The sequence below is a fragment of the Acomys minous genome (assembly GCF_964271855.1).
Source record: "Acomys minous genome assembly, chromosome: 6".
NCBI classification, from domain to species: Eukaryota; Metazoa; Chordata; class Mammalia; order Rodentia; family Muridae; genus Acomys; species Acomys minous.
This window is the reverse complement of record NC_140487.1, coordinates 60,556,748-60,786,913: the sequence shown is the minus strand read 5'-3', so window position 1 is coordinate 60,786,913 and position 230,166 is coordinate 60,556,748. Positions and strand designations below refer to the sequence as shown.

General features: G+C 45.8%; 6 protein-coding genes and 5 long non-coding RNA genes across 15 annotated transcripts; 5 read left to right on the top strand and 6 right to left on the bottom strand.

Annotated features, from left to right (window-relative positions):
• Positions 1–8,616: 8,616 nt before the first annotated feature.
• Positions 8,617–10,030, bottom strand: LOC311600759. Its single transcript, XR_014780354.1, has 2 exons — positions 9,896–10,030; positions 8,617–8,921 (listed from the first exon to the last, which is right to left on the bottom strand). It is a non-coding gene; the product is annotated as an uncharacterized lncRNA (long non-coding RNA).
• Positions 10,031–10,088: 58 nt separating this feature from the next.
• LOC311600758 (zinc finger protein 212-like) lies at positions 10,089–22,667 on the top strand. Of its 2 annotated transcripts, none has more exons than XM_084787801.1 (5): positions 10,089–10,222; positions 16,733–17,122; positions 17,248–17,374; positions 19,054–19,134; positions 20,771–22,667. In XM_084787801.1, the coding sequence occupies exons 1-5, from the start codon at positions 10,199–10,201 to the stop codon at positions 21,628–21,630; spliced, it is 1,482 nt and encodes a 493-aa protein (XP_084643927.1). In that variant the 5' UTR covers positions 10,089–10,198; the 3' UTR covers positions 21,631–22,667. The 2 variants fall into 2 exon arrangements, with proteins under 2 accessions (XP_084643927.1, XP_084643926.1); XM_084787800.1 differs by lacking the exon at positions 10,089–10,222 and adding an exon at positions 10,324–13,074.
• Positions 22,668–26,822: 4,155 nt separating this feature from the next.
• Positions 26,823–30,371, bottom strand: LOC311599993. Its single transcript, XR_014780106.1, has 3 exons — positions 29,113–30,371; positions 28,194–29,072; positions 26,823–27,275 (listed from the first exon to the last, which is right to left on the bottom strand). It is a non-coding gene; the product is annotated as an uncharacterized lncRNA (long non-coding RNA).
• On the top strand, positions 27,634–37,265 carry LOC311599979 (zinc finger protein 783-like). The gene is made up of 7 exons (XM_084786157.1): positions 27,634–27,850; positions 30,403–30,741; positions 30,826–30,952; positions 31,071–31,199; positions 33,687–33,815; positions 34,730–34,837; positions 35,562–37,265. The coding sequence occupies exons 1-7, from the start codon at positions 27,827–27,829 to the stop codon at positions 36,317–36,319; spliced, it is 1,614 nt and encodes a 537-aa protein (XP_084642283.1). The 5' UTR covers positions 27,634–27,826; the 3' UTR covers positions 36,320–37,265.
• An 863-nt stretch (positions 37,266–38,128) lies between these two features.
• On the top strand, positions 38,129–51,014 carry LOC311599977 (uncharacterized protein). Its single transcript, XM_084786155.1, has 5 exons — positions 38,129–39,042; positions 41,594–41,947; positions 43,497–43,623; positions 47,488–47,592; positions 48,719–51,014. Exons 1-5 carry the CDS (start codon positions 39,019–39,021, stop codon positions 49,822–49,824), a joined length of 1,716 nt encoding a protein of 571 aa, XP_084642281.1. The 5' UTR covers positions 38,129–39,018; the 3' UTR covers positions 49,825–51,014.
• LOC311599988 lies at positions 43,020–85,276 on the bottom strand. 2 transcript variants are annotated; one of them, XR_014780097.1, is made up of 5 exons: positions 85,065–85,276; positions 49,688–49,798; positions 47,989–48,100; positions 45,212–47,524; positions 43,020–43,348 (listed from the first exon to the last, which is right to left on the bottom strand). It is a non-coding gene; the product is annotated as an uncharacterized lncRNA (long non-coding RNA). The 2 variants fall into 2 exon arrangements; XR_014780098.1 differs by lacking the exons at positions 43,020–43,348; positions 47,989–48,100 and having other exon boundaries at positions 46,459–47,524; positions 85,065–85,275.
• Positions 85,277–94,174: 8,898 nt separating this feature from the next.
• Positions 94,175–97,007, top strand: LOC311599118. Its single transcript, XR_014779769.1, has 2 exons — positions 94,175–94,606; positions 96,252–97,007. It is a non-coding gene; the product is annotated as an uncharacterized lncRNA (long non-coding RNA).
• Positions 97,008–112,604: 15,597 nt separating this feature from the next.
• Positions 112,605–144,598, bottom strand: ZNF777 (zinc finger protein 777; the record flags this gene model as incomplete). Its single annotated transcript, XM_084784726.1, has 7 exons — positions 112,605–114,078; positions 117,932–118,183; positions 126,133–126,246; positions 130,707–130,833; positions 131,969–132,820; positions 136,043–136,944; positions 144,397–144,598. 7 exons carry the CDS (start codon positions 144,596–144,598, stop codon positions 112,895–112,897), a joined length of 3,633 nt encoding a protein of 1,210 aa, XP_084640852.1. The 3' UTR covers positions 112,605–112,894.
• Positions 144,599–156,278: 11,680 nt separating this feature from the next.
• ZNF746 (zinc finger protein 746) lies at positions 156,279–181,643 on the bottom strand. 2 transcript variants are annotated; one of them, XM_084786138.1, is made up of 7 exons: positions 180,798–181,643; positions 177,860–178,159; positions 177,649–177,730; positions 176,537–176,650; positions 160,613–160,804; positions 159,849–159,974; positions 156,279–158,846 (listed from the first exon to the last, which is right to left on the bottom strand). In XM_084786138.1, exons 1-7 carry the CDS (start codon positions 181,263–181,265, stop codon positions 157,726–157,728), a joined length of 2,403 nt encoding a protein of 800 aa, XP_084642264.1. In that variant the 5' UTR covers positions 181,266–181,643; the 3' UTR covers positions 156,279–157,725. The 2 variants fall into 2 exon arrangements, with proteins under 2 accessions (XP_084642264.1, XP_084642265.1); XM_084786139.1 differs by having other exon boundaries at positions 156,279–158,843.
• On the top strand, positions 181,308–201,229 carry LOC311599991. 2 transcript variants are annotated; one of them, XR_014780103.1, is made up of 5 exons: positions 181,308–181,439; positions 185,000–185,153; positions 187,022–187,196; positions 199,605–199,709; positions 200,458–201,229. It is a non-coding gene; the product is annotated as an uncharacterized lncRNA (long non-coding RNA). The 2 variants fall into 2 exon arrangements; XR_014780104.1 differs by lacking the exon at positions 185,000–185,153 and having other exon boundaries at positions 181,327–181,439; positions 200,458–201,226.
• Positions 201,230–213,835: 12,606 nt separating this feature from the next.
• LOC311599984 (small ribosomal subunit protein eS12-like) lies at positions 213,836–214,311 on the bottom strand (the record flags this gene model as incomplete). The annotated part of the gene is made up of 1 exon (XM_084786169.1): positions 213,836–214,311. The coding sequence occupies exon 1, from the start codon at positions 214,232–214,234 to the stop codon at positions 213,836–213,838; it is 399 nt and encodes a 132-aa protein (XP_084642295.1). The 5' UTR covers positions 214,235–214,311.
• Positions 214,312–230,166: the final 15,855 nt, after the last annotated feature.

Genomic DNA, 230,166 nt, shown 5'->3' with positions numbered 1-230,166 from the left:
GTGCTACACATAGAGAAACCCTGACTCAAAAAATGGAGGGAATAAAAGAAAGAGAAGAAGAAGAAAGACCTAGGAAGGTGAAAACACCCAATGCTCAGAGCCATTTCTAGGCCCTTCCCTACCTATGCTCATTGTCCCAGACAGCTGATTTGACTTCCTGGATTGCAGCATTTCTTTGCACTGCCACCACATACTCCTAGGTATGGAGCCTTGCTTTAGGCCACTGCTCTAAAGTACAGAGAGACAAGAGGTCCTAGGGAACCATAAAAAGAGTCTATTGTCTCCAACACACTAAATGCAATTCCACCCAGTGCAGCTTGGTGAGTGAGCTTACTAAGGTTGATTGATAACAGAGGCATGGGCAACTTAGGCAGTCACACCACCAATGAGTTCCACCCCCCGATCTTCTGCCTCTTACACACATTAGCATGCCTACAATTATATAGAGCTGGGGCAGGGCGGAGGGCTCATTGAACCCTCCTGTGAGGTCAGCTGTGACCCTTCCCCTTCCTTCCACAGGGGGACATTACCAGCCTCACTGCCATTACCACAGAACCAGCTATTGGCTGTATCGTTATCTTACTGTGCCTGAGTACCAAGGTCTTCCTTCTGTAAGGCTACCACAGCCAGCTCTGCTTCCTTGTGGTGATGGTCACATCAATCTTCCTGAGAGCTGCTATGTGACACTAATCAGCTCAGAGAATTTCAGACTCAGCACCTGAAGCCCGCCCCCCTCCTCGCCTTTTTTTTTTTTTTAAGCCAGTGTTCATTATGCAGCCCTAGCTGGGCTAGAACTTGCTATATAGACCAGCTGTCTTCAAACTCATAGAGATGTGCCTGCCTCTGTCTTTTGAACTCTGGAATTAAAGGCATGTGCTACCATGCCTGATCTGGTCCCTTAACTTTTGTGACTTCTGTCATTATATAAGTGTTTAGAGGATAAGACTGAAGGTAGATGAGCCTGGGGTCACTATTCAACAATTAGTGACCATGTGTAAGACCCGATCCTTGTCAAGCTTGAAATGTAATAGGAGAAAGAAGAAACACGTGAGACTGAAACCACGTGGCTTAAACCATGAGAACAGTTAGGAGAAACACACACTTCATCTCCCTTAGGGCTTGCCATGGTGGCTTGATACAGGAGAACACTGGTCTAGAGAAGCCAGACATGGCCAGTGAACACCAATACCCACAGTGCCTGCCTGTGGATTCCTGAATCATAGTCCAGTGGGTTTCACTACACTACACTGGTCTCTTCAGCTACACCGTGAGTGGCCCCAGTCCCTGAGATAGGGCCTGGGAGAATAAGCTCTGCTCCGAAAACTGACCAAAGGCAGGGACTCTCAGTATGTTGGCCTTTGTCTATCATTCATTCAATGACCCATTTTCATGTTCAGCCCATGTCAGTCAGGATAGGCGGTATGTTGGGGGACGGTTTCCAGGTGACTGGAGTTAGGAGACTAACCCACATGAAGAAGAAATGGACAGTCCAGGATAGTAGTGCTTGTTGACAACTGGTCTATGCAAGAAATGCCGAGCTCATGCTGCATAAAGCAGCAGGTGCAGCTTCGAGCTTGAAGCATGCACAAAAGGAAAGGAAGGCAGGGAGACAGGGATTTTAGGCAAGAAGGAGATTGGTGGGGCTAGAGCAGCGAGGTATGAGCCTGTGGTTACATAGATGCTGAGGGATAGTACAAGTCATGGAAGACCTTGAATATTCAAACTTTCCTATAGATAGACCATCAACAGGTCTGGGATCTACTGTGGTATAGCCCTATAGAGCAGGTGTAGCTCTCAAAGGAGGTCAGGAAGGATTCCATGGAAGTCCTGAGAAGGCAGTATAAACTAGAGACCATTGAAAATGACAAAATACAGGTACATCTTCTTCTTCTTTTTTATTCCTTCTTTTTTTTTTTTTTTTTAAGATTTATCTATTAAGTATACAGTGTTTTGCCTGTATGTGCGCCTCCACACCAGAAGAGGGCACCAGATCTTAGTGTAGATGGTTGTGAGTCACCACATGGTTGCTGGGAATTGAACTCAGGACCTCTGGAAGACAGTCTTCTTAACCTCTGAGCCATCTCTCCAGCCCTCTCCTTCTTTCTTAATCTAAATGGACTTTTCCATTTCTGAGCAAATACATCTTGTGCGCGGGTACACTCATGTACATGAGCAGAGGTTGGTGGGTCCTGTTCTTTGTTCTTTTCCAGAGAGGGTCTCTCACTGGACCTGGAGCTAAGCGGGGCCAGCAAGCCCCAGGGGTCATGTCTTCCCTTCCCGCCCCCCACTGCACCCACAGCACATTGGAGTTTCAGATACATTTGACTTTTTATGTGGGTGCTGAGGATTTGAAATAGGGCCCTCATGCCTGCATTAGCCAGTGCTCTTACCCACTGAGCTATCCCCAGCCCTTCCCTCTCTCCCTTTTGGGGAGGTGGGGGGGGGGTGTGAGTGGGAGGCTGAAGTTTGGACTCAAGGCTTCCTAGATGTTAAGTAAGCACTCTGTACTTCCACTGTCCTGCCTCCCAGCCTTCCCTTCCCTTCTTTTTTTCTGATCCTCCTGCCTCCACCTTCTGAGTACTGAGATTATAGGCATGTACCACCACACATGCTCCTTACATCGCTGTGTCTGAATCTCTGGGTTTCTGTGTGCAGGCAAATACTATCCACTGAGCTGTATCATATCATCCTATGCTCAAGGATTCTGATGTCATAACTGTCTTTTTGACACCTGGTCCCTGGGTATTGGACATTGGTGGGGAGTAAGGGGAAAACAGGAAGAAATTCATACCAGTCCTGACTAATCAACCGGGGCCTGTAATTTTACAGTAATGGTTCATTCCGCCGTTAGGGCACCCTACAGGGCAAACTGTGGGCCCAGGGCTGGTCTCCCCTCTGGCTCTGCGTGGATTTCCCCATAAGACACTTAAGTGTGGTAGACTTTTGAACTTTGGAAGTCAGAAACAGTACCTCCTTTCAACCCGGCACAGCAAATGATCTGAAATTATACCTAACTATCAGCTATCTCTGTTCTTTTGTTGTTTTTCATGATAGGGTTCTTATGTAGCCCTAGCTGTCCTGGAACTCACTATGTAGACCAGGCTGACCTTGAACTCACAGAGGTCCACCTGCTTCTACCTCCCAAGTGCTGCAGTTAAAGGCTGTGCCATGAAGTCCAGCTTTTGTCTCTATTCTTGTTTTTTGGTTTTTGGTTTTGGTTTTTTGGTTTTTCGAGACAGGATTTCTCTGTGTAGGCCTGACTGTCCTGCACTCACTTTGTAGACCAGGCTGGTCGAACTCCAAGAGATCCGCCTGCCTCTGCCTCTGGAGTGCTGGGATTAAAGGCGTGTGCCACCACGCCTGGCCTCTGTCACTATTCTTAAAAGATTTTGAACCACTCTCATCACCAGCAAAATCTCAGAACCCACCACCGGGCTCTTTCTCCATCCAGCATTTCCCGTGTCTAAGGGGCAGCCTTCTGTTCTGAAGCCTCCTCAGCCCTTCTTTCCAGGATATACTGGAAAACCCCAAATCACCTTCTCCTCCTCCTATTATTATTATTATTATTATTATTATTATTATTATTATTATTATTATTATTATTGTTTTTTGAGATAGGATTTTCTGTGTAGCCTTGGCTGTCCTAGATTCCCTTTGTAGGCAGGCCTCAAACTCACAGAGATCTGCCTGCCTCTGCCTCCTTGAGTGTTGGGATTACAGGCATGCTAAATCTTAATTACACCTGGCTAAATCTTAATTTTTAATGCAGCACAATTTGTTCCATCTTTGCTGACCTTCTGTTTCTAAGACATTTCCTATAGCCTCTTTTTTCCACAATTCAAATGGTAAATAAAAAGCTGGTGAAGCAAAATATTAGTTGTTCTTTAAGAGAAAGTGTGCATCATTTTTCCAAACCATCAATGAATAGAATTTTGAAGATTTTGTGTTAATATATTCAAAATTAAAAAATGTAAAAAGGGAAGACAAGGGAGAAAATAAAAAAGATCCTTTCACACGTTTATCTGTTCCCCCTGTAAAGAAGCATCCAAGGGCTGGAGAGATGGCTCAGAGGTTAAGAGCACCACCTGTTCTTCCGAAGGTCCCGAGTTCGATTCCCAGCAACCACATGGTGGCTCACAACCACCTGTAATGAGATCTGGTGTCTTCTTGTGGTGGGCAGGCACACGTGTGGGCAGACTACTTTATAAGTAATAAATAAATCTTTAAAAAAAAAAAAAAAGAAGCATCCAAGTTATGAGTTTTAGGAACTACTCCCTATAATGTTACTTTCGTAGGAATGCTACTTTGACCTTTGTGTTACTTTCTTCCTTTCATCAGATGTGTGAGAAATTACTGTGATGGTTGCATAGGAAATGACTTTCCTTTTGTGGTTCCTTTTTTCTTTTTTAAATCAGGACCTAACCATGTAGCCCCAGCTGGCCTGGAACTCACTACCTAGAAAAGGCTGGCCTTGAACTCCAAAGTCCGCCTGCCTCCTAGTGTTAAAGGCAGGCTGCTACCATGTCCCACTGAGCAGTTGTGTTTTTTCATGCAGTGAGTGGGCCTCATTTATTTGCTTATTTTTACCAGATCCCTATTGATTACCTTGTGGTTTTTATTGGAGGTGTTTTGGTTTGTTTGCTTGCTTGTTTTGGACACAAAGTCTTACCCAGCCTAGGCTGGCTACAAATTCACTATGTAACTAAGGACAGTCGGCTTCTATCTAGCAAGAACTGGGATCACATAGGTATATGTCACCAGGCCTTTTTCTTTTTTTAAAAATCATTATGGGGGGGGGGCGGGGAAGAGGGCATGCTCCACTGTACACTGTGGAGGGGTCAGGGGACAACTTTGAAGAGTCAGTTCTCTCTTTCTCACGTTACCTTGGTTCCAAGGAAGGAACTCACATCACCAGGCATGTCTGGTAAGTGCCTTTACCCACTCAGCCATCTCACCAGCCCCACCAGGCCTGTTTTTAAAGTAGCACTTCTTTCTCTGCACTGCGCCTATGAAAACAACATAAACATTTCACCCTTCTGGCGACGCTCTCACGGGCCCATCCTTCACCTGTGCTGGGCCACGCCTGTATCTTCAGCGCGACCAGACCATACTCCATCTACTTCCATGCACGCTATCGTAAGTCCCGGGGTCAGGGGAGCTATGCTTCAGTCTTGTTCCCTCAAACTCCATCTCTGCCTCTACCTCCTCAATGATGAGTGTCCTGTCACTCTAGGTTACAGCCTCTCCTGATTTTGAGCAGGGCTTTTAGAGATATTTCACAGGCACCTAGAAACCGTGTCTGTGAAAAGCACAAGGACAGGGCAGAAGGGTCTTCTGAGCTCTTGCATTTGGTTCGACCACAGAAAGCTATAATGATTTTTTTAAAGGTGGCATCAATCTCAACACCTTGCTTTAAGCCAAGTGTGGTGGTATATGCATTTAATCCTAATAATGAGGGGGGCTGAGGGAGAAGGATGACTGAGTTTGAGCCTGTCAGAAACTATATATAGCAGGATGCTCTCTCAAAACAGCATCTTGTCTCAACATCCGCCCTCAGAACCCTGCTGGGACTACAGCATTACACATCACCATGCCCAGCTTCATGTAAAACTTCTTAAAAAAAAAAAAGTGCCAGACCCCCCAGTGTGGTAGAGCACTTTCTTCCCAGTGTAACAGCCATCATCTTTATCAGAACAGCTGCCGCTGCTTGCAAGGAACCAGATCTGGAGGCTGACTACCAGCGTTCCCTCATAGAACGGAATAGGAATGATCCCTCCTGCACCTCCCAGCCATTTGAATGCAAGTCCCCTCTAAGTGCATGTGGTCTCAGTTCTCAGGGGCTAGAGCACATAGAAGGGTGACTGAACGGGAGACCCCCCATCTATGCAGCTATAATGAAGTGGTTGTCCACGCTGGAGTGTAACTTTGCAGTGGTGCAGCTGTGTTGGGGTCACCCGCACCCCTGTAAATAACCCTCACCCATGCTCTGTAAATAAGTTCAATAAATGCATTGGTTCCCCATGCTGGAACCCTACTTTGCTCTGTTGTTTGTGCTGTATAAAGAGAGGGTAGGTGTTTGTCTACTTCAGCTCAGGGAACGTTCCCAGCTTCCTATAATCTTTAAATTAAAAAAAAGAATTATGTGTCTAGGTGTTTCACCTGCATATATGTCTGTGCATCACATAAGTGCCTGGAGCCCACAGAAGCCAGAATAGAGTAGATCCCCTGGAACCAGAAAGACTTTTGTGGGCAGCCATGTGAGTGTCCCAGTCCTCTGGAAGAAGAGCCAGTGCTCTTAATTGCTGAACCATCTCTATAGTTCCCCAAATACTTTCATTAGTCCAAGTGCTTCTTTCTTTCTTTTTTTTTCTTTTTTTCTTTTTTTGGTTTTTTGAGACAGGGTTTCTCTGTGTAGCCTTGGCTGTCCTGGACTTGCTCTGTAGACCAGGCTGGCCTCGAACTCACAGCGATCCACCTGCCTCTGCCTCCCGAGTGCTGGGATTATAGGCGTGCGCCACCACGCCCGGCTCAAGTGCTTCTTTCTAATTGTGATCAACAGAAGATAGATGACCAGCTGGGCATGAGGGGCTTTCTGGAAAGAACCTGGAACCACTTAGACTCAGAGGTGCATATGAACCCAGGACACACAGAAAACCACCCCTGATCTCTCTCTGCTCCTGTCTCTGGCTTTGGGTCTCTCTTCAGAACCAGCTTACTGAGAGAGAGAGAGAGAGAGAGAGAGAGAGAGAGAGAGAGAGAGAGAGAGAAAAGAGGAGAAAGAGAGACAGTGTGTGTTGGTTTAGCTCTTGTCACAGGCCCACCCTGCCTCAATGACTATGACCCCGAGGTAGGATGCTATGATGGGGCCTTCATGAGTATATGTCCATTACATGTTTTTAGAAGCCCTCAGGGGCCAGAAGAGGGCATCATATACCCTGGAACTGGAGTTTCAGGGGGTTGTAAGCCACCATGTAGGTTCTGGGAACTGAGCCAGGTATCTCTCCAGCCTTTGTGCCTTAAATTTTTTAAAAAATGTACCTTATTTTAGGTGCATTGGTGTTTTACATGCATGCAGGTTTATATGAGAATATCGGATCTTAGAGTTAGAGAAAATTTTGAGCTGCCATGTGTGTGCTGGGATTTGAACCCCAGTCTCCTGGAAGAGCAGTCAGTACCCTTAACCACTGAGCCATATCTTCCACCTATAAATAATTTATATAAGCCAGGTGTGATGGCGCACGCCTATAATCCCAGCACTCGGGAGGCAGAGGCAGGTGGATCGCTGTGAGTTCGAGGCCAGCCTGGTCTACAAAGCGGGTCCAGGACAGCCAAGGCTACACAGAGAGACCCTGTCTCGAAAAACCAAAAAAAAAAAAAAATAAATAAATAAATAAAAATAAAAATAAAAAATTTTATATTTGTTTGTTTGAGACTGGTTTTCACTATATAGCTATGGCTGGTCTGGAACTCAGTGATCCACCTACCTCTGCCTCCAGAGTGTTAAAATTAAAGGATGAAGCTGGGCACAGTGACACACGCCTGGAATCCCAGTACTTGGGAGAAAGAGGCAGGTGGATCTCTGTGAGTTCAAGGCCAGCCTGGTCTACAAAGCGAGTCCAGGAAAGCCAAGACCCTGTCTCGAAACAAAACAAAAACAAACAAAAAAGGACACAACACATATACAAATATGTAAAATTTAAAGACATAAGATGGAAAACAAAGAGAAGAGAGTTAGTGTGGACACTTTGGACAGAAAAGATTAAGGGGTCCAGTGACCTCAGCTTTGTCTTTAGGATAGTAATAGGATTTTTTTGCGGGGGGGGGGGACTTATTTAGAATTGAAACAAAGGGCAAGAAAAATGCATAACTAAGCAGTCCTGGTCAATAGATGGTCTAGAAGATGGTTGTTCCAGTTTGGGTTCTGTAAAGTGGTTAGAAGCCCTTACTGCTGCCACGATCTGCTGGTGAGGACACATCTATTTCACTCGTACAGATAGATAACTGCCTTAATCTGAGAGATAATCTATCCATCCTTCAACATTCTGCTCTTCCTGGGCTCCAGAGTGAAGGTTCAGGACAGAGACTTATATCTGTGCCTTCAGCTTAAAAGGGATAAGATGGGTCAAACAGACACACTTCTTAAATGATAAATACTCTTGCGCAGAGTCAAGCAGGGATTTGATCCAAACAAAAGCAATAAACATAAAATGAAGGCAAAGACACCAGGACCTGCCTTGTTGCCTAAATGTGTCAATGCTTTTTTGTTGTTGTTGTTGTTTTGAGACAGGGTTTCTCTGTGTAGCCTTGGCTGTCCTGGACTCACTTTGTAGACCAGGATGGCCTGGGACTCACAGCGATCCACCTGCCTCTGCCTCCCGAGTGCTGAGATTAAAGGCGTGCGCCACCACGGCCAGCGCCACCACGCCCAGCTGCTTTTTAAAATAAATAAATAAATAAATAAATAAATAAATAAGTAGGTTTTAATGTGCCTGTTAAAGCAGATGCTGAGAAATTTCTTCCAGCAGGTCATCATGTTATACCGAGATTGCTCAGTGTAATACCGAGATCACCTAGATCTCGAGACCCCCCAAAAAGGCCACCAGGACTCGATACGGATGCAATATACACAGGGTCCTGTATTATGGGCTCAGAGCTTCGGATCACAATCCTTCCTGATGCAGCAGGATAGGAGAATGATACCGGAGCTTCAAGGGTAATGGGTTTATAAAGGAAAACTGTCATTAGGGGTTAGGGTCACAGGAATGTAGGTCCTTAGGCAGGTTGGGTGGAGGCTGGATCTTCAGAGAAGCCCTGGGTCACAGGAATTTAGTCCTTAGGCAGGTTGGGTGGAGGCTGGATCTTCAGGGAAGCCATGGGTCACAGGAATGTAGGTCCTTAGGCAGTTTGGGCGGAGGCTGGATCTGGAGGGGAAGATTTTTATCTCAGAGGAACATTGGGAGTTAATTGCATCTAATCGCTCCGGTGGAGTTTCTGGAGGCTGCTGGTAGGTCTAGTTTATGGCAGTGCATGGTCTTTCCCGGAACGCAGGAAGCAGTGAAGTCACCTGGAGGACAACTTCTCACAGACCACGGCATTAATTGTAGAATATACATTACATATAAAATATGGCATTAATTTTGCCCTTACAATCAGATTAGGCACTGGAATGCAGGAAGTTGTTAGCGGGAGTCAGTGTAGACAGGGATCACTTGTAGAATTTTATCTCTTGTGGAAGAAGGAACCAGTCTAGAGAGAGTAATTGAATTCTCAGAGGAAGCTGTTTCATGCCTATTGTTCAAAGTGGAAACTCATGTCACGTTCTCACTCATCATCTCCAGGACAATGTGGTGGGGATGAGGCTAATATAATGATCACTGTGGCTAAAATGGGTTTTGGGGACTTGGGGAGTTTCTGGCTAGCTGGAAACTCACTGTATAGTTGAGGCTGGCCTCAAATGCCAGTGGTAATATGGCCAGTTATTTCCATGCCGGAATGCAGAATACATTGCCTCGAACGCTCAACATGGAATGAGGACTAGGTTAATTATTTGCGATTAAGGCTTCCTTAACTTCCACAATGCAAGTGATTGCCATAATAGTCTACAGTGGGGTGGCCTAAGCCCCAAATCCCGATCCGCGGACATTTGAACCCGCGTTTCTAGTTTCTAAAAAAACCACGTAACCAGTGAACATTTGGAATAAAATCACTCGCCTTTGAGAACTCACCTTTTTTTCAGCTTAGGCTGTGTTCTTCCCTCAGGAGGGGAAAAAAGTGTGAGTTTACATATCTTAAAAAGCTATCTTTACTTGTGAACAATTATATGCGTGTCTTTTTGTAAAAATTTATACATAATTGAATCTCTTAAAGCATTTCGCGGAGTGCAGGCAGGGCTTACCTTAAATTCAGAAGGTGCTCTTTATTTTGAGAGCCCTTAGAGCTTTACGCCCCACACTGAAGTTCCAAGCTGCTGTTCCCCTTCCAGGAGCAGCGGGGCGCAATAGAAATCCCGCTCGGTAGTAGGAGCGGCCGCAGCTCTTCTTGGCTGGGGGGCGGGGTGGGGCGGTGGGGAGCGCTCCCAGAATGCACCTTGTATCAACTCGGCGGCGGTGGCGGCTCCCCGGAAGGTCCAGGCGTTTGGCGGAGTGGCACACGGTCCGAGCACTATCCCGCCAGTCGGTGTTGTGGGACGACTGCGACCATGGCGGAGTCGGCGCCTGCTCGGGTAAGGCTGCTCTCTGCAGGTCGGGAGGGCCTAGCGGGAGGGGGGGGCGGGGGGGGGGGAAGAGACAGCGCCCTGCCCGGGGCGGGGCTTGAGGAGCTCGGTCGCGGGCTTGGTTTTCCTCCGCGGCGGTTGGCGCCGGCGGATGCCGACCTTCCTCCCGGCTCCCCCTCGCCCTCGGCCCGACCGCTCTCGGGTCCTTCCGCGTCGGGCTCGGAGCCTCGGCGCTCTGCGTCTTCTTTCCGTGGAAACTTCTGCTGCGAGGCGTGTTAAATTGTTTGTGACTGTGCCCACATATTTTCCTGCTTCGTGCTAAGCAGGGACGCGTTTTCTGAGTTGGAGTGATGGCGCGGGTTAAAACCCTGGGTTCCGGTTGTTGCCTTTGAGCTCAGCTGCGGAAGACCCCAGGGCTTACAGCTTCTCTCCGTACAGTGGGCTCTGGTCCGGGTGCCATGTTCTGCCGTAGATTTCAGTTCTGAGTTTGCAGCCACAGGTTGAAGCCAGGCCTCCTCTCCTTAGGGACAGGTGTATTTGCTGGGTTTTGTTTACGGAGCTGTAGGTGCACACTGTTACCTGCTTTCCTCCTCTTTCAGCTGTCTATTCAGGGAATGTGAAGACACTGAAAATTGGTTAGAGGAGTATCTTCCATAACTCAGCGCTCACCTATTTAGTGCGTGGTTTTCAGCAGCCTGTGCACACCTCTCTAGGCCTTTGTCTCCTTAACTTGGATTGGGAATGTTGGGTTCGTTGTTAGCATTTCTAAAGTCTTTTCTGGCTCCAGGCTTTTCATACTATGTCACAGTAGCAGTTAACTTAGGAAAAGGATAGGATAGGTGGAACTTAACTGCCTTTTTTGTAGTTGAGACAGGATCTCAGTCTGTAGCACAGGCTGGCCACAAGCTAGTGACAATCTTCCTGATGCAGCCTCCTCAGTGCTAGGATTACAGGCGTGAACCATTCGTTGTGTTGGCTTTTGTTTAGTGGTGGTTGTGTTTTGAGGCATGTGCCCCAGCCTAGCCTACACCGAGGATGACCTTAAACTCCTACCTCTACTTGTAGAGATTACAAACATAAGCCTTTTTTCTTGTCTTAAGCTATTTATTTATTATTATTATCTTTCAAAATAAAGTCTTGATATGTAGTCCTGGCTGCCTGGAACTAATTATGTAGACCAGGCTATCTATCTCTGGACTTGGAGCAATCCCAGCTCCGCATCTCAAGTGCTTAGTGAGACTATGCTTTAGACAGACTCCCTGCGGGGTAAGCAGATAGGGAGAGGAGTAGGCAAATTTCCAAGATAGGCATCATCTTCCTCACCCTCCTGAGCTGAGACAAGACTGGCTGGCGGCTTAAAGCAAAGGCTTTCTAGGGTGTTGTCTCCCATGGTCAGGTCCCCTGCTGGTGGACTGGCTCTACAAGCTCAAGGTCTGTTGCACAAGAGCTCTGGGCCAATCAACCATCTTCAAATTGAATTACCCTAAACTAGAGGAGGAAGACTGTTCAAAGGCTTTAAAGCCCCCAAATCCAGTAGCTTTCTGAGTTTCCCTAAGCTTTGCAGAGGGTCTTTTTGTCTGTGTCTGCTGCATGTGTGGTTTCCCACTCCCAATAAACTTTTTTTTTCAGTTGTGGATTCTGTCAGTAGTGTTTAAGACTTCTTTTATGATACCTGCAGGGCCTGAGTTTTTCCTGCCTTTTAATTCTTTAGCTAGCAGAGAAAACGAACCCGACCCAGACCCATAGAGTGTCTCATTTTCAGATTCCTAGACTGTCTCTGTAGGCACTGTTGTGCACTGTGAGCTTTTGAATTGAGTTTTACTGCATCTTTTTGGGTCCAGGAATAGTTTGGGAATCCCAAGGTGTTTTGTTTTGCGTTGGTTTTGTTTTTGGTTGTGTGTGTGTGAAACAGTGGTCTAAGAAAATTTGTGTTGAAAACTTTACCTTGATTGGAATCCACTGTAGTTTTCTTAGAAAGTGGATAAGAACTAATTAGGGGCGAACTGAAAGATTTATCAGTGTTTATTTTCAGGGAGTTAACTGGGGAAACACAACACTAGTGTTTGTAGGATTTTCTGCATCCAACTCCCTTGAGACACAGATGCAGCCTTTAAGTGTTTTCTCTTGGGAGATTAGTACTAAAGAGAGGTGGGAGGACCAACACACTTCTTTTCTGGTGGTTCCACTCTTAGTTATTTGTCATTAACAGATGTCGTTGAGAAGAAGCTGGGCATGATGGTTCACGCCTTTAGTCCCAGCACTCAAGAGGCAGTTTGAAGCCAGCCTGGTCTACAAAGGAGTCTAGGACAGCCAGGGCTGTTACACAGAGAAACCCTGTCTTGAGAAGCCAAAAATGTGTCGCTCACACGCGCGTGCACAGGCACATACACACACACACACACACACACACACACAAACTATGCAAATATTATCTAAATTTAATAGTAAATTATAAACCCATTATTTTATATGGTAATTAAAAAATAATATAATAAATAATATTTATAGCTCCAAAATCAAAATCGTGAACTCTTAAGAGATGAACAGAGAAGCCCGGCACAATGGCTCATGCCTGTAATCCCAGCACTCTGGGAGGAAGAGGCAGGCAGATCTCTTTGAGTTCAAGGCTATCTTGGTCTACAAAGTGAGTCCATGACATCTAGGGCTACACAGAGAAACCCTATCTCGAAAATAACTAAAAGAAAGAAAGAAAGGAACAGAGTTGTGAGAACATTTTCTGAACAGTTATGTTTGATGTTTATGAAATCAAGGAACCTAAAAAAAAAAAAAGAGAAAAGTCAAGAGTTAAGAGTCATCAGGACCCCATAAAGGTTGACTTGAGAGCAACACTGGGTCAAAAGGTAAACTTTTAAAATTTTGTTTTTGAGTCAAGGTTTCTGTATTAATATGTAGACCAGGCTGGCCTTGAACTCATAAAGATCCTCCTGCCTCTGCCTCCCAAGTGCTAGAATTAAATGCCTGGCTGAATAAGACAGTAATTTGTTGAGGAGTTAATGACAAATAATTAAACTATATGACAGCATTGATTTGGAAATTAAGAAGAGATCAGAATTCAGAAGTTTAGTGGCCTTTCTTTGTAAATATATTTCTCATAATTTCTAGGATAATTGCTAAAAGACAAGTAATTGAGTTAAAGGCAGAGATTATCTGGATGGGAAAATTCCAACCTTCTGGTTTATAACAAATACAGCTAAAAGGTGAAGCTGTACCACGGTTAAATATAAAAGAATATGAGAACAATTTGTCAGAACAATACTAACTAAAAGAAACTTGGCTTAGAAGTGTATCATTGCCAGAGATCAAATGTTCTTTTCCACTTACAATGGGAAAAGATTCAGTTTTCCATCTTGAGATTTATTTATTTATTTTTTATATGGTATTCTGCCTGCACCTCAGAAGGCACCAGATCTTATTATAGATGGTTGTGAGCCACCATGTAGGTACTGGGAATTGAACTCAGGACCTTTGGAAGAACAGCCAGTGCTCTTAACCTCTGAGCCATTTCTCCGGCCCAGTTTTCCATCTTGAAATGACATCTTTTTAAACTAGTTTGAGCCTAATTACATTTACTGGTTTGAGGGTAGATTTAAAAATTAATGGACAAAAGTCACCATTATAGAATAGTCAAATATAGTCTAGTTTTTTTTCTAGCAAAAGAAAGCAGCAAAGGGCCTGCTTGCCAGCAGAACTCTGGGTGAGCAGTACCGTTGCAGAGGATGGAGGTATTCAGCTGCTTTTGCTGCAGTTGTCCTTAGCCACATAGGACTGTCAAGTCTTGAAATGCAGCTAGTATGACCAACAAAATGAGTTCTAAATTTTAGTTTAGTTCAGCTGATCACGGTGGCTATTGTGATCAGCACTTGGGAGAAGCAGATGAGTCTCCATGAGCTCTAGGCCTGCCTGGTTGTGTGTTCAGAGGTATATTGCAAGACTTTGCCACAGAAAAAAAAAAAAAGGAAAAGCTGTCCCCAAAATGGAAATGGGGTAGTGAGCTGCGGAAAGGCATATGCTCATTTTCTACCAGCATATAATATCTATGTATAATGATGGGGGGGGGGGGAGAAGCAGAGACAGAGAGGCTGGAAACCTTTTTGCTCTAGCAGAAAACCCAGGTTCTATTCCCAGCCCCGACATGGTGGCTCAGAAACCATCTGTAACTCCAGCTCCAGGGGATCTGATGCCCTCTTCTGGCCTTCACTGGTCTCAGGCACACTAAATTTTGGGATGGGTTAATACCTAGTAAGAGCTGCTTGGTATAGGAAGCTAAGAAATATGTTAAATTTTGAAAATGCTTTTAAAAATTCATTCAAATGCAATAGCATAATCTATGTGTGGATCAAAATGTTTTATCCTAAAAATATTATTTCTCAATTTTTTTTCTGTGAGCTGGACATGGTGTCCCACTCCTTTAATTCCAGCACTTGGGAGACAAAGGTAGATGGATCTCTTGAGTTCAAGGCCAGCCTGGTCTACAGAGTTCCAGGACAGCCAAGGCTACACAAATAAACCCTGTCTAAAAACAAACAAACAAACAACAACAAAGACCAGAAAAAAAAATTATCTGTGAAAGTTAATGCATTTCCAGACATGGCCTCTGAAGATATTTTTGTGAAACTCCTAATGTTTGTAGAATATCAGTGGGCCAAAAAAAGTCAAGGTACTACTATAAAATAAAGAGATGGGATTTGTCTTAGTAAGGATCAATAATTACTATGCAGCTAGAGTTAATACGATTATAATATTGGTAAATGACAGAAATATTAACCCATAGAATAGAAAAAAATATGAAATCAGGCTGACAGCAAAACTTGTTAATGGTAGAGAATAGCATTGCCTATTAATGTGTAAATGTTGATGAGTATTTTTATTGTTGGGTTTTTTGTTGTTGTTGTTGCTGTTGTTTTTTGGTTTTTCAAGACAGGGTTTCTCTGTGTAGCCTTGGCTGTCCTGGACTCACTCTGTAGACTAGGTTGGCCTCGAACTCATAGCGATCCGCCTGCCTCTGCCTCCGGAGTGCTGGGATTAAAGGCGTGCACCACCATGCCTGGCTGCTTGGCCCTATTTTATTTATTTTGTGTGTAGCATTTGTTTTGTAGGTGTGAGTGTAGGTGTGAGCATGCTATTATACTCATGTGGTCAGATGCCAGTGTGTGGGAGTCAGTTCTCTGTTTCCACCATGTGGGTTCCAGGGATCAAACTTAGGTCCTTGGGCTTGGCCTTTATCTGATCAGCAATCTCAATAGCCCAATAATGGCTTAAAATTTGTTTTTTACATTTATGTATTTACTTTGTGGATATATGTGCACACATGCATTTGGAGGTCAGAGGACCACTTGAAGGAAAAGTTTAGCTATGTATGATGGTATTTTGTCTATTTTTCTAATGTTTTGGGTTTTTTGTTTTGTTTTGTTTTGGTTTGGTTTTGGTTTTTTGAGACAAGGTCTCTCTGTGTAGCCTTGGCTGTCCTGGACTCACTTTGTAGACCAGGCTGGCCTCGAACTCACAGCAATCCACCTGCCTCTGCCTCCCGAGTGCTGGGATTAAAGGCATGCACCACCACGCCCGGCTCAAATTTTTTATATAATATACATTTAACTTTTTCTTCCTTCCCTTCCCTGCCCAATCCACACCCCCGTTTTGAGACAGAATTCCAAGTGGTCCATGCGGGCACTGAACTTTTGATCCTGATGCCTCCGTTTTAAGTTTTGGAATTGCAGGTATGCACCACAGTTCATGCGGTGCTTCAGATACAAGTCAGAGCTCTGTGCGTGCTACGTGAGCACGATACCAACAGAGCTGAATACCCAGCTCCCGTTGACATCTTCAGTGTCTGTCTTTTAGAGTTCCTATTGCTTCCATGAAACACCATGACCAAAAAGCAAGTCGGGAGGGATTTATTTTGCTCACACTTCCATATCACTGTTCATCATTGAAGGAAGTCAGGCCAGGATCAAACAGGGCAGAAATTGGAGACAGGAGCTGACGCAGAGGCCATGGAGGGTGCTGCTTACTGACTTGTTGCCCTTGGCTTGCTCAGCCTGCTTTTTCATAGATCCCAGGACCCACAGCCCGGGGAGGGCACCATCCCCAATGGGCTGGAGAGAGTGCCCCCCCCAACCCCGCAGGGCTCCCCTACATCCCAATCTATGGAGGCAGTTTCTCAGTTGAGGCTCTCTCATCTGCAGTGATTTTAGTTTGTGTCGAGTTGACATAAAATTAGCCAGTATAATATCAGAATAAATACATTTGGATATTCTTGGACTTGGACTTGTTTTCTTTTCTTTTCTTTTTTTTTTCCTGGAAACAGGGTTTCTCTGTGTAGCCTTGGCTGTCCTGAACTCACTTTGTACACCAGTCTTACCTTGAACTCACAGAGATCTGCCTCCCAGAGTGCTGGGATTACAGGCATGCGCCACCACGCCCGGCTTGGACTTGTTTTCTTTATTTGATGTTTGGAAATGACCTTGTCTCATTAGCCTTGTACCATTTTTCCTACAGCACAGGAGGAAACGGCGCTCCACACCATTAGCTCCGGCCACACCCCCTTCACAAACAACAGAGAAAAGTTCTTATTTCCAGACCACAGAAATGTCACTTTGGACAGTGGTGGCTGCTATTCAGGCTGTGGAGAAGAAGATGGAATCACAGGCTGCCCGGCTGCAGAGCCTGGAGGGACGCGCAGGGACAGTTGAGAAGAAGCTGGCTGACTTTGAGAAGACGGCCGTGGAGTTCAGCAACCAGCTGGAAGGCAAGTGGGCCGTGCTGGGGACCCTGCTGCAGGAGTACGGGCTGCTGCAGCAACGACTGGAGAACGTGGAGAACCTGCTGCGCAACAGGAACTTCTGGGTCCTTCGGCTGCCCCCTGGCAGCAAGGGGGAGGCCCCCAAGGTAGAGCTTCTTAGTGTAAAAAGTTAGACAAGAAGGGGAGTCCAGCCTTGATTAGTCAAGATGTTAAGTCACTGGCTGGTACTCTGTGAGTCAAAGTGCTTATTGCTTGTGGCTTACAATTGCAGGTGTCCGGGTCCCTTGAGAATGATGGGGTCTGTTTCTCGGAACAGGAGTGGGAGAACCTGGAGGACTGGCAGAAGGAGCTTTACAGAAATGTCATGGAGAGCAACTATGAGACTCTGGTCTCTCTGAGTGAGTGGCAGCCTTCTCCCTAGAATTCTTTTTTTTTTTTTTAGTTTTAGTTTTTTGAGACAGGGTTTCTCTGTGTAGCCTTGGCTGTCCTGGACTCACTTTGTAGTCCAGACTGGCCTCGAACTCACAGCGATCCGCCTGCCTCTGCCTCATGACTGCTGGGATTAAAGGTGTGTGAGAATTCTTAGAGCCCTCCTGACTGCATCTGGACTTTGCCTGGCTCTTATCCTCTGTGCTCTGTGCTGAGCTGAGGAGTGAGACTCCAAGTCCAATGTCTCAGGGATGAGCCTTTTGTATTTCTTCTCTGGTAACAGTGGCTTCTGGAGACTATTTAGATGTTATTGCTGAAGTATAATATGTATTAGTTACTTTTCTGTTGCTTATAAGACACTATAACAAAGGCAGCTTAGAGAAGAAAAAAAGTGGGGGTTTATGGTTTTAGAGGGTTAGAGTCCTTGATGAGCAAGTGGCAAGTGTCGAGAAGAGCCCTGAGAGCTCATATCTTGAACCCCAAGCAGGATCCTGAGAGAACTAATTCAAATTAGCTTGAGACTTTTGCAAGCTTAAAGTCTGCCCGCACTGACACACTTCTTCTAACAAGGCCACACTTCCTAACTGTTCCCAAACAATTCTACCAACAGGGAGCCAAGTTTTCAAACATATGAGCCTATGGGGGCCATTCTTAATCAAACCACCACAAGTATAATATAATTTTGTTTTGATTTTTGAGACAGAATCGCTATGTGGCCCTGGCTGTCCTGGAACTTGCTATGTAGATAAAGTTGGTCTTGAACTCAAGAGATCCTCTCTCTCTCTCTCTCTCTCTCTCTCTCTCTCTCTCTCTCTCTCTCTCTCTCTCATGCTGGTACTAAAGTCATGTACTACTATGTCCAGCTAATGTGCTATTTCTAATATTTAAGATTGTTTGATGAGAAATCTTGTAACTTAGGAACAGATGAGTTGGCTTAGTGGATAAAAGTGCTGGCTATACGAGCCTGTTAGCTTGCATTCAATTCCTGGAGCCCATGATGGGAGGAAACAAAAATCTTGTCATTTGAGATGAGATATGCAGCACTGGCCGACAAGGCAAGAGTCACCGCCAGCCAATGTGGTCTCCATGTTGTTTGGTAGACAGGAAACACTGTTTGTGGAGGTGTTTTGTGTAAAACACTACTAATACATGCTATATAACAATGGCATGCTTTTCTTTAAGACAGATTCTCCTCCTTGGAGAAGTACCAAGGAGGCCACTGGCTTGAGCAGAGTGAGGGTGAGAGAAGTCAGAGGTCACCATGTTAGCCCAGATGGGGTCTGTGCTCTCTTTGAGGCTGTTTCCCTGGGTCACAGAGTCTGTCTTACCTAGCAGTGCTTCAGCAAGGATGAAATTAGCCACTGTGGAAGGAATCTTTGGCAGAACTCCAGCTGTCCAGGCAGAGGTGGCAATGCTAGGTGGACACTAGCACCTGAGCCCAGTGTCCCTAATGAAGGCACAGCAGAGCAGCAGCTTGACCAGCCATTGGCCAGAGATGTCTAGGGAAAAGTGACAGTAACATTAGCTCTTGTGTCTTTTTAGCTGTTCATATTGATTTCCTGGCATTGGTCATTTGTTCATTGGCGTCTGACCAGCATGCAGTAAGTTTTTAATCTCTTAGATTCACACTGTATCTTTTCCAACCCAGAGGTCCTTGGCCAGCCAGAGGAAGAAGCAGAGTTGGGTGCAGAGATGGTGGGTGACTTGGTGGAAGAAGGTACCCACCTGGGTGAGTAGTTCTAGAATGTTCTTCTGTATTGTTTCTCCATCCCCACTCTGTAGGTTTCCATATCTTATAAGAAGCTTTCCCACAGCTGAACTGCCAGATAGTATCAGTAACTTTATCTGGCTTGTGCAGGTTGTGGACGCCTGTTTGCTTGGTTTGTAAAGGTTTATTTTACTTTTATATGCATGTATGTGTGACTGTATGTCTTGGGTATGTGGGTATCCACAAAGGGCAGAAGAGAGGGTTAGATCCCCTAGAGCTGGAGTTACAGGTGATGGTGGACCACTTGGCATGGTGTTGGAAACAAGTGCTCTTGTTCAGTGGGCCACCTCTTCAGCCTCTGCTTGTTTTTGAGACAAGTCTTACTTGTCTTACTTACTTACTATGTAGTCCACGATAGCATAGACTCACTATGGAGCCCAGGCTGGTTTTGAACTCATGATTCTCCTGATCCTACCTCTTGAGTGGGATTACAGTTGTGAGCCACCACATCTGTGCTAGGTGACTTTATAACAGCAGTTGTCAACCTGTAGGTCACAACCTCTTTGGGGGTTGAATGACCCTTTCACAGTGGTTGCCTAAGACCATTGGAAAACACATGTATTTATATTATGATTCATAACAGTAGCAAAATTACAGTTATGATATAGCAATGAAAATAATCTTATGGTTGGTGGTTACCAAAACATGAGGAACTATATTAAATGGTTGTAAGATTAGGTTGAGAACCACTGCTTTCTACCTTTCACTAGAACTGTTATAGGTGTTTCCTAACTCCTGCCACTCTTTGGAGTGGTGCAGATAGTGTAGCCCTATAATAGGCTGTGGTGAGAGATGGAGGGTGGGCAAAAAGTCACAGGGCCAAGGGAAAGAAAACAGGAATGGCATTTGAGCAGAATATCCAGAAAGAAAACAACTGGACATGTGATCCTTTATTTTATTAGTGTGTGTGTGTGTGTGTGTGTGTGTGTGTGTGTGTGTGTGTGTGTTTGCCTGTATGAGTACCTGGGGACTCCTTGAAACTGGAGTTACTGATGGTTGTGAGCCACCATGTAGGTGCTAGGAATTGAACCTGAGTCTTCTGCAAGAACAGCTGGGATTCTGAGCCACTGAGTCATCTCTCCTGCCCCTGCACATGTGATTTTTCAGACTGTTAGTTTAGTGTGTTAAATGCAGGGCCTTGCACATGTTAGGCACGCATCTGCAGCTGGGCTTTATCTTTTTAAAAATTTAAGATAGGATCTGAGTTACCCACGGTAGTCTTGAACTCACTCTGTAGCCTAGGCAATCTATTACTTTGTGATCCTCTTCCCTCCTTTTTCTGAGTAGCTGAGATTACAGGCCTGCATCACCAGACCCAGCTTCAATTTTGTAATTTTAACAGTTTTGAACTAATCAGTTGTTAGAGTGTATCATGTCCTTTTTTCCCCCATAGATATTAAATGCCAATGTGTAGACAAGGTTGGAGAACTGTAATAACATTGTTCTCTAAGAGTGAGATGTTCAGATCCTCCTCCACATGACCTGATTCAGCTGTTCCTAAGGAGCTTTGATTTGAGCCCTCTGAAGTCCTCAGTGTTTGGCTCTGGAGATACCAGATGTGCTGGGATGTGATTTTTGTTGGTCTTTTTCCTTGCAGCAGATAGAGCCATGGTTAAACAGGAGATGCTCTACAAGCAGGAGGACCCTGCAGGTCTCCCCAGCGTGTTTTCCAGTGCTGCTGAGCAGCAGGCTTTCTTTGGTGCGGAGCAGGCTGTATTCTGGAATAGCCCAGGAGACTCTGCCCTCTTGGAATCAGGCCCCGAGGACTCTACTAACGCTGAGTCTGTTGAAGGTAGTGGAGACCCAGCCCCTGTTAGGACCCTGGACTGCCCCCGAAAACAGAAGTCTCACAAGCAGGCACAATTGGGTCAGGAGTGTGGGCAGGGTCTGAAGGCTAAAAGAGACACCAGCCCATACAAATGTTCTGAATGCCAGATCAGCTTTCCCTACAAGCAGCAGCTGACAGCACATCTGCAGAGCCACGCTGGCAGGGAGTCTAATTCCACCACAGAACCAGAGGAGAGCCTTAGGCCCAGGCCACGGCTGAAACCACAGGCCAAAAAGTCGAAGCTGCATCAATGTGACGTGTGCCACAGGAGCTTCAGCTGCAAGGTCAACCTGGTGACCCACCAACGCTGCCACCAGCAGGAGGGCCCCAGCACCAGCCCACACATCCAGGAGAGATTCTCGCCTAACAGCTTAGTTGCTCTGCCCGGCCACATCCCTTGGAGGAAAAGTCGGAGTTCTCTCATCTGTGGGTACTGTGGCAAGAGTTTCAGCCACCCATCTGACCTGGTGCGGCACCAGCGCATCCACACGGGTGAGCGGCCCTTCAGCTGCCCTGAGTGTGGGAAGAGCTTCGTCCAGAAGCAACACCTCCTACAGCACCAGAAAATTCACCAGCGCGAGCGGGGTGGGCTGGCTCCAGAGCCTGGAAGGCCCAATGGCTTGCTTTAAGATTGCCAGCCCCTCACTGTCCGGGGGCTAAGGGGGGGTCGGCATCAGTTCCCCCGAAGAGACACTACAAAGTCAGGCTGACTTCTTCCTGAGGAGAATTGCTTCTGCTTTGCCCTCCTTGGCTAAGCACAGAGGCTAATCTGAGGCACAGGAGAGAAGGATCTATGGCCCCAGCCTCTGCCATCTTGGCCCTGTTGCTAGGCTTGCTGTTGCCCTTCAGGTCCCTGGTTTTCTCCTTTCTGGTGCACTGTCACTCTACAGGGACCGGTGGCCAGTTCCAGGGCGCAGCCTAGCATTTCACACATGTCTTCCCACAGTTGAATGGGGGCCACAGAGGTATGTGGAAAGCTCCAGGAAGTGTTATCCTCCATTCCCTTTTTTTTTTTTTGTAGTCTCCTTGTTAATAACTAGTATAATTTAAGTGAACTGTTTAGCCTGTTCTAAAGACCCCCTTTTGGAGTTAGATTCTTGATGATTTTTTTAAAATATAGTTCAAAACTTGTTTTATAAATTTCAAGAGTTGTAGAAGTTGTTCCTAACATGGGAACTAAGCCTACCCTCCAGGAGGGAATAGTTTATGGGGCTCTTTTAGCCCACCCACACTTAACATAGGCCAGAGAGCCAAGACACACTCAGATGGGGCTGATTTTCTCAGGTGGGCCAAGAGGAAGCCCCTAAGCCCCTGCTGAGGGTAAAGACTTTGAAGAAGCTGAGAGTTCAGTTCTGGGAGTTTGGTGTCTCAACATAATTTCCCCCTTCTCGCCCTTCTCTTTGCTGTGTTTCTGCAGACCCGGGGGTGGAGTGGGGGGTGAAAGACTGAGCTTGATTCTAGCACACCAGGCATCACTTGAGGTTGTTCAGATTAGACTTTCCAGTACCAGAGATGAAAGAGAAAAAGCACAGATGCTTGTCTCAGGAGTGTTGAGTAACTGCCCCACTGTCGTTAGGGGAGGGAGTTGAGAGTGAGTTCCTTGGTCATACGTGAATGTACTCTTGTCTGGAATAAATCTTGTTACTTGTATTTAAAAAAACCAAAATGTTCAAATGGAATGTTTTCTCTTTGTCAATCATTCTCATCTAGGGTCAAGGAGGGGCGGTGCCTCACCAAGAGGTGCTTAAACCTGTAACCATCTTGCCTCAGAGCTCACACACTGCAGCAGGGGTACTATTGCTTCTACAGTTTGTACCTTAATGTCAAGGTTAGATTCTGAGTTCCCTTCTCCTAGAAGTATGGTCTCAGCACCTGGAGGAGCTTGAAGGTGTTACAGGTCAGACTCCATCTTAGACCTGTGGTTGGAGCATTTGTTTCTGGTTTCCAAGGGGTTCTCTGTAATCCTGGCTGTTCTGGAGCTCGCTCTGTAGGCCAGGCTGACCTATCCACCAGCCTCTGCCTTCTCAGTGCTAGGGTTAAAGGTGTGCACCACTACCACCTGGCTTGAAGGGGTCTGGGCTTTTTTGTTGTTGTTTTTTTAAAACATTTTTTTATTAATATATTTCTTTTTTCTAAACATAAACACCTATATTATTATACATAAATAAGATAAACTACATACATCAGGAAAAACCACAAGACAATCAGGAATTATATAAATGTTACATTCATAGTGATTTGGCTATTTGTATTTAGCAAACTTGAAATATCTTTCCTATCTTGTTGAGCCAAAAATTCTGAATGAAAATCAATATCTATCATATCCCATCTCTATCAACTTAAAACATCTATCTAGATCTAAAAACAAGGGGTCTGTTTTGAAGGGCACATAGCTTCTGGAGGTGGGAGGGGCTGTCAGAGGCAAAGCCCCCTCCCTACTGGAGCCTGGGTTAGGCCTGTGAATGTGACAGAATGACCTCCCTACACTGGAGAAAATCATCGGCCTCAAATCTGCCGTGGTGTTTTGCAGGGCAGCTGCAAGATTGTCCTAATATATGATAAGGATTTCATTCAAAAAACAAAATTCCTGCATCCCCACACCAAAAACATTTCTTGCTTGAGAGTTAACTTGTCACTTGTGCTGTTAATACTTGACAATATCTTTCATTGGAAACCTACAACCAAAAGACTGAAACGGAATCTTCACTCAAAACAAAGTGAGTAACTTGGGATTTATGACATACAGTTTTACGTCAACACACAGGAAGAGGCATGGAGGTGTCTGACTCAAAACTGAGTGGTGAAACACAGGTAGGTGTCTATACAACGAGTGAGTGAGACACTGGGGAAAGCTCCCCATGGTCCATGTGCACATACAACAATTTTTAAAAATGTATACAGTATTCTGTCTGCATGTAGACCTGTGTAGGTCTGTAGGCCAGAAGAGGGCATTCGATCACATTACAGATGGTTATGAACCACCATGTGGTTGATGGGAATTGAACTCAGGACTTTTGGAAGAGCAGGCAGTGCTCTTAACCACTGAGCCTTCTCTCCAGCCGCCACCCACCCCCAACATCTTAACATCATTATCATTATGCAACTGCCAGTAGGCACTGTCTCTATTTATTTATTTATTTATTTATTTATACATACATATTTGTATGTTTGAGTGCATGCATGTCATGGTGTATATCTGGAGGTCAGAGGGCACTTTGTTTGGTTCTCTCCTGTCATGTGAGTTCCCAGGGATCAAATTCAGATTCAGGTTGTCAGTCTTGGTGTTAGCCTTTTTTTTTTTTTAAACGGCTTACTCTAAGCCAGCTGTTCTGGAACTTGCTATCTAGCCTAGGCAATCCTCCAACCTTCAGTCAGCCTCCTAAATCAGGAGTGAACCACCACACCAGGCTCCATAGGCACTGTTTTAAATGACACAAATTATGTGACCTGTTCCAACTATCTCACATAGAAAAGCTATTTGGGGAAAGTGTGGAGTAGCAAGCAGAAAGTGGACTGGTTAACTTAGACATAGCACACAGGGCAGCAATGTTACATAACCAACTAGCTATCGTTTGGGTGGGTTTTTGTTTGTTTTCTTCCCATTTAATTTTTTTTTGTTGTTAGTTTGTTTTTGTTTTTTGAGACAGAGTCTCTCTGTGTAGCCTTGGCTGTCCTGGACCCGCTTTGTAGACCAGGCTGGCCTCGAACTCACGGCGATCCACCTGCCTCTGCCTCCCGAGTGCTGGGATTATAGGTGTGCGCCACCACGTCCGGCTCCCATTTCATTTTTTGAGACATGGTTTTTGTGTGTAGCCTTGGCTGTCCTGGACTCGCTCTGTAGACCAGGCTGCCCTGGAACTCAGAGGTTGTACTTGCAGAGGCCTACAGAGTGCTGGTCTTACAGGCCTGCTCTACCGCTGACCGATCACAGGGTTTATTGTTTGGTTGGTTGGTTTGGTTTTTCAAGACAGTTTCTCTGTGTAACATTGGCTGTCCTGGACTCACTTTGTAGAGCAGGCTGTCCTCGAACTCACAGCAATTCACCAGCCTCTGCCTCCCAAATGCTGAGATTAAAGCTGTGGGCCACCATGCCTGGCCCAGTTAGGATTTAATGGTCACTCATCTGACCCTCTAGCCAGCTAGCTAGTCTCATCACCATATAGTATTCTGGAACATTGGCCTTTCTTCAAAGTCTTGCTGTGGCATTCCTAGCCTACTGGCTCACAATTACCTGTAAGTCTAGCTTCAGGACATACAGCGCCCTCTCTTGGCCTCCTCAAGCAACCAGAACACCAGGCCATACACATACACACAAATAAAATACTAAAAAAAAAGTTACACTTAGTCCGGGTGTGGTGGTGCACGCCTTTAATCCCAGGACTTGGGAGACAGAGGCAGGTGGATTGCTGTGAGTTGGAGGCCAGCCTGGTCTATAAAGCAAGTCCAGGATAGTCAAGGCTACACAGAGAAACCCTGTCTCAAAAAAACAAAAAACAACAACAACCAAAAAAAAAAAAAATCAAAAGAAAAACTGTCACACTTATCCTGTTGCGGTGGCTCATGGCTTGTAACTCAGTACTAAAGAGGCTGAAGCAAGACTTTAAGGCTAGTCCAGGCTATACAAGTTTACCCAGCCTATGGAGATCCTATCTTGAAAAGAAAAAGCAAAATAATGCTTTCCTGAGTAAAGCTCATTACTAATGTTTTTCACTTTCCAATATATTTTCAGATTCCTCTGATTGTATTGCACATTAGCAATTATTTGTTTGTTTGAGGTAGGCACTTAGTCTCACAATGACTACACTCATTACAGGGTGGTCTGAAATCCAGAAGGGTGGCCTGGAACTCACAAACACCCATTTTGCCCCAGCCTCCGAAGCTGCTAGGATTACAGGTGTGTGCCACCATGTGTTTTATAACCGTAAATATCTTAGACTGACCTTTGATGGGATCCTACAGAGGATCCTATTATATTGAGCACATATTGCAGTCTGTCTTTAGGTGGGATCACTTAAGCAAGAATTTTCAAGATGAGGAGCTGGTTATGGTGGTACAAACCTGCAACCTCAGCACAGGGGAGACTGAGTCAGAACGATCATGAGGCCGGTCTGTGTGACATAACAAGACCACGTTTAAAAATAAATCCAGCCAGACATGGTGGCACATGCCTGTAATCAATCCCACCACTCCGGGAGGCAGAGGCAGAGGCAGGCAGATCTTTGTTTGAGGATAGCCTGATCTACAAAAGTGAATCCAGGATAGCAAGGGCTGCACAGAGGAAACTCTGTCTTGAAAAACCAATAAATAGGGAGCTGGAGAGATGGCTGAGAGGCTAAGAGCACTGACAATTCTTCCAGAGGCCTTGAGTTCAATCCCCAGCAACCATATGGTGCTTCACAACCATCTATAATGAGATCTGATGCTCTCTTCTGACATGAAAGTGCAGGCAGAGCACTGCATACATAATAAATCCAAATCGATGATGTTGTTTTGGATCTTGTTACAAAGAGTTAACTTTTGATATAACTCAAGGTAGCACTTCCTACCCTTGCCCTAAATTCCAGTGATGCAGGATACACCTTAGAGAAAGGATATCTTGTGCCCATACTATGTCAGCTCACCATACTCCTGTTTGGAGATAATTCCCACCACTCCCCCGTCAAACCCAAAGATTAACAAAACAAAACAAAACAAAACAACCCAGTTGGAAGCTGGAGGTTTATTGGCTTATTGGATAAAGACCATAACATGAGGGGAAAATACAGCAAACAAAGAAAAAAGTTTTATTCCAAAGTTAATTCTGGCTTTCCTGAGTAAGGCTTTCTAGTTTCAGAAGGAAATTGGTCCTAGCTGGAATAGTTGCTTCAGAATAGCTCAGGACATGAACCGGTTAGAGAGCCTTACATATGAACCTAGTAGCTGTGGTCCTGTCCACTCTCTCATTGGAAGCCTCCTGGCAGGGAGGGCAGGATGGCCAACCCCAGGTTCCATCCTGGAGCCAACGCTAACAGGATGCCCTGCGGGTGTCACAAGCTACGCTAGACTGGGTGTGGCAAAATAGGCTGGAAGAAGGAGCTCTTGCCCCGCGTGTGCTTATGAGACTCACAAATCCCAGAGACTGAGACCCTCGAAGGTGGGTGCTAGAGAATACTCCGGAAGTACCTCCCTCGGGTTCTGGCGCAAGCCAGGCAAGCACTCTACCACGGAGGTGCACCCCAGCCACAGGCTCGCATTGTTTTAAATTCGCTGTTTCCCTTAGCGCTTCCCATTCGTTCTGGAAAAAACCAAAAGGAGAGTTTAGGAACCTAAGTGTTTGTCCCCTAGCTTTAAAAGTTAGAGGTCCTACAAAAAGGGGCTCTGAACCCCCTAGGGATGACGGTGTTCCGCTCGGACACGGAGTCTGGAAATTTCCTGAGCGTTACCCTCACGGGCGTCTTCCGTGAATTCACCCGCCCGTGGGCTTGCCTGAGGCCAGCCGCCTGGAGACCCGACGGCGCCCCAATGGCAGGCACAGCCCAGGTCGCAAGCCGGCGGCCGCCGGGTGAAGCTCCTGAGGGGGCGGTCCTTCCGGCTGCAGGGGGCGCTGTGCGCGCCGGGACGTGCGGCCTTCCCCCCCCCGCCCCCCCCCCCGCCTCCCCTCAGTTAAAAAGCCAGCGCGGGACGTGGCACGGGACAGCCGCTAGGCAGCAGCTCCGAAGCTGCACGGTTCCTGCTCGTCCCCGTCGCGCAGCCAGCGCTTGGCCAGCTCGGTCGACTGAGGATCACAGCCCGCGCCTGCCCTGATCTGTCGGCGGAGGAGCGCAGACCAGCGACGACGCGGTCGCCATGGCGGAAGCGGCGCCTGCCCGGGTAAGCGCCCTGGCCCGTGGCCGTCGCGTGCGAAGGTCTCGGCTTCCCCGGCCCGGAGCGCCCCCTCTCTACCCTGCAGCCCCGGCTCAGCCCAATGGGGTTACGGAGCTACTACGTAGGTCACCGAAGCCACCCGCCTGCACCCGGCAGCCTAAACACCAGGCCCGGTGGGCGGGCCTAAGGACCGGTGACAGGGACCTGGCCGCCCGAAGCCCCCGCTAGTCCGGGCGCTCAGGTTTCTCCCGAAAGCTTCGAAGGACCCTGCCGAGTACACTGCTGAGAGTCCCTGTCGGTTTTTCTTCTGAGGCCTGAGGCTGAGCAGAGAGGAGCCAGTGTGGCTTACCTGCCACATCCGCAAGGCTGGGGCTGGGAAGGGACAGGTAGATGTTGAGTTTAGGCCCCAGACGAGCACGTTAGGAGGAGCCCACTGTTAAAATACCTAGTGGCTCTACTTTTATGTAGGAAACAATAGTGAACCCAATTGGCAACAGGTTTCCGAATTTTGTGACCTTTTTGGTTCTGTTTACTTTAGTGGTTCTCAACCTGTGGGTAGTGAGCCCCTTGGAGCCCCACATTTACATTACGATTTATAACAGTAGAAAAATCACAGCAAAATAATTTTATGGTTGGAGGCTGTACATCTGGGCTTGTATGTTAATTTGACACGAGCTAGAGTTATCTGAGACAAAGAAGACACAGTTGAGGAAATGCCTCCGAGGTTCAGCTGTAGGGCATTTTCTCAATTAGTGATCAGTGCAGGAGGGCCCAGCCCATGATGGGTGGTGCCGTTCCTGGGCTGGTGGGCCTGGGTTTTATAAAAAATCAGACTGAGCAAGCCATGAGAAGCAAGTAAGTAGCAACCCCTCTATGGGCTCTGTATCAGCTCCTGCCTCCAGGATCCTGCCCTGTTTGAGTTTCTGTTCTGACTTCATTCAGGGATGGTATGAAAATATAAGACAAAAACCAAAAAACTCTTTTCTCCCCAATTTGCTCTTTGGTCATGGTGTTTTGTTGCAGCAGTAGAAACCCTAATTAGGAGAGGGGTCACCACAACATGAAGGTCACATCTGTTGAAGGTTGATAACCACTGAAAGTTTAGTAGTTTTTAGAAGTGTAGCTTGGAGCCTGGTGGTGGTGGTGCTCTTTACACCCACCGCTGAAGAGGCAGATCTCTTGAGTTGAGGCCTGCCTGGTCTACAGAGTGAGTTCCGTACACCCAAGGCTACACACACACACACACACACACACACACACACACACACACACACACACACACACACAGAGAGAAAACCTATCTTGAAAAACAAATAAACAAACAAATAAAAAACCAACCAAACAACAACAAAAGTAAAATAAAGTGAAGAAGAATAGTAGTAGCTTGGTCATGTTCACTATGGCAATTCTGAGGACATTCTAGAAGAACTTTTACTGGTTAAAAAAAAAATCTCTCAGTAAGTGGTATTTATTATTACCAATACATCTCACACACGATTCTGAAACCTTAGTCCCCTAGAAGCTTTCGGAAGGGAACCTCTCCTTTCCTCTAGTTGGCTGTGTGTCCTTCCGGGTTCTCTGACTGCAGGGAAGAGCACGTAGGCTGGAGATTGACGGGTTATGGAGTGGGTCTGGAGGCCCTTCCCGTGCCTGTCCAGACGATGTCCTCCTGCTCTTTCCACCTGCTCCTACCCCTCAGCTGTGCGGCAGTACCTACCCACACTACCTACCCCGTTACTGTAATAACTCCAGCAGATAACAAGGGATGCTCAAGTCCCTTACGTAGTTTAGTGCACTGTTTGCGTGTGCCCTACACATACGCTCCAAAATACATTAAATGGCCTCTAGAGTTCCAGGACAATGGAAAGGGAACTGATGACAAGAAAAGTATGTACATGTTGAGAACAGAATCAGGGGGTTTTTTCCAAATATTTTTATTTTATGCCAGATTGGGTGAATCTTTGAATGTAGGCCTGCATGTACATGTGATGAAATGCCTTTTTAAGAAAATATTTATTTATATGTATGAGTGCTCTATCTGCATTACACCTGCAGGCTAGAAGAGGGCATCAGATCACATTATAGACAGTTATAAGCCAACATGTAGTTGCTGGGAATTGAACACAGGACTTCTGGAAGAGCAGACAGAGCTCTTAACCACTGAGTCATCTCTCCAGCCCCCTTCTCCGCCCCCTACCCCCCCCCCCTTAAAAAAAAAGACACTATTATACTATTCAGTCCTGGCTGGTCTGGAACGTGCCCTGTAGATCAGACCAGGCTGGCCTTGTGCTAACAGAAATCAGCCCGCTTTTAGCTGCCAAGACAGTGCCAGTCTACCTGGCTGGTCTCAGCTCCAGAGTCTAGGCTAGCCTGGGACTCACTGCCTAGTTGAGGCTGCCCTTGAGCTTGAGGTTTTGAAATGTTGGTATTATAGATAAGGCACCACTATGCCTGGTTTACAGTGTGGATATTTTGATTCTCCTGTCTTCTGAGTAGCTTTCTGAGGGGGACAAGCAGATGTGTAACAGGGGCCTCCCACCTCTTTCTCTTCACCCCAGCCAGATGCAGAGAAGAGCTCATACCTCTGCTCCACAGAGATCACACTGTGGACGGTGGTGGCTGCCATTCAGGCCTTGGAGAAAAAAGTGGATTCTTGCCTGGCCCGATTGCTGACTCTGGAAGGACGCGCAGGGTCAGCCGAGAAGAAGCTGGCTGACTGTGAGAAGACAGCTGTGGAGTTCAGCAACCAGCTGGAGGGCAAGTGGGCCGTGCTGGGGACCCTGCTGCAGGAGTACGGGCTGCTGCAGCAGCGGCTGGAAAACATGGAGAACCTCATGCGTAACCGGAACTTCTGGATTCTGCGGTTACCCCCTGGCAGCAAGGGCGAGGTCCCCAAGGTAGCCTTTGGATGCCCTGAGATAGGGAGCCTGAGGGTCCATGCCTGCAAGCATGTGGGTGAACAAGTGTGACACTGGTTTCAGGTACCCCTGACCTTTGATGATGTGGCTGTGTATTTCTCTGAATTGGAGTGGGGCAAGCTGGAGGACTGGCAGAAGGAGCTCTACAAGCACGTGATGAGGGGCAACTATGAGATGCTGGTCTCCCTGGGTAAGGCTGCAGAGGAATACCAGGGCTTCCATCCAGCAATGGCTTCCTGCAGTCTTTGCCTTTGCTTTGAGCAGCCAGACTCAGATCTTACCCCACGCCCTCCCCATTCTGTATGCAGATTATGCCATCTCCAAACCAGACATCCTCACGCAGATAGAGAGGGGAGAGGAGCCCTGTCCTTCAGGCTCCTGGGACCAAGAGAAGGGGAGTGAGGAGGAGACAGTATGCCTAAGGAAACCAAACACTGGTAAGTACTAGCACTTATTGGGAGCTGCTGGGGCAAGGTGGACATCAAACCACCTTCCTGGGTATATTGGACCATTTGGAGCTGTGAAGGAGCATGGGCCCTTTACCCAGAGTGTGCTGTGCTTTGAGGCTGCTCTGAGAGAGAATAAACAGAAAGCTACTCCTTAGAGCTGTAAGGATTCTTCTGCCTCTATATAGGAGGCACCAGCACAGAGGGTAGGTTGTGAGGTTAGAGGTAGCAAATACAGGTCAAGGATAGAACAGGCATCCCCTGAGTGGGCCAATGGTCAGCTATGGTAAAGCATAGTGGTGTCTGCTTTGGGCAGTCCACGTCCTGCCATCACTGTTGGTCAGCTCTGCCAGCAGCAGGAGACTACTGCTGCTATAGCGCAAGCTCTGGGATGGGTCTTTGGGGGAGAAGGCTGGGCTGCTCCATAGCCTGTGTTTAGCAATGGCTCCAGAGAGAATATTATTGACTCCTCTGGGGGCTAGAGAGGCTCAGTGTTTAAGAGCACTCACTGCTCTCATAGAGGACTCGTGTTCAGTTCCCAGCATGCACATGGCAGCCTATAGTTGTCTGTAACTCCAGTTTTAGGGAATCTGGTGCTCCCTTCTGGCCTCTGTAGGAAGGAGGCACACATGCATTGTACATAAATACATATATATGCAGGCAAAACACTCATATACACACAAGCATACATATTTATTTACTTATTTTATTTTCGGTTTTTAAAGTCAGGGTCTCACTATTACATAGATCTGGCTGTCCTGGAATTCACCGTTGTAGGCCAGGCTGGCCTTGAACTCAATGGAGATCCACCTATTTCTGCCTCCTAAGTGTTAGAATTAAAGATCTGTGTCGTGAATTCAAGGCCAGAGTGGTCTTCAGGGTGATTTCAGGACAGCCAGGGCTACAAAGAGAAACCCTGGCTCAGGAAACAAAAAACAAAACGAAACAAAACTGGGGGTGGGGGGAGGCGAGAAAAACCCAACATAAGCCGAAGTAGAACAGGACAGTAACAGATCGCCACTGATCTTCAGCAGTGAGTTTTAGGCAAGCCTACAGGGTGGGATCCTATGTGAAAGGAATGTGACTGGGCCCCAGGTGAAATAAGTCTTTTGGGGGCTTTGTTCCATTGAGACACCTCTGATACCCCACTGAGAGAAGCCTCTGAGATAGAAGTAAAGGAGCCATTTGGGCCCAGGGATTAAGGACTGGACCTGGGACACCAGCCGGCTATTGTATTGCAAATCGACCATAGATGGGAGGAGGGAACCAGAGGAGAGACTTGGGGTTCCAGGCTGGGAGAGGCGAGACAAGGCTGCAGGGTCAGGCTGCTTCGATGGGGAGAGGCTCTGCGTACTACAGGCCCCGAAACTCTAAGGGATTCGCCCCTCGGAACTGATACCTGGAAGGTTTGTTTTTTGGTCTCTTTACCCTCCTTTTCCTCCTGCTTAGGATAGTTGGGTTGTAAGGAAGATCCCTTTGTTTAATAAGTTCATAATAAAGTCTAATTGTTAAGGAACAAGAGCCACCAATCCTGTGTCAAAAAGAAAAGAAAGAAAAGTCAGTGATTGAGATTTTTGCCAACCATCTCCCTTTTCCTAGACATTTTCTACCGCAGTATCATCACCTACCCACAGAAAATCATCTTAATACCTGGTCTTTATTTTGTTTTCAGTAGGAACTTGGATCCTAGTTTGTTTGTTTTTTTAAAGATTTATCTATTTATTGTATATGAGTGCTTTATTTGCAGAAGAGGGCATCAGATCACACTATAGACGGTTTCAAGCCACCATGTGGTTGTTGGGAATTGAACTCAGGACCTCTGGAAGAGCAGGCAGCACTCTTAACCTGAGCTATCTCTCCAGCCCCTTGGATCCTAGTTTTAATGACGCAAAGTCCATATACTGTATTGGGTTTATGTCTTTTTAAATCTATAAAAAGCCCATCAAAGTCCTCCTACATTTTCAACAGTTTTACTAAAGTGTAATTTATGTACCATACAATTCACCTATTAAAGTATAATCCTAACTTCTCAGGGTCTGAGGTGGGAGGATTGTAATCTTTTGAAAAAAAAAAAAAAACAAATAGCTAGGGAAGAATCTGGAGTCCGCGTTTAACCAGGGCCTATAGAACGGGTTGGTAAAGTGAACTATGCTATGGGCCAGGAGATTCATAGATGAAAGCCTGCTTAGCCTACAGAAGGAGTTCAAGGCCAGCCTGGGCCACTTAGTGAGGTCTTATCTCAAAAGTAAAAAATGGAAATAGGGCTGGTGAGATGGCTTAGCAGGGAAACACACAAAAAGAGGTTTTAGACAGGAATGGAGCTGCAGGCAGTGGGCGTGGCCACTGTATCTTTACATTCTGTCTTTGGTCTGATAGCCCTACATCACAGAGATTACTTTTAGTGTGGCCCCAGAGTCACTGGCCACCTGCCTGGGAGACCTTGGTATAGGGCTCAATGACATTGGTTTGTGTTTCTAGGCATCTCTCTGAGTCCAGAGCAGGCCCCAAGTCCAACCAGACTTCCCCAGAAGGAACCAAAAAAAAGGCTGACACCTAAGCAGCAGCAGCAAGTGGAAGCAAGCGTGGCTCCACCTGAGCCAGGCGCTGGTGAGTGAGGCCAGCGGGACAGCAACACTGGTGTTCTCAGGTGTAAGAAACAGGCCAAAGGGTGAACTGTGCTGGCTAGGCTCTTGGGAGGTGGGCCTTGGAGAGGTAGGTGTAGTCTCTTCAGTGCTTAGATGTCTGACTGGCAGTGTGGGGGCCTGGCCATACCTGTCTAGCTGGAGGAAGGGGACGAGTGTGGATGGGGCCTGCTGGAGCTTTTCACAGTGGTCATGTGAGCGTGGTGATCTGGGTCCTAGTGTGGCTTAGCGTGGCATGCTGCAGTTTCTCAGTATTCTTTCTGAAAACTTGTTGAGAACTCTGACTTCTCATTCATCCACGGTTCTGTATCTGCTTCTGCTTATAGGCAGCTCCTGCTGGTCCTTCTCTGAGACTGACTCAGAGGACATGAGCCTCCTGCACTGAGCTGGGCTTTCCTCTCTTTCCTTATTCTTCCTTCTTGCTGCTGGCCTCACTCCCAATCCTTGCTGCCTTCCTGCCTCTGGTTTCTCTGCATTTCCCCTCACAGGACATGGCTTGTCCCTTCTCTGTGTTCCTCCCAGCCAGTGTAAGCTCAAGCTGTATGCATGGAGTTTATGAGGTGGGACCTCGGGTTGGACAGTGTCCCTCCCCATTGCAGACCTGGGACTCTGTCCTGGGCCCTTTCCAGCCCCGCTGTTATTTTGAGGCTGATGAAGGTGACAGATGTGGAGGGACATGTTATGAACCTGGGCCTACATGGGACTGGGGATGTGGCCGTCATAGCTCTGTTCTCATCTCAGAAGCCCTCCAGGTGGAAGCCTGAAGATCTCTTCTTCCTGGCAGGCCCTTAAGCATGTCTAGAGCCTGCTGAGGAAACGGCCATGTTTCCTGTGATACTTGTGTCAAGACTAGCCCTCATTTCACTCTCCCTCTCACAGGGATTGGAGCAAGCACCAGCTCTTTATCAATTAAACAGGAAGGAGACTCCGCAGAGAGCCAGTTGACACCCTCTCTTCCCACAGATAGCCTGCCTTCTGTGGGGCCAGGTAAGTGAAAGGAGGGGCCACCTGTGGCTGTGGCAGAGCCTCATAGACGCTCAGAGGGCCGTTTGGTAGTAACAGTCAGCCTGAGATTAACTGGCTTTACTGGAAAGTTACTGCTTGAAGACATGCTGCATATCTTAGGCTGTTCATACGGTGTGCTCCAGTCCCACAGTAACCCTGTGAGGTGGCCTACCTAGATTTACAGCCTGTGGTATCTTGCACTTTGCATGTTGACCTAAAGTTGAAATGTAGGTAGAGTTCATGATTTTTGATGGAGTTCAATGCCTTTATTCTCTGAACTTGGGGACCTGTATCCTCACTCCACTCAGTCTATGTTTTCTGGAAGCAGATGGGGCCCATGGGTGCCCTGTCCTTCTCAGATTGTAACTGTTATTATCACAACATTTTGGGTCTTGCTAACACCATGGCCATGGCTGTCTCCCTCTAAAGTCCCAGCCATTTGTCTCCTAGAATCAAATGCTGGACTCCACAGGGTCCCTGGCGCCTGGCTTCCGTAGCTCTCTTCCTGCTCTGCTGTTCTTAGCTCAGCATCCAGGAATGAGTCATAAGATAGCAAACTGAGCTGAGTTAGGCATGAGGCAACACCTGCCCCGGGGTTTGCGACTAGGACCCCTGACCTGCGCTAATGTCACTCACAGAAACTGGGGAAGAAGGAGAGGCTTGAGACTGAACAAGACCTGGATCAAATGGTTCCTCTTGGAAGCAGTAATGATTGCTTTGCCAGGTGGTGATGCTGTGACCATCAAGACAGAAGCCCCATCGGAGGATGACCCTGAGCAGCACCTTCTGGAGGCCCCTAGGCAGTTCACGCATCGAGTCCACAAAAGGCCCAGGAATAAGACTAGAGGCTCCAGACAGCATCATGCCCAGGGAGTACCTCGGGTGCGGATTGGGGAACCCCAAGCAGCAGAGGCTGTGGGCAAGCCACCTAGTATCCTCCCCCGACCACGGGAGCGGGCATTCCTGTGCCCTGACTGTGGCCAGAGCTTCCGCTTGAAGATTAATCTGACAATCCATCAGCGGACCCATGTAGAGGAGGAACACAGCGAGGCTTTCAGTGGCTTGCCTGTTGGGTTGGCAGAAAGCCACTCCACACTGGAACCGGGGGAGGTGGTGGTGCCTGGCCCTGTAATTCGCTGTCTACCTGAGGAGTTCACAAGCCATGGTTCCCTGGCAAGCTATGCCATCATGGGACGAAGGCCAGCAGCTAAGGTTTACCACTGTAGTAAATGCCTGCACTCCTTTCAGCAGCGGAAGAGCCTGATACTGCACCAGCGTCAGCACACAGGCAAAAGGCAGGGCTGGCCGGCCTGTCCCTACTGTGGCAAGGCCTTTCGCCGGCCCTCGGACCTCTTTCGTCACCAGCGCATCCACACTGGCGAGCGTCCCTATCAGTGCCCTCAGTGTGGCCGGGCCTTCAACAGGAACCACCACCTGACTGTCCACATGCAGACCCATTCCTGAGGCCAGGCAATCCTGCATTTCCTCATGCCTTCTGTCCTCCAGGGGAGCCCAGCCTGGAAGAGGAAGGCTGACAGGAGCCTGCCATGAGACCTTTGGCTGTCCTGGCAGGACCTGTATTACCTGTATTACCTCAGAGCCTTTCCCTTGTGCCTGACCTGACATTGGTCCCTCGATGTGGGATGGCTTTGGAAAGTTTGTTTGTTTTCCATTCAAATGGGAAGAAGCTGTTCTTTTGGTGACTGTAAGTGTGACAGGGTGCTTCTGTCTCCTAATTCCTCCTTTTGGACATTCCTGACTTGTGAAAGATTCCTTAAGGTAGGGCCTGGTATTGTAGTTAGTAGGAACAGAGACTGTGTCTCTTCCGGGATGGGACCAGAGACGCCTCAGGGGGAAATGGTTCTAATGGACAGAAGTCTGTAGTCCACCTGAGAGTAGTTGGCGGATGTCTAAGGAAAGGCACAGGAAGTTTGCTTTCTTTCTTTCTTTCTTTCTTTCTTTGTTTTTTCTTTGTTACTTTGAGATTTTTCTTGGCAACCAGAAGCTGCTTAAGGGCAAGAACATTCTGCTACCTCCTCCATGTGGTGCTGACAGGGTGGGAGGGCCAGCTTAGTGTTGACTTGTTTAGTGGGGATGCCCCGAAAGCAGAGTACCCAGGTGTTTTGAGTGCCTAGAGTGGCTCAGTCTTCCCAGCTTCTCCCTCACATGGCAGCCACATCCATTATGACCCACTGTGAGTTGTGAGGGAAATGGAAGCTTGGGATGGATTATTCCTCTCAGGTCTCAGGGTTGACAGTGTGGTTGACCCATTGCAACAGGCCTGCAAAAATACCTCAGAGGAATGTAGAGCAAGCCCAGGAAGCACCTGCCTGGAGAACTCTGGGACCACACTAGGAAGTCCTTCAGCTCTGTATACATAATCAATAAATCTGTGACAAGGAGAACAGCCCCAAGTTGTCACCTTAGAGTTGTCTGTGTCAAAAGAGGCACTAGACAAATATGCCTTGTTTTGTCCTTTTAAGTCTGGGTCTCTTTCCTTTGTTGATCTTGTGCTCTTTGTCCCCAGAAAGAGTCCTTCAGGAAAGACCTTTCTCTTTTGCCACGTGGCAGTTCCTTCACTTTCCGGGTGAGCTGGTAATTTAGGGGCCCTTCAGAAGCACAAGTTCAACACCAGGAATTTGAGGTGATAGCATCAGGCCTCATAGTCTTGGGGGCGGGTGGTTTGTTGTGCCCCTTTGCCACACCACTTTGGGTGCTGCCTAGACAGCCTGGTGGGTGCTTCTGATGCTGGGGTGATGGATCCCAGTTCTCCTGATAGTTTACTTTCTTGTTTTGCACTCAGACACCAGAGCACATTCAGGGGGCCTCCCAGGTGCCTCCATCCCTTGCTGTGCTATTTCCTGATGTCCTTCAGACCCTTGCCATTCAAAATTCCTGAACAGACAAGGCAGAGCATAGCACTGCCATCGTTCCTGGGGCAGGGGTACGGAAGCAAGTAAGTCTGGCAATTTGACCATGGTTCTGGATCTAGTTGCCTACTCACCCAGCTGTTGCTTGGGCCCTACAAGCAGAACAGCAACTGTTAATGAGTGCTCAGACAGGATGGGCACGGTGTAGCTTTCCCAAGCTTAATCCTCAATAGCAACAGCCCACTGCTGCTGTTCTGGAAGTTCCTGGGCCTCTTTTCTAATGCTTTAAATGCTCTCTGGAAATAAGTATTCTATATTTGAAGCACAAATTCAAGTACTAGAGGTGGGGAAAGGGGTGCTGTGTAGTCCTGGCTGGCCTTGGCCTTGCCATGGTTTTCCTACCTCTATCTCCAGAGTGCTAGGATTTACTTGCCTGTGCTGTCATGCCCAACTGGGCTTATTGCATTTGTTCTGGAATTCAGTAGGACACGTTAGATAGTGTTTTGAGTTAAAAATGGACAAAGGGCCTTGCGGTGCCTTATGCCTTTACTTCCAGCACTTGGGAGGCAGAGACAGGTGGATCCCTATGAGTTCGAGGCCAGCCTGGTCCACAAAATGAGTTCCAGGACAGCCAGAGCTCTACAGTGAATTCCTGTCTCGAAAAATAATTAAAACGAACAAAGGATGCTTGGTTGCAGGAGCCCAGAGATGGAGTCCTAGTTGGATCCCAGGCTCTTCTAGCTCATTTTGTAAAACAAAGAAATGGTTGGGTCACAAGGCCCTGAGAACGATGGAGGTGTCAATTTCGGCCTAATCCGTGCTCTATAAACACATTTGAATAAGCAACTGCGTGATGGTGGCCTAGTTTCTTCGGGGAAGTCTGAGCTGGTGATTTCAGTGGTTTGCTTGGCTCAACACAGGTTGAGTTCATGAGTGAAAGGAGCCAGACACCTGGCCCTCACACCTGCGGGGCGGGGCTTCGCGCTAGCCCACGCTGTGGGGCTGATGCGCCCAGCTAGCCAATTGAATTTGGGCTCTGTGTCGCTAGGGGGCGGGACCTCTAGGGCTAGCCAATTGGGAGCCTTTTCGGGAGGGTGGGGCCTGTGGTGCAGTCCCGGGAGCCGTGGAGGAGCAGCTAGCTGGGACGCCGCCGACTCACCGTTCTGCAGACTGCGGTCCCAAAGCTGTGCGCCTCGCACGGCCACTCGAGTTCGTGTCTGTGTGTGGTCCAGCAAGGGCTGCCTGTAGGTAACGTCGCGGCGACTCTGGGAAAAGGCAGGATCGATCGCAGCCATGACCGAGGCGGCCGCTGCTCCGGTAAGAGCGGTCTTCACCGACCTGTGGGGGGTGCGAAGCGGTTCCTGAATTTGCCCGGAGGACATCTTACCTCCTAAAATTGGGTAGAGCTCAGCCAAGGTCTCAGGGAGGACTAAGACGCCTATGACCATATAAAGTCCATGTCTTTTCCTGCCATGGTTTTGATCATAATATAAGTCCGTTGCGCTTAACTAGGAAATGCCTGGCCCGGGTGCACCAGCTGTGGACGTTTTTACTCCACGTGATTCCTTTTCCGGGATCTCTCTGCTTACCCTCCTACCCCCCAAATTATTGGCCATCTAATATCCATTCCTGAGCTAAGGCTTCTCCAGTTAGCCCACTTGTTCCTGGGAGCTAAAATCTTGTTCCTGCCAAGGAGGGTTCTAAGGCCTTTCAGGCCTGAATTCGATTCTAATCAAGGTGGATACATACACCCTCACCTGCTGTTTTGCGATAACCCTCAGGAAGACTTTCCTCCTAGGCTAGTAGGAAATCAGCATTATACTAGAAGACACTGGGTGGGCTTGTGTTAGGCGCAGGCTTGACATGTATTGCCTTCCAACCCGTGTGAGTGAACTGTTGAGATACGCTGTTCGTGAAAGTAGAGCGTATCTCCTGCTAGCAATAGCTTTACAGTGACTTCAGAGACATTGCTTGGTGCCGGACTCGTGGTAAGGGATCACAGAGAAACCAGTGCTTTTCATACCTGTCGTTTATTTCATCCTTCACCACCTTGTAATTGAGAACTCAGAGTCATAGAGGAATAGTCTGTCTTTGCCTCAGCTGCACAGAATTCAGTTCTGGAAGAGGCCTGTTCCTGGACTCCGGTGTTGTGTTGTCCCTACAGAGGAACTCCTTGCTCTTTGTCTTATTTACAGCTGTGCATGATGCCTTTAGACAGAGTACGATAGGTACTATTCTTTAAATCTTTTTTATTTTTATTTTTAACCTCTTTTCCCCTTCTCCACTTCCAATCCCTTCTCACCTACAGGTAGAAGAGAAAGAACGTTAGTGGGGAGGGGTGTGTGTGTGGTTTTCCTTAGCTACTTCCTGCTGTTTAGGCTCGTCAGGTTCTTTGGAGCAAGTCCAATCTTCAGTATATCTCCAACTTCTCATCAAACTGTATCAGCAGCAATCAGGAGCAACAGGGAAAGCACCTGCAGCCTCCTTCTTTCTCAGAGTCCCCAGTGTCTCTCTGGCTCTGGCATTTTTTCCCCATTGGCAAAGACCAGGACCCGTCTCATGACGCTGTTCTCAGCTGTGGACAAACTGGAGCAGCCCCCATATCCCACACCTGGGATTAAAACAAAAACAGGTTTACATATCATACACCAAAATTTCCACAAGAGGGTACTCTTTGGGAATCTCCTTTTAACCAAGACGCTGGCTTCCAGCTTTCCCTGGCCCCGCTGCTGCCAGCGAAGATCTAGCTTCCAGTGTAGTGACTGTTGAGGGGCTGTGTGATGAGGTGCCATGGCCATAGAGCCCAGGGTAGGATCCAGCTGTACACAAGCTGGAATCACCTGAGAGGAGGGACCCTCAACTGAGAAAATGCCTCCATAAGATCCAGCTGTAGGGCCTTCTAATTAGCATTGGGGGCGGGGTGGGCCACACCTGGGCTGGTGGTCCTGGTTCCAAAAGAAAGCAGGCTGACTCTATCTCGAAAAAACAAAACAAAAAAAACCAAAAACAAACAGAAAGAAAGAAAGGAAGAAAAAGTAGACTGAGAAAGCCATGAGGAGTAAGCCAGGAAGCAGCACTCCTCAGTGGCCTCTGCCTTAGCTCCCGTCTCCAGGTTTCTGCCCTGTTTGAGTTTTCCCTGACTTCCTTCAGTGATAACACAGTGCTGTGGAAGTGTAAAGTAAAATATACCCTTTTCTCCCCAAGCTGTTTTTGGCCATAGTGTCTCATCGAAGCAATAGAAACCCTGACTAAGACAGGCAGGTTAGGAATTCACACAGTGTTAGCTGAGTCACCGAGTTCTCAGAGATCCCCCAAGGGCAAAACGGCAGGGCCTCATTTTGGGGAAAGCTGCTCTAAGAGGAGGTGAGGGCTCTGGGCTGTGGCAGCTCAGGCCTTTAATCCCAGCACTCAGAAGACAGACCTGTGGATCTCTGAGTTCGAGGCCAGCCTGGTCTGCAGAGCAAGTTCCAGGGCAGCCAAGGCCACAGAAACCCTGTCTCTGGGAGGAGGTGGGGTGGGTGGAAGAGCTGAGAGTGCCAATGGGCATGCAGGTTTGTGGCCTTGCTGTTGGGTTCTGTCCCCAGAGGAAGAAAAGGTGGTTAAATAACGGATGGAACTAATGTACGTCAGAGGAGCGGGATTAAATCCAGTACACATTTGGATTCTATTTTATTTCCTACTGCAATGGGTCTAGGCTCAGTGTTCCTGCCATGAAGGTTCTGTGGGGGCTCATGTCTGTGGTCTTAGACTGGGATCTGACCAGTGAGGAGGCTGAACCCATTCCAGAAGACACGGATCTGTCTGTATTTGCGAACAGTTCTGGGGCCTTCTTCTGGAAGCCAACACGTCTCCTTGTTTCTGGTCTCAGGACTGGCATGTGGGGACTGACCTCCAACAGCAGGCCCAGATCCAGTCTGCCGAGATCTCCCTATTAGCCATCCTGGCTGCTGTTCAGGCAGTGGAGAAGAAAACAGAGTCCCAGGCTGTCCACCTTCAAAGCCTGGAAGTTCGAACAGGGTCAGCTGAGAAGAAGCTGGCTGACTGTGAGAAGACGGCCATGGAACTCAGCAGCCAGCTGGAGGGCAAGTGGGCCGTGCTGGGGACCCTGCTGCAGGAGTACGGGCTGCTGCAGCGGCGCCTGGAGAACCTGGAGAACCAGATGCAGAACAGGAACTCCTGGGTCCTGAGGCTGCCCCCCAGCAGCAAGGACGAAGCCCCCAAGGTATTCATAGAGTGGATGGAGGCCTCCAATCTAAACTCTGGCGCCTAGTACTAGTCACCAAGGACTTTAAGGAGCTTTAAAAAAAAAATGTCAGGACCGTGTGACATCAGAAAGGTGTCTGCTTAGGCATAGTGGGTTGTTGGGAAGTATATTTTTAATTAAAAAGAATTATTCAATTATTTTTGCTAGGTGCTGGTATGCACCTTTAGTCCCAGCACTTGGGAAGCAGAGGTAGGTGGATCGCTGTGATTTTAAGGCAAGCCTGGTTTACAGAGTGAATTCCAAGACAGCCAGGGCTATACGGAGAAACCTTGTCTTTAAAAAAATCATTTTCCCTAGGTGTGGTGGTGCATGACTTCAAAGGCAGTTGGATCCCTGAGTTTGAGGCCAGCCTAGGCTACATAGGGAGTTCCAGGGCAGCCAGGACGAGAGAGGGGGGGGGGGGGAGACCCTGTCTCCAAAAATAAATAAGTAAAAATTTAAAAAGGAGATTATTTTCATACATATATTTTGATCATGTTTTCCTTTCCTTCAATTCCTCCTCCCTATCTCCCTACCCACTGCCTGGAACTTTGCTCTTTTTCCCCTCTCTCTTTAAAGAACAACAAAAAGCCCCTACAAAAATGCAAAAACAGGTACCGAAATATACAAACAAAACACCAATAGGACAAAAACATGCCCACACAAAGAAAAATTAGACAAAGTCTACAAAAATACCATTGAGTTCGCTTTATATTGGCCAACTACTCCTGGGCACGGGGGCTGCTCTGGAGTGTGGTAACATACTCAGTGAGTCTCCATTGGAGAAAACTGATTTTTCCTTTGCCGTCGGGTATCAGTTGTAGATAGCTTTTTGATTGGAGATGGGCGCCCATGTCTATTTCCATCCCTCAGTGCAGAGACTCCCATCTGCCTTGACCCTGTGCAGGTCATGTGCATGCTGCCAGGCTCTGTGGGTGCATACGTGCGTCAGTCCTGCTGTGTCTGGAGGACTGTTTCCTCGGAGTTGTCCATCTCCTATGGCTCTTACAATCTTTCTTCCTCCTTTTCCATACAGGTCCCTGAGCTGTGAGGAGAGAGGTGGCATTTCATTTAGGACTGAGTGCTCCAGAATTACTCACTCTCTCTGCACATTGTCCATTGTGGGTCTCTGTGTTAGTTCCCATCGACTACAGAAAGAGGCTTCTTTGATAATGCCTGAGCTGGGCACTGATTTGAGTCTCAGTCTGGTGTGGCCACTGGGGGTCCCTGATAGAAAGTATTTCTAAGGATGGGCAGCTGACATAAAAGGAATGGTGCTGGGCTAGAATGGAAGGCCCCAGAAAGACTATTTTGAGAGTGAGAAATGGTTCAAAGAGGGGGAATGAACAGAAAGCATCTCCATTCAGGTGTGCACAAGAGCTGGGAGGACCCTGGGCGTTAATCCTCCTTTCTATAAAGTAATGTGTTGGGCAAAAGCTAGCATTTGGTCAATGGTGCCCACAGTTTTGGAGCTGGTTCTGGCTGGTTTCTGAAAGGGTGCGGCGGCGGGGGACTTGTATACCTCCAGGTTTCTGTGACTTCTGAAGAGCTGGCTGGGTATTTCCCCGAGCAACAGGAAGGTAGCCCGGAAGACTGGCGGAAGGAGCTCTGCAAGCACACAGCAAAGGAAGGCCGTGAGGTGCTGGGCTCTCTGGGTAAGAGACATCCCCAGGGGCTTCCACATGTCTTTTCACTCTTTTCCTCAGTGTATTGAGACCGGATCTGAGCGCCAGAGGAAACTGGTTCCTCTGCTTTCCAGCTGGTAGAAGGTATCCTTAATTCCTGTCTTTAGAATTAAGTGTAGACATGCTTCTGTTTTGTGTGTATGAGTGGTTTTGTCTGTGTGTATGTCTCTGCATCATATGCTTGCCTGGTGCCTGTAGAGGCCAGAAGAAGGTGTTGGATCCCCTGGAACCAGAGTTACAGGTGGTTAGTTGTGAGCTGCTGTGGATAAACTTAGAATCGAACCTGGGTCCTCTGGAACAGCAGCCAGTGCTCTTAACCATTGAGCCATCTCTCCAGCCCCATGGGCATGCTTTGTAAACGTGTCTCAGGTCTGAGAAGTGAGGGCCAGCAGTAAACTCTAGGTCCTCGGGCCAAGTGTGTGAGGGCGTGTTCTTGTGTGAGTCTTGATTAGCTCCAGAATTTCGAAGCTACATCCCCAGCCCTTTCATCATCCTGGAGCTTGCAGAGATGTTAAATGGCTCATCAGTGGAGACACAGAGGTTGGAATCTGCCCCTCACTGTCCAGTTCTTCCCAGGCCATTTCTGTAGAGTGGAGGCTTCCCCTATTTATGTTTGTCCCCCTAGGACTTAGGTTTGTAGCTATGCCTACTCCTATCCTACCACTGAATTCTGATGTCAACCCAGGAGCCGTGGAGAAAGTCAAGGGTGATGCAGATGGTTTACCACCTCCATCAGACTTCCGATACCTATTTATGCCCTTGGCCCAGCTCTTTACCCTGCTTCTACCGTGGTGTGCTCTCTTCGGGGAAGAAACTGAGTCGTGGTCTGATGTTTCTCTTCTACACTGCCTGGCACACCCTCGGATGATAAGCGATGAAGGGTACTGGGTCGGAATGAAAGTTCAGTTTTTGTTCTCTGTCAGGTAATAGCACCAGATTGGAATGCAGATTGTGAAACCATTTGCTTTGTTTTCCAGTGGATAGAGATTAAACCTGGCAAATGCTGAGGGAAGCACCCCCCCCTGCCCCCCCCCCCCCGAGTTATAGCTCCAGTCTTCTGTTTCCCTCTCTGGCAGGATCTCAGAACACAAAGATTAGCCAAGGCATCATTGTGTGTGCGGGTGTGCGTGTGTGCGGGTGCGTGTGTGTGTGTGTGTGTGTACACCTGCTTGTTTGTATGTGCCTCTTGAGGCACTGCACACATGTGATGCTTGATCCCCTAGAAATGGAGTTGGAGTCTATGGTGAGCATCATCCTCGTGTGGGTGCCAGGAACTAAACCTAGGTCCTCTGCAAGAGCCATCCCTTGAGTCCCTTTCCTCGTTTTTAGATTTTTAAAAATTATGTTTGAGGAGAAAAGCCCTTATGTGAAGGGGTCTCTCTGGGTAGGTAAATTAAGGAAGAACACACCAATTGGTTGGCAAGTTGCACTAAGATTTAACGTGTTTGGGATCCCTGCAGGGGTTGGCACGCCACAGAGAAGGCAGAGTACCAGGGTACAGAAGTCGGCCAGCAGTGCTTGGAAGGTCTATGAGGGTCCTGTGGTACAGTGAAGGGGCCTGGGGCCCTATGGTAGGCATGGCCAAGAAGCAGATGCAGAGCAGGCTGGACTTGGCTGGTATGTCCCTAGTGGTCCCCAGAGTTTTCCTGTGGAGCTTAGGCGTGTTTTGCAATGTGGTGTCCTCAGGGACATGGGGCTGCCCAGCCTTGGATAACCCTGGCTGTCACTCCTCCCTCCATTAGTTTTTTCACTGTCATTTCATGTAAGCTTGCTTTATTTTCTAGAAGTTTCCAAAGGCAGCTCTTCTTGCCAAACTGCCGAGGAAAGCATAATTAATAGGCGTCAGTTAGCACGGGCATTACAGTTTCAGCATGTTCAAGTGATTTGGATACCTCAGAGTTTGAGATGGTGGTTATCGGGATCCCCTGGACAAGGACTGATGAGCCTCTAGCCTTTTGATTATGCAAATTCTTACATGAGTATGTTTTTACTCAGCAGTGTGGAGGTCAACCAGTTCTCTCTTGCTATGTAGCCCTGGCTGGCCTAAAACTTGCTGTATAGACCAGACAGGTGTCAAACTTGTAGCTGTCATTCTGCCTCTGCCTTCTGAGTGCTGGAATTACAGTTGTGCACCACCAGGCCCAATTTAAAAGGCTTCTTGTGGCCTGGAGAGATGGCTCTGAAGCTAAGAGCACATGCTGCTATCCAAAGGTCCTGAATCCAATTCCCAGCACCTGCACTGGACACCCATATCACGCAGCTGTGAGCTGCGGTAGCTCCAGGGGATCTGACACCTCTGAGCACACAGGTAGATGTCTACATCATAATATTTTTTTGTAAGCTTCTCTTTACTGACCGCCACCTCGATCCCAAGCCCCTTCCAGCATAGGTGCTATTCTTATCATTGGTGTCTGTACTCAGGGACCTCGCCAAGTGTGTATGGCAGTCAGAGGGCAACTTGTGCGAATCACTTTTCTCCTTCTGTCATGCGGGTCCCAGGAATCCAACTCTGGTCATCAGACTCGGTGGCAAGTGCTTTTCCCAGGTAGTTCCTCACTCTTCTTTCTCTGAAGCCTGAAGTGCCACCTGCTAAAACTTGGTTTTCTAATTGTTTGGATAAAATTATGGAAGCAGCTGTGTAGGGAGGTAAGTACACATGGCTGGACAGCATCTTCTCAGTATGACTGGATCACAGGTGCCCCTGGGACAACAGAAAGCTCACCCTGTATTTCTGGGTCAAAACCTAGCCCAGTGTTGAAGCATATGCCATTGGTAGTTGTGGCTTGAAACTGAAATGATCTCCGCTTTTTTTTTTTTTAAGGTTTATTTAATTATTTTTTTATACAATGTTCTGCCTGCATGTACACCTGCACACCAGAAGAGGGTATTAGGTTGCATTATAGATGGTTGTGAGCCACCATGTGGTTGCTGGGACTTGAACTCGGGACCTTTGGAAGAGCAGACAGTGCTCTTAACCTTTGAGCCATCTCTCCAGCCCTTTTTTTCTTTCTCTTAACTATTTAACATTTCTTATGGAGGTGCTGTCGTATGGATGTAGATCTTAAGAGCTTGGCACAGATTAGTGAGGTCATTTGGCCCTTTAAGGGCCAACAAAAAACCAAAATGGGCTAGAGAGATGGCTTAGAGGTTTTGAGTCCAATTCCCAGCAACCACATGGTGGCTCACAACCATCTGCAGTGGGATCTGGTTCTGCAGGTATACACACAGGAAGAACACTGAATATATAATAAATAAATCTTTTTTTTTTTTTTTAAGAAAAAGAAAACAAAACAAAGTACTAGGAGGGAAAGATTTGCCCTTTTTTCTTAGATGGTATATTTATTTCCAGTTTAACAAGCAAAATTAGTACCTATGTATTATAAACATTAATCCATTGAAGTTTTTTGTTGGTTTTTGTCTTTTTCTATATATTGGTGAAGAAACTAAGCCAAGAGAGGCTAGGTAAACTAGCTGGAAAAGTCTGAGCCCTTAGATCCTATTGGCTGTCTGCTGGAAGGTGTGTTCTAGAAACATGGTCTTGGGGCTGGAGGGATCTGTGGGCCCAGTGAAACGCCAGCTGTTTTTTCCTATAGAAAAGGGATGGTAGTGACAAAAGGCTGCTGTCTCTTGGTCAGAGGCAGCAATGTACGGCAGCTCTCCTGACCGCTGACTATACCGCCATGTTAGCCTTATCAGAAATCTCAGTATCTCTTCTGCCAATGCTGTCTCTGGTTCTGTTGGGAGTGTTTTCTGATCACTGGTCCTGGACAGAGACTGTGACAGGAAACAGGCCATGACATCGGATACCCTCAGGGCTTCTTCTCTTTTCCTTAGAAACAGGCCCGCTGGAATCTGCCCCAAGTGTTCTTCCCTGGATCAAGCAAGAGGAAGAGGCATATGAAAAGAGTCTTCAGGAAACCAGTGCATACCTCTGCTCAGGTGAGGCCCAGGACAGACTGCTTTTCTGGCTCTCTGAGCTGTATGAGAGACCTTCTGTGTGTGTGTGTGTGTCTAGAAGTGGCAGCAAGCAAATATCTTGCGTTATCTTGCTGTTCCTCTGCAGTGGACATCCTCCCACAGAGTTGCATGAGATTGTCATTTTGTTCCCACAGTCTCCTTGCTTTGCTTTGGGCATTGCAAGAACCGACTGATGGCATAGGACACAACTCCCTATCCCCACAAGGGCTTTTCAGTTAAAAGAAAGATTGCCACAAATTAATAGTACAACATAAGAAGAGGAAACCATGCCTGAGCCAGAGACCCCTTTGAGAATGATTTAAAAAAAAAAATGTGGACAGTATCCTCAGCAGGTATGCACACTCGCAGTGTATTTACAGGCAGAGGCCTTGTGTAGTCAGGGTGTGGTGGGCAGGCTATCTTGTTCATGGTCTTGGTGACACAGATCAGGGCTTGTCGGGGAGCATCCTCTGGAGCTGCTCTTGGGAGGCTGTTGAAGTTACAGATGAGAAGAAGAGACCTTAAGCGGAGGCATGTGTTGGCTCTGTTTTTTAACAATTAACTGTTTTTTAACCATTAAACTTTATTATACAACCCAACTAGCTTACACGAAAGGGGAAAAAGGTTAAAGGGAAACAAGAGTGAATCTTCCGGTATCTGTTCCACGGACGGGTCCCTAGGTGTCTCTGGCCTGGGCGCTGGTCCCGCCTGTTCGCTGATCCACGTGGGCTCAAGCCAGGTCTGAACCTGCTGCTCTCTCTGTCCTCTCTGCCTGCCTATCTCCCAGTGAGGGTCTATTAGAAACACAATAGTCCAGGTAGAGTACCCAGGTCCACTTCCTGAATTCCAGGCCCAGGATGGCTCCACCCAGTCTATCTCAAGGATAATCTCGGGGAGTATTCGTGGTGTGTCCAAGGGCAAAGCCCGCCAAGACTGCTTTCACCTGTGACAAAGCTTACACTCCTTCCCACAGGCGCGGCTCAGCTGCAAGGGTATCTGGCTGACATGTAGTTGACTCAGGCCTTTGACACCAAAGCACAGAGGGTCGGGTGTTTTGGCTCCAGAGCCTGTGGCAGAGATGACTCATTGCTGTGTCTCCTCCCACCAGAAACCTGGATGTCTAATAAGAAAAGGACCCTGGAGGGCGAGTCCATGGCTCCTGCGCTATCCTGGGCAACTGAAGGGAGACCTGGCAAGGAGGGCTTTGAGCAGGGAACCTGTGGGGATCTGCTTCCTGTTTCCAGAGAGAGCGAGGTGGCCTCCCACCCCCGAGGCTCTCAGGGTCAACCTGTGCCAGCAACTGAGGACACTGAAAATGTGCAGAACTTGAGTGTCAGAGAGCTCAGCACTCAGCACGAGCACCCACAGCATGGATCTCAGCCCTTTGCCAGTCTCCAGTGCCCTCAAAGTGTTCCGAAGCACGCCACTCTCCCTAGGAACCGTCGGGCACCCACAGCCCAGCGTGCCTACACCTGCGTCCAGTGTGGCAAGAGCTTTGTCCACCAGTCAACACTTACCACGCACTATCGCACACACACCGGGGAAAAGCCTTACAAGTGTGCTGAGTGTGAGAAGAGGTTTGGCCGTCTGTCCACACTGCTGGAGCACCAGCGCACCCACACCGGAGAACGACCCTTCCCGTGTGCACAGTGTGGCCGCCGTTTTGGGCGCCTGTCCACTCTAGTGGAACATCGGCGCACCCACACGGGGGAGAAACCATTTCCATGTACCCAGTGTGACAAACGTTTCACACGCCTGGCCAACTTGACAGTGCACCAGAGTGTGCACTCCGGTGAGCATGCTTTCCAGTGCACCCAGTGTGGCTCATGCTTCACGCACAAGCCCAGTTTCCTGCGGCATCTGCGCAGCCACTCTCAGGAGAAGCGCTTTACCTGTGGCCAGTGTGGCAAGAGCTTCACCTGCCGCTCCTGGCTGGTGCGCCACCAGGGCAGTCATGCGTGCCCAGCCCCCTCTGCTTTTGTGGCTTGTGAGAAGAGCTTGCCAAGTTATGTGTCACCTGCAGGTCTCCTTAAAGGTGCAGCTAGAGGAAACTTCTCCAGTGACACTTCTGTCTCACCCAGATCCAAGGACACGAGGGCCAGTCAGGACTACAGAGCATACGGCAGAGGCCATCAGCTCAGTGACCATGGGCAGGAAGGTCTGGTGGGGACTCTGCATAGTCGTCTGTCTGTAAAGATGGAGAATGCAGGGTAGCACTCAGCTCCTAATGAGGCCACTAGGACACGGGGGTGCTGGGTCCCGTTGAATCCAAGCTGCCTCACTAAGGGCCACTTCTTGGGTCAGATGTGTGGCCCCTGTCATTGGCTAGGCTCCCATAGGGAGGCTCTCCCATGGACTGCAGGTACTAAGTGCCCCTGGGATTCTTGCTGCAGGGAAGCGTCATGCACACAGAAACAAAGCTGAAGGGAAGAATGGAACCCGGGCGTTACCTGCCAGCAGCCAAAGAGCCCCTTGAGATCGTGGTGGCTCCCATCACCATCTCAGCAGTTTAGGCAGCAACCTGGGCTTCTCACCTGTCAAAGGTGACTGGCCAGTTAGGCGTGTTGCAGTTTCCCTAGCCCGGGGCTGGGCACGTGACTCAATAGAGTGTTCATCTAGCCTGCAGGAGTGGAGCCATGTTAGATTCCCAGCATCACATTAAACTGGCCATGATGGCACATGCCTGTAATCCTCCCATTCCTGGGGAAGCATTGGAGGATCAGAAGTTCAAGGTCATGTTTAGCTACATGCCTGTTTCAAGAAACAAAAAAAAAAATATCCTTAGGAGTTCAAAGTCCTAGTTGTCAGATGCTCCATCTCTCTGACCAGTGGCGAGTGCTTGTAGAACAGCATGTGTGTTCCCAAGGACTCCCACTGGAGGGACTGGGACCTTTTAGAGCCCTTGTCCTCACTTTGGAGGACTGTGGGTAAACAGACCTGTGCTGTTTGTTGTACATTCTGTTCTTTGTCTGCATAGGGGGCTGGGTTTTACTAAAGGTCTGTGTAGCCAGTCTTTGCTATTTGTGGCTTCTTTTTCCCCACCCTTTATCCCTCCAATTTCACTCCCTCACTCCCTAACACTAGATAGGAGAGACACAAGGAGAGAGGGGAGGGACAGATTAGGAAAAATCCCTGAATCTAACTTACTTTTTTCTTTGACTGTGGCTACTTAAGAAACCGCAACCAACTTCCCCAAATGATCAACAACCACCCCAGTGCTGCCTCCTTGGGCCCTTGCATTTGTATACTCTCTGAAACGTTTCCAGAATTCAAAATGTCACAAAACTTATCTGCAGCTGGCAAAACCATGCCTCTGTTAGTACACAGGCAGATTATAGTCAGTGGCTGTGGGAGCAGACCCATATCCTCACACCTGGGATTTAAACAAAAACATTCTTAAGATATTTCTGTTTTCCTTTTTTTTGTATGCAGGGTTTATCTGTGTAGTCGTGGCTGTCCTGGAACTCTTTGTGGACGAGGATGGCCTTGAACTCACAGATCTGCCTGCCTCTGCCTCCCAAGTGTTGGGATTATAGGTGTACGCCAACAACACACCGGTTTGTGTTTTTTAGAGAAACTGAAATTCTGGAATAGCCTTTAATTATGCTGGGCATAGCAAGAGGTTAGAAACAGAGACATTTTCAATGATATAAGTGCTTTTCAAGTTAGTGGCCAAGGTTTTTAGGCAATCTCTCCTCCTCATTTCTAATCTTTCATCTGTTGTTGTTTTGGTTTTTTGAGACAGGGTTTCTTTGGATAGCTCTTGCAGTCCCGGAACTCACTCTGTAGACCAGGCTGGTCTCAAACTCAGAGATCCACCTGCCTCTGCCTACCAAGTGCTGTTTTAATGGTACGTATAGCTTTTCATTTCCTGTGGAAATACAAGCAAATCTGTGTCCCTGACACAAACATTCACTGGCTTTCGTTCTGATAACATCTTTATAGAATTTAGGCTGATTTAAATCTAAAGGTTTTTAAACAACCCAGTGTCTCTTGACTGCTGCTGTTCCTTTCTCATTAACATTCAGAAAATTTAAACTTAAGAGCACTCTTTAGTCTATCCCTGGAAGGGGGGTGGGTGGGTCTTTATTCTTTCTTTTTGTTTTATAAGCCTTTCCTTTAAGGTGTGATTAGATCTTTCTACAACTGTTTGTCCTGCAGAATTGTGTGTTATACCTATATTGTGCTTTGTACTATAATCACAATTAGTTCATGTTGCTGAAGACATGCAAGGGCATTGTCAGTCTTTATTTGTACAGGTATCCCCCACTGTAGCCATTATTTACAGTAAAGGTGCAATTACAGAGTCAGCCTTCTCAGAACAAAAAGCAGTTGCCAGTTGAAACCCTAAATATGTATCAGTGGTGTGGTGTATAAACTTTAGTTTTCCAAATTCTGTGAAATGAAACACATCCATCTGCCATATTTCATTTCTTATGGTATCCCTAGGATTACTTCTAGTGGGCAATGAAGTTTGGTTATACAGAGAGCAGGTAGGACATTTTCTCATAATGTCCTTGACTTGTTGCCAGGTGATAGAAAATTTTTACTTTAAACCATCACCGTTAACATGGTGTTTTCCATGAAATTTTGAGGTTTCTCAAGTTTTTCATCTCCTTGTGCCAGTGGACCTGGTAAGCCTGTATGAAACTGAATATACATATAGATATATAAATATATCTACAGATTATCTATATATATATATGATAGGTTTTGATTTCTGATTGCCTGTTGCAGCTGTATAAGTAACAAGGTTAATTCTGAATTATCCAGAACAAATTAAGCAGTTTCTATATGCAAAACAACTCTTTGTACATATTGAGTCAGTTTTTTTTTTTTTTGGTTTTTTTTTTTTTTTTTTTTTTTTTTTTTTTTTTTTTTTGGTTTTTCGAGACAGGGTCTCTCTGTGTTAGCTTTGGTCCTGGACTCACTTTGTAGACCAGGCTGGCCTCGAACTCACAGCGATCCGCCTGCCTCTGCCTCCCGAGGGCTGGGATTAAAGGCGTGCGCCACCACGCCCTGTTTGAGTCAGTATTTATATTAAGAGATTCAGGAAGACCTAATAATACCATAAGGATTACATGCAACTCTGATTTTTTAACTGAAATATTTGGACTTTGGATCACTTTGCTTATTTTGTCTGTCTTACAGCTAGCCTTTCCAATTTTTCTTGTATCAGTATAGAATGTAGGTGCTTCAGAAATTAGTGTTCCTTTCACAATACTTGGGAGAATCCAATTAATTCTTTTTATAAACTGAAGACACTTGCTTTTATCAAACAGTTGCTATAAGATTTTTGCCAATCATTATTGATTATCCATAATGACATAATCTCAGCATTAGTTTAAGGTACTACAGTTTTTACCAGGTCTGTCCCTGACAATTGACGTAGTCTTTTTTTTTTTTTTTTTTTTTTCCCTTCAAGACAGGGTTTCTCTGTGTAGCCTTGGCTGTCCTGGACTCACTTTGTAGACCAGGCTGGCCTCGAACTCACAGCGATCCACCTGCCTCTGCCTCCTCGCCTGGCTCAGTTGACGTAATCTTATTCTACCTTTTGTGATTAAGTCATAAACTTTATCTATGTAAGTCTTTTTCACTTTGTGTGCTAAGAAAATCCATTCCATAATACTATCTTCCCTTTGCATAATGAGCCCAGTAGGAGAATGAGTTAAAGGCAAAAATAACCAAGTTACAATCAAGTTTGGTATCTGTACAATCTACATATGTTATCGTACAGTCTCTGTTCTACCAGGGTTAACTCTCTCTGCTTCAACACTTAACTATCTTGGACTGTTTAAGTCCAAATCTTGTAACATTTGAAACAAATTAACCCATGAGTAGTTAATTCAGTGATAGGCTGCAGCCAACTAATATCTCCCATTAATTTTTGAAAGTCACTAAGAGTTTGCAACTCATCTCTTCTGAGCTGTACCTTTTGTGGCTGAATTTTTTGTTGAGTTATTTTATAACCCAAATATTGAATAGAACTTCCTCTTTAGTTTTTCAGAAGCAATCTGTAATCTCCAGCATGACAGAATTCTTTGTTTCCTTAAACATTTTCTCTAAAGTATCTATGTCAGAGCCAGACAGCAAAATATCATCCATGTGCTGGGGCATGGTAGAGCACGCCATTAATCTCAGCACTCGGGAGGCAGAGGCTGGTGGGTCGCTGTGAGTTCGAGGCCAGCCTGGTCTACAAAGTGAGTCCAGGATAGCTAAGGCTACACAGAGAGACCCTGTCTTGAAAAACAAAAACAAACAAAATCTAATGATAAATAATGGATGGATTGAGATATTCTCTATGAATTATATCTAGTAGTTTCATAAAATACTGACATATAGTTGGACTATTTTAACATTTCCTATGGAAGAACTTTCTACTGATACCTTATTTCAGTTTGGGCATTTTTATAAATGGGTACTGTTGGAGCAACCCTTTCCTATCCTGTAAAAGTAACTTTAATTTTCTTGATGTAATTATCGTCTCAAAGCCTTACTACCTCCATCTGCTAATTTACGCCTAGTCTTGGAAGCTTCTAGTCTCCATACAGCCTAATCCAGGCCTGGCATGTTTTCAGCCTCTGAGAGTTACTGTTGAATAAGCTCACCTTTTTAGCTCTTTCTGAACTCTGGCTGCTGGTTCAAGTCAGCTGTCTAGCTCAAAACTACTCTCCAAACTGACTGGTTCAAATTGGCTTCTCTCAGCTTCTGACTGATTGCTCTGGTTGGCCCTTCCTAACTTTCGCAATATGTTCTAATCTCCTGGCTCCTCCTTATTCTCTGGCTGGTTTTGTCTTCACCTTGTCTAGCTTGTTCTCTCTTCAACCTATCTCTGTAAAAACTCTCCCGGTAAAACTGCCTCTGAATTCTATGAACTGAACAGCCAGGAACTCAACTATATTTCACTGCTTCTCTCAACTCACTCACTCAACCGAACTGCCTGAAAAGAACTGAAAGATCTGCATGCCTCTGTCTCCTAAGTGCTGGGATTAAAAACGTGTGCCACCGTGTCTGGACCGAAGCTTTTCTTTACCTGAAACTTTCTCTATACCAGTCTAGCCTTGAATTTAGAGATCTGCTTGCCTCACTTTCCTGAAATTAAAGGAGTGTCTATATTCCAGCCAGAGTAGCCATATTGCTGGATTAACATTACTCTACACTGTCCTGCTCAGGCAAGGGGATAGTAAAAAAGCAATCTTTTAAATCAATTACTATCATAGCCATGCCTTAGGTAATAAAGAAGGTAAAGAAATTCCAGGCGGCAATGGACCCATTGGTTGAATTTCTCTGTTCACTCCTCTTAAATCTGTTAAGTCTCCATTTTCCCGATTTCTTTTTTATACCAAATACAGGGGAATTGCACGGGCTGGTAGACCTATATGCTGAGCCTCCGGCTGCTCTTGTACCAGCTGCTCAGGTGCCTGTAATTTTTCCTTAGTTAAGGGCCATTGATCTACTCACACAGGCTTCTCAGTCAACTGTTTTAAGGGTAGGGCCATTGGTATTTCAGAAGTGTGTTCCCCCCCCCCCTTTATAAATTTGGAGACTTAACCCCAGTGTTATGTCCTGTGTCTGGACAACTAGCACAGCCTGGGATTGTATTTGATGACTTTTATCAATACCTTCCCCAGGAGCATCTACCATTTCACCCCTCATTTCATCTCGGGCAGTCTCTGGGACCGCAGGAATATTGATCTGAGAGTACCCCACTGTTGTAAAAGATACTTTCCTTATAAATTTATGGGTATATCAACTACAAAAGGTCTTAACTCATTTGACCTTTTGTCCCACACATTTAACCCGTTGTACATTTTGTTTTATCTGAGATAACTTTTGAGTTTCTAGAAACTGGGTATAAGCCTTTTGAAGAGGCCATTCTGAATTCCAAGATTTTTGTGAAGTGATAGTTACATCAGCTTCTGTATCCATCAAACCTATTTCAGTATTGCAATTTTAGTTTTCGTCCCTGATCATATCTGTTTGCCAGAACACACATCTTCAATACTTCAAAACTCCTCTTTTTCCTACTGGACCGGCTCTGCCTTTGATGTAGGGAAACACTAGCATCAGAGCAAGCCTATTACCTGTGTTAAATTGCATCTCTCTTTTTACAGAGGCCATAATTTTAACTTTCCCTTTGAAATCTGCATCTCTAATTTCCGGATGCACAATGAATCCTTGGGACATCAATCCACTCCTTCCCAAGATATTCCCTACTGTCCCTGAGAACAAAAGACCATAAACCCCAGTAGTTATTTTATAATGAATTTTTGGGGATAGAGTAAGATGTTTACCTCTGACCAGGTCTAGAGTAGTATACATTGTCTCCAATGCCAAGTGAAAGTTTTTCAGCCTGCATGTTACTCCTTGCCCGAAACATCTCAATTTTTCAGGGGTTGGAGGCAAGCCAGGCTCTCAAGGCCATTTCCCAATGGTAAGAAATTACCATAAATATCTTTTGGACCTACAATCATTCATCCAGTGGCCGACCTTGCTGCATCATCTCCACATACCTGGAAACCCAGGCCTCTTTTCTGGTTTATATTTAGAAAAGCCATCACCTCTAGTGATACCTTGTTCAGAATTTCGTTGCATGACCATATTTCCCACAATTAAGTCACTGGGCATTTTGAGAGCTGAGACCTTTGGCGGCTTGGTCACAGTCTCTTTGCAAATGACTATATTTGCTTAAATTGAAGCCCCAGGCATTATGATACCAGAGACCTCTAGCAATAGCTTGGCCTCTTGTACTAGCATGGTACATGTTAGAACTAATACTGGTCCTATCGCTTATCCATTCCTCTATAGGTGCTGCTCACAGCTTTAATTATTAAATTTTTTTATATTCAGTATTTGTATTTTCAAGTGCCAAGGCCTTTATCAACACTAGCCTTGTGTTGGGGTCTGATAAGGCTTTGTTCACTGCTAAGATCAACCTTTGTCAAAAACCAATGGAGGCTTCTCCAGAGCCTTGATTAATCTTTTTAAACTAAGTGGACTTTTCCCCGTGCTCCTCAAGCCCCTTACAGCCACTAAGTGACATTATTCTATTGTAGTGTCATCAAGTTGAATCTGTTCTTGTATAGCAGAATACTGCTTTTCAGGGAACAACTGATCTATATTCATTCTCTATTGTCAGTCCCTTTTTTTTTTTTAAACTATTTTATTTGGAGTATTGAAGCCTCTACCCCCTTTCCATCTTAACCTTAGGTAAGAGAAAGAATATTAGTGGAGAGAGGGGGCACAGACCCCTTTACTTCTCCTGGCTGTTTAGGGTCAATTGGGTTTGGGGGGGGGGCAATACCAGTCTATAAACAGCAAACATTCTCTTCCAAGCTGCCCTGTTGAAACATTTTTCACCATCTAGCTCCAAGCCATCACACTGTCCATCTCTGATCTCTCCAAACTGCTGTACCCGACAAGTTCTCTCTCCAGCTTCTCCTACTTAGCTCCCTTAGAGTCCTAGACCACACCCCTCTTCATGCATCACTAAGCAAGCTGTTACCAGCTGGCAAAGACCATGCCCCCCCCCAGGAGGCAATTATCAGCTGTGAATATACTAAAGAGGTCCTGAGTTCAATTCCCCGCAACCACATGGTGGCTCACAACCATCTGTTATAGGATCTGATGCCCTCTTCTGGTGTGCATGAAGACAGTGTACTCATGAAAACATTTAACATAGCTGAGTTTACAAAGAAACCAAAACTTGCATTACAGTTCCCCTCTATTTTGCTGTTCAACATTCACAGTGTCTACGTTCCCCCATGTTAACCATTGCTACTGTGGACCAGCCTCTAATACAGCTGTTACCAATCCCTTCCAGTCTTTGGAATAATTTGATTTTTTTTGGGAATAAGTTGATTTTGAGTAGCCCAGTTGTGTATAATTTGTTTCACATAGGGCGAGTGCATTACATATGAAATCATAACCCCTTTAAACCACCTTAGGTCTATCTTCTATAAGACACCATCCTATTTCATCATAATCTCACCCCACACCATCAGCAGGCGTAGGTTGTACAACTTTTGGAAAAGCTACTTTGTGCGTTCTTCTTTTCCCCACCCTTTATTTCCTCCAGTTTCACCCCTAACACTAAATAGGAGAGAAAAAGGATAGAGAGAAGAGAATTAGGTTTTTGGTTTTTTGTTGTTGTTTTGTTTTTGTTTTTGTTTTTGTTTTTTTGAGACAGGATCTCTCTGTGTAGCCTAGTCTGTCCTAGGCTCAATTTGTAGTCCAGGCTGGCCTTGAACTCACAGCAATACGCCTGCCTCTGCCTCCCGAGTGCTGGGATTAAAGGTGTGCGCCACCATGCCCGGTGAGAAGGGAATTAGGAAAATCCCTAAATTTGTTTGTTTCTTCTTTGACCACAGCTACTAACAAACCACAACCCTCTGCTAGATGACCAACAACCACTGATCCCGCTTCCTGAGGCCTTAGCATTTATATATCCTCTGAAAAGTTCCCTTAATTCCAAATGAAACTATCTGCAGCTGGTAAACCCTCACCTGTGCAGAACACAAGGCAAATCATAGCCACTGCAGACAGTTGGAAGCAGCCGCATGTCCCCACATCTGGGATTAAATGAAAACATTTCTGTATGTGCATGGGGGTGGTTTTTGTTTGTTTTGTTTTTTGAGACAGAGTGTCTCTGTTGTATCCTTGGCTCTCCTGGAACTCACTCTATAGACAAGGCTGTCCTCCAACTCAGATCTGCCTGCTTCTTCCATTAGAGGGCTAGGACTAAGGGCATGCACCACTACCACCCAGCTATTTCTCTGTTGTTTTTTAAAGAAACCAAAATTCCAGGATTGTCTCCACAGGTCTAAGATTTATCATGTTTACCTTAAAAACCTGTAAATAAAGGTATTTATGAAGAACTGTAAACTCCCCCTTTTGCCCTCTTGACCCTGCCAAAGTTGGTTATGGTTTGATGTAGTAATATTATCTGGCTCCAGATTTGGGTAATAGTGGCAAATTATTTTCAACTGTGTGTCTGTGTTGAAGTTCTGAAAGCAATTTTGGAGAAGCACCATGGAGGCAGGCTTGGGGCAAGGCAGGTTGGTCTTACCTGAAGAGCATTGTCTAGGCCATCGAAAGCCCAACTGCCTGTAACTCTAGCCCTCTTTTGGCCCCTATGGACACATATAAACACCTGCTATATGGACACATGGACGTAAGTATAAAATTTTAAGAAAGCACGGTCAATGGAATTGTGGTAAGTATGCTTCCATAAGGAGGCACCACAATTCACTATTTCCCATTTGTGATGTTTATACATTAACTTTTATTAATCCTAAGGTCCATTGATTGTAAGACATACCTTTGTTTTCTACTTCTCTAAGCAAGGAAAAGCTGTAGCCCTGTCCATATGTCTCCTACCAATCAGGATGGTAATCAGGATGGTAAGTGTAGACATGTTTACGAATTGAGCAAAAGGGTCAGGCTTTCCTGGGTAGATCCTGACCAGCAAATGTCTCCACCTCCACAGGCACTGGTGGCAACCTGTATTCCTTCCCCACCCCCCCATCCCCACTCCTACCCCACCCCCCCCACCTCCCCCACCCCTACCCCACCCCCCCACCCCCCCACCCTACCCCCCCCACCCCACCCCCACCCCCCGCTATTAACTCTGTACCAGATTTAAGCCCTTTACCTAACACACACACACTCAGGGCATGGACTATCATAGCAGACTCCAGTGATATCATTTCAAAACTCCCGTAGCGTGGAAAGTGCTCCTTAGTGAACAAATTCTCCAGTAAACTCCAGTCCCTCAGCTGTTGTTTCACACTAGATGGACAAGGACTTCTATCTGGGAAGCAATCATTTCCCAAACACCATCAGGGTGAGGATGTCCTGAGGCTGGCCTGTGCTTTTACATTGGGTTCTATAATCTCAAGGAATGAGCAAGTGTCTTGGGATAAAACCGTGATGGCCGGGAATAGAGCCTGCTAGAATGTTTGCCTAGCATGCATGAAGTTGTGTGTGTGATCCCCAGTACCATATAAACTGGACACAATGGTGTACACCCACAACCCCAGAATGATCAGTTCAAGGTCATCCTTGGCTACATAAGGAATTCAAGGCCAGCATGGGTTGCATACACCATCTCAGAAAAGAAAAAAGTGTTACATAACAGGAACGGAATGTTTGGAAACCGGAAGTAGAAGTGGCAGGAAGAAAGTCCAGTCCTGTGCAGAGGGTGCTGGAGTTAAAGTGAAGCAAGCCAAGATATTGAGCTCTGGGAATCATTTATGAAAAGGACGGGTCCTGTGGCTGAAGCCATGGAGCTGTTGATGAAACGAAAAGCCTTTTCCTGTGCAGCCATCTCTCACTACCTCAGACAAAGGCCTTCCTAGTTGTCATGCGCTCCTCAGCGTGAGGGACTACACTGCAGTCTAAGATAAATCCCTCACTAACTAACCAAGGACAATACAGTAGTAAACATCAAACCCCTACTTTGATCTACCCAATGGACAGGACATTCTCCACAGTTATGTAGAGAGTGGGGACTGACTCTGACATGAACTCTGGTGCTCCATATTTGACCACCTGCCTTTGGTGGGGAGGCCTGGTGGCACTCAAAGAACAAGCAGGAGACCAAGATGAGACTTGATAGCCTATGACCATATAGTGGGGGAGGAGGTCCCCCTCAGTCATAGACCTTGGGGAGGGGAATAGGGTGAAAGCAGGAGGGAGAGAGGAATGGGAGGATACAAGTGATTGGATAGTAATTGAATTGTAATCTGAATAAATTAATAATTTTCTTAAATTAAAAAAATCCCTCCATTAGATGGCTTCTGTAAGTACTGTAAAAGCAGGAGATGGTAGCAATCGCCTTTAATTCTAGCATAAGTTGAGGTAGGCAGATCTCTGTGAGTTTGAGGCCAACCTGGTCTACATATTAAGTTCTAGGCCAGCCAGAGCTGCACAATAACACCCTGCCTCGAAAAAAGTGTGGAAGCTGCCAAAGCCAAGGTGTGGGATGATTATAAACGGGAAAAGTACTTTAAAAGAAAGCTGGCCTCAAATTCACAGAGATCCACTTGCCTCTGCAGGGATTAAAGGCATGTACTACCCCATCGCGCATTCTCAAGTTATTTTAACTCATCTACTTTCTTCTAATTGTTTTTTGTTGTTGTTGGTTTTTTTTTTTTCGAGACAGGGTCTCTCTGTGTAGCCTTGGCTGTCCTAGGCTCACTTTGTAGACGAGGCTGGCCTCGAACTCACAGCGATCCGCCTGCCTCTGCCTCCCAAGTGCTGGGATTAAAGGGGTGTGCCACCACCGCCCGGCTCTTCTAATTGTTTTATAAGTCTCACCCCACTGTGGTCATCTGGTTGGTTTAGTTGGTTAATGTCAGGTTTGAAAAGCCATTATACAAAGCAGGATTGTCTATATACTGTTTTAATGCCCCTTTTAAACTGAGTACCTGTTACCTGTCAAATTTCTGTAAGAAATACAATGAACAGAATAATGTCCCAGTGCTTTGAGATAATGTCAGCACTTAGGGGCAGTGAAACTGAATTTAATAATATGTTTTAGGTCATCACAGACAGAGCCATTTCTTCTAAACCTTGTTGCTCAGAAATGGCTGAGTCATGACAGGGACTAGAGAAATGGCTCATGATTTAAAGCTCTTCCAGATGGACCTGGGTTTGATTCCCAGCACCCACATAGCTGCTCTTTTCTGTGACTCCAGCCTTCAGTTCCAGGGGGCTCTGATGCTATTGTTGGTCTCTACAGGCACCGGGCAACACTAGTGACAGGCACACATGCAGACAAACACCATACACATAAAAGCATTCTTTAAAAAATGGATCTTAAAGAGCCGGGCATGGTGAGGCAAGCCTGTAATCCCAGCACTTGGGGAGGCAGAGGCAGGTGGATCTGTGTGAGTTCGAGGCTAACTGGGTCTATAAAGCAAGTCCAGGACAGCCATAGCTACATAAAAGAACCCTGTCTCGAAAAAACAAAACTAAAAACTAAAAAAACCCAAAAAGGATCTTAAAACTAATGTTGCACACTTTTATTCCCAGCACTCAGAAGGCATAGACAAGTGTGTCCTTGAGTTTGAGGCCAGCCTGGTCTACAGATTGGTCTCAGGACAGCAAGAGCTACACAGAGAAACCCTGACTCAAAACAAAACAAACAAACAAAAAACAAAAAAAGAAGAGTCTTGATATTTATATATAATTACTGCTCATTCTCCCAACATGCAATCAAATGAATTGGAACAATTTCACTGAGGTACAATCAAAATGGAAATATAAGTAGCAGGTGGTGGCACACCCCTTTAATCCCAGCACTCAGGAGGCAGAGGCCAGCCTGGTCTGTACATCGAGTTCCACAACAGTCAGACCCTATCTACATTATGTGTAGACCCAGTACTATACTGTCCTGTTAGATGCACTTTAGGAAGGGATCAAAACAAACAACCCAAACAACAAAAAGAAAAAAAACCCACTTAACTATAAGTAACAGGATTAGTGATACTTTTTGGGAGAAAAAAAATCCAGATTAAAAAAAGGAAGATTATCCCAGGAATGAGACACACCTGTAATCCCAGAGGCAAGAGGACCAAGAGTTCAAGGCCAGCTTCAGCTATAGGTTGAGTTAAAGGTCTCCCTGACTATATGAGATCTTGTTTCAAAAAAGCGGGAAAACTTAGCTGGACATGCTAGTATATACCTTTAGTCTTAGTACTCAGGAGCCAGAGGCACGGGAATTTCTGTGTTCAAGGCCAGTATGGTCCACATAGTCAACTCTGGATTACCTAGGACTACATACTAAGACCCAGTATTTAAAAATAAAAGTAGGTAAGTGATACAAAAGATGTTGATGAAGCCAGGCATGGCTGCTCACACCTTTAATCCCAGCAGTTGAGAGGCAGAGGCAGGCAGATCGCTGTAAGTTCCAGGCCAGCCTAGTTTACAATGGGAGTCCAGGACAGCCAAGGCTACACAGAGAGACCCTGTCTTGAAAAAAAAAAGAAAGAAAGAAAGAAAAAGAAAAAAGATGCTGATGAGCTGGAGCCTAGGTCTCAGGGAATAAGGTCTCATGCTCATATGTCTAGGACAAAAACTGCTGCCAATGTTGCCCAAAAGGTCCTTCTACACATGTGCTGATGGTGTCAAGACACATCAGGATAGGAATCCTTCAGTGGCTTGGCACCTATTTGGTTTTGTTTATGTACATCCCCTCCCTTGTAATAATGCACTGGGCAGTTTAGCTTCTGAATATGAAGGTATTAACACACACACACACACACACACACACACACACACACACACACACACACGCACACACACACACCCCTTTCTAAACAGTATAGCTAGCAAGTTCAAAATTCCTCAGGCCTACAGCAGGCTATGTTTCTCCCTTCCTAATAGCAATCAAGTATGTTCCCAGAAGATCTGGGTAGGAAGAACATGTGGGCCCATCCAGCTTAAACTGGTTTTGAGTGTGTGATAGTTAAAGAAACTATTTTATGCAAGGCGCCTACCTTGGTACCCATTAGCCATTTGTCCCTGGATGATTAGTTCCTAGTAATCTTGATCCCCACGCAAAATTGTACAACCATGCAACCATGACTATTTACTTGTTATGATATGACTAACTGCTTTTTTTTTTTTTGCTTCTGTAATTTGCTTACAAGGATTGTTTTGGGGCCTCTGATAGCTGAGAATGAATGGGCAGAGTGAACTGTCCATAGGCTGGCAGGCAGGAACAGGCCAGAGGCACTGTTCTCAGCTGTGTCCAACATCCCTGTGGACGTTTCTGACAGTTTGCTGGACACTACAGATGCTGACAAGGACTGCGTGGCTTTTTCCTGGGGTTTTGGATTGTCCCTTGTTATTTTGGAAGTGTCTCCTGATCCTGAGTGACATTCTAGTCTCTGTGCTTTGTAATGGAGCAACACAAGGAACTGAGACATGGTGGTGGTCCTCAAAAGAAGGGCGGGGCAGGCCGGGTGTAGTGACTAATCCCAGCACTTGGGAGGCAGAGGCAGGTGGATCGCTATGAGTTCAAGGCCAGCCTGGTCTACAAAGTGAGTCCAGGACGGCCAAAGCTACACAGAGAAACTCTCGAAAACAAAAAACAAACAAAAAAAGAAGAGCAGGAGGTATGAGAGAAATATACAATACCCTTCTCTTTCCTGGTCTGGTGGGACATTCTGTAAATAACCATGGGCTACACTAGTATTAGAAACAGTATGTCCACAAACTTAACTCATTGTTCCCAAATATTGTAGCATGAATCCCTTTTTCCCCCTCTCTTGGTGTTCAGGATCAAACCCTAGGTCCCACACATGAAAGGCAGGTTGACTACCACCGAGCTAGACTACCAGCACCAATAAACTTTTTTTCAGTGCTGGGGATCAAACCTAGGGCCTTAGGTATATTTGGCAAACACTGCTACTGAGCTACATCCATAGCTCCTGCATCTCCTTTACCTGTGTTTTACAACAACTCACAAGCAACTGGGTTTGGAAACTATCTCAGTCCTATCTTTATTTTTTTTTATTTTTTATTTTTTTGGTTTTTCGAGACAGGGTTTCTCTGTGTAGCCTTGGCTGTCCTGGACTCACTTTGTAGTCCAGGCTGGTCTCGAACTCACAGCGATCCACCTGCCTCTGCCTCCCGAGTGCTGGGATTAAAGGCGTGCGCCACCACGCCTGGCAGTCCTATCTTTAAAACATAAGTGTTTTGGCTATAGCAAAAGCTCAGTGAGTAAAGGCAGTCGCCACCCTACAATGCTAGCCTGGTGACTTGAGTTGGAACCCTGGAATCCACATAAAGGTGGATGGTGAGAATTGACTCCAAAGAGTTGTTCTCTGACCTCTGCACATGTGCCATGGCATGCAGCCCCCCCCCCCCAATCATACTCACACGTACACATGTGCTTTAATAATGTGTGTGTGTGTTCGCTCCAGGATGACTTTGAATTCCTAGACACAAATGATCCTCCTCTGTTGGCCTCCCGTGTATGTGTCACTACAGGCAGCCTTGGCTTTCCTGGATCTCACTCTGTGGACCATGCTGGCCTTGAACTCAGAGAAATCAGAGACTTGAACTCAGAGGCCTTTGCCTCCCATGTGAAAAGAATAGACTTAAAAATTTATAAGAAATATATGTGGTTAACATATATGTGCATATATAAACATACATTAAAACGGTACAAGAATATATAAGGAAGCAAGGCATGGTGGCACACCTCTTTAATCTCAGCACTGAGGGCCCAGAAGCAGGAGGATCTCTGTGAGTTTGAGGTCAGGCTGGTCTACAGAGTGAGTTCCAAGAGAGGCAGGACTTTGTAGAGAGATCCTGTTTTAGGAGGAGGAGGAAGATGTTGGCTCAGTTTATTAACAATTAAACTTTATTATACAACCCAACTAGCATATACAAGAAGGAAAAAAAGGTTAAAGGGACAGAAGATTAAAACCTCCTGGAATCCGTTCGGCAGGACGGGTCCTTAGGTGTCTCAGTCCCACGAGCTGGTCCGGTCCTTTCCTCTCTCTCTCCGCGCCTTCTTCTTCCCGCCTTCTACCTCTTCCCAGTCATATGCAAAGGGCGGTCCCTTCTCCCTTCGAGGGTCAATTAGGAAAACAATAGCCACAGTGGGGTTCCTAGGTAGGCTTCCTGAATTCCAAGCCCAGGAAGGCTCCAAACAGTCTCTCACAAGGTATTCATGGTGTGCCCCAAGGGTAAAGCCCGCCAAGACTGCTTCCACCTGCGACAAAGCTTAATCTTTCCCACACCTCACCCTTCTCTTTAAAAAATTAAGAACTATATACACATATATACATATATACATACTCATCAGGAATCAAGAACATAACAAAGTCCTTTTATACTTGTTAACCTAAGGGAAAGTATACCACTATCCTACCAAAAAGAGTCCTTTTCTTTCATGAGAAATTGTAATTATTAATCTACTAAAGCTTCTAGTAACACTGTGGCTATCTAGTCTTTAATCCCATCAGAGACCCAAGAAGGAAAATCTATCTAATAAAGGAAGTGCTGGCAGGCAACTTCCAAGTAGTGAAAGACCCCATTTCTAAATGTTGTTTAGTCAAGGCTTGCTATTTTGTAAATGATTCTATTTTGTAAGGCTTGTACAATGGTTAAGGGAGGTCACCTGAAAGGCTCAGTCAGACTGGAAAAATACCATGTCACAAGGCTCGCAGATGTCACAAGGTTCGTGGTCACCCACCATTTCACAAGGTCTGGGAAACTGCCCTGGGGTCAAGTTATTGGAAAAACAAGATGTATGGTCAGTGAATAGGCTAGCCTAACCATTTCCTGATTCCAAAGCCCTAACCAGAGCTAAATCTAGCCGCATTAAGTTAGCCAATCAAGACCCTGTAACTATGCTTCTCGCTTCTGTAACCCCCGCTTCCTGCTTCCCACCCTATAAAAGGGTCTCCTCCCCTTCACTCGGCGCGCCAGTCATCCGATAGACTGTGTCGCCTGGGTACCCGTGTAATCAATAAAGCCTCTTGCGTTTGCAACCGGACTTTTGGTTTCGCTGGTTCTTGGGGAGGGTCTCCCTGACGAAGGACACTCCGTGAGGAGGGTCTTTCATTAGCAGGGTACAGAGAGAGCAGACTGCCTGGATAGTCACCGAATTTTCTCCTTTATTGGGGCAATCAGTCTTCAGCCTTATCGGCCCAAAACATCTAACGAACTGCTTTTGAAGCAGGAAATCCGATGGTCTGGTCCATCTATTTTCTTTAAAGCTGGACAGTCATCTTTTTAGCATCATTGTTGATCTTTGTAGACAGTCAGCCTGTCATCAGCTGTAGAGATAAGAACAGTAGCAGAGCAGTTTTTCCGTCTAGTGACCATTTTGTCACCAGCGTCTCTTGAAGCCCCTATCTTTAATGATGCAAATGGAGAGGCGGCCAGGAGCGGATGTCTCTCTCTGTCAGGAAAGCCCTCATCATTAAATGCCATATTTTGTGGATCTCTGAAGAGTTTGAAGAGCAAATCTATCTATTTTTACAGTTATCAATCTATTCTTTTGAAGACATAGACAAGCTATTAAACAAACCTGTTTTATAACAAAGTGAGTATCTAATAGGATTTTTACGTAACTAAATACCAACTTTTATTCCCGATGATTCTAAACAGTTTTTTATAAGACATTAGTGGTACATGAATAATACATCAAATAAACATTGAACAAAAAGAACGTAAATTTTTGACATACAATATACAATATTTTGTCAACATATAACATACAATACATAAGGCAAAAATGAATGGAATATACAATTTAAGTTCATATCAATGTGAAGCAAAAGTTGAAGTCTTAAATTTCCATCAATCAAAAGTCTTAAATTTCCATCAATCTACAATACCAATGTAGAATTTTTTAAGCTAGTAGATTCAATAATCTACCTTTTATTCTACAATCTTGTATCCTCCCTTCCTTTCCCCCTTTTTTTTTAATATTAAAAGGGATAGAAAGTAAGAGAGAAAGAAAGATAGAAGAAAGAAATCCCCAAATGAACTTTTATTAATTGTAAATAACCCCGTTAGGCAAAGATGAGCATTGGTAACCCACCAAAAACACACATCCCACCTACTGGGAATGGGGGCGTTCGTGTTCTCAAAATTACTTGATGTTGTTTAAGAGAAAAATATTTTTTGGGTACCCAAGAAAAATAATATATTGGCCAAGCGCTGGAAAAGCTAGCTGTTTTTTGTCTAGTCCTTTTGGGATCGATCCTTTTGGCTAGCCAATTTATTGTTAATATGTATGTAATTTTTGGAAGAAGCAGTAGTGCCAGAGGCAGAAGTTCGATCTTTATAATTGTCCTGTTTTTTGTTCTGAAAGTAAGCAGACTTTAGAAATCATTAGTACAGGTATGTTAGTACATATATAATTTTTCAAGGGAACATCATTTGAGGCATCTTGTTCGAGGTGCACCCATGTTGTCTGCTGTCTTTAGCATTGTCTTGTTTTTTGTAAATACAGGGCTCTACCTGTATATACACCAATAGGACAGAAGAGGGCATTAGTTTTCCAAGCTGTAAGGAACAATGTCAAGCTGTTAAGAACCAGGTAGCTCTTAAGATTCACTTGTTATATGGTCAGATCTAATCTTTATAAGTTTAGTTGGTAGCCATATATTTTCACTCCCTGTGGAAACATACGCATACCCACGACCCCATCTCAAAACTACTGTAGGTTTCCATTTTATACTTTTTAAGTCTTTGAAGAATATTGGTTGCCCCAATTCCTCAGTTTTTTTATTATCCGATGTCTCTCCGTAGCTGACGTCCCTTTATCATTCACATTAAGAAAATTTAGAGTCAACAAAGCATTATTTAATCGATCCTTGGGTGTCTTTACCCTTTCCTTTTGTTTAATAAGCATTTTTTTTAAGGTACGATTAGCTCTTTTCACAACTGTTTGTCCTGTGGGATTGTGAGGTATACCAGTAACATGTTTTATATTATAATACATAAAGAAGTTTTTCATCTTAAGGGACACATATGTAGGAGCATTGTCAGTCTTAATTTGTGCAGGTATTTTTATAAATGTCATTATTTTTAGTAAATGAGTAATCACACAGTCAGCCCTTTTAGAACTTAAGGCAGTTGTCCATTGAAAACCTGAATATGTATCAATGGTATGATGCACATATCTCATTTTTCCAAATTCTGTAAAATGAAACACATCTATCTGCCAAATTTTATTCTTTTTGTTACCTCTAGGGTTAATTTCAGCAGGTAATGGTAGTTGACTATATAAGGAACATGTAGGACATTTATTAATTATTTTTCTAGCTTGTTGTCAAGTGATAGAAAATCTTTTTTTTAACCCCTTACCATTGACATGATGTTTTTTGTGAAATTTGGAGGCTTCGAATATATTACCTATCAATAATTTGTCGATCTTTTTATTTCTTTGTGCCAATGGACCTGGTAAACCTGTATGGTATCGAATATGAGTAATATATAAGGGATAATTTTTGTTTTTGATGACCTGTTGTAGTTCTATAAATAAAGTAGTCAATTTTGTGTTATCAGGAGTAAATTTAGCAGTTTCTATATGTAAAACAACCTTTTCAGCATATTGAGAGTCAGTAATTATATTAAGAGGTTCAGGAAAATCTAACAAAACCATAAGGATAGCATATAATTTTGATTTTTGAGCTGATGTAAATGGGCTTTTAATCACCTTGGTCATTTTTTCAGACTTATAACCAGCCCTACCTGATTTATTTGTATCAGTGAAAAAGGTGGGTGCCCCTGAGATTGGTGACCTCTTTACAATACTTGGAAGGATCCAATTAGTTCTTTTTATAAACTGTATACGTTTGTTTTTTGGGTATCTATTGTTAATGTCTCCCAGATAATTACTACAAGCTTTTTGCCAATCTTCATTAATTACCCATAGTGACATAATCTCAGAATCAGTAAGAGGCACTACAATTTTCGCCGGGTCCATCCCTGACAGTTGACGCAACCTTATTCTTCCCTTTGTAATCAATTCAGAAATTTTCTCTATATATGTTTTTAATTTTTTGTTTTGTTTATTTGGCAGGAATATCCATTCTATAATCTGGTCTTTCCTTTGTATGAGAAGCCCAGTAGGAGAATGTTTTGAAGGCAAAATAACCAAAATGTAACCAAGTTTAGGATCAATTTTATCCACATATGTCTTTTGAAGTTTTTGTTCCACCAGAATTAACTCCTTTTCTGTTTTAGCAGTTAAACACCTAGGACTGTTTAAATCCGAATCCCCTTGTAAAATCTGAAACAAGTTACTTAACTCATAGGTAGCTAACCTGATTGTAGGCCTTAACCAGGTAATATCGTCTAATAATCTCTGAAAGTCATTAAGAGTTTGTAATTGATCTCTACGGATCTGTACCTTTTGTGGTCGAATTTTTTGTTCAGTTATTTTATAGCCTAAATAGGTAATTGAATCTCCTCTTTGTATTTTTTCCACCGCAATCTGTAATCCCCAGCATGGCAGAATTCTTTGTGCTTCCTGAAACATTTTTTTTACAATACTAGGATCAGAATCAGCTAGCAGAATATCATCCATGTAATGGTATATGATAGATTGAGGAAACAGCTTACGAAGTATTTCTAAAGGTTGTTGTACAAAATACTGGCATAAAGTTGGGCTATTTAACATTTCCTATGGAAGTACCTTTCAATGATATCTCTTCATTGGAGAATTACTGTTCAGAGTAGGTACTGAGAAAGCAAACCTTTCCCTGTCCTTTTCGTGTAGAGGTATGGTAAAAAAAACAATCTTTTAAATCAATTGTAATTATATGCCAAGACTGAGGTAATAAGGAAGGCAAAGGAATTCCAGGTTGAAGCGAACCCATGGGTTGAATCACCTTGTTTATGGCCCTCAAATCTGTTATCATTCTCCATCCACCTGATTTCTTTCTTACCACAAACACAGGGGAATTCCAGGGACTGGAAGATTCTTTGATGTGTTGAGCCTCCAGCTGCTCTTGTACTAAACCGTGAAGCGCCTGTAACTTTTCTTTTGTTAAGGGCCACTGCTCCTGCCATACAGGTCTGTTTGAAATCCATTTTAGGGGCAAGGCGGTTGGTATCTCAGCAGTGGCCCCTCTTATAAATTTTGACACTCTAAATCTGAAGAATTTTGAGGTTGGACAATGGGCATAGCTGGTGGTCGCCTCTGATCACTTACATTAATCTCTTCCCTAGAAGCGCATACCAATTTATCCATTGTTTTAACCTTTTTTATCTCAGTATTTGTAGGAATAGTAATCTGAGTACCCCATTGTTGTAAAAGGTCTCTTCCCCATAGATTTATAGGAATGTCAGCCACATAGGGTTTCAGCCTCTCTATCTGCCCATTTGGTCCCACACACTCAAGCCACTGTACACTTTGTTTTATTTGAGATAACTTGTCAATTCCTACAATTTCTGTATAAACCTTCTTAAGTGGCCAAGTTTGGTTCCAAGACTTTTGGCAAATGATGGAGACATCAGCTCCACTGTCTACCAAGCCTTCTATTTTAATACCATTCAATTGTATAATTAACTTAGGTCTTTGATCATTAATTATTGTTTGCCAGAACACACGTGTCCCTGTGCTCCCGAACGCACCAGTCCTTTCCACTGGAGTGGCTTTGCCCTTAATGTAAGGAAACAGTAGGAGTTGAGCAATCCTATCCCCGGCATTAATTTTCATCTCCTTTTTCACACATACCAAGATTTTTATTTTCCCTTTAGAATCTTTATCTATAATACCAGGATGTACAATAAAACCTTGAGAAGTCAGCCCGCTTCTTTCTAGAACCAATCCTACTGTGCCTGAAGGCAAAGGTCCAAAAACACCAGTATTTAATTTGTAACATTCAACCTGAGGAGTTAGGGTAAGAGACATATTTGAAGCCAGATCCAAGGCTGCACTGCCTTCAGTAGCATGCATTAGATCGCTAACACTCAGTTCCCGTTTTTCTGCGGGTTTGTCACTTCCTGACTGGCCAAAGGAATTTGGCTGGCATTGTTTACGGGGGCCCGAGCCGATGGCCCCCTCCTGCCGTTTCCCGTCGGCAAGATATTGCCTTGCACATCTCGCTTAGATTGACAATCCCGAGCCCAATGTTTCCCTTTTCCACAGCGACTACAGTACCCTGGGAGTCTTGGTACCTCATTACCATCATAACCAGAACCCCCCTGTTCTCTTCTATGAGTTACGTTTTTTCCTGGGTTAGTGCGCCTTCTATTTTCACAGTTTTTTTGTACATGACCGATTTGACCGCAATTAAAGCACCGAGTATTATGATATCTGGGCTCTCTGACTAAAGCTTGTCTCACAATATTATTCTGATATTCCTGAGAGTTGATATTAACTGTCTCCTTTACCCAGTCATCTAATGGAGCGCCTCTTTCCTTTAACGGTCTAAGCACCTTTTTACATTTAGCATTTGCATTTTTATAAGCCATGATAAGTTTTAATGCCTTTTTGTTATCAGAATCTGGCATCGCCTTATCCATAGCAGATCCTAATCTCTGTAAAAATTCTGTAAAGGGCTCCAGAGGTCCTTGGAACACCTTAGTAAAAGGAATAGTTGTTTTCCCAGGTTTCTTTACCAGCTCTCAAGCTCTCAAGGCTGCCTTACAACATTGTTTAATCACTCTATCGTCAGCTTGAATTTGTTTTCTCATGTTAGTATATGGTCTATCACCAAGTAACTGATCTCTATTAATATTTATTCCCTGTGCGATATTTTCTTGTTCTATTTTTATAGCCTCTGTTCGCCACCATGATAACCACTGTACCTGTTGTGCTGCTTCCAATACCGCTGAAACTAAATTTTTCCAATCTTGGGGAACAAGTCTATTTTGATAGGCCCAGCTGTTTAACATTTGTTTAACGAAGTTAGAATGTATACCATATCTGACGACGGATTTCTTAAAATGTTTTAAATCCATCATGTCTACAGGACACCAGGCTATTTCGTCATGACCCTCAGCACCATTTGGCTCGAGTACATGTCTTACAGTGACTGGAAAAGCTGAAGGTGCCTGGGTGACTGTGGAAGTATCCTCCACTGGTACATTTACTTTCAAAGACCTTTTGGTCGGTCTGGCTTTCTTTGCCTCTGGTTTTTGACCTTCTCCACCCTTTTTAACCAAAGGTGCCTTCTGCTTTTCCAGCCCTTCCACTTTTCTCTGTATTTTGCCTATTTGTTCAGTCAAGTCAGTAATTCTTTTTAAAAGGATAGAGCTTATTGACTCTTTCTGATTTTTTTGGCTTTCCGGTCTTTTTATTTTTTGTCCTTCATCACTACCAAATGTCAAAAATTTTATCCGCTTTCCCATCCCTTCATTTTTATACCTCAGCCTTTCTATCTGTCCAGTCAAATCTGCAATCTTTTCCAAAAGGATAGAACTTACTGACCCTTCCGGCTTTTCTATGCCATTAGCCTGTCTTCTAATCCTTCTAAGCACGAAATATTGTAATAAAAGGACAATGAGAAAACAAAGAATTCCCTCTAAGTATAATGCAGGAAAGAGTTTTGCAACAGCAGTTGCAATTTTGCCAATACCCTGAAACAACATTTCTATCCCGTGGAATACTGAATCTTCCCTCATATCATTAGGGATTGTGGAACCCATCGGGCCCCACGTTGGGCGCCAGATGTTGGCTCAGTTTATTAACAATTAAACTTTATTATACAACCCAACTAGCATATACAAGAAGGAAAAAAAGGTTAAAGGGACAGAAGATTAAAACCTCCTGGAATCCGTTCGGCAGGACGGGTCCTTAGGTGTCTCAGTCCCACGAGCTGGTCCGGTCCTTTCCTCTCTCTCTCTGCGCCTTCTTCTTCTCTCCTTCTACCTCTTCCCAGTCATATGCAAAGGGCGGTCCCTTCTCCCTTCGAGGGTCAATTAGGAAAACAATAGCCACGGTGGGGTTCCTAGGTAGGCTTCCTGAATTCCAAGCCCAGGAAGGCTCCAAACAGTCTCTCACAAGGTATTCATGGTGTGCCCCAAGGGTAAAGCCCGCCAAGACTGCTTCCACCTGCGACAAAGCTTAATCTTTCCCACAGGAAGAGGCAGAAGAGGAAGAGGAGGAAGATGAAGAAGAGGCAGAAGAGGAAGAAGAAGAGGGCTGGAGAGATAGCTCAGAGGTTAAGAGCACTAACTGTTCTTCCAAAGGTCCTGAGTTCAATTCCCAGCAACTACATGGTGGCTCACAACCATCTATAATGAGATCTGGTGCCCTCTTCTGGTGGGTAGAACATTATATACATAATAAATAAACCAATCTTGAAGAGGAAGAAGGAGGAGAAGAAACAACCCCTTCTAGCTCTGGTTTACCCCTGTAAGCAAATCAATCATCCAGGTCATTACATGTCTTTCAAGATTTTTTCCACACATATATACATTACTCTTTCCCCCCTGACAGTCAGTAGCACCCTAGGAGGGGCTCACATTGTCCCTAGGGATTTCTTGTTTTCTCTTGCCAAGCTTTTCAAAGGGTAAGAGCACAGCATGCTCTACAGTCATGCTCATGGCTAAAGAGCATTCCCTCTTCTGTGTTCCCCATTATGTCTCACCCACAACCACTGTTGCTTCTGCTGCATGTCAAGCAAACCACCGTGTCTGTTAGCTTCTGATACTAGGAACTGTGTAGATGGGCGTTGGGCACACAGTAGGCATCATGGAACGTTTGTTGGTTAAATGACTGATGACTACCAATGTGACAGTAGGCTCTCTTTCTGCAAGTGGGCTGGTAGGAAAGGGCCTGGGGGTGCCTGGTCCACACTCCTGTCTTCAGATAGGAGGATTAGGTTTTGCAGTGTGCTTGAACCCTCTTATAGCATCACATGCTGTTGGTGTCACTTGGTTTCTTCTGATATGAGTCGAATTCTTTCCTTAGTGCCTCTTACTTAGCCTTTCTCCTATTTTGGGAGTAAAGCTCCAGGGAAAACTATTTTCTGGCCAGACAAGGTGCCCCCCCCCCCAGGGCCCTGCACATCTGAGTAGGCCTGTGAAGCTGGAGAAGATGACACATGCCATCCTGCGGGCACCAGGGCTACCTCACTGTTCTCAGTGAAGGCCAAGGTTCTGTCTGGGGAACCCCAACCTGGGGCCAAGTCTCCTAAGTTTGCCGGAGCAGAGTACCACAACAGTAAAAGTTCAATCTCCCATTTCTTGAGAGTGGAAGTGCGGAGGCTAGGCTCAGTTCCTTTTCTCACTCCATCTTCCTCAATCCTGGGGTCGGCTAGGATCCTTACAGTTTCTGGTCAATCCCAACTCCACTAGACTCCTCATGTGGTACCTTTCTGCGGATGTGTCTATGCCTCGCCTCCCCTTACAAGGGTACCAGTTGGCCTATTGACTTCTCCTTGCCTTCATTAAGTGCAGTTACCCAGAACTGTTTCCCAACGAGAGCACAGTCAGAGACAAGATATTAGAATTTCAACATGTTTGGTTGTTTTTGGAGACAGTCATACGTAGCCCAGAGGGCCTTGAACTCTCTATTCTCCAAGTGCTGGGAACATAGGCATAATCTACCACACCTGGCCTCAACAAATCTCTTTAGGCAACAATTCAAACCATGATAGTGATCTTACCCCATGGTGAACACAAGTGTAAACACTGCCTGATTGCCACAGCTTTTCCTCCACCACCACCAAGAGGGCTGTAGTGTGAATAAAACACAAGGACACTCAAGTGGAAAGCCAGGATCAGGTAGGACATCTGGACTTCAGAACACCTGGACTCTAACCCCAGCTTCTGAACTTGTAGTTCTGGGGCTTGAACCACTGGCAGGTCTGGTGGCCCCTTTTCTCCCTGGAGTCCCAGAGAAGACTCAGGTACTTACTAATCTGTTGGGTGGGTGGGGGGGGATGTGTCCCTGCTATACCACAAACACCACTTTGCCTGGACTGTGTCCTTGCTGGTTTATGTCAACTTGAAAATATATTTGGGAAGAAGAGATCTCAGTTACGGAACTGCCTCCATCAGACTGGCCTGTGGGTGGTGCCACCCTCGGGCTGTAAAAGAAAGCAAACTGGGCAAGGCAGGAGTACGGCAGCACTTAGCATCTCTGCTTCAGGTCCTGCCACTATGCTTCTGCCCCTGCCCTGCTTGACTTCTTGCCCTGACTCCCCTCAAATGATGGACTGAGATTGGGACATGTAAGTAAAATAAATCCTTCCTTCCCTAATCTTTTGGCTATGGTGTTTTATCACCGTAATTGAAACCTGAGGCTTTCCACACAACCTTTCTGTGCATCTGGCAGCATGGATAGAAGCAGAAACCACACCAGACCAAGGGAAATCAGGCACAAGCCTCAGCCTTTCTCTCTGGAGACCTAAGTATGAGTGTGTGGTCTGCAAATACTGGAGCTTGTCTCTACCACGTGGAGACATGGCTGTGAGACATGAGAGCTGGCTTTCATGGAACCGAAGATGGGTTCAGTGACATGTGCCAAAACTCCAGCACTCACACAGCAAGAAGAAAGCAGTTAAGTCCAACTTAGGCTATATAGTGAGAACCTGTAAAAAAAAAAAAAAAAAAAAAGTAGGAATCCAAAGCTGGAGAGACAGAGTTCTAACAGCAGTCGAATTCCTGATATTCATTGGCTTCTCTGATATTTCCACTGTCATGGCCTGGTAAATTCCTTTTATCTTGTATCCACTGAAATTTAACAGCTATCATCTGTAGCTAGTGTGGCCAGAACAAGAAACTAAAAGTAAAGGGGATTAATAAGAACCTTATTGCCAGCAGGGGGTATAGCTCAGAGGTAGAGCATTTGACTGCAGATCAAGAGGTCCCCAGTTCAAATCTGGGTGCCCCCTTACCCTCCCATTGGTATGGGTTACTCTTTTGAGTGTCTAGGAGTATTTGGAGAAAAAAAAAGTGAGGATAGTGGGGGAAAAAAGGGAGAGATTTGTTAAGAGCTGAAGGAACAGAATCAGTAAGTAGGTGTCCACCAGAGGGAGCGATTGATCAGGCTGAGACTGGACTGATCTAGCCATGTTTGCTTGACAGGAGAAATTCTTAGAGCAGCTACCCTGTGATGCCCTGGGCTGGGTGGGACCTGGCTGGATAACACACTACCACCTCCCCTGCACAGGGCTTAGTCTCATTGCTCTTGCAAGCTTTCTTTCTTTCCCCACACTGCTGACGAAAACATCAACTGAGATAAGTTTTTCTTTGTTGATCTGCACACCAAGCTGAAGCTCAAATGTCCCTCGGCCTTGGGGCTTGGGAAGAGAGCACAATTGAGGTGGAGGACAAAAAAATATCCAGCTTAGGTTTACTGTGATGTTATTTAGAATAGCTGAAATACAGAAGCAATATGGGATGCAACGATAATGCATGAGCAAAATATAGTGTGCATGTGTGCAGGTATGTAAGAAAGTGTAAGACAGAAGGCACAGAGGGTGGTGGTGTGAAGGAGAACGGGCCCCCATAGGCTCAAACAGTTAAATGCTTGGTTCCCAGTTAGCGGAACTATTTTGGAAGAATTAGGAATATGTGGCTGGTTTTTTTTTGGAGGAGGTGTGTCACTGGGGGAGGCTTTAAGGTTTCAAAAGCTCACACCAGATCCAGTTTCTTTTCCTGCCTTCAGCTTTTGAATAATAAGTAAGCTCTTAGCTTGTCTTTAATCCCAGCAGTGCCAGAGGCAGGTGAATTTCTGTGAGTTCAGATTTCCAGGCAGTGTGGCCTCCAAGAGCAATTTCTAGGACAACTATAGCTACAAGGTGAAACCCTGTATCACTCACACACACACACACACACACACACACACACACACACACACACACACAATCACACACAATGTAAGTACTTAGCTCCTAGTTACTGCTTCAGTGTAGTGGATGTAAACATGTTTTTGTTTGATCCCAAGGGTGGGATGTGAAACACACTTGTGAGAGGGGATGTGATGTTTGTCCTCTAGAAGAAGAACTGCCTCATGCTAGGTCATGGTTTTTGTCAGCTGATAAACATCCTGGTACGGACTCTGAGAGATGATATATATGAGCCCCAAACCAGAGGCTTCTTTTCAGCTCTTGCCTCTAGATTCCTGCCCTGTTTGAGAGCCTTCCCTAATTGCTATTGATGATGAACTGTTAGTTATGAGTAAAGCAAACCCCTTCCTCCTCAAGTTGCCTTTGATTGCAATGTTTCATCACAGCAATAGAAACTAAGGCATGTGGTGGCACACACCTTTCATTCCAGCACTCAGGAGCAGAGGCAGGTAGATCTCTTCGAGTTCAAGGCCAGCCAGGGCTACAGAGTGAGGCCCTGTTTCAAAACAAAACCAAACATTCAGATACTGCACAGCAAGGGCATTAAGCTAAGTGAAAGAAATCTAGTCATATAAGACTAACATGAGTGCAAGGAAGACTGCTCAGTTGGTGAAGTCTGTAAGTACCAGGAACTGAGTTCAAACCTCTGAACCCACATTAAGAAAGAAAAAAAAAAGCTGAGCAGCGGTGGTATACATCTTCACTCTCAGCATCTGGGAGGCAGAGGCAGTGAGATCTCCGTGAATTCACAGCCAGCAACTGTCAACAGAGCAAGTTCCAGGACAGTCAAGGATACATATGCAAAGAAATCCTGCCTCCAAAACCAAAACCAACCAACAAACAAAAACCCATACAAACAAGAACAAAAAAAAAATAAAAAGCTAGGCTTGGGCCAGCGAGGTGGCTCTGTAGTTAAAGGTCCTTGCTGCCAAGGCTGAGGGCCTGAGTCGAATCCCTGAAGCCCAGATGGTGGAAGGAAGGAGAGAACTGACTCCCATTGAGTCGTCCTCTGGCTTCCACATGTATCCTGTGGCTGATGCACACACGCATGCATGCACGCACGAGCATGCACACACCAAATTAGTGAAAAAACAAAAGGTCCATAGTGTAGTGCACACACAAATTGTATGTATGATTCTATTTATGTGAAGTGACACTAGTCATTGAAATCATGATGAGACAGAAAGAACAGTGGCTTTGGGGACCAGGAGAAGGGAGAATGCTGAGGGACTGGTTATAATGTCTCAGTTTTACAGGATGAATTATGGAAAGAGATATACGGTGACAGTGGGAATAGCTACGAAACACGCTGGATTTTCAAAAATTGTTCATTATTTTTTACTTAATGCGTGTGCTCCAGTTCACATTGTAGATTTTTACTTTAAAATGTATTTTTATTTTATGTGTCTGAGTGTTTGTATGCACGTATGTATACCAAGTGTGTGCCTGGTGCCCACAGAGGTCAGAGAGGGTGTTGTAGAGTTATTAGTGTTTGTGAGCCAACGTGTGTGTGGGTGCTGGAAACTGAGCCTGGGTCCTCTGCAAGAGCAGCAAGTGCTCTTAACCACTTCTCCCCAGCTCCAACATTATGCATTTTTAACAATAGCACTGAACTGTGCATTTAAATTTGGTTGAGATGGTAGACTGTATGTTCTGCAAATTTCACCGCAGTAATAAATAACAATTGGGAAAAGATCTCAAGTATATTTCTATATTTCAGGCACAATAGAAAATATAAACTATACAAAATTACATTTATTATAGCATAAGATATAAAACATTAGAAGTAACCTAATCAAAACACTGATAGAATTTCCTCCATCTGGGAAAATATAAAACCTCAAGGGAGACTATACACTAGATAGATGAAATAAACTACTCTACTCTATGTTCCATTTATAAAATGCTTCAATTCTCAGAATTAGCTTAAGAGAATCTTTGAATTCCAACCAAATTACTGACAGGTTTCACTTGGGGTATGAGAAACCAACAAATGTTTTAAAAAAATTACATATATATATATATAATGTGTGTGTGTGTGTGTGTGTGTGTGTGTGTGTGTGTGTGTGTGTGTTTTGGTGCATACATATGATGGCTCATGTGTGAAGATCAGAGAATAACTTCTGGGAGACAGTTATCTCCTTAACTCTAGAGCTTATGTGACAGATATAAAAGGTCATAGTTTGTAAGACACTGGAAGAGGTGCAAGATGGGGTGGCCAGCTCCACCAGTTATGATTATGAAGCTTTAGTTAAGACTGAACTTACAGCACAGGCAGAGGCGAGCTGGCCAGCGTGATGCAAGGGGTCAAAAACAAACCCATACTGTAGGAACTACAGAAAGAGAAGCTGGCTTAGTTTTTAACCATCACTAAGCTAAATCGCATAAAATGTCCCCAGGGTTTGGTCCATAAACTCTAGTCAGCTTCCTTCTATGGAGGACTTTATTTTGTCAGCTCAGCTCCAGGAAGGAAACAGACACACAGCAAGACCTTCTAAAGAAGGAATATGAACTTGAACCAGTGGCCCTTTGATCCCAATCGATTGGTCTGTCCTTGAGCCATGCCTCCTCCTTCTGAGAGGAGATTGCCATTAACCCTTCAGTATACTTCTAACCTCACCCCATACTGGTTGTTATGATTTAAAAATGAGATGTCATGACAGCTTGTTCCAACTAGCCCTGTTTCACCGTAAATGGACTTCCTTGTGCCCCATTTTCCAAAAACTATCATTAGCCGGGTGGTAGTGCACCTTTAATCTCAGCAGAAAGAGGCAGAGGCAGCTGAATCTCTGTGAGGTGGGGCCAGTCCTGGCCTCCACGTGGAATTCAAGGACAGCTAGGGCTACATAGCTCATACATACCCATTCTCAACAAACAAACAAACAAACAAAACAAACAACAGCAAAACCCTGTCTCCTCTTGCCACCAGTTTGGAAGGTCACTACATGTTCCAGGAGAGAGAATACTCTATTCCTGGCTTGGAAGCCAAGCAGAAGGCGAACCCCAGAGGGAAGGTGCTGCTTTCTGAGCGAAGACTAGAGCTTTTATTCCCAGCTTTACAGCCGAGATCTGTGAAGTTGATATCGTCAGCCTGACAGCATCTAGAATCACCTAGGAGACCAATCTCTGTGCATGACCTAGCGGGTGGTCCTGGCTTAGGTTGCTGTGGGAAGACCCGCCTTCAATGGCTGGTGGCACATCTTGGCCTGGGATCCCAGACTGAATCAAAAGGAGATGCCAGAGGCTGGAGAGATGGCACAGTGAGTGTCAGCATCTTGGTCCCCAGCAGCTGGCAGGCAGGTAGGGCACAGAAGGAAGGATCATGGAAGCAGGCTGGCCGGATAAACTAACTGAACCGCTGAGCTCCAGGTTCAAGTGAGTGTCCTCATCTCAATCTCAATACATAAGGTGAAAAGCAGTTGAGGAAGATGCTGGACATCCACTTTAGGTCTGTACACATGTGTATCTACACATATCTGAACATGAATATACACACAATACCACACATGCATAACCAAAAAGAAGAAGAAGAAGAAGAGGAAGAAGAGGAGGAAGGAGGAGGAGGAAGAGGAGGAGGAAGAAGGAGGAGGAAGAGGAACAAGGAAAAAGAGGAGGAGGAAGGAGGAGGAGAAGGAGAAGGAGGAGAAGAAGCTGAGCACCAGCACTTACTGCTTTCTGACTGGATGTGATATGACAGCTGCTCGGGCTGACGACACCACAGTTTCCCCATCATGATAGACTGTCACTTCTTCAACTTCAAGCAAAATCCTTTCTTTCCTTAGCTTGATTCTAACATGGATTTTTGTCAGTTTAATCAGAAAAAGATTTTCCTGTAACTCAGGGTACAACTCAGAGACCAAGATGACCCCTCTCACGTGTCTCCTTCAAATTCTACATCCGCTCGGAGAGCTTGGAACTTCAGATTTTGCTTTAGCTTTTTGTGTGGTATAGTCTGGCAAAGCAGGCCCTTTAAGCATTGGTCACCACTTGGATGTCCTAGGGCACATTAGCTGTCCCAGGTCCCCTTGACCTGGCAGTCAGCTGGCTGTCCCAGGAGGAGCCCCTCCAAACAGGAAAAAAAAACGACTCAGTGCTTTGCTGGTTCTGGAAGGAGGTCTCCCTTCTTGCCACGTGGGGCTCCTCACAGGGCAGCTCTATGTGTCTACATGACATGCACTTGACTTGCCCCAGAGACCCCAGGAGAGCAGATGGAGTCAGTGTGCTCAGAGACCAGGCTAAGAAGTGACAGTTCCACTTCTGTTACGCCCTATCCGTTAGAACGCTGTTACCAGGGCAGCTCATGTTCAAAGGGAGGTTAATTGAGCTTTATAGCCTTTGTGGAGCTGGATTGGAGATTTGTACCACAGTGCGATCAAAGTCACAGGCGTAGAGAGACGATCCCAATGAACTTTCCCAGATGGACTCTGATCTGGGATTTCCCAGTCCTGATGTGTTAGCTCCAGGGGCTAAAATGGCTCCAGAAAGATTGTTCAAGGGGGACATCTGGATTGAACCAGGGATCTCTTAATAATTATTGGCATATATAGCTATATATAATTATATATTAGTTTCATTATGACATTTTCACACATGTATACAATATATTCTTATCATGCTCACCCATTTACCATCATCAGTTCCTCTATTCCCTTTTCTTTCTACTTTCATGTCTTTTTACAATTTTTTTGTTTGTTTTGTTTTTTTTGAAGCATTGTTTCTTTGTATAGCCCTGGTTGTCCTGTAACTCACTTTGCAGATTAGGCTGGCCTTGAACTCTGAACTCCACCTGCCTCTGCCTTCTGGGTGCTGGGATTAAAGGGTGTGTCACCATGCCTGGTTACACTTTAAATTTTTTACTTTCTTATATGTGTGAATACTATGTGTTCCTGTGTACGTGTGTGTATGTGTGTGTGTGTGTGTGTACACGTGTGTGTGTGTGTGTATGTGTGTGTGTGTGTGTGTGTGTGTGTGTGTGTGTGTGTGTGTGTGTGTGACAGCATGTGTTTGGAGGACAGAGGCAACCTTGAAGAGTCAGTTCTTTCCTTCTGCTATGGATTCTGAGGGTAGGAACTCAGGTCCAGGCTTTTCAAGGCAAGGCTCTTCTTACCTGCTAGCCGCCTCATTCATTCCCTGCCCTTCTGGAAGCATGGGGGTGGGGATTTCCTGCCAGAGCACGGGCACCTTACCAGTAGCTATGCCACATACTTTGGTTGCAGGACACAGAAAAATCAAACTGGAGAACTGACCTAGCTGCTTCCTCAAAGATCAAGAAGGTGCTGTGGGGCTGGAGAGATGGCTCAGCGGTTAAGAGCACTGCCTGCTCTTCCAAAGGACCCGGGTTCAATTCCCAGCACCCACATGGCAGCTCACCCCTGTCTGTAACTCCAAGATCTGACACCCTCACACCAACACACATAAATTAAAATTAAATAAAAAATTTAAATAAAAAAAAAGAGGGTGCTGTGTACACCACTGGGGAGGTGCATTGTCTAACAGTCTTGCTCAGTTATGGACCATAAATAAAAGCAGCAACTGTACCTGAAAGTGGCCTAAGGACAGACAGTCAGGAGGAGTCTCCCATGGGAGGTGCCCCAAACTGGTGCATGGGTGCTGGTTGCTGCTGGTCATAAATATGACAGGAGGTGGCGCTGCAGCAGTTGTCGCCTGCTGAGGCACACAAACAGGACAGCTCAGCAACTTGGACCTTGGCTTAGACTGTGCTCACACCCCTCTTGGAACTAAGCACCTCGAAATCTGTTAGCAACCTATTGTTGGGGTACACTGTGTGAAGGTGTGTCTCTTCTATATTCAGTTGTTAATTTTGTGCCCGCAGAGAGCTGTGGCCCATCACTCGTCCCATATTCTGCAAATATTTGTTCCTTCCTCACCTGCTTGTATCTGATTGGCTTTAGTAAAGGGCTGACAGCCAATGGCTGGTCGGAAAGAGAAGGCGGATCTTTAGGGTAGAGAGAGAGAGAGAGAGACTCAGAGAAGGCTCAGACATGGGAGAATAGCCCCGCTAAAATGCCTAAGCTTTTCAAATATTAATAACTCTCATGTCATTATTTAAGCTACGGGCAGCCTGAAAAGTCCCGCTATAATGTCTGACCTCCATCCGCCAAGAGCTGTGGTGTCGCTGCTTTAGACAGCCCATCTAGGAAAACACATATTCCTCGTCTTCTTACTCTCCCTAGCAACCTCAGCTTGCTTCTCACTGCTTTGATAAAGACCATGACCAAGTCAGGGAGGAAAAGGCTTATTTCACCTCGGCTTAACATTCATCATGAAGGGACAGGGATGTCAGAGCAGGAAACTCAAGGCAGGAACTTGTGGGCAGGGACCAAAACAGAAAATATGGAGGAACACTGCTTATTGGCTTGCTCTTCTTGGCTTGCTCAGTTTGCTCTCTTTCTTTCCCTTCCTCCCCCTGCCCTCCCCTCCCTTCCTCTCCCTCCTTTCCCTCCCTTTCTCTCCCTCCCTCTTTCAATTCCTTCTTTACCTTGACAGGCTCTAACTTTATAGCTTTAGCTGGCCTGGAACTATGTGGGTCGGGGTTGGCTGAGAACTCACAGAGCTCTGCCTGCCTCTGCTAGGATTAAAGGCTTTCACCACCACACCTGATTCTCAGTTCGCCTGGGCTGGGATGTCTCCACCCCCTGGGGACTATAATTATCAATCAAGAAAATGCCTCACAGGTATTTTCTCAATTGAGGCTTCCTCTTAGAAGACTCTAGCTTGTATTAAATTGATAAAAACCAAATAACCAAATAAATAAATAAGTAAATAACCCTTACCCCCCAAACACACAAACAAACAACAACAACAAAACCCTAACCAGCCCTTGATAATGCCCCACTTCTGGGAACTCCAGGTTTTAGGTGCGTGCCCAATAAGGCAAACTTCTGAGGAAAGTCCCCGAGTTATCATCTTATGCCTAGTCATAGTTGGGCATGTACATAATTAAAATCAGAAGTATTATAGGATGGGGCATATGGACTAAGCAAGTCATCTAAGCTGTCAGTCAAAACAGAGAGCCACCAAACTAAACCCCTAGCCAAAAAAAAAAAAAAAAAAAAAGAAAGAAAGAAAGAAAGAAAAACAAACAAAAAAACCCCCCCTACTTTCTCTTTTGTAAGATAAGTCTCATTATATAGCCCTCACTGGCCTCCAACTCACAGAGATCCACCTGCTTCTGCCTCCATAGTGCTGAGATTAAAGGGGTGCGCCACCACAGCCAGCTCCTCCTCCTCTTGATCCCCATAAAAGAAAGACCTAAACAATAATCGGGCACCTTGGGCACCCTTACTCATGTGGCTCCCTGTGGGTCTTGGCAGTGTGCTTCTGGTCTGTCCTCCAGCGTGGCTTTGGGTAAGCTTTCCTCCCTCTGTTGTAGTTCAGAGGAATGTTTACTTATTTATTAACCTCTGGTTCATACCCTGCGCACCGACACCATCGATACAGAAAGCACACTGCCATCAGGTAAACTGTTGTGGGCCATGCACACATGCAGGAGGAACAGCAAAACAGCTCTAGAACTCATGGAAGGTGTCCCACAGGTTAGCACAGCCACGGAGGGTGTTCCTCAGGAGGCAGAACCCCTAGCACTATGTGTCCTGTGGACTTCATGCTGTTATGGAGCATAGCTCAGCTTGTTGCCCCTGTGGTCACCACATCCCTCCTATTAAATGGATTGTATAAAAACTCTAAGGGCAGCTGGGTGTGGCCTTTAATCCCAGCCTTTAATCCTAGCACTCGGGAGGCAGTTCAAGTCCAGCCTGGTCTACAAAGAGAGTCCAGGACAGCCAGAGCTACACAGAGAAACCCTGTCTCGAAAAACCAAAAACCAAACCAAACTCTAAGGGGGCTCCCATTCCCTCACTGGGCAGATTCACTGGCACTCACAACAGCAGTGTTGGATCTTTCAGGCAATTGCCGCTGGAGCAGATTAATGATTCAGCCTTGCAAAGAACCTGCAGGTGTATGTGGATTCCTAGCAACGACCTCTACGTGTAGCACTCTTTTTAAAATTCTACTTTCCTTGGGGTGTTTAGGCCTCAACCTTCCTTCCAACATCCCTACCCTATGTAGGAATAAGAAGGTTAGTGGGGAGAGGGGGCCCCTTTACTTCTCCAAGCTGCTTAGGGTCAATTGGGTTCTTTTGGACTGTACCTGTCTCCGTCAACAGCACCAGCCAGCAGTCTCCTCCAAGCCGCTGAGCCCGGAAGCATTTTTCTCAGGTCTCTTCAAACTACTACAAGGCAACACCACACATCCCGGAATGCGTTCTCTGTGCTCTTATTTATATCCTCAGAGCTCTGTGCCCCGCCTCTCTCCGTGCAGCTGGAGGAGGGATGACAAAAGCCACGCCCCACACCAGACAAGCAACAGATGTGGGCAAGCCAAAGCTCAGTCTGAAATCCCACACCTGGGATTAAAACAAAAATATATTTACATTTGGGTTTACAAAAACCAAAAAAAAACTTCCATTACAACTACCCTTAGAGAGAATTGGGAAAAACAGATTGTTTAGTAAGGTCAGGTAAAGATGTTTTTGCCAGTGGCTCTGATGCAGAAAATCTTAGGGAACAATTTGAAGTTAAAAAAAAGTACATTCCTAATAGTAAAGCTAGGGATGTTTTGAGGTTGGTGAGTGAGAATAATAGCCCAGACTAGCACTGGCTGATGTGACTCTTTCAAATTGGGATGATTGATTTCCTTATTCTATTTTTTTCCTCAGCTTCCTGATCTGATTTAATAAAAATTATTCATGAGTAGATGTGCACCTTAAATTTTTAAAGTAGAAATGGCTGATTGTTTTAATATTAAAGTTTAGATTTGTGATTCTTTTAAGATTTTTATAAGATTATTTTTAAGATGATTGATTCTTTCTTTGTAACTGCCAATTGCTGCCTGCCAGTAAAAAGAAACTGGCTGAGAAGTTACCTTGCTTGCTTATACTTTGTTAATATGTAACAAGTTGCTTAGTTATAAATGTATGTGGGTTCTTGGGAATAACTTGTTTTTCATGTTTGTTTCTCATCCATAATATTTAAAACATTTGATCATGTGAGGGTGTTGGGGAATATGTTTTTCTTATGAATACTCATTGTAATCATTCACTTAAATAAAACTAGAATGTAACCACATTGTGGCTTTTGTTCTGCTTGAAAGATTTTGCTGGGATATATAAGCTGTAGGACAAAGAGTAAAGCTTTGAAACTCATTTTTCAGGGTTTGTTCCATCCACCAAATTTATATATGTATATATGTATGTATATGTATATATGTATATGTACATGTACATGGCTGTTGGAACTTACTCTTAGGAGTTTGTTCCGTCTACCAAGATGTGTGTATGTGTATAAGTATGTGCTTAAGGCTATTGAAACCTGTTTCCGTCCACTCAGTATGTGAATATATGTGTATATGTGTGTATGTATGCATATATGTATATATGTATGTATGTATGTGTATGAGAGAATGTATGTAAAGTTTGAGAAGCTTGTAGAAGAAACTTGTTGGAACCTTCCTACTAGAGTCTGTCTTACTTTATCATTAAGTTAAGTGTGTGTGTGTGTGTGTGTGTGTGTGTGTGTGTGTCTGTCTGTCTGTCTGTTTGTCTGTCTGTCTGGCCTTTTATTCTTCTTTTTAGACAATTGCCATAATTAAGTGGAAGCTCCGGCTTGCCACAACCAGTGGAAGCTTCCACTAGGACTCCACAGCCTTAGCCCCTGCTTACCCATAATAGGTGTAAGCCACTGCCAGGAAGCTATCAGCACTGGCCCATTGCCAGCATCTTAATTCTGGCCCCTCAGCTGCTGCCACTATCAGTTCCGGCCTGGAAAGTTGCCCTCAGAGAAAGTCTGCAGAGTAACCATCCAGCCATTGGTCTACTGCCTGACTCAGTTTACCCTGTGGTGTCAAAGCTTGTCTTCAATGAGGAACATAGATTCTTCTCTGGGACCACCACATTCAAAGCACAACATTATGCCAACTGGTCAGAGGGAGGTGCGCAATCCCACTGCGCTAGCAGAGCAGACAGTCCGTGGTGTGTTTTAAGTTAGGAGGCAGTGTGCTGATAATTGCTGCAGGAAACATCTGACCAGAAAGTTTCACCTCTCATTTTAGGACAAAACATCAGTTCTAGCTTTCCCATCTGTGGGTGCTATTGTAAGGCAAATTTAGCAAATAACTCTGCTAAATCAATTTAGTAGGAATTGCCTTTGACACCTGCTTATTAGCGGCATTTAGCTAAGATTTTTACCCTTCACTGCCTCCCAGGTCCCATCCAATCACTCATCTGTCTTCAGCAAGAATTCCACTTTCTTCTGATGTTACCTTTTAGGAATTTTTCTTAAAAAAAAAAAAGGAAGGGGCTCTTCCAGAGGTCCTGAGTTCAATTCCCAGTAACCACATGGTGGCTCATGACCATCTATAATGTGATCTGGTGCCCTCTTCTGGTGTTCAGGCACACACGTAGGCAGAATGCTGTGTAAGTTATAAATAAATCTTAAAACAAACAAACAAACAAACAAAAACCTTAAGCGAGACTCTTAGGCACCCACAAAGGCAAAAGGCAGTCTACTTTGGGCAGAGAGCCAACTAAACAGAACAGAGCTGGCTGACAAAAACCACTGCCTCTACCTTGTCTTACCTATACCTGCCTGGGAGACACAAGCTACAGAAGAAAAGAAATCAAGACAGCCGAAGAGGGCTGGAGAGATGGCTCAGTGGTTAAGAGCACTGTCTGCTCTTCCAGAGGTCCTGAGTTCAATTCCCAGCAACCACATGGTGGCTCACAACCATCTATAATATGATCTGACGTGCACAGTATATATAATAAATAAACAAATCTTAAAAAAAAAAAAAAAGACAGCCGAAGAAATCAAGACAGCCAAACAGGACAGGTAACATAATTGCTGATCCCTCCACATGGGAATAGCTCTGATACAAATGTCTCCAGCCAGAACTTCAACTATACGGCCAATAAATACAATATCCTCAAATTTTATCATGACATTCTTTTAAATGGCATAGATAAATTGGCTTACAGTTTAGTTTACAATACAGCCTGGCATATAGAAAGACATGTCATACAAAGAGCAGAAAACCATTCTTCATTGATCTGTGCATTCTGCACATCTCGTGCATTTATAGTTTTAGGACTGTATAGTGCTTGTGAGAAGTTATGTATTTTCAGAGCAAAAGAACTGGACACCAATGACATTAGCTCAGACCCTGACACAAGACGTTCCAGCATCTTCCATATTCCTGGCTCGGCTGCTTCAGTTGCTCTTTCATCAAAGCTTGCTTCAAAGCACTTCAAAGAAAACTACTGATTCCAACTGGTCCAGCCTTTCAGACTGTTCCAAACAGGACTTTACTTAAGCCTAAATCTCTCAACAGTTAAAGACTGGACCACAAATGTTATTGCTAGCTTGCTTAACCTTTTTTTTCCCCAAATTTATTTGGCCCCCAAAAGGATTCCAATGTCCCCAAATCAGCAGGAAGCAACCTTAGGAAGAATGATGTCACGTTTCCCTTAAGGTAGCGTGGGTAGACTTTCTGTTTTTTTCCCTTGGGTAGTGGATGTTTATTGCCATTTAGGAGATGGTTACAAGCTATTAATGGTCTTATTCAGAAGAAAAACTAGGTATTAAAAACTTAGACTCAGCCGGCCGTGGTGGCGCATGCCTTTAATCCCAGCACTCGGGAGGCAGAGGCAGGCAGATCGCTGTGAGTTCGAGGCCAGCCTGGTCTACAAAGTGAGTCCAGGATGGCCAAGGCTACACAGAGAAACCCTGTCTCGAAAAAACCAAAAAAATTTCTCCTTTCTTTTTCTTTTCTTTATCTTTCTTTCTTAGGTAAGGAGAAAAGGATTGAAAAGAAAGAGGGAGGAATATAGAAATAAGACAAAAGGTTGATTATTGAATCTACACTTTAACTTAGATCTTTAATTATTATTTTGTTTACATTGTTTTGAACTATTTGTATATTGTTAGAGATTTAAGGTTACTTTTGTTACACACACACACACACACACACACACACACACACACACACATTTCTACTCTGGCTTGAGGTATTGGACCTATACAACTCACTTACTTATAAATACAAGGTTTACTTCCAATACTTTTTTTTTCAAGACAGGGTTTCTCTGTGTAGCCTTGATGTCCTGGACTCTGTAGACCAGGCTGGCCTCAAACTCACAGTGATCTGCCTGCCTCTGCCTCCTGAGTTCTGGGATTAAAGGTGTGCACCACCACGCCCGGCTACTTCCAATACTTTTAAAGCTGCCATTACAAACTGTTTAGAATAGTTAAAAAAATACAAGTTAATGGTTAATCAGATTTATGGTCATCTCAAATACTAGTTTAGTTTATCTCAAAAATATATATCCTAGGTTTAACAGATATGATTATACACTATATAAAGATAAATAGATAAGGGCTTCAAAAACCTCAGAGACTTCAGAATATGGCCTTAAAAGATTTTTTTTTTAAATTTTAAGGATTATATGACAACAAGAAAGCTCAGCTCCTGGCAGCATCCAACCTACCTCGCAGGTACGCGCATCAGGAAACCTCCATCTGGATTTGCTCCTCTGTGGCAAGCAAGCCACATCTGTCAGATATGCTGGACCAGAAGGCTGAAGATGATGCTCCAATGTTATAGAGGTTTGGGGTGACTGTCCAACAGCAAACTGTCTCTGCCACATTTTTATTTGGGGAGCTGCTAGTCTGCATTTCCTGTTTACTCAGGTAATAATTTTCACTCCTTCTAAAGTCTCTGATGGTGTCAAAGACTAGATAGTTATAGTTTTACAATTAAACTTAGTTCCTTAGGAGTTAAAAAGATGATTTAAGGTCTGAATTGAGTCAATCGGCCATGGTGGCACTATGCTTGCCAACCTTCAATTTCATTTCCATCTTTCCATGAGAGATCCCTGGGACAAACAGTGGTGAGTGGGAGTCACGGGTACGATACACCCTAATGGCTGTGCCAAAGACCCTGTAGCCCACCTACCAGCTTCTCCTTGCTTCCAAATAGGCCTTTACCCGTGTTAACATTCTTTAACAGGAGTTCATCCTTCAACAGGAACATCGAACTTCTCTCAATGCTTCTTCTGCTCCTCCCTGTCAGGGGCTACTATTGGAGCAGTTGCCATAAACATCTCTGAACCCCATGGACCCCTACCTACATCAAAGTTACAAGACTTTCCTCTCTTTGATCTACCCCTCCCCCATTGCCTTGTAGGGCCGTCTTCAAGATCCCATCCTACATGTTCCCATAACATCACTGTCAACAAGCCAATGTGTGCTAACCCCTGCTCTTCTCTCATGCAATGACGCTACTGGTTCCTGCATTAACCCCTCCCCCGACCCCCTTCAAGGGTTCTGCACTCCTGTAGTGACTGTTCCCCAGGTTTAGCTCTATGAGGCCACTTCACAGCTGGGAGGAGACTGAAATAAAAGAGAGATCTTCATCCCTCTGCCAATCGGACTGGGTCTCACTGTTTGGCTGGTGCCACAGAGCCACTGGAGCAGCTCTCCTCCAAAGACAGCATCTGGCCAGTGACTTCTCAGGCCAAGCTTGGCCAAGCATGGCTTTCCACTTTGGACAGTCTCAAGTCCCTTCAGTGACAGATCATCTCCCTGGGGGGTGGGGGCGGTTCTCCCAAACTGGGGACTTACTGACCGCTGAAGTGGGAAAGACTTGCATTGTGTTGGGGGAGAAAGGCTGTTTCTATGTAAATGAATATTGGCCAGTGAAACAACACATTCAAAGATCTCTGGCAAGATCTTCGGGCACACTATGCTCCCAACAGCCCTACCCCATGGTATTCAAACCCTCTGGTAGCTTGGCCTCTTTCCTTCCTTGGCCCCTACTGGCCACGGGGGCCCTACTTCTCCTGGCACCCTGCCTCGTCCAGTTTCTAAAATGCCAGATAAGTAGCATTGCAAAAATCACACTGCCAATCAGAGGCAGAGGCAGGTGGATCTCTGAGTTTGAGGCCAGCCTGCTCTACAGAGCAAGTTCTAAGACAGCCAGAGCTACACAGAGAAACCCTGTCTCTAACCCAACCCCATCCCCACCCCCCCACTTGGGGGGCGGGAGCCACTTAAGTAAAAGGTGAGCCAGTTTAGAAGAGGAAGGGGACAAGAGAGGGTGAGGGGAGCAGGCAGGGAGGGAGAGGACAGGGGACAGGGGGTGGGTGGGCGGGGGTGGGGAGGGCTGGTGAGAGTCTGATCAAATATATTAAATCAGGTATGAGAATGTCATAGTGAAACCCACTATGCATAATTAATATATGCTAATAAAAATGTGAAAGTAAAAAGCTAACGAACGAGAAGAGGCCCACCTTTTTAGTTTTGATGTGTAGGGTTTTGGGAGGCACATAGGGCTTAGAGAACCAGGTCCCTGTGGATGGGTGTCTTCCATACCAGGGCTGTTGGGGCCATTTCAGGGCATGTGTCCTGACTACGGGAACCCTGACTGTGCCCATAGGGGCTCTGCTTAGGGGCACAACACCTTTAATGCATTGTGTCCTTGGTATGGCAGTCACACCTCAAGCAGCCACACAGAGTTTTTGTTTTTTTGAGACAAGGCCTCTCTCTATCACTCTGGATTTCCTGGGACTTGCTATACAGACAAGGCTGCCAAAAATTCAATAGCTCGGTTGCCTCTGCCTCCAAAGAGTTTGGATTAGAAGCAGAGTCTGTGTAGGAGCACAGGCCTTAAATCCCAGCACCCGGGAGGCAGAGGCAGAAGCAGGTGGGTCTCTGTGAGTTCAAGGCCAGCCTGGTCTACAAAGCAAGTTCCAGGACAGCCAGAGCTATACAGAAAAACCCTGTCTCGAAAAAAAAAAAAAAAAAAAAAAAAAACAAAGACGGAGGAAGAGGAAGAGGAGGAAGAAGGAAGAAGGAGAAGACACTTTGCCACAGTTGGTTGTGATTGACAGTTGATTGAGCAAAGTTCGTAAAGCAAATTGCTCTCCCAAATGCAAGTGGGCCTTCTTCAAGAAAGTGGGAGTAAGGACAAAAGGGCTGCTAAATCAGAGCGAGCTCCCACTGTCCGGTGGCCTTCAGATTGGGCACTGGCTTTGTCTTCACATTTAGGCTTAAACAACAACACTGCCTTTTCTTGGATCCCGCACTTGCTTTCCTCCACCCTGGTCTGAAAGTAAATGTTGGCTCTTCTGGATTATGAACCTTCAACTCACATGACAGATGATGCCAGGGACCAGTTCCTTAGAATAAGTCTTTGTGCATAGGGAGCACGGGGGAGAGGAGGAGACAAGGAAGGGAGGGTGAGAAAGAATGAAAGTTGGTTCTTTCTCCAGAAAAACTTGGCTCTTACAGCAGCTAAGCCGCTGTTAAGGACTAAAGAGAGGCAGCTGGGGTGTGGATTGGTGTAGAGCAGTCGCCCAGTGTACATGAGGCCCTGGGCTCATGCTAGATCACTGAAGGAAAAAAATAAATAAAAAGGATAGCAAGGGGGGGGGGGGCTGGAGAGATGGCTCAGAGGTTAAGAGCACTGACTGTTCTTTCAAAGGTCCTGAGTTCAATTCCCAGCAACCACATGGTAGCTCACAGCTATCTAAATGTGATCTGATATCCTCTTCTGGCCTGCAGGTGTACATGCAGGCAGAACACTGTATACATAATAATAAATAAATAAATCTTCTTTAAAAAAAGGATAGCAAGAATAGAGAGTGTTGTTGATTAAAACATTTCTCCCATCAATAAATTTTCTTATTAAAAATAAATTAGTATAGCCAGGCATGGTGGCGCATGCCTATAATCCCAGCACTCGGGAGGCATAGGCAAGTGGATTGCTGTAAACTCGAGGCCAGCCTGGTCTACAAAGAGGGTCCAGGACAGCCAAGGCTACACAGAGAAACCCTGTCTTGAAAAACCAAAATAAAGCCAGGCGTGGTGGCGCACGCCTTTAGTCCCAGCACTCGGGAGGCAGAGGCAGGTGGATCACTGTGAGTTCGAGGCCAGCCTGGTCTATAAAGTGAGTCCAGGACAGCCAAGGCTACACAGAGAGACCCTGTCTCGAAAAAAAAAAAAGAAAAACCAAAATAAATAAAAATAAATTAATTAATAATTAATAAAAATGTGTGTGTGCGTGTGCGTGTGTGTGACATGTGAAAGTCAGAGGACAATCTGCAGCAGTTAGTTCTCTTCTACTGTGTGGTTTCTGGGGGTTAAATTCAGGTTGTCAGGCATGGTAGTGTAATGCCCAAGTTGTGAAATCCCCAAAGACCACCAGGAATCAGTCAGATGCCAATCACACAAGGTCTCGTTTATTTCAAGTGCAGAGCCTGGACTGTCAGCTCCCTCATGAGGAGAGAAGATGGCGGCCCCGAGTGCTAGGGGAATAGGGTACTTAAAGGGGGAAAAAAAAACCTATAGGTGATGGTAGGGGTTTCCAAGCCTTCTTGTTACATGATGGGTTAGAGGGATACAGGAAAGTTGCCCTTTAAGCTGATTGGCTGGGGGACCAGGGCCAGACCAGGGGAGAAGTTTTCATTTGTTCTGGTCACTGAGACCTGTAGCTCTGATTGCTTGGCCCTGGGTGAACTCCTAGGAATGGTTACTAGCTGTATGTTTGTGGCTCTCCCTGGGAACTCCAGGGTGGGGGTTGGGGCGGGGTCAAGTTCTCAGGCCCTGAACACAAAACGGTGTTGTTTTGGTCTTTACAGTAGCGGCTGCCTTTACATGTTGACCCATTTTGATGTCCCGCCATATAAATATACAGTAAGGTACATTTACAGGATATTTTTCAGAAGGAAGAAAACTGGATCCAGAAGGAATAAATTATTGGTAATTCGAAAAAATAGGCAAAGAGATAGGAAATGGGTTTATTAATCTAAATGAACACTAACTGAATAAAATACCATTAAATATAAAATGATTAATAATTTATTTTTCAGAGGTTCAAAGTGTGACTATTTGAGGGGCTGGAGAGATGAGTCAAAGCACTTGCTGCTGCTCTTACAGAGGCTCTGGTTTGGATCCCGGCACTCACATGGGCAGCACACAATGACTTGGCACTCCAGTTTCAGGCATCAGGCATGTATGTGATACGCAGACACACCCATGAACTATACAGATTTTGTTTGTTTGTTTTGTTTTTTGAGACAGGGTTACTCTGTGTAGCCTTGGCTGCTCTGGACTCACTTAGTAGACCAGGCTGGCCTCGAACTCATGGAAATCCACCTGCGTCTGCCTCCCACAGTGCTGGGATTAAAGGCATGTGCCACCACACCTGGCTGCCGTGTCCGGTTTTTAAAAGGTTGAAAACTGATCATGTGAAGACACAGAGGCAGAGAGTGAAAGAGAGAAGTCTCAGAAGTAACTGGCTCGGTCAACCCCTTGTCCTGACTTCTGGCTTTTTGAATTGAAAAAAAAATTTTTTTTTCCATTGCTCAAACTACCCAGTTATGGATGGTGGTGGTCGGAATGAAGATGGCCCCGTAGACTTACAGGGAATGGCATTTTTTGTGTGGCTTTGTTGGAGGAAGTGTGTCGCTGGGGGTAGGCTTTGAAATGTCGGAAGCTTGAGCCAGGCCCAGTGTCACTCTCTTCCTGCTGCCTGACAATCCGAATACAGGACTTTCATCTACCTCAACAGCACCGCGTCTGCCTGCATGCTGTCATGCTGCCATCCAAGACAACAATTGGACTAACCTCTGAACGGTAAGCCAGCCCCAATTAAATACTCTCCTTTATAAGAGCTGTGGTTACGGTATCTCTTCACAGCGATAGACACTGTAAGACAGGCCGGACTACATATTTTTCCTCCTCTAGCACATGGTTATCCATGCTTGAGTATTCTCTAAGGAGTGTCACATAGCCCTCAGGAATATTATAGGGCCAACCCTTTTTCAGTAAGACACCCAAGAAGCACTGAGCTTGTGCAGACTCCCCACCCTCCACCCCCCCCCCCATCTGTCACCCCCTCCCCCAACACAGTTCCCAACACAGCTACTAGATTCCCCCGAGCCAAGTCAAGCTCCCGAAGTCCTTTGGTTTGATGCAGAAACTCAGAGCGCCTTGCTGCTGTCTGGCCTGGGGCTAGCAGCTCAGCAAGGCAGGGTTGTGACGTTTTGTTGCCTGAAGGTTAGGGTTATCCTAACCTTCCTGCTTGTCTATCAGAAGAGTTGTGACACTTGGCAGGAGATAAACCGCTCTCCCGCCTTTCCAGCCTAGCCTAGCCTGTTATCTTGGGGCGTGGATCTTGTTCTGTGTTTTATCCGTTTCTGCCTGCACACTGTGGTAGCCCTGACCTTCCGGTGGCAGAGTGTGCACTTTCAGTTTGGTGCTTGACCGGCTGAGCTTCCCTGGGAGAGTACCCAAGGAGGTCCAGGCTCCTGCCAGATGCAGAAGGACACTGCAAGATAAGAAACATTTATGCTAAATAAAGAAGGGATATACCTAAGTTTGAAGCCACAGACTTTTATATCTACAGGCAGATGCTCTACACCTAAAAGGCCACCTACTGGCACATCTCACTTCAATAGCTGTATCTAAGATACATGCAGGACAGGGACTATGCTTGTGGCTTTTCTTTTCTTTTTTTCTTTCCGAGACAGGGTTTCTCTGTAACAGCTCTAGCTATCCTGGAGCTTGCTCTGTAGACCAGGCTGGCCTCGAACTCACAGAGATCCACCTGCCTCTGCCTCCCAAGTGCTGGCATTAAAGGCGTGTGCCACCACTGCCCAGCTTGCCTATGGCTTTTCTTGATTTTTCTAAAACGTATTTACCTTTTTTTTTTTTTTAAGATTTATTTATTTAATGTGTACATATGTGTCCCTGCATGAGTTTACATGTACCGTGGGTGTGCAGGAACCTGTGAAGACCAGGGCGTGTGGATCTCCTGCAGATGGAATTAAGAGGTATTTTGAAAGCTGTCTGATGTGGGTGCTGGGAACCTAACTCAGGTCCCTCCCAAGTGTGCTCTTCAATGCTGAGCCACCTCTCCAGCCCCCTTGATTGGTCGATCGATCGATTGATTTTTGTTTTCCAAGGCAGAGTTTCACTGTGCAGCCCTTGCTGTCCTGGAACTCATAGAGATCACCTGCCTCTGCCTCCCGAGTGCTAGGATTAAAGGCCTGCCCATTGCCTCAGACCTTGATTTTTGGTTTGGTTTTTGGCTTTGGCTATTTTTATACATGGCTTCTCTGTGTAGCCCTGGCTATCCTGGAACTCTCTTGCTCTGTAGACCAGGCTGGCCCAGAACTCATAGGGATCTGCCTCTCTCTGCCTCCTAAATTCTGGAATTAATGGTGTGCACCACCACCACCACCACCACCTGACCCCTTGTTTTATGTTTTGGCACAAGATTTCCTGTAGCTAAGGTTGACCTTGGACTCTTCGCCTCCCGAGTGCTGGGATTACAGGAGGGAACCTCCGGTCTCGGCTCTTTTTGAGGACTTACGAAGCTCCAGAGATGCTGTGCTAGGAGTTTCATATACACGGGCTAAAACATTTATGGCGGCACTACGGATGACAGTGACACAGGACACTGAGGTAACCACCTCCAAATGACAGTGACTGCAGAGGGCCCGGGGTTAAACAGTCCCTCATCATCCTGAGGTCAGCTGCCCTTCCTGATGCTGTCCCACAACCAACTCCTCCCTTGCTCAACCTTCTTGCCCATTACCGTCCTCAGGCCTCACTCTGTGAAGGGGTTGCCACCCAGCCTAATACCTTCAACAGAGGACGGATGCTTAATGTGATGTTTATTGTTTGTTCGGGTCTCTGTAGCCCTGGCATTCTGAACATTAGTGTGCTTGCTTGGTCTGGTCTCTATGTCTCAGCCTCCTGAGGCATACATCACTAAATCTGCCTAAATGGACTTTTGTTTTGTTTTTTTTCTGAGACACATGAGCCCTTGTAAGGACAATGGCTTCTCATAGCTGAGGATGGAAAAGGCACAAAATGGCACACAGAAAAATGTAAGAATCCATTCTGCTGCAGGATATTTGATCTCATTGTGAACTCTGAGATTGTGAACTATTAAAAACCTGTTTCTAGTTTGGTGTGGCTCAGCCCTAACACACAACTTCAATCCAAGAGCTAAATAAAGTCGAGCTGACAGGAGAGAAGGGGATTTATTTATTTTATGCATATCAATGCTCTATTTGCATGTACATCTACATGCCAGAAGAGGGCATCAGATCTCATTATACATGGGTGTGAGCCACCATGTGGTTGTTGGGAATTGAACTCAGGACCTCTCGAAAAGCAGACAGTGCTCTTAACCACTAAGTCATCTCTCCAGCCCCTGAGAAAGGTATGTAAGATAGCATGGAGAAGCTGGGTGTGGTGGCACATGCCTTTAATCTCAGCATTTGGGAGGCAGAGGCAGGTGGATCGCTGTGAGCTCAAGGCCAGCCTGGTCTACAAAGTGAGTCCAGGGCAGCCAAGGCTACACAGAGAAACAGAGAAACCCTGTCTTGAAAAACAAAAACAAAAACAAAAACAAACAAACAAATAAACAAACAAAAAAGGTAGCAAGAAGAAGAAAGGTCTTTTGCTGTTTTCCTTCTGAGGTGTGAACTGAGTAGGAAGATCAGCTGAGAGCTTGGCTTGCTCTGCCTCTCTGAGCTAGTAGTGGTCTTTATTGGCAAAAGTGAAGGATGGGGACTTTGTTTTTTTAAAACAACACCATTCCAAACTGTCACATAGTCTCCATGTCACCTGCCACCCATTTCTTGTACAACTTCGAACAGAAAGTGCTTCCTTAGCCTCCCAGGGCTTAGTTTATCATGATGTTTGTATTTGAGGACAAATAGGTGCATAGACTGGGACATAGATGTCCACAATTCAAGTTTCATACATTGTTAAGGCAAAGCGATTTTAGAAATAAATACAAATGAAACTGAGAGTGGTGACTTGCACCTATAATCCCAGCTGAGACCGAGGCAGGAGGATCACCACAAGGAAACAAAAACCAAAACCATACATCTATGGGCTTTCAAGTTAACAGCCATTTGGTGACATAGCTTTTACTAGATCTGACAGGCTCTGCTCCTGAGGCACTTATGAGGCTGCCAAGCCTGGGACCACCCCATTGACCCCAGTGCTCTTATGACAATATAGCCAGCTTCTAGCCTTCTGCCATCACAGGTGTTGGAGTGCTCTGGAGTGAAGCCAAGCACGCAGACACTCTAAAGCACCGAGTGTCTATAAGTAGCTCTTGATTATAAAGCGGCCAGTCAAGCAATCCACAGCGTGTCTGCATTGAAATCGCCAAAGCCGCCGGATTGCTGGATTGCTGGTACGGTGGTGTGTGCCTGCAGTCCCAGCACTTGAAAGGTGGCAGCAGAAGGATCGGGAGTGGAAAGTCATCCTTGGCTGCACAGCAAATTTGAAGTCAACCTGGATTGCATGAGAGCCTGCCTCAAACAAACAAACAAACAAACAAAAAAAGCAAAAAACAAAACAACTAAAAACAAAAGGAGAGAGGGCCAGCCAGATGGCTCAGCAGGTAAAAGAACCCAAGTTCAACTCCCAGCACCCACATGGTGGCTCACAACTGTCCCCAGGGATCTGACACAGGTGTGTGGTTTTACATGCATACATACATGCAAAATACCTAAATACACACACAAAAGGAAGTGGGGTTACAGGCTCCTCTGACTCCCATACATGTGCTGTGGCTCAGAGAGGGGGAGAGGGAGGAAGAGGAGAAAAGATAGAGGGGGGGAAAAAAAGAAGGAAAAACACTAATAAAAAACCCATAACCTATCAGAGGTGATGGAGAAATCCTTTGAGCTCTGACTGAAAGAGGCTCCAGGTGGTGACATTCAAGGCTGGGATTTGGGGGATTTGGCTTCAGACCTCCTAGGAGTGGGGCTCACTTCTGCTTCCTCCTGCTCTACCTCCCTCCCAGCTGAGGGTCCATCATCACGACAGTCACCAATAGGTGGCTGCAGATGTTCAGGAGCTACACAGCCCTCTTTTCCTAGGGGGACCATGCCATCAGGACAGTTATTCTGTCAGTCTGCTGCCCCACATCGATTCAGGAAATCAAAGTGAAGCTTTAGGGGCCATGGAGAGATGGCTCAGCGGTTAAGAGCGCTAGCTGCTTTCCCAGAGGTCCTGAGTTCAGTTCCCAGCGACCACATGGTGGTTCCCAACCATCTGTAGTATTTATGAAGAGAGAGCACTCATGTATGTAAAATAAATAAATATTTTTTTTTAAGCGAAGCTTTTGGAAGTTCATTTTGTGAGAGTTGGGCATATCCTACCGCTGACTCATTCTGTCAAATCTTTCTCTGATTCATCACTTTGCCCCTCAATTAGAGGTCACTCTCAAACATGTCTGCTGCCTTCTATAAACTAACTTTACCTTCATTGTTTGGGATTAAAGGTGTGTGCTAAGGGCAGGTTTATTTTCCAGCCAGAGGGATTAAAGGTGTGTTGTTCACACAGACCTAGGTCTTTGGATGTGATGATTCCTTGCCAGAGCAGCCATGTTGCTGGATTAAAATTCCTCTACAGTAAACATATCTTAAGCTTTCTTGTACTCACCTGGCTAAGTTGTTATCTGAAGACATTTCCCAAAATGGTGCCATGCTTAGATATGGCAAAAATAAGGGAGCTGATGGTCAGACTCCAGCAAGTCTCGGCCCAGCACTGGTTACCTAAATCAGGCTAAACGGAGTTTCATTCTTCTCTCACCAGGGTAGTTTTCCCTGTCGGCTGTAAAGTCAGCACAGACCTCCCACAAGGTGGGAACTGCAGTGCTGCTTGCTAAGGCCAGTGGGTCTACAAGGCAAGGGTTGTAGGCTCAATATTCTTAACCAATGTATTTTATTACAATGTATTAACCGAGCATATGTCACTTATAACCTGACTAACCAAAACAATAGGAAAAGAGGATTAAGGAACACAGTAACAAAACTGTAAGGATATCAGTTTCAAGGAACAATTCTCCTGTTGTAATCAGCAGGATTTCTTCTCCTGGAACCTGGAGTAACCAGAACCCAGAACCTCAACAGGAGCTGGAGCCCTGAAGCCTTCCCTCCAGCGGTTCTCTCTAGGACCGTCTTGAAGTGCAGCGATCAACAGCCAAAAGCTATCCAGTCTCCAAAAGCCCCACCTCCAGTTCTGACCTCATTTATGTATCTCCTCCTAGAGTCTGTTCACGGGATCTTTTCAGCTGGGAACAGTCAAGCTCTCGCAGGAGGTGGTTGGTCTTTGAGTGGATTAATGTCACCTGTTTTCTCACAAGACCATTTTGATCCCACACTTGGGATCCTAAAAATCAGGTTTATCTCTCCTTCAAAGGGTTGCTGAGCAACCACCAGGCGCTAAGAGACAGGCAGAGAGCAGATTCATTTCCTGGGGCCGCAGGTTCTGGGCTTTGAACCTGAACTGGGTCCCTTTTCCCTCTAGGAATTGTGGAACCAATATGAAGACTGACTGTGAGACCATTATTATTATCTGAGAAAAGGAGCAGTGGGAAATAAACTCCACAGTCAATTCTTGGTGTCTGGGAAGCAATGGGGCCAGCGGGCTCATACAGGAGAGCTGTAGCATGCTTTTTGTGAACAGGAGATTTGCAGAGAATTCTGATGCCTCGGTTTCTCTCTCCTCTCTTATCCCTCTCAATGGTTCTTTGCCGATAGAGCCATGGGAATTGTTGACTGTTATGGCATTGGAGGGTGGTTTGTTTGGTTTGTTTGTTTGTTTGTTTTGCATGCAAACAAGATTTACAGAATCACAGGTTGCCTGGTAGTCACTCTGGCAACCATCTTAAATCTAGTTAGTTCCTGATAGTTCACCAAAAGAGAGACTTCTGGTCGACGGGCACCTTATCTTCAAAAATAAGAATGGGGCAGGGGGACAGGGCATGGTGGCGCACGCCTTTAATCCAGCACTTGGAGGCAGAGGCTGGTGGATCGCTGTGAGTTCGAGGCCAGCCTGGTCTACAAAGTGAGTCTAGGACAGCCAAGGCTACACAGAGAGACCCTGTCTTGGAAAAAAAAAAAAAAAAAACAGGCAGGGTGAAAGCTCAGCCGAGCAGAGGCAGCACTCAGATCAATACATCCAGGAAGAACCACTCTGTCCCGGACTGAACTTCGACTTTCCTCCTAAATTGTGGGAGAATGGGTGTGGTGATCCAGCACTTGGGAGACCGAGGCAGGAGGATGTTGAAAATGTGAGGTCATTTACATGGTAAATTCTAGGCCAGCTAGGGCCGTGTAATAAGGCCTTTCTCTCAAAATACAGGGTCTGGAGGACAGCTGATGGGTTAAGAGCGCTTGCAAAGGGACCAGGATTCAGCTCTCAGCACCCACACGGCATCTCATGTCCATCCATAACTCCAATTCCCAGAGACCCGATAGCTTCTCCTGACCTCTGTGGTGCACATGTATATATGTAGGTAAAACACCAATGCACATAAAATAAAACAAATGCTACAAACTAACAAAAACTTGCAGCTCCTGCAGAGGACTGGAGCTCAGGTGCCTCTGGCCTTTGTGGGTGCTGCACTCATGTGCACACACCGATGCTCAAGGACACATACATATTTAAAAATACATAAACTTTAAAGGACTATAAACTCGTTCATTCCTTTCTCCTCTCTTCTGCAACTGACTTGAGCTGTCTTGGGGAGTCAATTTTATCTATTATGACCTGCAAATTCCTGAGGCCTCAGCTTGGTGTATGCGCAATTGTGTTTGCACAGGGATTTGTATTAAAACAAACAAACAAACAAACAAACAAACAAAAAACCAGGCTGCACAAGACCCCGGGAACAGGGCCGGGCTGCCCAGAGGATGCAGGGCATGAGGACTAGGGCGCTGAGGCATCGCTGCAGCAGAAGGGCAGCCGCTGGCAAGCAAGGCTGGGACTGGCCTTGGGGCGGGGACGGGGCGTGGTGGGGGAACCACCCCTGGGCGTGGCGCGGAGATTGGGCGCGCGGAAACGGCCCCGCGCCATCACCACCGAGAGGCACCCCCCCACCCCCACATTCCTAGAGCGGCCACCAACAGCCAGGTGCGGCCCTGGCCTCCGAAGCCTTCTCGGTGCTGGCCGCCAGGGGGCAGCACAATGGCTAGAGCAGCCCGACGTGGCGGGGCCCCGCAGTGGGCCTGACCTAGGGAGGTCGGGAAGAAGATGCTGGGAGGGAAGCCGGTTGGAATTGCCACCATTAAAATAAGCTTAAATGTATAAACAATATCTATCTACGCTTATTGAAAACATAAATATAGAAGCGACCCTTGGCTCGTTGTCTCTCTGCCCCACAGGTGTTCAGGATTTGAGAGGTTTCTTTAAGGGGATAGAAGTGATGGGCTCCGAGGCTACCCTGGGGGTCAGGTTCTCTAGGAGTCTGGAGTGCTTGAGGGAATCTGGAACGGGTTAAGATGACTGGGGTTGGGAGATGCTTCCCCCAAGGTCAGAGCTTCTGTGCGTGCCTTAGAGAGTGGGCAGACAGCCAAGCCTGGCATCTAACACGAGAGCCTCAGAGTCTGGCTTATTTTGAATTCCAAAAATTCATGCTCAGTCAAAAAGGTGACATGGGGTCCTTGGGATGTGGAGGCACACCACACCACCTTCCCTGGGTCTGGCTTTGCAGCCCGCCTGCCCTTGGATTCCTCATCAGACCTCTGGGTCACCTTCCTTCTCTCATACCCCAGGTATCCATTGGGAGCCTTTGGCAGTGACGTGGAGACTCTCCATAGTATGCGGGCTAAATATTAGAGGGGATGTTAGAATGAATGCATACTAAAAGATAATACTATTTAAAGGTTTTATATATAATTTTTTTTTTGGTTTTATATATTTTTGTTGTTGTTTGTTGAGGCTGGCCTCCAAATGTCTACATAGCATAGGCTATCCTCAGCCTCCTGAGCACTGGGTTGCTGTGTTCCCACACAAGGCTCTGGTTTGGGATTGCCTATAATTAAGAGAAATACTTCTGACTGGGAGGTTGGTGTCGCATGGTTTAATCATGTGAGAGGCAGAGGCAGGTCTCTGTGAGTTTGAGGCCAGCCTAGTCTACTATAGCAAGTTCCAGACCAGCCAGGGATACCCTAGTGATACCGTGTCTCAAAAAATTTTTTTTATTCCTGCAAGGCAGGGTTTTTTTTTTTAATTGCTGACCTGTAGCATATTTGTCTATGAGACTGATAAGTCTGGGTGTCAGACTCCAGAGCAAGTACAAAATAAGTAAAAGCTGTCCCCATTTGTGAGGAGACTCAAACACACGATGCCCACCGAGTGCCAGCAGTACGTGCCACCAGCCCCAGGACAGCACAGTCCCTCCAGGATGCTCACAAGGCATGAGATGAGGCCCCTGACTCTTCCCTGGCATAGGCCGTGGAAGCATGTGCTGTAATTATAGTGTAGCCTTTAGGGACATCTGTGCTGCCATTTCCAAAGCCTTCCAGGAATTCCTGGTGAGCTTTGGCTTCTGAGATTTTCCTAGTGAGTGTATAGGGACTTAACCATTTTCCGATAGGAATCTCTCCCAAGCCTACAAAACCCAAAGGAAAACTAAAAGTTAGGGGAGTTCCCTCTATCCAAGAGTGAGGTAACTATGCGGAGTGCCGCTGAATAAATTAAACAACAGCGCTTGGTTCGACACTGGGAAACGCTAAGAAGAGTCACAGGGGCGTGGTCAGAACCTTGGGTTTAAAGAAAGCTTCAACCTTGGTAGTCCCCTCACAGAAACCCAGAGGAAAAAAGTGGCCCAGGCAGGATGCCCTGCTGTGGAAATCCAGAGTTTGGGATGACTGACAAAGTGCAGAAAATTTGAGCTTCAGATTTGGCTGATCTTCATATAGTCGACAGAACTTTACATCTTGAATCTGGTTGCTCCAGTGCTCAGAGGATGAGGCAGGTGGTCACCCTTCCATGCAGAGGGAGTCCTCCACCAACCTGTGCTCCACGAGACTCTGTCTTTAAAAGGGGGAGGAGCAGCAAGCTCTTCTTAGTGACACACTTCCTGTCGACATCACAGGTGTGGACACGGCCACAAGTCCTCGTGTCGGATGGTACCTAATGCACACTTCTGTCACACTTAGGAAAGAAATTGATTAGCAGAACAATAGTTTGTTCATTTAAAAGTTTCGTCTGCTGGGTGTGGTGGCACACACTTTCAATCCCAGCACTCAGGAAGCAGAGGCAGGCAGATCACAGTGAGTTCTAGGCCTGCTTGGTCTACAGAGCCAGTCCAGGACAGCCAGGGCTACACAGAGAAACCCTGCCTCGAAAAACTAAAAGAAAAAAAGTTTTATTGTTTAGAATCCTAATATTTGAGAGGGGCGGGGGGGGGGGGGGAGAAGTCTTAATTCTCAAATTTTGTGATTATGTACTAAGGCAAATGAGTTAATCTTTTCTGTAAAGTGAGCATCCCAAATCTGTTTGGATGAAGTTAATGTTTGTTTCAAGATTCCAGGCAGTTGGGAAGAAAAATGCATCTGTTTCTCTCAGCATATTTATTGTTTGAAGTAAATATACAGAGACCGTCTCAGCTGGTCTGGATACTGATGTGTTTGTTCTGGCTAGCATCATCATCATCATCATGATGTCTTCTGTGTTTTAGTCACCTTGTAGAGTGGCTGGCTGGAACTCACAGAGATCTATCTGACTGTCATCCTAGTGCTGGGATTAAAGGTGTGTGTGACCCCCCATGGCTGTCGCCCCCCTGCCCCACTCCAAGCATTCTGAAACCTTTAAGATTCCCCCCAAATTTACTTGTGTATCACAAACCTCTAGTTGAATAAGGCCATGGTTAATTCAGATTAAGCAACCGCAGGATTAAATGGGAAACGAGTAATGCTTTTATTTGACATTAATTATCGTTAAATTATTGAGAAGTACATTGTGAGAAGCAATGCACATCTACTTTGGGAGAAAATTAATGTAATTTTCATCGATAACTATGCCCAGCTGGGTAGATACACACACAAATTTTAAAAATTATTTTTATTTATGTGTGTGAGTATTGTGCCTGCATGTACGTCTATGCTTGTGTGCCTGGTGTCCTAGGAGGCCAGAAGAGGGCAGCAGATCCGCTAGGACTGGAGTTACTGACAATTATGAGCTGCCATGTGGGAAGTGGGGATTGAACCTTGCTCCTCTGGAAGAGCAGCCAACGAGCCATCTCTCACACAGGATTTTTATCTTGGGCGGTGGTAAAATGATCAGTGCACTTGCTGGTTATGCACAAGGCTCTGCGCCTGATCCCCAGGACTTTAGATTTTAGGATTTATAAACAGTTTATGTGCAGAAATTGGATCATGAAATCCTATACTTTGAAAAAAAGATTTTATTTACTATATTTTCTGGCATATAAGATAACTGGGTGTATAAGATGACCCCAACTTTTCCAGTTAAAATGTAGCTTAGAATATACTTGCTGTATAAGGCTACCCCTCTTCTAATGCACACCCTATGCAGCAGACTCCAGCATGTGTCTATTTGCAGGCAGTGCACAGGCAGCCAGGCACTTTATTAAATGCGGCCAGCCAGCCAGTGCCAGCCTACACTGCCCCTTTAAGGTGCACTCCACACTCAACCCAAAGACACATAGCCTTCCGTGTCGAATGGGCGAGTTCTGGTGGAGAGCCAATTCACGCTTATGTGCACCTCCTCGAGGTACAGGAAGATGTGTGCAGCTTGCTCCTTCCTTCTGCTTCATACTCCCGCCTCAGAGCGGGGAATCGGCTGTCCCCCCCCCCCCCCACATTATGTGCACCAGACATATGGAGCATGGGGAAGCAAGCTACAGGTAAGTACCTGGCATATAAGATGGCTCCCGACTTTGGCACAGATTTTTGAGAATTAAAACGTCACCTTATATGCTGGAAAATACTGTATTTATTTCAGGTACAAGTGCTCTATCTGCATGTACACCTGTATTCCAGAAGGCGGCATCAAATTCCAGCATAGACAGTTGTGAGCCACTATGTGGTTGCTGGGAATTGAACTCAGGACCTCTGGAAGAGCAGACAGTGCTTTTATCTCCTGAGCCATCTCTCCAACCCTAATCCTGTAATTTATAATTACCTTCCATGGAAAAACCAATGTCATAGTTTCATAACCACTTTAATTTTTTTTTCAAGACAGGGTCTCTCTGTGTAGCTCTTGGATGTCCTGGACTTGTTTTGTAGACCAGGCTGGCCTCAAACTCACAGCCATCGGCCTGCCTCTTCCTTCCTGAGTGCTGGGATTACAGTTGTGCGCCACTGCACTGGGCTTTAATTTTTTAAATTGTATTTATTTGTGTGTGTGTGTGTGTGTGTGTGTGTGTGCGCGCGCGCACACTTGTGTGCAGGTGAGCCATGGTGGAGGACAGCCCACTACTGTAGGTTGTTTTCTGCTTCCACTATGGAATCTGGGATACAGAACTCAGGCTGTCAATCTTCCTGCTGAGACATGCTAACTACTTACCCCTGTTGTTGGCTTTTTCTTAAAGTTAGCTTAAGTCCAGTTAATTTTAACCCTTGAGAGAATAGTTTTAGTAATTGTCTATCTTATAAAATAAAGAACAGGTTGAATGTCTGTCTTAAAATGATTTTGAAGCCAGGTGTGGTAGCATATGCCTTTAATCTCAGGACTCAGGGGGCAGAGGCAGGCAGATCAACTGTGGGTTCAAGGCCAGCCTGGTCTACAAAGCAAGTCTAGGACAGCCAAGGCTACACAGAGAAACCCTGTCTCAGAAAACAAAAACAAAAACAAAACAAATAAAAAAAAGATTGTGACCAGGCCTGGTGGCATCTGTAATCCCAGCATTGTGGAGGCTGATGAGGAAGAGCACAAGTCAAAGGGCTGGGTTAGTTCAGCATCTGTTCTTATTCATGTTGGGGGCACTACTTTGCACAGGCAGGGTGTTATTTTATTAGATTTTGGATTTTTCAAGACAGGGTTTCTCTGTGTAGCCTTGGCTGTCCTGGACTTGATTTGTAGACCTAGCTGGCCTTGAACTCACAGTGATCTGCCTGCGTCTGGCTCCTGAGTGCTGGGATTAAAAGTGTGCGCCTCCACACCCGGCTAGATGTCTTTTTCATATAGGAATCTCTTTCCCCCTCTACTGCTCTGATCACTGTACAAAGACCTTTTTAGGTGCCAACCTCAGACAGAGCCCCAGGAGGTGACCTCTTACTGACCTCAGGACACAGTGTAGCGCACATTGCTACCGCTATCATTATGTCAAACACACAAACTGGCAGTCTTCTCAGAGTTCTGTTTCAGTAAGTGGGCAGCATGTTGCTTAAGGAAAAAGGTGCTAGCAGGGTGTGGTGGCATGCACCTTTAATCCCAGCACTTGGGAGGCAGAGGCAGGTAGATCTCTGAGTTCAAGGCCAGCCTGGTCTACATACTGATTCCAGGACAGGCAGGACTACAGAGAAACTCTGTCTCAAAACAAAACAAAACAAAACAAAACAAAACAAACCAACAAAAACAAAACAAAACAAAACAAAAAAACCCAAAACAACAACAAAAACAAAAAACAAAACAAGAAACCCAGAAGCATTTGCCTTGCACAATGTCTTGTACATGGTAAAAGTCAATGGGCTTTTATCATTATCCTTGATAAAATTCTGAGTGATGATTTCAGACCAGAAGTTTTTATATAAGGCCACCATGAGTAGGATTAGGCTAAATTATTTTTCTTTCTTTCTTCCTACCTTCCTCCTTATCTCTTTCTTTTCTGTAGTGTGAATTTTATAATTTTGGTTTCCTTAAAAACGCAGAAAGTTCTAAGAACGTTTTAGTTTTAATCCCAAGTGTGGGGATTTGGGGAAGCTTCAGATTGTCCACAGCAGGCTGACTATGATTTTCCTCATGCTCTAGCAGGGGCACGCTTTTGCCAGCTGCTGATAGTTTCTGCGAGTGTGTGACATTTGGAATTCTGGGAACTTTCCAGAGGATATATAAATGCTAGAGCCCTGATAGGTGGGTTGTTGCTTCTGGTGCCCGGGTGGTGGTTGGATGCTGTTTGTTGCTGTTGGTTGTGGTTTGTCAAGTAGTTGTGCACACAAAAAAACCAAGAAGTTAGGTATCCTGCCAGCAAAGAACAAACTTGCCTCAAGGATGCCTGTAATCAGCAGGAAGTAGTCTGACGACAACAGCTAATGGCGTCCCTTTCCCCTCTATCCGTTTTTCTCTCCTGTCTAGTGTTAGGGGGTAGAAAGGGAAGAAGTAAAGGGGCGCAGAAGGGTGGAAGCGAGAAAGGAGCCCACGAAGTAGCAAATGCAGGCTGCATCGTTCCCTTTATTTTTTGAATTCTCTGAGTCTGCCGCTCTCTCTCCTTTATCAGAAACAGAAAAGAATTAAATCGTTTGTGCTTACTACAAATACACACTTCAAGAAACCGGACTAAAAGTGAGAATTGCTTTTGAAGAAATTGTAATTTAAAGGTTCCCAGTATGAGACGACAACTCTGCAGCCAAATGACTTCCGGGAAGGCTGATGCAGAGGCCTGGGCATGAGTCAGCGTTGCCCAGGCAACATGAGGGCCTACAGGGCCTCAGTCCCTGATCCTTTAATCTGAAGAGCTACCACAGGGTACCCCAGCAAAGGTCTCCCTTAGGCACCTGGCTGTTGCAGGGTAGAGGAAGAAAATCGAACCAAGAAAACAACCCTCGGGTTGCCTGCCTAATGCCCGCCACTAGGGAGTGCTGTCTTAACTGGAGGTTTCTCTACCTTTGAAGTTCATTTTTATCTTAGTAAACTCATCACTTTGACAAACACACAACCTATCTCAACAGAGTCCCTTTTCCTCAATTTCATTTTCAGTTAAAAAATCTGGGGCTAAAGGGAATAGTGTAGGCATAAGGTTAGTGTGTATCTTACATTCTGATTTCTGTTTCAGTGTTGTGTAAGCACTGCTTCCCAGTTTATAAAAGAGTCTCAGTTATTTGTACAATAGCCTGGTTAAGAGAGAAACTAAGAGAAACAAACAGTTTTATACAAGTAACTGTAACAGAATAGTTAACAGACACACTGTTTCCAACAACCTCCAGATCCCAGGAAAAAAACCTTTATGATAGAACATGGGTTTTTGGATTTAAGTAACTGAGTTCACATCTGTGCTGTGACTGGGCATGGGTGGCCCAGGTCATTAGTCCCAATACTTGGGAGGCAGAGGCAGGTGGCTCTCTATCAGTTCCAGGCCAAGCTGGTCTACAGAGCAAGTTCCAGGCCAGCTAGAGCTATATCGTGACACCCTGGCTAAAAAAACAAAAACAAAAACAAAAACAAGCCATGAGTTTGAGACCAGCCTGGGTGAGTGTAAGATCCTGCTTTAAAACACTAAAATCCGAAAAGTAAACAAGCAAAGTCCTGGCTTGCCCTTCTCCTTCTGTGTGACTTTGGGCTACATAAGCTCTGTATGCCTTAAATGATTCACCTATAAAGTGCCATAGGGGCTGGAGAGATAGCTCGGTGGTTATGAGCACTGGCTACTTTTCTAGATGACCCCCGTTAGACCCCCAGAACCCACATACTGGCTTACAAGCTTCAGTACTCCAGTCCCAGGTGATCTACACCCCCATGTACTACACAGACATCAGCCATACACTAAAATGAATGAAAGAAAAAACAAAACAAAACAAGTGGATGTAATGGCACATAGCTTAAGAGTCTGAAGTCACACGTGGAAGGTCTTCAAGACAAGAAGTACCCAGTGCATGGCAGCTACTCTATCTGGTACCCACCCTCATGGGGCCAATAACTCTTGGCAACTTAGAAATCTGAAATTTTGTCTTGCTAATTACATTAAGGGCAGCCTGGGAAATCAGGTTGGAGAAACATCAGGAAACTCAGGCAGGTGGCTTTCAGCCTGCACAAACTGGATGGGGCCGAGAGGCCAGTTTTGACTGCCACTGTCCCAACAGCAGCACAATACAGCTTCTTTATTGGACTTCAATGTCCTCTTTCCTGTGGGTATTTTCTGCCTCTGCCTCTGCATGCAATTCCCCCATGGGGCTCCCCGCCGCAGGCTGCGGCTTTTCTCAGACTTCGATGACTCTCCTTTCAGAAAAAGAATTCCCTTTAGAATGTTTGATACAGAAGAGGCCTGCTGAATTTTGCTTTTTACTAAGCCACCCTCCCATCTCCTGGCTTTACTAAGGTAAAACATCATTGCACAAGTTAAAATGAAATCAGTAAACTTTGCGTGTGAGGCAGGGTCTGACTATATAGCCCTGGCTGTCCTGGAACTCAGTATGTAGACCAGGCTGGCCTCAAACTCAGCAATCAGCCCACCTCTACCTCCAGAGTGCTGGGGTTAAAGGCGTGGGCTGCCATGCTCAGCAAAAGACCAAAGTCTGTGTTAGGTATTATTTTTTTCTTACTTAAGCCTCTGGACAGTGGAGCTTGACCTTGACTTATGAGATGAGGAAGCAGATGTTCACTAAGGTGAGAAGCTCTAGGCTTTGACAGGATTTGCTTGAATTCCTCAGGAGACAGGTTCTTAAGCCTTCTTCCCGCTTGCTCTCACTGTGTTTCAGTAACTTTGTGGTTACGAAATGAAACACCCTCTCTTAACTTGGATTCTACCTTAAACCACATGGTCTAACTGGAGTGTGAGCACCTGTAACACTCCTGGGTCCAGATGGGTAGAGACCTTAGGTGACTATCAAACATCTCCAAAAGACTGTCATCTCTCTTTGGAGCTTCTAACACCCTGGTGTTCAAAAGAATTCTTTCCATCTGGGACTGGTGGCATATCCTTTAAATCCCAGCACTCAGGAGGCAGAGACAGATGGATCGCTGTGAGTTCGAGGCCAGCCTGGTCTACAGGCTGTGAGTCCAGGACAGCCAAGGCTACACAGAGAAATCCTGTCTCAAAAAAACCAACCCTCCCCCCCCAAAAACCCCAAACTTCTTTCCTCTGCTTCCCCTCACCTCTCACCCCCCTATGGGTAACTCTCCCCTTGGGGCTCAGCTGGCTCTCCCAGCTGTCTGACATGCTCTTTTCATCATCCAATCTGCTCCATGTTGTCCACTGACATCATGTTCCTCCCCTGTTCAAGTGTTCAATGGCTCCTTATACAATATCGAGTTCAAAGTCTACAGTCTTGAAGCCACAGACCCAAAATCTGCTTCGCATCCCTGGTCCATGTCAAGCCAGCCAGAGTGTTTTTCCTACAATGGCCGTCTGGGAGCTGTTCCATCCATCCTTAGCTCTTAGGAACATCCCACGTATGAGACCTTACACAGAAATTCTCCCATTCAAAGGATCCAGTTCAAATTCTGCCTACTGCTGGGAAGCCTTCACTCCCAGATTGCTGCACGGCTCCTCCTGTGGTCTACTGCGATCTACCCTCTCCGTGTTTGCTGCACACTGATGAAACTCCCAGGTCTCTACCTGCCCTAGATTTCTGCCTGGTTCTAGGGACTGTCCTGCCTCCTTGCTTGGGCAGCTCTCTGCTATCCAACCTTCATTCTGGAAATACGCACGTAGATGGAGAAGTTATATCTTTTGTGCCTCAGTTTATCTATTTAAAAAAAATATAAAGAGTGGTATATAGCTGGTAAAGACTATGAGCTGCCTTAAAGTCAACACTGGATCACCTTTCCCCACCAAATGCCTCTTGAAGCCCCATTAATAGCTCGTCATTTGATATTTCCAGCTTCAACAGGCTCTCCTCTTAAGCAATCTCTGGCTTCCACAAGCCCAGCTTCCGGTAGGCTGAGCTGGACTCTGCCCACTGTCCCTTCTAATGACTAAAATCTTCTCTGGGTACCTCTGGGTCCAGCAACAAGTGAAAGTAAAGAGACCATGACAGTATAATATGCCTGCAGTTCCTCTTAGAGATGGAGCAGAAGGGTGACAGGAAACGAATCCAACACATCTTTCAACAACTTCAAATAGAGAAAATCATCCTGGGGCTGGAGAGATGGTTCTGTAGTTAAGAGCTACCATCTTTTGAGAGGACTAGATTTTACTCTCAGCACCCATTTTGCTGGTTCACAACTGCCAGTAAGTTCAGCTCCAGGGCTCTGGAATCCCTGTCCTCTCTACACTCTTGTGCACATCCACTTCTTCCCCTACATAAATAAAAATAAAGGAGGAGGAGGAGGAGGAGGGGGAGGGGGAGGAGGAGGAGGAGGAGAAGGAGGGGAGGGAGTGGTGGAGGAGGAGAATGCCCTGGTGGTGCTACTGTGTCTGCTCCGAAGACCACACAGGAGGCCCCCTCACTCCCCCTGCTGCTGAACGGGAATGGATAGACGCTGCCATCTTTTCATACCATTCTCAAGCTGACTGTCCCGTTCTCCCTGGCCACTCTGGCCAACTGAGTCCTACTTCCTACTGAGATACCACACACAGTCCAGGTAAACAGGGCACAGGAAGGCTGGCAGCCAGGTGCTTCTATCTGTCCCTAGATTTCTCTCCTTCAAGTTGGTCAGTGTCCCTCCTTTTGATTTTATAGTCAGTGGTACCTGTTTCTCCTTCTCCACCCAGCAGACAATGGGTTTGAGAAGGAACTCAGTTGTCTGTCAGCTGATACTGAGCTTGTGTCCCTTGGGCCACTTCAGCCCCTCCCCTTACAAACCAAACAAGAACAGCAAACAGGAAACGCTCATCTTTTAAAAATTACTCTATTATTATCAAATAGAACCACAGTATCCAAAAGGTAATTAGAAAGTTCTATCCCCGACTAAATGGCCCTGCATCGGCGCCTGCGAGTGGCTGGCAGCCAAATCACTGCCCCCGTGCAGATTGTTTTCATCCATTTTATTGTCAAGGAAATTAACAGCCTGATGGGGTCCCCCAGGCCCAAGCGCTCCCCCCTGGGGCCCTGGGGAAGCAGGCAACAAGCGACCTGGTCTCACTACTCCGTCCTGGGGAGAAGGGACGGGAAAGGGAAGAGGGTTCACAGCAGAAGGGCTTAGGGCGCCCCGCTCCCGCCCACTGGGCTCAGTCTAGGGGCAGCCGAGGTACCTGTCCCAGGGGCCTTAGACCCTTGCACCTGGCTGCGCATCTGGCCGGGGCAGGGGCGGGGCGCGTGCTCACTCGCCCGTGTGGGTCCGCAGGTGGTACTTGAGTGACTGCTTGTAGCGGAAGCACTTGGCGCAGTGCGTGCATGGGTAGGGCCGCTCGCCCGTGTGCGCTCGCTGGTGCTCCAGCAGGTGGTGCTTCTGTGTGAAGCGCTTGCCGCACTCGGCGCAGTGGTAGGGCCGCTCACCTGTGTGGATGCGTCGGTGCTCCAGCAGGTGGTGCTTGCGGATGAAGCTCTTGCCGCACTCCGGGCAAGCGTGCGGCCGCTCGCGCGAATGCACGCGACAATGGTTGGTGAGCTTAGATTTCTCGCTGAAGCTCTTCTCGCACTCGGGGCACTTGAAGGGCCGTTCACCGGTATGAGTCCGCTGGTGGCGCAGCAGGTGTGACGGGCGGCTGAAGCTCTTGCCGCACAGGCTGCAAATGAAGGAGACCTCGTGCTTGCCCGCATGCACACGCTGGTGGATCACCAGGCTGATGTGCAAGCGGAAGCTCTTCTTGCACTCCGGGCATGTGTAGGGCCTCTCGCCTGTGTGTGTTATCTGGTGCTTGGTCAGGCTTGACTTGTGGCTGAAGCTGCTATCACACTCAGGGCACTTGTAGGGCTTGGGGCCACCACCGCTGCCTGAGCTGGGTGACTTTGGACGCGGCTTGAGCGAGTGCTTGGGATTGAAGGCTGAGCCGCGCTCTGGGGAGGCGTAGCCGCTGCGCACCCGGTGGATGCGCTGATGTAGAGTGAGTTGCTGCTTGTGGCGGAAGCTGATCTCACACTCCGCACACTCATAGGGCCCTTCCTTGATGTGGTTGCGTTGGTGGATAATGAGGTTAATCTTCAGCCGAAAGCTCTTGCCGCATTCCATGCAAGTGAACGGCCGCTCGCCACGCCGGTTCCGCTGCTGCTGGCTGGAGGTCCCGCGGTTCTCACCTAGGTGTCGCTCACCATGCCCATGTGTATGCCCATGCGTATGCCCATGCACACTGGGCGCCAGCCTCTTCACTGTTGGGTTGCCCAACTGCAGGGGCGGGGGGCTCTCCTCACCCTCGGGGGACATCTCCCCAGGCAGCGGCGTCTGGTACATGCTGGCATCGTACCTCCCGGACAGCTGCCCAAGGGATTGCAAGTGCTGTGGCAACTCGTCCTCCTCTTCCTCTTCCTCCTCCTCCTCCTGCTCCTCTGTCTTTATCACGATCCCCTCTGCTCCAAGGTTAGAAAGAAAGAGCTTAGCTACTGCCTAGAACCGTTACGCTGTAAGTACAACATAGCTCCATCCTCACCAACAGACTCTGCGTCTGGGTCTCTGTCTATCCTTGCCCCAGTTCCTGCTTTTGGGAGAATCGAGCTCCCTGTCCCATAACTTCTCCCTGCAGACAGGGCTCTTGGGGAGGAAGCAGGGGAGATGGCTACGTGGCCTCCTGGTGGTCATAACGTGTAGCTGCTGGAAGACTAGACCCCAGTGGGGAAGAAACCAGCCTCAAGACCCATGAACTTGAAAGAGAGCAAGGAGGGGTTTATAGGAAGGTTTGGAAGGTTGCAATTATATTCTCAAAAAACAAAATAAAAACAAAAACAAAAACAAAAAAAACCAAAAACCAAAACAAAACAAAACAAAAAAACCAAAAAACAAAACAAAAAAACTAAGCATAGTAGCACACACCTTTAATCCCAGCACTCAGGAGGCAGAGACCTGCTGCCTGAGCTCGTTACTTCCATGGACTCAAGGCTGTGGGTCAGTCAAGTCCCACTTTCCTTTTGGAGGCCCTGGGGGCCCGAGTATCTGCCGGCTATATAACCGGGCCCCTAACTCATAACAGTCTTCATCTTCTGCCTGTGTGTGCACTGTTCTTTCTTCCTGAATGCACCTGGGGTTCCTCACTATGGCTTTAACCACCCACTGCCCTCAGTCCCTCCCTCCTTCTCAGTCTGTCATCCTTTGTGATCCAGACCTGAGTGACAGTCAACACTAACTGAGCTTCTCTTTGGTGGGACTCAGGCAACTCAGGGACCTATGGGTGCCGGTCTGCCACACATGTCCAACTGGTGAGTTCCCCTTGCCTCCAAGCCTGGCTTGTCCCTGTAAGACCTAAATAACGCCAGGCTCTACAGGGACACCCCCACCCCCACCCCAGAACCTTAGCAACATCTGATTCATGTGAGTTTCTCCAGGTGCTTTGTAGTTGGTAACCTGGCATTTCCTAACCAGCGTTAATTGGGGAGGTTTTTGGTTTGTTTTTGAGACAGTCTTTCTCTGCAGCCCTGGCTGGCCTTGAACTCAGGAGTTCTACCTGTTTCTGTCTCCTGAGTGCTGGGATTAAAGGTGTGTGCTACTATGCTTAGGGTTTTTCTTTTTCTTTTTGAGAATATAATTACAACCTTCCCCCCTCCAGACCCTCCTATATATCCCTCTGTGCTTTTTCAAATTCATGGCTTACTCTTTAGTTGTGATTACATGCCCTGCCCATATTCCTACATATAACCTACCCACTCTTTATAATATTACTTGTATGTATGTTTTCAAGACTGACCATTTGTTGTATCAGATTTTTTAAAATTGTCTTTCAATTGTCTATCTCTGTGTGGGTATGTATATATGAGTGCAGGAGCCCATGGTGGCCAGAGGTGTTAGATCCCATTGGAGCTGGAGTTACAGATAATTTTGAGCTGCCTAACATGGGTGCTGAGAGCTAAAGTCTTCCTTCTATGAGAGGAGTGCATACTCTAACCACTGAGCCACCCTTCCAGCCCACTTTCTGAATTCTAACAAAATCTTTTCTAGCGCATTTTAACCTGCCCTCTTTACCTGAGCACAGCACTTGGAAGAGGACCAAATCAAGCAAGTATGGCTTTCATTTCACAGCCAGGGGTGTCCAAGACCAGAAATTAAATGGTGTTTCCAAGTAAAGTAACAGGGTATACGCCATGTGGTTTACCCTCCCTGACAGGTAGACTGAAGCTAGCAATGCCTGTGCCTTGACCGAGGTCCTGTTCAGTTTGCTTCTCTGTTTTTGAGACAGGGCTTCTCTGCAGCTCTGGCTGCCCTATGTACAGCAGGCCGGCCTCGAACTCAGAGGTCTGCCTGCCTCTGCCTCCTGAGTGCTGGGATTAAAGGCGTGCGCTGCCGTGCCTGGCTACTGTAGAGCTTCTAAAGCAGCAGTGTTGAACACGGGGGTCTCAGCCCCTGTGGGGGTTTAACTGTCCTTTCATACCAGTCGCCTAAGGTCATCAGAAAACACACAGATATTTACATTAGGATTCATAACAGTGGCAAAATTAGTTTTGAAGTAGCAACAAGAGTAATTTTATGGTTAGGGTTACCACAAGCTGATTAACACAACTGAATTAAAGGGCTGCAACACTAGCAAGGTTGAGAATTGCTCTAAAGCCTGTAAGCTGCAGTGTTGATTGGCAACATAGGTGTGCCAAGTGAGCCACCATACTCTGTGCACCTAGTTAAATGTAAGAAATCAGATCCAGAGCTCCTGACCAAGGTTGCCATGAGATTTTTATTAATTGAAAATATACCAATTTTACAACCGGGCAGTGGTGGCACACACCTTTAATCCCAACACTGGGAGGCAGAGGCAGGCAGATCTCTGAGATCGAGGCTAGCTTGATTAAAAACAAAAACAAAAACAAAAAAAGAAGGAAAGAGAAAGAAAGAAAGAATACACTATTTATAGCCAGGTGTGGGGGGTGCGTGTTTGTATTCCCAGCACTTGGGAGGCTGAAGCACGAGGATCAAGAATAAGGCCAATCTAAGTTACAAATGGAAACCTTCAGTCTCAAAAATAAACAAACATGAAACCTACTAGTGAAAACTGAGCACAGAGAAGCTGTCCTGAAGGCTGTTCCAGGATCAGCACTGAATGCCCACTGCTGCACCACTGCACTCATGGGGAGTAGAATTAGGACACTGGGCCACGTGGGTGACAAGCATCGTCACTAGAGGACACTGGGCCACGCGGGTGACAAGCATCGTGACTAGAGGACACTGGGCCACATGGGTGACAAGCATCGTGACTAGAGGACACTGGGCCACATGGGTGACAAGCATCGTGACTAGAGGACACTGGGCCACGCGGGTGACAAGCATCGTGACTAGAGGACACTGGGCCACGCGGGTGACAAGCATCGTGACTAGAGGACACTGGGCCACGTGGGTGACAAGCATCGTGACTAGAGGACACTGGGCCACATGGGTGACAAGCATCGTGACTAGAGGACACTGGGCCACGCGGGTGACAAGCATCGTGACTAGAGGACACTGGGCCACGTGGGTGACAAGCATCGTGACTAGAGGACACTGGGCCACATGGGTGACAAGCATCGTGACTAGAGGACACCAAAGGAAGAGGAAAGCCCCGGGGCAGGCACGCTGTAAGTCTAGGCAGCTGCTCAGAGGAGGAGGAGGAGGAAGAGGAGGAAGAGGAAGAGGAGGAAGAGGAGGAGGAGGAGGATGGAGCAGTGAAGGGAAAGAGGTGCTGTTTGAGTCAGGCTGGCACCGGGGTTAGAGTGAGCTCTAGAGAAAGTACAGAGCAAGAACACTGAGGCCCTGGCCAGCACTGGGGTGCTGTGTGTGTGTGTGTGTGTGTGTGTGTGTGTGTGTGTGTGTGTGTGTGTGTGTGTGTGTGTGTGTGTGTGTTGAGGAGTAAAGTTAAAGGGAAGAATTAACCCTTTCTTTAGACTATGCTTTTCTTGCAGGGCATTGGCACACAATTTCGTTCCCAGCACCCAGGAGGCTAGCCTGGCCTACTTACTGAGACTCTTGTCTCAAAACAGACACCACCCAAAGGAAACAAAGCAAAATGAAACTACCCAACTCCAAAATCACAATGGTGCTGAGATGAATGAGAAGGAAGTTCCAGCTCAGCCACTACATACATATGACTTCGGACAGGTTTCTGACCTCATCTGCCCCTGAGTTCTTGTTTGTACCAAGCTTGAGCGGAACAACGCCTTTCCTAGGCTGGGAGAGCCTCATACATTCTGAGTGTATTAGGACCACTTCCCAGGAGGCAGGCCCTCAGCAGCCCATGCACCCACAACTTACCCGTGCAGTTTCTCTGCTGCACCAGCATCTGCTTGAGCTCGCTGAACTCACTGGAGCCTTCAGTGGACTCCTCCAGTGCGTTCTCTTGATCCTGCATGTCCAGGTCTGGCTGCTCTCCACACGGGTCGCCCAGCTCTGAGTCCTGAAAGCCGTGCTCCTCCACTTGCCCCATCAGTGGCTCTGGTGTCTCCAGACCTTCTGAGCCTTCATCGTTGGTCTGCACCTCGATCTTAATCACGATGCCATCATGTGCTGAGGGAAGGTGAGGACACACAGAGCAGTCATGCCACACCTCCCCAGGTTCCTACAGTCCTAGCATTTACATTCCAACTGGTCTTTTTAAAAAGAGACCCTAAAAAATACAATAGAGTTAATGGTGAGCAGAAAGAATTTTCTGGACACTTTGTAGTCTTGAATGCTAATACAAATTGGAGTCGTTACAATGGATTAAAGCTTTATTGTCTACAAATCCTAAATTGTTTAGAAAATTATTTCAACCCAGTTTACTTCTTGCTGGTCCCCCAAAGCCCATCGAAGGTGAGCTGTCTCCCCACTTCTCACCCGTTTCTCAAAGGCAGACTTGGCCCACATCACCTTCCAGCATATGCACGACTGTGAGGGGGTGTTTGGGTTTTGTCTGTTCTTAGTTATTTTCCTGCATAGGTCCATAGATCACCTTCCGATGGGCCTTATAGATACAGCATCATTCTTCACATTGGAGCATAACACACATTTTTGCTTTTCAGTGCAGTCTTTTTTTCCCCCCTATTAATTTGCTTTCACCTCTCATTTCACCATTAGGACCATGACAATAATTCCTGTAATTGCATTCATGCTTATACAGTTATATTCATATTAGCATATATACATTTACTTTATTGGGTCACTGCTGTGGTTAAAATGGCCTCTTTTCCTCCCTTGTGATAAAATATCTCATAGAAATCTCTTTAAGCTGGTTTTACATAGTGCTAACCACTCTTTTAAGTGATGCGTATACCCCATTTTGTGGTTCATACTGTAATTTATTAAGTTATTACCAAATGGAAAAGCATCTTTTTAAAAAAAAGGTTTTTCAAGAGACAGGGTTTCTCTGTGTAGCCTTGGCTGTCCTGAACTCAGTTTGTAGACTAGGCTGGCCTTGGACTCACAGAGCCCCACCTGCCTCTGCCTCTAAAGTGCCACACCCAGGTGAAAAACACTTTTTTAAAAAGTTGTTTTATTTTTATTTGCAGTTGTGTTTTGCCTTCATGTATGTCTGTGTGAGGGTGTCACACAGTTGTTACAGCCATGTGGGTGCTGGGATTTGAACTCTGGTCCTTTGGAAGAGCACTGAGTCACCTCTCCAAGCTCAGAAAAACACTTTTGTTTTCATCCTTTGCTACAGTAAACAATACTACAACATCTGTTTATATCCCCAATTATAAAACAGTGGTTCCATTTCTATAAGATGCTCAGCAATGAGATCACAGAATTAACTGAAGGTTAAATATTTTTAAATTTGGTGGATGTCATCAGATTGCTTTTCAGTAAGGCTATGGCAGTTCATCCTTCCACGAGGCTGCGGAAGAGAACCCTTTCCCCACATCCTTGACAACAATGCTCACATATGTTCATTTTCTTCAACAAATGTAAAAAACAGCAACTTACTTAGACTTTGATTTTATTTCTTTTCCCTTTGTTTTTTCTTTCTTTCTTTTTTTTTTAAAACAAGATCTCATTGTGTAACTGTGGCTGGCATGGAAATCAGAGATCTGCCTGTCTCTGCCACCCAAGTGCCAGGATTAAAGATGTGCGCCAATATTCCTGGCTGCTTCTACTTCCTAGATAGGGAAGTTTGAATGCTTTCCTTTACATATTGATCCTGTAGAATGATTTTGTGTAGAGTGTACCATCTTTGGTTTAATTTTTTTTCTAGAGATAAGCCTGCCTTGTCAGGTCTTAAAATTTGTGACCTCAGCCTCCCAAACTACCAGTGCTTGTAGTCTGGGTATGTTCTGAGTATCTTCTAAAGGCTCACACACATTGAGTTTGGTCCTATGTAACGGTCTGAAGTGTGTGTGGGGGCTTCAGATGGCTCGATTGGGGGCACAGCTCTTGTGAAGACAGCGGTGCTGCCTTAGAGTCATTAGGACGACACCTGCCCTGCTCTGATGTAGCCAGGACGACTTCCAAGAGTAACGAGGTGCTGGCTACAGGCTCTTGGGGTCAAAACTGTAAGCCACACAAACTTGCTTTTTCTTCTCGTGTCAGGGTTCCACTTGTCAGGTCAGGCTGGTCTGGAACTTAGGATAAAGCCTAGACTGACCTTGAGTTTGCTTTGTAGCCAAGGATGATCTTGAATTCTGATTTCCCCTCACCTCCACTTCCTAAGTACTGGGATTATAGGGACACAGCACAAGTGTACAACAAAATCATCTCTGTATAAATTACCCGTTTTGGAGTATCCCTTCTCCAATCTCTCCTCCTCCTTCACCTACACCCACTGCCATTTCGTTAATGTCGCTTCTGCTTTCATGCTTCAGGCCTCTTTACCTGCTTTCAAGCCTATATTATTTTAAATCATCACATACCCCCAAGAAACATGATTTCCATAATTGCATAAATTCCTGAAAGTATTTTACTTGTCTATTCCCAAAATAAAATTTCAAAACTATGTTCTCTTTGCACCTTTTTGGATAAGTACATAGGTAAGCTGGGTTACCACTATAATCGTAGCACTTTGGACACCGGGACAGGAGGGTTGTCACAAGCTTAAGGCCAGCCTGGGGTACAGTGAGACTGCCTTAAAAAAGTGATAATAAAAATAGAATTTCTGGAATAAATATTGAGATAAAAAGAAGCTTTTCTCCTTATCTCTTAATGTCACCAATGGAATCTAAAACTCCATCAGTTTTAAATCCATCATCATTTGCTTAAAAAGTACATGGAAAGGTTCTTCTTTGATAGCTGGGGCCTTTACTCCACTCCTCTTTGCCTTGAGCCTGTGTCCAATCCCACTTTTCCCATGGAATGTTATTCTAGTAGAACACACTTTCATGCTTTTTGCTGATGACCTCATCTCCCACAGAAATGCTCATGTAAATTGAAAGACACTCTTGCTTTCATATCTAATGGTCATAAGGTTGTCCATGTTCATTTCTTCCCAGCTGAAGTTATCCTCAGTGACAATTATGCAGAACTATGAACAGTTATCCAACATGGAAAACAAAGAACCTGGGAAATGAATCTTTTACAAGGAAAATAGGAATTTTTCTCAATTAGTTCACTTACTAGAGAATGAACACATATTCTTACTGTACTATTAGACAGATCAGAATCATGTCTATTCTGTGTTTCATTTTTACAGATGCAGGTCCTGGGACCCTCATTTACAGCTGTATGTTGGTAGGCAGGAAGATGTGCAGTTAGGAATTGCCACTTGATTCTTTGAACTTACCCTGAATTACATGCTTCAAAAACCATGTGGTTAACATATCAAGAATTGTTCTTAGGAGGCTGGAGAGATGGCTCAGAGGTTAAGAGCACTGTCTGCTCTTCCAGAGGTCCTGAGTTCAATTCCCAGCAACCACATGATAGCTCATCTATAGTGAGATCTGATGCCCTCTTCTGGTGTGCAGGTGAACATGCAACAGAACAATATACCTAACAATAGGTAAATAAATATTAAAAAAAAAAATTGTTCTTAGCCGGGCGAGGTGGCGCACGCCTGTAATCCCAGCACTTGGGAAGCAAAGACAGGCAGATTCTCTGTGAGTTCAAGGCCAGCCTGGTCTACAAAGTGAGTCCAGGACAGCCAAGGCTACACAGAGAAACCTTTTCTTAATGGCTCATTAGCTGACAACTTAACTATGTTTTAAAAAATTTTTTGTTGAAAGCTAAATACTGCTAAAACAAACAAACAACCCTAACCCTAACTTGCAGTAGACTGCCATACAGGTCCAAGAGCGACACCCTTCTGGACATGTCCTCCACCAGTCTGGATCATCTGGGTGGTGACCCAGAGGGTTCACACCTCAGAAATCTGCACCTAAGACTGGACAGGCGGGTGTCCTCTCATTTCTCGTGGTCTCATGAACCTGGAATCTCATGAAAGCCATACCTGTCTACCACAAAGCCGTGCTCCCAGCCCTCATTTTACTTTTTAAAATTTTGAGACAAGCCGGGCATGGTGGCACACACCTATAATCCCAGCACTTGGGAGGCAGAGGCAGGTGGATCGCTGTGAGTTCGAGGCCAGCCTAGTCTACAAAGTAGATCCAGGACAGCCAAGGCTACACAGAGAAACCCTGTCTCCAAAAACCAAAAACAAAAAACAAAAAAATTTTTTTGAGACATACACCTTAAATGTGAATAATGTAGTTGATGTGAAACCCAGACACCATAAAGAAAATGACTGATTAATCTCAAGCATAAAAAGGTAAAACGCAGGAGGCAGAGGCAGGCAGATCTCTGTGAGTTCAAGGCCAGCCTGGTCTACAAAGCAAGTCCAGGACAGCTAAGGCTACACAGAGAAACCCTGTCTTGAAAACCCAAAACCAAACAAACAAACAACCCCCCCAAACCCAAAAAACTTAAAATCGTTATACCAACACAAATATAAATACCATATACAAAAATACTCCCAAAATTAGGGAAATATTTTCATAGATATGATAGACAAGAGCTAACCCCTCTGGTTTTGTTTGTTTTGAGATGAGAGAGAGGTCTCACTATGTAGTCTAGCCTGGAACTCACAGAGATCGGCCCGCCCCAGCCTTGCACTGCTGAGATAGGTGTGCACCACCATGCCTAACCTGTCATTGATCTTAGAAGAGCAACCATGACCAGCATTAGTCTTTAGAGCCCAGCAGACTAGCACTTGGGAGAGGTGGAGGCAGTAAGATCAGGTGTTCAAGGCCAACCTGGGGCCACATGAGACCCTGCCACCACCAACAGAAAGCTTTTATAAATCAACAATGAAAAGAAATACTCTCAAAGAAGGAAAGGAGGGGTAAAAGACAGTTAACAGAATCAGACAAAGGTGAGACTGTATGCATGCCACGCCTCTGTTTATACCAATGGTTCTCAACCTGTGGGTCACTACCCCTTCAAATGACCCCTTTACTTTATGATTCATAGCAGTAGAAAAATTATAGCTATGAAGTAACAACAAAATAATTTTATGGTTGAAGGCCACTACAACATGAGGACCGTACTAAATGGTAGCAGTGCATTTTTATTGTTTCTCTGCATCTGGGCCTCAAGTCCATCATCTCTCTGATGATTCCTGATGCAGAAGCTAGGGATCTACACCACCTACAGTCACAAAGTTGTCCTTGGCCACCGCCGACACATATCTTACAAATGGCCACTGCTCCCGCCGGGCTGTGCCAAGGCCTCTAAGTACTGCCGTCCACTAGTTACCAGGATTTCCCTTTAATCAGTTCTCCTAGGATCAGGGAACCGATTTGTTATTTAGGTCTGTACTAAAATTTCCACGTTCTAAGATTTGTCTTCTTTATTAAGTGGTTTTACTATATTTGTGTGTTGTGCATGTGTGTGTGCCAGAGGACTTGTTGCTTTCGGTTCTCTCCTTCTATCTGTGCATCCTGGGGATTGGACTCAGGCTCAGGTTGGCAGCAAACACCTTTACACCTGCTGAGCCATCCTGCCAGTCTGTGTGATGCCCTTTCTGACCACCCAAACTCAGCAAAATCTTCTGTGTTTTGTTTTATCCGGCTGCTTCTTGTCACAGCTGTACTACAGGAGGCGACTGGTCTTTCTGTTTGTTTTTAAGACTTATAAAGATGCTTGAGGAAGCCAGGCAGCTCTGGATCCTAGAGCTGGAATAACAGGCAGTTGTGAATCACCTGATGTGGGTGCTGGGAACTGAACTTGGGTCCTCTGCAGGAGCCGTACATGGGAATGGCTGGTGCCTACTCTCATAAAGTGTGGATGTGGTTGCTAACACTGCTCTTCTCCACTTGAGTGTTATAAGCCTAAGCGAGAGCAAGAACCTCTAGGTACGCAGCTGGCAACAGAGTACTTGGCATAGAAGGCATCTAATGAACTAAATAATAAACAAGTGAATCTTACGGTATAAAAATTCCTCATAATGCAATATCACAGGTGAGAGAGTATGCCATGTTATAAAATGATATACGTACCATGTTTTAAACTACATTTTAGATTCTGTTCAATGTTACAGACTTTCAAAGGACATTATTAGGACATTTATAAGGACAATTATAAGGACATTATTGTTATATTAGCATATAACAAATGTGTTAATGCTTTCAAATATTTAAAACATATATATGAGAGCACCCATTGTTACCATGCCTTCTGGCCTGTTTTACTCTTGCAGGGCTTTAGTACACAGGAGAAGGGAACAAACTGATGGACACAGAGATGGATGACACAGACACAACTACTGATTATTTTCAGCCAAGTGCTAGAATCTGAATTCTCTTCTGATCTCCTAGGGACCCAAAACACTGAATACATTTACTGAGGCAGGTCGTAACATTGTCATTCTTGATATATGTGTAAATGGCAAAGTTCTCAGTTTTCTAGATGCCCCACTTGGTGTCACACCTGTGGATCTGGTTCAGGGTTGCTCCTGCCACCTTCATGCCAAGGAGAAGACTGGAAAGATTATTCAGGTCTGCAGATGGTGGATGGCTACAGTTTTTCAGGTAGTGCTTGCTTAGCTAAATACTCTACGGCACAGTCCCATGTGACCTGCCCTCCCAACTGATGTGGGCTCCAAGGGCTGGAAAGGGTAAGTGCCACAAGTGCCACAGTTCTGCCATCTAAGGACGTCTCCTTGAGGCCACTGCCGCTGCAGAAGCTCAGGCCATGGACATGTGTACCAGACTACACCCAGCTCAGAGTAAAGCAGGCTCGGTCATTTGTTTTTTACTTTGAACCCTATTCAATGGGAAGCCTATCTGTAATACAGATGAGAAAAGTAGACAAGGAAAGAGTTGGATGCTACCAACACAGCCCCTGGACCTCAAAACCTGCTGGAGCAGTAGCTGTATTTCAGGATGTTGGCCATGAAGCATTTCTACCCAGTCTCACTTTAAGCCTCTGAGTTATCCTGTACTGCATCTCTATTTCCACCTAACTCTTGTTTTCAGATGTGGCTGCTTGAACCTCTAAGGTACAGATTTTCCTCCAACCAACACGTAAGTAGCCCTAGACCAACCCCTCAACCTCATCTACTTTCAAGTTCATCTTTTTTATCTGTGGTGTTGAACTGGGATAAGCCTCACCCCTCCAGTTGATGTTTGGCATGAAGTGCATGGCGTCCACAGACTAACCCCTACAGAACCGTGAGCTCAAACAAGCCTTCCCTGTCTTGGGTTGTTTCTGAGCTAATACAGTCTTCAATGACATTAAATCATAACAAAGTCTGTTTGTTGGTCCCCAGCTGAGTTCCCTGGCAGGGTCATCTCCTTTCTGCAATCAATAGGATCCCTAATAAAGTTCTACTTATTTCTGATTGTTATATATGTCCACCAAGGACAAAGGCGTGTTTCCATTGAAGATCTCCAAGGCAAGTGATGCCAAGTCTAAAGCAAAATCCCCAAGCAGAGCTACAAAACTGATGCACCGAGGTTGCACTCACAGTGAATGTGTGCACACTACTGCTTCAAGCACTGTGAAGAGGACACTGGCTGGAGCTGTGTTTACTGAGCCATTGTGACCTGTCAAGCTCCATGCTAGGCTCTTGATTGGATCTTAGTACTTAGCTAGCTCCATCCTGAGACGCTTAACACCTCGCACACCTGGGCCATGAGACCTCTCTGCAGATCCCATCAACTGCCTCAAGCAGGCTGCTGGACTCCTGTGCTGCAGGCAATTTCTAGTCGAGTTCATGCGTGTCCTGTATTCTGCAGGTGCACGGCCCTTCTACGGGACATCTAGGAGGTATAAGCGTAACATAGGAATGCATTCTCTTTGGATGGTAAGAATGGGTCATGTTTTAAAAAAAGAAATCCACGAGACAATGAACTCTGTGCACTCCTACTTACCAGCTAGCTGGGCTACTTGTGATCACGAGAGACCCAAGAGGGCCATCTACCTACAGGCCTCCTTCCTGCACAGCTTGCTACCAACTGGCCTTTCAGGTCCTCTCCTAGCTCCATACTGGAGCTACCTGAATACTGAAAGACCCAGGATGCAGGGCCCCGGGCCACCCATCTGCCACTCACCAGCACTGGGGTCTGTGGGTGTCTCACCCTCCTCAGAGTCCTCCTGCTCCTGCATGGCTGGCCTCTCTCCACGCTCCATCTGTGACATGAGGTCTGGTTTGGATATTGCGTAGTCTGGACAGAAAGAAGCAAAGAAAATATCCTGTGGTATGAGGTATGTAAAGGTATCATCTGGGGGATGTAACCCAGAATAGCCCTTCCGCCGGGGGACTGGCAGTGCTGGAAAAGAAACAGGTAAGTGTTCAGCCGCTCTCTCCAGGGTCCACTAGGCACGTGCCTCATGCTGCTCACAGGTACTGAGTTCACCTAGGAGCTTCATGACAAAATTGAATTTATACAAAGTAAGAACTTAATCCCGATAAAGTATAAAATTCGTAAAACAAAATATTTATAGACTTCCTTATACTAAAAACGGTTGCCAAGCATGATGGCTCATGCCTGTAATACCAACACTTGGGAGGTGGAGACAGAACTGCTGTGAGTCCAGTGTCAGCTTGGGCTACAGATTCTGTTCCAAAAATGAAAACAAAACAAAACAAAACAAAAAAAGAGGCCAGATGTGGTGGCACATACCCTTAGTGTCAGCCCTGGGGATGCAGAGGTAGGAAGATCTCTGAATTCACACAGTGAGTTTCAGGCTGGCCAAGGTTACACAGTGAGACACAATCTCAAAAAAACAAAGTGTGCGTGTTGGGGAGGCTACGGGCAGCTAGGGACAAGCATGCAGCTTAGTGGTAGAACATGTGTTTAGCATGTATGTACCCTAGGTTCAATCCTTAACATGCCTCAAAAGGTTTAAAATTATTTTAAAATAAAAAGCTCAGGAATATTGGCAGAAATATTAGAAACATACATATTTATCACATATAGCAAATGGTTACTATTCATAATTACATGGAAACAACTTTTATAATCAGTAGAAAATAAGAGAAAAAGTATAAATAGGTAGTTCATAGGAAACATGCAAATGACCAGCAATTATATGAAAAAGATGCACAAGTTCACCAATCACCAAAGAAATACATTCAAGTAAAGAGAATAAGCATTTACCCATATTAAGTACTTGAGGAGCCAGGCGTGGTGGTGCACGCCTTTAATCCCAGCACTCAGGAGACAGAGGCAGGTGGATCTCTGTGAGTTCAAGGGCAGGCTGGTCTGCAAAGCGAGCCCAGGACAGCCAGGACTACACAGAGAAACCCTGTCTTGAAAAACAACAAACAAAACAAAACAAAAGCACTTGGGATGTAGAAGGATCAAGAGTTTAAGGTCAGCACATCTGAGGCCAGTCTGGGTTGCATGATCTTGTCTCAGAAAACACAAAGATAGTAAAACAGAATAAACCAGGGTGCGGAGAAATGATGTTCTCGTATGCCGCTGCAGACAAGACACTGGTTCATCGGTCTGGAGGCTCCATGGCAGTGCAGTCTCTATTCCTTAACCCACCTCGCATCTGAACTGTCCAACACTGGGTCACTGCACAGATATACAGGGCTGTTTATCACAGCCCTCCAGTGAGAGACACAAGCACCCACGGCTCAGTAGCGGTAAGGTCAAAAGCCAGAGTTCAGGGGTCAGAGAGAAGGCCCACGGGTTGCTCTTGTAGACAACCTGGATTAGGTTCCCAGCACCCACATGACGGCTCACAGATAGCTGTAACTCAAGTTCCAGGGAACCCCTCACCCTCTTCACCTCTCCATTGGCACATAGATGTGGTATAATATTAACCCGCAGGCAAAACACTCACACTCATAAAATTTTGAAAAAGGCAAACTTTATCTGGATACTGTACTTTCTTTCCAAGGACTGCAGTCTAAAGGCGCTGATAAAGCAAGTTTTCCTGGTCAAACATGAGGAACTGCGAGTGAATGGTTGATTTTGTGAAAATTCCACACTGCGTGTATAACAGGGCATACGCTGTGCATACGTTTACACATGTACATAAAACAACGAGCAAGGACAGAATCTAAAGGGGGCCTAGTGGCTTCCTCTGTGGGGTCCTGCTAGTGCGTGCATAGTGGCTGCTCTTCATTATGCTATTAAAAATTGTTAAGTTTTCATAATTATATGTGCATTAAAAAACCCATTAAAAATAGTGATGTTAGCTTATAAAAATGTATGTCTGAAATTACCTATTATAGCATGAATCAAAGTTTGTTTTAAAAAAACTAACTTAGGCATTTTGCATATGTGTATGTCTGTCCACCATGTGTACAGTGCTTAGAGGGGCAAGAGGAGGGCCTCAGATCCCTTGGAACGGAAGCTACAAATGGTTGTGAGCCACCACGTGTGTGCTGGGAACCAAATACAGGTCCTCTAGAATAGCCTGTGCTTGTATTTATTTATTTATTTATTTTTGTTTTTTTGAGACAGGGTCTCTCTGTGTAGCCTTGGCTGTTCTGGACTCGCTTTGTAGACCAGGCTGGCCTCAAACTCACAGTGATTCGCCTGCCTCTGCCTGGCCAGCCTGTGCTTTTAAATGCTGAGCTCTCTCCAACTCCATAGTTACTTATTTTTATCGCATGTGTATGTTTGCCTGTATGTCTGTTTGTGTACCACATGTGTGTCTTATACCCACAGAGGCCAAAAGAGGGTGTAGGAGTTACAAATAGTTTCCATGTGGGTGCTGGGAACCAAACTGAGGTCTCCTGCAAGAGCAGCAAGTGCTCTTTAACAGCTGAGACACCACTAGCACTTAAATCAAAGTTTCTGCTCAATGGTATATTTAGCACTTAAACCTTCTTTTATTTGTATGTTTGTGGGGGGGGGGCGTACAGTATATGCAGGTGTGCTCACCTGTGTGCATACATGGAAGACAGAGTTTTTCATCAGGTGTTCTCTCTCACTTTCCTCTGTATCTTTTGAGATAGGATCTGTCACTGACCCTGCAGCTGTTTGGACTAGCCTGGCTAGACAGTAAAGCCCCAGGCAGCTGCTTATCTCTGCACCCCGAGCCCTACATTACAGACACAGCACGGTGCTTGGCTTTTATGTGAGTGCTGGTGATCTGAGCACAGGCTTCCTATGCTCGCACCGCAAACTCTTTATCTACTGAGTCATCTCCCAGGCCTGGATTTTTCTTTTGTCTGTCAAAAAAATTCTACACACGAGAGAAAAGGATACATACAGGGGGAAAAAAAAAAGCTCATCTTTCCAGTTTTCTATCCTTTCATGTTTTTAATGAAAGCAAGAATGGACAGACCTTGGCATAAGACAGGATTTGGTGAGACTGTGACTTCCTCATGGGGACCAGAGCCCTGGGGCCACAGGCCTCGGTAAGTGACAGAGTTCAGCTGCAGGAGTAAGAAAACCAGGTCTCTAATCTTGTCCTCGGGCTCTCATTGCATGTTATTCTTGGGAAGCATTTCACATTTTGCCGGCACATAGTAGGTCCTCAGTACATTTGTTTTCTTCTAGTCAGTTTTCCTTCTATAATCGTTAATTTGCTGGACAAGTGGATTTTGTAAGCAGGATGCACGGGGAAAATGCTCTGATGGTGAGAGCCCACCAAGGTCTAGCCAGCTTTCTCTCTGCTGCTCCAAGTGTTTCTCTGTAGGGTGGTGTCTTTATGTGTAGACTGTTCCAGCTTGTGCTGTACTGACACACAAGGGTATGTGAGGATTTTTCCCCCATTTGTGTCACTCTTTTTAAAAGAAGAAAGTTATTTTATTTTTAATTATATGTTTGACACACGTGATTCCAGATGCCTGTCAGCTCCTCTGGAGGCGAAGTCACAGGCGTTAGTTGTAGGCCACCTGATGTCTATGCTGGGACCTTTTATCCACTGGGCAATTTCTTGCCCATTTGTGGCACTACTTAAAATTATGTTTGTAGGGCTGGGGAGACGGTCCAGTTGGTGAGAATGAGAACAAGTTTGAGTCCCAGCACTCCTGGAAAGCTGGGTGTACTGTGCCCCTCTATAACCCTAGTGCTGGTTTTTGGGGGGGGGGAGTTTATGTGGGGGGAGAGTGCTGTAAAGAAGGGGGAAGGGAAGCAGACAGGTCCCAGAAGCACTCTGGCTAGACAGTGAAGAAGACATTTGACACTGACCTCTACCCTCTACACGCACACATTACATTACACACACACACACACACACACACACACACACACACACACACACACACACACACACCAAGTAATATTAAGTTCAAAGCCAGGTGTGGTAGTGCATGTCTCACATTCAGAGTGGGATGTGGAATTCTGAATTCAAGGTTAGCCTGGGCTAAATGGTTGTCTTGAGGCAGCCTTACTCAACAGCACAATCCTGTTAAAACCGTCCAACAGGCATGGAAGTGCATGCTTATAATCCCAGCACTTAGGGAGGTGTGTCCGCTGGAGAATCCTAGTGAGTTTGAGGCCAGCCTGGTCTACACAGCAAGTTCCGTCAGCCAGGGAAGCCCTATCTCAAAACAAAACACATTCATACAAAGCCAAACCCAAACAAGCACCGCACCCCAAACAACCAAATAAAACCCAACCCCAAATTTGCCTTTTCCCCACTACTGGAGCTACTGATCTGTAGAGTCCCTCAGCGTCTTAGCAGGCCTCACACACCAGGCACAGTCCGTTCTTACCCATGGAGACCAGAGACTCATAGTTGCCCCTCATTACGTTCTTGTAGAGCTCCTTCTGCCACTCAGAGAGGTTTCCCCATTCCTGTTCTGAGAAATGGACGGCGACATCATCGAATGTGACAGGGACCTGAAACCAAACAACTGGGTCAGGAAAGACCAAAGTGATGACATCTTAGACTGCCAAACCCCAACCCCCATCTTTAGGACTAGAGAGGGAAAGCCTTCTTCCCAGCACTTGCTTGGGGATGGGATGGGGGGGGGGGGGCGCTTCACCAACAGCCTGCTGAAATCTGGCCATACTCCTGGCCAAGGAGTGGAGGGCTCAACTTGCCTGGGCCCTTCCAACTAGGAGCCCCAGGAAACCTGCGGGAAATGCGGACTCTTAGGCCTCACTCTGGACCTCAGAGAACAGTATGCAGTATGCCTTTAGTGAGATCCCACAATAGTCTTCAGGAGGAATTGGCTTACAGACCCAGTCTGTATGGCACGAAAAGAAAACCGGTCTACACTCATCTTCCTTTAGAACCTTTGGGAAAATAAGATTAAAACCCGTTTCTTAGCTTCTTAAGGATACTTCCTGTAATTAGTTTAATGAAATTGAGGATTTATAAGTAAACTAACAAAAAAAAAAAAGTCAGCACAAAACCTAACAGTTAAACTATAATCTGTTACCATCTCCCTGTGCAGTCTGATGGTAAACAAGCCATTAAGCACTGCTCATAGATACAACTGTCCCTTGGTACCCTCAAGGGATTGGTTCCACAACTCTCAGGATACCAAAGTCTGCAGATGCTGAAGTCTTTAAGTCACTCCATGATGGCATGCAATGCTGCCTCAATGTGAATAATCTACCAGTCAGGGGATGGGCTAGAAAGAAGCATTCATGTTCAGTGCAGATGTAATTTTCTTTTTTCGGGTATTAGCCTGGTGTGGACAGAAACCAGCATGCAAAATCAGAGTGTAGAGGGCAGACTGACAGGACAGGCTCTATGCCCGCTCTCTCAAGCCTTCTGTTTGCATCCTAGCTCAGGTTCTGGGAAGAGCCTTACTCATCCATTACCAACAGGAGAAATAATTTGCTTTTGGTGTGCCCTGCCTTGGGGAAGCAATACTGGAGGGCAGGGATCCTTCCCTCTTGTTTTCCCTTTCCTAACCATCACTCTCCCATTCTTCCAGCTGAACTAAATCCCTAAGCCATGTTCCCCTGCAGACAGGAAGCCTTGAGAAACTTCCTTAGGAATCCCCCAGTGGAATGGGTGTACCTTGGGAACCTCTCCATTGCTTCCTGGAGGTAGCCGCAGGATCCAAAAATTTCTGTTTTTGAGTAGATTCTCCATGTTCTCTAGGCGTCGCTGCAGCAGCCCGTACTCCTGCAGCAGGGTTCCCAGCACTACCCACTTGCTCTCCAGATGGTTCGCGAACTCCACCGCCGTCCTCTCACAGTCCGCTATCTTTTTCTCATTTGTCCCTGTCCTGCCCTCCAGGGTCAACAGCCGCATGGCCTGGGCCTCCAGTTTTCTCTCCACTGCTTGGACAGCAGCCCATACAGCCAAGCGAGTGATTTCTGCAGTGGGCAGTGGCTGTTCCTTCTGGGCTGCCGAAGAGGTATGGAAGGGAGTGTCCTTTTGCGTAGTGGGACTCTGGAGCAAGGGGTCCATGTCAGTCTCGGGAACTGTGGGTGATAGAGTCAGTGAGTCTTTCTCAGGAACTTCAGGAGAGTGGAGTGGAGCTTCCTGATGGTGGGTGGGGTGGGAGAGGAGGTGGACCCCCTGACCAGCAGCTGAAGGACGGTACTGGGCTTCTTCCTGGGGACCCAGGGATACCTGGTGATGTGCGTCTTGCTCAGAAGCGGCAGAATACAGGAATGAAGGTCCTTTCTGGAGAGCATGTGACATCTGTGTGTCCTGCTTAGGAGTACTGTCAGTCTGGGGCAGGGCACTTTGCCGGGGGGCAGAGGGAGACAAAGGAGGAATTTCTTTTGGGGGGAGAACGCAAGAAGGGAACGCAGTTTCCCTGGGGAGTCCAGCAGGGACCTGATGCACAGACTCTTCGTGTGGAACGCTGGAGAATGACAGAGGTGATGACCGTTCGTCCTCCATGTCCAGCTGCTGGACCTGTGTTCAAGGAGAGAAGGAAAGACAGGATTGAAGGTCACAGCCTCCAGCTGGCAAAACAAATCTAAGAGACATGCTAAAAGGCCCTCAGTTTTTGTGGCAAGGAGACACATTCCAAAGCAGCAAATCTTTTCCACTAGTGGGCACTGATCTAGACATCAGTGATAAAGCTATTAAGAACAACACACAAGCGATGGCTATGTCACCTTTGGATTTTCACAGATCCATCTTCCTCCCACAACTCATTACTTCAGATGTGATGAGTGGTGTGCAGGAGGGGAAGGGTACAGGGACGAAAGCAGGACACTCAGCGCTTGGCTCCATCAGCACCTATTGCTGCCCCTGTCACGACAGGCTGCTTACGGGACTTGTTTATCTGGGAAGATTTGCGGAGGCTGGATGGGCTCGGGGCACTGCAACAGGCTCTGCTTCAAGTGAAGGTTAGGGGAGATGTGGTGACGGCTACGGCAGGTAATTCAGCTTCCTCAGGAGCCAGGGTTTCCTAGGTAGATGGTCCACTGGGGCAGGGGGACATTGCTGGGCTGGGCTCTGTCATTGTGGTTCTTGAGAGAATAAGGAAGAAAGGCCTATAGTGCCTGAGGCCGTGTAGACATCAAAGAAATTTTGAGTGTGAGTATTGGGAAGCAGAGGCAGACTAAAGAGGAGTCTTCTTCTGCCACGCTGGTCCTCATCTTGCCAGATCCATGTTAAAATCTTGAGGCCATGCTTTTCTGGGAGTGCCCAGTTCATTTTCTCCGCTATTCAATACCATTATTAGAGCGGAGCGGAATTTTCCTATGAAAATTTTTGTTCTTTACTTCATAATATTCCTCCAAGGAATCTGTTCGGCTTCAATACTGTCCACCTAAGTGTTTGGTAAGGTAATTAAAACTTGTTTCCTTCACTTGAAAATTAACAGATCCCTTATGTCCAGCCTCATAGTGGGCGCTCTATAAATAAATGGCTGTTGATTCAGTCAACTGTAATTGATAAGGCAAAAAGGCCCCTTTCGCCATCTGTCAAAGGCTTGTCTAAACCCGCTCCATCCCTTCCACAGTGTCTTTCCTACCTTTGTTCACTAATTCACATACAGGTGACTTTGCTAAAGTAGCATCCTACTTTTAAGCCAAGGACTCTAAAAATTTTTGAGATCTTATCCTGTAAAGATCTTTAAGGAAAGTATGAGCCATAGCTCTGCTACATGGGAGCTCATTGGCAAAGCAAATATTTAGGATTTATTATGTGCCATAAACTGTGTTAAGCATTTTAAAGGAGTATCTCATTTAAGCCTCAGAAAACCTGATGAAATAGGCACTACTAGAATTATCATCCACATTTAGCCTGTGGGAACCCTTGCCTCAGGTCACACAGGCTCCAGGCTCTAGAGTCTGACCTGTAGGCCTCAATTACAGACAAAGGCAGCTGATAGATTTGAATCCTGAGGTTGGTGATTAAACTGAGGGATGCTAGGCTTACTACAGGCATCACCCTGGGATGGAAGGCCTTATTCCTTAAAGACATTGGTTTATGGTGGTGTCAAGAGGCCCCTAGAAAACCTAATGCAAGCAACGAGTTCTCCAAATACATAAAGATGCATAATTATACAACCACTGAAAGAGCTCCAAGACCGTTAACTCTTAACCCTTCACTGTTGACAGCTCCCTTCGGGGGAAGCATCAATCACACAGGTAAAGGAACCAACAGAGCTAACACAAATAGGTATATTAAGGCTGTCTTCCTGAGGACTAGAGTATTTGCCTACCATTAGTAGGAAGAGGAGAAAAAAATACCTGGAGGGCAGGTTGGTCGCCCATGTGATATGGAGTGTTACCTCAAACAAGAAAAAAGGCTTCACAGTAGAAACTAAAGCCAGCAGGGCAAGACATCTTTATTAAGCAGCTGAATCACAGCTCAAAGGAAAAGAGTACTTTTTGTCTTCTCTGCTTAGGGGCGTGGGGTACCCGGAAAGGGTCTGATGGGTGAAAAGGTGTGTCGCACTACCTAAGTCCTGATACAATGTCAATGTCATCAGTTCCAGTAAACCTGTGGCTTGATCTTAGCCTTCAGCAAAGATATCTAAAACGAATAAGCTGCTAGTAGGTGAGGAAGGTTAGAATTCCTCCGCGCCACATTTCATAGATTCTACCTGTCTCTCTCCCCCTCCATGTGGTTAAGTGAATGGGGCCTTCAGGATCCATGCCAACATACTAGAAACATGCATAATGGCACACATTTGTCTTCTTACAAAAGCTGTGCCATTTTCTTATATGACCCAGGATGGTTCACTCAGAATTACGTGACATGAAAGGGTTTTGAAGACCTAAGCCCAGAGGTAGGCATGTTAGAAAAAAAAAAACCTTCCTTTTATTTCCCAGGAGTTTTGTTATTGTTATTTTAAGAACTGCGAGGCTTTTAGAAACCCATCCATCTCATCCCTTCCTGTACACATAAGAAACAGGCTCAAAGGCACGGACTCCCATGCAGCAAACCTAGCACAGCCAGGGTGCCTCAGAGAGCACGTTGGGTGGGAGGGCGTTTAATTATTGAATAGCCCTCCGAAGGGGCACATCAACCTCTTAGGCGCTCACTCGCCAGACCCCATCAATCCGTACCCCAACTTTGACGCGGGGGTTCTCCTGACGCAGAGGCTATGGGTCACACGGCCCCCCACATCGGAGAAGCTTGGCTGGGCGCTGCCCGCCTTCCCCTCCTCCCCCGACGGGCCGCAGCGAGTGCTCTGGCAGCCCTGGCCGCCCACCCCGGTGAAGCCTCCGCCAGCGCCTCCCCCTCCCCGTCCAGGCCCGCAGCACGCCGGGCAGGCCTCTACGCGGCTGCGGGCACCCAGCCCCGGCCGACACGCTACGTGACCTTGGGGCAGGCAGGGCAGATCGCCGCGGGGTGTCCGTGCCTCAGTGTCTCCGCTCTGCGAAATGGGAGAGCCGCGTCAGCGCCGCGCCCAGGCCGGGAGCCGCTCCGCGGGGCCGAGCTCTGCGGAAAACGTGCCGCCGGCCACCCCGACGGACGCAGCGCCGGCTCCGCAGCCAGGGAGCGAGCGCGCCGCCCGCGCCCCACCTCGGGCCGCGTGTCCGGGCGCCGTGCGGCCGCGCAGCCTCGCACGGACGGCCGCCGCTCCCGCCCGCCCCGGCCGGCCTCCCCCCCAGGGGGCGCGCGAGCCCGCCAGGGCGCCCCCTCCCCGCTAACGTCGCCGCGCCCGGCCCTTACCGAGACCCCAGGCCGGGCCGCCGAGCCCGAAGCACGCAGGCAGTCCCCGGGGCCCCGAGGCCGCGCGTCCGTGCGCGCGCGGGCTGCCCTCCCCGGAGCCGGGGCCGCCTCGGCCATGGCCCTGCGCCGCCCGGCCCGCGCCGCCGCCGCTGCCGCCGCCGCCGCCGCCGTGCGCAGCCCCACGCAGGCCCGGCGCCGTGGGCGGGCTGGCAGTGCGGCGCGGCCTGGCCTCGCCCGCCGGGGCTGCGCGGCCGTCGGGCCCCGGCCTGCTGGGGGCTGCGCTCGGCGGGCGGGCGGGCGGGAGCGGGCGGCGTCGGAGCGCGGCTGTGCGGGCTGCGCCCCGGCGGTGAGCTGGGCCCCAGCGCTCCGCGGCCGCCCCCCGGCGAGCTCGCCCGCCCCGAGCGGCCGACGCTGCGACCCCGGCTGCGGCCCGGGCCCCGGCTGCGAGCTGCGCGGCCGTCCCGGCGCCTCTTCAGCAGGGGAGCTGCACCGCAGCTGCCATGTTGCTACAAACTGCATCCTGGGAGGCATGTCCCTCTCAGGCGTTTCAAGAGGAGCGCTCCGAGGCTCGTCGGAGGCGGCCGGAACCCAGACAGCTCCATCTACAGCCGGTAGGAGCGAACAGTGAGGCGCGGGCCGCCGCGGCGCCGGACACGCCCTGAGCCCGTCGCGGCTCCCCGGCCCTCGCGGCTCACCTGGCGTCCTGGCGGCCCGGCGCCCTCGGGCCAGGCCGCGGCGGGCGGCGGCGGCGGCGGCGGTGGCGGCGGCGGCGGAGCGGAATCCGGGGCGCGCGACCCGCGCGGCGCGCTGGCTCTGGAGGCGGGCCGATGGGCTCCGACAGCCTTCCGCCCGCGGCCGCCTGCGCGTCTCAAACCCAGAACCCGGTCGTTGCCTTTCAAAACCTGCGCTCACAAAGGGATCGGAGAGAGCCGTCACACCAGAGAAAGCCGGAGTTCATGTGACCAGCGCGGTGCAGCCCGGGTTCCAGGGACGCGGGCTGTGGATCCAAGGGGAGAGAGAGAGGGGTGGGGGTGGGAGTGCTTTGTGAAAAGCCTCAGTGTTGTTTTCGGCCAGAAAGGACAGAATTCCTGGAATCCTTGAGGGCACGGGCTGGAAGGGGCTAGACGTGCTGCTTAGGAGGAAACTGAGGCCGAGCCTGGAGTGGCTTGCTGACCCCCAAGTTGCTGTTTCGCCCCCTTGTACACAGTGCTCTTTCCTATTACGAGGGACGACCCTCTTTCCTGGACAGGTTCATTGAAACGCGTGTTTACTGAACGCGGAACGAAAGAAGAAAAAAGTATGAGCCGGTGTCCTGGTTACAGTTAGGGATAAGTGATTCCCCCCAACTGGAACCGAGAGGAAAAAGCAGAATAATTTTTTAACTTGATGGAACCTCGGGGATGTCTGATTGGAGTCGGTCTTAGAAGGCAACCGGGCAATATGCAGCTCTCAGTAAAAACGGAGACCAGGCCAGGGCCATCTCATCCTGTCTTATCCGTGGAGTGTCATGATCGTGTGCCAAACACTCCCCGCCCTGTATGAATTGCCTATCATGTGTGCTGCCATAAACAGTGCACACTACCAGCTTCTGTGTTCTTGAAATTTTACATAAATGATATTTATTCAGGCCACATCCCGTTGTTTTCAAGGTGGATCATTGTTATTTTGAGATACAGCTTGTGTAAACAAGTCTGTCTATCTGGTCCATTCATTTTAACCACTATATAGTATTTGATTATCTTTTGGGGGGAAATGAAAGCAAACCTGCTGCCAGGGCGTCACATATATCACCGACATACGTGGCTCGTTGTGCTGTTTACTGGATACCGAATAGTGAGTGGCAGAGGAGTATCTTCAACTCTCCCAGGCTTCAAACTGCTCACCAGAGATGGTGCCCACATACCCTGCCACCCAACAACGCACGGCTTCCTGTTTTCATGTCCTGGTCAAGGTTTTGTGATAAGGGACTTGGAACCTTTGTCAAAAAGTTGAATGAGAAATGCAACTCCTCATTCTCATTTACATTTCTGTACCCCTCTTTTAAAACTTACAACACTAACGTTAGTTTTCTCACCCTGTAAGGTTTCTTCATAGGCTTTGGCTGTTCTGTTGGATGCTTTTTTCTCCCATTGATTTATAGTGTTTCATAAAAAATACACCCTGGTTATTAACCCTATCATCCACCAAACATTTAATTGTTTATTTAATGCATTCCTGAGACTAAGAATTAAACCAGGGCTTCTTGCATGCTGCTTTACCACTGAGCTACATCCATAGCCTCCCTCCCCCCCCTTTTAAAGTTACATTATGTACTTATTTGTCTGCAGGTAGGACGTGGGTGTGCTCATCACATGAGCACCTGTAGAGATCAGAGGACAACTTTTAAGTTGGTTCTCCCCTTTATTCATGTGAGTTCCTGGGACTGGAGTTTTTAAAACCTACTTTATTTTGTTTTTTTTTTTTAATGTCCCTTTCTCCCTTCTTCACCCCAGTCACTTTCAACACCCCAACAGCAGGCAGGAGAGAAAGAGGTTGGAGGGGAGAAGGGGCGTGGTTCTCTTTGGCTACTTCCTGCTGTTTAGGGTCCTTGCGTTCTTTGGTGCAATACCAATCTCCATCGTCAGGCTATTCAGCCAGCAACAGCCAACGCCGCAGCAGCAGCCTCCTCTTCCTCCTCCAGCCCTCTCTTCCAAGCGGTGTTCTCGCAGCCCTCCTTCCTCTGGCTCTCTCGCTCTGTGGGCTCTCGTATTTTTTCCAACTGGCAAAAACCACATCTCTAAACGAGGCAGTTCCCAGCTGACAAAGATCACGTGTTCTCCCACGAGGCTGTTCTCAGCTGTGGACAAGATGGAGCAGCCCCCATATCCCACACCTGGGATCAAAACAAAAACATGTTTACATATCATAACTGAGTTTTTAAATAACCAAAACTTCCACAACAGTACAGTATGGCATTTCAGCATTTCACTATGTCCATACAACCTAGATCAGGACAACTGGCTTATTCATTAGTTCAGAACTTACCGTTTCTTAGTGTGGGGATTACCCAAGATCCTCTTGGCTAGGGCCTCAGGTATGCTAAGCAAGCACCCCACTACTGAGCACCCCCATCCCTCTGCAGGTTGTATTGAAATAAACTCAATAAACTGTAGCCACAGTTTATTCCACAGTTTATTCTGTTTTGCTGTAAGAATCCTAAGATGATTCCACTTGAATCTACCATCTTACAGTTATTATCTGCCTCTCTTGTTTCTGCCTTTTGTAGCCTAAGTATATTTAAAAAGTGTTATTAGTATTTACTTTGTTTTGAGTTTGGTTTGATCTGTTTTTTTTTTTGTTTTTTTTTTTTTGAGACAAGAATTTCTGGAACTTAAGTTGATCTGCACTTGTAGTGCATCCCAGCCAGCATTCAACAGCAATGTTCTTGCCTCAGCTTTCCAAGTGCTGCCTTACAGAAGTGGCAGTATTCTAATTTTAAAGTTTCTTTTTGCTTTTTACCATTTACTTATTACACTTAATTTTAACTAGTTGCCATAAGTTATAGAGTATCTGCACAGGGTCTTTGTGCTGGTTAGTTTTTTGTCTACTTGACACATGTTTCAGTCCTTTAGGAAGAGGGGGCAGTGGTTCTCAACCTTCCTAATGCTGTGACCATTTAATACAGTCCCTCATGTGGTGACCACCAACCTTAAAATTATTATTATTTTTATTTTGTTTTGTTTTCTGAAACAGAGTTTCCTTTGTGTATTTCTAGCTGTCCTGGATTCAATTTGTAGACCAGGCTGGCCTTGAACTCAGAGATCCACCCGCCAATTCCTCCTGAGTGCTGGGATCAAAGGCGTGCACCACCACTCCCGGCTTCAACCATAAAATTCTTTCCTTTGTTATTTCATAACTGTAGTTTTGCTACTGCTATGAATTGTAAATATCTGTTTTCCAGGGGTCTTAGACGACCCTTGTGAAGACTTCCTTTGAGACCCACACAGGTTGAGACCCTCTACTACCAGATTGGCCTATAGGCAAGACTACTGGACATTTTCTTGACTGATGATCGGTGTGGAGAGCCCCGCCCACTGTGGGGGGCAAGCCAGCAAGCAGCCGTTCTCACCTCCAGAGTCCTACCTTGAGTTCCTGACCTGACGTCCCTTTATGAGGCTTACATAGTGTAAGCCATTTTGTCACCAAGGTACTTTTGGTCATGGTGTTTATCACAGCAGTAAAAAGCAAACTAGGACAGTCTTGCTATGTAGCCCACTTCCTTGGTGTCAGACTCAACATTTTCCTCCTCTGCCTCCTGAGTGCTAAGATTTGTAAGTGTGCCACCATCATAGCTACTACAGCTGTTTTTCCGAGACAGGGTTTCTCTGTGTAGTCTGGGCAGTCCTGGAACTTGCTCTGTAGACCAGGCTGGTCTTGAACTTACAGGGATCTGCCTGCGTCTGTCTCCTGAGTTCTGAGACTGAAGGAGTGAGCCGCTACCCAATTGTTGTCTGAGTGGCTTACTGCATTCTGCTAAGTCCTAGAAGCTTCTAGCCTCCGGAAATCTAACCTAGCCCTAGAATGTTTTTAGCCTCTGAGATTTATTGCTTAATAAATTCACCCTTACTTGTTCTTAGTGAGCTCTGGGCTGGCTGGTTCAACTCAGCTGTTCTAGCTCAAACTCTTCTCCCAGCTGATTTATTTAATCTGGCTTCTCTCTCTGCCTGGAATTGCTCTGCTTGGCCTCAGACTAACTCCGCAATCTGCTCTAAGCTTCTGGCTTCTCATTTTCTGACTTGTTCTGTCTTCACCTGAGCTCTCTCTCTGTACCCCATCTCCCTATTACTGCCCTGGTAAAAACTGCCTCCTCTCTCTGTAAAACTGCCTCTTAAGTAGCTTCCCTTTCCTCTCTCTTCTTGTGGGAGTTGGGCATATCTTATTCTGTCAAATATTCTCTGAGTTGTCACCTTTTCTGCCACTCAATTAGACATCACTTTCAAACATAGGTGCTTCCTTTACAAGCTAATTTTACCTTTCTTTGGGATTACAGGCATGCATCACCACTCCTGAACCTAAGCTTTTCTTTACCTGATACTTGCTGTATGCCAGGCTGGCCTTGAACTCAGATCTGTTTGCCTCTGTCTCCTGGATTAAAGGCATGTTTGTATTCCAGTGGGATCACACAGAGCTAGCAAGTCTTTGGATGTGATCTCTTGCCAGAACAGCCATGTTCTGAATTAACATTCCTCTACAGTCTGCTTTTCACTAGTTATTCTAGGCCCAGTGTTGGTAGTGGCACAAGCCTTTAATCCCATCTTGAGACACACATATCACATTCACACACACAATTAGTTAATTTACTTCACAGGAGCTGGTGAAATGGCTTAGCAGTTAAGAGTGCTTGGCTGCTCTTGCAGAGGATCTTTCCTTTTTTTTTTTTTTTTTTAAATTTTATCTGGGGCTAGGAAGATGGCTCAGTGAGTAAAGACTAGAGACATTTGCTCCCAAACCTAATGGCTATAGTTGGATCACTGGAACCCATATAGTGGGAGGAGAGAGCCACAGTTATTCTCTGACCTCCACACATGCCGCATGGCACCCCCTCACCATACAAAATAATTAATGAAAAGTAAGTCTAGAATATTGTATCTCTACAGAATTTTTCTTCTTGCCATTATTCCCTTAACAACACGGAATAGCAAGTATTTGCATATTATTTGCATGTATTAGGTATAACTAACTAACCTGGTGATGACGGAAGTATACAAGAAGGCACACGTAGGTTCTGTACAAATCCATTGTCATTTTAGCTAAGAGCCTGGGCATCCATGGGTTTTGGTATGTATGAGGGGTGTGTGTATGTGCGTGTGAAACAGACCACCCCAGGTATTGACAGTCTAGTGTGCTGTACTGCTGCTGCCTCAGGGACCCCCTAAGGCTTTGTACCATGTTCTATTTCACATTTTGCGGGAGTGTAGTTTTCTCTGTGTCTCTGTATTTTCTTTCTTACAATGGTGTGTTTAATTGTTTCTGTAATTGTATGTACTCTTAGTATTTCAAGATTGCCAACTGTATATTTAAACATCGATGTTACGTGTTCTGTAATCAGATATAATTTTGTTATGAACTTCCCATAGAGAAGATTGCTCTAATCTGTGTCCAAACTGCCCCGAACTGGTCTGATCTCAGAAGATGAACTGGCCCAGGCCTGCTTAGTACTTGGATGGAAGGATTGCTTCCCCAAGACAGTATTAAATATTTTCTATTTTCTTTAATAAATGGCTATTCTCTGTACAAAATGGTTTGTTTGTTTGTTTGTTTTTGAGACAGGTTTCACTATGTAACTCTGTCTATCCTGGAACTTAATATATAGACCTTGAACTCAGAGCTGCCAGCCTTTGCTGGGATTAACGGCATTTGCCAATGTGCCTGGTTACAAAAACATTTTATATGGTCAGCATTATAGCTGGGTGGTAGAATATTTGCCTAGCACGTAAAAGGCTCCAGGTCAAATTCTCAGTATATATAATGCTATTATTTACGTTTTATTTTAGTACATGGTAACTTTTAAAAGCAGGGTGAACAAAATAAGTTATTTGAAATGTATTTGCTTTGCAGCAGAGCTAGTGCTTTTTAATTTGAAACTGGGTCTAATGTGGGTTGGCCTGGAACTTGTTTTGTAGGTGAGGATGGTCTTGAACTCATGATCCTTCTGCTTCCACCTCCCAAGAGCTGGGATCACAGGTATGTACTACCACAGCCGGTCTCATTTTTGTAAATGACTGAAAAGAAAAATCTCTGGATAAAAACTAACCATGCCCTTCAAGTTTCTTCCAGCCTTATTAATGTATCAATTACTAGGATAAGTGTGTGAAAATATTTCATTTTTGATTTTTTTCTCATTGTTCTGTGTTCTTTTTTCTTTATGTATTTTCATGGCCTTGTTGGGCACATTAAACTTGTTTTTCCTCTGATAGTGTGACCTGTTGCGTCCTAGTAATTTGAGCCTCCGGCATCCAAGCCTGCTTTGCCTGGTAGCGTTAGTGCTCTCATGTTTGCTGAAGTAAGTGTGTAAAATAGTTCAATGTTAATCAGTGGATGATTAACATTGAACTATTTTACACACTTACTTCTTAGTCATCTGTCTTTTAGGCAGTTATGTGACACAATGTCAAGATCACTTTGCCGTTATCTGGGAATCAAGGCGGAGGACAGAAGATAAAGTACCCCACCTTTTAATTCCATGTGGTCCCATGAGGTAGTCCAGAGCTTCAGGGGCATGACCACTGTCCACAGCTGGCCAGTCACTGACCTGCCCTCATCATACGTAGAGAGCAGATGTGGTGCCTAGCATAGGTCATGTGATTTTTAGTCTCTTTTAGGAAGTGGGAACACTTAAGACAATGAAACTTGTTCTAGTGCAGAGATTTTAAAGGAGGGGTGGCTTGTGGCCCTTCTCAGCTCCTCTTGAGCCCTGGTAGTACACTAACTAGCTGAGAGGCAAGTGCCTTAACCTGATGAGCATCTTGCTGATCCCTCCCTGTTACTTTACATTTTTGGCTACTTTCTCCTTTTTCTTAGATTAAGCAGGTTTCCTTCCTTTTTGGGGGGTGGTGTGTGTGTGAAGCGGACTTTATTGATGATATTCAGGAGAAAAGGGCTCCCTAAGCCCCTCCCCTTCTTCTGAGATGGAAACTGAGGGGAGATGCTCAGTTGGGACAGGAACTTCTCACCAACTAAAGGTTGGTCTCTCTTCTCTCATGTTCTTGCTGGGGTGAGTGGTACAGGACTTCTGGGAGGCCTTCGAAGGCGATGATGTCCACTGTCCTGTTGCTATAGCTGTGTTTATTGTCATATCAGGAAATAAGCTTTCCAGAGTTGTCATTGAGAGCAGTGTCAACCATCTTGGAAGTAATGTCTTCCATCAAAGTTGGAAGAGGAGCTGGAGAGATGGCTTAGAGGTTAAGAGTACAATCCACTCTTCCAAAGGTCCCGAGTTCAAGTCCCAGCAACCACATGGTGGCTCATGAACATCTGTAATGAGATCTGGCGGGCGGGTGCACATGCAGGCAGAATACTGTATAAATAATAAATAAACCTTAAAAAAACAAAGTTGGAAGAATAGGCGTCACTATTAAGGTTGCAAGAGACAACCTGGTCTTTAGTGGGCTCTCCCATGCCTGCCTTACCACTGTCTTGCTGTCATTATATTGGCAGCTTACTCTGTGTGCCATGTCAGATCCACCACAGACCTCGAGGGTAGGAACATCGAAGGCCATGCCAGTGAGCTTCCCATTCAGTCTTGTGTGACCTTGCCCACAGCCTTGGCATCACTAGTGGGTAGAGGGAAGATGTTCTGGGGACCCCCCCCCGACAGCCTTCATGCCACAGCTTTCCAGAAGGGCCATTCACAATCTTCTGGGTGACAGTGATGGTATGGACTGTGGTCATGAGTCTCTTGACAATGACAGAGTTGATGTGGATGACCTTGGCCAGGGGGGCTAAGCGGTGGGTGAAGCAGGAAGCGTTGCCGACAGTCTTGACTGGGTTGTTATACTTCTTGGGGTTCATGCCCATCGCAAACATGGGGCATCAGCTGGAGGGGCAGAGATGATGATACTTTGATTCTATCCTTCAAGTGGGCCCCAGCCTTTTCCATGGTGGGGACACAAACGTAGACAATGGTAGACTCCATAACGTACTTGGCACCAACTTCACTCAATGATGTTGGCAGAATCTCACTCCTGGAAGATGGAGTTGGCCCTCCCATCAATGACAAGCCTTAACTGTGCCATTGAACTTGGCATGGGTAGAGTCATACCAGAATATGTGACCATGTTAGGTCAATGAAGGGTTTGTTGATGGCAATAATATCCACTTTGTCAGAGTTGAAGGCAGCCCTGGTAACCAGGTGCCCAATATGACCAACTCCATTAACTCCACCTTTACCATCATGGTCTTAGGGGTGAGGCTGGCTCTGACAGAGCAGACTGCTCTCTCTCTCTCTCTCTTTCTCTCTCTCTCTCTCTCTCCCTCCCTCCCTCCCTCCCTCCCTCCCTCTTCCTCTTCCTCTTCTTCCTCCTCCCTTCCTTCCTCCCTCCTTTCCTTTGTCCTTTTTTTATTTTTTGGAAAAGTACTCTTCTGTGTGTAGCCTTGGCTGTCCTGGAACTAGCACTGTAGGACAGGCTGGCTTTGAACTTACAGAGATGTGCCTACCTCTGCCTCCCCAGGTACTAAAATTAAAGGTGTGTGTTATCATACCTGGCTGCTGTTGCTGCCACCATTGCCTCTGCCTCCTCCTTTCTTCTTTCTTTTTCTAATTTTCCTCCTCTTCTTCCTCTTCCTCCTCCTTCTTGTTCTTGTTCTTTTTTAAAGACAGGGTCTCACTATGTCCCTCATTCTGCCTGGAACTTAGCAGGTCCCTCTGCCTCAGTCTCTGAGTGTTGGGATTAAATGCATGTGCAAACAGTGCTCAATAAAGCATGTTTTCTTCATATTTTCACCTTCTGCTAGGAGCCATCCTGCTGTTCTTTTAGTGGTGTGAATGAACATTTTAAATTGTATGGTTAACTTAGAAAGTCTAAAACCTGCTTCACTGGGCACGGTGGTGGATGACGAGGAACCCCAGCACTCAGTGGAGATGGAAGCGGGTGGGTCTTTGTGACTTTGAGGCCGATCTGGTCTGCATAGTGAGCTCCTGGCTAGCCAGTGTTTCCTAGTGAGACCTTGTCAAAAAAAAAAAAAATCTAAATGAAATTGTATCTCTCTCTTTTTTTTGTTTTAAAAGTTTAATTTTATTAAGAACATTATTCTTGAGATAAAGGCTCATGTAGCCCAGGCTAGTCTTAAATTTACTCTTTAGTGAGAATGGCTTCTGCACTGAGGTAGCACTGCTCCTGACATCGCTGCCCTTTGCTTGAAATCACGGGGACCATAGAGTGAGTTCATTTGGTCACTCCATCTTATGTTTTATTGTTGTCTATTATTTTAATTATCTCTGAGTGTGCCTGTGTGAATTTATGTTCATCACATGCAAGCAAGGTCTGGCAAAGGCCAGAAGAGAGCATCAGGTCCCCTGGAACCAGAGTTTCCGATGGGCAGTTATGAACTACCTGATGTGGGTTCTGGGAACAGAATCCAGGTGTTTTGCAAGAGCGTAAGTGACTGTCACCACTGAGCTGTCTCTCAAGTCCTTTAGTTTATGCTGCTGACATTTATTTACATTTATTATTTTACTTATTATTCATTCTAGGTTCTTTATCCATCTATCTTTGGTGTAACTATAGTGGGTATACAGTATTTGTGGGTTTAGACATAAAACATTCTGTAAAAATAGTCACTATTTCCTAAATAATATAGTATGCCAAGTATTTGTATAGCACTTATATCATAGTTGATGTGATTTAAGGTGTCTGGGAGGATGTGCAGAGGTCATATTCAAATGCCATAGGGTAAGGGCTTGGAATGAGTCCCCCCTCCCCAATATTGATGAACGGCCATGATTTTTTCCAACTAGTGGTGGTTCTATTGTTTAAGCAGTCCATTAATTTATTTTTTAAAGTTCTATGATTATGTGTCCTGGCTAGCTTTATGTCAACTTGACACAAGCTAAAGTCATCTGAAAGGAGGGAATCTCAATTGAGAAAATGCCTCCATAAGGTCCAGCTGAAAAGCATCTTCTTTATTATGATTGATAGGGTGAGGCAGGCCACTGTGGGTGATGCCATCCCTGGGCTGGTGGTCCTGAGTTCTATAAGAAAGCAGGCTGAGCAAGCCGTGAGGGGCAAGCCAGTAAGCAGCATCCTCCATGGCCTCTGTATCAGCTCCTGCCTCCAGGTTCCTGCCATGTTTAAGTTCTTGTTCTGGCTTCTCAACTTGCTTTTTGGTTATGGTGTTTCATGGTAGCAATAGAAAACCTAACTAAGACACTGTATTTTTACTTCTGGAAATACCTTAGTTAGTTAATTAATTAGGCAACAGGATCTCACTATTTAGTCCTGACTGGCCTCTGTATGTAGACCAGGCTGGCCTCAAATTCAGAGAGATCTACCTGCCATTGTCTCCCAATTGCTAGGATTAAAGGTGTAAGCTATCATGACTGGCTAGAAATCCCCTCCCCCTTTTAATGGTACATTGGTTTTCTTTTTTCTTTCTCTCTCTTTTTTTTTTTTTTTTTGTTTTTTGTTTTGTTTTTTCAAGACAGAGTTTCTCTGTGTAGCCTTGGCTGTCCTGGAGCTCACTCTGTAGACCAGGCTGGCCTCAAACTCAAAAAGATCCACCTGCCTCTGTCTCCCAAGTGTTGGGATTAAAGGCTTGTGCCAACACTGCCTGGCTGTACATTGGTTTTCATAGTATGCCAATTTTCTTAAGGTTTGGTATATATATACAGAATTTTACATTGTATTTTGATCATATTCACCCCCCTCAATTCTTTTCAGATCCATTCCTAATTCCATGCTTGTCCAACTTTATGTTCTCAATTAAAAAAAAAAAATCCAGTCCATTTACTACTGGCTGTAGCCTTTTGGGTATGTGGCCACCCACTGTAGTTTGTTTAACTTACCAGGGACCACACCCTTAAAGAAAATTAACTCTCCTTCTGGCAACTATCTATTATCAATAACAACTCAGCATGGGGTGTCTTTGTGCCCACCTCCTCCCTCTGTGCTGGGATTTTGCCTGGCTTGAGCTTACACAGGTCTTGTGCTTGCTTTCATCATTGCTGTGAGTTCATATGTGCAGCTGCCTTGTTGCATCCTTGTGTAGTCATCTACCATCTTTGGCTCTTACAGTCTTTCCACACACACCCCCCCACCACCTCCACCCCTGCCGCCTCTCTTCTACCATGATTCCTAAGCCTTGGTAGGAATAAGAGTATGATAAAGATGCCCCATTTAGGGCCGATCACTTTGTAGTTCCGTATTCTCTGCTCCTTGACCAAATGTGAGTCTCTGTGTTGACTGCCATCTACTCTAAAACGAAGCTTCTCTGATGAGGTTTGAGAGATGCGGCAGTCTATGAGTGCAACCGTAACTCATTAGGCGTCAGTCTAACGTGTCCTTTCAATGGGATAACAGTCGGTTCTCCCCAGAGCCTATTCTATTGATGCTGGTTTTTAAACTCTATTTTATTCGGGGCATCGAAGCCTCTACCTCCCTTCCACCAACCCCTTAACCCTGGGTAAGAGAAAGAAGGTTAGTGGGGAGAGCGGGGCGCAGAACCCTTAACTTCTCCAGCTGCTTAGGGTCAGTGGGTGCCTTTGGAGCAGTACCAACCTCCATCAACAGCAAACGCTGCTACACGCCACTCCCCTCGTGCCTCCCCCTCTCTCCCTCCCTGTCTCCCTCTCCCCTGCCCCCCTCTCCCCCTTCCCCCCCTCTCTCTGGTCCCCTTATCTTCCTTAGTGTCCTAGGCCACGCCCCTTCCTGTGTAGCAAGAGGCGGGCCTTTACCAACTGACAAAGACCACACCCAACAGAAGGCAGTTATCACCTATGGACATACTAAAGCCCAAACAAAAATTCCCACACTTGGGACTAAGACAAAAACATATTTACATAACAGAGTTTACAAAGAAACCTAAACTTCCATTACGTATCTTCTTTTGTATAAAACAATGGCTTTTTTTCTATAACATTAATAAACTATATACAACAAGATTAACTATTAGAATTATTGGGTAAGAATTACATTTACAATGTGCAGTCCATTTGTATTTGGCATTCTTGGAAAAAGTATTCCACTATCCATCCTTTCCTATCTTGGTAAGTCCGAAGTTCTATACCTAAATTACTTTCTTATCATATCTTATATCTATCAACCTAAAAACAGTTGTCTAGACCTTAAAACATCCTTTTAGACCTAAGACATTGTCTTAGTTCCTAAACAACTAAACTTAATTGTAGTAAGACTATGACCATCTAGTCTTCAATCGTATCAGAGACTTTAGAAGGAAATATTACCTAAGTATCTAGGAAGTATAGAGCAAGTGGCTTCCAAAACCATGGAAATGACAGAGGCAGTTGACTGCCTGGAGAGTCACAGGAGGTTTCTCTGGGTCTTTGGGGTATCCAGTCTTCAGCTTACTGGCCAAGAATATCTGACAGACTTTTCTGTGAAGCAGGAAATTCGAAGGACTGGCCAGTTAGTCTCTGCAAAGTCAGAAAGTCAATTTCTCAGTGTCCTGCTTGTTCACAGTTTCACAAACAGCCTGCTATCAGCTGTTGAAGGACAGTTTTTTCCTCCAGTGGCTGTTTTGCCACATTTGTTTCTTTGACGCTCATCATCTTTGAAGTAAATTAGAGGTGCTTCCAGGGATAGATGTATCTCTCTGTCAGAAAAGCCTTTTATTATTAAAATATTTTTAAATGCTGTATTCTATAGATCTCTGAAATGTTTGAAAACCACCTATTTGTCTACCATTTTATAGCACATAATCACCTCTATCTATCTATCTAGCAATGTTATTTGTTTCTAGCTATGTACTATCTGCTTAACCTTGAAAACATATACAAGAGAATAAATAAAGCTAAACTAGCACCTAACAAGACTACAATTAAGATTATTTATATGTGGCTTCTAAGCGTCTCCAGTCATCCCGAACAGTTTGCAATAGTTAGCTTTCATAAGACTAGAACTTTACATCACATTTTCAAATGAGTTGCATAAGTACAATACATTAAGCAGAAGTCGAATAAAGTAACTTTAAATATCTATCAATAAACAATAAGCAAGTTGCATATGTACAATACATTAAGCAAGAGTTGAACAATCTTAAATGTCTATCAGTTTATAATAACCCATACCAGTGCAACATATTTGAGACTAGTAGGTTCAATAATCTACCTCTTACCCTGTAATCTTATATTTCCCCTTTTTCTTTTATCATCCCCTTTCCTCCTGTCTCCCTGCCCCTCATTTTATGAGACAGGCTAAATTTTGTGTGTGTGTAGCCCTGGCTGTTATAGAACGCCCTCTGTAGACCAGTCTGACAAACTCAGATATCCACCTGCCTCTGCTTCCTGAGTGCTGAGATTAAAGGTGTGTACCACCACAAGTACATGACCATGATAATGGTGCCAGGAATAGGTCCCATCTTGTGGAGTGAGGCTTACATTCAAGCAGAGAGGAGTTGGTTATTATCATGGCATCCATGCCACTATTGCACCAGGGGTCATATCTTACCAGGCTGATGGTGATGATGGTGATGATGATGATGATGATACCAGGCTGCTTCTGCTGCTGCTGCTGCTGCTGCTGCTGCTGATACCAGGCTGATGGTGATGATGATGATGATGATGATGATGATGATACCAGGCTGATGGTGATGGTGATGATACCAGATCCGCCGCCGCTGCCGCTGCTGCTGCTGCTAATTATTGGGTTTTCAAGACAGGGTTTCTCTGTGTAGCCTTGGCTGTCCTAGACTCACTTTGTAGACCAGGCTGGCCTCAAACTCATAGCAATCCGCTGGCCTCTGCTTCCTGAGTGCTGGGATTAAAGGCGCGCACCACCACATCCAGCCCAGGCTGATTTTTTAAAAAAAATTCATTGGTCTTTTGACTGCATGCATGTCTGTATGATGGTGTCAGGTGCCCTAGGACTGGAATTATAGACAGCTGTGATCTGCTATGTGGGTACTGGGAATTGAACCCCGGTTACCTGGAAGAGCAGCCAGTACTTTTAACCACTGAGCCATCTCTCCAGTGCTCTTACCAGGCTGATGTTTATTACTCTAAACATGTCATATTATCTTTAGGGTATGTTTAGGTGAATTTGGGTTCTTGGATACTTAATCATGCTGTTACGCTTCCTTATTAGATTGTTTATTTCTGTCTTGTAATGTGTGATTGTGTGTTTATATTGGGCAGGGCTTGGGGTGTGTATTTTGGGGTTGTTCCTCTTGTTGTTGAGCTTGCTTCACCTGGAAACTCCAGCTTCTATCATTATTCTTGGACAGTTTTTATGTCTGTTTATTAACCTCTCAGAAAATGTAAATGTGAACCCCTAACCCGCTATGTATGGTACAAGCAGGTACAAGCTCTGGTTTTAAATTCTCATGGAGGATACTGCTCTTGCTGTAGCCAGAGCCCCAGCTTGAGATGGACAAGCTTTTGTCTCTGTGGCAGCTGTGCTGCTCTACTGCTTGCATTTTAGCTCGCCATTCAGCTGCAGATACCTACTGCTCTGCCTGTGAACACCGCCGGGAAAGGCCTAGGTTTTCATGTTCTGCTTGATAGGGACTGAGTAGCTGCGGGTCAGGACTAGTCATCTCTGTCCAGCGTGGGCAGCATTTGCTCCAGAGCCTCTTGTTGGGCTGGCTGAAATTGTCAGGTCTGCATCCTGTTGTGTTCCTGATTTCCTTCCCTTTTACAGGTATTCCACCTGCTGTGTGGCCTGAGATTGTAGCCTGCAAAGCCCTGCCTCTCTTCCTATGAAACTTGTATTTCAAACTGCTGTCTCAGCATTTGCTTCCCAGAGAAGCCACCTTCACATGGAGTTATGGTGTCTCTGTGTGTGTGTGTGTGTGTGTGTGTGTGTGTGTGTGTGTGTGTGTGTATGTAATTAACTTTACATCCCAACCACAGTTTCCCCTCCTCCCTCTCCTCCCAATCCTTCCCCGCCTGCCCTTTCTTCCCATCCACTCCTCCTTTTCTCCTCAGAAAAGCGGAGGCCTCCCAGGGATATCCACCAGCCTTGCCACATCAAGTTGCAGTAAGACTAGGTGCATCTTCTCCTACTGAGGCTAGACAGGGCATCCCAGTTAGGGGAAAGGGACCTAAGCAGGCAACAGAGTCATTGTTAGGAGTCCCACAGGAAGACCAAGCTGCACAACTGTTACTGACATATGTGCAGAGGGCCAAGGTCAGTCCCATGCATGCTGTTTAGCCGGCAGTTCAGGCTCTGTGAGCCTTCATGGGCCCAGGTTAGTTGATTCTGTAGGTTTCCTTGTGGTGTCTTTGCGCCCTCTGGCTCCTACAATCCTTCCTCCTCCTCTTCCACAGGATTCCCCAAGCTCTGCCTAATGTTTGGCTGTGGGTCAGTGCATCTGTTTCCATCAGTCGCTGGGTAAAGCCTCTTAGATGACAGAATGCTAGGCTGCTATCTGCAAGTATAGCAGAATGTCATCAACGTGTCAGGGGCGGGCTCCTTCTCACTAGTTAGCCATTCTCTCAATCTTTGTTCCCTCTTTACCCCCGCACATCTTGTAGGCAGGACAAATTGTAGGTCAAAGGTTTTGTGGCTGGGTTGGTGTCCCCGTCCCTCCACTGGAAGTCTTGCCTGATTACAGGAGATGGCTGCTTCAGGCTCCATATCCTCCATTGCTAGGGGCCTTAGCTAGGGTCACTCTCATAGATTCCTGGGATTTTCCCCATTGCCTTAGGTTTCTAGCTCTTCCCAGACATCCCCCGACTCCACTTGTCACCCCCTGTACTCTCTCCCTCTGTCCTCCCTCTACCTGGCCCCTCCTGTTCCTGTCCCCACCCTCTCCCATTTCCCCCTATCCACCTATTCTATTTCCTTTTCTCAGTGAGATTCAAGCATCCTTCCTTGAACCCTCCTTGATACCTAGCTTCTTTGGGTCTGTGAATTGCAGCAAGCATGGTTATCCTTTAACTTTAAGCTAATATCCACTTAAAAGTGAGTACATACCATGTTTATATTTCTGGGTCTGGGTTACCTCACTCAGGATGATCTTTTCTAGTTCCATCCATTTGCCAGTAAATTTCATAATGTCCTTGGCTTTAATAGCTGAGTAATACTCCCTTGTGTAAATGTACCACAGTTTCTTTATCCATTCTTTGGTTGAGGGACATCTAGGTTGTTTCTAGTTTCTGGCTACTATGAATAAAGCAGCTATGAACATAGTTGAGCAAGTGTCCTTGTAGTATGGTGGAGCATCGTTTGGGTGTCTACCCAGGTGTTGTGGAAGTTTTGGTTTATACGTAAATATGTTTTTTTGTTTTAATTCAGGTGTGGGATAATGGAGGCCGCTCCAGTTTGTCCACAGCTGATAACTGCCTCCTGAGAGGGCACATGATCTTTGTCGGCTGGGAACTACCATGTGCGGGGCTGTGGTCTTTGTCAATGGGGATAAAAGCCAGACCCAGAGAACTATTGGGGGGTTCTGAGAAAGAAGAAGGCTGCTGGTGCCTCCCCTTGCTGCTCCGGGTTGCTGTTGATGCAGTGTGATGAGGAGGAGTTGGAGATACCCTTGCCCCCAAGGAACCCGACAACCCCAAACAGCAGAAGGTAGACTATGCCCCCTCTCCCCACTAACCTTCTCTCTCCCCTACCAGGTTTTGGAGTGTTGGAAGGGACTGGAGTGGAGTAGGGAAAAAGAGATTATACAAATACGCCAACACCCAAGGGTGGTATAGCTGAGTCTTGAGGTAAATCTATTCCTAATTTTCTGAGAAACTGACAACTTGATTCAGGATGTGTTCTTGAACCTTGTGTGTGTGCTGGTGACAATGCCTTAAAGGTTTATGTGGAGTCCAGTTGTGCTTTGGACCTACGGCTGTGCCCATCTGCAGATCCAGTCAACACCAGGTAGGCTCAACAGGGACTTTTGATAACTTGGGCATGCGACTGTCTTAATTTTGGGCATATAGACTTTCCTTTTATTTTTATTTTTTGTCTTAGCTTTGTATTTGAAAGCATGTTTATTAAGTTTTATTCAGAATTTCAAGATATGCATATGGGCAATATATTTGGGTTATACATTAAACTTTTTTGATTTATGTGTGTTTTTGCTTGCATGTATGTATGTGTACTGTGTGCATGCTTGGTACTCATGGAGGTCGGAAGAAGGTGTCAGATCTGCTAGAACTGGACTTTTGGATGGGTGTGAGCTGCCATGAGCATTCTGGGAGTTAAACTCAGGTCCTCTGCAAAACCTAGTGCTCCCGTGGCTCCCTTTCCCCCTTTTTGAAATGGCATCACTCTGTAGCCCAGACAGGCTTGGAAAATTCATTATGTATTTTAGCTGGTCTTGAATTCAAAGTGATTCTTCTGCCTCAGCTTCCCAAATTCTGGAATTAATACATGTGAGGTACTACATCTGGCATTTTTTACTATTTTAAAGATAACATAGAAATTATTTGAGAATATATTGAGAAAATATTTGAGGATATATACTAATGTACAAATGGTCTTAATATTTTTTAAACAACCATGTATACATTGTAGAATACTTTAACAATTACACCCAAATTAAGAACTCCTACAGTTGTCAAAGAAAAAAGGCCTTGTTTTCTAAGCCTATTGCTTTGTTTTAAAATGGGCACCGTTCAGACATTTATGAGGTAGGGAAGGGTTGGATAAGGTGACAGATGGAGTCTACACAGGAGTCTGGGGGAAAGCAGGGCTGGTGTCAGTTCCACTTGCAGAGTCCTAGGGAGGCTGGATGATTCTTTAAGCCAAGGCCCAAGGGGAGGCAGGAATGTGCCAGGTGGCCTGGGGACAAGGGGAAGGAGATTGTTTGCAGTGACTGTGGCATGGAGAAGAGGAGAGAGCCACCGACTCAGTTTGTCTATGGTGAGGTGCAAATGAAATATGGGAAAGAACAAGAAAACCCCACCCTACCCTGTCCCTGGCGGGGCGGGAGGGGGGGGGGTTAGAAATCTATGCTGATGTTTAGATTTTAACCAGCAGATAGTGGAGAGTACTTTTAACCAGGGAGCTGCAGTGAACAGGTTTCCAAGGTAGAAGAATCACCCTGACGCTATGTAAGAAATCCAATGGGAGTAACAGATTCTGAGGCCCAGAAGACCTTCAGTGATATGGAAGAGTTAAGTGTTTTTTGTTTGTTTTAAATCATACTGGGTGTGGAGATACTGTTTAGCAGTTAAAAGTACTTGCTGCTGTTGTACAGGACAGAGGTTCGATTCCCACAACCAGTGTGGTGTTGACAAGTACTTGCAACTCCAGTTCCAGGGGATAAAACACTCTTTTCTGACTTCTGAGGGCTGCTGCACACACATGGTACACATGAACTCACACAATCATGCGTGCACGCACACCCCCCCACATGAAAATAACTTAAAAAAAAATCATACTCTTCAGTTGTATTTTACAGAGTCTCATTATGCAAAGCCCTGACTTTCTTGAGCCTGTGTAGGCCAGGTTAGCTTTGAGTTGCAGTCACCCTCCTGCCTCTGCTTTCTGTTTGCTGCATGATAGGACTGTGCCACCATACCTGGCTCAGGGTACTTGATGTTACTGATATGGTTAAAACGAAGCTTGACCTGTCTTGTCTTTTGTGATCTGGCAGGTGGCACCCAGCCTGGATGGAGAAATCCTTTATTGGGGAACCATGGCTAGGCTCTGCTTATTAGTCTTTCAGTGAGTGTGTGGGATACATGCAGGAGTCGGGGTGGAGATTGAGAATGTAGGGATACAAGCATGAGCAGGGGGCTGGGGTTGAGCAAGGGCACAGTGAACTGGGTAGGACTCCTTTCTGGCTCTCAGATACTGGTGAGGGGGATTACCAGAAGTGAAGAGGTCAGGTTGGCTAGAAGTTAGACACTGACACGATTCTCCATCATGGGTCTGGTGGACCCATTCCTCCTGTCTCATTATGTCCTTCATAGAAAAAAATAAGAAGTGAAAAAATTTAATCTATCTTTACTCTTTAATTATGTGTATAGGCATGGGAGTGATTGCTCCTGAGTGCAGGTGTCCTCAGAGGCCAGAGGTATTAGATCCACTGGAACTGGAATCACAGGAGGCTCACAGCACCTAACATAGGTGCCAGGATTTGAACTTGGGTCCTCTGTAAGAGCAGCACATGCTCTTAACTGCCGAGCCATCTCTCCAGCCTCCATTTTTTCTTTACCTTAAGAAATTATGAGCAGGAAGACAAAAGTGTGAGGTAAAATAGCACCAATAGATGGAAATATGGCAAAAATGCTATTGGAAGCAGCTAGAGGCACTGCCACCTGCCCAAGCCAGGGCGAGTTTACATCCATGTTCTTGACATTCCAGTTTTCTCCAAGAGTTTCTTGTCTTCCTGAATACTACCTCAAACTAAACTACGTAAAGCTTGTTTATAGCCTGTGGCAAAGAGGTCTAGTAGGTTTTGTCTTTCCCTCCAAAAGCCAGTTTATCTCTAGGGAGCCAAATTTCCCTGAAGTCACCCACTTATAGTTCCCAAGGTGGCCAACCCCTATGTGGACTGAGAAACAGCTTCCTGAGGTGTTTAGAAGCAGCAGGGAAAGTGACAAATGTCCAAGAATGGTCTCCATCAGACAGCCTTGGTGCTGGTTAGATTTTATTTTAACAGGATGTTTTCTGTTCATTTGTTTTTCAAAATATCCGTTATATCAATATTAGAAGTGTAAACAGGTACAAAATATACAGTACATAGAAACAATTTTCGTAACTAGTCTATTTCTAATAGAAGTATGCAGGAGGAGCTGAACGGGCAGCATGGTCTCTGCCCTCCCAGGGAGTCATTACCCATCCGGGCCAGAGGACCAGTGGCTGCTTTAACAAAATGGGAATGGCTATGTGTGGTAGGGACAGCACTGTTATGACAGAAACTTGGACCTAGCTCTAATTCCACTGTGAAGACATTCCAGGCAGGCCTGAGAGACACTTAGCCAGTTACCTGGCAATCCAGCTACCTCCTGCCTAGCGATGCCTAAGCACACACCCAGGGCTTGAGCTGCGGAGGCAGGGGTTCTCTGTCTTGTTCTGATCCGTGTGTGGGACACATCTTTTAAGAGGGCAAAACCTTCCCTTCCCCAGCCTAACCTGTTGTTCCACAGCTGGGTCTCAGCTGCAGGTCTTCCCAGCTCCTGGAACACAGTCCTCATGGTGAAAAGCTGTGTCTCCTTTGAGCCCTTTCAAGAAGAACCACCTGTTTAGCTGCTTTTCAAAGTCATTGTAAGGGTGGAATGAGATGTGAGGTGGAACCATTTTGAAAGTGAACATACTACACAACGGGCAGCCAACAGAAGCATCTATGGGTAGTGGACACAACCCAAGATGGTGGCCCTGGCTTTGTGTGGCTTCATGTTTGAGGGCTAAACACCCCCCAGATCTAACACTACTACAGGCCTAGGAGTCACTACTACAGTGGAAGTCACCACCTTGGACTGGAACCACAGACGGCTCATAACAGGGAAAAGTCAGGCCTTGGCTTAAGGGGTCATTTCAGAAGGTAAGGGCTGCTTCTAGCAGGGTTCTTACTGCTGGCTGGAAGGCAGCTGTCAGTCTGGGCCCAGGGCCTAAGGTCTACACCAGCTGCCTGGATAGACATAGGACTGTGTGGTCCAAGGCTGCGAATGCCCTTGCCTGCTTCTCCTACTGGCCATCTTTCCAACACTGGTAATACAAGGTAGACACACACCTCTTAAAGCCACAAGTACACCTCAAAGTACACTTCAACTGGTGTTGCTACTGTTTTCCAGCTTTTTCCTCAAGAATTAAAAAACAAAAAACAAAAAAGGGGGGGGAGGGGTTGTAATTAAATTACTTAAGAGCCTATTAAGGTGTTCTGTTTCACAGTCGGAATCCTACTTTAAGGTGGAGGCTGCATTGATAGTCTCCCTTTCCAGTGATCAGTTCAGCAACATGGAAATTTGGTTCTCTGCCAAGTCTCCCTTTTTGCTTTCTGAGCTTTCTGGCCACCCTGCTATCTGCACACGGGACTTTGTACATTTGTGGCCTACAGGGGCCACAGAAGGGTTGGGGCCCTCACAGGTCTCCACCACCATCAGTGGGTCCCAGGACACTTAGGCCACAAGTCCAGTCAGTCACAAGGTCTGTGGAGGCCATGGGTCCTTTGGCTGCAGGGCTCTTGAAGGGGTCGGGAGGAGCTGGCAGTGGTGGAAGAGGCTGACCATGGGCGGGTGCCTTGGCCACTGCTGGGTGGTTGCGCTGGTGCTTTCGGAGATGGTCCTTTCGGATGAAGCTTTTGCCACACACTGTGCAGGTGAAGGGCCTCACACCCGTGTGCGTTCGGTAGTGGTCGATGAGCTTGGAGCGCTCTGTGAAGCGCTTCTCACACTCGGTGCAAGGGAAGGGCCGCTCACCAGTGTGTAGCATGCGGTGGCGGATGAGATGTGCGGGGCGCGTGAAGCAGCGCCCACACTCCCCACACCTCAGGGCGTTGCTGTCCCTTCCACTACCCCCGCCTCCACTGCTGCTTCCGCCACCACCACTGCCGCCACCTCCACTTCCAGTAGTGGTGGAAGCTGCCCCTGTGCCCGCCCCGTCAGGCAGTCCGCAGCTCCGTTGGTGTGCACTCAGGCTCACCTGCAGCTGGAAGCTCTTTCCACATGTGGCACAGGTGAAAGGCCGGCCTCCAGGCGGCGCTGCCGGGTGCTTTTTCAGCCCTGGCTTGTGGCCAAAGCCTTTTGTCCGGCCAGGGTATTTGCAGGGATCATTAAAGGGTCTTGGGGCCTGGCTGGGGTCCAATATGGCCTCTCCATTGTCTGGAGAGGAGAAAGGTAGCCCCTCGGGCACCGTCCTTGGGTTCAGGCCCACTGTAGGTTTACACCGGAAATTCCAGCCCCACCTGACACCACCAAAGAGCCAATCCCCAGCAGGAGCCTCCTCCTGTGCTATGGCAGGACTGAGCTCACCAATGTCCCTCTCTGGCCGAGTTGGCTCCCGCAGCCCCAGAACCGGGTCTTGGCTGGGGAAGGAACTGCCTTGGCTTTCCCAGGCTCCTTCCTGGACAGGGCTGGGGAAGAATCTTGCAGCTTGGCCTGGTGCAAACAAAGTCCCGTGAGCCTCCAGGTCAGTGGGATGCACAGGTGTGGCAACCACTTCCTCTTCCTGGACTTCTGTTTTGATAACAATTTTTACATCTGCTGAGAAACAGAGAAGGGCAGAGATCATTCTGGACAACTTTAAAAGGACAAAAAGGGTCAGACACCGTCATCTGGGAGCACAGCAACTACTCAGCCCCATAGAGCACCACATAAACTGTCCACATCCTGTCCCATCCCTAGTCAGAAGCTTCACCTGGCCTGGTGACATCCCCCACAGTAAAAGCAGCCCTCAAATTTGGCCCTCAGATTCTGTTTTCTCTTTCTTTGGCTGTTAAAGTAAATTATGAATTTATTCTAAGAAAAGTATTCTGAGTGTGGTGGTCATATACTAAAAATAAGGCAGAAGCACAGCCTTGGCCTCTGAGGCATCTGGGACTACACAGCTGTCAGGCACATTTCTTAGCCACAGCTTCACTGTGAATGAACGCCCAACTTCACAGGGCTGCAAGATGGGCTTGGACAACGCGTGGGACGGTCCCTTGCATACCATCTGGTACACAGTGACTGCAGTTACCCGATGACCAACATGTTGCTGAACAAGTACAACTGGCTGGCTTTATATAAATACACTGAGTTCCAACCCCAAGACTGGTTATCAGGGATCTTGGTGTTTTAGTGTTTTTGGTGGGGAGAGTGGTAAAATATAACAGATAATTTTTTAAGGTAACAGATAATTGGCCTTTGAACATGAGAACAAGAATGTGAAAGTTGCTCTTCCCAACTCTGGCTTTCCCTGTCTTTGGCAGTATCAACATGAAGGAAGTGGTTTTAGCTTGGTCTGTTTGCATCTGCGTATGGGAGCCACAGGTTGCCTGGGGGAGGGAGAAGGTCTGTCCTCCATGAAATTAGCTTATTTGAATAGACTGGCTAACTCCCTATGGAAGAAACTGTCTACAAGAAACATGGATATCCTCAAGAAAGGCTGTTCAAATCGGAGAGTTCTGAAGGAGACAGAGCTGTGGGTCAGACTCCGTGCATGCTGGCTGAAAGGCTGGGAGGATCCACCAGTAAGAACAGAGCACCCTCCAGGCACTCCTGTACCTTCTGTGGATGCTGCTGTGTTGAGCTTCAGTGTCCCATCTGAACATGCTGAAGAGGGGTGGTGGGGAGGGAGATCTGCTTGCCAGGAAGAGGGTGGGATGGTGGTTGAAAAGTTGGAATGGACACCTGTAAGGAGAAGAAATCGCAGCCTGTGGGTTAGGGGAAGGACAAGGACATGGGAGAATAGCGAACATGAAACTCAGGGAGGGGAGGGCAGGGCAGGGAAACCTTGAAAGCGTATCAGGACTGTTCTGGAATGACCGAAAGCGTATCAGGACTGTTCTGGAATGACCATGTGTGCCTTGGCCTCTCTGAAGCCAGTGTCTTTTGCTCTCTTCTCTAAAGCATTGCAAAGCCAGATGTTACCAACTCACTTACCTTTCTTCAACAAGAGTTGAGCCTATGCCTCAAGGCAGGTTTGAAAAACTTGTTAGGCCAGATTTTCTTCTTTTTTAAAAGATTTATTTTTATTTCATATGTGTAGGTGTTTGTGTCTGCATGTATATCTGTGCACCACATGCATGCATTGTACCCTCAGAGGCCAGAAGTGGGTCTGACAGTTGTTAGCTGCAATGTGGGTGCTGGGAATTGAACCCATGTCCTTGGAAGAGCAGTCAGTGCTCTTAACTACTAAGCTATCTCTGCAGCCCTGAGGCTAGATCTTCTGAGAGCTCGTAGTTCCTCACTTTTAGGCACCTTCCCAACTCATACCGTCAGCCCCAACAACTCATCCCAGAGTCTGTTCCCTCGTCTCAATTACTTACTAGAGGTAGCATCCGTGGAGATGTCGCCTGCCCCAGAGTCCAGCTGGCTGAGGCCCCAGGGCTCTTCCCCAATGTCTGGCTGTCCAGCTGCCCAGGCTTCCACACCAAGAGCCTGCTGCTCCTGCAGCTGGAGCTCCCCCTCCTGCTTGATCTGCATCAGGAGGTCGGGGGCAGGAACTGGGGCTCCAGAGCCTAGGGAAAGGGAGCAGGAGAGACCCTCAGGCCTGAGCTGAATGCATATGCAATCGAGGAGAGCCTTAGGGTCTAACAGTACAAGGCAGCCATGGCAGCGGGTGCCTAGGATGAGAAAGAACATACAGATATGCTCTGGGCTAGAGAGGCTCCAAGGGCAAGTCCTAGCCGCCCTGGAGTCCTGCTCTCACTTGTATGTCATATAGAAATGCAAGACTGAACTCAATCCCTACATTCTTAAATACTCATATGAGCCCCAAGGAATGGAAAACAACTCAATTAGGGAAGAGTGAGGAGCTGAGGATGTAATTCAGTTGTAGAGTACCTGCCTTGGTCCAGTCCTCAGCAGGTATAGTGGCACATCTAGGGAATCCCAGCATTTGGGAAGTAGAGTAGATGGGTTAGAAGTTTAGGATTATCCTTAGCTACACAGAGTTTGAAGCAAGCCTGGGATACATCAGGCCCTGTCTTTAAAAAAAAAAAAAAAAAAGGATCCAGAGAGCTCTTGACAGATGAATAGCAAAATTGCAACAGTCATTTCGGTGGCATTCAGAACTTCTGTTTCTGGCAAATGGCAGCTAGACATGCAGAGAACCAGAGAAATTACCCCTAGCATGAACATCTAAAACACTGGGAAAAATAGGAAGTTTGTTTTGTTTTGAGGCAGGGTTTTTCTGTGTAGCTCTGGATGATCTGGGACTCCCTTTGTAGTCCAGGCTGGCCTCAAACTCACAGCAATCCACCTGCTCTGCCTCCCAAGTGCTGGGATTAAAGGCGTGCGCCACCACTGCCTGGGTAATACAAAGGTGAGCAGAAGAGACTGGGAGCTGATCGCTACCTGGGTTTTAGATATATAGACCCAAGCAGGGTAATGCTAATTTACTGACAGCTGACTTCTCCCCAAGAACAGTCAAATCAGAAGAAAGAAGGACATTATCTTCACAGGTAAGAGAAAATAACAATCAAACTAGAATTCTGGAACAAAGATGTTTTCAGACAAACTCAATTACACATAAACCAAGTGTCCATTAATATCTAGCTCATAAAAAGTCACCCCCTGGCCGGGTGTGGTGGCTCACACCTTTAATCCCAGCACTCTAGAGGCAGAGGCAAGCAGATCAGAGTGAGTTTGAGGCCAGCCTGGTCTACAAAGCAAGTCTAGGACAGCCAAGTCTACACAGAGAAACCCTGTCTTGGGGGAGAAAAAAAAAAACCCCACATTAAAAAAAGTCACTCCCTGAAGGAAGGAAAAAAAATCCTAAGGCCAAGTTTAACTTTTTTGTTGGAGTATGGTCTGGTGCTTTGTATTTGTTAATTGCTTGTCCTCTAAGATTCTTACTGAGCAAACTGTTTCATAGCGCAAATACTGCTGTTTAACCTTGCCTAGAAATTATTCCTGATTGGATGATTAAAAGGCCGACACCTGGGCAGGGCAGAAGGAAGGGGCAGAGTCAAAGTTCAAGGGTTTGTGGGACAGAGAGGACCTGGGGCCAGAGGAGGAAGGAGGAAGACTGCCACGGCATATGAACCAACCATGTAAAGTTCCAAATGAAAGGAACAGCCCAGATAAACAACCTTAGCAAGTCTTTTGGGATTATGGATGGGAGGTAGTGCAGGCAGAAGTTACTAGAAGCAGACGGCATGGATGGGGACTAGGAGATACGGAAGGTAGTTTAGGGGATTAGTAGCTGCCCTGCCCCACGTGAACCAAGGCTAATTTAATAAACATTTATTAGGCCATACCATTAAACTAACAGCAACACCTTTTCTTTTCTCTCTCTTTTTCTTTTCTTTTCTTTTTTTTTGAGACAGGTTTTCTCTGTGTAGCCCTGGCTGTCCTGAAACTCTGTAGATCAGGCTGGCCTTGAACTCAGAGACTGGTGAGCCTCTGCCTCCCGAGTACTGGGATCAAAAGGTGTGTGCCACCTCTGCCAAGCAATGTAACATTCAAACTAGTTAAAAATTACAATAGTCTAAAGGGGAGGGGAACTATACATTGATAATCCTCGGGCTGGAGGGATGGATCAGAGGTTAAGAGCACTGACTGCTGTTCCAGAGGTCCTGAGTTCAATTCCCAGCAACCAGATGGTGGCTCACAACCATCTATAATGTGATCTAATGCCCTCTCCTGACCTACAAATGTACATACAGACACAGCACTGTATACATAATAATAAATAAATCTTTTTAAAAAATTGATAATTCTCCAAGGAAGAGGGGGTAATGCAAAAGAGACAGGAATAAGACTGACATCCAAGGGAACACATTGAAGAGGGTGGCCATAGTCAGCGACCTGTCTGGACCAGCCATACCCCATAGGACGGATGGTGCGGTTCACCCATATCTCCCGAAGTGTTCCAGTAGCAAAACTAGAAAAGGGTGAGGAGGGATGGAGAGATGGCTCAGCACTTTCAAGTGCTAGCTGCTCTTCCAGAAGATCCCGACCCAGATTTTATTTCCAGCATCCACATGGTGGCTCCCAGTCACCTGTGACTCTAGTCGCAGGGGATCCAATACCCTCTTCTGGTTTCTGAGAGCACTAGGCATACAAGTAGTAAACAGACATGCATACATACAGGATATACATAAAATAAAAAGGTAAGTTAACAGAAAGCAAAATAGAAATCAGTAGTTCCATGTAGGTATGTTCGTACATATGTGTATATCTTTCTCAATAATCCAAGGGCTTAAGGGAAAACTGAAACACACATTAGAGGATGGTATCTTGATGTTAGTGTTAATGAAAATATCAAAATTCGTAAGCTAGAGCTACAGTAGCACATTGCAGAAATTTTATAGTTTTGTATGTTCATAGTAGAAAAGATAGGATACAAAGTAATGGGCTAGTCAGGTAATGCAAGGTATCACAAAAGAGGCAATACCAACAAAAAGCCTTTATTTTATTTTACTCATTTTTTGAGACAGGGTTTCTCTGTGTAGCTGTAGCTTTCTTGGAACTCATGCTGTAGACCAGGTTAGCCTCAAAACAAAAGCCTCTAAAGAACAGAAGGAAGCTACACCTGCTCTTAGGCCTCTAATTGCAGCTTCTGGGCAGGGGGTGGGCGGGAATCGCAAGCACATATTTAAGGTCAGCCTGGGCAACACTCTGAGACCCTGTCTCAAAATAAAAATGGGAAAAAACCAAACCAAAAGGCTGGGGACACAGCTCAGTGGTAGAGCACTTGCCTAGCATGTGTGAAGCTTTAGGCTTAACCCCCCAGTTTGAGACAGAAAGAACTGAGTGTGGAATTAGTATGTGGGAAGATAATGTGAAAAACAAAAGATTCGTTTACTGAAAAGAATATTAACCCAGTTCAACTCTAGGAAATTCCTAGGAGAAAAGGAGAGAGCACCCACACCTAGTCTGAGGAAGAAACAGGGTAAGAGGGCTCAAGTGCAGCTTAGGAGCAGACTGTGAAGGGTATTCAATACCCTTCTGAAAAGTCTGTGGCAAAGGACAAATTCCTAAAAAAATTACAGCTTGCTAAAACTAACCAAAAAGGAACAGAATATCTAAATAATCTTATAACTAAAATAAAATAAATCTGTTGTCTAAACCCTCTAACAACAACAACAACAAAATTTTTTTGAGACCCTCAGGGCTTCAGTGGTGTCTTCTGAATACCAGAGTGGATCTTTCCAAAATCAAGCAGACTCTGTGAACAATTAAGACTGGAGAACAGATAATGACTCATCTCCTCAACACTAAAGACAGGGAGGCAGTCTGCAAAAGGAAAATTACAGTCTAACTGACCAACAAAGATAGATTCAAAATAATAAATCTATAATGTACACAAATGATCATGACACAGGTTTATTCCAAGACTGCAAGGTTGGCTCAACTTCAGGAAATAACGTAACTTACTGTATTAGTACACTAAAGGAAACAAACTACAAACAGGAAACTGTATCATCTCAACAGATGTCAAAGCAAACAACAAATCCACTCTATAAAACTGAAGTCCTTCCTGTTTGGTGTTAGAAACCCCTAGCTACCTAGAGCTGTAGGACTTGGTTAGTGGCATGCTCAATGTGAAAAATTCAAAGACATTTCTTTAAAATCACGACTCACTAGAGTGCCCGTTACCACACGGGCTCCCATTATCATCTCTCTATCACTAGGGTGCCCATTTTCTACTGAGCGGTTTTCTGGGATTCCTTAGCACAATCAAACAAGAGAAAAATAAGGCACTGTGGATTTGAAAAACAAAAGCCAATACATCTTTATTAGTAATGTGATTTAATTTCTCAGAAAATCTGAGACTAACTAGACAATTATTAGAAAAGTAATAAAAAATTTAGGAAGATTTCTAGATGTAAATGTCAACAAATGAGCTGCTTTTTTAATACACTACTAGTGTTCTGAGGAGCCAATCAATTGTTATTTTTCTTCTGTATCATGGATCTTAACTGGAGAAACAAAGGAGAAAAGCCAGTGAGACTAATTTATTTTTATGGGTTATAATTCATGATTTAGCTTTCATCTGTGGTCAACGAATTTTTTTTGTTTTTTGGCTTTTTAGTTTTTTGAGATAGGGTTTCTCTGTTTAGTCCTGGCTGTCCTAGACTTGCTTTGTAGACCAGGCTGGCCTCGAACTCACAGAGGTCCACTTGCCTCTGCGTCCTAAGTGAGTCCCTGCTAGGCAATTTTTTTTTAAAGAATTTTTTGTTGTTGTTGTTGTTATGTACACAGTGCTGTCTGCATGTATTCCTGTACACCAGAGGCAGGTACCAGATCTCATTATAGATGGTTATGAGCCACCATATGGATGCTGGGAATTGAACTCAGGACTTTTGGAAGAGCAGCCAGTGCTCTTAACCATTGAGCCATCTCTCCAGCCCTAGGCTTTTTTTTAAAATAATGACCCTAGTACCAGAAGTTAGCCTGGGCTGGGCTGGAGACTGTTCCTAGCAGGGAAGCTGAGGACACCTGTGTCTGGAGGTAGCCAGTGGCCCAGGCACTATGCTGGCCTAAATTCTCATCCTTACCTCTGCAGTGCGGTGTGGTGTATCACCTCACAGTATCAGGCTGGCTGTATGCAGAGCAGAGGACTGAAAACAGCACCTTCACAGAGCCCCTGCTGCACTGGAAGGGTGCAGCACCCCCCATAAATCAGCAATACACAGAAAGTGCCAGTTAAAACAAGATACCAATAAGCACAGCAATTAAAAACAAAACAGAAAAAGGAACATAGATATATAAATAAAGAAAAAATAAAGACCTTTTTGTACCAAATTATGAAATTTCAAAGAGATATTATAGACAAAGACTATAGCTCTTCAAGGATAACATGACTCAAGTAGGGTTTTCATGGTACTTGATTAGGCAGTGAAAATTTCCTCACAACAGTAAAGGAAAAGAACAAAGGGCTAGCCAGTAAGAGAGTAGCTTGGAGGCTAGAGAGATGGCTCAGAGGTTAAGAGCACTGGCTGCTCTTCCACAGATCCTGAGTTCAATTCCCAGCAACCACATGGTGGCTCACAACCATCTGTAATGAGATCTGGTGCCCCTTTCTGACCTGTAGGGACACATGCAGGCAGAGCACTGTATACATAATAAATAAATCTGAGAGAGAGAGAGAGAGACAGAGACAGAGACAGACAGACAGACAGAGAAAGACAGACAGACAGACAGAGAGAGAGAGACAGAGAGAAGCAGACCGCTGCTCAGCGCAAAACCAAACAAATATTGCTGGACTAAGGACTTTAACATGTAAAGCAAAGCTCGAAATTTTTGGTAGGAAATATAAGACTTAATGATCTGGAAACTGGGAAACATTTCTTAATTGCTAAAGACACAAAAAAGCTCACTCATAAAGGGAAAGACTACTAAATCTAATACTGGCTCAGTGGCAGAGCACTGGCTATTATATATCTGACACTGAGTTCCAGCTCCAACTAACTAAACAGCACAGATGTCAAATAAGAAAAGCAAGCCTAAGAAGAAAATCTGCACCACGGCACCATTCATAAAAAGTTAAACACCAGGTAAAGCCAAACAAGGGGTTTTGGCAATACACACAAGAGAAAATGGCATAGTTTCCGATTTCTGTTTGTTTCTATGAAGGGAAGGGTGGAGAAGGGACACAGATTCTGGCAGGTTCTGGTGGTGCTCACTTCTCATGCTGGGTGGCGCACACCTTTAATCCCAGCACTTGGGAGGCAGAGGCAGGTAGGTCACTGTGAGTTTGAGGCCAGCCTGGTCTACAGAGTGAGTCCAGGACAGCCAGGGCTACACAGAGAAACCCTGTCTTGAAGAAAACAAAACAAGTACTGATTTCACTCTAGATACTTCATCAGCCTTGTTCCTGGGAATTTTCTTACCGTTATGTGTGATGCAGAGTAACAGAAAAACCAAACACTATTAAAAAACAAAAGCAACCTTCCATGTTTGATAATAACATTGTCCACAATAAAAACTTCTGAAAAAACAAAACAAAACAAAAATCAACTTCTGGCTAGGAGATGGGCTAGAGTGTAGCCAGTCTTTGCTACTTTGTGAGTTCTTCTTTTCCCCACCCTTCATTCCCCTTCCCCGTTTTTTACTCCCTATCACTAGATAGGAGAGAAAGAAGGGGGGGGGTGAGAGGGAGAGAGGGGGAGAGAATTGGGGGAGGGGGGAGACTGATCCTCGAATATAATTCCTTTCTTCTTGTTTCTTTGAACTACTAACAAACCCTCTGAATGAGGCACCAATCCTGCGCCTCTCCAGGCCATAGCATTTATGTATCCTCTGAAAAGTTCCCAGAATTTCAGATGTCACACAATTGCAAAAACTATCTGCAGTTGGCAAAGCCACATCACTGCTACAGCATGAGGCAAATGATAGTCAGCTGCTGTGGACCATTCTAAACAGTTCCATATCCCTTCACCAGGGATTAAAACAAAAGCATATTCTTATAATATTTCTGTTTTTAAAGAAGCCAAAATTCCAGAATTCTCACAATACTTGTCAAACACATGTGTGCAAGGTCCCATACTGGATTCCTATACAACTGAACAACAACAACAACAACAATAACAAAAAGCAAAAAAAAAAAAACCAAAAACCCAAAAAACAAAAATAACACCTTAAAATTTTAGCAGATACAAGCAGAAGGAAATATGTGTTTACCTGTGTGCATGGTCCCAAAGGCAGCACCCAGGACCTGGTGCATATTAGACAAGAGCTCTATCACTGAGTTATATCCTCAGCCCTTGTTTTTTGAGATAGGATTTCACACTATGAAGCCTCAAATTTCTGATCCTCCTGCCTCTGTCTCCTGAACTCATGATAACAGGTTTACGCGGCATGATTATATATGCCATTAAAACTACATTTTATTAAAATTATATTCTAAATTGTAGAAGAATGTTTTATGTATTGTATGGATGTTAACTAAAAAAACCTGTGGCCTATAGAAAGAGTAAAGTAGAACGTGGGACATCGGCAGACAGAAAGGATGCTGAGATAAAGCCAGGTGTGCAAAGATTTGCCCGGAAAGCTTTAAGGACAACAGATGCATTACACCTTAGTAGAGGTAGCCAGTTACTCAGAGAAGAGCCTAGCTATATGGCCTAGGTATTTGTAAATATATTTTGAGTCTCATGAGTCATTATTCTGGGAGCTTAGGGACAGGAGGAAAACATGCACCATACATTACCAAACCACTGATTTAATAGGATATCTAAAAATAATTTTAAAATATTTTTATTATGTATATGGTGTGTGTCTGTGTTTGGGTACATGCAAATGAGTACAAGTACCTTTGAACTCTAAGGCTTAAAAGCTAGGAGTAGCAGGTCCCCTGGAGCTGGAGTAACAGGTGGTTGTGAGCTGCCTGACATAGGTGCTGGGCTCTTTTGAAGAACAGAAAATGGTCTTAATTGCTGAGTCATCTCTCTGGCTTCCTTTAGAAGATACTTTGAGACAGGATCTCACTAAGTAGCCTTGGCTAGCCTGGAACTTGCTATGTAGACCAGATTGGCCTCAAACTCAGATCTACTTGCCTCTGCCTCCTGAGTGCTGGGATTAAAGGCTTCACCATGCCTAGTCCTTTAAATGATACTTTAAAAGAAAATTCCTAGCAAAGTATGGTGACACACACCTGTAACCTGAGACTCTCAGCAGGTTGGGATTCAGATGTGAGGTAACCAAGGAAATGGAGGCCAGTTACCTTGGTAGTTGTGTCTGTGGTCAAAATGCCGCTTTGTGGCTGAACATCCTTAAACTGCAGTGAGGTTATCCCTATTATATTAAAACTAAGGGTCAGGGGAACTTCCCCAACTTGCCACACTTGTGAACTAACAAAGGGTCTGTATCATCCAGGGACACAGTATATTGTAGTTTTGATCTCTTTAACGTTTTTTTTTTTTTAAATGATCATGGGAAGAACTACCCTAGAAAGGTGCTCCAGTGCCCCATGATTGGGGCAGTGAGTTAGATTTCCCCACAAATATGCTACCCATCTCATAAATATTCATATAGCCTTTTACAGAACAGGTGCAAGATCTTTTCCAGCTACCCACCCTTGGGTCAGCTCATTTTCAGCTCTATGAAGTGCACTATGTCTTTGTGTCACTTTGCTAAGTAAATCATTATTTAAACTAAGTCCCTTTGCTGAATTCTTTCCTTTAAGACAAGTACCCAGGCAATCTCCATCCAGGTAACAGACCCAGGCATGATTTCAAGAGCAATGCAAGCCTGGGCACAATGAATGCTGTCTCAAAATGAAAACAAATAGATAAATTTAAAAAGAGGCTGGGGTACAGCTCAGTAATAGAATGTTAGCCTGTCAAAAACAAGGCTGAGTTTGATCTTTACTACTGAAAAACAAATGAACAAACTCATAAAATCACAATGCATGTGGAAACTCTAGAAATATGTTACTTATCAGCAAAGATTCTACAACATCTTAGCCAAGTTGCTAGAGCAGAAAGACAATTTTATACAATTTTAAAAAGAATGTACAAGTCCTAGGGTTTTATTCCTAGCATTGCCAAAAGGACTACTCATGAAGTCTTTTTTGTTGTTATTTTGTTTTTAGTTTTTTTGTTTGTTTGTTTTCTAAAGAATCAAAAACCCAAAGGGTGTCTGAACAGATAACTCATCACACCTAATGAAAGCACAATTTAAAAGCCTGGACTGAAGTCAAAGCATACCATATATAACTGTTACAACTACATAAAACATAGAATTAAGTGTAAAAGAAAATCCTATTTGTGAGAGAAACAACTACAAGGAGAAGACTGTGAAACCTAAGAAACTATTAATAAATGCATCTTTTTGTGGACAAAAAAGCTCAGAATTGTAATGATGGCAACTCTCTGGAAGTTAAATTATAAAGTGAGTATGTGCAGTTCATCCATGCTCCCAACAGGATTATATTGAGAACTTAAAGATTCCAAAATGCATACTGAAGAGCAAAGATCCAAGAATGGCAAAGAACAGTTGAGAGCTCAAGCAGGGCAGGTTTGATCCACGAGGTATTACGGCTGTGAGGAGGCTGAAAGGTGTGAAACTGATGGAGACAGAGAACAACAAATAGAACAAGGAGCCCGGGAATAGCCTTGTGTACATGCAGACATTGGTTCAAGCTGGTTACAAACCAGACAAGACAGGGGTATTTACTAATGTATGTTTTGAGCCAGAGTTTAAAAAAAAACCATTTGTCATTATTGTGTATATGTGAGTGCCAGTGCTTACATGACATAGCACACGTGTAGAGGTCAGAGGGAAACTTTCAGGAGTTGGTTCTTTCATTCTACATGGGTCCTAGGGATTGAGCTCAGGCCATTGGGCTGATGGCCAGTGCTTCTTGAGAAGGGCCTTTTAGTCCTTCAGCTTTACCCCTCCAACTTACTTTGTAGTCAAGGATGATGTGGAGATCCTGATTTTCCTGCCTCTAACGTCCAGCGGGTTAGAGGTGTGTGCCACCATACCCAGTGGGAAAAATTTAAATTCTCCTTTGTAGCCTACATAAAATTAATTTTAGATGGATTAAGGACTTAAAATTTAAAAGTAAAGCCTTAAAAATGTATTTTTAAAAATACAGTATGGACTAGTGAGATGTGTGCTGGCTGCTAACCTGAAGACCTGAGTTATATCACTAGGACCCCACATGGTATAAGAAGAGAACCTGTCCTACAAGCTGTCTTCTGACCTCCACGTGTGCCATGGCATGTGAAGGTGTATGCACACACACACACACACCCCTAAATTTAAAAATATTTATATTTAAAAGGGCCATAGAAATGGCTCAGTTGTTAAGAGCACTTGTTCTTTTTCTTTAGCTGTGGCTATCCTGGACTCATTATATAGACCAGGCTGGCCTCAAACTCACAGAGATTCACCTGCCTCTGGCACCCCGAGTGCTGGGATTACAGGTGATTGCCACCAATCCCGGCTAGAGCTCTTGTTCTTGCAGAGGAATGGGGTCCAGTTCCCAGCATGCACACAATTGTTCTAGGGAGGGTAAATAATGTCCTCTTTGGGCCTCTGTGGGTACTGCAAACAAATAATGCCCCTACATAAATGCAGCCAAAACATTCATATACATAAAATAAAAATAAATCTTTTAAAGAAAAAATATCTTAAAGACAAAATTTTACTCTGCTTCCTGTCTGCTCTGAGGTGAACAGTCTTTTCCTCCATATGATAGTCTATTGGATAAGCAAACTAAACTGAGATACCATTTCTCCCCTTCCTCAGTGGCAAATGCTAATTATTAAAAGTAGTGGGGGTGAGGGCTGGGCTGGAGAGATGTCTCAGAAGTTAAGAGCACAGGTTGAACTTCCAGAGGTCCTGAGTTCAATTCCCAGCAATGGCATCCATTGCTTACAACCATCTATAATGAGATCTGGTGCCCTCTTTTGACAAGCAAACATACAGACAGAACACCTTGCAATCAATCAATCAATCAATCAATCAATCAATCAATCAATAAATGCTGGGCGATGGTGGCCCATGCTGCCTTTAATCCTGGCACTCAGAAGTGGATCTCTGTGAGTTCAAGACCAGCCTGGTCTACAGAGCTAGTCCAGGACAGAGAAACCCTGTCTTGAGAAACCAAAAGGAAAAAAAAAAATCTCAAATTTTGTGATTATGAGCTAAGGCTACAGACAGAGAAACTTTGTCTTGAAAAAACAAAACAACAGCAACAAAAAAAGTGGGAAAAAGACACCAGAAACACATTTTATAATGCCAATGGGAAAAGCTTCTGTTAACTCTGGGGACAGTAGTACTGGCAGAGGTGGTGACACTCCAGACTGATACAGGGAGGCACCTTAGGTCTGCCCCAGAGAAACATCAGCATGTTGAAATAAAGATGTGCTCAAGGATACTACTGCCATGCTGCTTGTGGCAGTGAAAAACAAAAACCAAAAGACCCAGATATTACCAGAAAATAAACTGCAACAGTTTCTTATTCTTCTTCATTCTCCCTTTTCATTTGTTTTGATAGGGTCTCACTATGTAGTTCCAGGTGGCCTGAAACTTGCTGTCATCTTAGTGGCCTTGAAATCATAGCAATCTATCTGCCTCAGCCCCTAAAACATTAGCACATATTACTACATCTGAATTTTTCTTGTGTCTTTTTTGAGAAAAGGTTTCAGTGTTGTACTCCTAACTGGTCTCTAGAGTCTTCTGTGTTCCAAATGCTGAGGTTACAGGCATGTGTCATACCCAGCTACAAGCACCTGTTGAAAAGCCTGGGCCATATGCACTAGGCCCCATCTCTAGCCCCAGTTCTGAGGCTATGGCAGCAAGGTCTGCATTAAAATTACAGGATTGTCTCCCACAGCAGCAACACCCTAATGAGTTAGTACAGACAAATGTGAAATACAGAGTAAAAATACAGTGACATAGATGTTGACTTTCCAAAGCCCAAGGGCAATGAAAGGCAAGTGGTTACTGCATGAGGAATGGAGCTAATGGTACCAGAGACAAATACCAAACCACAGGCACATCTTAAAAGATGGGACTGAGCATACACTCAAAACCATTTCCTGAATTCCTACTCTGTTATGAAATATTCTGAATATGGAATGATTGTATGAACAAAACACATTTTCTTCTTTGAAATTTATAAATGGTAGGGAGGATATGTATATAATGAAAAGACAAATACAAAATATCTGGAACAAAAGGAGACTAGAATTGCGGTGGGAGAGGTGCACTGTCAGATAGGGTGACTGAGGGAAGCCCCACTCAAAGGCTTGCCGGTACTGGCTCTGAAGAAGTACACCAGCCAAGGATTGGGACCAGTAGTCCCAAATGTTGAGCAAACACCTTAGAGGACAGTGGGACCAGAGCAGAAAGGCATGAAAATGGGAGAATGGCTGGGCTATGGAGATTGGATGGAAAGTTGGGAAGTACAACTTAAGGGGCTCTCTGTTGGGTCCAAGCAGACTGTAGGGGCTAAGGACAGGACCAAAGAGGACATTTCAGCACGAGACTGAGGCTTGGAAGGAGTCTAGATAATTGAGTGGGAGGACCGGGAAGAGAGAAGATGGATGTGTGCCTGTGCGTGCGTGCGAGTGTGTGTAGAGGACCAGAAAACTTGGGGTTTTGACTTATAGCTGGACGGATGGAGAAGTCATGGACAATGAGAGAAGAATGGGTTTCAAAAGGAGGTTACCAGATGCCTTGGCTGTACTTGCCATAGCTTTGGAGTGTGGGAAATTCAGGCAGAGGTCAATGGTGGGGCACACACCTAGACATACGTACTGAGACTTACGCTGCCACGAGGGAGAAAGAGACTGTGAGGATGAGGGCACACCATTTTGGAAAGGTCTTAAGGCCACTGGAAACAGCAAAAGAAGGGCAACAGGGGGCGAGGCAGGAACCGCAGGGGAGGGAGTGTGTGTCCCTGGAATCCCTGTGTTGGAAAGAATCTCTTAATCTCTGCTAATGGTATAAGAGGTGGAACCTAAGGAGGCAGTCAGGATTAGATGAGGTCATGAGTGTGGGGTCCCCCATTAATAGCCTGAGGGGCTTTGTAACATGGGGAAGGAAGACTTGCTGTCCACAAATAAGATATCCTTTGTTGCGTCCACCGAGAAGGATCACCAGGTACGGCCCCTTGACCTTGACCTTCCAGCCTCCAGCGTAAGGCTGTGAAATATCTATAAATACCCAACCTATGGTATTCAGTAATAACAGAAATTGGACTAAGGCAGTGAGTTATGGTGATAAACTCCCTAGACACAATGAGGAAGAGGCACCAGATAAAAGGGGTAACTTGGAGGGTGCATGCCCCTCTGGAGCCTGAATGGAAGCCAGAGAAGTGGGCAGTCTTGGGATGGGAGTGGGATCAAGGGAGGGAAAGTCTGCTGCTCTTGAGAATGTGGCCTAGGGCAGAGCCTGGGGCCAGGCAGAAGGGATGGCCATGAACTATGGAGTGGCCAGGTAAACAGCTACAGGCATGACTGCACAGCAGCAGGTACAGAAAAGCCTGTATAAGGAGTCATAAGAATGTTTTCTTCTTAAAAAAAAAAGTAACAATAATTTTAAAAAAGATTTATCATTTTTTTCTTTTTCTTTCTTGTTTTGTTTTCCCAGACAGGGTTTCTCTGTGTAGTCCCGGCTGTCCTGGAACTGCTATGTAGACCAGTCTGGCCTCAAACGCAGAGATCTGCCTGTCTCTGTCTCCTGAGTGCTGGGATCAAAAGCACACGCCTTCACCACCTAGCAAATTTATTTTATCTTCTGTGTGTGAATGTTCAGCCCATATATATGTACATGTACCACATGTGTGCTTGATGCCTGAGGTGTCAGATCTCTTAGAACTGGTGCTTTGGTGGTTGTGAAACACCATGTGGGTGCAGGGAACAGAACCTGAGTCCTCTGCAAGAGCAACACATGCTCTTAACCACGAAGCCATCTCTCCAGCCCCCAAGAGTAGGTTTTTTTAAATTAAAAATGGTTTTTTTATACTAAGCTAAACTAAACTGAAATTCTTGGTTTATAAGCCCTATATAAACAGGGCTATGTTTGGCCAATGAACCATAATTTGCCAATCTCTGAGCTAGTGAAGCAACTGAGATGATCTGATGACTATTGGCTCATAAAGAGCTCCCACTAAATGCTGGTCAGCAACACCAGGTGAGACTGGCTGCAGGTTTATGGGTTTGCCACACCTGCCTGGGTGCAGGTGCAGAGCAGGCAGTCGATTTCTTGGGGTTATGGTTTTACCAAGTAGATAAATACAGGGAACGTGAGAGTATACGAAGGGGACGACCAATGATGGCCACAGGGAAAGGAGGATGAGGAGAGTATGAAGGCTTTGAAGGTCCTACACACTGAAGACCTGTTGGACTTGAGGTTTCTGAAGACTGGAGGAACCAGCAGCAGGAAGTGGCTGTGGAGAGCACGCTGGGAATGGGGCAGTGGAAGGAATGAGGACACCATCAACCGTGTCAGGACAGTGAAGGGGGTGAAGAGAGGTCAGGGCACCACGTGGATATAGCAATCTTCAAGTGCTGGGAGGATGTAGAATGACAAGGAAGCCTTTGCTCTCAAGACAGGGTTTCCAGAGACAGAGAGATTAGCAAGGGTCAGTGATGAGGAGAAAAGACACCGACTCCTGAGAGCCCAATGTCAAAGGGACATGGGAAAGAGGACAGAAGAGCGGCAGGACAGATGGGGATACACTGGACCAGGAGTACTGCTGTGCACGGTGGGTTCGGGAAAGCACCACAGAGATTATAGACATAAGGCAAGCGCGTGGGCCAACTCAATCAAGAGTGAGAGGAGGGCAAGGACCCCAGATGACTGGACTGAGGGGGGAAGATAAGCCTGCTAACAGGTTCTAATGGACAGTGGAGAATAAGGGCCAGCAACTGGCCATTTCTTGGACCCCATTGGTTCTCACCAGGGAAAGTACATGTTACAAACATTAAGAAATAAAAGCGGATACCAAGAACCTCTCACCCTTGGCTTTGAAAGTCAGGGCCACATGTGTCCTTTACCTCTTCCAGGCAAAGAACTCAGCTGACACTTTTCCACCATGCAGCTGTCCTTGGTTATCAGCAAGGCTCTCAAAAAATATCTCCTAAACTACACTGCTAAGTGCATGACAACTGGCCATGTGCTCAGTTCTAGACCTGTTTCTGCTCTTGTCTGACTGAGATGAAGCCTAACTTACATCAAGTAAACATGTACAAGTTTAACTACACAGGCGTTAACTGCAGGAAGGTCTGAATGACACAGTGTCATGAAGGACACAGGTCAGGCAAGGGAGGAGGCAGAGACAATGTCTCTTGCCAAAGGACCCATCAAGGTCTTCCCTGCAGGAGCCCAGCATCCCTGTCTTTTCTAAACTTGTAGAGGTGCTGACTGGCTCCTGGGAAATCTGAGACACTGTGCTCAGTATCCACATTCAGCTAAAATAAACACCTGATCCTAATCACACACACAGCTTGCCAACGGTTCTGAAATTCCCACTGTGTTTAAGACTGGAAGGCTCCTTGCACAGCTCTGAATACCTAGTCTTCAACTCCCTCTCACTTCCTCTTCTCTCATCCTCTAATTCTGTGCCTCTGTTTCTGGCTTTGCTATCTATGCTCAGGGTGGAAATTACTAGTTTCTACAACATAGCTGAGAAAGCCAGTTATGACTCAACCATGAAAGATTTAGATTTGAAACTTTCTCTGTGTCATTCTGGAAAGAAGAGTAACAACAGCTCTGGACTTTTACTTTACTGTATTCATTTGGTCACCTGGTGTGTCCCTGACATTTTCCCAACCTTTCACCTGGACTTGGGTCCACAGGAACCTCCGGGACCTTGGGGCCAGTACGACGCCAGGTGCATGGCTCCTTGCCTTGTTCAATCTGGGAAAGGACCTCAGGTTTGGAGATGGCATAGTCTGAGGAAAAACAGGAGGTTACTTTTGTCACATTCTCATCAGAGCTGCTATCTGGATAAGGCATTTGTAAAATTACTAACAGCCTAGAAATTAAATGTTTTGACTGGTACAGAAAGCAGTTCTCTTTCTCTCTGGGTTTTTTGAGACAGTCCTTGTAGTCCTGGCTGTTCTGGACTCGCTTTGTAGACCAGGTTGGCCTCATACTCACAGAGACCTGCCTGTCTACTCTCTAGTGCTAAGATTGAAGGTATGCTCCACCATGTCCAGTCCCGAAAGCAGTTCTCAATGGTAGGCCCTCTGCTGCAAAGTCTAGGGACACTCTTGTGTAGAGTCTAGAGGGTGGGTGGGTGGGGGTGCTACTGCGCATTCAACAGCACATGTGAAGACTCTACTCCACAGTCATCTGTCCACAGAGCTCATGGTGCTGGACACAGGGCCACATACAGTAGCATGCCTGAAAAACAGAACTCCACCAAATACTCTTGGCCAGGAAGTAAAACCAAGAAGAGGGGACTGAGCATTTCAGGACAGTAGCTGTAGAGGCTGGCTAGCAGGGCTTTGGGGCAGAGAAAGATCACTCGTTTTGAGAGGCAAGGTGTACCTTATTCTGACAGACCCTGTGATGCATCACATCAAAGTTACCCAATCCATAGTAGGAGAACAGTTCCTCTGCTAAAGTGGAGTTGACTACAAATACACTGGAGAGCTATGGCACACCTGTGCTTAGTCTCAGCCCAAACAGGTATCAAAACTCTGGGCCTAGTGAGGACAGACATCATTGCTTTCCTCTGTCTGTCTCTTCACCAAGCAGAAGGGAGTATCTGACTCCTCACCCCAAAACACAAGTAGGGAAGGATGGGAGGGTGGTGGAGGAGGAGTCTCCTTGCTTTAAGTATCTAGGGATCTACACATCACTGACATGAAAACCACCATATCACAAAGAGAGGTCTGGGAACTTGTAAAAATCCCACCATACAGAGGTGTGTGTCAGGCCTTACCCAGGGAGACCAACGTCTCGTAGTTGCCCCTCATCACGTGCTTGTAGAGCTCCTTCTGCCAGTCCTCCAGCTTGCCCCACTCCTGCTCAGAAAAATACATGGCCACATCATCAAAGGTCAGAGACACCTGAAACCAGTGTCACACTTGTTCACCCACATGCTTGCAGGCATGGACCCTCAGGCTCCCTATCTCAGGGCATCCAAAGGCTACCTTGGGGACCTCGCCCTTGCTGCCAGGGGGTAACCGCAGAATCCAGAAGTTTCGGTTGCGCAGCAGATTCTCCACGTTCTCCAGGCGCCGCTGCAGCAGCCCGTACTCCTGCAGGAGGGTCCCCAGCACGGCCCACTTGCCCTCCAGCTGGTTGCTGAACTCCACAGCAGTCTTCTCACAGTCAGCCAGCTTCTTCTCTGCCATCCCAGTTCGACCCTCTAGAGAGAGCAGTCGAGCGGCCTGTGATTCAATCTTCCTCTCCATAGCCTGAATCGTAGCTGCCATTGTCCATGGAGAAATCTTTGAGAAAGAATTCAGCATCATTCTTTGCACTATTGCACTATGAGCCTTCAGGACCCTAGGCATGGGGAAGCCCACGTATGTGGGAGGTAGGGACATCCGAAATCATGCAGCAGATCTTGCCTTAGTGGCAGCTTCTTTGGGTGTAACACACCTGGCCTGAGGCTGGCAGGTGCCTTGGGACCCCATAGCACATTGTGCAGGTTCCTACTTTGGTGCTTTTCACCCTCTTTAGTCATTTCCTATGTATGTTCCTGCATTGACATCTCTTCTGCTGAACACGCTGTCTTTTCACAGCACAGTGTAAACACAGTAAACACACAGTGCAATTTTGGAAAATAAACAGTGACTTAGCATTGTTGGGTGTTTTAGTGGAGAAACGATAAACTGCAGATTTACTAGGGCCTGTACTCCTGTCACAATTGCACAGGAACTGCCTGATGATGACCCAGCAAAAACCCCAGCTGCTTCAACTGAGAGGCGCAAACAAGGGGGTTGCTCAACTGCTTTTTAAAAAAGCATCTCTTGTCTCCACTTAACAGACAGATAAGCTCAATGGCCAATTCCCCTTCCTTTAGGACAATCTGATTTGGGCCCTTCTAATTGCCCCTCCCCCATGAGCTAAAATTACCATTACTGCCAATTTTAACCAACCAAAGAGTTGGATATTTTGCTTGTTTTTGTGATGAAGTCTTACATAGCCCAGGCTGACCTAGAACTTGCTAGGTACATAAGATGGCCTTGAACCCTTGATCTTCCTTGCCTTTTCCAGCCAAGTTCTGTGGCGACAAGTATGTTAACCATGCCTGGCATTAAGAGTTGGGCCTTCTACAGCACCTGAAACTCCCCGTAAGGTACGAGTCATTCTCAGACACGAGCTGTCCTGAGAAGAGAGGCATACTCTAATCCGGTGAGGAAGGTAGCCAGTCGTACTTTTACATCAACAGGAATCACAAGACTGATGCATCCCTGTCACTGGGAATGGCACAGAGGCTTTAGTGACTACCCACCAGGAATGACAAAAACATTTTGGGTGGGGAGTGGGAGGAGGTCCTCCATGTACATCTGAGGAGCAACCCACAGGACAGATTGGAGATCCTGGCATGGGTACCATTTCTGGACAGTACCTTAAGACAGATGTTCCTTACATTCTAGAAGGATATTCTTGAACAAAAATAGGTGGGTGAGGACTTGCAGAATAGAACTGTAGAAACTAGTGTGGGACTCATTGAGTCACTGGGAACCAGGAAGTGGGAAGACACGCCAGAAAATAGGGACAAGAGAGCTTGACCAGAGGCAGAAAAGCTTTCTCAAGACTTTCTCAGGCTACATAGAAGGAGGGACACTGGTTCTGACTGAGGACTTTCAGTGGGTCTCAGAAGATGGGGGTCTGATGGGCAGAACTGTTGGAAGGGAAAAAACTGTAGGAGGATACCTCTGGTCTTTATTCCTCTTTAGGGCCAGCCCTGACAGGGATTACCCCAGACTCTAAGAGTCTATTTCAGATGTATCCTTGTACTTTGCTGCAATCTCTGTTACACAAAAGGGAATCTGCATAAACATCTACCTCGTTAATGCTATTCTTGTTTAAAGTTTTCTTTTTTTAAAATGGGGTCCATAGGCCTTAGAACTGTCTAGTCAGAAGTTAGGGATGTGTTCTACTGAAGTCTTGCACCTTGCTGACTCAAAGGGAAGATGGAATCACCAACTACAAAACAGGCAGGGAAGCCACTGGTCTAAGAGGATGCCCAATCCCTCAACTGTTCCTCAGCCACAGGAAGAAGTCCAAGTCTTCCAGCCCCTGGCAACCCTGCAGCCTTGTAACCAAAACCATCCCACCAGGCCTGTGGACCGGTCGGTCCTGCACTGTCCTGTCGCTGTGCTTTGCCTCTTTCAAGCCCAAGCCCTAGGAAACCCTAGTTCACTCAAGTCACAGAAGCAAGGATTACCTGGCCAGCCAGGAGGAGCAGCAGGGTCAGCTAAGCACCTGCATTCGAACCTCGTTTCCACCAGGTTGCTACGACCTCTTTCTGTGCGACCATATGGCTACTCGTGTACCTGTCTGCCTTTCTCATCACAGGCAATGAACTGTGAGCTCTGTCTTCCCACACTTTCCTCGCCGAGAGTCTAGGCAAGTTAACTTCGTTGGGCCTTCAGCTTTTCTTTTGTACGAAATAATAACTATAATAGTAACTACCCCACAGGTTTGCAGTGCGGACAAAATCGTGCCGAAACCGGGCTGAGTGCAGCGCCAGCCTGGCTGGACAAACGCGAGCTGTCCTCGCGCGCCGCCGGGGGAGGGTTGGGCACTTAGTGGGTGCTCAGTGTCTACGGAATCGACGTCGGACACCTCCTAGGTGCCACCAGGCCGCTGGGGGGAGCTGGGGGAGGGAAGCACCGGCCCGGCGCTGAGGAAGGAGCCTGGCCCAGAGACGCGCAGACCGGGAACTTGGCGCGGGTCGGCCGTTCTCTGCGCCCGGCTCCACCCGGTCCGGTAGGCCCCGGCGGACCTCGCGGCCGCTCGCCGCAGCCACAGGACCCGCAGGCCCGGTCTGGCCCGGAAGCCCTTCTGGGGCCTGCGGCGCAGTGTACTGGGCCCCGGCCTTCCGGGGCCCGAGGCCGCGCGGGCCGCCCTTACCGGAGCCGCGGCCGCCTCGGCCATGGCCCTGCGCTGTCCTGCCCGGCGCGGAGGAAGTCGACGCCGCGGCGCGCGGCCCCACGCAGGCCCGGCCGCCGGGTCCTCTCCGCCGGCAGCGCCGCCCGGGCCCGCCGCTGCCTTCCCCGCCGCGCTCTTTGCAGGCCGGCCTGCTGCCGCTCCGCCCGCAGCCGCACCGCCGCCCTCAGCGCCGGGCCGCTCCACACTGCATCCTGGGAGCCGGCGCCGCGGCCAGGCCGACGAAGGCCCGTGAGGCTTCCTGGAGGCAGCGCGGCGGCACAGCTCCACCTGCAGCTCGAGCGGCGAACGGCAGCGCCGGCACCCGCCCGCCGCCGCCCCAGGCCCCGCCCTCTTCGCGAGGCCCCGCCCCAGCCCGACCTCTGACCACGCCCCGAGCGTCGCCCCGCCCCCTGCGGCGCCTGTGCTGGGGTGGGAGGGAGTGCTCACCATCAGTCCTGCTCACGTAGCGGGAACAACCTGGTTTGGCGTGATAAAACTTGGGCACAGGGCCTCGGCGGGCAGTGCGCACCCCCGCTCTGTCACGTCTACAGCTGGCCAGCTGTAGCATGCCTGTCTTTGCCTTGAAATGGAAATGAATGCTTCCAACAATAGAAAAATAGCTTGGTAAGTCGAAGTAGGCATCCATGTAGGATTATCTACGTGTGTTATAATAAATATTCCAATGACACGAAAAATGCAGGATTTTCTATAATATGTGTATTATAATAAGCATTTTGGTGATATGAAAAATGGGTTCAAATGGCACCGTTTAAAATTTTTCTTTCATCAAAACAAACAAAATTTTTCTTTGAATGGAGCTGGAGGGATAGCTCAGCGGTTAAAAGCACTCGGTGTTTATGAAGAGAGCTGGGTTTCAGTTCTCAGCGGCTCACAACCGAATATATGTACAGTTCAGAGATCTGACACCCTCTTGTGATAAACTTGGGCATCAGGCACGCACGGGAAGATGCTGATATAGTGAGAGTAGGTCCGAAACGATTCCGTGTTGCCGTTAACACGTGTGTATATAGGATTGTGTTATTATGTGGATTATTCATGTTCATATAATGTTCGTATAAATTTTTATGTCTATCAAAGGTAGGTTTGGACACATACACATTAATGCAGGGTCGGTAGTTTTATGTTAATAGAGAGACCACAGACAGTTTGGGGGAATTTCCTAACTTTTTCTCCTAACTTTTTTCAATTCATGTTTTTGTTTTGTAATAATAAGGGAAGGAAGGAAGAAATTAAAATGTAAAATTTCGCCAGAAGCCTGGTGTGGAGCCCCCGTGTGGCAACGAAGATGTATCGCCTTTCAGAATTACCTTACATGTCAACCCCCAAGCAGGAACCTGCCATACCTGGACCAGTGGCTGAGATCTTGTTGTTGTTGTCGTCGTTTGTTATTTATTTTATGATTTACTTTTATTTTTGATTATGTATGCATGAATCTGTATGTAAATATGCGTACTCATGTGCAGGAGGTCAGGGGTCTCAGATCCTAGGAGCAACCTGGTAACAGAACTTTTGCTCTCACTGTGAATCATGGACACCCCTTCCCCCAGCCCCATGACTATAATGGCTAGTTTTATGTCTACTTAACATAAGGTATAGTCATCTAAGAGAAGTGAATCTTTTTTTAAAAAATTAAATAATTTATTCAGATTACATCCTGATTGTTATCCCCTCCCTCTTTCACACTATTCCCCTCCCTTAGGCCCGTGACAGAAGGGGACCTCCTCCCCCACCATATGATCACAGCCTATCAGGTCTTGTCCTGGTAGCCTGCTTACCCTTCCTCTGAGTGCCACCAGGCCTGCCCACCAAGGGGAAGTGGTCAAACAGGTGGCAACAGAGTTCATGTCAGAGGCAGTCCCTGCTCTCCATACAACTGTGGGGAATGCGCTGTCCATTGGCTAGATCTGAATAGAGGGAGAAGGGAATCTTTTTTTTAAAAAGAGTTATTTGTTTTATTTATTGCATATGAGTGATTTATCTGTAGAAGAGGGCGTCAGATCTAATTACAGATGGTTGGGAGCCACCATGTGGTTGCTGAGAATTGAACTCAGGACCTCTGGAAGAGCAGGTGGTGCTCTTAACCACCGAGTCATCTCTCCAGCCAGAGAAGGGAATCTTAATTGGAAAAATATGTCTTTAGAATTTTGAGCTATAAGCAGACAAGTCTCTAGGGCATTTTCTTAATTACTGATCCTGGAGAGGGGCTCAGTCCATTGTGGTTTGGGCCATCTGTGGGCTGATAGTTCTGGATTCTATTAGAAAGCAGGCTGAAAGCCGGGTATGGTGGCACATGCCTTTAATCCCAGCACTTGGGAGGCAGAGGCAGAGGCAGAGGCAGAGGCAGAGGCAGAGGCAGAGGCGGATCTCTGTGAGTTCGAGGCCAGCCTGGTCTATAAAGCGAGTCCAGGACAGCCAGGACGACAAGAGAAACCCTGTCTCGAAAAACAAAAACAAAACAACCAACAAAAGCAAACAAACCAAAAACCAAAAACAAAACCACCCCACAAACAAGTAAAAGAACGCAGGCTGAGTAAGCCAGGAGGAGCAAGCCAGTAAGCAGCACCCCTCCATGGCCTCTACATCAGCTCCTGCCTCCAGGTTCCTGCCCAGCTTGAGTTCCTAAACTGACTTTCTTCAGTGGTGAAGAGTGGTGTGGAAGTGTGGACAGAATAAACCCTTTCCTCCCCGAGTTTCATCGCACCTAAGACACTGACTGAGGTCTTAACACTCCGCTGTATCCTCTCCTCAGCCTGTGTGGCCTGTAGGGGTGTGAGAAGAGATGGCGTCATTAGAATGCATCCTTCTTAGTGTGTAAGAATTGAATTTCCCTGGGGACCACTCTGGGTGAGCACTTATTTGGGGGAGTCTGGGTCCTCAAATCTAATTTTCCTCTCTTTCTGCTAACTCAGCTGTGTTCTGAGGTCTCCAAAGTCTTGGGATTGCCTCTCAAAAGAATCACCTGAATCACTCAGTCCATCAAAGGGTGGAGTCCACCTCTTACCCTTACTGTAGGGAACAGCTCCAGCATCTTCTCCAAGCTCCTTTCCTATTGTTTTGTTTGGTACCTCTTCCAAGGAGGAATTGCTTCCCCTTCCAATACGTCCCCTCTGATGGGCTGAACCCATATGGGGAACTGAAATTTTCTAATCCGGAGGGAAGGTGATAAGGGAACACACCTGACAAGAGTCCAGCAGGTGAAATGCAGGTGCTCAGTGGCCCGTGCTTGTTAGCTTTGCTGCAAAGTCCTGGGCTGAAAAAGGAAAAGCAAGGGCACCTCTCCACGGAAGAGCTGCACCCACACTTGGTTCTTACTTTCTGCAGCTTTTCTTCCAGAGGCCTATAGTCATGCTCTCAAGTGTGTTTTACTTTCTCCCGAACATCTATCTTTCTCTTAACCTTTGTTTTTAAGCCCATATTAAATATCTTATTAACTTCAACTCTTCTTTATTAAAGAAAAATCCAGGATTAGAGTGATGGCTCTGCAATTAAGAGCACTGTCTGTGCTTTCAGAGGACCTGGGTTTAGTTCCCAGCACCCACCTGGTGGCTCCCAACTGTCTATAACCCCAGTGGCAGGGGATCTGATGCCGTCTTTCTATCTGTAGATCCAAAGATACCAGGCATACGCACGGTACATATACCCACACGCAGGCAAAACATTCATGCACATAAAACAAATAAACCTAAAGAAATCAAAGTCAGCAAATATTTTAGAACAAACCCTTCTAGTCTGAGAGATAAATCTCAAAGGCATTACAGTGATCACGAGGATATAAACAAATAATCACACGGAGTGACCAACAACTGGGTCACCGCTTAAGCTGTGGGTAGCAAACCTTTATGGGGCTGTGTGATTAAATGTGGGAATCCTGAAGCATCTGTCAACAGCAAAGGGTTTCTGAGTGGATAAAGACCAAAAAAAAAAAAAAAAAAAAAAAAAAAAAAAAAAAAAAAACTCAGGGAGACCTGGGGGCCGAAAAACCTGCAGCTTCTGCTATTAACTGCCAGAGATTCTGGATCAAGTCAGCCAGTCTCCCAGGGATTTCTTTGTCTCATGTGTAAGATGGTCACCCTAGAAACTTACTTGATCTGCCTTCCTTTTGTTTTTTGTTTTGTTTGAGACGGAGTCTTTCTAAGTAATCTTGGTTGTTCTTGACCTCACAGGAATCCACTTGTGCTGCCTCTCTCCAGAACGCTGGTGTTAAAGGCTGTGCCACTACCCCCCAGGAGATCCTAACTTACTTTAATACTGTACCCAGTCGAAGCCCTGTAGTCCCTCATTCCTTCCACTGTGGAAGGACTCCTTAAACTTTTAAAGGTAAAAGCATTTTTATTTTATGTGTAGTTTGCCTGCAGGCATGTTGGTGCACTGCTCACATGCTTGCTGCCTTTGAAGGACAGAAGAGGGATTGGATCCCCTGGAACTGGGGTTATAGATGGTTGTGAGCTGCCATGTGGGTACTGGGAATCGAACCCAGGTCCTCTGGGAGAGCAGTCAACATTTTAACCACGGATCCACCTCTCCGGCCCCAGCTCTTAGATTTTTTTTTATGTTTGAAATTGCTGAGAAAATTCTATATGACCCGAGGTATATACAAATGGGTCTCCAAATCAAGCATTTTCTAATAGTAAGTATACATTTATTTTAAAATAATTCTTTGACATCCATATACTCTTATAACTTACTTACAGGGAAAGCCACTCTGCACATGGATGAGGTGCTTGTGCTTATTTACTTTTGTTAAGAATTAAATCTTGCCTGAGCATTTGATATTGCAGGATGTGGAACTCCTTCCATGCTTCTCAGAGTGGTTGAATGTTTTGATTTTGTAATTTTCAATGCCAAGATCTCCACTTGCATAAGTATGTAGTGCAGAATGGCAGAAGTTGGTTTAGAACCACTTCAGAAATTGTTGGAAATTCTACCCTAATCTCAAGCCAAAATTCATTCACTGATTTTAGAAAATGAAACTCAATTCATCATTTCAAACAGTAGTTTTAAATTTCCAACATTCACATATACAAGAATCCAAAGATATACTATAATACAGTATGAAACTTACATACCAAGAAGTGATGGTCGGACAATATAAACAGTCTTGGTTTTTGTAAATCATTGTTTCTATATAAGCAGAAAACTGGTGAGGCAATGCAGTTTATAACACAGTAGTAGTGGTAGTCTGGGCCGAGGTGTTTCAGGCAATGTTGTTGGTACTGCATGCTGTGATGGCCTATGGAGCACAAAGTGCGTATGTCGACTGTTCAGAACCCAACTTTCAGTGAGCTTGTTCAATGCAACATAGGCAAGGGAGGCCAGAAGCACCTGGGATTCATCTTGTGTTTTGTTTGTTTATTGATTGTTTTGAGACAGATTCTCGACACACAGCCCAGGCTTATCCAGAACAATTCGGCCTTGAACTTACAGTGGAGATCCTCCTGCCTCTGTGTCTGCCATGGTGGGCTTACAGGCATGAGCCACGATGCTGGGCTGTACATTTGACGCTGAATTAACTTGTTGTTCATGACCTCAGAGGCCTTTCACTGTTGCCAAATGCTACAGGGCCTCCAACTGAGTGTCACGAACCTCACATTCGGTGCCACACCTTTGTACAGAGCGCATACCTGCTGTTCAAGAAGCTGTGGCCCGGTTGCTGGTCACTTTGTCTGATCATTTGCCTATATTCTCAGGCTCCCTCCTAACCTCGCCCCAGTGTGGTACAGTTTGGTCTTGAACGCAGGATCATCCTGCCTCAGCCTCCCAAGCGCTGGGATTACAGGTCTGGGACACCACCATTCCCGGCAGGCTGGCAGCCCACTTCATTTTTTCTGAACAACGGCTCAGATTATCTTGGAGAAAGGGCCTTGCTTCTGCTTGAGGAGAAAGAGGTGTCAGGTCCACGGTGTTAGCCTAAGGAATCCCACTGCAGCCTTGGTGAATGTGTGCAGCCTCCCTTGAGGACACAAGCATCCAGATAGGGTGTTGCCTGGGCTTAGAAGACCATCTGTGAGTCCTCCAAAGGGATTATGGAGGAGGGGATCTGGTTGTGTCAGCTCTTGCCAGCCAATACAGGGCAGAGTTGAAAGCACGGTACTCAACAGGTGGGAGGGCAGGACAGTCAGGTACCTGGCACAGATTGCCAGTGGCTCTACATAAAGAGAATTACCCTGAATTACTTTCTTTCAAAGGGAGCTGTGGGTGTGAGAACCCTTTAACTTTCACCCACCTCTTCCAGTTTGCATCCCATTGTTTACTCTGGCCTTTTGGGCATGGATATTTCCCTAAGCCGTGGAAGAACCGCAGCTTGCTCATCTTTGTATCTCCCAAGACCAGCCAACTGCATAGTATACAACTGATAAGAAAGTAAGTAAGAGATGATTGTGTTGAGTATGTCTTGGAGCTGGGGAAGTGACTCGGTGGTTCAGTACACTGGCTGCTCTTTCAGAGGACCTGGGTTCAGTTCCCAGGACCCAAGTGGCAGCTCACAACCATCTGTTACTGCAGTTGGAAAGGATCCAACGCCTTCTCAGCTCCATAGCACACATGTGGTGTACAGACATACATCCAGGCCAAACACCCACACATGTAAAATAAAAATTTAAAAATAAATAAATACATAAACATTTTATAATTTTTTCTTCAAAATGGTAAGACTTCATAGAGTAGATAAAAATTGAACTGGATCTTGTTGAATAGGCAGAATTTTAGCAGAGAGTTTCACACCGGAGGGTGCTAATAATGGTGGGAGCTGGTGTCAGCCTGGGAAAGACTTGAGGCAGAATGATACAGAGCATTTTAGAAAAGGGGGAGAAGTCCAGTGTGGCTTGAACAATAGAGGAAATAGGCTATTAGACAACTTTCTGTTACTATAACCAAATACCTGATACAATGAACTTATTCAGGGAAACGTTTATTTTGGCATAATTAATTTTACTATGTGTGCATTTATGTTTGTGTGTGTGTGTGTACATATCTGTCACTGTATGTGTGTGTGCCCGTGTGTGTGTGTGTGTGTGTGTGTGTGTGTGTGTGTGCATGCACGTGTGCGTGCTCGTACCTGCCCGTGGAGGCCAGAAGAGAGCATCAGGTCCCATGGAACTGGGCTTACAGGTCCTAGGAATCGAACTCTGGTCCTCCGCCAGAACAATAAGCACTTTTACAGATGAGCCACCTCTCCAGTCCTTTGGCTCACAATTTTAGAGTTCCCCCAAAACCCCAAAACCCATACACATAAAGTAACAAAAATATAATTAAAAAACTTTTTAGTGACTCTTTACGAATTTCATATCATACACGCAAATCCCAATCCCACTCATCTTTCTGTCCCTTAGTATCTGTCTTCTGCCCTTGCAACCTCCCCCCACCACCAAAGGAAAAAAATTAGAATGAAAAAAAAATCATGTCGTGGAAGCTGTAGTGTGTCACAGTGTGTTTTGCAGTATATATCCTTTTGTCCACACAGCTTTACTTGCAAATGTTCATTGCAATGAGTCATTGGTGTGGCGCCCGTGCCACCGAGGTACCGAGTCAAGGGCGAGGGACTGCGGATTTAACTCACACACACATACACACACAATAACACAGTGAGTCCTTCATGCTAAGAGAGCGGCAGCAGTGGTAGCAGCAGCAGCCACAACAACAACCTTTATTCGGTGTTCAAAGAGCCTTCTTATAGGCGGCAAAACAGGAATGCCACTCGCAGGTGAAATCCCTCAAGAGGTGATTGCACACAGGAAGAAAAGTCCCAAGGAGGGGTGGGGTGCAGTCTCAGAGCAGTAAACATGACCAGCTGACCCACATAAACACAGACATGGAAGCAGCTAGAAACAGGACATGAAACAGCAACACAGGCAGGCAGCCTAGTCGGGCCTGGTTCCTACAATAGGACTGGTTCAAGATCTCTGTCTTCTGCTACACCATCAATACTTGATCTTGACGGGGACTCCTCTCAGATATGTGTTGTTGTCCTGTGTCATGGAGACCCCATGGCATTAGATTTGCAGGACCAACCCTTTCACCAACTCCAGCAGATCATAGATGGAATAGATGTTGGGGTGGGCCAACTTAAAGCCCTGCATCTGGGCCAGAGAGGTAGCTGAGTTTGTCCCACCAGCTGTCCTGCACCCACACCATCAGGCAAGGGGCAGGGTCAGCTCTCCTGTTCTCATGTCCTTGAGGCTGGCTCACCTGCACCGGCCCCGGCCCCACTGCCACCAGGGCCAGATCTACTGTGCTGCTCAGGTGAGGTGCAGAGCCTTCTCTCTCAAGTGCTGCAGCTGGTGAGGGGCAGGGACAGCAGCTCTCCTGCCTGCTGGCAGCAAAGGGAGGGGTTGGGGTGGGGTGGAGGGTATCTCTCCCTTGCCCATGCCACCCCATAGCAGTCAAGGGACAGGATTAGATCTCCAATGCTCATAGCCTGGGGCTGGCTCACCTGTGCTACCCTCCCCGCCCCCAATCATGGGTCAGCTCTACTGTGCTGCCCAGGTAAGGAGCAGGGACAGCTCTCTCAAATGTGGTGTCAAGAAAAGGTCAGAGTTAGCTCAACATAGTGCCTCAGGTGGCAGGCCAGACCAGAGACATTTGCATGACTTTTGGTGGTAACATGGCCCTGGGACAACAACACAGACCCCCAAACTTCCATTGGACCACAGACCCAGCCATGGCCCGGATGTCCCCGTAGCCTCTGGCAACAGCTCAGGCCACTCAGGTCAGCATGTACCTCCCCGCCTCAGGCAGCATGGCTCTCAGATATCCACATCTTCTCTGGTGGCAGCCCAGACCACGAACATCTGCTTGGTCTTTGGTGGTTACTTGGGCCACAGACCCAAGCTGCAGTAGGATCATGGACTCAGACAGACCTGACGCTTGGTGGCAGCCCAGACCAGGACCTCACCATGGCTTCCTGGTATCTGCCTGTTCCTCACTGATGTTGTGTTTAAACTTTATTATATTTGGGGTATTGAAGCCTCTACCTCCCTTCCACCAATCCTTTAACCCTGGGTAAGAGAAGTGCAGAGGGGGCACAGACCCCTTTAGTTCTCCTGGGCTGTTTAGAGTCAATTGGGTTCTTTCAGGGCAATACCAATCTCCGTCAACAGCAAAGGCAGCAAGCACTCTCCTTGAGCCACTGCTGTGCTGAGACGTTTCTCTCTGTTTATCTCCAAGCTGCTATACCATGTCTCAGGTCTCTCCAAACTGCAACACACCACGCTTTCTATCTCGAGGCTCTTCTATTTATCTCCCTCAGAATCCTAGACCATGCCCCTCCCCTCTCCATGCTGCCTGAGGCAGGCTGTTAGAAACTGCTTGAGTGTCTTTCTTCTGTCATGGCTGAGTTGGGCACTTGGGTCAAAAACATACTTAAAAAAAAAAGATTGTTTTGGTCTAGAGAGATTGCTTGGTGAGTTAGAGCACCTGTCTTTGGGTCTGCCCACGGAGCTTCAATCTCTGAAACCTACATGGTAGGAGAGAACCAGTTTTCTGACCTCCACATGCTGCTACGACATGTGAGTGTGTATGTGTGTGCACACACATATAATAAATATATATATATATACACATAAACAAATGTAATAAAAATTTAAAGGATTGTTTTGATTTATTGACTATTGGAAAAAAATCAGTGATGTGCTGCTTTACGATACCTCTCTTGGGCTAGAAAGATGGCTCAGTGGTTAAGAGCACGCATTGTTCTTACAGAGGGCTCAGGTTTGATTCCCAAGACCCACGTGACAGCTAGCAACTGTCTGTAACTCTACTTCCAGGGGATCTGTCACCAGCGCACAGACATACATACAGGCAAAACACCGATACACATAAAATGAAAAAACAATCTTAAAAGAAAAAGCCACCTCTTGTTCTCACATCTCCAAATGCTCTGGGTACCACTCTTGGAGAGCCTCACTCTGAGAAATGTAGCTCAGAGGCATTTCAAATGTTGTGGAATTTCCATCATGCTGGCATCACCCTTGGACCACCTGCGGAGGAAAGATTTTTTTGTGTGTGTGTATAACTTTGAATCAGGGATGTGTGGAAGAAAATCCTGATGTCCTCGATTGCCTTTTGTTTTCCAGGAACCTCTGTAGTCAATTACTGTGACAGGTTGATGTCAGAGCTTGAGTATGACAAGGGTGTCAGGGACTGACAGCTGCTTAGAGGGTTGGCCCATCTTGCAGCATCTGTGTTCCTGGAAATAGAGCTCTGATCAGCAGCAGGAATTCAGGACACAAGCTCATGGCCATCCAGGCTTCCTCTACAGGTCGAAAGCGTAGGCTTTTGGCCTAAGCTCTGTAGGACAGAAGAGGGGACACTTTGCTCCAGCAGAGAGGGAGAATGTTAGGAGAGAATAACCAGGTGGGCCCGTCTTTAAGTAAACTTCAAATAGGAAAAAAATCTAGACACAGGGAAGAAGTATCAGGTTTTGTTTAGATTTATTTTAAAATTTCAATAACTAAAGTTACCGAATTTCCCCATAACAACTGTCATTTAAGCTCCAAGTTAAAGCAATCCTTCTCAGAGGAAGGAGGCTCGCAAGCCCCGGGAAGCTTGCACAGTCACAAGATTGACAGGCCCCTTGCCTAAGTTGAGAAAAGCTGTAACCGCTGCTGGGGGAGGGAGCACAGTCTCTGATGATGCTGACTGCAAGGTGTGCAGGGACCTCCAGGAACGCATCCCTGTGAGTCACCCCCACTTTGGGGTGGCTGTCTGGTGGTGCAGCTGCCTCTGAGTCCCATGTGCAACCCAAGTAAACTCATTGGCTCACCAAGCTAGACTTGGGTGGAAGAGTTTCTTTAGTATACTGGAGGGACGTTTGTTCACATCTTCCCAGGAAAAGTCACATGGTGGCTAAGTTCTCCACTTAGCCTTTTGAGAATAATGGCCTAGGTAGAAAAAGTTGAATTTTTTTTTTTTTTACCATGTAGTTCAGGAACACCACTGTGCAGAGTTCAGTTTGCTCCAGCAATGACATTAGTAATTATAATAGAGACAAGCTTATTATTCGGATCCTGACTCATATTTACAAGACATTTTGAAGTTTTATAAGGCTGGACACTGAGTCATCAAGTTTTGATGACCTCATAGGCAATACAACACTGCTTTATAACTTTTAGAGTGGGAGAAAGATGTCACATCAAAGGCTAGTCATAAATAAAGACTGCTTTACAGGGGCACGGAGTCCTTTCCAGCTTGGGTATGGACAACTGTACTGAGCAGGAGTTAGTCAAGTTTATATGGAGTTCTCGCTGGGTCCTCTGGCTGGTCTTAGGTATGCAGGGCAGGCATAAAGTCAAGGTGCCCATATCTTCTAATCCCAAGCTCAGGGATTCTGGTATTTTAAAGATTTTTTAAAAATGTCATGTATTGTTGCTGAGAGAGATTGGGAGATACAGTCTGGGCCCCAATTATAGAAAAATCGAACACTTTGTATCTCCATCTGGGCAGAAGACTATCTGAGAGTATAACTGACCGAGGTATGCGTGGTCATTGGTTCAGCACAGCTGCTCAGGCTTAAGCAGAACGTTGAAAGCCACAGTCCTTGCCTGAGGGAGCTTGTTGTGTAACGGTGTGCGAATCAATGTTAAGTGCACAGTGTGTGGGGGAGGGGGTCGTCTGGAGAGACAGCTCAGCAGTTCTGGCGGAGGATGTAGGTGTGGTTCTCAGGACACACAGGGTGGCTCGCACTCATCTAAAGACCCAGCGCCCTCTTCTGACCTCCACGGGGAGAAGGCATGCAAACAGCTCCCAGACACACAATGCAGACAAAACGCACATGCACATTAAATAGTAAATGCAGACCACTGCTGATTTAGAATCTGGGAGGCAGCTGGTACACTGGGAAGAACTGGGACTGAACTAAGGAATAAACATTTGACAAGATCATCCTTGGAGTTGTATGGGCAGTTGCTTTGAGGGGAAGAGAGCAGATGTTAAAAGGTAAGGACAAAAGTCCAGGTGAGACACACAGAGCAGATGGATAAATTGAAGTCTCCAGCTTCTCAGGAAGAGAGGTCCTGATAAACAAGCCACCAGCGTACCAGACTAGCAGCGGTAAACACAATAAAAAGAAAGTAGGTGAAATTATCCTTATATTCCACATATTGTAATTTAAAAAAGAAAATTCTTAGAGACATTTCATAGCAAGGCCAAGGTCAGTACAGCAGAAATATGTGCACATTCAAGTTTTATTTTAAAATTACATTTTTAAATTTGTGTGTGTGTGTGTGTGTGTGTGTGTGTGTGTGCACACATGCATGTAGGTGATGTATATCACCACCATGGCACATGTGTGGAGGTCAGAGGACAACTTGCAGGAGTAGGTTCTCTCCTTCTATCATGTGGGTCCCTGGATTTGAACTCACATAATCAGGCTTGGTTGCAAGCGCCTTTACCTGTTGAGCCATCTAGCTGTCCCCATACCTAAGTGTTAATGCACAAACACCATTATAGTGAGAATTTTGCAATTTTTTTGAAAGAATACAGAGGGCTGGAGAGATGGCTCAGAGGTTAAGAGCACTGTCTGCTCTTCCAAAGGTCCTGAGTTCAATTCCCAGCAACCATGTAGTGGCTCACAACCATCTATAAGGTGATCTGGTGCCCTCTTCTGGAGTACAGGTGTACATGCAGGCAAAACATTATATACATAATAATAAGTAAAATTAAAAAAAAAAAGAATACAGAAATGTTATGGGAGTATGTTTTTGTTTTAATCTCAGGTGTGGGGAGCTACTTTGAAGCAGCTGACTATGATTTGCCTTGTGCTTTCTCAGGGGCGTGTGGTTTATGCCAGCTGAGTGTGTGCTGTTTGGAATCTGGGAACTCTTCAGAGGGTATATAAATGCTAGGGCCCTGAGAGGTGGGGCTGCTGTTGTTGGCTGGGTGGTGGATGGATGCTGTTGGATGCTATTTATCAAGTAGTTGTGTGCAAAGAAATGAGAAGAAGAAATAAGATATCCTGATGGAGGTCAAACTTGTCCCAAGGAGCTCAGCTCGATGCTCCCTAATCAGCAGGAAGCAGTCTAAGGATAACATTACCCTCTTTCCCCTCTATCCATTTTTCTCTCCTATCTAGTGTTTGGGGGCTAATAATGGTGGAGAAGGGTGGAAGAGAGCAAAGAACCCACAAAGTAGCAAACTCCAGCTATACACCATAGCCTCAAATACATATAAAAGTGAAAATTAAGAGAACTAAAGGAAAAACATTCAAATACAACCATGATGGGTGATTTTTAACAGTTTTTCCATATAACTGCAGATGAAAAACCAGCAAAGATGGAAGACTTGAAAAAAATCACAGCTAATTCTATTTAACTTATAAATTAAGATGATACCCAACAATTGGGAAGACAACCCCAATTCAAGGTACAAAGACAGAACACTAACCCAAACAAATTGCTGGGCCAGAAAGTTAGCTTTGGCGGTGTGCAGAGGACAGAATGGGAAGAGTACGTTCTTGGTATAGAATAGACTGGAAATGAGTAACAAAAATATGAGTAGACCATATAAAATGTTTAGAAAGGGGCTGGAGACATGGCCTATTAGTGAAGAGGACATATTGCCCTTGCAGAGGATCTGGGTTTAGTTCAAGAAAAAGTAGATTGAAAAACCAATAATATAAAGTAGAAAAAGAACCAAAATAAACCCAATGAATAAAAAAAAAATGAAAAAAAAATGAAATAGTAGGAATAAGAACAGAGGTCATGTCCATAGATAGGACCAGCAGAGACAAAGTTTATCAGTAAAAGAAACCAATAAATTGATAAGCCAGCAGCAAGAGTGACCAAGCGAAAATAAATGGAATCCTCAGAGCATATTAGAAAGTATAAAATGAGAGAGCACAACAGGGCCTGGAGACTATGAGAGCTCAAAGAGGAATATTACGCACAATTTGATGCCAATACATCAAAAAAATTTGTCACAGAAAATTTCAAACTCTGTGTAAAACATAACGTATTAACACAGACCAACAGAATTGGGTGTGGCACGGTGCACACTTGTAATGCAGTCACCCAGCCGTCACAGGCAGGAGAATCAGAAGCTTAGGGTCATCGCATCTTCTTACTGAGTTTGAGCACAGACTCAGATGCATGAGACCCTGTGGTAAAGACAAAAACAAACCACCATGGAAATAAAGAAAACAGAATGCTTTTATATCTGTCAAATATTAGGTTCAAATATTGAAAGCCTCTTGAGGAAGAAAATTTGCATTTCAGATGGCTTCACTGGTGAACTCTTCCAAATGTGTGTGGGGACAATATGCACCTTGTACACAATTCTAGGAAGACAAAAGAAAAAAAAAATAAAGGAACTACTATCCAATGAATTTCACAAATATTTTTACAATTATTGCTATTTAAACCTGTTAAAGACAAAAGGAGAAAAGCAAGCTAGATGACACTATCCTAAACAAAACACAGCTGGCTCCAACAATATGAAACACCATAACCAATCTACTTATCCCTTGAATCAAGGCTGGTTTACTATCTGAAAATCAGCTCTGGTCATCAATTCGTCATTAACAGACTAAGAACTGTAATCACAGCCATCTTAATAGGCAAGAGAAAATCACATGAAAAATTCAGCCAGAGCTAGAGAAATGGCAGAGCAGTTAAGAGCAGGTACTGCTCTTCCAGAAGACTGGAGTGTGGTCCCCTGGCCTCTGCCTCACGAGTGTTGGGATTAAAAGTGTGTACCACCATGGCCCAGTTCAAACGCTTATCATTACATGGATAAAAGGTATCTCCTTGTAGCTCCTTTAGAAATGGCCACCGAAAACTGGGCGTGGTGGTGCACATCTTTAACCCCAAAACTCAGGAGGAAGAGGCAGGTGAGGTGGATCCCTGCTAGGTCCATACCAGCCTGATCTACATAGTGAATTCCAGGACAGCCAGAGCTACAAAGTGATACCTTGTCTCAAAGCAAAGCAAAGCAACTCCCTAGCCCCCTACACCCCCCCATGCCCTCTCCTGCTCCCCACACGAGGCTGGGCTTTCGGGAGGCAGAGGCAGAGTGGATTATCTGTGAGTTTGAGGCCAGCCTGGTCTACACAGTGGGTTCCAGGACAGCTAGAGTTATATAACAGAGACTCTATCTCAGAAATAAATACATAAAAGACCATGACTCCAACAGCACAGTCACTATTCTCCAGCTCTGGGAGCCAGAAGTTGAGCATCAGTGGTGGGTCCAATGGGGGTGGGGTGGGGGATATAATTCCTTGCCAGGCTTGTGGCTCCATCATCCCAGTCTCCATCTCTGTGATCATGTTGGTTGTCTTGCCTGTGCCAAATCTCAGGACACGTGCCTGTCTATGTGTGTCCCTTGAACCATTAGAAACATGACGGGAGTATCTCAGTACGTAGTTTCTAAAAACTCACGCTTTCATTCCCAAGCAGTGTAGCACTGGCCTGTAATCCCAGCACTAGGGAAGCTAAGGCAGGAGAATGACAGTTCAAAGCCAGCCTGGGCTACAGAATGAGTTCCAGGACAGGCTGAGTAATACAGCCAGACAGTCCTAAATGACAGGAAACTTTCTCCTGAAGATATTCAAGCAGTAAACAAGTGGTATAACCAGACATTGTACAATCCATAGGCTTTTAGGCTGGAGAAATGGCTCAGCCGTTAAGAGCTTGGTCACTGTTCGATTGCTGTGAAGAGCCCAGGACCAAGGCAACTGTTAAAAAGGAAAGCATTTAATTGGGGCAGGCTAACAGTTTTCAGAGGCTTAGTCCACAGCAGGGGGCAGGGTGGCGTGCAAACAGGCGTGGTGCTGGAGAAGTAGCTGAGAGCTTTACATATAGTTTAAAAATTTTATTGGTTCTTTGTGAAATTCACATCTTGCACCCCAGTCCCAGTCATCTTCCCCTCCCCTCAAACCTGTCCTCCATCTCTGCAACCTCCCTTCCAAACAGAGAAAAAGAAATCTTGTTGTGTAAGCTATAGTGTGTCACAGTGGGTCCTACAGTATATCTTTTGGTTCACATATTTACTTGCAAATGCTCGTTGAAATGACTCGTTAGCCTGGTACGAGCCCTCTGGCTTCTGCTACACTATCAACACTGGAACCTCACTGGGACTCCTCTCAGATATCCTGTTGCTGCCCTGTGTCATGGAGATCCTGTAGCTTTGGATCTGTAGGACCAGCCCCTTCATGCACTCCAGCAGTTCATCAGTGGGGTAGATGTTGGGGTGGGCCACTTCAAAGCCCTGGATCTGGGCCTGAGAGGTGTCTCAGCCAGTCACCCTGCCGACACTCCCACTCTCGTACCCTTGACTGGGCCAGCTCTACCCTGCTGCCCAGATAAGGTGCAAAGCCTTTTCTACCAAGAGTTGCAGGTGACAAAGGACATGGCCAGTTCTCCTACTCTCATGAAACCTGGGGTGGGGGCAGCTTTTCTGTAGAGAGGGACAAGGGAGGGGAGGAGGGCATCTCTCTGTTATCTGCACCACTGCACAGCAGACAAGAGGCAGGGCCAGCTCTCCTGCACTCATGCCCTTGAGGCCAGCCCACCTGCAACCCCCACATCCAGGGCCAACTCTATTGTGCTTCCCAGGTGAGATACAAGGCCTGCTCTCCTGAGTGCAAAACACACACACACACACACACACACACGCACACGCACACACACAGAGACAGAGAGACAGAGAGACAGAGAGAGAGAGAGAGAGAGAGAGAGAGAGAGAGAGAGAGAGAGAGAGAGAGAGAGAGGGAGATATTTTTGACACCTCAAAGCTCACTCCCAGTGATACATCTCCTCCAACTAGGCCACACCTCCTAATCCTTCCCAAATAGCTCATCAACTGGGGACTCAGCGTGGGTCACTTTCATTTAAACTACTACAGAGTACTTGCTAAGGTTGCTTCCCAGCACTCATGTGGCAGCTCACAACTGCTTGCAACTCCAGTTCCAGGGGATTATACACCCTCGTTTGGCCCCTGTGGACACCAGATATCTACGCATAAGCGCGTGTGCACGCGCACGCACACCCCCCCCCACACCACACATCTGTGCATGCCTGCATGTCTACACACACATACACAACACAACACCCCCCCACACACACCTAAGTCTTTAAAAATCTATAGCATGGGGTGGAGAGATGGTTCAGCAATTAAGAGCACTTGCTGCTCTTCCAGAGAACCTGAGTTTGGTTCCTACTACACACATCAGGTAGTTCATAACCGTCTTTAACTTCAGCTTTAGGGGATCAGATTCCTCTGGCCTCTAGGGGTACCTGCACTCACATGCACATACCCACATGCACACACACACACACACACACACACACACACACTCTCTCTCTCTCTCTTTCTCTCTCTCTCTCTCTCTCTCTCTCTCTCTCTCTCTCACACACACACACACACACACAATTAAAAATAATAAATTTAAAAATGTAAACCTTTACTTCTCAATGATTGAAACAATGCCACTGAGAGCAGCCTTTGGCTTGCAGAGCATGAGCTCAGGGTCCTGGCTTCAGGGGCTCTGATCACTTTAGCCTTCTGATGCCTGAGGAGCCGAAGCTGGGTGCTTTGCATTCTGCATTCAGCACAGGGTCACCAGCATGGCTGAGTCTCACAAACGTAACACTGGGAGAGAGAATACGCAGGCCCAACAATGGGACAAAATGTGTAAAGTTTATTTCTTCTGTATTGCAATCTTATCCTCTGGCTGATTACTAAGGGGTGGCATGCCCGTCGTCAGCAGGTTGTCTGCTTGTCCCACTGTTGTGTAAGATGAATGTGATGCTTTAATTAAAGTGATGTCTGACATACTTTATCATATTCTGTTCCCCAAGAATTCTTGTCTATAGAAATTGGCATTTATCAATGATTCTGATCCAATCCAATGATTAGGATGGTCACTATAGAATAGTGAATCTATAAGTTTATCACATCACCCACATTCTTTAACTTTTCAATTAAAAAAACAGTGTTCTTTTGTCCACTGTAAATTAAAAGGAGCTATTAGCAGGACTTCATGGGTTCTTTAGTGAGCAATAACACATTTTCGTATGTTTGGCTCAAGTTGTCTCAAATTTAGCTAGTGATGAGTCTCTTCAAGCTGGTTCCCATGTTGCCCTGGCATGTCCCTTGGGCTTCTGAGCACACCCTTAAGTTCTAGCACAAATGTTCCAGGTGCCATAAAGTTTCTGGATTCCTGCACAGCCCTGAAGTCCAGCATTTTCTAAGAGTTTCTAACTTCTTTCAAGAGCATCAGATGGTCAAGACATGGGGAGAATTAGGAAGTTTGTGTGTGTGTGTGTGTGTGTGTGTGTGTGTGTGTGTGTGTGTGTGTGTGTGGTTTCTAACACCACCATACTTTCTTGCCTCCTTCTATTATTTGTTTGCCCAGTGTCCCACAAACAGAACGACAGTCCCTCCAAATACAGACATATGCTCTTACCTAAAAAAAAAAAAAAAAAGCCCATTTGTGTTCTCAGGAGACTGGGGCAAGGGTCATTCTCAGCTGCATAAATGGCTCTGAGGTCAACCTAGGTGACATGAGGCTTGACTGAGAAAACAAAACAAATAAACAAGAAGGAAGCTACATTTAAACCACCTCTTGAATAAAGTTCAATATTTCATTGTAGCTAAATGTCTCTTTTTCCTTAGATAATGTCACCAGTGGATCATGCTATGAGTGTAATTGTACTACTAGATTTATTGCTTTTGCTTATTTAATTTTTTCTTCTTTCTTTCTTTCTTCTCCTCCTCCTCCTCTTTCTCCTCCTCCTCTTCCTCCTCCTGCTCCTCATGCTCTTCTTCTTGAGACAGGATCTCACTGTGAGGCACTGGCTGTCTTGGAACCTACTATGTAAGACCAGGCTGGCCTCAAACTTGTAGAGATCTGCCTCAACTTTTCGAGTGCTGGAATTAAAGGTGTGCATTATCATGTTCAATAATTTTTATTTATTTTTTAGATTTATCTCCTCATATTTGTAGCTTTATTTTTGGAAATGTAAAATATTAAAGTGATTTGAAAGTTGAGCCAAACACACACAGACACAGAGACACACACAAAGATACACACACACACACACACACACACACACACACACACACACACACACAAAGACACACACACACACACACAAAGACACACACACACACACAAAGACACACACACACACACACACACACACACACACACACACACGGAGGAGAGAGGAGCCATTTGCCACCTCGTCTCTTCCAGCTCATATTCATTGCTACCTTGAATCATGTTCTGTCTCTTGATTTGGATGTGAGGTTATGCATGCAATTTAAAAAAAGCATTTATATAGCTGAGTATTGATGGCATGCAGGCTTGTGGATGTTTTATGCTTATATGGAAAAGCCAACAGGAAATCCAGACAGTGAAGTGGGATCGGTAAGCATTATTGAATGAAGAAATTGTTATAGGAATAAGATCTTGCATGGTTACGGGGTGAGTTAAGATGCCCAGAAGGGGGAGCTGGGGGATCAAAGAACAGTCACTAACCAGCCTTTCTGTCCTCTGGAGAGGTGGACCAGTCGCAATAAAGGGAGGGTCTGGGGATCCACAGTCACGCAGCGGCTGGCATGGGAACATGAAGGGGGCTGGTAAAAGACTCAGCAGTAAGTTACCATTGCTTTTCTTCCACTGTAGATGCTCAGCCACGTGTCTTCCGATGGCCTCAGCTAATGGACGGGGATGGCTGCTGGGAAGAACCTGGACAAGGATCGGACGGCTGTGCATCTGTGAGTCGCCCAATACACGTTCAGAGGGTGACAGGATTCTTTGATCTCGCCCTGACTTGAATCTACACAGGGAGACGATACTGGGAAAGTAGTTCCAGTCATATGCCAAGTTGTCACAGACCAAAATGCCACGTGAGAACGGATGGTGGTCTTCACCGTGAGTAGAGGTGGGAGACAGGTGAGGGAGAGTTGGTTAGACTCGGTGGTAATTAGCTGTACAGGGTTAAGGAAATGGGCATCTGAGAATTGGCCCAGGCTCTGTCTTAGACAGAAAAAGGGAAAGGCACAAGAAACAAATGTAGACACAGAGACATGCATTTGCACACACAGAAATCCCATAAAATGAAAGCCCTAATATATACACAAATGACCTGTAGGTTCAAAAAATAATGTCCTATTTAACACTTTAACAAAGAACCTTCAAACATGGTGTTTGTTTATGATGTTTACTTTGTGTTGGTCATCTACTGCCAGGGCACTGGGCCTGCACTTAACAGTTGTTCATTTTTTCAGTGAGAAAACTAATTTTTCATTTGTAAATGGCTACCGATTGGAGATAGCTTCTGGGTTAAGGATGGAGGCATGTGTCCTCTTCTGTCAGCTCTGGGACTTCATCTGGTGCAGATTTGTGCAGGCCCTGTGCACGCTGCCTCAGTCTCTGAGTTCATGCGTGCACCATCCCTGTTGTTATGTCTAGAAGGCTTAGATTCTGTGGTGTCCTTCATCCCCTCTGACTCTGATACTCTCATCTGCTTCCTCTTCTACAGAGTTCCCTGATCCCTGGGGGGGGGGGGCAGAGATTTGATGGAGACATAAGGCTGAGTGCTCCTAGGTCTCTCACTGTCTGCACACTGTCTGGCTGTGGGTCTCTGTATTTGTTCTGTCTGTTGCAAGAGGAAGCTTCTCTGATGATGGCTGAGCAAGGTATGGATCTGTTTCTTTTACCGGCATATGTGGTGGTTCCCCCCAAAATAGACTTTTTTTCCAAAATAGATTTTTAAAAAGCAAATTTAAACTACAGAGTGCTTTCAAGGGATATATTTAAAATAGACAAATATGTTAAGCTTAAAAATAAAAAGAGAAAAGTCAAAGTCCATTTAAACATTTGTTTTATGAAAGTTATATAGGCTACGTTGCCAAACTTAATAATAAATACTTATATTTATTTATAAATAAGTAGAGTATTTTACAATGGTAAAAGGTTCAACTAATTAAGAAGAGAAACTTTAAATGTGCTGGGCCTGGTAATACAGACCTGTAATCTCAACGCTTAAGAGGGTACAGTAGGAAGAGTGTGGAAAGTCCAAAGCCAGCCTGGGCTACATAGTGAATTTAAGGAAAGCCTAGGCTACATAGTGAGACAATATCTCAAACACACACACACACACACACACACACACACACACACACACACACACGGGGAGAGTGGGGAGAGATAGAATAAATTTAGAAAGATTTAAAGCAGGCAGGTCATATTTATAGATCATGGATCATATATGAACTACATGCCATAATAATATGGTATATAGATATATCCACAGTTGTAATATTTTCCAATATATTTCTATTGATTATTTTGGAGTGTCAAATAATGCACATGATCACCTTCCCTCCTCTGTCATCCCAGTTCCATCACCCTCAAAAAGAAGAAGAAAAATAAATAAACAAAGATGCCAAGTTCAATTTGTGTTGCCCATATGCTCACTGGAGCATGGTCAAACTCCCCATGGCCAGCCGCTTAAAGAACTGAATCCTTCCCCACCCGCACCCCTGCCAGAAGCCATCAGCTGTGAAGAGCTACCCTCCAGGAGCCCTATCCCAGTTTTTAAGAGTTGTCTTCAACGGCTTCCTGCCTAGATGGTTTTTTTCTTTCTTTTTTTGTTTTGCTGTTGTTTTGAGGTAGGGGTCGGGGAGGGGGGAGAGAGGTTGTCACAGAAGCCTTCAACCTTTCACTCTCAACTGTCAGTCTGCAGGCATCAATACCACGGCAAAAGAAGCTTCCTTGCTCTCGACAGCCAGCCACAGCACAGACACGGACATCAATGCAGCCTTCAGTGATAACACAGACCATGGACAACAGCATGGTCTCCAGCAGGAGCACAGACCATGGACACAGCCCCTAGCAGCCACACAGTTTTGTAAATTAAGCACATTACTTCCTCATGAATTGAAAGAAGAAGTTGTAAAAGAAACTTTGGACTTAATGACAAAGTTGAAGCAGCACTAAGAAGAAGTGTGTGTGTGTGTGTGTGTGTGTGTGTGTGTGTGTGTGTTGTTTTGGTGCATTCACATGTGTGAATATGGGTGCAGTGTGCAACAGTGTGCATGTGGAGGCTCAGAATGTAATTAGAAAGTGTGCCCAAACTGCTAAAAGCCTCAAAGCTCAAAATGACCAGTGCATTAATTTTCAGAAATACGGTATGTTCTGCCAGAGAAGTGAACAAACCATTTCGGGCAATACTAACTTCTCAGCAAGAATGTTTATGCTTCCAGGAGTTTGTAGATGGCGCCATAAAAAGGGCCATTTGACTAGTGAATGCATGTCCAAGAGAGACGTGTGAGGTAACTTCTTGCCGTTAGGAAGCAGCTTTGGAGTCCTAGCTGGAAGCTCAGCAGCTGTTCCAGACAAGAGCAGGTGAGAGTTATCAGGTTATAAAAGAAACTATGATTCCAAGAAGTGTTTGGGTCTTGACAATCTCCCTTTAAGAAAACAACATTTAAAAAGCCAGTTTTTAAACAAAAAATGGAAAATGTTACGGAAGTTTTGGGTTCTCCTTATGTTATATAAATGTTTTTGTTTTAAATCCCAGGTGTGGCACATGGGATTTTCCACAGCAATAGACTATTTGCCTCCTGTGCATCTGAAAAGGGCATGATCTTTGCCTGCTACAGTTAGTTTAATTCTGAGGACTCTGGAGAGGGGACAACTCCAGAGCCCCCCAAAAAAAGATAGAAGGGAGGAGGCTTAGAAAAAGAAAAAGGCTGCTTGGTGTGTCATCATCATCAGAGAAAGACTGCTTACTGTCTTGATGTTCACGGCTTGCATATCCTGTTTTCTTATAGAATCTAGGATCACTAGCCCAGGGGCAGCAGCATCTACAATGGACTTGACCCTCCCCATCAATCACTAATTAGTAAAATGCCCTACAGGCTTGCCTACAGCCCAACCTTATGGCAGCACTCTCAGGGAAGTGAAACTGAGCTGTACAGAAGACTCTCTGACAAAAAGCTGCTTGGATGAAGTTTAGACCAACTGAGGCACTTTCCAAATTGCTGAGCTGCCTGTAGGCTAGGCAGTGTGCTCTGGGTTTCCCGGACTTTTCCCAGCTGTCACTCATACTGGGGTGGACTTTAGTAATACAGCTGTATTTGAGTCATTTCTGCTCTTTTTTTGTTTGTTTTTGTTTTTGTTTTAATTTTTAATTTTTTATTAATTTATTCTTGTTACATCTCACTGGTTATCCCATCCCTTGTATCCTCCCATTCTTCCCTCCCTCCCATTTCCCCCTTATTCCCCTCCCCTATGACTTTTCCTGAGCGGGATTACCTCCCCCTGTATATGCTCATAGGGTATCAAGTCTCTTCTTGGTAACCTGCTGTCCTTCCTCTGAGTGCCACCAGGTCTCCCCCTCCAGGGGACATGGTCAAATGTGAGGCACCAGAGTACATGAGAAAGTCATATCCCACTCTCCACTCAACTGTGGAGAATGTTCTGACCATTGGCTAGATCTGGGTAGGGGTTTAAAGTTTACCACCTGTATTGTCCTTGGCTGGTGCCTTAGTTTGAGTGGGACCCCTGGGCCCAAATCTGCCTATCATAATGTTCTACTTGTACATTTCTCCTCTTGTAAGCAACCCCTCAACCATATTCCTGTAAGTAACCTGAATAAAACACACTGATTCACCAAAGTCTACTTTGGTGGTATCTGTACTTTGGTCTGTCATGGAATTCCTATCTGGGGTGAGTTGATGACTGCTTCATCTCCCCAGGGAAAATTTAACACAAAATACCCGACTGTTGAAAGTCAGATTCTGACTCTTTATTAAGCCTTCTGTCTCTTTACAATGCTTCAGAAACCTAACAACACTCACTTTATTTCATCCCAATTTAAGGTTAAAAGACTAGAAGAAAGAACCAGAGCTGTGGAAAGTAGTTGATGTAAGTGACACAGGTTCTGGAAGAACAGAATTTTTTAATGGTAAGTTTTAAAAATAACATTTGACCTTTGTCTTAGTCAGTGCTCTATTGCTGTAAAGAGACATCATGACCAAGGCGACTCTTACAAAATAAAACATTTAATTGGAGGCTTGCTCTCAGCTTCAGAGGTGTAGTCCATATTGTCATGGCAGGGAGCATGGTGGCGTGCAGGGAGGTGCTGGAGCAGCAACTGAGCTTTACTTCCTGACCTGCAGGCATACGCACGCGCGTGCGAGCGCGCGCGCGCGCTTGCGCGCACACACACACACACACAGACAGACAGACAGACAGACAGACACACACACACACACACACGCTCGCAGACACACAGAGACAGACAGACAGACACACACACACACACGCTCGCAGACACACACACACACACGCTCGCAGACACACAGAGACAGAGAGAGAGAGAGAGATAGACAGACAGACACAGAGACAGACACAGAGACAGAGACAGACAGGCACACACATACACACAGACAGACAGAGAGACACAGAGAGAGAAACAGACAGAGACACACATGCAGAGACAGACAGACAGAAAGACACACACACACATACACACACACACACACACACACGCTCGCAGACACACAGAGACAGACAGACACACAGAGAGATACATAGAGACAGAGACAGACAGACAGGCACACACACACACACACACACACAAACAGATAGACTGACTGACTGACTGACTTTGGGCTTGGCATGGGCTTTTGAAACATTAAAGCCGCCTCTGAGAGACACAGTTCCTCCCACAAGCCCACACTTCCTAACCCTTTAAATTTTTTTCACATAGTGAAAGGTGACTAAGAATTTAAATGCATGAGTCTACTGGAGCACCATTCCTATTTAAACAACCACCTTCCACCCCCTGACCCCCGTAGGCTTGTAGCCATATCCTAATGCAAGATACGTTCAGTCCAACTTCAAAAATTCTCATGGCCTATCACAGTTTCAATGCTGTGTAAAAGTCCAAAGTTTGTGAGTTGTTGTTGGTGCACACTTTTAGTGCCAGAAGTCAGGAGGCAGAGGCAGTTAAATCTCTTGAGTTCAAGACCAGCATGGTTTACAGAGGGAGTTCAGGACAGCCAGGGCTACAAAGAGAAACTCTGTCTCAAAAAACAAAAAAGCCCAACTTTTAAAGTCTCTTCTGAGACTCTCTCTTCTCTCTCTCTCTCTCTCTCTCTCTCTCTCTCTCTCTCTCTCTCTCCTCCCCCCCCCCGCAATCTCTTAACTCTTCCCCAATAAAATTAAAAAACAACACCTAAAAAGGTAGATCACATAGTTCCAAAATATAAAAAGGCACAGAATATACATTACCATTACAAAAGACAGGAGAGGGAGCATAGTGAGGCAACACTGAGCCAAAGCAAGACCTAAAACCAGCAGGCAAACTCCAAACTCTGCATCTCCATGTCTGATGTCCAACTCCTTTCAGCGGTGTTGACAGCAGCACACTTCTTTCTCTTGGCTGGTTCCACACCCTGCTAGCAGATCTCCTTGGCAGGTATCCCATGACGCTAGCATCATCAACATCTTGTGGTCTCAAATAAAATCGAGGCTTCACTTTTACAGTGTCATGAAATGGCTCCTCTGGATTTCCATGAAGGGAAACATGGCTGGCCTCAGTGGCTTTCCTTAGCCATAAGGAAGAGCCTCCATTTTAGTATCATTGACTAAAGACAGAACCATGTAGCCAAAGCTGCCAATTTCTGCAGCTTGATGGGGCTGGAACTTGGCCCCATTCTTGGGTTACATTGCATCAGTTTTCTGCTTTTGATGGCTTCCTTTTCTGCTTTTGATGGCTTCTTTCACTGCGTAAGCTTTTGAAAGATCCCTTTGCACAGACTGGAGGAGGTGTCTGGATGGGGTGTTATCCTGACCTTTCTTTATTCTATTTAGCATCAGGCTCTTTAAAAATTAAAAAAAAAAAAATAACCTTGAGCACTAAATTTGGCTCCAACATTACATTTCTTGGTGCTCCTTTTCTCCTTAAACTGTATATTTTATAATTCTTCTTGTTAAGCTTACTCTCATTTCATTGTAGACTTGTATAATAGTAACCATTAATAACACAGTGACACAGTCAATACTAGGCTATCTTGAAATCTCCTTTGCCAATGTCACTAACCTAAACGTCTTCAGTTTAGCCTCAGGCAGATTTTTGAACAAAGGCAAAGAGCTGCCACATTCTTTGCCAAGCTATCCTAATAATGGTCTCTAGAGCACTTGCTACTATTCTTCCCCTCTAAACTACTTGATCTTGTCCCCACAGTTCAAACTGCCCTTATCTCAACCGTCTATGCTTCAACTAGTATAACCCACTAAAGTCCTGCTTAAGGTATTCAACTTCTTTCCTAATCCAAAGTCCCAAAGTCTATATTTCACCAACAAAAAGCATGGTCAGCCCTATCATAGCAATACCTCACTACCAGGTACCAGGTTCTGTGTTAGTCACTGTTCCATTGCTGTGAAGAGACACCATGATCGAGGCAACTATTATAAAACAATTAATGGGTGCTTGCTTACAGTGTCATAGGTGAGCTCACTACTATCATGGTGGCAACATGGTGGCATGCAGGCTGGTGCTGGAGCAGTGGATGAGAGCTACCTCCTGATCCATAGTTAAAGAGAGAAAGAACGGAGAAAGAGAGAGAGAGAGAGAGAGAGAGAGAGAGAGAGAGAGAGAGAGAGACAGGCAGAGAGATTGGGCTTGGCATGGGCTCTTGAAATCTCAAAGCCTACCCTGAGTGACACATTTCCTCCGAACAAGGCCACACCTCCTAGTCCTTTCAAACAGTCACCATTCCCTGGTGACTAAGCTTTCAAATATGTGAGCCTATGGGAGCTATTCTTATTGAGACCACCATGACCTTGAAAAACAACTGTGAAGGACACTCTGATATAAGTACAAACATATGCAAGACTAGACACATTCATGCAGTGAGATAAAGGTCACAACAGAGCTGTCTCCAGAGACCCTTTGTGCCCTCATTCTATGTCATCCTCATGATGGTTCTGAGAACTCCGTCGCTGTGCAGTCAGGACCTGGGAAGTCCGCAACCTACTCCTGCCTCTGCCCTTACAGCCTAATGTACATACGCACAGGCCAGGGATACGTGCTTCAGTATAGACAATACAGGTGTCTATAAATGATTTAGCCGTTGGGCCAGGAGATGCCCCAAGCCTGAGTTCACCGTCTAGAAATCACTTAAAATGTGGGATATGGAGGCAGACACCTAGAATCCTAGCCCTCCTGTGGTGAGATAAGAGGCGCAGTCAGAAGCATCTGCCAGAGCCTGGCACACAGAGTCCATCAGAGGAAACAATGGAGACCCTTGCCTCAGAACAAGGCAGAAGGAGAAAACCGACTGCTGGGAGTTGTCCTCTGTCTGCCATCTGACTGTGGTTTATTTAACGTGTACTCACACATACAAAATAAGTAAATAAATGAGTAGGTATTTAAAAAAAAGGAGTTAGGCACAATGCCTCCCATCTTAGTTATTTTTCTATTCCTGAGATAAAACACCATGACGAAAATCAACTTGGGGAGGGAAGGGTTTATTTCATCTTATACTCTCACAGAACAGTCTCACCAAGAGAGAAACCCGAGGCAGGAAGAGGAGAGGAAGAGGCCATGGAGGAGTGCTGCTTACTGGGTTGTTCCTCAAGGCTTTCTGAGACTGCTTCCTTATAGCACTTAGGACTGGGAGCCAGGGCTGGCACCACCCACAGTGAACCTGGCCTTCTCACATCTGGCAGCCATTAAGAAAATGCCCAACAGGCTTGCCCGCAGACAAGTCTGGTAGGGACATTTTATTAACTGAGTTTCCCACTTCTCAAGTGACTCGTTTGTGTCAAGTTGGAACCAACATAGCTTCCTCTGTCTCACACAGGAAAATGAGATATTTAAGTCCTAGAGGCTGCACAGTGTAGTAAATGTAACATCTGCTTCTCTGACAGCTGACCAAGAACTTACATACAGACATGTGAACAGGTAGAGTGTGTACATGGGACTAGAGAAAAACCTTCCTGGATTTGTTTGTAAAGGAATCAGTGCTGGCCTTACCAACTCTACAGAAGTAAGCAGAAACTTCCAACCTATTACGCAATGCTGTACATGCCTGTGACTATAAAAGGTGGTGAGTAGACCCTCACAGCAGGGCAGTTTGTGCTTAGCTCAGTGGTTTGAGCATCTGGTTTCAGTCCATGGTGTCACCGGTTCAAATCCAGATGGCCCCTGCCCTTTGTTTTTTTTCTTCTTCTTCTTTTTTTTTTTCATTTACAGAAGCTGTTGTCCACTCTCAGCTCTACTCCCTCTGCCCCCATTTATCCCAGTTATGGTCCTTAGCAGAGCTGGGAGCTACAGGCTTGGACAGTTGTCATTTGATGGATGTCTGTCCCTTATCTTCCTGAAGGCTGAATGCCCTCCCTGCCCCCATTGGGCTGACCTCTTGGCCGAAAGCAAGAAGCAGCTGAGGAGTGAGTTAGGAAGAACAGAGTGGAGACGTGGGAAACAAAGCCCAAGACCATGCAGTGGTGTGGGGATGAGGGTTGGCAGACCGAGAGTGCTGGACCTAATTCATGGTTCCACAGCAGAGAAAGGAAGGGATGAAGGCGTGGCCCTCCACTCAGGTCAAGTGCTGTGTCCATGTATTCAGCACGGTATCTTGTCACTGAACAGCTGCCTTCTTATTTTGTAATTTATGAGGACTAAGCGTGAGGGAATTATTGTATTGGAAGCACACTGTGGACCTACTAAGTGTTGAGATTCTAGAATGGTGCCGGAGTCAGGAAATATAGTTTGCCATTTTCAATTGAGGACTTGAAGGCTTGTATTGATTTTTATATCAGCTGGAAGCACGTTTTAGGGATTGTTGCTCTCCTTTGTCAGAATTGCAGTGGTTTTGTGGAATGAGTACTGTAGCTTCTAAGTGTTTACATAAAAAACACGTGGGGGGCTAGCAAGATGGCTCAGGGGATGGAGGTGCTTGCGCCCAGGCTGACAACCTGAGTGGCATTGCTAGGTCCTGCCAGGTGGCAGGAGAGAGAACTGACTCCTTAGAATTGTCCTTACTCAGTTGTACTTAGTAACATTTCAACCTCACCCTCCCCACAAAACATAATGAATTGATGATAGCCAATACCAGTACAGTTCAAACTAAACAATAAAGTAGAAAAGAAAAAAAAAACCCTAATAACCCAAAATTAAACAAGCGGGACTTAATTTGATAAAGATAATTCAGTCTGAATAGCAGCGGTACATGAATACTCACACTTGGGAAGCAGAGTCAAGGCAGACCCAGAGGCCAGCCTGGTCTACATCTCGAGGAGTTCAGGGCAGCCAAGGTCACACAGTAAGACCCTGTTTTAAAAACCCAAATGTATCTCAGATACCTTCAAAACAGTAGAAAGAAAGCCTGGGCTGGAACCTGGTGGAATGGCTCAGTCGGTAAGGCAGTTGCCTTGCAAGCACGAGGACCAGGGTTCGATTTCCCAGAGTCTTGCTCACTTTACTGGGCGGGGCCACAGCAGTGGGTGTGGAGTTCTCAGCTGTCCGGAGGTGGGGGTGGGGCCGCAACCTGCAAGGGATTTATTTTCCTGAGATGGCACCAGATCAGCATTGGAAATGGACAGGCATAGGATGAAACCCAAGAATGTGGAAAAGTCCAAGAAAAGTCCTGTCTTCTTGGCAGTGTATTTCCTCTCAATGAGGAAATGGATGTACCTATGATACCATTGTCTTCAGAGGAAAGGCGTCTCAGAACCGGATCCTGGCTGTGTGTTTTTGCACCGACTGCGTACGGAGCTCGGATCCCTGGATCTAGACTTTTTTTGCTGTTGGTGGGTGCTGAGAACACACACATACTCTTAAACGCTCAAACATATGGGCTCAAACACACCACGCTTTAACTCTTACTGAGTATGGGTGTTTTGGCCTGCATGTCTAGACCTGTGTGTGAGGTGTGTGGGACCCCCAGTGGGAACTGAATGAGGACCATCTGCAAGAACAGGAAGTGCTCTTAGCCGCAGTGCCATCTCTTAAGACCCTTGCTCACATCCAATCGCTAACACTCTGGATAATCTTTGAAGTTTTAAGCGTTTTTTTTTTTTGTTTTTTTGGTGTGTGTGTGTTGTTTTTTGTTTTTGAGAAAATAGGTTTAGTTTGTGTCCCTCACCTTCTAAAACTGGCCTTTTCCTGGGCAGAGAATCCTTGTCCTTCGTGTACTGTGTGGCTCTGTGGGGTTGACACACCTCTTTCTTTTTTTTTCCTTTTCTTTTCTCTTTTCTTCCCCCCTTCCCTCATATTTTGAGATTCAGTTTCTCTGTGTAGCCACAGCTGTCCTGAACTCACTCTGTAGATCAGGCTGGCCTCGAACCCACAGAGATCTGCCTGCCTCTGCCTCTCAAGTGTGGGATTAAAGGCTTGCCACTAGGCTTGACACATTTCTTGAAGAAAGTCCCACAAATTTTAGGAACTGCTCACCATGTTTGCGGAGTGCATCTGTCAGCACAGAAAGTCAAAAAGGAGTTGGGGGAAGGGAGGGGTTCTCAATATGACATTTGTTGCCTGCTTTAGACTAGAAAATGAACTGAAATCCAAGTGATAGTGAAGCTAAAAAGAACTGAAAAATGACTCCGGAACTCAAAGCCAGCCAGCTCTGCCAGGTCCTACCAACTGATGACTACACTCGTTCCTGGGTTTTTAGTGAACCTCCCTTACCTCCTGCAGCCTCATCTTTTTCAGATTTTAAAAAATTAAAAAATTAATTAATTATATATATACATTGCTCTGCCTGCATGACTAGACGAGGGCATCAGATCACATGATAGATGGCTGTGAGCTACAATATGGTTGCTGGGAATTGAACTCATGATCTCTGGAAGAGCAGTCAGCGCTGTTAACCACTGAGTCGTCGTCTCTCCAGCCCCTCTCCATCGGATTTTAAAAGTCCAACACTTCTCAGGTAGCTTCGAGTAAATTTAAACAATAATTCAAATACACCACGCCATGCAGTACTAAAGTGATTCTTTCATGTAATAAGTTGATTAAAACGAATTACTAGAAAAAAAATGTCTGGTATCTTACAATAGAAATGTGTATGGGTGACAAAGCCAGTCACTGATTTGACGTGAGAACTGTGATTATTCTGTCAAGCCACCAGGGTGTGTGTGCGGACTGGATGATCATATACTGCTAGGCGGACTAGGGCAGGGGCTGGGGAGACGGCTCAGTGGGTAAACTCCCTGCTCTCAAGCATTAGGACAAGAGTTCAGAACCCCAGGAGAGCCCTAGGGACGGGGCAGAGATGGGTGGATCTCTTGAAGCGTCCCCTGGGTTGCCACCTAGAGGCTCAGATCTCTCGGAAGAAGTGGAACACTGACGGGGGAAGCAGAGATCACACACCTGCACACGGAACACCTGCACACGGAACACCTGCACACGGAACACCTGCACACGGAACAGTAATGTATCAAACAGGAATATTTGATAATTTACTGTAAACATAAGGAGGGAAACAGATTACTTTTTTATATATATTTTTGAGGATTTAATATAGTACTACAGGCAAAAGAAACTTTTAAGTGGGCTTGGGAGGCAGCTCTGTCGTCAAGAGCATGGGATGCTCTTCCAGAGGACCCAGGTTTGGCTCCCATCACGGCTGACACCTGTAACTCCAGTTCGACAGGATAGGCTTCTGGGGGCTACAGGCAGGCAAAACACCCATACATATTATTTAAAAATAAATAAATCTTTAAAAATCTTTGTTTTGCTCACTTCCCTTGGGAGGTTACCTCTTGTAGTATCTGTTTTCAATTTGAAGTGATCTGGACTTTCTCTTCCATGAGTTTTTATTTCATTTTTGTTTTAAGACATAGAAGGTCTTGTGTTTGTAAAGAGAAGGTGTTTTTGTTCTTTTATATTTTTATTGACTTTAGTTTTTTCTTTTAACTCCTGATGCTTATGCCTCTACCAGCAAATGCTTATTAAGTTTCAAAGCTTTTATTTGTCAGTGAATGTGCATGTTATTTGTACACATGAACTCATGCATGAGTGTGCATATGTGCCACACTTTTCAGTTCTTAGCTTCCTCCATGGGTCCCAGGAATTGAACTCAGGCCATCTTACTTGTGCAACAAGTTCTTTTATCTGCCAAGTACCTTGCTGACACCTGACAAGGGGTGTGTGTGTGCATGTGCATGCTTGTGCACTTGTGTGTGTGTTTAATTTCATATAAATATATGGTGTGTATGTGTAACTTTCATATAAATATGTACTGTATGTTGGGCATATTCTGCATTCATAAGGCTATTATTCTTCCGGCTATCATCTCTCTTGTCATTTCTTTTTATCCCTTTAGACAGTTTTACTTTGTTCATGTCACACACACACATACATGCTTTTACATAGCTATAAGAATGTAGGAACACGTACACACTGAGTAAAAGCAAAAATAAATTTAAAAATAAAAATACATGCAGTCTGTTTGTTCCATATTCACTAGCACAAGCTTTTGCTTTGATTTTTTTTTCTACAGCTAATGTATAATAGTTAATGGTCAATCAGCTTGAAAGTTTTCCTTAGTGTTGATAATGACTTTTGTTTTCTTTCTATTCTCTTTTTTTCTTTCTATTTTTGAGACAGTTTCTCTGTATAGCCTTAGCTGTCGTGGGACTCCCTCTGTAGACCAGAGATCCATCTGTGTTTGCCTCCCAAATGCTGGGATCAAAGGTGTGTGTCACCACCACCTGGTGATAATGGCTTTTTCATTGATATCCTTGATGTTTTCATAAATGCTATCATATTTTCTGAAGATACAAATGATTTACTCTGCTCTTTTTTATTCTTATGCCTTTATATTTGTGTCAACAAAAGCCTTCAATATAACACTGTGTTATAGAATAGGGCCCCATGCCAACTTCTAGTTCATACTAGTGACAGGACTTAAAATACTACTTTTCTCCATTCTGACCACAGCTCTGTGCTGTGTGTAAGGATGAGCTCCACTTAGCAGGCTGCTGTGGTACCACTTATCATGGTTCATTTTTTTTTTTGAGCAAAAATTTTATTTATTCATTTCTTGCATTTGAAGTACCCCTCGATGACATCCTTGGCCTGAGATTCTTTGCCATAGTCCTTAACCACTACACAACTGCAACCAACCACATTCTGTGGCTTCCTCTCTCGATTGATTTTACAGAGGCCTACCCATCCCCCCAGTTTCTTGTTGTCATCAACCTTAATCAGGTTGATCTGGTGCTCAGCACACGGTGCCTCCGCCAGCTTGACGTACATGGGCTCATCGCAGTTGGATGCCAGCACACAAAGGTGGGCCTGGCGCTTGTCTAAGGCTTTGGCAGCTTCGCATATGCCACGTGCTAGGCCATCGTGAGTGAGGGCGGTCTTCAGCACCTCTTGAAGAGCAGTGTTGACGTCCATTACACCTCCAGTAGCAATGCCTTCCTCGGCCATGGCGGTGGATTACGGATGAGGCTGAATCTTGAACACATCCGAGCCTCCGCTTCCGCGCAACTCGGCGGCGGCAGGGGAAAAGCAGTTCCTTTTTTTCTTTAGGCAACTGTATCAGTTATTCCCATTTGGAATACCCTGTAGCCAGGGGCTTCCTCAGCACCCCAATAATAAACATATGTCCACTCATTTGCATATACCAGTTCCATAGGAAAGGTATTACAGCACAACTGAAAAGGTACTTGTTAGGTACCTCACCATTTGACTGCAGATCAAGAGGTCCCTGGTTCAAATCACCACCTCCCCTGGAAGTTTAGTGCCTTATTCGTATGTGCATACTTTGCTATCTCCCAGGGTGAGGAGTAGTAATAGAGAGTGGCCAGGGAAAGAAGCAGAGGCAGAAGAATAGATTCAATAGAAAAAGAGTCTAGTCCCATCTCCTGAGCTGGGGCAACAGAAAGTTCCAGAACTACTAATGTAGTTTGTGCTAGAACATCATCAAGTTACAAGCATTGTGTGGACTCAGGCAGACTTTCTGTTCTAGTCTGTTTTCAGGGATACTGTATGGAGGTGTAAACCAAAAGGTTGCTGAGTGTGTGAATTTGAGCATGATCTAGAAGTGTGACGATGTGCTAGATTTCAGACCCTGTGAGCTGTGAAGTGCAAGCTGGGGGCTGAGAAGCTTAGCTTGCAATAACACCTTTCCTTCCTCCTTCTCCTTCTCCCACTTCACAGGGACATCAGATGATTGTCTGGAGCCACAAATTTAGCTCCTACCTGTTAAGTAGATTCATCACACAGGCTTATGATTCTGAAGTTTATACCACTTGTAAGAGTTCAGGGAGACAGAACACACAGACAGACAGACAGACAGACACACAGACACACAGAGACAGAGACAGAGAAACAGACACACACACACACACACAGAGACACACACACACACACATACACACACACACACACACAGAGAGAGAGAGAGAGAGAGAGAGAGAGAGAGAGAGAGAGAGAGGGAGAGAGGGAGGGAGGGAGGGAGGGAGGGAGGTGGCAAGGGATTCCCAGTGGCAGAGGGGAGCTGGAACCTCCTCTGTGTACAGCTTATGTGCTATTCAGGTTTCTGTTACTGTGAATAAATGCCTGAGATAGACAATGGAAAGGAGAAATGTTTATTTTGGCTTAGGTCTCCTGGCCTCTCTCCATGCCCATGAGGCCTTGCTGTTCCTGGGCTAGTGCTGAGGTGGGTTATCACAAGAAGAATCATGGGACGGAGCCAAGCTGCTCTTCTGACGATGCCTGGGAGGGAGGCTGTCTACAAAGGAGGGCCCTGCTGGGGTCAGGGTCTACTCTGGTTTAGGTGAAGGTACCAGAGAGTCTCCCAGCCAGTCTCATGCAGAGCTTTCCTCTCCACAGACCACCCTACACAGAGGCTCCCCTGGTTAGTTGATGCTGTGGGTCCTGTTCTTGTGGTGTCCTTGTTCCCCTGGGTCCTACGACCCTTTCTCCACACAGCTCCCTGTCTTATACAGGCCGGGACCGTCTGCCTAGGAATGGTATCACCCTTCCGATGACAATTAACAGTTAAGGGAATTCCACACATTATTGAAAACAAATTTTAAAAAATCCACAACTAATGAAAATCACAGAAAGATGAAATGATGGAGGCCAATCTGATATAGGCATTCGACAACTGAAGCTTTCTCTCAGAAGACACTGGGTTGTGACAGGTTGACAATTAATGCCAGGAAGACATGAGGCTGTCACTAACTCCAGGAAAACAGTCTTACCAGACTTCTTACTTTTGCTTAGCATGGTGTAGATGAACTAGGAGCACTCTTTTTTTTTTTTTAACTAGGAGCACTCTTAATTAATATTAAAAACAAAAAATTCAACTTGAAGTTGAGATGTAATGAGATAACCCCAACTATAGAAAATGGCTCTGTCTAGGTGACAGGAGAGATACAGAAAGAATTGAGAGGAGCATTTTAAAAAAATGGTTAAACTTTCAAAGCAATATTTACCCTTGAAAAACAATTGTAGAAACTATTTTGATAGAAGTACATACTCATGCACTGGGATAAAGGTCACAGCAGAGCTGTCTCCAGATGCCCTCTGTGGTCCTCCTTCTATGCCATCCTCATGATGGTTCTCAGAACTCCTTCATTGTCTAATCAGACCCAGGGGATGTACAGACCCTCAGTCTGGAGAGGTGTGTCAGATATAGGTACAGCAGCAGTCTCAAAAAAAAAAAAAGTTCGGCACAGTATCTTCTAACTGAGGTTTTGTGGCGTATAACATGAGGAAATCCTAGAGCTGCTGTGGTACTGTATATGTAGTATATGTCTGCTGTTTCCATAGTCTGAAGAAATGGGAAGGGATGTGAAGGCATGTAAGCATGGAAGAGCTGGGGACACTGAGGATTGGAGAAGTATCTCTCTGGGTTGAGTTTGGAAGAATCCTGTACTAGTCTTACTAACTCTCTAAAGATAAGTAGAAACTTCCTATTATGGGAGCACTGTGTATATTTGCGACTATAAAAGCTGGCTAGTAGACCCTCATGGGAGGGCAATGAGATGTAGCTCAGGGGCAGAGCGTTTGGCTACGGTCATTGAGGTTCCTGGTTCAAGTCCCGGTGTCCCCTGATTGGTGTTCTGTTTTAGTTTTGTTTTTTAATTACTACTTCTTTTTTTTTTTTAACTCTTTTGAGTTATTGCTTATACTCAGTCCAACTTTTCTCTCATTTATTCTCATTATGGTTCTTGGTAGAGTTAGAAGCTACAGGCCAGTCCTTGAACACATGCCATGCAGATGGGTAACTGCCCCCTACTCTTTCTGTGGTTTGAATTTCCCTCCTATTCTTGGTATCTATCTCTTTTGTCTCTCTATTTGTAATTTCTCTAAGTCTAGTGAACTCTCAGGGAGTAGGTGAGGGTTTTCTCTACATCAGAAAAGATATCTATGTGCAGAGGAATTTAAATTCAGATTATGGCTGCTCTTTCAAGAGATCACATGAGAAGACTTTCTAGGTCTGTGTGATCCCGCTGGAATACAAACACGCCTTTAATACAGAAGACAGAGGCAAACAGATCTGAGTTCAAGGCCAGCCTGGTATAGAGCAATAATCAGGTAAAAAAAGCTTAGGTCCAGGTCTGGTGGCTCATGCTTTTAATCCTAAACAATGAAGGTAAAGTTGGTTTGTAGAAGGAAGCACCCATGTTTGAAAGTGATGTCTAATTGAGTGGTAGAAAAAGTGATGAATCAGAGAAGGATTTGACAGAGTAGGATATTCCCAACTCTCATGAGTAGAGAGAGGAAAGGGAAGCTACTTAAGGGAGCAAAACAGAGAATGAGAGAGAGAGAGAGAGAGAGAGAGAGAGAGAGAGGCAGTTTTACCAGAACTGTAATAGAGAGACAGGTTGCAATGGAGAACAGGCTAAGCACAGGTAAAGACAGAACAATCCAGAGAATAAGAAGGAGCCAGGAGATTAGAGCACATTGCTGAGTTAGTTTGAGGCCAAGCAGAGCAATTCAGAGGCTGAGAGAGAAGCCAGATTGAATAAGTCAGCTGGGAGAGGAGTTTGAACCGGAACAACCAGCCCAGAGCTCAGAAAGAAGAAAAGGCGAGTTTATTAAGCAGTAAGTCCCAGAGGCTGAGAACACTCTAGGCCTAGGTTAGATTGTATGGAGGCTAGAAGCTTCCAGGACTAGACCTGGGTTAGCAGACAGAGGCAGTGAGCCTCCCAGACAATTGAAACAGGCAAATAAAAGCTCCTTTTATATCTATGCACAGAGTCAACTTCCCAGGAGCAGACAGTAGTAGCTAACCCGGAGGTATTTCCGTTCTCTTCTTGGCCATACACAGTAGTTTGGACGTTGGTGGTCAAACTTAGGGAGACAATTAGCACACCGTGTTTTCTGTCTAGTGTGGATGCTTCTCACTTGAGCTGCTTTCTCTTATGTCAGCTCCACTGGATATTTCTTTCAACCTCAGTATCCAGAAGCCTGGCTCAGCTGCTCTACCAAGGCAGGGAGGGATTCTGGAGTGTTGTTAACTGTGCCAACTGAGGCACTGAAAACATCTGAGTGCCCCCCCCACAGGCTTTGGGGGGGAACAGAAGGATCATGGGAGGAGAAAGCTGACAGGTATCTGAGGAAGAAGGAAGCAGGGCTGCCATGGGTTAGCATAGAGAGGAACACATGGCCGTATGGGTGTGGATGGAGGAAAATGGCTCAGATGAAGAACAATAGCAAGTATTTTGGAATTATGGATGAGAGGTAGCCCAGATAGAAATTTCTAAAACAGATGCCATGGTGTGGGGGCTTGGGAGGTAAAGATCGCTTACGAGATAATATCTGCCATGCCCCCAGGTGAAATAAGGCTATTCTAAGATCTATCCATGTCTTTATTAATTGTGATAGTGGGTTAGATATTACCACTGTAATAAGTATAGGCTAGTAATAAACATTACTAGGCCACACTTTTAAATTAACAGCAACAGAAGGACAAGGAACAGAAACTTCTACTGAGAAGCACTTATGTCAGATAAAATGAGACTTCTGTGGAAAGTGGGAAATCTCCTGTGGGGCCAGGTTCTCCAAAGCCTGTACGTGAACTACCGAGAATTTGCCAGTGGATTCATGGATTGGGTATGAGGTATGCAAACCTCTCATCTTAATCTAGATATCGGGACAACTAGAAGGCTAGAGTGATCGTTTGATGAGAAGGGGGAAGACTTGAGGAGAAGGCAGGGGAAGAGGATCAATGTTGAATTTGAGATGCTCACTAACCAGTCGAGAAGAAATGTTGAGCTGATGTGAGAACGAGGTCGGGCGGGGCCCTCTGTCCCTTCTGTGGTGGTGTAGCGGAGGGCTCTGTGATGGCAATTTGCTATAAACACAGGTGTGTGTGGCCGAGTCGAGGGCGAGGGACTGCGGATTTAACTCATGTACACACACACACACACACACACACACATACACACACACACACACAGCGGGTCCTTCATGCTAAGAGAGTAGCAGCCGCAGCAGCAGCCAAGGCAACAATTTATTCTTCTCCTTCCAGAGTTCCAAAGAGCCTTCTTTTTTTTTTTAAATTTATTCTTGTTACATCTCAATGGTTATCCCATCCCTTGTATCCTCCCATTCTTCCCTCCCTCCCATTTTCCCCTTACTCCCCTCCCCTATGACTGTGCCTGAGGGGGACTTCCTCCCCCTTTATATGCTCATAGGGTATCAAGTCAAAGAGTCTTCTTATAAGCAGCAAAACAGGAATCCTCCTCCCAGGTGAAATCCCTCAAGAGGTGATTGCACACAGGAGAAAAAGTCTCGAGGAAGTGAGGGGCCCTTTCTCAGAGCAGTAAACACAACTAGCTAACCAAGATAAACACAGACATGGAAGCTGCTAGAAACAGGACATGAAACAGCAAGACAGGCAGGCAGCCCAGTCGGGCCTGGTTCCTACAGGCGTGTGTCTCACGGATCTAGAGGCTTTGAAGTCTGAGGGAGGGGCTGTGTCTGGTGAGGGCTGTGTCACAGCATTTGTCATTGTTCTTTTAACTTCTGTGTCCTGGGAATTCACTTGGGTAATTCTCTTCGTCGAACATCTCTATAGGATTGGTGGATATTTTTGTGGGTGACAGCTGCTGACTTGAGTTTTCATATTATTTATATTTTTTGTGATGAGATCTGGGCATGCGGACTTTTTTGTTGTTGTTGTTGGGTCTGGGTCTCATACGGACAGAGCAGGTCGGGGTAGATCCCAGGATGTGTGGGCCAGGGTGGGTCTAAGGGATGGGTATGGCTTAGATGGAATGAAGTCAGGTAGACACAGGGGCTGCTGTGTAGGACGGGTGTCCTGGTCTGAGCCTGGCAGGGAGGACTCGTGAAGGAAAGGGCGAGAGCGCTGTACTGGCTAGACTTCGCTGTGACCGTCACTACATCTGCAATTAACTAAAACCCAAGCAGTTGGGTGCACCTGTGAGGGATTTTTTTTCCTTTTCCTTTATTTATTTTTATCTTATGAGCCTAGACTGATGTTTTGCCTCCATGTATGTCTGTGTGCAGGGGTTGAATCTCCAGGAACTGGGATTACAGACAGTTGTAAATGTCCATGTGGGTGCTGGGAATCAAAGTCAGGTTCTCTGGAAAAGCAGGCAGTGTTTTAAACCTCTGAGCCATCTCTCCAGCCATTTGGTATTTAAAAAACCAAATAAATCATTTGAAGTGAGAAGACCCACTTTTAATCTGGATCTTTTTAAAAAAAGATTTATTTATTTATTTATTTATTTATTATACATACAGTGTTCTATTTGCATGTAATTCCTGCAGGCCAGAAGAGGGCACCAGATCTCATTATACATGGTTGTGAGCCACCATGTGGTTGCTGGGAATTGAACTCAGGACCTCTGGAAGAGCAGTCAGTGCTCTTAACCCCTGAGCCATCTCTCCAGCCCTTAATCTGGATCTTTTGAGGTGAGAAGATTCACCTTTAATCCCGGCCAGCCCGTCACAAGGATGGATGGTTGTCTTTGATCTCTTCTTACACCCTCAGTAACACCTACATTCTTAATATCTGTCTGCCCTCTTCCTGCATATATCTGCTTTCTCTCGTTCTGTTAGGTTCTTAAAGAGAAGGCAAGGTCTATGATGGAGAATTTTTCTGGGATTTTCCAGGCACAACATTTATAGAGTCAGCTTGTAGGGACCTGGAAATCAGCCTAAGATACCCTAAGACCAAGTTCTCAGCACAAGGGAGATTTATTTGACCCAGAGGGACAGAAGGCAGGGATTAAGAGACAAAGACAGGAGATAGAGGACCAAGGAGAAAGGAAACGTAACAGGGAGAGGGAGCAGGGATATTTGTCCCAGAGGGACAAAAAACTGCCCTGGGCAGAGAGGAGACAGATGTGGCTCATAGGCAAATGGTCGGTTTATAAAGGAAAATGGAAAACTTTAAGTTAGAACTGGTACTTAATTTTAATTGCTCATGTGAATGAGGTGAGCCAAAGGGGGCTTTGGATTGCAGAACTTTCACACTTTGAAAGCTGGACCTCTGTAGTCAGCCTCAAGAAGAGCTAGTGGCCAAATAAGGGAATAGACCTTGGTGGCTACCTTCAGGAATGATTTTTTGCAAGGCAGGGAAAATCGGGGAGAAGCACAAGACCTGCCAGAGGCACGCTCAACACAGCTGGCCAGAGTCCCTTCTCTGCCAGTGTCCAGGGACCAGGAAGGAAAGTCCAACCACAACGGCATCTCCCTCCATGGTTGTCTGCTGAGCCTGTGGTCAGAGCTAAGGAGTCAATGCACAGAACACGGATCTCTGGGTAGGGTCCATGTTTCCCCATGAGCTTCCCTCCCCCTTCCAGAGCCCTCTGCTCACTTGCTTCACCCTCAAAGGCTAACGACTGGCTCAGCTGCTGTACCAGGCAGAGAGGGACCCTGCAGTGTCGCTGCTGACAGTGTCAGCTAGGGCACTGTGGAACCTCAGGGTGATGCCCATTCACGGAAGGAAGAGAGGGTGTCTGGGGCCCCAGGTGGAAGGCATTGGCCACCACAGGAACTAACCGAGGACAGCAGTGTGGATGGGCTCAGGCTCTGCAGGCTGCTCCTCTCCTTCTCCTTGGCTGATGATGCTATTCAAGGATGGGCACTGGAAGCTGCAGAGCTGAGGAAGGCATCTCACCAGTCAGGTCTGGCAGCTTCTGGAAAGTGGGTCTGTGAGATCTGTAATTTAACTTTATATAGTCAGTCATAATATATCACCAAACAGGTGAAGATTATTAACTATGCACAATGGCATCAGCGGGGGTATAGCTCAGGGGTAGAGCATTTGACTGCAGATCAAGAGGTCCCTGGTTCAAATCCAGGTGCCCCCTTTTCACATAATTTTGGGTGTTAACTGACCACAGTCATGACATAGACCTACTTTTCTTCTTGTCTTCAAAGGCTTGAGATTCACCCTAGTGAGGGCACAGCTCTGCCATTACCCAACACATCCCTCATGTGACAGCTGGCTGTGTGTGACCATTGGATCTCAAGTGTTTCAGGTGATCAAGTATTCAGCATTTTTAGAATGTAGAGTGAGTTCCCTAAACCTAGAAAAGCAGAGCTGTATTAGGAAGAACCATCAGTGGTTCTCAGAGTGAGGAATCAACACACCAATGCATCAGGCAGCATCAAAGGACCTAAACAAAATAAAGTGGAGGATACTGGGCTGGTATTCCACCGTAGCTGGAGACATCCAATAGGTGCATCAGAGCTGGGAATTCAGAGACAATGCAGATAGAAGTTTGTTGTTGGAAAAGGTGAAACTGATCTCTCTCCATGGCTGGAGGCCTTGACTAAATCAGTTCAAGGAAAGTAGAAAACCCAGAGCCTTCCAATTAGAAACATCCTTGACTATGTGGCTTGGATGGCCCTGATGGAGACTGATTTGATGAAAGTGATACCTGGTAAATTCTCTTAGATGGAAAAGAGCATCTCAGAAAAACAAAGACCATCCTCTTGAAGCCCAGTGTGTCCACATATGTGCCACTGATCTGCGTTGTGATCATGGCCATTGAAAAATGGGGTCAGATCATTGGATCCCACATGAAGCTTGTGGGAGCGCTGCTGACAAGCCTTGACTCTCTGACCTGCTCCCTACACCTGTCCAACCCTGACTAAGGAGAAGGCAGAGCCTCTAGCTTACTGTAGAAACTCAGATTGTGATTCATGGTGGAAAAGAACCTGTGAGATGAATGAGGGGCTCTGGGGCTGGAACAGGAGACTCAGAGTCTGAGTCAGCTGGGGATGGGTCTGCTTTACTGATATGTGCAGCATATTGTGGGATCCACAGGCAGGGTAACACAGGTGAAATACAGCAAGGAAACTCTCATGCTACAGGGGTATAAGTCATGTTAGAGTGTTTGACTGCAGACTCAGGTTCTGAGTTCAAACCTTAGTGATCCGTACTATTGCTTCTCTTCATTTGCAAGCCTAAAACTGTCATCTTCCTTTAGGTTTCTGTTTACAAGTCACCCCCACACTGTTCTTTTTTGAACCCTGTCAATGTCCTTTGGAAACATCAGATGTGAATCATAAGTGAGAGTCCCATCAATGGTTAATGATCTGTGTCTATTTCAAAAGTTCTTCATTAGTTGCTCCATTAAGCCTTACATCTTGGAGCGATGTCCTGAATCAGACCTTGTTCAGTAATTCTGTTGCTAATGAGTGGGTCAGTTTGTCTCTCTCCCCATACTGTGCAGCACTATCATGTCATTCAGCCTTTTCCCTTTTTTTCTGAATTTTTTTGTGTATGGGTGTTTTTCCTGAATGTATGTCTGTACATCACATGGTTGCCTTGTGCTCAAGGAGACCAGAACACTGTATCACACCTTCTGGGGATGGAGTTAGAGATTGTTGTAAACTGCCATGTGGTTGCTAGGAATCACACCTGGTCCTCTGCAGGAGCAACCTGTGCTCTTTGCATTGAGTGTTACCCCAGCTCATCCTGTCTCACCTTTTTACCCTTTTGTTTTGTGTGTCTTTTCTAGGTAGTCAATTCTTTCACTTTGCTTTTCTTTCTTCCTACTGTGTTCCTTGGCCTATGAGTCCTCTGTCCTTCAGGGTTTAATGTCCCCAGTGACATAATCTCTGTGACAAAATCTGCTTTAGCCTCAGATACCAGATTACAGAACACCACATCTCTTGTCCTGGTCACTTGTGGCCTTCCATATTCCCCTTATACCATATGCAGTGTATGAGGAAAAGACCCAGGTGGTTGGGATTCATCACGCAGAGGTAGCACATCTGTCGTCACCCATCAGCTTGCTCACCAGGGTAAGGTGCATCTCAGCTGGCTGCATGTGTTCCCTGGATCTCAAATCCTTCCTGTAAGAAGTCTTCATTGTATGTAGAGGGTGGAGTTTCCTAACCTGAGGTTGGTATGGAAGTGTTGTTTTCTATGTTATGTTATGTTATGTTATGTTATGTTATGTTATGTTATGTTATGTTATGTTATGTTAACATCTTTTTGCTTCAACTCCAAGTGTGGCATATGGGATTGCTCACAACACCAGACATTTTGGTTTGAGCAGCTTGAAAATAGCATGGTCTCTGCCAGCTGCAGTTAGTTTAATTCTGAGAAATCATGAGAAGATATATATGCCAGAGCCCAGAGAGAGACAGGTGTCTCAGAGAAGGAAGAAGAATGCTGCTGCTCCCCTAACCCTGCTGCTCCTGGTTGCTGTTGAGGCAATGTGAGGAGAAGTCAGAGATATCCTGAAATGAAGACTGGACTTGACTCCAAGGAATTACATCCCTAACAGCAGGAAGCAGCTAAAGGGACCTGCGCTCCTTCTCCAAACTACCCTTCCTCTCTCCTACCTGGTGTTGGGGTGGTGGAAGGGATTGGGGTGAGGAAGGGAAAAGAAATATAAGGAAACCAAAATGAAAATAGAGCCTACATTAGTCCATGGAAATTTCAGTAGAAAGTACCAGAATCTGAATCTTGGACCCTGTATGAAACCCAGCACAGCATCTCAGATGAGCAATGAGCATTGACCCTAAAGAAATGGGGATGACGAGTGGGGCTGTTCTCTGCCTCTACTAGAGAACTCCAGTTGGTTCTCCAGACCCGGAGATTGGTGATACCAGGCTGGGTGGGTGAAGCAACAAGCCACCTGGGTTCCAGGCTGCTCTTTGCCCTGGTGGGCTCCCAATGGTGGCCGTTGACTGTCACCTCTTCTAACTTGTCAAGGTTTGTGCTGTGGCAGCCATGCTTCAGTATTTTATGTTTCACTCTACAGAACAAAATTCCCACCAAGGATCTGAGCTTTTCACAGGCAGCATTTGGGACGACACCTTCTGAAGGGCCAAGCAAAGCCTGACAGAGCTGTAGTGCCTGCTGTACAATGGACAGCTCCACAGACTTCAGGCTTTGCTGTAGACACAGAAGGAGGCCTCAGCTGTTTCTGCATGGTGATTAACTAAGATTACATAAAACTAAAATTGAAAACAATAATCAAATTACCACAAAGCCGTCTAGTGTGCTGGCTCAGCAGGCATTCATACTTGCTGCACTAGTCTGATAATGTGACTTGGATATGTACATGTAAGTACATTTTCCTAACCTATATGAAAAAGACAGACATAGGGGCACATGTGTGGGATCCAAGCACTCCACAGGAAGATGAGAGTTGGAGACAGGAGACCACTTAGCCTGGAGTATGCATCCCAGTTTCACCCAATAAGATGGACTCTGCTTCAAATAAAGCAGAAGGTGAGGTCTGATGCCTCAGGCTTTTCTCTGACCTCCTCACATACTCCATGACATATACATGCTCTGACATACAAATACATCATACATGCACATCCACTCACCAGTATCCCCATCTGGATTATTTTCATTAGTGGTGAGTCAGGTTCCCCAGGACACTGGAGATGAGAAGTCACAGAGTGTTCCCAGGTGATGCCATATGGGGATGTGGTGCTAATGAGGAGAGTCCGCACAGGTACAAGGGCACAAGTCTCTGGCTGAGCAGTTGCTTACAGGTCAGACAGTTCCTGATTCAAACCTGTACCCTGCTGGATACACCACTGTCCTTGTCATGTTCCTGACACCACAGACTCTGACTCTCTCTTCTTCACACTCTGAGGAGTGAGTGTGTTTCAGGTTATTTCCTCTTCTGCTACAGTGAGGGATCCTGTCAATGGAGACTGAGAACAAGGAAGATGGAGACAGAGGAGGCTGCTCCATCCCTGCACCATGAATGTGACCCTGTAGCTATGGCTTGGTCATTATGAGGTGTGTCTTGCTTGGGCCTGAGTTAACCAACATTTTTTATATCTGTAAGATTGAATTGCTTATTTAAAATTCATAGGTATAAAGAACCCATGAAGCCAGGTGTGGTGGTGCACACCTGTAATCTGAGCACTAAGGGAGGCAGAGCCAGGTGGATTGCTGTGAGTTTGAGGCCACCCTGGTTCACAAATTGAGTCCAGGAAAACAAAGGCTACACAGAAAAACCTTGTCTCAAAACAAAGAAACAAACAAACAAACAAACAAAAACCCTGTGCATCTCACACATCCCCAGAGCTTCTTATAGACTCAGGTCATCCTGAGGTCCTGTTCCCACAGAATCTCGTTTAGGTTTTCTCAAGTGGGAACCAGTCTTGGGGGACTGCACCCTTGTGTGGGAGTTCTGTTAAGTTCTCTTAAGGGTGAGTCATACTCACAGGAGTCACCAATTCCATGTATTATGCATCTCAGACAGGAAGGCTATGGAGTTTATTCAGTACACCTTAACTAATGGAGACCTCAGAGTTTCACTGAGGTCCCATGTGAGGTGAACGTGGTAAGTTAAACAGCAAAATCATATTGAAAAAAGGGGGCACCTGGATTTGAACCAGGGACCTCTTGATCTGCAGTAAAATTCTCTATCAATGAGCTATTACCTGACTTATAGGCAAGGTAGCCTACCCTGGCTGTATATGTGTTCATGAGCTATTGCGTCCTCTAATGATCTTGAACCTGGCAAGATTTTTCTGTTTAAGTCTGCCCTCCATTCTTCTCCTATCCAAGCTTAGTTAGGCCACCTCAATGGTAAAGAAATAATCAGTTTTGACCTAATAAACACACTTATTTGTGGAGTTTTCCTTAAGTTCACACAAAGTGGCCAACACAAGGTCTACTTGTTCTGTGTCTTCAATAACCCAAACCTGTACCCCAGAGAGAATGTTATCTGGCCTCCAAAATATCAGGAGGGTGCTCATTACTTCACCCCATTGTTTATTCAATAACAGGGGAACTTATTAACTTCTGATCACTATCAACCATGTTGAGGATTCAAGCAAAGATCAGTCCTTTTCTTTTGTCCTCAGAGTCTTAGTATAAGTAGGAGTCAAATTCAAGCATCATAGTCTTTTCTGAGAAGTAGAAGAAGCCAAAACACAGACTAGGGGAACTGGAAGTGAGGAGCAGGCTGTTAGGGCTCAGGAAAGACTTGCTGAGGGGATGGCTAGGAAAAGTTTACACAAGAAGTCCCTTCAACTTCACAGGACTCCTCTATGCTGCCCTCCTGTACCGAGTGAGCTTAACAGAGCTTAGAGTGTAGCCTGTGATACGTGTGACCCAGTTGTGTCTCACAGTGAGTTTTATACTCGCTCCTCTCAGAGAGGACAAAGAACAAAGAATACACAGCACAAGACAATACAATATATTATCTGTCTCTATGCTAATCAATGTTTCAATTTAGTCTTTTGTATCCAAAAAAGTCAATAAAAAGGGGGCACCTGGATTTGAACCAGGGACCTCTTGATCTGCAGTCAAATGCTCTACCCCTGAGCTATACCCCCAGCTGCTTCAGATATATTTAATAAGCACCTAAACATCTCTGAACCTGTACAGCCACTCCCTTATACATACTTGCAAGTGCTCTAATAGAATGTGCTTTCCCCTGTGAGGCTCTGGATTGAGCCAACTCTGCACACCTGTCTACCACCTCCTCATGACCAGCTCCCTCCTATCCTAGTTCATAGCTGAGACAGAACACTAATACCCAGAAGCCCACATTTAGTTCATTCTACAGAACCACTAATAAATGCCAAATTCAAAGGGCTGGTGTTGAGCAATTGATGGCTTACCAGGGAGAGAAATGTGTGTTCTTTAAGGGTGTGGCTCATGGTAAGTCAACCATATGTCACTGGTTGGCTCCACACCAAGTTGCATATGGACAGCATGAATTGGAGGATAGAAAGCCTGGGGAGTAAAATTAAGATGGCTCTGTGTGGAAAGAGTTAAGAGAAGGAGTTGAAGATGAATATGGTTAAGACACATTGTATGAAATTCTCAAAGAATTAACGGAAATACTTTAAAAGAAACATGTTGTGGAGAAGAACCAATAGCTTTGTGTATAGCTGGTGATGTGATGGTGGGATTCATGAGACCCCTCTGCCCACTAATTCAACAAGATATAAGCCACTACTTGCACTGGAGGTTTTATTTACTGTCACTTAAATTCCGTTCCTATAACTATATATTTTGTGATGTTTCTGCAGTAGTTGGTTTCTGTATAGTTTTAAAAGAGCAATGCTAGCTGTCCCTCCCCACCGTCCTTCCCTTATCTTCTCTCCCATCCTCCTTAGTATTTAAGTCTTGATATTCCAACTGCTCTGTATGTCTCTAGAGTCTTATATTCTGCTTCACCTTCTTTAGCAGATCCCTTCCTCCTCATTGGTCCCTCTTTAGCTGATTGTTTCTAACTCCTTCCATTTTCCTGAAACTTTCAAAACTTCATTTTTCATAATGGACAAATAATATTACATTGTGTAAATTGCCATATTGCTATTATCCATTCATCAGTTGAGGGACATCTGGGCTGTTTCCAGTTTTTGACCATTATGAGCACAGCAGCAATGACAATGAGGTGAACAAATACCTCTCTAGTAAGATGAGGATCCTGGAGTATGTACCCACGAGCGGCACACCTCATCCTGAGGTAGAGTGATTCTCTGAAGTTAACTCTTACTCATGTTGTAAAACACATAGAAGTTGGGCTCAACTCCTTTATCCCTATGTCAAGTGCTCATGGTGCTGGAATGTACTTTGCACACTACCAGAGGAGAAGGTCTTCATAAGTTTCACCCAGGATACAACCCTGTTACTGACCGCAGTCACCTGCATATAGGACATACTGGCTCAATACTGACACAAATGCTATGGGAGTAACGACAACTTTTTAAAAATTTCATAAGGCCTCCTCCATTAGATGGAACCCACTAGAGTGGCCATGAGACTGAGACTAGTATATCATGTGCCCTAGGGGGAAAAACCTCCTACTATTATTCTAAAGAAACAGCCAGGCATGGTGGCACACGCCTTTATTCCCAGCACTCAGGAGGCAGAGGTAGGTGGATCACTGTGAGTTCGAGGCCAGCCTGGTCTACAAAACAAGTCCAGGACAGCCAAGGCTACAGGAGAGAATCCCTGTCTCAAAAAAAAAAAAAAAAAAAAAAAAAAAGGAAACAAGAAATATCGCAGTGAAATGACTCCGAATGACTTACTGCTACCCCCACAGGCCAGTGCTTTAATCACCCCACATAAGAGAAGCTTTTTCTTGCTAAGATGGACATTCACACAGACCCACAGATGGACAGTGAGAGACTTCAGAGCACTCAGACCTAAATGGGATGCCTTTATCAAACTTCTACACTCAAGTCAGGGTGGGATGAGGCAGAAAGGTTGAAAGAGCCAAAGGTGGTGGATGACTGCAAGGAAGCAGTGTTATTTGTAGTTCCTCGTGCTTCTTTTCACTGCAGATCTGCAAAGGAATGATCGGTAATAACCTATAACACCAATAACATGAGGTTGTCTTAGAATCCACGCTGCCAACAATATTATTCCAAACTCTTCAATCTAGCCACTGGCAGATTTTTAAAACAACAAGAAAAATCAGACACATAATTTGCCAAAATATCTTAGGAATTCCTTCCCTCTGAAACATTTTGAGGCTGACCCTCACATCCTAACTGCTCTGAGCTCTACTCTCTTCCAAGCTCCTTTTTAAGTGATCATTAAGACCCAATGACAGCATTCACCTGCTTTCCTGATCCTAAGTCCCAGCCTCCTCCATATTCCTCCAATAAGCAGCATGGTCAGGCTGCCATATCAGTCACACAGGCCCTAGTGTCAGCTTCTCCTACTTATTAGTCCATGTTACTGTAATGTTACATACATAGTTACTATACTGCTCTATTTCCTCAAAGACACATCACTATGAAGCCAATGTATAGAAAGCATTTAATTTGGTGATGTTTACCGTTTTTGAGTTTAGTCCATGGGCATCATGGTGGGAAGCATGGTGGCAGGTAGGCAGGCATGTCACCGGAGCAGTAACTGAGAGTTTACATCTGATGTGCAAGCAGGAACCAGAGAGGAAGATGGGGCCTGATGGGGA

Excerpts from the sequence above, each read along its gene's own strand:
- LOC311600758 (XM_084787800.1), top strand. The coding sequence starts at position 12,961 with ATGTTTGATGTTTATGAAATCAAGGAACCTAAAAAAAAAAAAAGAGAA. Across the intron at positions 17,375-19,053 it reads TGAGACTCTGGTCTCTCTGA|AGGTCCTTGGCCAGCCAGAG; the intron begins GTGAGTGGCAGC and ends TTTCCAACCCAG. Across the intron at positions 19,135-20,770 it reads GGAAGAAGGTACCCACCTGG|CAGATAGAGCCATGGTTAAA; the intron begins GTGAGTAGTTCT and ends TTTTCCTTGCAG.
- LOC311599979 (XM_084786157.1), top strand. The coding sequence starts at position 27,827 with ATGGCGGAAGCGGCGCCTGCCCGG. Across the intron at positions 27,851-30,402 it reads CGGAAGCGGCGCCTGCCCGG|CCAGATGCAGAGAAGAGCTC; the intron begins GTAAGCGCCCTG and ends TCTTCACCCCAG. Across the intron at positions 30,953-31,070 it reads TGAGATGCTGGTCTCCCTGG|ATTATGCCATCTCCAAACCA; the intron begins GTAAGGCTGCAG and ends TTCTGTATGCAG.
- LOC311599977 (XM_084786155.1), top strand. The coding sequence starts at position 39,019 with ATGACCGAGGCGGCCGCTGCTCCG. Across the intron at positions 43,624-47,487 it reads TGAGGTGCTGGGCTCTCTGG|AAACAGGCCCGCTGGAATCT; the intron begins GTAAGAGACATC and ends TCTTTTCCTTAG. Across the intron at positions 47,593-48,718 it reads CAGTGCATACCTCTGCTCAG|AAACCTGGATGTCTAATAAG; the intron begins GTGAGGCCCAGG and ends TCCTCCCACCAG.
- ZNF746 (XM_084786138.1), bottom strand. The coding sequence starts at position 181,265 with ATGGTGAGCACTCCCTCCCACCCCAGCACAGGCGCCGCAGGGGGCGGG. Across the intron at positions 177,731-177,859 it reads GCAAGGGCGAGGTCCCCAAG|GAGTGGGGCAAGCTGGAGGA; the intron begins GTAGCCTTTGGA and ends TTTTCTGAGCAG. Across the intron at positions 176,651-177,648 it reads CGAGACGTTGGTCTCCCTGG|ACTATGCCATCTCCAAACCT; the intron begins GTAAGGCCTGAC and ends GTTTTTCCTCAG.